This window comes from Xiphophorus hellerii, chromosome 15, assembly GCF_003331165.1.
Source record: "Xiphophorus hellerii strain 12219 chromosome 15, Xiphophorus_hellerii-4.1, whole genome shotgun sequence".
Classification (NCBI taxonomy): domain Eukaryota; kingdom Metazoa; phylum Chordata; class Actinopteri; order Cyprinodontiformes; family Poeciliidae; genus Xiphophorus; species Xiphophorus hellerii.
This window is the reverse complement of record NC_045686.1, coordinates 15214937-15490518: the sequence shown is the minus strand read 5'-3', so window position 1 is coordinate 15490518 and position 275582 is coordinate 15214937. Positions and strand designations below refer to the sequence as shown.

At 38.6% G+C, this 275582-nt stretch overlaps 17 protein-coding genes, 1 non-coding gene and 1 pseudogene across 35 annotated transcripts; 13 read left to right on the top strand and 6 right to left on the bottom strand.

Annotated features, from left to right (window-relative positions):
• The first annotated feature begins 75839 nt into the window (after positions 1-75839).
• Positions 75840-75952, top strand: LOC116734753 (U5 spliceosomal RNA). The gene has a single exon (XR_004342258.1). It is a non-coding gene; the product is annotated as a U5 spliceosomal RNA (small nuclear RNA).
• A 343-nt stretch (positions 75953-76295) lies between these two features.
• On the top strand, positions 76296-80569 carry mrps18a (mitochondrial ribosomal protein S18A). The gene is made up of 6 exons (XM_032585416.1): positions 76296-76486; positions 77778-77809; positions 78387-78491; positions 78584-78707; positions 79922-79994; positions 80105-80569. The coding sequence occupies exons 1-6, from the start codon at positions 76339-76341 to the stop codon at positions 80247-80249; spliced, it is 627 nt and encodes a 208-aa protein (XP_032441307.1). The 5' UTR covers positions 76296-76338; the 3' UTR covers positions 80250-80569.
• Positions 80570-80683: 114 nt separating this feature from the next.
• rsph9 (radial spoke head component 9) lies at positions 80684-85358 on the bottom strand. Its single transcript, XM_032585415.1, has 5 exons — positions 84133-85358; positions 83872-84034; positions 82967-83096; positions 82570-82716; positions 80684-80863 (listed from the first exon to the last, which is right to left on the bottom strand). The coding sequence occupies exons 1-5, from the start codon at positions 84357-84359 to the stop codon at positions 80703-80705; spliced, it is 828 nt and encodes a 275-aa protein (XP_032441306.1). The 5' UTR covers positions 84360-85358; the 3' UTR covers positions 80684-80702.
• A 7435-nt stretch (positions 85359-92793) lies between these two features.
• Positions 92794-109211, bottom strand: tmem63a (transmembrane protein 63A). Of its 2 annotated transcripts, XM_032585414.1 has the most exons (24): positions 108999-109211; positions 108297-108394; positions 107142-107307; positions 106835-106914; positions 106605-106683; positions 106477-106514; positions 106235-106377; positions 105282-105333; positions 105081-105189; positions 104920-104990; positions 104735-104815; positions 104379-104496; positions 102834-102967; positions 101281-101424; positions 100854-101007; positions 100653-100759; positions 100473-100559; positions 100320-100385; positions 99948-100110; positions 99151-99256; positions 98888-99055; positions 96586-96701; positions 96443-96493; positions 92794-95092 (listed from the first exon to the last, which is right to left on the bottom strand). In XM_032585414.1, exons 3-24 carry the CDS (start codon positions 107280-107282, stop codon positions 94952-94954), a joined length of 2349 nt encoding a protein of 782 aa, XP_032441305.1. In that variant the 5' UTR covers positions 107283-107307; positions 108297-108394; positions 108999-109211; the 3' UTR covers positions 92794-94951. The 2 variants fall into 2 exon arrangements, with proteins under 2 accessions (XP_032441305.1, XP_032441304.1); XM_032585413.1 differs by lacking the exon at positions 108297-108394.
• Positions 109212-154565: 45354 nt separating this feature from the next.
• Positions 154566-157351, top strand: pou3f2a (POU class 3 homeobox 2a). Its single transcript, XM_032586252.1, has one exon. The coding sequence runs from the start codon at positions 154888-154890 to the stop codon at positions 156055-156057; it is 1170 nt and encodes a 389-aa protein (XP_032442143.1). The 5' UTR covers positions 154566-154887; the 3' UTR covers positions 156058-157351.
• A 5033-nt stretch (positions 157352-162384) lies between these two features.
• faxca (failed axon connections homolog, metaxin like GST domain containing a) lies at positions 162385-171884 on the bottom strand. The gene is made up of 6 exons (XM_032585352.1): positions 171643-171884; positions 168301-168436; positions 167932-168128; positions 167480-167697; positions 167010-167126; positions 162385-166035 (listed from the first exon to the last, which is right to left on the bottom strand). Exons 1-6 carry the CDS (start codon positions 171882-171884, stop codon positions 165704-165706), a joined length of 1242 nt encoding a protein of 413 aa, XP_032441243.1. The 3' UTR covers positions 162385-165703.
• A 1743-nt stretch (positions 171885-173627) lies between these two features.
• Positions 173628-180836, bottom strand: ccnc (cyclin C). The gene is made up of 12 exons (XM_032585353.1): positions 180678-180836; positions 180284-180390; positions 180089-180173; positions 179164-179233; positions 178923-178974; positions 178784-178839; positions 175926-175961; positions 175474-175565; positions 175318-175385; positions 175131-175210; positions 174811-174929; positions 173628-174695 (listed from the first exon to the last, which is right to left on the bottom strand). The coding sequence occupies exons 1-12, from the start codon at positions 180773-180775 to the stop codon at positions 174641-174643; spliced, it is 918 nt and encodes a 305-aa protein (XP_032441244.1). The 5' UTR covers positions 180776-180836; the 3' UTR covers positions 173628-174640.
• Positions 180837-181390: 554 nt separating this feature from the next.
• ngs (notochord granular surface) lies at positions 181391-185219 on the top strand. The gene is made up of 11 exons (XM_032586031.1): positions 181391-181746; positions 181982-182147; positions 182280-182429; positions 182557-182676; positions 182780-182875; positions 183384-183518; positions 183631-183741; positions 184126-184236; positions 184441-184565; positions 184683-184940; positions 185025-185219. Exons 1-11 carry the CDS (start codon positions 181556-181558, stop codon positions 185116-185118), a joined length of 1557 nt encoding a protein of 518 aa, XP_032441922.1. The 5' UTR covers positions 181391-181555; the 3' UTR covers positions 185119-185219.
• A 168-nt stretch (positions 185220-185387) lies between these two features.
• pgm3 (phosphoglucomutase 3) lies at positions 185388-191058 on the bottom strand. 2 transcript variants are annotated; one of them, XM_032586030.1, is made up of 13 exons: positions 190951-191058; positions 190235-190451; positions 189966-190150; positions 189775-189842; positions 189557-189690; positions 189279-189474; positions 188227-188384; positions 188051-188134; positions 187874-187972; positions 187229-187348; positions 187020-187142; positions 185957-186130; positions 185388-185857 (listed from the first exon to the last, which is right to left on the bottom strand). In XM_032586030.1, exons 2-13 carry the CDS (start codon positions 190439-190441, stop codon positions 185768-185770), a joined length of 1638 nt encoding a protein of 545 aa, XP_032441921.1. In that variant the 5' UTR covers positions 190442-190451; positions 190951-191058; the 3' UTR covers positions 185388-185767. The 2 variants fall into 2 exon arrangements, with proteins under 2 accessions (XP_032441921.1, XP_032441920.1); XM_032586029.1 differs by having other exon boundaries at positions 190947-191052.
• Positions 191059-191736: 678 nt separating this feature from the next.
• LOC116734015 (clathrin coat assembly protein AP180) lies at positions 191737-222533 on the top strand. Of its 16 annotated transcripts, XR_004342154.1 has the most exons (24): positions 191746-192273; positions 192395-192679; positions 200940-201082; positions 201832-201907; positions 204377-204479; positions 204918-205011; positions 205096-205207; positions 205289-205395; positions 205482-205523; positions 206029-206102; positions 206422-206427; positions 207254-207266; positions 207366-207490; positions 208298-208371; positions 208605-208619; positions 209154-209324; positions 211690-211791; positions 215579-215689; positions 217945-218031; positions 220242-220303; positions 221068-221145; positions 221223-221333; positions 221454-221500; positions 221808-222533. XR_004342154.1 is itself a non-coding variant. In XM_032585090.1 (23 exons), exons 2-22 carry the CDS (start codon positions 192550-192552, stop codon positions 221307-221309), a joined length of 1812 nt encoding a protein of 603 aa, XP_032440981.1. In that variant the 5' UTR covers positions 191751-192273; positions 192395-192549; the 3' UTR covers positions 221310-221333; positions 221808-222533. The 16 variants fall into 16 exon arrangements, 13 of the variants coding, with proteins under 13 accessions (XP_032440992.1, XP_032440993.1, XP_032440994.1 ...); XM_032585090.1 differs by lacking the exon at positions 221454-221500 and having other exon boundaries at positions 191751-192273; XM_032585092.1 differs by lacking the exon at positions 221454-221500 and having other exon boundaries at positions 191752-192273; positions 217960-218031.
• Positions 222534-227287: 4754 nt separating this feature from the next.
• On the top strand, positions 227288-227792 carry LOC116734602 (C-X-C chemokine receptor type 2-like; annotated as a pseudogene).
• Positions 227793-228410: 618 nt separating this feature from the next.
• LOC116733751 (C-C chemokine receptor type 8-like) lies at positions 228411-230144 on the top strand. Its single transcript, XM_032584556.1, has one exon. The coding sequence runs from the start codon at positions 228619-228621 to the stop codon at positions 229567-229569; it is 951 nt and encodes a 316-aa protein (XP_032440447.1). The 5' UTR covers positions 228411-228618; the 3' UTR covers positions 229570-230144.
• Positions 230145-230231: 87 nt separating this feature from the next.
• Positions 230232-233749, top strand: LOC116734601 (leukotriene B4 receptor 1-like). The gene is made up of 3 exons (XM_032586091.1): positions 230232-230238; positions 230533-230700; positions 232115-233749. Exons 1-3 carry the CDS (start codon positions 230232-230234, stop codon positions 232948-232950), a joined length of 1011 nt encoding a protein of 336 aa, XP_032441982.1. The 3' UTR covers positions 232951-233749.
• A 1384-nt stretch (positions 233750-235133) lies between these two features.
• LOC116733704 (leukotriene B4 receptor 1-like) lies at positions 235134-237021 on the top strand. Its single transcript, XM_032584511.1, has one exon. It carries the CDS (start codon positions 235400-235402, stop codon positions 236354-236356), a length of 957 nt encoding a protein of 318 aa, XP_032440402.1. The 5' UTR covers positions 235134-235399; the 3' UTR covers positions 236357-237021.
• A 114-nt stretch (positions 237022-237135) lies between these two features.
• Positions 237136-238887, top strand: LOC116733703 (leukotriene B4 receptor 1-like). Its single transcript, XM_032584510.1, has one exon. The coding sequence runs from the start codon at positions 237206-237208 to the stop codon at positions 238250-238252; it is 1047 nt and encodes a 348-aa protein (XP_032440401.1). The 5' UTR covers positions 237136-237205; the 3' UTR covers positions 238253-238887.
• A 5110-nt stretch (positions 238888-243997) lies between these two features.
• Positions 243998-245833, top strand: LOC116734433 (leukotriene B4 receptor 1-like). Its single transcript, XM_032585820.1, has one exon. It carries the CDS (start codon positions 244315-244317, stop codon positions 245275-245277), a length of 963 nt encoding a protein of 320 aa, XP_032441711.1. The 5' UTR covers positions 243998-244314; the 3' UTR covers positions 245278-245833.
• A 720-nt stretch (positions 245834-246553) lies between these two features.
• Positions 246554-249983, bottom strand: LOC116734711 (serine protease 23-like). Its single transcript, XM_032586245.1, has 2 exons — positions 249763-249983; positions 246554-249074 (listed from the first exon to the last, which is right to left on the bottom strand). Exons 1-2 carry the CDS (start codon positions 249783-249785, stop codon positions 247658-247660), a joined length of 1440 nt encoding a protein of 479 aa, XP_032442136.1. The 5' UTR covers positions 249786-249983; the 3' UTR covers positions 246554-247657.
• Positions 249984-251061: 1078 nt separating this feature from the next.
• On the top strand, positions 251062-252967 carry LOC116733767 (leukotriene B4 receptor 1-like). The gene is made up of 2 exons (XM_032584583.1): positions 251062-252409; positions 252567-252967. Exon 1 carries the CDS (start codon positions 251294-251296, stop codon positions 252398-252400), a length of 1107 nt encoding a protein of 368 aa, XP_032440474.1. The 5' UTR covers positions 251062-251293; the 3' UTR covers positions 252401-252409; positions 252567-252967.
• Positions 252968-270875: 17908 nt separating this feature from the next.
• On the top strand, positions 270876-275304 carry LOC116734546 (terminal nucleotidyltransferase 5A-like). The gene is made up of 2 exons (XM_032586021.1): positions 270876-271949; positions 273268-275304. The coding sequence occupies exons 1-2, from the start codon at positions 271524-271526 to the stop codon at positions 274081-274083; spliced, it is 1242 nt and encodes a 413-aa protein (XP_032441912.1). The 5' UTR covers positions 270876-271523; the 3' UTR covers positions 274084-275304.
• Positions 275305-275582: the final 278 nt, after the last annotated feature.

Here is a 275582-nt window from a genome sequence, read left to right as displayed (position 1 = left end):
GGAAGCTGCGTGCGCCGCAAAACGTTGCCTGAAACCGCCGCCGCGCGACGCAAGTCCGGAGTTTTTTTCCCTCCTCATTCGCGTACACGGCGGTCGGAAAGCGCGTCGTGACTTCCTGTGTGTCGAATGGACCTTCTGTGTCATCCGGTGTTCGCGGTCGGGAGAGAGACGAGCCACCTGGCCGGTCTGACGGCCGAGCTGACCGCATCCTCTTTGTTCTGCAGGGGGAAGAGCTGAGACATCCCGGAGAGAGTAAACAGAAGGAGTAAGGAAGCTAACGGGGATGCGCTATATCAGACAGCCCGGAAATGCACCATCATTAAAATTATTACCTGAGAATGACAAAAAAAAAAGAAAAGAAAAAAAAGTGAAATAGGTGACAGACAACAACGGATTATGACATAACCCTTACATCCTAGAAGACTAATTTTATAATTGTCCAGCTTCAAATTCTGTTGAAAGGTTGTAAGGCAGGTCTACTGAGAGTCAAGTGAGATCTCAGTACTGTAATATCGCTGTGACAGTCATTATTTAATTAATGACTTAATTAAATAATTATTTGGACAACATGGATTTTGTAGCCAGTGGTGTTTTTCTTTTATATGGCCCAGTGCCCTGGAAGTGACTGGAGCAGCTTTTTCTTAAGAAAAATTGTGATGCACTCAAAGTGAGAATAGGGAAACATACAAAACATAACATCAAGGCATGATGTAGGTGGTGTATATGATTTAGATTCCTATTTGCTGCTACTATACTGAAAATTGTCAGTGGGGTGCAAATAAAGGATTTTCTAATTGATTGTTCTTCTCTATTTGTTGCTAAATATGAGAGCTAATTGCAGTTTTCTGAGGAATCTGAAACGTATTTTACAATCTGTAATGTGAAATTTGGAAAACAAATAATTTTTTTATACACTAAACAGAGATTCTTAAAAAAATTCTGTTTTAAAACAAAGAACATTCTAATGAATTTTTTTTGGCATTAATACTCCTGTCTGTCTAGAGAGAGGATCTATGACTTTCTAACAGGTGATGATGATGTACACACTTTTGATATAAATGTCTAAATTGCTGCTGAGTTCAAAAAAAGAGGTATTTCATCATATCAATGTACATACTTTCACTAGTTGCACTATATTATAATGTTCCTCTCTTTGTCTAAATTCTTTACTTTCAGTGAAATAAGCAAAAGTGTATGCCTTTAATTAATTTTGTTCAAATTTTATTACATTATCTGTAATAACAACTATGTTGATAATGAAAATAAAAAAAATAAAAAATCCAATGGCGAGTTGCACCATCTAATTTGACATTATCTTCCCGACTGGTTATCTTCATACAGAAATGATGCCCTCTTCTGGACAGTCTGCTGCAGGAGTAGCAATGTTTTATCTGCCTCCTGAACGCTGACAGATTGATAGACACTACGGAAGTGTAGAAGAGCTGATAAGCACTGACATAAGTTTTACAGCTGTGCGTCTGTTAATATAGGACTGGACTGCTGTCACTCATACCTTATCGTGCATTCAGAGGTGAAGGGCGGGGGGGGGGAGAAAGTGGGCAAACTGAGAACTGAGGCATGACCAAGCAGGAAAGCAGAGATACAGAGTGAGTGATTGAAAATAAGAATGGCAGCTTTTAAAGGAGGAAAAGGTTTCATGTAACCGAATCAGTGGCCGAGAGGAGTTCCTCTGCCTGGGCAAGGGGTAAATTGAAAAATAACACTTGGGTTCATTAGCAGTGTCACCAGGCTTCAGTTTCTGCTGACTCAGAGTGTATGCATTGGCCAAAGTGTGCTCAAGTGGGCAAAGTTAAAGAGGATGCAGCACATGTGAACACATCCCAGTTTGTGCTGACTCCATACTCGCTGGTATCTAAACACATGCACCTTAATGAAGCCTCTCTACTGAGCGTACAATAAGCAGCCTCCCCTGCAACAATCTACGCATTGACACAGCTTTGTAAACACTATTATGTTCACAGGAAACCAGGGTGATTCCCATATGTAGTGAGGTGGTGGGGTGACGGCAAGCACGCTCTAATCCTCCAGCAAACACTCCCCCCAGCAACCACTTTGTCAAGAAGAAGACATGGGGAGTAATCACCGCAGCTGTTTACAGTGTAGCCTTAGTGTTTAATTTAGTCAATGTTTGGCCTTTTTTCCGTCGTGGGCAATCATGCTACGAGTGCCCGTGCTCTGATTTCATGCGACTCCACGAGTAGTTTTCCACACAAAGGCAGGACGCGGTCACAGGGCTTGGTGACATTGCTAAGAAGGTTGGAGGTGTGCAACTTACTCCCTGCGGCTCTTTGCATAATGGACAAGGTACAGCGCATTGCAAAAGTATTCACATTTTGTTACAACCTCAAACTTTGTTCTTTTAGGATTTCACATACATATAGCAATAAAAAATAGCAGTGCACATATATAAAGTGAAAAGAAAAGTATATATGGGTTTCTAAGGTTTTAAGAGCAGCAGGTTCTCTACTTCACCCCTCCAAAAACTAATTTATCTCAGAAATCACCCAGCTAGTTTATAGGGTTCACTTTTGTGTGACTTAATCTCAATACAATGCCAATGTTTTGTAAAGGCCACAGAGGCTAAAGAACATTAGTGAACAACCACTATCATCATCGTCATCGTCATCATAAAGGTCAAGAGACTAAGACAGGTCAGGGAGAAAGTTGCTGACAATATTTAAGCAGATTTTATTAAACAGTATCTCAAGTTTCTGAAATCTCAAGGTCTATTGTTCAACCGGTCACCCAAAAAGTGGAGAGTGTGGCATAACTGCAAACATGCCAACATACTGTATGACTGTCAATCTAAACAGACAGGCTGGGAAAAAAGCAGCGAAGAGGCCCTCAGTAACTCTGGTGTAGATACAGAGATTTGTAGCTCGGGTAAAATAATCTGTCACCCTAATTCACCTTAATTCAGCAAGGAGAAAGAAATAGGACTGTTTGCTTCACTGTTTGCTACAAGTCATGCAGGAGATTTAGGAAGGATATGGAAGAAAGTGCTTTGGTCAAATGAGACTAAAACTGATTTTTTTTGGCCCTCATGCAATGTGGTTAAAAACAAACACCACATATCCCCTGAGACACACAACCCCATTGTAAAACATAGTGAATGTCATGCTGTGGGAAAGCATTTCTTCTGCAGGAACAAGAAAGCTACACAGATGTTGGCTAAATAGTAAATAATCCTAGTAGAAAACCAGTCAGAGGTTTAAAAAGACTGGTGTGGAGGTTCACTTTCATGGATGAATACATTGTCAGTCCTAGGATAGAATGGTTTAGCTTAAAGCATATTGCTAGAATGATCCAGACAAAGACTTGACCTAAATAAAAGACAAAATTTGTGGCAGAGCTTGAAAACTGATGTTCACTGATGGTTTCCATTCAATCTCTACATGCTGCAAAGAATGGGCAGCAATGACATTCTCTAGATTTGCAACAATAGCTAGTTCTAAGGAGGATGGATATACATGAACACCACATTTTTCAGATTTGTATTTAGAAAAATATTGAAGACCAACATACCATTTTCCTTTTTACTTCAGAATTATTCACTTCTTTTCCATCTTAGACCAAGACGACTGACGTTTTTCAATAAATCGTGTTTTTTGAACATTTTAAGATGTTTTTAAACCATTAGTATATGCTTTCCTACTTGTGTCTATGATTTACAGTGACTGAATATCACATTGCTTAAACTATGTATAATTTTCCAGAAACATTCTGTTACTAGAAGCCTAACGGCTGACTGGCACTGTCTTTTATCACCTGGTTCAAATAAGCACATTCTTCTCCTGTGTTCCCTCTCCTCCTTTCCGCTTCTCACACTCCCTTCTGCCAGAATACACTCTTTTCCTTTAACGTTCAAAAGAGCTAAAGCTGCCTGTAAGTATTAGGAAGGGAGTGATTAGCTCTGCAGGGTACTTCTATGTGGGTTAACATCTTAGATTATCTGACTTACTGTAAATTACCCAGAAAAGACCTGTGGAAGTATGCTTTTATCAGTAACACTTTGATGGTTGTACACTTCAGCACATTTCTGTCATGATTAAATTGAGGTACTGCTTAGCAAGGATAAATAATGGTGCATACTTATATTCTTATACTGCTTCAACTGTGGAAAGACCATGCTTATAAATACTGTCATGCATAATTGTATTTTAAACACGCCTTTTAATTCCCAGTAAGCTTGGCAGTGTGATTACACTTTTGATAAATATACTTTTGTATAACTAGTCATAGCTAAAGCAGTAGAACTCAAGCATAGTGTAATATAATGTAATGCACTAAAATGAATCCACATTGGAGCTCCATGAGCCTGATGAAGAGCCACTGCTGCTCCGTGTCAAAGGGATCAAGTAATGTTGACTGGGCAGCTGATTTAGACACATCCTGGACATTTCCTTTTGTGACAGAACCTCAACCTGTTATTAGTACTAAGTACTAAGCCTCTGGAAGTTGGGGACCATCTTGAGATATCCCATCAGGAGTTTGGGAGTGTTACTGGACATAGGGACGTCTGCGTTACTTCTGGAAGTTGTGGCCAAAATTTTCCGCAGCCAAATCAATCGTCGTCATTATATGATGCGAGTCTAGACAAAATGAGTCACACATGAGTAATTCCTTCCTTCCCAGGGTGACTCGCCCTGATGCAGGCGATGTCACATGTGTTGAGTGGATTTTGGATTGTATGAAATCCCTGATATGAAAAAAATAATATCAGGGATTTATTTTCTCAAAGCATCTAAGTATTTAAATGTAAATGTCATCTGTGGGCCAACTGCTTTTACTTAAAACAGAAAGGGAAATTAAGAATTATGTCATAATTAATATTAGGATCATAATAATATTTATGAGATTTCTTTGTTGTCATTTTTAGTCAAAGCTTTATTGAAAAAAAGTAAATAAACACAAAGTGTTTATTGGTATTCTACACAGTTTATAGACTCTCAAATGCTGTTGATTAATTGGGCTGTCTGCTCTCATACTGTTTGCAGTGAGGTGTTTGATAAAGATATTGCTTCTAGCTTTAATACTGTAGATTCAAAACATCTCCAATAAGATGTGATTAGTGATACTCAATATAGTGTCCACACCAAGACATTTGCTGTTTTTTTACATCCGGAAATATTTCAGAACAGAATGATCTGTTTTTCTTGTAAATCAAGGCAAACGTGTCTTTGCCTTCTTTATAACTCTGCACGATAACAGAGCTATGCTTCCTATGCTAAATTTAAAATCAAAGTATAATGTTTGGTTTCTGAATCAAGGAATGTACAATGCGCTTAGAATCAGAAGAAAAATGCTGTTGCAATTCACATTCTGCACGATTAGTGTCAAAAAGCCTTACTGATCGTAGAAAAATTAAATCTAAATTATATATTTGGACATAAAAAGATCTGTTCCATTCCAGATATTTCCATTTGATGAGCACCAATGTAAATATTATGCAGTGTTGCAACTTCTTGTTGTGAACTACAGTAAGTGATAGGGTGGGAGCTGTGTAAATCACTTTGTATACCATTAGAATTTAAAAAGATGAGGATGATTGAAGTGAGTGTTAACACCACATTAAATCAAAAAACTTTCCAATGTCATTTTAGATAAATTATTAGTGTCGCCCATCAGTCTGAGAAAGATTGCGAAGCTATTTGGACACAATCTAGAGTTCCCGAGTTTGCAGTGGAGATTATTTACAAATATAAAACATTTATGATATTTTCCCAGGAGATTGGACATCCCAGTAAGTTCAACGAGAGGTCTGGGTCAGGCTGAGTAGTGCTTAGAGAAACTGGAAAACATCCAAGAGCTCCATCTCAGATGCTAGATATCTAAGTTAGTAAATATATTGACAAAAGCATGAGAATTTGTTCTTGGTTGATTATTTTGTGTCGTGACACTACTTCTTAGGAAATAAATCTAATTTGGAAAATTGTTTATGTATCCTTAAGTAGTGAGAAATTCTAAGAAAAATGCATTTAAGCAGTTGTTTACATTGTATTTAACATGACTCTTGTTGGGTTTCTGATATTGAGGGGGTTATAAGGAACTTTTACTGCTCTCAAGGACTTGCTTATGACTGAATTAAGAACAGCCTCCGAGTCGTTTACGAATCTGTCGCAAAATTTGATTCACGTCTTGGGACACAACCTTCCCCTTTTTCATTCAGTGCACTTGGACAATAAATTATCTATATATAGAAAGACAGCCTCCCTTCAGAGTGAAAGCACAGTCTTACTGCGCACAAAGCCTTCTTTGTGTGCATGCAGAACATCTGGGGACATCTGTCTGACCAGATACCTTCTCCTCCCACTCCTTCTCCAAAATATCTGGAGTGCAAGCTTACAAACATTGTTCCGAAGCATTTTTAAACGATTTTTAGTTTAAACCTGATAAGTGGCCAATAGAGAAGACATCTGACAGCCTCTTGGACTTTATGGAGCACAGATGCATTCAGTCACCCCTAATAGTGACTGTATAAATCATAAGCCAATCAGTGTCACAGCTGTTAACCCTGGCCAGCTGTGTGGAGCGTGCCGCTCAGAGGCCGCGCGCGTCCGCCGGCCCTTCGTCGCTCCTCCGTACTCCTCCTCAGTTCTTCCCTCTCGTTATTCTGCGGACATAAACAGAAAGTTTTAGACAGAGAAGGAGCTAAAGTTCAAGTGCTTTAGCAAGCAGGAAAACAGCTTTCTCTTTTCATTTGCTGCACATAGTCACTTTTTCTTTCACTCTTTACTTTATCCATGTTGGTCTTTTCCAGTAAGAGTGTTTTTTTTTTTCCTTTTTCTTGTGTACTCTGTAGTTCAAAGAGTTCACAAGCCCACGTGGTCAGAAAAGGAGACAAATTCAGAGAAGAGAGTGAGAGAGGGGTAAATCTTGTGTCCTTTAACCTGACCAAAGGCTAGTCTTGTCAGCATTGATCATATTCAGAATTGCTAAAACCAGCTCCAAAGGAATAACATTAAATGCTGTGTGAGCAAGTCACACAGAACGAATCAGATTAATTAAACTGAAGCTCAGTTTACCAGGAGGTCGAAAAAGAAATCCATTCTGCTTTGAGTGAACGAATCATGCGACGTTCCCTGTTCTCTCTCTGAGTCTCCTGGTTTTACATGAGAAAATTTTAACCAAACATTATGTGTAGGAACTTGGTGCATGTATGCTGCGAGAAGGGTGCATTTGATTCTGTTTATTGGATCATCTTGTCCTTTAATCCACTGATGTACCTTTTGACCAAATTACTTAGGAAAAATGCAATAAGATTTTGGGTTTTGCAATAATTTCTGCACATCTGTACCTGTAGGCTATTTCAATAATGTAAAACCGATTGTTAATAATGAAATAAACCTGATATTTCTAGAGATAATGACTCATTCCAAATCATTTATGAATGACAGGTGTTTCCACCTTCTGTACTTTATGGTATGGAAAATGACTAATTACTTTCCATGGACATTTGAACTAAGTTCTTTTAGATTTAAGTTGCCATTCAAAGGAAGGTAATTACAGGCTTGGAGGACATACTGTAGCTTTAAAGACGTGTCTCTGTTTAAACAGAAATTGGATAAATGTCTCATGATGAAGCTCTTATAGGATTTAGTGACTGAACAGTAAGACTATCCAAATGCTGGAATCAACAAGATACCATGATTTATGTTTAAATGGTAGACATCAATAACTTGGCTGTGAATGTATGAACTGTATCGCTCTCAGAAACTGAAGTTTGCTGTCACTCTTGACAATGATTGATCTTTAATTGGTAAGCTGTATCGTGGTGAACCTCAAGGTGTAATCATCAGCCCCCTTCTCTTTTCAATGTATGTGCCTCTTTCTGGTTCTCTATTTCCAAACATAGTTCACATCGATATTTTTTTGAGAAAGACACTTAAACATGCTTACAATTGAAGACTCTATATCTCAGCACCCTTGCTTATTTATCTTCTTTGCATTTTGACAGTTTGTTTTTCACACAGGCCACCTATCCTTTAGTATATTTTCATCTTGACTCCTGTAATGCACTTTATATAAAAAGAAGCCCCTGCAGTTGGTTCAAAATCATTATCAGCACTATAAAGCACAGATACATTCTCCCACTGCTCAGCTACCTAGATAAGCTCCTTGTTGGACTGTATTGATTTGTAGATCTTTGTTCATTTAAAGCTCCAATGGTCATGCCTCAAGATACATTACAGATGCACTGACATGGGACTGTGATAGTCTCCTGTTAACTGTTATCGGGTCATAATTAAAGGACAGGAAAGACCTATCGTTTTCCATTAGAGCCATAATTTATGAACACTTAGCATAATGAAGTCAGATATAATAAATCTCCAAGTTCGTTCAAATTCAAAATCTGAACTAGGCCCTGATTTTTTCTGTTTAAACATTTTATAAATCAAAGTGCAACTCATATGTACTGTAACATTACGAAGTCTACAAAGTCAGAGAGAGAGACAACTACTGTACATCTAGAACTGCTTTCATGACTTCGCCCCACTCTGCCACAGGACTGAGAATATAAGCTGCAAGGCTGTTCAGCTGGTTCAAAATGTCACACCTTTGACTAATGGTATTTACTGCAGAAGGTTTTAGAGCTTTTATCTTTCGCAGGGCCATCTTCCAGGTGTGTTTGAAAACTCTTGGCTAAAGACGCTCTCCTTGCACACACACACGGCCTAATCTGTGTGTACCTTTCATTGTGGGCTTGTCACAACTATCCCATCCACCCGGCTGATGGCCACACAAGCATTCCCGTAAGCACAAACACAAACACGGACCCGAGCACTTATCACAGTGCGCAGTGTCCGCATGAACGCTGACCTGTGACCTCAGGCTCTGACCTTGAGTTAATTAGTGTCCTGTGCAGGTGAGATAAATGCAAATTGATTTCACACCCAAAGTATACCTGTAATAAGTGAGCTTATGCCAGAGCCCATTCGACATTGTATCTGGCACTAGACTTCAGTTAGCACTACCTTCAAAGCTCATATTTAACAATGGAAGTAGCTGTTTGTTGGATTTTCACCCTGTTTTAATTTGACATCACTAGCTCAACTTTGAATAAATCGCTTGTACATTTGGCATAGAAGTTTGCGATGAATGAATTTTGCTTATTAGTTTTACATTACCACCCTTCCTACATGGAAGGGAAGCTTCCATCTGATGGATCCTTTACACATAAAAAAACCCCAAAAAACTGTTTCATTCAGTTTACATCAGCAGTAAACAAATATACTTTTTAAATTATGGTTTAATTTTGGGAAAAAGTTATCCAAACATTTGTGGCATTACATAAAAAAATAAAATTGTGCCACTTATAAATAGTGAACTAGTTGCGTTCAACCTAATTTTCTTTGGTTCAGTTTCATCAACATACCTGGGCTTGATTAGTACAAGACCTGTAGAATCAACAAATATAGAATGTGTCCTTGTAATGTCACATCTAGCTTAGCACAATGTTGGAGGTTAGTTGTGTTCATTTTGTTCTGAAACAAACCAAAGTTGTTTAATGCTGTACAGCGTTCATTTCAAGAGACATCATGTGTTCTTGATTGTGACGCTATCGCTTACATAAACAGATTGGTACCAACCATTAACAGCAACTAATCCAAACATTACTGGCAAATAACCAAGTTCTTCCTTTCAGAGGAACCCATGCACAGCAGCTGCAGTCTGAAGGTCACGTAGCAGCTTCATTTCACTCTTCCTTACATGAAATACAGTCGAGTCAAGTTTGAGTCTTTAGGGGACAATTCTTAAGTCAAGTCTGAATGAATTGTGTTAATAATGTGCCACTCAAATCGAAGTGTCAAACTCGAATTGCCATCAAACGTCTTTCAGTCTGGAGATGGTTACAAAGCCATATCTAAGGCAAACTGCAGAATTTTTTAAGATTTTACTTGCGATTTGCTTTACTTTTTCAAAACTTTTAAAGCATAATTGATGTGACGCTCGAACCACACGAGGAACACGGTAAGCCACGCTGTCAGTGAACTCACGCTGCAAGTATTTAACACCCTCAACTTCAAAGAGCCCTTACATATTAAACGCAACATGCTGCATTGTTGCATCACATGGCCTCTTGATTCATAAAGTGTCTGTGTAAACCTCACGGTGTGTTGTGATACCCCACCTAAACGCACTTTGAAATGCTTTGTCGCCAGTGAGTCAGCGGAGAGACTAATCTGCGGCTCTGGATGTTGCTGAAACATGTTTACACTGCATTCAATAGGTGAGGTTAGGTGGAATTCCAGTGGAAATTAACCAGCAGAAAGCTGGAGGCAGGTCTAAAACTCCCCCCTCCACCTCCGAGGAAGGTTTTCCACTACGTTCCAGAGCACAAAAGTAAGCTCAAAATACACAAAGACTTTACACACAAATATTCACATGCAATCATAAGAATGTGGACCAATGAATCACTGCTCAAAACAGTCTAAAGGGCAAAGATTATTCTCAACAACACTTTTAATAATACATTTATGAGCACCACTGTCCTTATGGTATATTAGTCTGCAATTATTTCCCCTCTTTCCCCTCTCAGCGAGATGTCCAGAGCTCAGTCATTATCACAGCTTGAACACATCCTGCTGTTTAGATCGTGTGTTTGAAGGGAGCACTATACAATTACCACTGAACATGTCATCATAACATAATTATTTCCCCCCTCCTTAGTTGCATGTTGGGAGTCATCTGGCGTGAGCTTGTTGTTGTTGTTGTGTCGCTACGTTCAGCGTAATTGACGGGGGAAAGTACGAGCATTTACTGACTGCTGTTGCAGCTTTAATAAGCACGTGCGCTTTTCTAAAGAAATAATCTGTTTTTAAAGAGCACCTTCCCCACTGAGCGGCCTTTGAAAGGTTTTGAGTAGCGCTCTTAAATCCTCAGAACTGTTTTCCTCGCAACTTTCCCTTTTCATTCAAGGACGAGGACGTTACGCACGGCAGGTGGAGTTAACACAGCAGTTGCTGAGCTATCCACAGCAGCGGCCAAAACATTGCCAAATAATTCCCAGCTGATGCTTCGTCCAGTCATTACATGAAAACGATTATGACAATTAAAGATTACTCAGGAAATGTGCTTTGTCCTCCACTTAGCATTTGACCTCAGTTCAAAAGTTGTGACTTCACTAAGAGGTTGTAGATATAATTTTATTGGTACATTTATCTTTTCTCTAAATCACAGTTTGTCATAGCACAAATGCGTATTCCCATAAGTTGGACCCACACATGGATGATATGTCTGAGTTACAAACCTGGGCCTCAAGCTGAGTCACTGGGAGTAAATGATGAAAAACATTTGCCAGGAAATGTGTCTGATTCAGTATAACTTTACAGCAATAACATGTTTGGTTCAAGTTTGCTTACTCTTATAATTCAAAAATAAGCTTTTGGTTCGTGCAGCAACATCTTTCAACTCATACGCGTCTCGTTTGTGCAAAACGACAGATCCCTTAAGACAAGTTAGCAATAAATTGTTGCGTGATTTCATTAAGAACATAATTCACTCACTAAAATCTCTCTAATTTCCCCGGAGCTGGGGAACTAATAAAGTTAATTTGTTGAGTATCAGATGGAAACCACGTAAAACACAATACTATACAAGTCATAAAAGTTAAAAAAAAAAATCATTTGTTCACATTTGCTTCCTTGGATCACAGCCAGTCACACTTATCAAACTTACAGCTGTAAACATGCCCAGGTGTGAAAAATAAACAATGTTTTTACAGGACATGTTGGTCTCTTAATTCGTGTCAAGAGAAATCTCATATCTTCATTTGCCTGACAGCAAGACAAGTCTTATCATACAGATTTAATGTTTAATAATGGGCAGGAGTTAATTATGGTTGTGCAACAGAAAGCTGATAATATCAAAAGCAAAGGTTGGGGTTAGCTTAGGATTTCTTTTTTCACTTTAAAGTTATAAACCATTTTAGATAATGTAGAAGCTCCTGAGTAAAGAAGAAGTTTGTAATCAACATGTATGTCAAAGAAATGTAATAACTTATTATTATAGAAACCATAGAACCAAAGAACTGGTTCTAAGGTCAGAAGAACCATAGTGTTCTTCAGACCATAGTGTCAGAAGAACATTGTGATACAATCTGTTTACACCTGTGAACACATTATCTTATGTTTTAACTCCTTATATTACAAAGTGCCTTTAAAAATAAATAAAAATCATGTATTTTTCACCAAGAATAAGATTCCGACATTAGATACACACTTAGTCCACTGGTTTTGAAACAAATTAACAATACGTATGACAGAAATGGAAGTAGCTGAACAAATACCGAAGGCCACCAATGGGGGGCAGCATGCAAAGAGGAATAAAATCCCGCCTGTACACAGACAATAGCGCTTTCTGCGAAGAGGGCAGCAATGCACATACAGTACCTTGAACCAGAGTATTGCAAAGATTTTGTTTTGAAGCACACCTGGAGCAATTACGAACATGTTGTTTTCTGTTGTTTAAAACCACAAGGGGCCGCAGAGATGAAGTCACAACAAAACCAGAAATATTTAGCCGACTGAGCAGCCGACATCGGGTGGAGCCAGATTGGTATGTTGAGTCATTTGCAGTAATTTTTGCAATTAGGGGAGACGAGATAAGCATCTTGAAAGGTGACAGGTAGAGAAATGCATTTTCTGTAACGTCTTAATGTTTTGACACTTAATTACTATTCCAACTGATATTTCACAGACTCATTCAATAGGCGCAGGAGTGGTATTGATAGCACCCACCTAAACCTTTTCCCTTCTGACAGCACATCTGACAGGAATGGACTGAGAATTATCTTTGTTGTTCATAATTTATTGTAAGGAGAAATTGTAAACAAATTCACTAGGTAAAAAAGCCTTTGGACAGGGCAGTCAGGAACACGGTGTTGTTTTGTTTCCTGCAGGTGTAGCTCTGAGTCAGCTCATACCTTCATTCCTTCCTACATGATGTTTGTCCTGAGGAGAGCAGGATGGATTGTTTATCCCTGGAGCTGTGCTTTTAGCATGCTTGTCAGTGTAACGTGCATTTGTGATCAAATCCAAAACTAAAACCACAATCGACAAAGAAAGCAGAGGCGTGCGTCATCAAGAGACTTGACAGGTACTGACTGTCAAGTCTGTATAATTTAGCTCTCTAATTATGTTCAAAAACTCAGTAACACAAAAATTAAAAGTAATTCTAATAAAACAAACACAAAACACAGTTTTGGTGCATGCTTATGCATAAGAATTCCCAACTCAAATTCTTCTTTTTGAGCAAAGAGGTTTGTTTTTGGAACGCAAGTGAGTAAAAGAAATCATCAAGACCAAGGAACATGGCAGAAAGGTCAATATGTTGACAACAATACCCACCTAATCTGACAGGCGGACCAAGAGGAGTGTTAATCAACAAAGCAGAGAAGAAGCACATGGTAGCTCTGGAAGAGGTGCAGTGATCCACAGTTCAGGGAGCAGAAATCTGTCGACAGGACTGCTAAGTTGTAAACTTCCCAAATCTGGCCTTTGCAGGGGAGTGGCAAAGGCAGAATTATAAATCCTGAGACGATTAATTTTTAGTTTGCCACGAGCCATGTGGAACACACCACGTGAAAGAAAGTGCTCTGGTCTGAGAAGAAGGAAAGTAACGTTTTGTCTGTCTGTTTCAGGTGTGGCTAATAAAAGTTGGGGTGAGTGCTGGTAAGGTTTAGATGGTGAAATGCAAATAATTGCCATTGAGTACAGGAACCTTTTTTTTCAGACCAGTGTTAAAGTTTAGCCCATGTTGTCTGTCCTGTTAACCTGGTAAACAGGAAGTGCATGCAAAATGGAGTGAACTCACTATGGAACAGAAGACCTGTAATTCTTGGCTACTGCATATCAGCTATCAGTTCAGACCTTTCAGCTAAACCAATGATCAAATGATAGAGAGTACTTTCTGTTGCCATGTCATTGTTGAGAATTGGAAGAAATTAACAAGGATGTTGTGCTTTGACAATGTTCTCATCTTGCAACATGATGTTAAACTTTTGTTTCTACCTTTGAGCAATTGTTAACTCATGTGTTTAAGACCACAGAGTTAAATGGTACAGTGCTACTAACTTCTGGTATTTCCAGGCTGGAAGTAGCATTTGCATTCATGCATTTTTATTGAGCTGAGGATAATGGTGCAGGGTGGTTTAGTGAGAGGCACTGCAACAGCCAAATTCCCATGGATTGAATGACTCACTTGCTTTAGTGCAGGGATTGTGCATAAAAAAACACTATATTAGTCCAGTGTCAGACTTTTTTTTTATCTTGTTTAGCTCTATGCTCAACTATTCCAGGATCAAAGTTGTTCAGCAAGTGTTCAAAATAACTGCAAGCGACTGATCTATATCTGTGGTATTTTGATGGTACGCTGCAGTATCAAAATAAACTAAACCCACTTCTGTTGGAAAAATACCATTTTGGGCATAACACAAAGGCTCAACGAATCTGAATTTGAACAATCTTCCTGGCTACTCTGCTATTTATTGAGTAATAACTCACTACCACAAAACTTGTGGTGCTTGTTTTTTTTTTGTTGCTATTTTTATGGACTTCCTTTGGGTTTTTATGTTATTGTACATTTAGTTCACAATGAGCTGCACAAGTCATTGGGAAAGGTAATCTCTCATGTTGAACATTTGAACAATCTTGAGATCATCTCCATGAGATGGTTTCTTTGCACATTTGACACATAAATCTCTAATCCATAGCATGGATAACTGGACCCACATCTTATGGCCTTCCAAGGTCAAAAACCTGTTTTCTTTATGGGATTTTTAATCATTTTACATGCAAAAGGAATAGAAAAGTATCCCCAGCTCAAATCTATATAAAAAAAAGAATTGTCGTGCATGTGCTAATCTACATGAGAGTGAAGTAAAAAACATAATCTGACCTTCACAAGGAGAGGATCATGTATAAGAAAGTGCCTGGGGTAGTTTTAGGTGTGCAGAGTGTTGCTCAAGACAACTTCAATGAAGCACATACCTGCTGAGAGAGGAAACTATCGAAACATGATCAGCACTCTCACCTCTTCTGATGCCAAGAAAGTATAAGATGGATGGACCAATGTGAAGAAGAACACATACAGCCTGCAAAGACTCCACACACAACTTAGTCAAAGCCAAGACCTAAGAACATGTAGCAGAACTTTGATAAGAATTGATATTCACAAATACTCTTTATTGGATGAAGAGTAATCAAAAATATCACACTCTAAGTATAGAAACATAACCCCAAAAGCTTTTATGTATGCTGTTCTGCAAGGTATTGACTTTGAGGAGCTGAATACATGCTCCTCGTTTCACACATTTTAAGTTTTCTTCATAAGAAATTTTGGGAATCATAGCTCAATTTTGCAATTCATAAAATATATCAAATGTTCTATTTCTAGCTTGGAAAAATCTGCAAAAGAGACTTTATTTTGCAGAAAAACAATATAAAGCAGAGGATCACAATAAAATATGTTAGTCATGCATAAATTGACCCAGAAACTATGGAAATGTCATAAATGCATAGAAGACATTGCAAGAAAGTCGTATTTTTCAAAGTTTTTGTGTTGTTTCCTTACTAGTATCGACTCTTTGGGACTATATTCAAAACAGCAGGCCTGATTTGTTTTTCTGGCAACCCTTCAAAATGATGTTTAACATTGACACAGGCTCACTGCACATCTTGTTTCATCTCTGTCACTGGCAAATCCTTCTAAAGTTGTGGCAGATGTTAATCTACAGAAAATAATGGCAAAAAGGGAATAACTGTGTACAGTTTGTACACGGAGTGTGATTGAAACCAGAGAACCTTGCGCAGAGTGAGAATGTGTGTTTGTATTCTCTTTCACGAGGCTAAATTGCCCCGGCTTTGTTAGGAGGGCTTGTTTCGCTCTGACTGAATCCACAGACTGGTAGTGAAACCCAACACTCACTTGGGGGGGAGGTAGGAGGGGAGGAAAGGCTTTTCCCAAAACTCTGGCTTGATTTCTTTACGAGGTGCAGTGTCACACTAGGTGGGCTGGCACGTTGGGGAGTCTGCAGAACCTGACACTGAACACGCCAGGACGAACCCACTGCACTTAAATTTACTCAAAGAAATGAAGACGCTGTGTTTTCTCAGCGCAGGATGCCCTGGGTTTTAATACAGCAGATGTAAATCAAAGGCGGAGGAAGGAGGCCAGGAGGGAGAGTGGAGTGGACGAGACAAGATGACCTCTGTTCACAGGGGAGGGTTATTTATGTGAACAAGGTGAGGGATCAGGCTGAGGTTATGAGAGGCTGATTTCTGCTGTTGACAAGAAACTTTGACATTTTCCTTAAAACTTGACTTTGCTAATGACTAATAGATATATTTCAGAGTGCTGAGTCTTCCCAGGAGAATTTCTGAGCTGTGCTGATGAGGTGCTGAACTTAGTGTTGATGTGGGAAACACATTTTCATTGTTGCAACAAGAATAAAACATTACAGTAATTTGGACATAGGTTTTACCTTGCATTTCCTGTGAGGAGCTAAAGCCCAAAGATGTATTTCACTTGTCAAAAGTGTCTTATTAGCCTTGACATTGTCTTCTTTGGAGGGTTTTGTTCAATTCGGTTTCTGTATTTTTGTGAAAGTAAGGCAAAGAAACAGAGAATGCTATTTTCCGTGCTGTTTTGTGATAGATTTTATATTGTCATGTAATATATTGAACAACTTCTGGTTGTGGGTTCACCATGTGGCGTGGGGTGACATAAGTGTTTATTTGATGTTTGATGCTTATAATGGGAATCCAGACGATCTTCTTTCCAGTGGGATGTCTCTTTAGATGCCCAAACAACCTCTACTCTGAGCTTCCCCTCAATGATAGTCTGGTGGAAGCATTTCTTGTAACCACAATCTTGTTGTTTCGGTCATGATCTATATCTCATGATAATAGAGCAGGGCTGATGCATTTATAGACTAGAAAATCATCCTTCACTGTGAGAGACTGTATCTCCTGCTCTATCTTACCATCACTAATGAGCAAAGCACCAAAATACTGGAACATCACTAAGGATGAAAAGATGCAGTTCACCTTTCTCAAGCTGGGAACCATGGCCTCAGACTTAAAGGAGCTGTACCTTCTTGTGCTAATTTTGTTTACACCTGGCTGTAAACTGCTCTAGTGCATGCTAAAGATCCTGGCTGTAAAATACCATAAGGGTAACATCAGATGTCAAAGAGAAAAGAAAAAAATTATGAGGGTCCCCAACTTGACATCTTACTTTTCTCATCTACATCTTGACATACTGTCCTCAAATGCGATAAACAGAGCAAGTGATAAGCGGGAACTTCAATAGAAACCAAACTATACATGCCCACACTCCTCCTGCTCTGGTTTACAGATGAAAGTAAACCCAGCACCATGTACGCCAACAGCAACCCCCACATCCCTCAAGGAACGTTGACCCAAAATGTATGCGGAGTGGACAATAAAACTCTCATGACTCTCTTAGCAACGCCACAGGCATAGAGAGCTGATCCATTGTTTCAAAGCCAGAACAGAAGCCACACTGCTCCTTCAACCAAGGTTGGAGAAATCAGATGAAGCCTCATTTCCAACTCCCTAACATAAACTTTCCCAGGAAGGTTGACAAGTCCCATAAAAGTTGTAATACACGCTTGAGACCTCTTTTTTTAAAAAGTGTATCATCACTCCATCTGCCACTCTGCAGGAATTATCTCAGTCCTCCATGCAGTAATTAAGAGCCAATTTTCCTTTTTTTATTTTGGGGTCATCAAAGGGCTTGGTGTTGAGGGCTTGCCACACCTCAACACCACCCTGTGGTGTTGAGGTGTGGAGGTAGCAGCATTTTTTCTCCAAATTAGCAGTAGATGAACATGGGCGGGGTCCGAATCGTGGGAGACACACAGCGAGGCGCTGCGCCTCGGCTCAGATGAATAAAGTCAAATTCAGAGAGCATGACCGATGCCTTCGAAGGTCTTCGTGAAGGTCTTCGTCTTCATTCATGAGAAGGAACAAAAGTTGTTTTCTAAATTCTGAAGATGCTTGAGTTTTTTTAAATTTGTTTTGTTTTTTAGTGGCAGTTCTTCTGGCTGTTCATTTACTTTCTGCTTTTTTAGGAGTCTCCAAAGCGAAGTCCTGAAGGTCTCCAGTTTGAACATAATTTGTGAGTCTGCGTTGTGGACATTGTCCTCATTTTGACTTACTCATAAGTGAGCATTTATTGATTACATCCAACACCCAGTTCAATGTATCCTAGCCCAGCGTTAATGTCATCATTCAGCAGTTATTGGCAATATTGTCCAATCCCAGATAATTCAATCTAAACTATCTGACTGTGGTGGTGTACTGAACTGTAAAATACTGAACGTTCTTGTCCATTTTGCATGATGTGTCACAACTGATAAATTCCTCACTTGGTGATGGACTAATTTGAGTGAACAAACACTGAAGCCCAGTGCTGTGGTTTTAAAAACTCTGAAACAATCCTTTAAAATTATGTGTAAGTGGAGGCCAAATACTTTCTTGGAAAACTGCTGAAATGTATTTAGATAAAAGGGATAAATTCATGTTGAAGTTGGAATGTTTTACGTATCTTTAGGAGAATAATTTGCGAACCCAAAATTCTACAGTGACAAGAGCTTAGAGTAGGACATCTAGATATGTTTGTACTTATTTAGTTAGAAACATTATAATATTGACAAAAGCTCCAGCTTGCCAAAAAAAAGTGCTACTGAAAGTTAAACCCTAATATTTGACTTTTCTTTTTTGAAACCCCCTTTCTCACACTTCCTTTCAATTACATTCTCATCTCACATCTTCTTTAGCATTGCCTGTGTCACAGCTGGCTTTTGAATCTCACTCACATAAAAAGAATCACAGCTATCAGTAAAGCAACCCATCTAACCCTCATTTTTCCTCTTCATAAACTATAAAACAACTATTTATCCTCAGTCTCATCTGGCTGCCAGACATGAAACGATATATGAACTCACGTTCCCTCTCACCCTTCATCAGCTTGCTCCCCGAGGCAGCAGCCATAAATCTCAGCAAGCTACTAACTGCCTTATCTGTTATGTGTACTGGTTGCCTCTGGTTTGCACAGGCAGAGTTTTAATGAGGACACAGACACTCTTTTCCTGCTCTGTGGGGTCAGCCTTCAGACTTTAAGAGTTAATACTGTGCTTAATAAACCTCAGAGAGCCTCGTGATCATTTTGCTGGGCACCAGAGTCGATGGTAAATGACTTATGCTCTCGTGAGTCAGAAAAATCAGTAAAGTGATGCTACAATTGTAACTGAACTGTATCAAGGGAAAAGCAATTTCCCGTATGTCAGGCCTGTGTGCCAGGGTTGCGCACTCCAATATTGTGTAAGGAGAAATGAATTTTGTGGTTTTTCAGTCCATTAGCTGGTATTAAGACCTTTTCCCACCACTGCCTATTGAGGAAGGAATTGGTTGCTGCAGAGTGGGATGTGCGGGCCTCATACGGATTCATGCTGAAGAAGTGAGAAATCTCAGATTCAAGCTATGGTTTTATAAAAGCTTATTATTACAAATGACATCAGCCTCTGAATAAATTAGGAAACTTTTTGCCATGTTGTTGCCACTGGGAGGAAGTGACTAAAATTGGAAATTATTCCCATCTCTGGTTATACAACTTCCACCGTCTTGCCCTGCTAACCACATACAATTTGATGTTGTTACTGAATTGGAGCCACTTGTTTTTTTTCCAATTTTCTGGACTGAACTGAGTTGTTCACATCTTGACATCCTAAGAAACCCTATAAAAATAATGTCTGTATTATGTAAATACTTTCAATTGGTAGATTGGTTAAATATGCATCAGACAATGTTTTTGTAAAGGTTTTGCTCTTCAATGACTTCAATCCATTTCACACCACTCTGGACATTTCAAGGGAAATCACGTCTTTCCAGACGTGAAGAGAGATTTCAACAAAGATATTATACACCCCGTATTTAAGAGGGTTAGAGTTTGCAGCCTCAGCAGCAAAGAGGTAAAGCTATTAATACGTGAAACCTCCTCTTGAAAGGCTTATGACTGCCTACCATATATATTGTAGCAAATTTTCCACAGACAAGTGAATCCGCAAATACCAAACCGCAAATAGCTTTTCTGCGTCCTCTGCTCGAAATGCCTTGCAATCTTAACTAAACCTTTCAGAACTTATTTCACTGAATGCTTTCTGCTCAATTTTAAGAAACCAGCAGTGGAAATCATCACAATAGTGCCTTTCAAATCTTAAATTGTCACTGCTTTTAAATTTTAGATTGTTACTGTTTCAATGTTTATTTTTGTTGTCTGTCTTGTCCACTATGACGTGTGCTGCTGCCTTTCTTGGCCAGGTTATCCCTCAAACTTCAATGGGTTTTTGCATCTGGTTGAATAAATGTTTAATAAGAAAAATGAAAATTATGCTGAGCCAGACCAGAACTTGTTGCTGCGACGTTTGTTAGTGTTCCCTCCCCTTCATGTGGCTTCCCTGGATCCAATCTCTCACCCTACCTTCTCAGTTCATCCTTAACCTTGGAAAGTCACAAAGCTTTGCCTCTGCTCTGCCCTATCCTCCTATGTTCTGTCAGCTGGAACCTCTGCCTCCCTCTCAAGCTTGAGGAATAACATACCAAATCCTCTGCAAACCTTCCTGGGCACCTGGCTGTAAGTGAACTCACTTACCTGTATGCGCGTATCCTGAGCATTCTGTTGTCTCTGGTTATATTCTGGGAAAGTTAACGTTAAGAGGACATCTATATGGGAATGGGTTCATTTAGTCAGGAATGTCAATGTGATTTCAGCCTCCTAGTCTATAAACTAGCTACTCGGAAGAAAAAAAATAATAACAATACAAGCATCATTTGTATTTTTCTTCTTCTTTTTCTGCGTCTGATCTGACGCGTCACTTTCTTTATCAGTCATGTGTAGGGTGCCACCATTTGACTGAAGGTTATGTTGTAACGGATGGGGAACACAGTCAGTGTGAGTAAAAGAGCTGAGTCACCTGACTCAGTAGTCTTTTCAGTGAGTCCGCCAACTCAAGTCAACAAACCACTTCAAACAAATCATCTTAGTCTGACGTGTCAACAGGTCTCGCTTTGTTGAGTTTTTCCTCATCGTCATTAGGGCCTTTGCTAGATATTTCACCCCTTTGTATTTTGCACTCTCCCCTGATTAGACTCACCTGGCTTTCATGTCACTAATCATACCTCTGATGTATTTTTTATGTTTTTATTGTGTGGTTCCTGTTCCCTTTGTCCACTTTCTCTAAGTGTGTGTTTTTCTTGTTAGGCACTGTCTTAAGATCATTAAGATTTGACAAAAAAAAGAAGAAGAAAAATCATAAAATGTTGAATTTATGTTTTAAAAAATGGTTTGTTTGCTGATATGAAATGGAACCAAGTTGGGACAAAATTGTGAAGTAAGAGAATCTTTAAAAAAATCCAACATTTCTTTTTAAAATTTAAAAAATTCCTTTTTGACCTAGATAAAAATTATGTCAGTATGTTTTTTTTTTCAGGAAGCATCCGACATTTGTTTATTTTTTAAATGGGCTGTAATATTTTTAAACAGCCAGCTTTACAATTTATTTCTTTTGTGGACTATTTGCATTGTTACACAATCAAATAACTGTCCTGCATCAACATATTTGGGGTCAAGATTTAACTGGATCACCACTTGACGAAGCTTGGCAAGGAACCCGGAGCATGTATTAGATCAAAACATGTGTGTTTGCAGCACATTGTTGAGGTAACAAGACATCCAGTCCACAGTTGTGGGACTAAGCACACAAGTCTTTCTCCAGTAAAATTCTTTCTTTTTTTTTTTTCTTGATCATTCATACATTTCAAAACCATTGCAATGAAGTGCCCACATCTGTGAATCATCTGTTCTGGAAATAGTCCCAGTCAATAAATAATGAGAATCAACAATAGTTTGGTGTCACGTATGACACAAAACATACTAATCTGTTTATATAACCCAAACAGGGTTGTTTCTTTATTCCCTCACTTCCATAAAATTACGGAGCTCATCTTTCCAAGTGAAGTTGGAATTTATTCGCCCATTTAAGTTCCTGAATGTCGTAAAAAGAAGCTGAAGAGAAGACTTCAGCTTCTTTTTACAACATTCAACACATGGCTGAGGACACAGCAGGAGAAAAGACTACTTTCTGACCCTGCACCACTGTGACCAGAGGATGACCTCCACTGATGTTAAGAAGTGGTTCTCTTCAGTGAACACGATCACCTAAGACAATGACCACCAACATGTTATTGCTTTCTAACAGTATTTTGTCTATTATTTCAGTGACTCATTAAAAGTCTTCCTTTTTTCTTATTGTGATTTAAATAATGTTTTTGCTAATGTTCTGATATTTTTATTTCTTCCTGTTCCAGAATTTCTTTTTTTTTTTTTGGAGTAAGCACTGCAGGTGGGAAGGAAAACCAACATTGATCACAGACCTCAAATATTCCTGCTAATCCCACTTAGTTCTCGCACAAAAACCCAAAGCAACTGGCAGCCTGGTCAGTTTGATGGATGCTTGTTTTCCTCTCATGAGCTAGCCTAGCACACAAGGATGTTAACTCTACCACCTACTGCACACATGCACTTAGAAAAACACATGGTTTTTGTGCCGCTATATGGCAAACATTAAGGGTAGGCAACAGAAGTTTCTCCTCTTGACCTCTGTAAGGGTAATCACAAAAGTGTGTGTGAAATGCCAGGCTGCGTTTTTAAGCCTCAGCTTCCTTTAACGTAGTCAGTAAACCAGCACAATCCAATTTGGTTTTACCAAAGGAACAGGAAATCTAACCAGAAAGTGATAAACACTATCAATACAAAGTTGAAACCAGACACTGAATATAACAACTGAAAAAGTTTGGGGCCTCTGGCAGCTAAGCCATATTAATTTTAAGAGACACACATTTTCAGTTCCTCTGCTGCAGAGTTGTGAATCTCTCTCCACTGGCCCTGAAAAAAAGCTGCCAGCTTGTTAACCTGCTGGCTCTTTCCCATTGTCCTCTGTGATAGCCGCAATGCCCCGGCAGCCATAGCTGGGTTAGCAGGCAGGTAAAGTGGATGGGTGTCTTTTTAACCATGTATGGCACTTTCCACGTTTATTGGCACTCCTAGTAAAGATTTGAAAGAAAGAAAGAAAGAAAGATAGATAGATAGATAGATAGATAGATAGATAGATAGATAGATAGATAGATAGATAGATAGATAGATAGATAGATAGATAGATAGATAGATAGATAGATAGATAGATTTTTGACTATTTCTCCATTTGCAATCTATCCAGATAATCCTTGATCACCTCATGTTACCTTCTGACACATGAACACATGGTATGTTGTCTTGTCTTTACCGCGTTGACGAGTGACTAATGTAAATGAAATGAACGTCCCGAAGTAACAAGGAGTCATAAATTGTTAATAGACAATTTATGACTTAGGTTGGCTAAATTTCTCAGACACGTTAGCCAACCTAAGAATGGTAAAACCCAAATAATATTGATTAAAAAAAATCTATTATGTTTATTTTCTTGGATTTTATTGGACTGTCAATAAGTATAATCCTGCTAATTTTGCAGAAACAAAAACACTCAAAAATTACGAATCTCCTTCCAGATGAATACATTTATTCAACTTAAGTGTCAGTGTTTTGCTTTTTTTACTATGTAGCTGTAGTGAAATATACAAGGGTTTTCACACATCTATGAATGCATATTAAATTGTTTTATTTAAAGGTAATAGTTAAGCTAGGGAAATTCTGTAAGTCAACTCACAATCAAGGCCAATTCAAGTAGGGATGGGTGCTGCATTATAACTTAAAATACACACTGAAAGTTGACTGATCTCATTTTTTAACATTAGTGTCATATATTAGCATAACCTAAGCTTATTAGATCAGTTTCCATTTGATGTTTCAAGAATATTTGAAATTAACGCAACTACCAAAAAAAACTGCTTTGTTGCAACCATTTTTACAACAAACCAGATTTTCAAGCGCTAGTCTTATCATTGGTACAAAGAGACTGCATTCTTTCCCATTGCCAGTTTATCCTCTGTGAACTGAGATAAATGAGCTGCATCTTGCAACTTTGGTTTCCTCCCGTGGGACAACCATGTAAGCTTCTACAGCAGGAAGAGAAGGCATTGCATTACATGACACACAATGTCGTAGGCCGCTTTTAGGACAAGCATGATGTCCTAAAAAAAGTTTATTATTTTGAAATGAATCATGAGAATCAGACCTACACCGTGGGACTCAGTGATCCGCCAGCCGCCTCTCAGACTGGTAGACTTTCTTTAAATTGAGTTTTGGGAATGAAAATTCCCCAAAGGCAGTTTGATGTATTTAGCTTTTTGTTTTCTCAAGTTTAGAAGCTGAAATATTATGAAAGGGGAATTAAGAAAAAATGGTATTGTTTTTGAAAATAATTATCTCTAAAGAAATAAAGTGAAGTAATAAATCAAAAGTGCTCTACAAACCGCATTTGCTATGCTGGAGACTTTTATAAATGATTATTTTCTTAACTAAATCCTTCACTTGTCCATCAGAACAATGAGCACAAGTGGACAAGGAAGGACAAGAATGAAGAAAAACTTAAAGAAAAGCAGTTTTGCAAAGGGTCTGTGGTTGTGCGGTTGTGCTTGCCTGCACCTCTAAAGTGGGCTTGCTGGGGCCAGGTAGGGTTGGAAGAGTTGTTGACACACAAGTCTGCCCTTTTTTGTCACCTAGAGGAAGGCTGCATGTTAAAGCATGCATGCAATGTCGGGATTCAACAGGCTTGATGACTGTACGGCCAGTGTTTGTGTGAGATTTGGATTTGCACAAGGGCCCCCATGAGACCGATTTCCTGATTAGTTTCCTCTCAGGGGCCGTAGCCCTCCTCCATCAGCTTACTGGAACTTACTGGGAATTAAAATTATGCTGCTTTTGTCGCTGGCTTGTGTCTAGCTTTTTTTTTATTCTGAAAGAGTAATAATAATAAAAAAAACCTTGCAAATGAAACAGCACAGAGATCATTTTTTGATTTATGCTCAAGCAAATTCATGCATTTAATCATGTTAATATTCTCCTGACTTACTGGTGATCTTCAAAAATTCCTGAACCTTGTTCTTTTTCCCCCCTTTTTTTGTACAAATTGCAACTAAAAACTTCTTCTGAAGGGAGGCAATCTCGAACTATGTTGACTTTGAGCACACGCCAGACTCAATAACGTAAAAAGCGAAAGGCACCCAAACGAAAAAGCAAGCAGAAAGCCTCGGGTAGCACGCTGACAAACTCTCCCTCCCTCTGGCTCTGCCTCCAAACTTGCGCAAAGTCAATATTGACCTTTAGACTTTGGTCTCAGATCTAATGTAATTTACTGCGGACAGTAAAATTCAGAGATGTAAGCAGAAAACGATGGGGGTTATGTGAGGAAATATAGGAAGATTGCACTTAGTTATTTAATGTCATGGGAAAAGATGCAAGAAGAAGACTGAGGATGGAAAAAGACAATAAAACAAATGCAGAGAAACTTGAAGGAGGTGTTAAAGGCCGGTAGGTAAGGGGGTTTAGCAAGGGAGTGGACAAAAGAAAAGCAAAAAGCTTGAGAGTGGCGGTGGAGGGCAGTGAAGGGGAAGAAAGAGGCAGGACAGGAGGAGCGAGAAGAGGCTCAGGGTGGCAGTGAAGGCCACTGAAGCTCCACAGGAGTTTGGGAACCAGTGAACCATGCTCTACCCTTCCACCCCTCCTCCTCTCGTGGCCCTCTCCATCAATGTGAGGAAAGCCTCCTGTCGCGCTGGCAATATGTTTCCCATGAGCTTTAACATGTGGCCCATTAACCGCTCTTTGTAATGTCCCACACTGTTATTCCCTTTTCTGGGGGAATTTTCTTTCATGGCAAACAAAATAATATTTTCCAGAGCATGGAACAACATTTCAAAGGCATAAAAACTGGTGAGGATCAAACGGTATTGGCGAGGAGGACGGCGGTCAGCTCGATGATAATGATGAGCAGGCTGGAGTCTCGTCAGATTATCGAATGAGCAATGAAACAGAGTGCAAAACAGACTCGTATGATTGTCAATTTCAGCGATTAATTTGTTATTGTAATATGCAATAACAACTGGAAATAACGTTTTAAGCATACGTTCCTTTAAACTCCCATTTCTGCATTAAATATGAAGCTTTTACTTGATCTGAAATAATATGCAGATCTCAAATGTTGCATCTTCATTTGATGAGAGCAGAAAATCATAATTAAGAAATAGTCTGAAAGCATCAGACATTGTTCAATATACACAAATAATGTGTTTCCTGGGTGAAATGAGTTGCTGAAATGAATAAACTTTCCAAAAATATTCTAATTCATTGAATTGGTCTCTATATTTAATACAAGGAAACATCAGAAATGCACCCTACCTCTAGAAGGAGGCTAATTTTTTATAGATTTTTACTGTTAGAGATGAAATATTAGCTCCTTCCATCTAAAATTCTCCCAAAAATAACACCTTTCAAAAAAACACATTTATTCACATATTTCTCAGGTCCCTCCTCCCCCCTCCACACGCACACACACAGAAGTTCTGCTTCTACATTTTATTTGTAAGGCAGTAGATGCACAGGGTGCATTGAGTGGCTCAGCAGTTTAAGCTTACAGTATCACCTTGATACAATTCATGTTGTAGCAAGCACTGACACCAGAGCTGCAGTCCCCCCGCCTACCCCCACCTCCTGAGTAAAAAAAAAAAAAGAAACCACTGTCAAAGCTTTCTTTTTTTTTCAGTTCACGTTTTAACTTAGAACTAGAGATGACATGATTCAGACTTACGAGTAACCTGTGAAATTGTTTTACAGTTTAGTACCAACAGTAATCAAAGTTCATGTCATTAGAAGATAATTTATAATTATTCATGGTGGTTAAAAGTTGTTTGTGTCTTATCTGTCATAATTTAGTTTTCTCTACTAAATGCTAATACATGTTAAAAGTTCAGAAGTGTTACATTTTGCATTGATTTGTTGTTTAGGGTTGGCTGGTTTAGGGTTGGCTGCCAACCTAAGGAGCAGTCTTTATTCATATGACTGTTATGCAATAATTACTTCCTTTCTTACTTACTAAGAGTTAAACACTAAAGACACAAAGGATGTCGATCTCTAAGCACTCACCTTTATGTCCAGGGTTGATGATGGCGTAAACTTAAAAAGGTGAAGCGTTTTCAGCAGCTGGTTAGAGCTTCACAAGACGGACTTCACTTACCCAAGACATTGTTGCAGTTTAATATCACCAGATCTTGTAGCACTACACTTTGCACCCCTATGAAACATGCACTTAAAATCAACTTCTTAATGGAAAATTTCCCTCAAAAGTTTTCTTGGAGGATTTTTTTTCTTTTGGGCACTGGCAGCTATTTCACACAATTGTCTGTCCAAATGCTCATTATTTCTAGCAGAAAATTGTTGTAGTTTGTTCAATGAAATTCTGTTTATAAAGTATTCGGGTGGAAAACACCTCCAAGATACAACTGATTAATGTTGTATTGTCTACACATAACTCACAACTTCCCAATGAACCAACCTGGCCTCATGCTTTAAGACCTTTAATTTCAGAAACTGAACAAACATTTCCACTTAGTTCCAATGTTATCAGTTACATTCATAAAAATACCAAGCATTCCTTCATTTTCTTCAATTCCTTTTATTTCCATTACTTCTAGATATGGCTTATCTGTTTGAAAGCAACAGTAAAACCTTCGGAAATCCGTGAAAACTACGCATCCACATCAGTTTCAGAGAAATCAAGGAGCTCCGGTTGCTCATCGGAAGAAAATTAGAAATCAGCTTGACTGTCAGCAAAGTGAATAGTTTATCAGCATCTCAACTAGATAATATTAGTGCTCTGTATTTAAACTCTCCAGTTCTACTTGTGACAGTGGCTGAAACTCGAAATCCACCATTAAATAAATAGAGTTGACCAACTATTTAAGCTGGCTCATCCAACTCTTTGCTTGTTTAATCATAATGTGTGTTTTCAGGCATAGCTGGTGATTAGATTAAATGGAAAAGGCATTATATCAGACACACACACAGACACAGAGAGACAGCTCTGAGCTAATCCTGCAGAATATCAAAGAAAACCCAGACGCCCAAGACATGAAGGGACTGATCGTGGCACACATGACACATAGCAGCAAAGAGGTCAGGAAATAGGCGGAGAGTTCAAAGACGGAGAAAAAGAAAAGGAGGGTCCAGGCGGGGAATCCAAGTGAAAAATTAACAGAATAAAAGGCCTTTGTAGTGTGTGATTTCCTCATGGGGGAAACCACTGATTTACTCTTTTTGGTTGTCTTGTCTGTCTTTTTTTTTTCCTCCTCAAAATTTACACCGAGCTATTTTGAGCCATTAAGGCAATTTTATTGTCAGTTACACAACCATTTACCAAATAATGCATGCTGTTGGAAAACGGTGCGTCAAGCTGTGCCAAATAAGCCACATGGAATCATTTTTTACTTGTGCAGTTAAACTTTTCTTTTATTTATTTTCCCTTCCCTTAAGCGCAACAAGTGCTGTACAGTAAAGAGGCCAGAGTGGATTGTGTTTTGTCTGAACTGGCGGCCTTATCAGCCTCCTCTTGTCCCGTTGCCCGTAGAGACACGTCCCACGTGGCCGGCTACCCATTGAAGACATCAAAGCTCTGTCAAACAGATAGGGCAGTCTCTTTCTCTCATTTTCTCTTTCTGTCTTTCTACCCTGGTCTCTCTGTGATTCACCCGTTTATGCCTGACGTAAGTTTTCCCTCTGGTTTGCATGTCAAAAGATTTCTTTTTGATGTTCAGGTTAAGTAATAAAACCAAAAAAGGAAGAAAGCACAATCTACTGTATACACATCTGCTATTTTGTACCCTAGTTTCATTTGGTATCATAAATCAAATTGTTTGCTATAGTGCATATTATATCAAATATTCTATGACACATTGTACATTGCATCATGTTAAATATAACATCCTGTATTCCATTCATGTTTTCACATATTTCATAGTGTGCTGTACATCATGGTGTATAAATCATAAAAAGGCTTCTCATTTCACTTCTATCGAACATCTATATTCACTTATCGTGTATCGTCTGATGTGTCATATATGATAGCATGTATTATATGTTATAAAAATGGTAAAAATATTGTTACTAATAATATTTTATGACAAATTTTCCTCGTCATAAAAGAGGCTTTTGTTTTGAATTGAAATTGCATGATACTTACAAATAGAAACATATTCAGCATGACTTTGACTAGCTAAAGAAGTCCCAGTGAGCTTCACAGTCTAAGTTCCAGTGTTAGAGAGTAAAAAAATAAAATAAAATAATAATAATAATAATAAAAAATTTGGGTAGACATTACTTACAGGGCCAAACTGTGAATATTATATGTGGTAATATTCACACTTTAATATTTAACATTTTTATTGATTAAAAGACATCAAACTTTCTGTTTGCAAAACTTCTAAACGTGACAAAACAAATAATTTCCCAGAACAGACCTCAAACATAATCAGAAAGTCAGTATCAATGTTAGCATGTTTTGGTGCTTGGCTTTGCTTGTCCTCTTTATATGGAAGGAAAGCTACCAGAAAGGCAGCCAGAGAAACTAAAAAAAAAAAAAAAAAAAAACAACTCTCCAATGTTACCTTAAGTAGAAGTGTTGTAAAGCCTGAAATAAATTGGACAAGACAAGTAACTTTAATTCATGTTTTTGAAGCTAACAAGAGATGTCTGTCATCCATCAGCTTGGCTTTACAAGTTCCTCTAAAAAATGGAAATTAATACAGTGGAACAGCAAAAAAATGTAGAATTATTATTCCAGACCAAATCTGGAGGGGAGAGTTTTGATATTTTAGTAGGCAGTCGTATTGTTTTTCGCCACACTCCATCTGTGATCCCTCCTTCTTTTCTGACAAATTTGATCAAGTATTTTACTGACAACCAGCTGCATGACATGAATAATAAACATTTAAGCAAATCATCCAGACATATTTATTCTGTGGCTGATAACATTTGGCAGGAAGAGCTGTCATCCATTTTGTGAAAATTAGCTTAAAGCTGTCATCACTGTTGCTTTAATCTGCTTGTCTGGTCAGTTTCTGTAGATTAAAATACATTTTTTGTTCCCTCTCTCTCTTTTAAAATAGAAAAAATAAATTACTGTCAGAATTTTGACATCTTAGACATATGAAGTATGCAAGAATGACTTAAAATAAAGCAACAGTACCAATGACTGCCTATTTGTGATGGACGTAGGTGAAAGCATGAATTTGTCTAATCTTCCATGAGACATATCCGCTGAGATTAAATCTCTAGAGGTATTGCGTCTGTAATCAAAAAACTGGGTCTTCAAACGTAATGGATTCATTGCTCATCAAGCCTTCCGAGTCTAAGAGATTACTGGAGAGATTAATCCGCTGTAAATGTTTACAATTTAATACATTTTCAACATAAACACATCTGGACAGAAACACCAACTTGAAATTTTTTTTAAAGAGATCAGACATTTTTTGCTTATGCCTCATCATATAATCTCAATAGACTTTGTGATTCTCCAGTCCTTCTGCATTAAACAAACACATACTTTAAACATGATTGGTGGGAAGACACCAATCATTGTAGAAGTTCGTAAGTTCATAAGCCAAAATGTAAAAGTTCATAAGTTCATAAGTCATTCTGGTCATATCATCCGACAACCTTTACTGTCCTCCAAACAGAGATGGGGTTTTTGACCAAGACTGACGTGTTTTTTTGTTTGTTTTCCTCAAAAAACTTTCATTTTCTCACATTTAGAAAATTTTCTCACCACTTACCGTATTTTCTGGACTGTAAGTTACTGTGGACTATGAGTCGCATCAGCCAAAAAAATGCATAATGATGAGAAAAATAATATATATGTTGCACTAGTATAAGTCACATTTATTAAGAAATTGTCGGTGGAGGAGGACCTCCTCCATGTTGATGATATAATACATTTTTTGACTTAATTCTGAGACCATTTGCAAAGCTCCTCCCATAAACAATACCATTGATGGATTAGTAAACACCAACATTTATGATGACTCCTAATTATTAGAACATGCTGATTGTGTGTCAACAGTTATGTGGTTGTGTCTGTCTCATTTTTCCCATAATCCTTCACTCAGTCTGAAAAAAGAAAAAATCAGAAAACTACTTCAAGAGGCCTTGCAGCCCTTTCGTCATTCCTTTTCAACAAGTGAGCAAAGCAAAGTTTCTACTCACGTCACTGGCAAATTAGAAGATCATAAAATACGTTTGTAGAGATAACACGACTATTATTTCAATTATAAACAAAAAACCCCACTTTGACCGTCAAGTTACGCAAGCAGCCTGCATGTAAACACATCCGTGTGTTGTTGTACGGTAGCGTCGCTCTCAGGTTTTCCATTACCAGGTTCAACACAATGAGGCCTAGTTTATGTGGGAGAGGAATACGAAAATATATTTGTGTGCATGCCAGCACTCCCGAAAGAAACACGCATGTAAACACTTTAACAGAGCCGGAGGGGACGTTGGGATGGGGGCGGGGCACGTTGCTCTGTTGGCTCGCTGAAAAAGAAACGGTCTCGTTTGTATGCCAAAATGTCACTCCACTGTTATCAGTGGGGTTGTCCCTGCCAAAAGGAAACGGCAGTTTCACACTTTCCGACTAATTACCTGAGCAAAGCTAATGCTCAACTTTATCCTTCACTGGGACATAAGTACTATCATTGCAAGTATTTACATTGTTGTGCTTTAGTAATGGAAGTAGTAAAAGTTTTTACAAGCTGTCCAACGTCACCATGAAACAAACAACAGCAAAATAAGTAGGCTTGGTTCAGTCAAGCAGGAGGGTCAGTAATATATTCCGTGCAGCAGTTCTGTACACAGACTGTGTTCAGATGAGGAAGTTTACGTTATGCAGACCACCTCAGGGATGAGCAAGTGAGGTTATCTTAAAAAATGTGATTCACACTAAAGGGAGTGTTTCAGTAAGCTGCTGCCAGAAAAGCTGATTTGTCTGAACTTGAATATGATTTTGAATTTTCAGATACTTGTTGCTGCAAAAATAACCAACTATAACATTAAAGCTTACAAGTCCTTAAAAGATTAAGCTCATTTTTTCGCATCCATGGAGACTCTACTGATATTTTGCTTGCCTTTTAGCCTAATGTCATTTTAGGGAACTTAAATATTATAAAATATGTCCTCTGTGCCATTTTTATAAGTTATACCAATTCTTTCAGTAAATTTGTTACTATTTGGAGTCGGTAAAGACAGTTTCTCCTTTTACCTCGGCATTAAATGTACAGTGTCTTGCAAAAGTGCTAAGCTAAAACCCCAGCGAGTATTACAATTTTATGCTATGTTTTAACACAGAATAAAACATAATTGTGAAGAGGAAGGATCATGATGCATTGGCGTTAAGAATATCTGATAAAAACTGAATTGTATGGTATGGATTTACATTAACACTCTAGGTGATTTGGCGTTTTTTTCATTGCAATTCTGTACATCTCAAGTCTGAAATTTTGCAAATTTTTCTTTATGAAATATCTCAAACTTATCCACATTGGACGGTGATACTTTATGAATAACACATTTTAAATCCTGCATCAGTTTACATTTGGATTTAGCTCTGCTTGACTTTGTGTTGCTTCTTAATACTGGGGAGGGGGGTTGTAGTCCTGATTTTGCATATTGTTTTTTTCCAAGGTTGTCCTGGTATTGACTCCATCCATTATCTTAGCTACTCAAAGAATGTTGAGAATGATTAATTTTACAAAGCCAACATTTCATTCTGACATCCATATTTTTGAGTTATGTGATATGGCTGGAAGGTTGATTGGAATAGAATGACTCCTCTACTTTTCTGAGACATTTTAATTAATGTTTGCTTGTCATTCCACACTTTTTCTTACTGCTTCATTTGAGAAATATTTGTCTAAGATATATCCGTGAATTTTAATTATTTCCACTTAGAATTTATTAGAAATTTTTTTCTTGGTGATATCTGCTGTCGAGGAAGTTTATTGCAATTTATTTGGAAATTCTTCAGAGTGTCAAACCGGATTTGGGATAAGCTCTTTGTCTCTGCTGCTGGCCTGGCGATGTGCGGCGTGTCAGCAGTAGAACCCGGGTCAGCAGGAATCACCTCAGACAGTCCAAGACGCCCTCCAATATTCTGCACAAGGCAATACAGCAAACAGTTTATAAACAGAGATGGGGAAGTATGGGGAGAGATCCTGAACAGCCAGTGAACCTAAACACAACCCAACACTGCCTGCATAAACATACACATGCTTAGAACTGAATGAATGGGAGTGTTTATCAAGGAATCTTCCTTGTTGCTTTTCTCTTCAAACTTTCATGTGAACTTCCTGCATGGCTCCACACTCCCGCTCTCTGATTTCAGAGCTTTTGAAATCAAACAAGAGAAGTCAGGTTTGAAATGTTTAATCAGTTTCCATGGCGAAGCCCAACAAAGAGAGAGAAGCACTTGACTGGACGCAGTTACTGGAAGGTCTTCAGGAAAAAGAACAAAAAAAAACAATAAAACTCAGTAACTCATGTCGAGGCTTTTCTCAAGTACACATGTGACATCTGCTTAGCCACCTCCCCAGCTTCTTGGATGGAAAGAGCCAAAGCAGCCCCAACTGCCAAAAGCAAAAAAAAAAAAAAGTCTCTCAGTGTTTGAGAAAAAATATTATTTATAAAGACAAATCTAGAACCTGGAGAGGAAGTCAAAAAGCTTTTCTTTCGGCCACAGAAACATTTCATTCTTATGAAATCAGGAATGTGGGATTTTTGTGCCAGTTTCCATTTTTAAGCTGGTGGGAAAAATTCCTCGGGTCAAATTGAAATATACAGAGTTCTGTTTATATGCACATCAGAAAAACACGACCAGGATGAATGTGGGGTTTAGAATAACCGTGCAACCTCAGGATCCCTGGTTTGAATTTGGTTGTCCATTTTTGGCCCACCAATCACACGTCTCCTATAGTTTGACGCCAGGACTGGAACGTCTGTCTAAAAAGCTTTCCTCAAAAAAAAGAAAAAAAAAAAAAAGCAGACTTAAAGAAAAAACAGATAATTTATTTTTTCTTAATGTTTCATTGCAAGACATGATTTTTACAAAAGAAACTAAGCGTTTGTTTAGTCAAAATGTACATTTTTAATCTTAGATTGATTATTTTGGGTTCTTTTCTTTTTATTTCTTCATGATAATAAATCGGTTTCAGCTCCAACATATAATTTGACAAAACATTTAGCAGCAAGAGCTACTTAAAAAATGACTACATTGGAAGAATCATAAAAACTTAAAGTTAAGTTAAGAATTGCACCTGAAAATTTTTTGTATATGTTTATAGCAAAAATGCATGTTAGAAGATGATTTTGTTTTGAATTAGAACAAACAAACACACGTCTAAAATCTATGTGTAACTTTTGGTGTGGAATGACAAGCAAGCACAAATTAAAATGCAGAAAAGTAGAGAAGTCATTCTATTCAAATCAATACTTTAAAAACTATACCACAAAACTCAAAAACATTCATGTCAGAATGAAATATTTGCTATGTAGATTTCATCATTCTCAACATTCTTTGTGTTTGGTTGCAGAGTTACTGAACAGTGGAAGTATAGAAAAGCCATCGGATATTGGCTTTTCTATTGTTTTTACTCTGCATTGATGTCTGTGCAAACAAATACAAAAAAAAAGAAGCGCTGACACTCTTCTGCAAATTCAATTTCAGAGCGTAATTAGGTTTTCCTGCAGTCTGAACAATGTCTTAATTCCTTGCTCAAGGACAATCGTCCGGTAGTTCTTATTGATCGCCTTTGCCGTTCGATCCGGGTCTCCATGGTAAACAGGTTACAGGCTTCAATGTTCCAAGCGAGAAAACCGTCTCTGGACTATTTGGGTGTGCAGTGTAACTGAATTACAATCAGTTTCACTTTGTGAGAACTCATTTGTTCCCAGCTAACAACCAGGAAAAAAATTTTTTCAAGCTAAATGTTTTGTTTACACATCATTAAAGTAGAGAAATAAGGGGTTGGATTGTAAAACTAAAGCTTGAATTTATTGCGTCTGTTGAAGCCAGTCAAATGATCAGGCCTTAGGAGTATCGGGAACAAGAAGTAACCAGAACCCTTATCATTACTTTATTCTTTTTTAAAAAAATAGATAAGAATGTGTGTTACTCACTCTCCTGTTAATATCTCCAGCATGCGAAGAAACACGTTCATTTGATGTTATGTACGCATCCACCACATGAATGTAAGACCAACGTCCCCTCAACATTTTAGTTCTGCTCTGACATCACTCCGTTCAGCTCTTTATAAGCTTCATGCTCCACAGTTTCAATAAGCCGTTGGCTAAAGTCATCTGTAACATAGTCCTGAAGGAAATGTATCTTTAAGAAGTATAATTTAAAAAAAAAAACGCAGAGGTCAGAAACTTAAAATCAGGAAAGTTCATCTTCTAAATGCTTTCAAGCTGACGCCAAGACACAGCCTCTCCTCCAGGAAACGAAGGGGCTTCATGGATAAATCTAAGGTTTGGGGTCGCAGAGCCGAGTTGAAGAGTAGGTTTGAAGTGAGGAACCTAAACATTAAGTACTGCATTAAAACTACAGGAGCTGCTAGATCTAGATTGTTCCACAATCCTGGCTTCATTGTCCAAAAAAACCATCATCACAGGATGTTGCTCAAAAGATTGGTTTGTTTGTCTATTCTGGCTTTTAAAAGAACCTGTAGATTTCTGTCATAGTGGCTGACTCCTACACATACGCAGCTGATCAAGTATTAAATTTAACTTGGTATTATAGCAGCAATAAAACAAAAATACATAGTTGCCAGCATTTTTAATTCTTACCCCATTTGAACTACCACCACACCAGTTTTGCTCCCAGGTTGATACATTTCTAATAGTTATGGAATCTGAAGGACGTGATGGAAACTGTTGGGTGAGAGTGTTTTTACAATCAGTGTTTGGACTCAGTGTAACAAGTTTTTCCTTTAAAAGACGTATCTCAAATCCCAGCTTCGAGTGTGTGAAAGGAGGGAAATCCATGATTCTGCATCTGCGTCATTGAGTGAACCCACCAGAGAGTTCATCTCCACACTTAGCACAGGATTCCCTCTGATTTAACCCTCCTGAGCCAGTGACGTTCTCCAGGTCTTTTATACTCCCTTCTCTTTGACCCATTAAGCTGACTCAGCTGCCTGTGATGACTTGGCATCGAGCTTGAATCATCATGTCTTCAAGCAGCCTTGTAGTTGACCTCACCACAAGGTGTTTGCAGCCAACTTCTGCTGGGCAAGCCCTTCATTTCCAGCCACGTTGAGAAGTATCAGCTGACAGCTCAGTGTGTTTTAGGATTTTGTGTTTGATGGCCTCCCAAAGCATCCATCTTTCCAATCATTTTCCTCAGGTTTTCTGCGCTCTGGTGGCAGAGGTTTCAGGTAGACCAAGACATCCCTTTCCCCAGAAACACTTTCCAGCTACTCTTGAGAAATATTGTGCCATGTCAGTGCCAGACTAGTGACATTATAATTTTACAAGTTTTGAACCTTATCCAGGTTCTCCTTCCAGTAGGCCATATCCAGATGCAGATGTAGAGCTAGCCAAATCTTCAAATTTGGGTCCATGCCAGACCAGCTCAACTTGGGTCTGCCAGCTTCAGAGAATGAAACAGAACTTGGCACCACTGTGAGCCTGCTGGTGGTGAGAGGGGATATCTGGGAATGTTGATTCCCTGTGTTATAATTTTTTTGTCTAATGGCACTGTAAGCAATGAGATGGAAACAGTTTTAAGCGAGGTCTAGTCTGGTATTTATGGTGGCAATATCAGCTGGGGAGGCAGGCCTCCAATTCAAGCCAACAAGTAACTTTCTGAGGATGTGCATCGGCGAAGTACCCAAAATGTGATATGCATTTATCTTCCCGCTTACTTTTAAAAAAATGACATCTATGGAAAGTCCAGAACAGGATGGTGGAGGAGACTCATCTTTCACTAAGGCAACCATGTTGTCTCCGACATAGCAGTTTCCAATTAAGAGGCCTATTCTAGCAGGCTTGTGTTAGGGCCAAGATATAACAAACCTTCTTCAAAACTGGGCAAAAAAGTTTACAGTTTACATAAAGAACCTTCTGTATTTCATTGGTTAAGATGACTGAAACTTTCAGTAGATCATAAAATGTTTGGCAGCTCCTGGAAACTCCCCTTGTCCAATTTCTGGACAGAAAGAGAACTGAGTGTAATTTTGCTCACTATTCAAAAGTGAAAAAACTCAGTATATTAAGCAATCAAATATGGAGTCTCATTTCCAGAGTAATCTTCTCATACTACCTCCCATTGGGATACATTATAATAAGCTGGTTCATCACTTCTAGGTTGTTCCTCGTACTTAAAGAGATGTGATGCAAAATGGCCGTGTGTGTCTTATAAACACTTATCAAGCATACAGAAGATGTCAGTGTATGTTATTCTACATATGCTTAAGGACGAACAAACCTCTACCATAACATCTCATAGAAAACAATTACCAGGCATAAACAAAATAGACAAATATACATAATAACATGTGTTCTTAAAGTAAAGACCAGTGACTCCACTTGTAATTCGTGTAACACCAAATGTAACATTTAGGATTAATTCAATTACTCCAAGTATTCCTCTGATAAATCTAGCTTTTTAAAGTTTACCCTTCCACTCAACAGAAACAATTATGATGTCCAATCAGCTCGCATGATAGGGCAAAAAGATCAGACTTGGAATAAAGCAAATTCCAAAAAGAGAACTGAGTGTAATTTTGGGAGGTAAAATGGGAATCAGCTCCAGAGTAGGAATTTCAGTTACATACCATTATATACCATCAAGTAAAATGTTGCAAGGAAATATAGATAATACTTTCTTAGTTGTTTTTGCATTTTTGTTCCTTTTTTGAACCTTTACCAATCTAGTATAAAACATATATTTCTTCAAAAAAACAAAAAACAAAGATTAAGCTGTATTTTATTTACATGTAACCCTATACCTCAAGTTGCATACAGTGCTTTGCAAAAGCTTTTATAAACATGAACTTTTCCACATTTTATCAGTTTAACCTGAGCTGCCTCCGAGTTGCGTCTGGTTGTACATAAATTACAAGTTTAGGTAGTGATATCCTGCTCAGCTGTGAGTTTACAAACGATACGGCGGGCAGGGAAGGCAAGAGGGGCAACAACTTAAGCACTACTCATAAAATCTGTCTGAAAGCTCTTCAAGCCTTTAATGTCAAAACAATAATAGGGGAACCGACTCAGGGTAGCTATCCTGTTGACCGATGAAATTCTCCATATTAAAATTTTTATACATCAGCTTAGTCCCAGTCAAAAAAAAAAGTTTTCTTAGTCTTTACTATTGTGAACGATTGAAAGGGACTATAACTTTAACCAACTGCAAAACAGCTGGAACACTGAGCTGATGTTTGCTACTGGTTTTCTCAATTGTTGATTGTATGTTGTTTGCCTGCTTACTGAAAAATAAACGTGATTGATTGATTGATTGATTGATTGATTGATTGATTGATTGATTGATTGATTGATTGATTGATTGATTTGACCTCTGCCAGCTTTGCAGAACACAATCAGATTACATGGAGAGCATCTGTGAAAACATTTTTTTTTTTTTAAATATTGACACCAATTCTGAATTGGATTCAGGTCTGGAACATCCTAACATAAAATGTTTTATCTAAATCCTGCTGTTGCTCAGGGTCATTGACCTACTGAAAGGTGACCCTTGACCTCTACCCCAGTTCCTTTAATTGTGTTTCTTCTTCATAGCTCCATCCCATCAACTCTGAGCAGCATCAGGATGTTTCCACCTCTACCATGTTTCCCTATGGCCGTAGTGTGTTTATAGTTTACAATGGTAAGCAGAGTTAGTTTTCCTCCATTTTTGTTATTTCAAATGAAAGGAGGTGACTGCTCTGATTTTTATTTAGGGGTACTAGAGTAACAGTAGCCGAATCATCATTTTTCAAAGTCTTTGAAAAAGTTCAAGTGGTTTGAAGACTTTTGCAAAACACTGGTTATGAGGGAAACTGCATTGAATAACTTTCTCCTGACTCCTCTTACAGGATTTGTTTTGTTGTGCTGCTCTGCTCTCAGACGTCAGCGTCCGTAATGTCATTACTTCGATGCTAGCTCAGCTGAAGTGCTAATTGCCACAGAATGAGACTTTTTGTGAAGCCAGCAGTGACCAGAGCTACCTGAGCCAGCACCTCGTGTTACACTCTTTTCTTCCAGGTGTGGAGCTTTTTATGACTGCTCCCTCTGAACGCTAGAGCCTCTAACATTGAACAAACGCGCAATCTGGACGAGCCACTGAAGGAAGGGGGAGTAGGAGGAATCAAACAGTGAAGGAGAGGAATGCTAGATGGAGCGGGGCAGTTCAGTAGTCTTGCTTACTTTACTCTGAAGGTTAATTACCGTCCTGACAGACTGATTACCAAGAGTGACAGAGGAGGGGGATCTGGCTGCAGCTGTACTCCTTATCCTTCCAGTGTGAGTCGGCGTGCACGCATCTCTGTGAAAAAGTGAGATTGCAAAAGACATTTGGTACCAGAGTGACACTTTTCTGTGAATTCTAAATGATTTCAAAACACAAATAAAGAGCAGGTCTAATTACAGCCCTCAGAGGAAGTGCATTGTTGCGTGTACACACTTCTGTGTGCAGCGGGATCTGGACACCTGGAGTCTGACTAAAGTGTTCAGGCCTGTCTGTGTCGACTACTTTCTCATCGCAGGGTCACTGCAAAGGTCCCTCTTGTCATCTCAGTTTGAAAACAAACACATCAACAGACTCACAATCGTTTCCTTGTCAGCGGGCGTCTGGATCTGGTCACGTGGCCGCGTTAGTTATAATTACCGTGCTCTGCTGTAGACGCAAACAAGGTGAATGATGACATGGACTCTGCACTGCCACTGTGCAGTCTTGGTTGCACATTTATAGTCATAAACAGAGCACTTGTGTGATGCTTATCTCTGCAAACAGGAATGAAAACACCTGTTTAATCCAGAGTGTGGAAGATTGAATCCTAGTTTAGCCACAGCTGTGTTTTTATTTGGTGTGTGACTCATTTGCACACAAACCAGTTTTTTGCAGTTTTTGGAAGAGATTTTTGTTTTGTTTTGTTTTTGTTTCCATATGTAAATATTCAACCCACTAATATCTGCACCACTCAGGGTTGGTAAATCGAGCTATTTTGACATCTGCAGCACGCTAACTGTCTGAGCTACTGGCCCGCAACAACCTCACTGACCCCTTCCTCTAACACCGCGCATCACTGCACGTCTCTGATCAGCGAGCGAGGTCAGAGACAATCCCAGAGACGAAGAAGGTGGTGGAAGAAAACGTAGGCTGTATAAGTAGCTTAAGTGTTTTTCTTTTTTGTCTTCATCTGATGGGGATCAAAGCCTGCTTCTCATATAAGAACTTTCTCCCTCTCATGAGGGGGATTAGTGCGAAACAAATGCAGCCTCTGACTTGACTACGCTGACTCCCACAAACGAGCCGGGGGAATCGGGGGGGCCAGCCTCCCATCACAGGTGGGCAGCTTACAAGGACAAGGAGGATAAGCGACACCTGTTTTGAAAAACATCCTGTAAAGAATTTTGGAAAGCGCTGTGGGAAGTGTTATGTTGTCCCTTTCACCTTAAAACCTTTTCGATGCCTAAACAGGCCAGTGTGTCACATCCTTTGTCTCAGTAGGATTTAGGATGTGATGACCTATTTGGGAGCTATAACAGCTAGATTGTGAACACCATGTAAAGGTCTCTGCATGTGCTGTTCCCTATTAGCATCCGAGTTAATGAATGCGTTGGCCACAAGTTAATCTGAAACACTTAAACCTTCATTTTGCAAGCCTGGTTTGTCCTGAGACTACAAGGGGTGAAGGCTGGAGCGTTTCCCAGCTGTCATCAAGCAATTGGTGGGGAACATCATGGACCATTGGTCAGTCAGTCACAAGATCGGCCCCCGGAGGAAAAACTCTGGAAGCAAGCTGGCACGCCCCGGGGAACTTTATGCTGGCCGGGTGTCTGCCTCGTCGTTCACTTAATATCTGCTGTAATATCAGGCTTTAAATGTGAGCCATACATACTTGCAGAAGTGTTTGCACCCCAAAAGCTTTGTTTCAAAACCTTGCTATTCATTTTTTTTTAGCTATCTTATGCTGACTACCTTTCATTGCGACAGCACTTGCAACCCCTTTCAGCTTTGTACTATTAGAGTCTGAAATTTGCCTTAACACCTGGATTAGAAAACGAGATTAAATTAAACAGGCTCTATGAGCTTCTCATACTTTCATCTATTATCCGTATTTATCAAACAAATTCCCTTTTTTCCCCCTCCACACTTTATTCACAGATTTCTTTTGGCTAAAGTTTGTTCTTGCACTTTATAATTATGTATTTCTTTGTGCTGATTTATCATATTTATCAAAATGCATTGAAGTATTAAAGTTTTGCTACTCTTTCTTGAACAAAATTTCTTGAACCTCTACCCACTGTGAGTAACTTTACAGACACACAGCTAGTTTATGTTAAAGTGATCATTCTTGTTTTAACACAAGCTTCGTTCCTGTGATGTTAGTTTCTATTTACTGAATCTGCTGAGAAGTTCAAATACAGTAAACACTATATGTTGTCACTTTAAGTGCTTTTACCCTGTTCTAAAATACACATAGTGTATTATTTTAAGTTTTGTTTAAAAATTTTTTTTGGAAAAGTGGTTCTTCTACCTTAATTTGTTATTATGCTATTTATTTATTTATTTATTTTGTCTTTAAAATACGTAAATTTGCATGTAACTTTAAAGTTTTTGTCTAACTTCCATTGATTTAAATATTAAGTTAGATGTTCTAGTTAGTTAAACAGGAGTTGAGCAGCATTTTAACCAAATGCATTTTTACTCTTATTTTGAGTCATTTTTTTTGCATGAATACTTATTACTTTTACTTGGCTAATAAAAGCAATAGTCCAACTCTTACTTGAGTCAAATCTTTGGGTACTCTACACACCTATGAGAGTGTGTTACCAAGGCACTGTATCTGACATCATGTTGCAGGCAGGGAAGAACATTCAGCTGCAGAGGCAGCCCGTGTTCCCATGACTATGTTAGGTCATCCTATTTAATATCAAGCTAAAATAGAGCCCTGCAGCTGTCTCTCGAACCTGGTCAACACCCCCAGCGCACAGGTGACCCTGCTGTCAACACGGCAACACAAACAGTTACTAAGGGCCGAGGCCGAAAAGTGTTGCTGGTTGTGTGACCCCAGGAAGCATGAAATGGATGACTGATAGATGCCTCAAGTGCTTTTCATTAATAAAGTCCTTTAGGTTCTGTGACTTTTCATTGCACTGTGCCTCCCAACCTTTCTGCCAAAAGCCTCTGGGTCACACAATTCCAACCTTGTCAGAGCATGACAGATACAGCGCTGTGACAAAAATCATGTCAACAAATGGTGTGGATGTGTGGTCAGACGGTGTGTCACGGGGCTGACACTGCAAGGTTGACAAGATGATTTAACAGGTGCCAACTGGACTAAGTGTTAATGTATTTATGGCTCTGGGATCCAGCGTGGGTGGCGTCCTCAGTACTGGTCTGATGACAGTTTACCAGAAGAGACACAACATTTGCTCAGCTACAAGGAAACTAATAAGTAATCAATGGAATCTTCATCATTTAGTGAGAAAATAACCTAATGATATGAGTCACGGTTAAAGATCTCATAATGGTTGCAAGGAAATCTGCATTTACTAGAAACTGGGATCAAGATTCCAAGTGAAATAATGGTCACTATTGCCGAACACTTAACAGGACTTAAAAAATAAAACAAATTAGTCAGATCTTTGCAAACTGTAATCTAGCTTTATATGTTGCTCCTGGAAGAATATTTCTTCCTCACGGAGTAGCTTTTTAGCCCATGATGGTGCATGACTCATTTTAGTTGTGGAGGCACTTTTTTTTAATTAATTAATTTATTTTTTTTTATATCTGCGTCAGCCAGTGTTGTCACAATGTCTTCTTTTCTTCTGTTGTGGATACTAATAGAAATGTACCCAATTCAAATAAAAACCTGAGGACATGATGTCCCACTGCTTCCTTTGTGTCGCCAAGTCAGATGCAGAGGAATCCAATGCCCAGAAAAAGAGAAGAAAAAAAACAGCGAGACCAGATCTAATAACTTTCACCAATTCTCACTAACATGTAACACCATTACTCTTAGACGTCCAAGCCTAACAGAGTGAAAATCTGTTTCCATTTTTCTCCTGATTACAATAACTTTTGCATGTGTTTTGATTATTCAAGTCTGGTTGACCCACTCGTGCAAAGCTGCACCGCATTCTGCCATAACAGAACTCAGCGTCTAGAATATGAGCACTCTACTGTGGTCTCCTTCTATCTGGATAAAATCCGAATGAAAACACAACTTGGGGATAGAGAGGCAGAAAAAAATACGACGAAATTGAAAACGAGTAAAAAACAAAAAAAAACGCAGTGTTTTACAAACATATTTCTACTCCTTAGATCTCAATGTCTCATCATATTACAACCAGCAACTTCAGTATATTTCAAATGGATTTTGATAAGCTAAAAAAAAAAAATCTTAAAAGTTTGGTATGATTTTCTATTCATCTCCCATGAATCAGTACTTGTAGAACTAGTACAACCTACAGTTTCCACCTATGGAAAAATGTTTTCCCATTCGTCTTTGCAAAATTGCTAAATATCAGCTAGACTCTATCAGTAAACACCACGTGATATAGATCAGGCCATTCTAGCACATGGAAGTGCATTGATTAAACCAGTACATTGAAGTTCTGGCTGTCTCTGGTCGTGGTGTTTCCTGTATGCCCTTACAGTACTCTTAAGATAATTTGAGGTGTAACATAAAACATTGACAAAGCATGATTCCTATTGCTAGGACGTTAAAGAATGTGAAAAGCAGACATATCACATTAAAGTAATGACAAAGAACTGGAAAGTTTAGGTATAGAAATGTTTAAATTGGGCTCCAAGAGGTACAACATGTAATTCTGTCATTACGGAAGGAAAGTGAACATATTTAAGAAAATAAACAATAGACTGAACACAGGATATTACTTTTTTTGCACACAGCTTTCAGCGACCCCTGAACCTTTGTGCCGTTGCAGTTGCTGTTACCGGGTCAGAGCACGTTTCTTTTTGAAGTGACAACGAGCAGAGGGGCCGACATGTTCAGAGCTGTTTCGTTTTTGTCTCCATTTTATACACAAACAACGTCCCGCTGTCATCACTCCATCCTTCAAATACCAAAGGGCCCCCTCAAGAGTGCGGCCTCTGTGCTGGCCTCTCCAAAGGCCCCACAATTTCTCTTCTGAAGAGCACATCCCCAAGGAGGGACCTTTAAGTGAATACACACTTTCCCTCCTCTAATTTAATTCTAGGCTAACAAAACACACCTAGATTTGTTTTCTTGGATGGAGAGAAGTTCGGTGTGTGGATCTTACTGATGTTAATACAGTCTCACATTGAGCATTTTCCTTCTACAAGGTCTGGCCTCGTAGGATCTCTGCCCGCTTTCCCCTTATGCCTCGTAACATTAGGATCTCGTTACGTTCTGAATCACACTGCAGCTTCGTCTCACTGATAGTGGTAGTCAATCTCACCCTGTGAACCTGCCATACTGTCAGTGAGCGAAAGTGACATTTTTCTCGCAAGTTATCACTGTCTCGGTTGTTTTTTTGCTTTCTGTAGCTATAATTTACGCTACTACTCTCCAGCGACAATGGATTTAACAGGTCCTCTTTTTTTTAACAGAACCCCAACCAGATGTGCTCAGCAGCCTCGGGATAGAGGTGTTCATTTACAGCGAGGTGGTCCTCTGTTTTGAGCCAGGTAAGATTCCTTCGGGGCGGCGTCCTCTCCATTCCTTATAATTCCCCTTAACTTTCCTTTCCCATTATCCTCACCTGATTTTATGCTCCTTTTATAATAACGTTTAATAATGTAGGCGTTTGGTTTCACTGTGAAACCAAACGCTAATTAATTAGGTCATAAAGCTTATTCTACAAAATATCTTATTAACTTTTTTCCTTTCTGAGAAGATGGTTTTGTTTGAAGAGATCAGGAAGACATCAATGAAGGTGTATAATAGCACATCACTTAAAACTAAAAAGCTACTTTGCTGTTTTGTACTTCAAATGGTTGGTTTCTTGAAGACGTAATGAAAGCAATTCAGTGTAAGAAACTTGCTGGGTGGACTGCCTTTTAGGGAGTTAGTCTGCCCTCCCTTTGCTGTGTGTCTTCCAAAAAAAACAACATGTAGCTGACATTAACTGACCTTCTTGACTCTAAATTGCGTGAGCGTCTGCGTGCTTGGTTTCTTGTCTCTGTCCCGAACTGGACTGGTGACATGTTCCAGACGTAATTCTCACCCACCCTCTGACTGAATGAAGTAACCTTAAACTAGATTAAGCAAACGGTAGAAAAATGGGTGGACAGTAGTTAGGGCAATACCAGCTGGTGACTATGGAGAAAATGGTGTCACAGATAGGCTCTTTACTTACTGTAGCAGGTATGTTCTTATCCCGATACGCCAAATGGAGCTTTTTCCACTGTTAGGTAATTTATAGACACCTGAGAAATACATTTAAAAAATGTGAAGTATCATTTTAAACTCTTTGGATCTGCTCCTTCTTGCATGTGGCGTCTTAGTCATTGGATCCCAGACTTCACTTTTAATTTCCTGCGAATTAAAGTGCACTCTAACGAATGTGTTGAATCTGCACTTTGTAGCAAATACTGTCAAATGCTCCTTACGCTATTACATCACTTAAATATTAAATGTTGCCTGTTGCCTGCTAAAAATAAACTAATGAAATTTCACATATGAAAATCAGTAAAGGAAACAGAGTGAGCGAGAAAAGTGCTGCAACAAATTGGGAAAGTAGAAGTGGAAAAAAAAAAAAAAGAATAAAGCAGTAGGAGACCAGATATATGGCGAGGTGAGTCAGCAACAGAGAGGGGGCTGTCACTGTCTCCAGGTGGTAAAGCATGGGGGATCAGGGGTGAAAAAACACAGAAGTGGCTGCTCTCTGGGTGGTGCAGACCCCCGGGGATGACAGAATTATTACGACAAGGATCTCACAGGAAATACATACAGCAATGGTAAGAATGGCCACAAGGCAGCCAGCCAGACATTGTTGAGGGCTGGAGTAAATTGTGGTGTTTATGGGTTAAGAAAACTTCTCACAGAAGGCCAGGCTGGAACATTTCTGGATTTTGCTGCTCAGTGAATGTTTTATCTTTTTTTTCAAAAGGCATATACAATTTTTCTCACGTCAAAGGCAGCTTGTTTTTTATGTAGTCATACTTTACCAGAACAGTGATCAATAGACTCTGTTCTCTGACACAACCCCACCATATCATTGTCCTACAGAGTTACAAGTATGGATAGAGGTTGGTTTTGTGGGGCTCTTTTACAATGGAAACTGACAAAACAGTGTACAGAACTGGACCGACCCATTCTGTACACTTCGGTGGAAATGTGGCGTTAAATAGAGAATTCTCAAATTTCCATGTTGTCATCTCTTGGAAGTGCTGATCAACAAATGTGGGAAGAAAACTTCTGGATACATTAGAGGTTTCACCAGATACAGTACTTCTTACCTTTTTTTGTTACATCAGAGATGTTAGAAAGTGCAAAAGAGAAATATGTGGATCCAAAATCTTGAGGGGTTTTTTCCCTGCATTCCATTGTTAGGACATTTTGGCCACCGTATGTGAAGGATGCCTGAGAAGAACAGACTCATTTTGCCGGAGACACTTATTTGGTATTTCCTTCTCCTTGCAGTGACTTACAGACACTGTTGACTTACTTTCCTGCAATTACTGTAACAGACGGTAATAGAATAAAAGAAAAAAAGAGGCTAAATACAGAGAGAAACTGCAAATTGGCCTCAGACACGAAAGCTTAAATACTATCCAATTGCATTTATCTGGACATAAAAACTGAAATCTGTTTAAACAGAAATACTGCCTTGATGTGGTTACAGCATCCCATAATGACTCATTATGGGAAGAGTCATTATGGCCAGAGCGATAATGGTTCCTGGTCAGAAGTTGAAGGTATCACTCATTCAGTTTGTAATTCTTCCTGACTTCTGAACACAAGCAGAAGACTATGACACACACAAAAGAAATCTTCATTTGTTTTTTTAAGTTATGTACAGCTTAAATCACTCATTGCTAAATAGATTAATAGAAGCAACTTATGAACTTAGTTCTTCTTCTTCTCTTGATTTGATTTAAAAACAACTTGACTCAAAGGTAACATATGCTGGGTTCATGTCACAAGAAATTGGAAACCAAATAACTGGACTGTTTTTAATAAAAAACTGTCTGAATGAATGTCAAATATTTGCCTTTACTTTTTTCTGTGTTTTATTTGGATTAATGCATTTACTCTCTAAGGCAGGTTAAGAACTATGACTGGTCTCACTTGTCAATGTAACATTGTTTATAATAATATAAGTAACTAGGGTTAGCTAAGTTATACCTCAGTGTTTTACGGTAATCAAGCAAATGGGAGACAAAAGATTGTGATTGTTAGAGGCGTGAGCTGCAGCCTCGGAAATAGCAGCTCATACTCATTCGAATAAACTCTGCTCAACAGGTCTATGTCTGCAGTGTTGGCTTCATTACAATATAATGAAATGTTCATCAGTCCCAACTTTGACTAGGCCATCGCAACACCTTGATTCTGTTTTTCTTAGCCATTCTGCTGTAGATCTTCTGCTGTGTTTTGGATCTCCGTCCTGTTGCCTGAATCAGTTACAGCCAAGCTTTAGAAAGATTTGACTCTACCCCACTTTGGTAGTAAGAGGAGTTCAGTGTTGATTCAGTTGCTCAAATATACCCTGTTCCTATATTGCCTTTAAGATTATTGTTTAGTTTTGTGGTCTACACATGTCCTTTATGCCTCGCAGTCAATGGAAAGTCAAAGGGGTTAAAGTCAACCCAGCAGTATTACTCCCCTGATCCACATCAGGAGGTAGTCGCAAACCCCATGACAAATTATAACTGCAAGGCTAATGCAAAATTGCAGAATAAGTGTGTTACAGTGATAATAAACAAAGCAAAATAGCAGCAGCAGCAGGAGTCCATGGTGCAAACAAAGCAGAATCTGTCTGATCTGAGAAATGTGCAAAATCTGATGCAGATAAGATCAATAAGGATGGAGAAAATAACTTTGCACTAATGTGAGGATGACTCAACTGCAGCATTCATGTTAAAAAGATTGTGTTGAAGCATTCACCGTACTTGCTCATATTTGTCCTGACTCCACTATCATGAAATTGAAAACAATTAAAGTGCTAACAGAGGCCGGTAGTGTCTAAAACGGAGCTCGTATTTGGTGTTTTCGCTCTGGGCAATGCAAGGTCTCACCATCTTGAGACCCTGCATTGCCAATCTTCCAATCTTGTGAGAAGATTGGAAGTTGATTTAAGTGGTGCACACTGTTTCCCACCTCTATTTAAATCTAAATTTGGATCAGTGATGTCCTCTGTTGCAAACTCAGAGGTGTACATTAGCCCTGCCTTGTGACCTTAATTAGCAGGGAAAGAAAGTAAATTGATAAATTGGAATTTCGTCAAAGTGAAATGATCATTTGTACCCCTGCTTCAGTCACTGTTGCTTCATAGAAAATCTAAGTAATTAGGAGAAGCAGTAGCAGAAGATTTGCAAAGTTAGCTTCATTGTAATGTAGTCTTTCTCTTTTACTTATATAAATGTAACCACACACTTTGACTTTCCTCGTTTCATTATTATTACGTTAGGATTATGTAACATTGCAGTAAAAACAGCTTCTTTAGTTTTGTTGATGCAAAATAGACCTTAACCTGCACAAAGACGCCACACTGCTGCTCTTCACATGTTGATGGGGACCATACGTGTGGTACGTTACATAATTCGGGATGTTTATCACCACCCAAAACAACAGAACATAAACAGCAGCTATAAAGTATATATCAAAACTGTTACAAATAGTGGCTGAAAATGGAAACTAATGTCAAACAATTTATAGGGTGATGTGTGGTCTGACATGTTTACAGAGGCCACTTCCAACTGTGGACTGCAAAAGTTTAATATCTATCAGACTAATGTCAGTTGAGGAGGGGTGACAGGGTTGGAGAAGCTGGTACACCCTTGACAAATCTTCAGTCCATAATGTGAGGTTGGGAGATAAACTGAACAAAACTGACTCTTACACCTACACTCCATGTGTGTTCATACTCCCTGGACCTGCTCACATGTTGCCACAAACTTTCTTGTATTTCACTTATTTTATTTTATGTGACACAAAGTATCATTGGATTTTAAAGTAAAGATTCTCTTCATTATTGTCTCTGGATAAAATTGTAGTAAAGTGTAAATAATACAAACTATTTAATCCTTTTTGGTTTGAAAATATGGAGTGTAACGAATGACTTTTGGAAACCACCTGATTGAATAATGGAGTCCGTCTAGCTGAGTTCAATATTGCCAAAATAATTATAGCAAAGTATTTTTTTCATGTTTTTCTCAGCACAATATTTTGGTCTTAAATCACAAGAAATGCATAGTTTCAAAAACATTTTCAGATATTTCCATAAATGTTTAGCGATAAGAATGTGCAAAACACACAATATTACCACTGCTGAGTATGTGTACTCACTAGGCTCACTAGTTTACCCTTTTTTCTTTTATTTCTTACTTGTTTTTTCTCAAGTTAAAGGAAATGTCTTATCATTAAAATGTGAATTTTTGAATTTGCCGTATGGACGAGCCAGAATTTTTTTATTTATTTTATTTTATTTTTTTGCACATTTCAAAATTAATCCCAGAAAACTTTGATTACACAAGTTTCATGTTAAACTTTCAGTCTAAGCTCAAACACCATCTGGGCAGTCTGGAGGTCTGAGCCAAATTTGAAGGCAACAGATCCGCTTTGCTCCCTGACCTCTAAAAACGCTGGAACCGCAACAAAAGCATTTCTTCCAGTTCCCCAGCAGCAGTTAATTTCAGATAAAAACTCTCAAATCAGTTTCGACAATTCAATTACAGGAACAATGCGAACATAATGCATGACTGCACATTTATTATAAAGTACATGTGTTTCGGGGTCTCTGAGGTTTGCTGAGGTCAAACAGTCGCCCCTGTGCGACAGGCATGAAGTTAGAGTAACATCCGTGAAAACTATATTTTCCTTTCCATACCATGCGGGCAAACTATTCCCTCGGCGTGTTGGAATGAATGTAATACAAACTGGTGTTTGACAAAAAACCTTACGAGAGCATGTGCCTCTTAATTAACACTATCTTTAACAATCTTAACAAGTACTGTTATTCTTACTTTGCCTTTTACACGACTGCCATTTTTCTTGAAAAAAAAAAAACAGAACAAAAGAAAAGGTAATTTAATTTCCAGCAGAGCCCCGGTCCACAGAGTCCACTCTGCTGGAAGGGGGATTCACCGGGATCTCATCTCAGGATGAAAAGATTGCAGACCTAAGCAGCCTTTTTGACGTCCTTAAAAGCTAATTGTGAAACCTGGGTCTCCCAGACATGTGCCCCGAGGACCCTTTAAACTTTTGCTTCGTCTCAAACTGATTTAATAAAGCAGTGTTTTTGCAACACAAACATCCTTGGATGTATGCCTTAATAAGTCAATGGGGATATGCTTTAGGTTATTGTCATTTTCATTATTCCTCAATTCACTGATGGGATTCCACCATGTGTTGCGAATGAGGTAAGAAAATTACACCCATGTGGGACAAAGCATTGTGCAGCTTCTACCGAGCTGTTATATAAACTATATAAACATGTGGCTTTTCAATGAAGTAAAACATCAGCTTGATAAAATAAGCTTTCCTGGCTCGGTGTGTCTGGACAAAATCTTTTTCAAAGCACAAACATTACAGGAACAAACGCTCGTCCTGTAACAGACAGCTGCAGGGGTCTCTGGCTTGACAGGCGGAGAGGGAGTTTACTTATTACTGGCACATATCTGAGCGAACTGATCAGAGACTACTTTTATGTAACGCTCCAGCTCACGTTAATATCTTAAAAAGGATGGATGTTTGTTGCAATGTCAGTCAGTTAGATAACATGGCGGGGCTGAGAGTTACCAAACAATACAGATGTTTTCAATCTTGGCTCATTTGCACAACTACCACTCAGGAGGACATGTCAGATCATTTTTTGAAAAGGGGCGGTATAGTGTATATGTACCAAATACTATTTTACGATTATAGCAAAGATCATATATTGAATCTGTGTTGACTTTTTCTCTCCTCTGTTGGTTTGGAAATCTTAGTATTAGGTCAAAAAATGCCCTTAGCAGAGTAATACATACAACAATAAGATCATAGGAGTTGAACAATGCTCACTTACAGAACTGTGTAAAAAACAAATCATTAGGAAAACTAAAGCCATTATTTTTGATACTTCTCATCCTTTACATGCTGAGTTTCAGTTTCTGCCTTCTGGCATCAGGCTCAAATTTCTTAGTATAAAAAGTAACAGGCAGAAACTCTCCTTTGTTCCCACAGCAATATCTATTTTTAATGCAGGACAAGGTAGGGGGACTTGCACCTGATTCAGTGTTTGTAGCAACTGTCAGTCAATAATGAAATACACTGCTGTGCTCTTTCCATTATGTATTGATTTGTATTTCATGTCCCTTTTAGTATGTTTTATGTTGTTTTTTGTTTTTTTTTATCTTTGATTCTTTGTCTTTTAGTTTTTATACTTGCTGCAACATCAATTGCCCATTTGGGATATGAATAAATCTGAATCTGATTCTGAATCAATCAAGTAACCATGTTACCGTCAGTTGTTATAAAAGTGCTGCATATATCCACCATAGCAAATTAAATTTGACTGCACAGTTTGATGCCTTGAATTTGTCCTCTGTCTCTTTAAGAAGCTCTGTTCTGCCTTCACAACAGTATTTCTCTATGATGCTGTGTGCAACTCTTCTTAGGAGATTCTGACTCTCCTTAGACTCTCAGAGAAGTAATATCCACGATAAGCTCAACATATGTAAAGTCCCATCCGTTGTTTGCTAACTGCTGCTGCCACTAGTCTGGGGGAGCTGTGTGGATGAGGTGCAGGGGAGGAGTGCTCTGGTACTGAATGATAATTGGATATATCATAATTTTTTGGACAACCTCACCTAAGTGTCAAATTACTGCATTGACCACAATTGTGCATTTAGAAACATTCTAAATTAAATGCATTATATACTGCTGACCTTTAATTCAGGGTGCAGTTAAATTCATCGCACCAACCTGCAACCTGTTGCACATCTCCCTCCATGTGCAACTGGCTGCTCCACAGACTCCTGGCAGCGTCTCTCTGGCTTTGCCTGATGAACCGACAAGCCAGTGATGACAGGGGTAAGAGGTAGACTCTGTCAGGTCTTCAGAATGCAGCTTGGACTATGTTTCCAGACGTTGTCAGACAGAGTTTTTATGAGAGCAAAAAGCTGCCAGGTCAGAAGCTTCAACATGCAGGGTGACGCTGATCATTTGGACAGATGTAAACGAGGCTGTGACATGCAACATGCGTCACATTATTCTGGTAGCCAGTAGCGAATCGGTAAATTAATTACACATGGCTTATGCAATTCCAACTCTCTGGCATTCCCCACCCAATTCGTCATCTTTCAGCTCCTTGGGAAAATCTGTTTGTCATGTCCTTGCAAATAGTTACATAAACGCAAAAAGTCATCGCAGGGGACAGAACCGACGTCGACTCGTTCAAACCCTAAATCCTGCACCTAGTCAGGCAGTTGGTGCATGAAACAAACTTTGTAAAGTATCAATTGCTTTTAGGTGGGACTCTGGAATAAGCTGAAAGGTGCCTAATAAAAGGTACAGATGATGCTGGTTTTGGGACAGTGCACTGAAGAAAAGCCAGATGATCCTTCTACCCTGCAACCCAAACAGGCAGCTGTTCTTAGTTTCTTGTAAGAAATGTACGTTTTAAAACAGAGAACCAGCTCTCAGTTTGGCCTGTATTAAATGAAGTAGAGCTTAGATGACGCAAAAGGTTTCTTCTGCCTTAGGTTAGTCTGGGTTTTTCTTTTATCACAGAGTTGCACTTGAGGCTGCACATCCAAGTGTGTTTACTGAAAACGGTTCTCAGGAGCGTTTATGTGTCTAAGGAATGATTTTGCAAATACAGATGCGTATTTAGAAACAGATACATACAAAAAGTGAATCTACTGGTTTGTGTCCAGACAGAACTTGTAATTATTTTTCCAACTTGGGAAAATGACTTTATTTCGTTTTTTAAATGTATTATTTAGTTGGTGTTTCTTTTGGGATTGAGTACCTATTTGGGGGCATTCGACTTAAAGTCACAAGTCAGGACCTGTAGGGAGTGGAAGGAGGAAGCTTATTGGTCAGTCATAACATCTGTATCCAACATGGACCCCTAGCAGCAGACTGAAACTTTTAGCTCGTTTCTATTTCAGTATGTTTGTTCCACATAGTGAAGATGTCATTTTTAGTTTGTAATATTTTGCTGAGTTTCAACGAGATAATGAACACACCGAACACATTTTGCTGGTTTTCGAACTAGCCTCTAGTACGTTGTTAAGTTCTCAATGTGACATCATTTTCCGATGCAAACTCTTAGTCTTGAACAAACAGAAGGCGGCATCCTGGTGCAACTTTAGAAAGGATCTATCCATCGGTAGCGGAAGCATTCTCTACCAGGTGCTTTCTTGAACTTTGGTAGAATTTACCAGGGTCTTTCACGGAACCTATGAAGGTTTTCCAGAAATGTAACATGAAGGTTACTGGAACTATCCAGGTGGGTTTTTTTTGTCACTTACTGGTACCTTCTGAAACTTGGATGCTTGTATTGTACTGTCTGTGGCATGTCTGTCTGGTACTAACGTTTACTTATGTTTTTCACTCTATTTATATTTGTATTGTTTTTATTGTTGCTTTTTTTGTGTTGCTTAGATAAAATAATTTCCCTGAACCATAAAGTAATCTTAAACTTGATAATACGTGGCTACAGAAACAGCTCAAATTTTTCATGTGTGACAGATTTTCAGATACCTGACAAAAAAATGTAAAAAATGATTTGTGACCACTATAAGAAAGTGTGGCAGTACACTGGGGGTTAGCATGCAACGCAGACATTAGCATTTGCATTGTACATCCAAAACAATGTCAGAAACCACTGTTATTGAACCCTTTAATTCAAATTAAGAGTCATGTTTTTTGATGCTTATGAATTGACTGATGCTCCTTAAACACTATATGTGTTGGCCATTAGTTTCTCTAAAATATTGTAAAGTCTAGCCAAGACCCGGGTCTCAGTGTCACATATTGTCTCTTCTTGATTTTAAATTTTGAAAAAGACTTTATGTTTCTGTCCTTATTAGTTAAAATAAGGACAGAATGCTATGGCCGATTAGTTCTAATCATCCATTTGCCGAATTTTTCCTAGGTGCAGTTTGCTGTGATATATGTTTTGTGTTCTATGTTTTAAAATTGTTTCTCTACTGCTGTGTTAGGGATTTTACAGTAGAACCTCCCTCCCAACAGCATTAGGCTTAGTTGGGAAACTCCCAAAAATGTTTGCACTTAAAAATATCAAATCCCACCGAGGAGACTTTAGAGCGTCCAACCCACTAACAAAAGAGTCGCAAATATTTTGACAATGCACAAGTTTAATGAAGCTGGACTATCCCATTACGCAGTGGCATGCAAGCTCTATACATCCTGTGTGTAAAAATTGTGATGCCTCAGGCTACGCAGATATTACTTCAGGGAAAAAAACAAAGAGAGCAAGGGAGACCTTCAACATGTGGCTAATACAGCCTCCGTCTCCAGAGACTACCGTCTGCAGTCGGGGGGGTTTAAACAGCAGCCTTCACAGCCCGCAGCGTGAGAGTTTAAGGTGATTTTCTAGATCATGACAAACAGAATGTCTTCATTAAAATTTTGCTCCTTTCCAGTTCGATTTGAAGTAAATCTGTTTCGCATTATACTACTCCTCCCAATGGTTTCTCGCATTTGAGATAGAGGTCCAATAATCAGAGCCACATTTCGGCTGCAGAGAGGGAGGTTTTAGGGATGTCCGACAGAGACGTACGAGGTTCAGGTAGCGATAATAATGTCATAGCAAAGCAGACAAATCCAGATAAATGTAGTAATAAGCAGGGCTTTAATAAACAATGCATAGCTGTGTGTCAGTCTCAAGGGAAATCATTTGAAAGATTGAAAGATGCTTTTTTAAGGTGATGTTTCTCCTTTGTTTATTCAACTCATGTAATTTAGAATGTAATAGATGAAGTACAAAATAATAAGAAAAGGGACAAATTGAACACAGAGTGGCCCCATTAAGAGAAAGACACCGTGATTACTTATCTAATCCGATCATTTTCATTGCCAGTTATCGTAATAAATGGCACGTCCAGTTATTAGATTTATGAGGCAATTACTTTTTCATGTGAGACTTGATTGGTTTGGGTTGCTTTAAATAAAATCATCGTTTGAAAAATGCTTTTTCTATCTACTCATGTGACAAATGCTGCAAAAAATAAAAAATAAATAAAAATTGGTGATCAAAAACAAACAAACAAAAAAGAAAACTAGAAGAAATCTGTAAAGAGGATAAGTGATTCTAGGGACCTATATACCATTTCAGCAAAAGAAAACAGTTTGCATCTGGTTTTAATGTGCTTGCTGTGAGCAGTGAGCACTACAAACTACTTCGGGCATTATCCAATTCTTGTTTCCGAACTACTTACATCAGTGCAGTTTTACACATTAAACATTTAGTTTCTTGAGCGAAAAGAAACCGCTTAAAAAACCGGGGGAGAGCGATTGCGTCCCATCTTTCCAACAGCTGTGGGGTCAAAACTATAAAAGAGCACATAAAGCACATGGGATAGAGTACATGAGGGTCCTGGTTCTTTGATGCTTTTGTGTTTTTTTTTTGTTTTTTCTTCTGTAAAAGCAAACGTAGAGTCTCAGACGGCAGGGTGTTTATCGGACATAAAGAAGGCTCAGATCAGCTGAGAGGACGTTCTGTATGCTCTCCTGGTACTTTACTGTGTTTCAGTGTTTTTCTTGCTCTTCGCTCTCATCTTGAATCCTTTTCTTTCACAGCCACAGCCCATGAAGATCCCCAGCGAGCTCCGGTTGCTCAGGATCATTGCACTGACCACAACAAAGAGAAAACATCCCACGTTTGTAAATGGGCTCCTGCCAGTTGGACAGGTTTCCTCAAACAAACGCTGCGGCAGGGGAGAGCATGTTGGCTCCTTTAAATCCCCTGCAGCCAAAATTGACATAAGAGAGAAAAAAAAAATTGGGATTCACAACAATCTTTGTGGATTTTCAAACTGTTTTATCCATTTTTCCACCCACCCCCTACTTTCAGCTCTTATGTGAGTCATTTACATCTTAATTGCAAAACTGCATAAAATGTTTTCCTTTTTTTTTGGCACGTATTGGTTGATTTATCAAAACATCGGCTTGCGTTCTTTTCCAAATACTTCCCTGAGATTTTGTGTTATGAGAATCAGCATGTTTGTTTCTTTCAAAATCAAACAGATGGTTGAGATTGAGCTTTGTCGTGAGACTGAATCATTCAGACCTTGAAAAGAATAAAAAAAAAAAATAATCTGTTTACTTTGGCTTTGGTCTATTTCTTGCCATCAATAAATATACATGCAATGAATCATTACCATATAAAACAGGCATTGGAAAACATTTGTGAGTGATAGAACCATTTTTTTGGCACCTTTTTAATCCTGGACTTGGTAACCGGTAAAGAGCCATAAGGTTAGCGTAGTTTGATGTTGTTTGTGGAACGAGTAGCATAATTAAAGCGCAGAGGGAAGGGTAAGACCTCTGTGTCACCGACCAGACAAGCACGCTCAGTCAAGAGGGATTCCCGTTTCAAGATCTTCATGTAACCAGCTGGGGTTTGATCCGTCCCCTGCACAACCCAAAGCTCCACTTCTCTACTGAAGGAAAACCTCCCAGATCGTCATGGGGCCTCCTAGCACACATTTCCAGTGGGATCTCTTTGTCATTTCATGGGAATTGCCTCGGATTGTTCACTTATTTTCTGAAGTGAACTTTTTCACTTCAGAAAATAAAACTTTTGTACGTCCCTCAGTCAGCTTCAAAGACTTTTTCTATTCTTTTCACCCTTCTCTGACAGCTGTGTAGCAGTGGTGGCTCAGTATTTAAAGGCCGTCATTTGGATCGACAATCAGCTTGGGTTCTGCAGATCAGAGCAAGTGAAGTATGCTTGGGTCAACCACTTGAATCGTCACTTAAAAAAAGCATTGAAATTTGTCAGATTCCTGAAACGGGCCATTATTTTAAGAATATTCCTTTCACTTTATCCATTCACACACCAGGTTAGGTGAGAGCTTCGGGATATTTGTCCTGCTGGAGGACCCAGTTGTGTCTAAGTTTGACTTAATGTTATTGCTGCCTACACGGACGAGCTAAATGACGCTTGGAGAAAATTTCATGATCAGATGAGAAAAAGACTGAAGTATCTTGCCACAAAAACAAAACAAAAAAATGTTAGAAGATTTAAAGATAAGACTTTCAACCATAAGAACACTCTACCAACTATCAAGTATGGTGGTGCTGGTTGCATTAGACTCTCATGCTGTTTTGCTGTCAGTGGTTTTGCTGCATTGCACAGCAGAGATAACATGGTGATGTAGTTTCTTGATTAAAAAAATTGACATAATATTAGTGGAGGTGTATGCATAAATTTCATCCTGTATAATTTCGACTCTGTGTGGATTAGTTTTGATTAGATTTAACTTTTGCATCCAGTTACCGTTTTTAAAAATCAAGTCTATTTCTTTTTTTTTTGGATCGTCATTGCACTGGGAAAATAAAAAATAAAAAATTGGTTTAAATATATGTTTGAACCCGTAAAGGTAATATGCTGTTATTGCCCTTGATAAATGTATGTGATGCAATGTAACCAGATACTTTTAAGCTATCTGCTGCTTGAAAACATCTCATCTGTAGAGTTGAAGCTCATCCAGTACACTTCTCAATCTCTTGACACAAAAACAAAACAGAAATACTCTACCGAGACATGGAAATAACCCCCAAACTTTTTCCCAGATATTGAGCGGTGAGCGTTTGATGGATGTATCTGCAGGACATAATAACATTTGGTTGACATTTAGAGTGATCTATTGACCAACATATATAGAATTACATGAAAATATATCTTGTGGTTGTTTTTTTCTCACTCTATCTGTGTTACATTGCCATGCTTTGCCCTCAACAAAGATTAAAGCAAGCCCTTCATGCACATATTTCTGCAGGCACCATATTTTTTACTGCAAACTTGTTGTGGATTCTCTCCACAACAGCTTCCTACTTGTTACGGTTAGAATTGGGATCTTGCACAGGAGCTGTTGAGGCTCTGTTCGACAATCCAACATGCTCCCTGTTGTGTCTTAGGCGTCTGAATTCTTTCAAAAGGCAGAATGTATAGCTGGAGCCATAAATCAGACGTCTATAAGTTGTCAGCAGCTGCACCACTTATTGACTTCCCCTCTGAACTAATCATGTAGTTTCATGTGAAGAAATGTTCAAATGTCTTAATGTGTTCCAGAAAAACAAAGATTAGAGAACAAAATAAAAACGAAAAGCAGACTTGGGCACTGAAAACAGGATTTTTCTTCTTTTCTCTTACATTAATCATCTCGCCCTGCCTTCGATTTATCTGATGTTCCACCAAGTGCGTTTGCTCCACCACTAATACGTGAGCTATTTTCACGCAGACAATCTGGTAACATAAAGTACTACTGGGACATGTTTTTCCTCTCCCAGAATTTTCTCAATATTTCTCAGACTTTACATTCAACAGATATGACTTGTGTGCAGTAAAAAATAGCCTGCATTTTACAGATGAAAAAGTTCTTTGTGTTAAAAAAAAGTCAAATATAACAGATGATGTTGTTTACTTTGGGTTTCCGAGGGATTATCTAATGGATTTAAAACATGCTTTGGGATATTGGTTATGAACATTTCTGGTTATGCCAAATAAAAATTTTATCTTGCGTCATATTTAACATCTGATAAAGATGACTTGTGATGATCAGTTGCTAAACATTTCCAAGAGCTCCGTTTCACCCTGTGGTCTAAAAGTCATGAGTTCCTCTGCCTGCATTGCCATTTTAATGTTTTGAGAAACAGTTCATTTCTTATTTTATATGCATTGGTACTAAATTATGTTTCTCTAGTCTGGATTATATTATCATAGTACGTAGTAATTGTAGGAAATCAAACAACACTTGGCGAGGGGAAAGAATGGGGGCCTTGTCACTGTCTCTGGTAAAGATTCCTGCGCTCTTTGAGCGGATCACAGTCGATCTGCATGCCCAAACACTTTCACACCCTCTGTCCCATCTGGTCAGCCTCTGGAGACTCTTTGCTGGCCACTGTTGCCTTGGGAAGCTCCGTCACTAGCCCCAGCTGGCTCTGCGTCATCCTCCAAAGCTCCGTCATGCACTCCAATGGCTTCTGAAGCTCTGTCATTTGGTTTCTGCCACCTCAACACCGGCTTCCCGAGCTTCAACCTTAGTTCCTACGGCCTTTAGACCTGGCCTTCTGCTCCTCTGGGTTGCTCATCTGAACTTTGGGCCTTGTCATAGAAGATCCCAGAGAAGCATGCCTGTGTTTTGCTGTGTTTTGTTGTCTTAAAGTCCTTCTGAAGCCAACATTTCATTTTGCCCATTTTCTAACACTTAGTCCAAAAATGACATTCTACCATTCTAACACCAGGTTTAGACTCCAAGAAGGCCAACCCAGTCCTAACAAGGAAAGTTATTAGAACTGAAGATGTCCTAAATAGGCTACAAAATTAAGTAAGCACACACACACATCCACCCCCACTGCAGCTTTATTTACTTATTATGGCTATTGTTAGTCAAAGTTGACAAACTGTAGTCAGATATCTAATAGGATTGACCTCAATGAGTCTTCCCCACACTTTAGCACTGAACAGATAAATATATAAGTTTATCACTTGACTTAAAAAAGTAAAACACTACAGACTCTACAGGGCAATGCTTATCACCCCATTTCATCCGAAGCAATATCAGCTGTATTGTCAGAGACCAAATAAAGACACAAACACCCCGTTTTTATCATAGTTTGAGGGAAATTATCACATTTCCAAAAACATGGAGTGCAGAATGTGCAAAAATGTCAAAGTGGGAAATAAAGCAATGGATTGAAAGTGTGTGTTGGGTTCTGTAATCTCAATCAGTGATGCCTTTACTCCAGTAATCTATAAATATGAATTTGGGACATTGAAGGGAAATGCGAGGTCCTTGAACTACCACCTGATGCTTAAAGACCTACCAAAGTTTTCATTGAATTCAAGGTTCAGACACAGTTTTACAGGTAAAGTGACTGTAAAAACAAAGCCGAACCCAAACCATGGCATCTGGTAACATATTTCTGTGGCGTTCTCTTTTAAATGTCATTATTTAAAAGCAACGGAAAGAATTCAACATATATGTTTGCTTCCACTTGATGACAAAGCAGCACTTGGAGGGGAAAAAGCAGGCCCTCTTCCCTGATTCCTCTTGGTCCTGTGTTTGCCAGTGCTGGAATTTGACTGGAGAGTTGGCCTTGTGTTTGACTGCCCGGTACTTAGAGCGTACGAGTGAATGGAAGGTGGAAGGACTTCAAATTTGCCTCTTTTCACCATCCAATCTTTTGTTGCATTATGTTCCTCCGCTTGACTGAATGTCTGCTCATTAAGTTTGATGCATAAAGACTGGGGAAGCTCTTGACTGAACGCGGCTCACTGTATGACTTTTTACCAGGGCAAGGCAAACTACAGACACACATACACACGCCCACAGACACGCACACCCACACACTGAGGTTTTACAATCTCATTCACAAGATAAGATGTATTGGACACAGTGTTAAAAATACAACAAAAAGGGGTACAGATAAGAGAAAAAAGCCAGATTCAAGTTGTCTTCATGAATGACCCTTGGACAAAGAGCTCTTGGAGACGAAGGTTATGCGACCCAGCATGGACTCTACGTAAATGTAGAGAGATTTCTCAGACTGGAGAAAAAAAAACAAACAAAAAAAACTATTCAATGTCCTTTTTTTATAATTACATTGAAAAAGTGCATTCAGCAAATTCTTTCAGGTTAATTATGTGAGATGTTAGTTAGCTTAATATTGGAGCAAGGTCGACCTATGGGCTGAGAATAAAGTGTCCCTGAACCCGACAGATAACTGTGACTGTTTTATTATTTTATCTTCAAGGTCTTGGAGTCTGACTGGAAGCTGGATCACATTGGAGGTGGGGTGGCGGTGAAACCATGTGAGCAGATCAAACCCTCACCTGATGATCACCACTGCCCCCTGCTGGGCTCCACCTGTTTACAAAAAAACCCAAAAAACAAACATGCTATACAGTGGATCCCATTTGCATGCTCGTGGAAAAACAGAGGGACTAATGAGGGTGAAGTAAAGGGCGCTGGGTGACAAAGTCAAAGTTAGCTGACCGTTCACATATAAGGAGTACAAGTGTCAGTAATGCCAAAAAAAATCCAGCTTTTAAAAATGCTGCCGTTCTGTTTGCGTTTGGAGGTTTATAAAGACTTTGAGCAACAGTGCATATACCTTCTGACTTCTCATAGAAACACATTGCGTTGCTAGGTTGTGTGACGCAGGCATGTTTGCTGATAAGAACGACAACAACACATTAAGCTGTCTGATTTCTCAACTGAGTTTGACCTGAATTTCTCCCCCTTTGCAAAGAATGAAAATTTGGCAAATGCTGACACCAGACCGAGATAGGAATGGGTGTGATGAAATGAGACGGGGCGAAATAGCTAGGAAACTTTCCAGACCAGACTTTGCTTAGTAATGTTCTGCAAACTCTGACAAGGAATTGTCAATAGCTCATTTGTGGACTGGTTGACAAAGTATAGAGAGAGACTTTGGAAGGGTTGCAATCAGCCTTGAGCTTCAAGGTTTCTTTGAAAGACCGCAGGATTAAGAGCCAATATGTGAACTGTGTTACTCTACTTTCTCACACCTTGACTTTGTAAAACAAAAACTAAAAAATGTCAAACTACAGCCAAAAACTTTGATGTAGTATATTGATTGACTAACAAAATGCAGCCCATAATAAGAGACAAAGCTAAGTGTGCTAGCTCTTTGGAGGTCTGTCTCTGTTTTGCATGTCTAGAAACAGATTTTTTTTTTTTTTGCCAATTGCTCTTTTCAAAATATCATAGTACAATATCATGCAGATTGTATTGAGAATCTGTAAATATTAGTTTTCAAGTCTTGTGACAGATTCTTGATTAAATTTAGGTCTGGACTTTGGGCAAATTCTTTCACTAGCAGTTGTAGCTATATGACTTTAAGTTATTCTCCCAGTCAAAGGAAGAAAAAAAAACTGTGTTGTACTATATTTAGTTCTGCCAGTCGGCCAGAAAGTTTAGTTTTGGTTTCATCTGACCACAGCACATTTTTCTCTTTGCGATGCGGCGTCCTCTTGGTAGTCTCTAGGAATCCAAAAAAGAGGAATTCTATAGTTTTGTTTAAACTTGTCACTACACTATGAAGGCCTGATTTGTGCAGGTTCTTGCATCCGAGTTGTAAATCTCTACAGTTCATCCAGAGTTGCCATGAACCTCTTGAGTGTGTCTGATTAATGCTCTCTTAACCCAAGCTGTCAGTTTACATTGTGTTAGTACATTTGAAATTGAATTAAACACTTTCTAATTTTAGATGACCATGTCCAAAGTGTAAAATATTGTTTTATAACCCAACCCTTATTTAAAGTTCACCACAACTTTATTCCCGGCCTGTCTGCTGTGTTCCTTAATCTTCATAATTCTGTTTCTTCTCTAATTTTCTCTAACGAACGTCTGAGTCCTTTATTGACTAGTTAGACTTGCACTGGGACTTAGTTAAATACAGGTGGACTCTATTAGTTATTTGAAAACATATCTGAAGCTGGTTTATTGAACAGGATTGTCTTTGGAGGTATTACATTAATCATGTACAATTCTCCTCCATGTACAATTTTTGTGTTGGTCTATCATGTAAAATCCCAATAAAATACACACAGTGTTATGGTTGCAACACGGCAAAATGTGGAAAGGTGCAATAGTTGTGAATATTATTGCAAGGCACTGCTGACACTTTTCGACTGAAGTCCTTCCAAGCAACATAAAAAATTGGATCGCAGCTCTGATCAGTTCAGCCTCCAGATATAGCTAGCAAACCATTCCAGCTGATGACTCATTCAAATGCTGTCTTTTTTTTTAAGGAGGCGGGCATCCCTTGGCACAAGCAGCCCTCTGTTGTCAGTGCCATGATATTCTGCTAGCAGAGATAGCACAGTGTGAACGTTTCCTGTTTTTATGCAACTTCAAAAGTGCAAAGTAGAAGGAATAATCAATGAGCTGCAGGATTTCATCCACAATTTTCAGTTCATATATCTGGCAGGGAAAGTGAAAGCTGCTGTGCACATAATTTCAAATCTATTTTTTAATCAACATAAATAATAAAACCAGAGCTGTTTCTTTTTGCTGCATTGTGAAACGATTTATTTCTACACCAAGATAGCATTTGAATATTTGCAAGGGGATAATTTTGTTATCAGATCCTACAGTTTTTGGCACATAGTATTGTTCTTTTTTGTTTGTTTGTTTTTTCTGGTTTGACAGCTTGCTGCTTGTGTAAAACACACTATTTCACAATGCTAATTCTTCCCATTGAAAGATGATCCAGAAGGATACCTAGTGTGTCAAGACCTCATGCAGAGGTAGCCTGAAGCAATGATGCATGATGGGTTGGGAACATGACCATAAAATGCATCAGTTATTCAATGCTTAGACAGAATGAATAAAGCTAATGCTTTCCATCTGTCAGAGAGTGTCAAATTTATTTTCTTGTTAGTTCGATATGCATTGTGCAAAAGTATTCATACCATTTGAACTTTATCAAATGTTATAAAATGTGTTCTTTTTGAGACTTTATTTGATAAATCAACACAAAGTAACGCATGGCTTTTACAAATAAAAGCAAATAAGTCTGATAGGTTTGTATTCGGCTCTCCTGAGTTTAAAAGAAACACTTTCCCCCATTTTCTGATGCAAGTCTTTGGAGCGCGTCTTCACAGCTGAGACAGAAATGTATATCCTTGTTTGATTTTTTTTTTTTTTTAAGGTTTTGTTGGCCTTAGCGACCTTTATTTGAAAGTAGTCCGACAGGAAAGAAGGTAATGAGAGAAGGGGGAAGACATGCGGCAAATGTCGCCAGGCCGGGAATCGAACCAGCGACTACTACCACAAGGACTAAGGCCTCCATATGTGGCTTGTGCTTTGCCCCTGCCTCACCACAGGATCCCTGTGTTTGATTAATAGCCCCAGCTCAGTTGTGTTGAATGGACATCTTATGTCTTGTAGACATTAGTAATTAGATTCAGGTTTGAGGTTTGACTGGACCATTTATGAATACGGTTTGATCAAAACCATTATATTTGCTGCATTTCATTGCTCTGTAGAGGTGTAGCAAGATCTTGTTCTAGCCAGTTGAGGTCAGCATGGCTTTGGATGATGAAGTTGCGATACAGTAGAAGATACCCCTGCTACTTTTAGCAGGGGAACAATAAATGGTAACAAAGTGACAAAAAAAGATCCAAACAATCTTTAAGCATTTGCAAGTTGCTTAGATGCTGAAAAAGGCAGAAAGATGGAAACCAATTCTAGGATTACATTGATCTACATCACAATCACAGCCCACTTTATCAATAGCAACTGGGAAATGGGAAATGTTGAAGCAGTCAACCCTTTTCTGATCATTAAAGTTTTCTTGAATATAATATCAAAACTGCGACAGACTGGTGACCTGTCCAGGGTGTATCCCGCCTCTCGCCCGGAACGTTAGACGGAGATAGGCACCAGCACCCCTCCCAACCCCACTAGGGACAAAGGTGATAGAAAAAGGATGGATTTTCTATCACCCTTGTTCTCATAAACTCAGAATTGTGTCTCATCTCGTCTTGTGAGTTTTAGGTATGTTACACCTTCAAGAATCCCATTTATTCTAACTAGCATTCCCTCACAACCATGTTTTACCATGTTGATTGTGGGATTGTTTGTTCAATGTTAGTCTGCCTAACTTGACAGTGTAGGTTAAGGACAATGTCCTAATAGGGTTTCACTTCTGTAACATGCTTTCCAGAGGTTTTGTTGTCTTCTTTGCTGGTTACAAATATTTTTATAAAGTTAGATACTGTTTCCAGATGGCATGATTCAGAACAGGTCTAAACAGTTTAAGTGAAGTAAATCCACTCATGTTTTAGGACTGTATGGTGTGTCTGGGAATGAGAAACATTGACACTGAGCAGGAGGAAAATGTTCTTATTCCAGCATAACCTAGAAGAAAGCAGTAGCTAAAGTAATGACAGTAGCAAGCTCATAAATCAGATGACCACCTGTCGACAGTCTTTTTTAGTAAAAACAACTGTAGACAACTGGAAACCATCTGGTCAGAATGCCATCACAGGTGCCATAGCAACACGCACAAGGAAGAAGTAAAGAGCCATGGTGGGAGACCGATCTGGCCGCGCAGGACTAATCATCACAGCATGAAGGACTCCTGCTTCCAATTAAAAAGATCCTTCAAAGCCCAAATGAATCACTAGTTTATGTTGTGTGTCTGTCTTTGTTTGCGTGCTGCCAGGTTCTCGCTTCTACAGGTGAAGCAGATTCTCAAATTTTAAACAGATGGAGACACGGATTTTAGGTCAGAGCTTGTGTTTTTTTTTTCCACTCTTTGCACTTGACACTGATCATGATGGAAATCCAGTTGGTCTTCTCATCTTTCTGCTCTTACTGTGCCGCCTTTGCTTTAACTTCAGCTTTGGTGAACATTAAGGGGTGACATGTTACAATTAAAGGTGAAGAAAACACAACTCACTAAACTTTATGAGGTGTTCTGAACTCAGAAATTGCCAAAATGCAATGTGATAATGGAAAGAGCATTTGAATGGCTGAAGGCTTTGCTTTTGGATTGATTTTTTTAATGTGTAATGAGTCCAAATGTATGATTAACCTGCTAAAACATGAGGCAGACAGTTGCAAGGATGCATGTGATCTTGTTTTTGTGTCCTTTTGAGTAGGCTTGGTATGTGTGTGAGAGAAAGAGGATTGAAGCCAGCATTCTCAGTGGGCTAAGAAGAGGAAAAACAGGGATAAGAGCCTCTTCAAAGAGTAATGAATTTGTTTAAGAAGCCAGTGTTTTTTAGCAAGTCAACCAGAATAGGTAAGAGGAAGGTTATGTGTGAGAAGACTGGGAGCGACTTAGGGTGGATGGAGGGCGGTGATGGGGTGATCTTGTTGAAACTCGGACAGAAAAACATGCTTCTCTCCTAGAAAAAAAAAGGGCTTTACCTAACATTAGACAAAAGTGTCCATCCGGACCTTGATCCCCACTCTGCCGTCCCTGGATTCCTGTTTCCACTTGTCTTGCTTTGACAAGTTTCTTTCTTCTTGTCTCATTTTACAGCATCTGGGGCCTTTGACCGGACTCATTCCCCTCGAAATAGGCTAATTGTGTTCAGTTGACTTCCTTGGATGCAACAAGGCCTTACGAGTTAATCACCCAGGAAAGCCTCTTAGTGACAGCTATGCCTTAATTGCATACCAGACTGTGCACATCAATTTGGATGCACCACATCCAGATTCCGTCTGCATGAGAATGAAAGTTTGAGTCGAAAACTTTTTGGTAGTAGAGAACAAGAACACACAAAATTGAAGTAACAGTCTGCTTGGAGTTTTTAATTAGATCCATTTTACAGTGATTAGGTTGATAATTAGTTTTGTTTATGCAGAAGCTTCAGTATCCTGAGACAATCATATACTCTCGTAATAAATATTTTCCTGCGCTCTGTTTTAGAACTGACCGATTTTGAACAAAACCAAACTCAAAAATGGACGCTCAGAAGCTTCAAATGAAACTCAGTAAATGCAAAGTCTAATTCCACTTCGTCTGCATATGTGTGATTTGACCACAAAGGAAATCTTTCTCTCCTCAACATTTTAAACGCTTCTTAGAAACATAGGTTCCATTAGCTTGCCAAGGGAAGATAAAGCTGTTAGTTTAAGGTGTCATTTTAATTAAACAGAACTGGTGTTGTGTCTCATCCAAAACTAAAAGGATAGCACAGGGATCAGTGTCACAATAAAAGGGGTAATGCTACCGGGTGGACTGGACTTTTTTTTTCTTTTTTTTTTTTAGGCAATGTGACCGTCGTACCCACTCATCTTCCACATACTCTCATCTCGCCTGCTCGCTCCATGCTGGGCCGTAGCCGTTTATCCAGGAGAGCAGGGGTGAAAACACTAACCTTTTCCGCACAGCTATAACTCCACACCATGACATCGAACCAACATTGCTTCGGGGTCCCTCAGCGCTCTCTGTGAAAATGTCAGACATGCTCTTTTCATCTGGGAGAAATCCTATCTGATTTACTCTACTCCCTCTTCCTCGGCCAAGGCGCCTGTTTGTACAGGACCATGTTTCATTTGAATATCAAAGCCAGTAAGGAGGTGGCCAGACACTTTAAATGACATTTTTTTATTTTTTTTCGTGGGGGGTTCTCTGGAGGAATGTAACTGCTTAGTGTCCCAGACTGATCAGGAGTCTGATCAGTCCTACAAAAGCAGTCTTTGTGGTACCAAGGAGACCAGGATCTCTATTTACCCATTTTCTGTTCCATGGATGAAATGAACACAGATGTCCATTTGCATCCCAAGGTGCAACTTTTTAAGCTTCACAGCCTCTATGGCACTTCAAAAAAAATTGCTCACATTTTTGCATCTGAAACCAATGAACCCTGATGGTGAACATGTTTCCAACGTACTTCTCAGCACACAGCGACAGGCAGATCAGAAGCATGTGATTCATCTGTTAGAACAGTATCTGGTTTAAGATCTGCTCAACACAGTTTTTTTTTTTTTTTTTAGCAAATCAAAGCTTTGTTGTCCTAATGGAATGTGTTTTTCACAAAAATTCAACAAGCAAAGAAGTTAAATAAATTTGGCTTCTCACAAGAGACGCCAGAGTGTTTCACCACGCAAGTTGGCAAACGCTCAAAACTGCACCCTGTAAAAGCAACAAAAAAGGAAGCAATTTCAAAACCTATTTATCTCTAAACGTGTCCTGGATCAAAAGCATTAACGCAAGGACCAAGCCAAGTGAAAGCTTTGCCAAAAGATTGCAAAACAGCAAAGTGTCACTCCTAAAGTAGTAGGAAGCATTACAATAAATACAACAGGAAAGAAACATCTATATTTGCAGAATGCCTTGTTAAAAGACGTTCATCTTTTGCACATATTCCCATATTACAACCCAATACCAGTCTTAATGGGAAAGATTGGCGCAAATGTACAGAACTGTCAGCTGAAGGAACATTTGAAAAGTGTGGCATGGGTGGATTTATATTGAGTCATTCTTGTATCAACACTTTGTAAAACATATTTTTTGGTAGAATGAAAGCTGGAAGTCTGTTGGAGTAATTTATTGCTTTGCAGATCTGGAGACCAGAATCTGTTGTCCATTCTTCTTCACAAAATATTTTAAGCCCAGTTAGATGGAAAGCTCTGGTAAACATTCATTTTTAAAACGCGACAGATTCTCAATTGGATTTAGGTCAAAACTTGGTGACTTTCATCACTGTCTCACTGAAAAGTGAAAATCTGCCCCAGCTTAAAGTCTTTCGCAGACTCCAACAGGTTTCCTTCCAGTATTGCCCTTTATTTAGCTCTGTCTATCGTGACATCACCTCTGACCAGCGTCCCTTTCAGATTTTTACTTTTTTATAAATATTGAAATGTACTGAAACCATTAATCTTTCTCTCAGTGCAACAATTAAACACTCCTTTATGTTGAATTAGCTCCAAAAATCTTTAATTGTTGTGGTTGTAATTTGACAAAAAATAATTGGAAAAGCTCCAAAGATAAACACTTGGGTGAAGCAAGTAAATATTAAAATAAACCATCATTTTCAGATTTTTTCACATACATGCCTAAATTACTGTTAAATTCCTTTCAATTTTATCCTAACTGAAAAAAATGAGCCCAACTCCCAGCAGCCAACTCTTTTATCTTTTTCTTTATTCTCTTGAAATACAAAACTAAATGAATAATAGTGTCTCGTGGATGCTTGAGTGAAAACGGGCGCAGTTAGTGCATTAGGTTAGAGATAATAGCCACAAGTCTTTACAAGCCAACAGCATTAACCCTATAAAGGATCAAAACTTGTTTGTACATCTACTGAAAATCAAAGGTGAACAGACAAACAGCTGTGACAACGGAAGAGTCATTTGACCTAGGAATGAATGCTGATTGCACCATTCCCAGTGAAGACAAAAGATAAGACTTTTGTGGGCGTTAGTGGTTTGTTTGTCCAGCGTGAACAGGGGCTTAGCAGACGAATGAGCGAAATGCCACAAAGCTTTTAGAGGTTTTAGTGAGAAACAATGAGTTATTCTGGTTCCCAAGAGCTCAAGAGATACAAAGGAATTGGACATTTCACTGAATCTAAAATATTCAAACCAATTAAATATGTTAAAATTGAAAACTAAATTGTGTACAATTTATTCCTGATAAGACTGCGCCCAAATATACTTGACAAGAATGATCTAAAGGTTGGACTACTTATGAAAAAATAGATTACACATTTTCCTTGCGGTAAGGATCTGCCCTCTGAGGGAGCTGACTCACTCATCTCAGGCTTAGATAAACTTTAAAAACTAATCCTTCTAGCTATTTACGTGGAAAGGTGGAACTTTGATCTGGAAAGACATCACACCCAACTTAACAGCTGCCAATTAGGGAGCTACTGAGATTTCCTGGATGCTGTATTCAGGGATCAATCTAAAATTTAGAAGCTCAGTGAAGTCCGGGTGTATTTTTATCAATTTTATGGATTTAAACATTGTTGTAACAATTTTAGTCAAAGTGAAAGTAATCAGAGACATCAAGCATTTTTTTTTCTGCAGCTGTGGATTTGATGTGCATGACGGCAATATTGCATTTGAAAGCGGTGATTGGTGAGACGTCTCCAACCTTGCGAGTCATATTTCTATTTTAAGAATGTGTTCCTGTTGATTTTTGCAACCTGGAGTTTGGATTATGTCTAAGCCTTTGAATAATAATTAAAACAGCTCAATAGCGTTTTTGCTCGTTGAAGGTTATCCTGCAATAGTCAGCCCCGCCCACTCCTCACTACTCCCCAGGGCTGCCTACTGACCAGTTCTCCGTCTAACAGGTCCGGAAAATCTCTGAGTCCTGGGTATTACCCTAAAAGTACTCTATAAGAGATAATCTATTTAAACTGGTGGCGAAAGTGATTCGTCTAGCTCTAACTACCTCCAATCCAGAAGTTATGACCCTTTACAGTTAAGAAACAATCAGCTGAGTAGCCCTCGCAGCTGCATAATTCCAATAACCACTTCTGTTAACAGTAGCCCACTTTCTAAATCATAACTTGCACTTGGAACCGGCTAGATTATGTTTAGTGACTTAGATGTAAGTCCCAGGGTCATTATTTACTCTCACCAAAGGAAATTATGAAGCCTCCTATTTACTGGAATCATGTACATTAGTTTTACCTTAATTAAAAGAACTGGACAAAGATTAAATGACTCTATTAATTCCAATGTCCACCAACCTCATTAGAATTTTATAATATAAATTTATTAAGCAAGCTTAAGCAGGGATATGCGACATACAAATCAATAATCAATCGTATATAATTCAAAAACAGTGTAATAAAATTTACATGTACAATCATACTACCCTGTCCTCTTTTCCCTAACTTAAGTCGCACGTTCTGTAATGGAATTTCAAGGAGCAGATTCAACTCATACCCAGACGGTGGTGGATCTTTTGGCAACAGGAATTTCTAGCATCCTTGGTTGAGGTCTTTGTCTCGTGTGGAAAAATCCTCCTTAGAAAAGAAACAAAGCAGAACGGGTCCGAATCCTTTTGCAAAACCCAGTTCCTCATCCCTGAGGGACCTTTGTCCTTCCTCCAAGTCTTGTTGCAGAGTTTGAAATTGCTGGGTTGAGACGAGACCAACGGTCGAATAAAGAACCAGAGATGGGGCGATGGGACCCAGTCCTTTCTTAGCGGTGTGAAGTCCGAGCTCCCCCGTGGTTCTGAAGTGCGGTCCGTATCTCAATCTGCTCCTGCAGGTTGTCTCATCTTCTGCGCCGCCGGACTGGGAACAACTGGTTCCTCTTTTCAGCCCGTTTTTATACATTTCTCCACCATGTGTGTGTATGGGGAGGTTTGGTCTACGTGACTTTCTTCACATCTGCTGTCTCTCATGAAAAAGTCCCCACATTTCCCAACCTGTTTTCGCTGACCGTAGTGGAAGTTCCCGTACTTCCCCATTCCCCGTTGCCTCAGCCAAACTCACCGCACCACCCATCCTGTGCGCCCTGGCCATCTGTTCAGAACTGCTTGCGACATTTCCTGTTATCAGGGCTGTACTGCATTTCTCTCTGTTCTATAATTCACTATCATTTATTATAATTCATTAACCACATTCAATCTGTTGTTAAACCTGTTTGAATTGATTACATAAGATCACAACTTCATATTCATTGACAATAATCACATCTTTTTCCTTATTGTTAATCATTAGCATAATTAAATCATTACAGATCATTAATCAGAGATTCTTTGCAGAAAGTTATTGAGTGATTACCTATACTCATATTATTCAGATTTATTCAACTAAATTAACTTTTAATCAAACCACAAGATTACTTTATTTCTTCCAAGCCATTATGCATCTTTTTCTGCGTGTGCCTGGAAAGATCTCATACCCTTATGCCAGTTTTAGTGTAAATTACAACCAAAACATTAGTAGTAGCAGGAGTTCATCTGTTAATCTTGATGACCTCTAAGAAAGATAATATGACTCTCTGTTGGAAACTGATTTAAACCTACTGACTTTCACAGAAACAGACGTTTTGTTCTTTATCTCTAGCCCATTGCATTTAAAATAATGTATTTTTACAAAACGAAGACTTTTAGTTTTGCACTTCCTTGGGAACAAAAATTCCCAGAGTCATTTTAAAAAGTAGTAGTGTCCATTTGTGTAATAATGACAGAACTATGCTAGCTAGATACATAGTTGCGTAATGTAACAACTATCTGAAATAGCAAAAATATAAGGTTATCAGCAATAAATCCTCGGAAACTGGTACAAAAACGGTTCTTTTCATGATTGCAGAAATTGAAAATCAAGATGATAGCACTTTTTTCCACAAACAGTGCTCTGATGACTATAGAAGTGGCAATGTAAAAGATTTTACAAATCCATTTGCAATAGAGATGACCCATAGAGGAAAAACTTCCTATTTAGCTTTAAAAAAAATTCATGCACTGCCATCTTTCAACTTGTAAAACACATCAAAGTAAAAATAATTTTCCTTGATTCTCTTTTATTATTTAATGGCTGCATGTAGCTAATTGAGTTAGAGCTCTGGCCTACAGTAGATTCGTATTCATTTTGTCTGAACAGTGCGGACATACAGTATGTGGATCATTCTTTTTTTGCAGTGGTTTCTGCGATCTTATGTTTAACCATCCCAAATGTGTCCAGGCTGCATTCACATCTGCACCCAGTTCTAGATACCATCAAAGATGTACGATAATGCTTTAGTTGGCTGAGGTTATAAAAGTTCTATTTAGAAAAATCTCAAACTGTGGGTTGTTTACATCCATACTACGTTTCCTTCCTACTCCGTTTGTTTGTCACAAGTAACAGCCACCAACATTTCATAAAGCGAAAAGTTTCCCACAGTGTGCATTGCTCCGACAACGTTGCGTGCTAGCCGGCATTCATCAGTTTTTGTAATAACACCAGCTGAACCAGACTTCACATTAAATTATTGCTGCTTGGCACTTCCAGTGGTCAAACCTCCACAGGGTACCTTAGTTTCAAAAGGGCTTCAACCATGTTCTGAAAGCACTGTCATTTATTTCAAGAAAGACCTTTACTTGCACGCAGATGTGCAGCTGCAGGCCAGCTTTGGATTCCTTAAAGCCCTCCGTTATGCATAAAGATAAAGACATGAGATAGACTCAGAAACATAGCAAACAAAAGCATTGCAACTGGATAATGGCATAGTGTTCTCGTGATAACGCTACCAAACATCAGACACCTTATCTGCCACTTTATCTGTGCTTTGAGAGTTTACCTGTATCTTGAAGTTTCTGCATTGAAGGCTTGGCATGTTCTGACAATGGTCCTGTAGGTTCACCTAAATGCTTTCATCTGATGAGCAGGCTACGAAAAGAAGAATGGACATTGAGCCTATCGCTCTGCTTCTGAGGAAAAGCAACACAAAGATGAGGAGCACACTGCTAAGTAGAGTGAAACTGAAAAAAAAAAATGTTTTGCCTGAAATAATTTGCACAAGAGATATCTGACTCTAGATGCTACCTTCACTTGTTTACGCCATGATAGATTTCATGTAGCTCCTTCTTCCTTTTTTATTCTGTGTCAAATTTTGCCAATTAAAATTTTTATATGAATTAACTACCCATTGGAATGTTCTGTTTGTGCTGGGAAATTTGACTTTCCAAGTCCTAAATTCAATATGGCTGTGTTGCCTCACGCTGAACTCGGGGTTGGCTGGGTAGCTCTTACTTTCAGATGTACATTTTTTTTTTTTTCCCAGTTTATAACTTGGAAAGTCAAACTTCCCAGTACAAATGTAATATTCCAATGGGCATTTAAATCAATTTGTATTTTTATTGGCAAAATTAGGAAAGTTGGATAAGTAAATTGCCTGATATGTTGTTTAATATTAAACCAATCACGCAAATAGAACTGTACAATCTCTATATGTGAGGGTGTGTCTTCATGCCTTTAGTGTGTGTTACTAGAAGCAGTTAGCCTGGTCACTCCGCACAACAATGTTGCTTCTGTTCAGTTTGACCTGGACGTTAGCTCAGTTCACTGAAAGCATTCTGGTTGCTCGTTGGAAAACCAGACGGTATTTGGGTGTTAGATACCACAGTGTGCACAAAAAACTAAAATATTTTTCACTATTTTGTCTCCTTAATTTCTAATGGAACATGTTCAGTCACAGTACTCTGTGTGCTATTGGTTTAATGAGGTATAAACCATCAAAAGTGCCAATAAACCATTTCTACCTGCAACTTTTATGATTCATTTTCACTGGAGTCTTATTGGATCCTTAGCTCGCGGCTGTTAGCAGACGTTCAACTTTCTGAGACAGAATTTTTACATTGAATGCATCGTGAGTTCCATTTTCTAAGACAAATTGATCATAAATCATAAAAAATTATAGGAATCTAAGGTGTCTTAATATTTTATTTTAACTTGATTCCCTCCTTTGGGACCATTTGATACTCTCCTTCCCGCTCTGCCCATTTTCTGTGTGTTTACTGTGAAAAGAGGCAACTAGTGCCACAAACTCCTTCAAATAAATATATGAGTGATAGTTTTTTGGGGGGCTTTTTCAGTCCAGAAATAAAGATATTTTTTTACATTATATATAACACAATGTTTTCTATATCTTGACTTTCCATCGTCTTCACTTTTTCACAAGCTGGATATGCATATGGTAGTGTTTTCACATAAAGATAATTTTTGTGTAATATGAGCAGAAAACTTTCAAAATTTGTTTAGCTTAAAATGTTTTTGTTTTTAAATGTTTTTGATCAATTCTATACTTGCAAAACCAAATCACTTAATTCTGAAAATAAATACTTATAGGAATGTAATAGAACCATATAGAATTTAATTCCTGAAAAATATACTGAAATGGTGCAGAGAAAAAAAATAAACACATGGTAAATTTCTGAAAAGAACAGATATTAAAAATGCCACTGGACACAAACTGCAATATGTATATATGGATCTAATGAAAGACAAAACGCTTCAGTTAAAAGGCCTCAGAAAATAATCTTTTATCATGTTTTAATGGTCTAATTTTAAAAAAGATACTCTAATTACCTATTTTGAGCTCACTCCAGGTGAGCTTCTATTTCTGTTTGTAAAGAAATCAGCTCACCTGTTCTAATTGTGTTAACCGATTCTGTAGATGTGCAGTTTTTCAGTAATAAATCATATCTTTCATATAAATAAATGGGAAAAAACTGCAGATTTTCTCCAATCAAATAAGCTAGGTTTTACTTATGCATATCAGAAGGTACAACCTATAATCTTAAATGATTTACATAAATGTCCACTGTCAATTTAACACTTCGAACCAACATTTTTTTAAAACACGGTTTTAGATTGTCTACATAAATCTATTGTAAATCCAATGTTCTTCCGTAACGGATAACATCTCTATTACCATTTCACTAAGCTTAAATGCTCAAACTGTTTATGCACTGTTACCATGACAAAAACAGAGCAATACCCATAATGCACCGCGCAATGGGGTTTACGATTTATTCACTGTAATATTTAAGTTCGTAGAAGGATTTACTAGAGAGTTCTGTGGTAATATTGGTATCTGTTAATATTATTTTTAACTCTCTTGAAGTCTGTTGACGTTTTAATTCAAATTTTTACCGTTACCGTCAGTGTGAATTGTATGTCTGAGTGTAAAGGCCTGTGGAAACAATGATGTACCATACTCATGTTTCTTTTCAGATCGTATAAATCTTTCGCCTTTTACTAAAGATTTCCGTGGAGAGGAACAACATGAGATTTATTTAATTTTTGATACCCTGATTATAACAGGGTTCCTTTACATGTAAAACTAAATGATGAGATTGAATCATTCATTATTAAGAAAAACTCGTTGAATCGACTTGGTCCAGAGTTGGTGCTGATCACACGTGACATACGTTGCTACGGAGATCTGTATCATTCGAAAATTAACAAAAAAGTAAACGTGATAACAATAAACAGTCTTTATTTCATTGACTAAAGTCAAAATAAAGCCTTGTCCATTCTGATGGAAAACACTTAAAAACCCCTGCCAATCTAAAGTTTGCGGCTAGTAAAGCCATTTAAAGTGAAATCGGTATAACATTAGGGTTGCAATTGCGATTCTTTGCCGATGGTGTCGCTGTTTTTAATATACATTCTAGCATGTGAAGAAGAGGAGGGGAAGGTCAAGAATTAAACATGGCGGCCCGCAGTACGCTAAGGTCTATTTGGACCTCATTTGCAGGTTTAAAACAGAGTTTCACGGGGACCAGCGTTAATTCCCTCCGCAGGGTTAATGTTCCCCAGATATCTGCTGTGGCCATGCAGACCAGAGGAATTCGTCAAGGTAAGGCTTCGTCAGAAATGGTGCTGCTTTAGCCACCCGGTCGTGTTAGCATACAGTTAGCCTATATTGAAATGATTTTTCCTCTCATTGTTGTCAAATACTCACCTTCTATCTCTAGATAGAGACCATAGAGAAGATAATTAGGAATTTAAACACGTTTGGAAAGAAGGTTTCGATATTATCTAAAGCTAAGAAGACGCATAATCGTAGCCTGTAAAACTAATATATGTCATGTCAACAAGATATTTTATTAAATTACTATTTACCTTGTTACAATTAAATTCTACTGTCTAAGATTATAAATGAGTTGTCTTGCAGAGGTTTTCACTTCATTACAGCTTCGAGCTGTAAATGAAGGATGTCACTTTAAGAATCGTTCCAAACAGAGAAACTCATGTATGGTATGCAGTAGATTAATTTCTCGTAGAGTGAAATATTTCAAGTCCTTAATTCCTAGAAATTTGGTAATTAAGGCTACATAAGATGATAACCATTCAGCACTCAGTGTCTTGTGTAAATTAATGTTACACAAGATCGATAAAAAGTGATATTATAAACATAATTAGCAGGCTCTTGAAAAGTATGTTCAATTCTATGCATTTTATACTTAGTTGGGGCTCCTTTCGCAAGAATTACTCCATCAATGCAGAATGACATGGAGGTGGTCATCCTGTGGTTCTGCCAAAACATTATCAAAGAACCTCAGGTTGCTATGATAGTTCGCTTCAGGTCATCTGCATTATTGGGTCTGGTGTCTCTCATCTTCCTCTTGACAACGCTATATAGATTTCTAAATGAAATCAAAACTTTACCAGTTCCGTTTCACTGATTTTCCGTTTCAGAGGTTTTCATTATTTGTAAATCATAAATTTACAAAATGAAAATAGCAGGAAACAAAGTCTTAAAATATTGAATTCAATGTGTAATACATCTGTGAGCTTCTGAATTGAGTAATAAATATTGGACTTTATTTAAACAGTTCCTCAAATGTTTTGAGCTGTACTTGCAAATGATGGATAAAAATCATCAAAGAAGAAACAGACTTTGAACTTGACCTCTTTCTTCTTTGCCAATTTATTTATTTTTTTTAAGTTTCTTTGAGACAAAAGTTGGATTTTCAATTGGTGTGTTCATTAAATGTGTTTTATGAGAGTTGCTTTAATCTGTACTTGTTTTACTGTCCCTTTGGCTGGTCCTATTTGGGTTACTACGTAAAGTAAAATGTAATTTAAAAATATTGTTGAGGTCATTCATGATTAAAACCTGATATTGTTTAATGTCTGCTTCACAGTGGTGGAGAAAAAAGATGGCAAAACAACAACGGTAAGTAAACTTTGTCTTTAACCTCAAACAATTAGATTTTATTTTCTCTTTGTTTGTCTTGAGTGTTGTTAGTGTAGTATAATCAAGAAGTATTTTGATATGTGTTCTTTTTATATAATTCACCAGTCAGGCAGGCCAGATAGAGTATTCTCCTGATTGACTCTGATTTGTGACCGGCAAATACATTGAGAAAAATCAGCATATTCTTTTGCATTTATTAAATCAAAACTAAGAATTTCCATCATTTTCTCTCTCTAGAAAATCTTCAACTAAAATCATGTACTTGGTGACACATTTTTGAGCTGAATAAAAAAAGATGAGAGATTAGGAATATATGCTTCGATGCAAAAATGTACTTAATTCTCTGTATTTAAACCTACTACCGGTATCATAAAACCTATTTTTTAATATTCTATGTGACAAAGTTTTAGTCTGATTGAAAAAAATCAGACCAAAATTAGTTCTTTTTTTTCTGATCTATATACCAAATTGGTGCATCTCTAAATGTTTTTTTCATTCACATTAATAATTATCAACTATCACAATTCATGTTTTATCATTTCTTTTCTGTTTCTAGATTGAGGGACAAATCATAGAAGTACCAGCAGGACCACCACCTCCAAATCCCACAGCCAAGTGTCCCATCTATAGATGGAACCTGCAACACAAATACAACTACACTGTAATGCTCTAGAAATGTTTCCAGAATAATCCTATCATTATAGCTGCATCCCTTGTTAGAGATACTTCATTGTCTCCGTTCTAATTCCCCAGGACGTCTTATTGCTCAGTCAGTTCATCAGGTCAGATGGAGGGATGCTGCCCAGACGAATCACCGGTCTTTGTTTGGAGGAGCATCGCAAGATTGCCATCTGTGTGCAGATGGCGCACAGAGCAGGTGAGCATCTAGCCAGATAAAGCGAGGCTTGGATTTACTGAGGTGTTTCTGTGTTTTTAGGTTCTGTTTTGCTGGGAATATGTTGCAATCATGAAAACTCATTGTGGTTTATATGCAGATTAGTAGAAGTAAAGCTGCATCTGCTGGTTGGGTAAAAAAAAAAACAAGAACATTCTCCTTCATAGCAAAAAAGCATCTTTTTCTTAGCCACTTAAGTTGCACAACAAAACGGGGAAAAAAAAAAAATGGAACTGGGAATAGGCGTGGAAATTTGTCAAGTTGCATTTGAATTATCTAACATAGAAAAATGTTTTTTTTAGACAAACAAGACCAAAGTGCGAAGTACAATAGAACTAAAACTGGCATACTCTTTAAGGTCTACCATACAGTGTCACAAATAGTAACACTATTAGTGATTTTTCCCTTTGAGTTTAGCCAGTTTTACTGACGTATTTAAATGTAACCATTGCAAAACACTGTTATTATTGGTGACCGTGTCTTTAGTATCTGCAAACAGATACATATTTCTTCAATTATATAAAAGTGGGAAATGATTGAGAAACTAATGCTGGGAATATTTAACTTGTTAAAATAATTGGCACCTTCCAATTACAAAAGTCCTCTATTGATGTAGGGTGGATATCAAACGTATCACCTGCTAACTTAGACTTTTTCCGGGTGTAAATTCCTACCCTGGTGATCTGATTTGCAGTGGAAACATACCTTTTGAGTAAAATTGAAAACATCGGTTTACTTGTCTGTAGGTACCCTCAGATCTGTATCATTAGTTTATTTTAGGCATTTGCTTTATCTGCTAAACAAGCGTTTAAGCTAGGCGAGTTGCTGTAACCTCCTTCTTGAGTATTCTACATAACGCAAGCAACATTGGAATTCAAAATTCCAACTTTGAAAGTTGGAAAACAAAAACAAAACATATATATATATATACTGTTTATACAGTATATATATATACAGTATATATACAGTGTATATATATATATATATATATATATAGTGAACTTAATTCTACTTACTTCTGCACTCTAGCGCCAACACTATAATCTGACTAATTCCAAAATAAAAAATAAATTTGACATATTTTGACTATGGGTGGGTTCAAGGACTCACTTGAACAGGGGATGTTAATTTGTGAGAATTTTGTATAGAAACACTGAAACTAATGCATCTTTTTTTTTTTTTTGTCTGTATTCAAGGTCTGCTGCCTGACCACAAACCCAAACTTCCAGAGGGTCACGTCCCAAAGAGACCCAAACCCCAACTGAACAGGTGCTGCTTTGCGTCTGTGGCAGCTTGTGTTTTTCCTCCATTATCTACATGCATTCTTGTCTGGTTTAATGCTACAAAACATTCTTTTCACATCTGTGTTTGGTTAACAGATACTTGACTCGCTGGTCCATTGATTCGGTGAAACCCATCTATAAGAGTGGACTGAAGTGGTGCAAGAAGCGCATGGATGTAGGTCACCCGGCACTGAAGAACAACGTGCGGTACGGTGTGAAGCCGCTGTACATAAAGCACTGAAGGACAGAAAGGACATATCAGCTGGAGGAGGCGGGGTCTTCGGTTTTTATTTGATGTAATCTGGATTTATGTCATAAAGGCGTGGGAGACAGCCGTCTGGAGCATAACTTTTGTTTATTAATCTGCATCAGACCTATCATGAGTCATTATCAGCCCCACCCAGAACCATCTTTCCTGACTTTCAAAACATTCTCCAACAACTTCATGTCACCAACAACCGAGCTCAGTGTTACACTTTCAAAGTAGGTGGTATGTTGATTGTGTCAACACAGCGCAAAACAGATGTTTAAATAAAATGACAATGTTTTCTCTCTCTCTCACCATGTGTTTACTGTGTAACAATAGCTTTTGTAGAAGAGAACCGAAAGGCTCATTGTTAACTGATCTTAGTTACTCTTAAGACCAAAAAAAACAAAATTAAGAACTCTGAGATAAAAGAACAGCATGTTTATATTACAACATGAAAGGAAGGTCCTGGTTTTTCAGCCCGTTGCCGATGTAGATGTATCCATGTTGTGGCGTATTTGGCACATGGTAGAAAGTGAGTCCAAACCACAGGAGGCTGCGCAGCAAACACACTCTGCTGGCACACTCAAACTGAAGACTCCACGATCCTAAACACAAACACGGCAAACCTGTAAACAGTTGGCATTAAACCACGGGAAGTTGCTACATCCTGCTTTCTGCACTGAAGTAAATCCCGCAGTAATCTTTGGGAACACCATCTCGTTCACACGTAGAAAACTGCCAAGGGATACACTAATAAATCATCCCTTTGTGCGTTTTGATGTCTGCCGCTGAGCTCGTTTCTCAACATGTTTGGGTGGGACCATCAACACAAGGGACATGGGAGTTAAACGAGAACTGGATTGGCCAGTATGAAAACATTCGATTACACTAAAGAGAGGCAATTCTGATAGATAAGCCAGCTTTTCCCAACGCTGTTTGTTTTGGACAAATCTTACGAATATGATGAAAGTCGAAGTAAAAACTGCCATGGATGCTTTATTATGCAAGACGCAACTCATAACTGTTGTGGGGAAAAACAAAAGCAGAGTAAATAAAGCTGTGAACGAGGGGGGAGCCAAGGTCAGAGAAAGCCCCTGTATTTTGGCGCAAATATGTTTGTTTTCCTCCCCCGTCTGAGGGATCATTTCTAAATATGCCCTCCTTATCGTTTTCAGTGAGAACTCTCAACCTGTTTCAGCGAAGGCTGGAGCGAGCATCGTGCTGAAGCAGCTGCGTGCTGTCTGCTGTAGTGACGACACCGCTCGCGTAAACAAATGCACATGTGGAAGTTCTCCTGAGGCAGACATCTGTTAAGTGTTTGCTTGTGGGTGCTAAACATTTCTTCCAGTCCTCAGACATGCACATAGCTTTACACCCAGGACCTCACTGAGCATGTTCTCTCTGGCCTGGACGGGATCCAGCGACAAACCTCAGTGTTGTGTTGACATGACTGTGCATATCTAAATTCGCACGACTGGTTATACAGTATTTGTGGTTTAATGTTTGCCTCCTGAATTTGGCTTTCCTTTTTCTTTTTTTTTTCCATTACATGGAACACTTTAGGCTGGCGGCACTAAAACACAGTGAGAAAGCTAATTATCTCATTCCATCTACATTTTGCACATTCAGTGGAATATTTCTGATTTACTTTTCTCTCACTTTTGCAATCCAACATCCTGACAATTTAGATCAAAACAAATAGTCTTATCATTGGACTGCACAAATAAAATGTTATATATTTTGTAAAAGAGGAATTCTTATAAAAAAAAATAATTCCAGAAGGTCTATCCAATTTGACAGTAATATAACACTTGGCATTTTGGAGTTTATCAGTATAGTCCTCTTATGCAACAATCTTAATGGTACTAAAAATTGTAATTTATCAAAAATTCACAGGCCCAAACTGATAAGTCATTTTTCTTCTGTTGTAGTGCCTTGTAATACTAATCCAACCAACTTCAGTGTATTTTATTGGAAATTAAGCTGATAGACCAATTTAAAGTATTTTGGGAAAATTATGTTTATACTTTTTTACACATAGAAATCTGAAAAGCATGGCATGAATTCACATTATTCCTCAACTCTAATGGCCCTTTTTTTCAAATCCAGTGCAATCATTTGCTTCTAGAAGACTCACCATAAGTGTCACCTCACACTTATCAGGTGAAGTTGTTGAGAAGTTTAAAGCGGGGTTTGGTTATAAAACAATATTCAATGGCACAACTGGAACATACCAAGACTTGACTGTCAACCTGTCAACTGACAGGTTGGGTAAGGAGAACAATAGGTGAAGAGAGCACTGCAGCTTTACCTTTAGGAATGTCGTCACTAAGGACATCCAGGAAGTCGATGGCTGGACACCAGTCCCCCATCCTTTCGAGATATAAAATGTTTGCTCTCTTCGGTTCACGGAAGTGTAGAAAATTGTCAAGCTGCCTTGCTTCTGATTCAGAAAGACCTAAGAAGACAACAGAAAATTCACGTTGAGATACAACTGGAACAAAACAAGAATGTGTCTAAATACACAAAGTAGCCAAAGATATTGTAAACAAAGATGATGCCTCCTTGAAATTTCTATCCTGTCTAGCCACTTCAATCAAAAATGACTCTGCGGTTCTTTAACAGAGGATGTCTGAGTCATTTGCATTCTTTGCATGATGCACAGTAAACCAGAGGAATCTGCACCACAAGATTTACAACAAAGTTACCCGCAAAACTGCGGTTGACATGGACAGGGCCAAGTGGAGTCCTGATGAAGGCACCTCGGGGCACCACAGACACGTCTTCATCGATCTGTTGAATAGTCACTGACAGTCTGTTCTCTTCACTTACTTTGTCCTGTAATCAAGAGGGAGAATGTAACTCAGAAAGGACGCAATGACTTCACAGAAAACACAGATGTGTTTAAAAGAAGACTTAAAAAGTAACCCTTGCTGTTGATGACCTGGTATGGAGTTTAAAAAACAAGAAACTTCATTACAATATTGGTAAATGCAATATCCATGTCAGAAAATACAGCTTGGAGTGCAATTATTGTTGGCTAATCAATTCCAAGTACCATAAACATGCATTTTTAATGCTAATGTAATATTTAGCCTGTTGGAAAGAGTCTCATGGCTGAATTTCCTCAGAGCTCCCCTGGTGACCACCTATGGTAACCCAAAGGGGGGTCTGTACTTACTATGGATTAAGTACAGATTAAGATTTTTGTACTTAATCTATATTCATCTCCCTGAACTTGAATAAAATTTTCATGAAGTTTCAAAAACAATATCTAATCTTAACAATTATTTAATCTCAAACCTTAGCATCAAATTCAGATTTGTAGTTGTTTCTGTTTTGAATAAGTGATCAAACACAGAAAAGATTTCTTAAATCTGGAGTTTGTCGTGTAAAATAAATTTAGCAACAAATACAACTCTGAAACAAATGACTAACTTTAGCTTAAACAGTCGGCTATTTTGTACAGCCATGTTCAGTCTCCAATCTCCATAATTTTGACCTTTTCTGTAAAGGTTTAGCCACCCTCTTTCATAATGGCGGCCTGGGCATTGAGCCAAATTACATCAAAAACAGTAATTGTGATTTTAATCACAGCCATTGCCAAGCTTACCACGTTAGACTCTGCTTCTTCCTCTGTTTCGATCTGAAAGTACAGATTTTGTTCATACACGAAAGAGGGGTCTCCTATGAAATGACCCTTAGCAGTTTTGGTCACTTCTTCAATCATGCTCTCAGTGACAGCCGGAAGAAGGAGCCAGTCCATGCAGTTGAAGCTGAACGACACAGACCAAAAAACACTTGTAATAATAATAATAGGAGAAATAATAGAAAATAACCAACAGGATTTGTATCATTAACATGTTTACCTTACCTATATAGATATGTTCTATTTTTTATTTCATCTTCACCTCTCCCTTGAGCAATGAAGTAGTCCTGCTTTATGCCCAGTATTTTCCCCCAGAACATGACCCGTTGGAAATTGTAGTTTTTCTTCAGGATCAACATGGACGTCTGAAGTGCGGTTCTCTGCTCAATATTTAAAATACGTCCGCTGCTGGAAATGAAGTCCAGAGAATACGACAGCAAATTTGAGTCCATTGTTTCACTACTTCACACCACGACACGTCTACGTTTTATTTGTCTAAAAGTTGTTTAACTACTGAACTAAATGAACCAAGCTAACTCACGGTCGAGCCAAAACTGAAACCGTCAGGTTCGAACGTTACTTTGGTTGTCATTGACAACAAAACCTCGTTGCTATAGCGACCTACTGAACTGCTTTTGTTAATCGTTTTTTTTTTGTGTGTGTGTGTGCGTATTAGTTCACTTAATTTCCAATTGAAGTATTTAAGTTTGCTCTGCTACGTGCATTAGATACATTGTGTAACGAAAAAAGAAAAAACGCGATCTTATCCTGGGGCTGTGGTGGGATTGAAAAATGCTTTAAAGATCACAGCACGCTCAGCGTATGACGTCATGCCCACCGGATGGTCCTTTTCAGACGGTGAGAGTGCATGACAACAACATGACTGAGCGCACTTAGTCCAGGAGGGAAGATCCGGTGACTGCGTTGGAGTAAAATATAACTCAGGCTAATCCTTTCCCAGGACACTTAGCTCACTGGAACGTGACTTCAGACACTTTTACTCTTTTGGCAAGGGAGCAAATATGGAATTGATCACATTTACTCTGATTTCAGTTCAGCTGCATCCGCTTAGGCCACATTTCTACCATATAGTTATGCTTGCAGGCCGAACAGTTCTCTCATCTGACAAGAGTACCTTCAACATGTTTAAAGGCTGTACTCTTCCTCACTGTAGGTTTGTGGAGTTAGCTGGGACACAGTCGCCTCTGAGCCATGACTCTCTACAGCTCCTCACTGTCTTCCATGTGTTACCTGGGTCAGGTAGGTGGATTGCCACATCCTGGTGTGTTAGCAATTGTGCCACACTCTTTGAACATTCAGATGATCAACACAACCATGCTTAGTTGGATATTTAACTTCCATGTTATAGTTATGTGATCCATCCATTTATTTATACCCGTTTATCCTTGAGGTGGGGAATACCCTGAACAGGTCCTCATGTTCATCACATCGCAACACACAGTACAAACTACCATGCAATCACACACACACACGCATGCACCCCCCCCCCCCCCCCCCCCACACACACACACACACGCCCACCCCCCCATCCCTAAGGACAATTTAGCGAGAGAAAACTAACAGTCATCTTTTTGGACAGTGGTACCTAGAGAGAACCCACACATGGACAGGGACCAAATGCATCGCAGTCCTGCCAAGTTATGTGATACTTAGAGCTAATCTAACAAATAAAATCGCGGTCAAATTAATCGTAGTTTGAACTTCCAAAATGCAAAAATGTTCAATGTGTATTTTTTTTTTAAAAGGGATTGTGTCTCAGGAGAAACACAGCATGAAGTTAGTTAAAGGCATGGTATTATGCATTTTAAAATCGATAAGTTTTCTCTTTTTTAACCATTACTGCTGTGGTGGTGTGTCTTATATGTTCTAGCTTAATAAACTGGACATACCCGGTTGTGACAATGATGCAGTCTGAACTGCTTTACTGCTAAAACCAAAAGGAAGTAGCTGATACGGCTAGAAACAAATGGGCACAAACAGACCGACAGACACAGCTTTTGTGAAAAACAACAAAAAAAGCTGTAAAACTTTGTAATGACTTTTACATGGTAATATCTTTTGACATTTTCCACCCCCATAAATATCCCTCCAGACCTAGCACAGCCTATCCCTGACGGATTTGAGTAGGCCTCCAACTTCAGAACAATAGAGTGGAACACACTTCAAAAACTTCTCTAGAACTCCTCAGGGAACATGACCAAGAGCTTAAAGTGCAATCGCTGCAAATCCTAAACTGATCTTGCATCTGCGGGGTTGGAACAGACTTGATCCACGGAGACCTCATTCTGTAACTTAAAAGACCCAAAGCAATGTAGGAAAACCTCCTGACACAGGACACTACTTTAGATCTTGTGTGTATTACCTAAAAAAAAAATATCTTGAGGTGCTTTTTTGGACCAAGAGCAATGTAACATTTAGAGATCCCTGACCTCCACTGACTTACTGCCGCTTGTCTCTACAATAGTAAAACAGCTGACACATTTACACATTTTATTTATGTGTCCTTGTGCATACATTAATCTGGTGTAGAATAGAGGATTCTTTTACAAATTGTCTCCCTTATAATAACTAGAAAAAGTGTGTAGTTTGATTCTAAACGTGAGTCCAGATTGTTAGTCCTGGAAGGTTCTCAGATGCTCTTTCTCCCACGAGCCTCATATAGAACAGAGGCTTAAGGATAAAAAAAACAGGAGGCCAAAGACAGTTCGGTTCCTGGCTGTCTTAACCAACTTTCAGGGAGATGAAATTGTTTAAGCTCAAGGAACATATGGCAGAATTCCTGGGACATGACTGAATGGTACATCGGTGAACGGGGCTTATAAATCTGCTTTGTGTGTGTTTCCTGTTATACTGGGCTGTTGTGCACTTACCTTTTGTTAAGTTAGAGATATGCCTACCAAATATTTGTATATGTTAAATCTAAAAACAAAGATCAAGTTTTCACCTAAATCTGCAATGAATTCTGTTGTTACTGAAATGGTGCTGCAAATGAATCTGTTTTGCTCTTGCTTTAGCAAAATGACTTTATATTAACCAATGAGTGAGTAAGAATTAGTAAGGGTTAGAATAATATAAGGTTTCATATTAGGATGAACGCTCTCTGGAAATTTCCAGTGGTCACGTCGTCACTTTATGATGTTTTCTCTCCTAATTTTTAAAAGGAAAACATGTCCGCCCACCTTTTAGAAAATTTCCAGCATGTCGTTAATAATTTTGTCTTTCACATCATAAAATACATTCATACCTAGTTAGTCTTTGCTCCCTCAACTTTCTCGAATCACTCATGTTTTAAATCTTAGTTTTAAATGTCATCCTTTTTTCATTACCTGTTGATTTCGTCATGGTGAAGCTTAGCAGTGTTGCAAAACCCTTAATTCAATTGCTTGTTCCTCTAAACCATTTATGGGGCTAATCACGTTAAGGAGACAGTGAATGAACAACAGTTGTGGAGTTTATCATGGCTCCAGTCCAGCTGTCTCTTCCAGGAGAAGCAGCATGAAATTGGCTTTAGTAACACTCAAAAAATATGACTGGTTACTATCCCACAAAATTTTTGGGACTGTCTACTTGGAATGATCTTGTACATGATGATCCTATTATACCATGCCTGTCAAGTGGAGCGTTTCATCTTTTTTAATTTGTGCCATATGACCTATGCTCCCCTAAAAGCCAGTTTTAAAAGTACATTTTTCAGAATTTGATATCAGCCTTCACATTTTTGAGTAGAGATATTTGACTTGCTCATGACTATCAAGACGTTTAGTCATTGAAACGTGTACTTTTTCGTGGACAACATAAAATGCACATCTTGCAGTTTGTACTGCAGCCTGAGAAACTAACGCTTTCATCTGTCAGCCAGCCTTTGTCCACCTTGGAGGTGTGTGCGTTTCACCACAGCCGAGAGTCCTGTTTCACCACAAACTCAGCACACACTGATCTTTGTGTATGAGGGGCCTAATGTTGGTCCTGTAGGTGTTGGCATGGCTTGTGATTTTTCATTTGAATGGATACATGAGATCCTCCTGCCTGCTGCCAGGGCAGAGGAAAGACACGAGGTGCATAGCAGCAACGCTGCCAAGAGTGTTGCATGAAATTACTTTGAATGCTGCCAAAATATATGGGCAAGATTAAGCTATCGCCATGCCATCAGGGTGACATGGCTACTTCTCTGATGACCAATCCACACAGGGGTGCCGGGTCACAGTGCTTAGACTTGTCTAAGCACCAGAGAGGACCCAGATATGCTGATGCCTTTCCACAATTTTGGCTATTATTCCATACATCGGTCCTCTAAAGTTGAAAAAAACTGCAAAGGTGCAATATTCACCAATATCATAGACTTTCACAGAGCTAACCTTTTTATGTTCAGTAGTAAAACATGTCTGCCTTGTTGAATAATAAATTTGCTGGTACATTTGGGATTTTGGAAGCTGTGAGTCTTGTCTGCCAATAGTAAGGTTGGCAGTATCAAGCCTTACACTTAGTTTAAGGCTTGATACTTACAGTAAAATTATATATATATATATATATATATATATATATATATATATATATATATATATTACTGTGTGGTCACTGTAATAAACAAGTGCTTCGAGGGGCTAAGCTTAAGTTATCACTTACTGCAAACTTTAGTGCAGATACTTTAAACTGCAATGCCACAAATGGCCAATAGGAGTCTTCTTCAAGAAATTCCCTATCAATGTTATTACTAAATTGGCCTCATTGTATCTGTATTTGTTAATAATTTCATAACTAAAACATTTTTACTCTATTTCTACGAAGGTACATCATTTGGTCTACTCACTTTGCATGCTCGACAGACACTGAGGAAAAAGTGCCATGTGCTGCATGTGTGAAGTTTGCAATTTGATATCAGTTTCTTTGTTCGCTGCTTATTTGCATTAAGCCAATTAAGAGCTGTATTGAATTGCAGCATTTCCTGCTTTTGAATCCGTGCAAATCCCTCGTTTTATAGTCGATAAATGCCAAAACGCAAAAACATAACCAATGGCTCATTAATCGGTTTAAAACCTCTTAGGTTTTAAACCGATTAGGTTTTAAACTTTCCAATCATTAAGACCACGCAGCAGTACGCACATTCTGGTTTCATTTATTCCTGAGCTTCATTCATGCTCATCCTTTTCTCTTCCCATGTCACGCGACATTTCCAGGGCTCTGTGTGTTGGCTGTAATTGTCCAAACAAAGAGGCCTCGGTCTGAAGTCACATGCCTCGTCAGCAGCGGTGATTTCAGCTGCCTGGCCCTCTGCCCTTCTGGTTAATGTAGTCCATTGAGAAAAAAAGAGAGGGAGAGTGGTGTGACTTTACTCCATACAGAACAGAACACAGAAGAACGGCCCCTCATACACCCACCTACTCACCCACACAGACAAACAAACTTTGAGCTTGTGGCTTAGGATGGCACCTCATTAGAGTTGGCACTCTTTGTGGAAGTTTTGGACTTACAGACTAACACACACACACATGCCCCCTACCCTCCCTCACCCTCCCTCCCACACACACACACACACCACCTTAGTTCTGTTCCCTCATTGGCCCAGCAAGGAAGTTAGACTTGGACTGAAGCAGTCTGTTTCTGTCCTCGTCCCGCTGCTCTGGGAAACTCAGCTCCCAGGCGGCCAGCGTTGCCATGGCACTAATCCTGACGGACAAAAGATGGGAGTGCCACAAAGCATGATATCGCCGGAGGCCCGCTCATTGGTTGGCACAAGCCCACGCGATGCCGTGATTGGCCGCCGCCATGTTTATAAACAGATCGGAGTAGATTGGTCAGAGGTCACATCCATCGATCTTAGCGGTGACAAGAAGGAAATCTGACCCTAAAACCTCCGAACTCTAAATGGGGTTTAATCCTTACTTGATACACACACGCACACAAACAGTGGTTCTCTCTCAACTTCGCTGGCCTGGGAGTGTGGAATTAAGTGAATACTGAGAATGAGGGAGGAAGGTGACTAAATAATAGCGTATTTGGTATACAAAGGCCCAGATCAGAACAATAACAAATGCAGTTAGGGCACAGAGTTCAGCGGTTGTCACACCTCCACTCCACACAGTGGTTTTGGATTAATGCTGGATAAACAGCTCGCTCCAGTAGAAGGATGTGTACTGTGTATACTCATAATACTCAAACAGCTAAGTCTTAGTGATTTTATTTGACCTAACCAGAGTAATCCACCATTTGAAACCAAATGAAGTTAATCATTTCAGACTTCCTTTACACTAACTCCCCATATTCTTTTACTGTCATAACCTCAAATCAGAAAAGACATACATTTTTGATTATTTATAGTTACATGTTAGAGATTATCATGTATGTAGCTCCATCCATCTTCCCATAAACTATCTTTATCCTCCTAGTCCCTGATCCTGCTGAAAACACCACAATGCTGCCACTTCCATGTTTTAGGGTTCAGGTTGACGTGCAGTCTTACGTTTCTGTCAAACATCTGGTTTTATACTCAGATTACTTTACAAACAGGTGAACTCCATTTACAAATTAGGTGACTTCTGAAAATATTTTGTGGAAATTGATTTTGTTTTGTTTTTTTAAAAAAATCTGACCTTGGTTACATGAACTTGAATTGATTTGTGTAAATTTCCTTCTTCTTTTGCAACATTTTCTAAGGTTCTGTTCAGTGGGCAAATGTTCTGAACATTAGGCTGCCCAGTTTTGCATGTGAACTCTAAGAAGCCAAACTGATGTAATTAGTGCAGAACGCCAAATGACATTATTAAAAAAGACTAAAATTGAATGAAGGCATTTGTTGGCCTAAAGCTGGTTTGAATGGTTGAGTGTTTGTGGCCTCTGGATTTTCCCTGCACCTCCATGCCATTTTAAACAGCTTTCTGATAGGATGACAGCTCCATCTGGTCCTCAGTTCATCTCCATGTCAGCAGTTTCGAAACAATATATATACATTTAAAATTGATTCACAGTGCTGGCTAAAGATTTCTTCTTCAGCTCAGACGAGTTGAATCAGACTCAGGCCCAGACAGGCTGACGGAATTCATGGATTTGTGTTTTGCCGCTCTCTCTCTCTACGGTGGCGTTTTAATTGCTCTCGCAGGAGCACAGACAAATCGTGTTCAGCGACCACAGTTTTCAGAAGTGCTCCAGAGCCCCTGCAGTGATTTCCACAACACAGCCACGTCAAACACTTCAACTCGACTTCAACCAGGTCCATCTTAATTAAACTCAGGCCCAGACAGGCTGGTGGCATTTGTGGGTCTTTCATGTGTCATTTTATTATTTTTTTTTCTCAGCTTTTGTAAGGTGGCGTTTTAATTATACGTGTCGAGGGGAAGGCAAACTTTGTTCACCGACACTATTTTTCAGAAGAGCTGTCGAACCCCCCTGCAGTGATAACCACAACACAGTCATGTCTGCTATTAATTTAAACTCTTGCAGACAGAGTTGTTATCCAAATCATCGAGACAGGATAAATTAAGGAGGATGGAATTTTCTAATTTTGCTCAATTTAGAGAAGAAAAATAACACAGCTAGATGATTGAACACATTTTTCCCTGAAAGCCTGAACCTCCCTTTTCTGATGTTGACATCCATCATGTACTGAATCTGACAATTTATCTGCACTATTTCCAAATGGTGCCCTCCATAACAATGTCACTGATAAGGTACATTTTCACATAAAAACTGTATTTTATTGCATAGACCTAGTATCAAATGAATCGTAATATACATTTGCCTTTTTTTTTCTTTGAAGACGGACTCTGGGCTTTGGAATATCTACTGTTTAAAAATTAGAAAACCCTATCCCCAAAGTTGTGCATATGTCATAAACAAAAAATGTCTGAAAATTAAGCAACAAGGTTTTACAAACAAAAATCTGAAAAGTGTGGCAAGCATTTGTAATCAGCCGGAAGGTTCTGGCTGAACAGGTTAGTGATTACGTTGTGGAGAAGCTTTGAGCAGGGTTACAGCCTGAAATATCCTACAGATTAATAAAAAATAAGTCACTGAACATGACCATGACAGAAGAACATGGTCCATCACGTTGTGAGGAAGCTGGTCAGAGGGAATAGGCTTATGGAGGAAGCTAAATATAAGATAGAGAGTGGAGAAGATTTATGACTGGGTTAGCAGAATAAGAAGAATAACATACAGAGCCACAATGGAAATGGACGGGGCTGTCAGACATTTTGAGAAAATGTGAAAAAGTTGAAGGAGTCCCAATACTTTTGAAAGTATGAACATACAACTTTAAAGATTACAAAAATATTTTTTTACTTGAGGTTTTAAATTATTTGCAAACTGTTGCTGGATTCCCATCTGCAGAAATGTGGTCAACACCAAATGAATAGCCTGTTTTGTGTAAAACTACATAATACATGTGTATCTGAACACAAGATGCTGCACGCCACGCCCGGTTTATACGCAGCTGGATCAAAACTTTCACACGCCCACGAGAACAAGTCGAGAACCCTGTGGCCAAGAGCTGAGCCAGTGAATTGTGGCGTGTCTAACTCTGGGTCAGAGTTTAATTTGATGTGAGGATTTGGAAAGCTGCTTGGCGTTGCGCTAGCCATTGGACGCCAGTGCTTCTCGAGGCCCACAGTCGTAACATCTTTATTACTTCTGCTCCACAGAGGAAGTTTCTCCAGCAGCGGCTGGGCGTTGTATACACAAAACACAGATAGTATATCAGGTGTCCAACATCAAACTCCCCATTCTTGGAGCTGCATGAGAATTTCTCTCCATCAGTGGCCCCAAATCCCGACTCTGCACAGCTTTGTCGTGAGGCTTTGTTGCGTTTTTGTATTGTAGCCATGACAGATTCTGTTTGATTATTACAGCTTCAACAAAATGAGACATATGGAGTTGCATAGTCATATTTTGTACTTTAATGAAAAACATAACAGTAAAAACTGTATTTATTGCTTAAACATATGTAAACTTCAACTTCATGACAGAGCAGAGGTTACTTTTGCACGAATGGCATCCTTGACGACCAGCTCTTCCTTCTTCATTTAATATTTTTTCTTATTTTTCACAAAGTAAAAGAAGAAAAAAAAAAAACAGTTTTCTTTAAAATCTACAATCACCTTAAAATAATTGACTCCAGATTTGGATTGTGTATATAGAGCAGTTTGTTTTCATTTTTGTCTAAAGTGGTTTTTATGTAAAAACAAAAAGCATTAACTTCTTTTTGTCTTTTCACAAACAGATTAGCTGTTTGTTAAACCTAAAACTGCGATCAAAAATAATTATCTGAAGGATTTACAGCTCTATGTTTTTAGATTTTGAACAAGAGGTTCTAAATAGTGCAAAAAGAGTAATTCAACACAGGATCAAAATCCATAAATCAGATGCTGGATTTTACTGGACATGTAAGCAATAAGAGACAACTTACATGGGTACAGTTGGCAATTTCCTTTTCTTTGGCACTCTTATGTTGCCCTCAGATTATATGACAACCTGGGTGGTGAGCCATAATCACCCCCATCCAAAAAAAAAAAAAAAACACAAATGGGTGCTTTCAGATTTTACAGAATTGACATAAAAATCTTTTAAGCTTTTATCCAAATACTATAAGTGTGCGTTGTAATGATAAAACGATAAATGTATTCCTCAGACTTGTGTTTTACCATTCTGTAGCCTGAAAGGTCGGTAAAAGAATGCGTGGACATTAACACTGCAAAGTGAGTGAATAAGCAAAGTCGTTTTTCTCGAAGCAACTGAAAACCTCTTCAACTCTTACTGCTTCTGAACTGGCTTTTGTTCTGCTAGAGCCACTGCAAGGCTCCATTAGATTACAGCGAGCCTCGTCCAAACCTTTCCTTTCACCACGGCGACCAACCTCAACGTGATAGTGTAGCACTTCATCACCCGTCTCAAACAACTGTGCTAATCACTGCAGTCCCCTTCTAGACAGCCCTTTATTTAACAACAGTGGTGTTTCCCTGCTGAGGCAGGTACTGTGGTGAGAAAGGGGAAAGGCCAGGAGAAAGAGAGGGTAAGAAAAAGAAAAGGAAACAATAGTAAAGGATCAGGTGAGGAGGTGGAGCTGGCAGGGTTGTAGCTCAGTAAACTGGTCCAGACCAGTGTCAGAATAAGTTAGAAATGCTCAATGCAGGATTGTGGGTTTGACCTTTTTGTTACAGCTTTATGAATATTTCAGGGGACCCGCATCTTTACTGCAGCTCAACAGCGCCCCCCGGTGACAAGATAAGCACATATAACTCAAATTCTCCCTCGAGTTTAAAATGAGTGAAATAATAATATATTAACACTGAACTCCTTCACCATTTTGACAAAAAATGTATGAAGAACTCCTTCAAAAAATAACATACAAATTGATTACATTCAACAAAAAAAGGTAAAAGATTCATTTGATCTTTAAAATGTAAAATATGGCTGTTCAGCTGTGGATACAAAAGTAATGCATAATTACAACAGAAAGTTAACTTCCAGATGCAGATCCTCTGACATATTTCTAAATGTAAAAGACTTGGTTTCTTTGTCTCATTAATAAAGCAAAAACACTAGTCATTTCAATAAACATAAAAGATACAGAAGGTGCGATATAAAATCTTTCCCTTGTAGGGTGAAAATATTTACTTGTGCTCATCCAGCTCTTTTGTACGTTGTAGGTTTAAAATGTGCAAGTAGCCAACACAGAGTTCCTTAGTTTTTGGCTTGTTCTGAATGGCAGTGTTTGTTACAAATATTACTTGGTCCTTCTGAAAGCGTACTCAAACAGGATGTGTTCTGTCTGTGCCGCTCGAGTGCAAACGATAAGTCAAATATAAAAATAATTTCCTGAGAATTTTGTTTCTTATAAACAAGCCTCTGAAAAACATTAGATGCGATTTAATCGCAGAAGGCAGTAAGGATGTTGGATTGATGTTTGAACAGGGGACGTGTTAGTGGGACTCCCTGGGATAGTTTATAGTCAGATCTGAAAACCAAGTAGAATCACTTTTGGTAACTACAGGCATCTTTGTTTCTAAGGTGCACCTCAAAAAAACCCATGGAGTTATGAATGTTCCATGGCGCTCTCCACTGGACTACAGCTCTCAGATAGAGTGTTGTCTATGGAGCCATATGACTGTTGGGGTCTAGGTTCCTTTGTGGTGGTGGCTGGTGATTGCGTATCAAGAACTCTTGGCAGGTAAACCTGCAGATGTGCAGAAAAGGACAGAGGGTTAGCATTTATGGCATCTTCCATAATCTGAAAACATTGAGTAAACAAACTTTGATCTCCATAGAAGAAAAAAATAGTCCAAATGAGAGTACAGATGCCGTCTTTAACTTACATAATTGACAATTTCGTCCGTGTTTATAACAGAAACCAACCTCAAAATGTTTTAAAAATGGCTGCAATTAAATATTTAATATTAAATCTTGATAAAAATTATTTCGCACTTGTTTCGCTTTCTGACAACTAAAGTTTGAAAATAAATACACGAAAGCTGTTTTATTAAGAGTTTGGAAATAAAAACTAAGTTTAGGTGAGAAAAAAAACAGCAGAGAATTAAACAGATAAACTGGTAAAGACAGTGACGGTCACTAAAATAAAAAACAAAACAAAACATGGTAATTGTAAATTTTGAAACCATGCATCAAATTTAATAATAAATTATGAATAAATTAAATGAGCCTGAGCATAAATGAACAAGAGTTAGTTCATTTGGAGACTCTAAACTTATATTCGGGTTTAATTCAGTTTTAAAGGTATGAACAGAATGTAGAACTAGTTCTTGTTTAGGGTGTGCTGGTCAATGGTGACTACAACTTACGGTTATTCAGTTGAAAAAAAATTATGCTAATAATTGTTTTAACCAAATTACAATAACTACAATTTTTTCATAACCCTAAAAATTCCAATAAAATGTTTATAACCAAAAGTCAGTTATTATTATTTTTTTCAAAGTTGAAACTTCACACGTTTAAAATGATCAGAAAGTTGATAATCTTATCAGCACTAATCCATAACTTCCTGCCAGCCTTTGGTATAAATATAACTTGACACATAGGGCCATTATCTTTAGTCAGTCTTCAAAATAGGAAAGACAAGATGTCATACTATTTAGGTCCAGAAATCACTACAAACAATAATTATCTCCCTAAAGTTGCCCATATGAACAGTCAGTCATAATTAGAAAACTTAGAGTTTTTTCTTGCTGCCATGCAAAACGAGGACATAAACTTTAAAGCCCACTGTTAAAGAACGGCAAAATGTTTTGCGTGTAAGGTTTCCATACATTCTAGCCAAATATGTGGCAAATCTGCTAATTTGAACGTCAGTACAGTCTCCTTGTTTGTTGTGCTGTCTCCAGACAGAAATATTTCAGACATGATGGTAATGATTTCTTAGTTAATAATCAACACCAGAAACATAACCAATAGGTTCAGCAAACAAACAGCGAGGTTAACTTCAGGGCAACATGAAACATGTTCTCGACATGTATGATCTTTGTTCACACTGCAATTTGTTATTTTGAAAGAACAGTCACAAGTACACCACCTTAGTATTTTCTTCCACTCCCTCTACTGTATTCTGGTCCTCCTCTTTGACCTGAAAAAGAAAACAAACAAGTTGAATGCTCAGCGTGAAGGATGACGTCACAGCAACAGTGCGCTCACACGCAAAGGTGGGGAAAGACTCACCGTATAGTTATGAGGACTGAGGTACTTAAAGTGGCCGAAGCAGGTGAAGCCCAAACAGATGAAGACAGTGAAAGACAGGACAACTAAGGTGAACACGGACGTAGCCGTTTTGAAACCTGAAAGACAGTACAGAATAATTTTAAACACACTACTAATGTCGACTCCCAAGAACACAAAACAACAGGCAGGGTAAAAAGCAAAAAAACAAAACAAAAAAACAACAACGGGTAAATCATTACGTAGTACTGAGTTATTTGCTTCAGACAGGTGTGTTTGTTGCTAATAGCTGCTTGAAGCAGACAATCCTTTGATTAATCTTAACAATAACTTTTATTATAGCAAAATATCTGCCTGCAAACACATGTGACACTGGCAGTAAATCATTCATTAATTACTGCAGATAGTTCTTCTCAGCAAAAGAGGAGGATATCACAATAAATTAGAGTGCAATTTTTCTTCCAGCAAGACAGGTGACCTGTCAAAACGAGGCATTTTTAATAAAGTTAAATGATACGTTGCACAACACAGAGGTATGCATGAAAACTCATTTCAACTGTCTGGACATTTTTCCTTTATTGTAGTAATTGGAATTCCCTGATCTTCAAAATAAGAAGTATGCTCTCCTCTCCAAGGCACGTTAAAGGCATTATTTTTTATGAAGAAGTTAAAATATAAACCTTCAATAATTTGAGATTTTTACGACCTTGAACTTTGAGGTTTGAGGTTCAGTTGGCGCCTTAGGGGCTTTTAACAGAGGCTGTTCACACCTGATTGTTATCCAACAAACTGAAAACCTCAAACACCCTCACACTGCCGCTACACTGAACCGGCTTTTCACACTTAAGAGACGTGCAGTTCTGAAACACAATGTTTGATCTGTAAGGGAACAAGCAGATTATGTATTGTTTACATATCTTTAACATTGCTTACATTTCGCAGGGAGGATTCCTTATTGTGAACTTTGACTGCATGGGGACATGTTATCGTAGCTTCGTTTTTCTCATTTTAGGATTTCACCTTAAAATGTCAGTGCTTCAGCAGAATCATCGACATGACTTCAGTGTAAAAACAGACGCCTTCTAAGGTTTAAAGGACGCTAAATCACAAAACGTACCGACTACTCAAAATGAATGTTATCAACATGTCCGACTTTTAAATCTTTTTTTAAGCGCAGAGTGCCTTGCAAAAATATTCACAGAAATCTCAAATGAGACTCTTCTTTTTAAATCTGAAAACTGACTTGCATTTGTATTTTAAGTCTCTTAACTCCAAGACATCAAAATAAAAATCTAACCATATCAGAACCCCAATTTCTTAGTAAATGGACTCTAAAGGTTGGTTAGAGTACAGTAAATGAACCTATCTAAACATGGCCGTCCGCCTAAAAGTAGAGCATTTATAAAAGAAGCAGCCAAGAGACCCATTGTAACTCTGCTGACCTGCTGAGATACACAGCTTAGGTGGGAGAATTAAACAATTGGTCATGAACTCAACAAATTTGGTTAAAAAAGAAAGACGATAATGTTGAAAGCAAATCTGAAGAAGTCTCAATTGCAGATTGCCAAAAGTAACTGAAGGATAGGAAGGTGTTTTAGATGTCAAATTTGACCAAAACGGAACTTTTTGCACAACATGCAAAATGTTGTGTCGCAGGAAAACTAACTTCAAGTCTCAACAGACAATCCCTAGTGTGAAACATTGTGGTGGTAGTATTATACTGTGGGAAAACTTCCCTGGGGCTGAAAAATCTGTTAAGGATGATGGAACTGTGGATGTAGCTTAAAAACTGGAAGAAAATCTTTTAAAAGATGCATTACTTAACTGAGAGGGAAGTTGATCTTCCAGCTGAACAATGACACTTAATATACTTAATATAGCATGAGCTACAATTTAATGGTTTAGACCAAAGCGTATTTATTTGTTAACTTAGCCCAGTCAAAGGCTAGGCAGAAAATCTACAATGAATTTGTGGAAAGACTTGAAAATGTATGTCAACAGATGCTCTCCATCCAATCTGACTGAGCCTAAGTTATTTGATAAGAACAATGGGCAACATTTCAGTCTGTAGATGTGCAAAGTAGGTGGAGACATATCTCAGCTGTAATTAGAGCAAAATTTTGTTCTACTGTTTCGGTAGTGTTCAATACCAATACAAATGTACAAATGTATGTCTCACTTTCCAGGTTTAGAACTGCAGAAAAAAAAACAAAAATACAACTTTTCCTTCAACTTTGTGTTGGTCTGTAAATAAAATACATTGAATTTTGTGGGTACATTAAATGTTAAACCACTTATTTCTAACCTGCTCTCAGGACAGAGAAGAAGTAAAGCCATATGAGACAGATGATTGGTGCTGCCAAAGCTTGATCAACAGCTCCGAGGTGGACACTGCGGTCGAGGCGAGTAGGAAGGTATGCAAAGAACAAGTTGTGTCTGTCTACTAGGTGCTTGAGCAGCATGTAAAGGAGACCTAATCAAATCAAACATAAAGTCACATATTACCAAAACGCTCTTGTTACTTGGCATCAATCAGATTAAGCATAAAAGGGGATTCCAATTATTTACCAAATGGCACAATGACGGGGCAAATGATGCTGTAAGCCATAATGACCGTAAACACACACAGAGTCCAGCCGTACATGGCTCCGTATTCAAACTCATACGCTTGGTGCTGTGAAGAAAGAAAAAACATAAAACTTGACTTCTAAATGAAGCAGTAAGTATATTCATATAAAAATAGATGACAACATTTCTAGTACAACAAAAACCTTAGAATGTGAAATAATAGCCCTTATTAAAGACACTTTTGTCAAAGTTTTGCTACAATTAAAGATATTTATTGTTTTATTTATTTTGAGACAAACAGAAGAAAAATTCATATTATATTCCTTACTTGGTAAAAAAGGAATGAAAGGAAATACATGTACATACACATATACACAAATATACTAAAATATATGTTCACATTATGGACAAGAAATTGTCTAAGTTATCCAATTCATTTTTATAAAATATTACTGTATTTACACATAAGCAAGAAAACAATTTAGCCTGAAAATGAGAGGGGAAAAGATTAACTTATTTACTCCTACTCCTTATTCATACATAAACCATGTGGTTGTCACTGTAATCTGAGATTTAAGTTGTTAATTTCTAGTTCTGTAGAATTTACCTACATTCTACGGAACTAAAACGAGTTACATACAACATGTAAGATATGCAATATGTTATGATATAAATAAAATAAACTATACTTGTATTACAATACATAGGGGTACTTATATATACAATATGCTGATTTATATACGCAAATGTAAAAGAATAGCTAATAAAATATGAGGAAAAGCATAAAATGTCATTACCTGTTGGACGTATTTTCTTTCTGCAGCAGAGCGAGCAAGCATCAAACGTATGGTGTAAAGCAGTAACCCTGGCAACCGCAATAACTCCATCCCAGAGCCCACCAGGCCGGCCGCGATCACGTAGTTCACGAAAAACGCACCTTGATCCGGTAAAAACACGCACCTGGAGGATTATTTAAAAAAAAAAAATGGTCATGAACGCCCAGGAAGATATGATGAATACCATCTTGTGGGACAGCGGAACAAAACTGGAAACATTTATCCAGACAATGATTGCTTGAGTCAGATAAACAAATAATTCCACGTTTCTCAATCCCAATTAAAGAATATAACTGAATTAAATTTAGAGAACCAATGAAAAACAATACTCACTCAAATCTTGTTTTCCCATCATTTAGAAACGTTTTATCAAACAGCCACCGGAAAAACCACGCAAGACTACAAGGACAAAAACAAACAAACTAAGTTACTTGAAGCAATAAAAAACTTCACTTGGTAGGTGATATTCTGCCTGATCAGAATTACCTGGTGAGTCCTAGCGAGGGAAGAATTAGTACCATGAAGAGCAGGAAGAAGTACAACTTCCGCATCATGCTCAACTGCTCACTGGACCTGGGACCCAGATGACAGAAAAATAAAAATATGTACTTGCCATAAAAACCTATCCTATGCACTCACTACCACAGTGCAATGTGTTTATAATACATGCTCCAGTGTGCCTCTCCCAGAGTAGAATAGTACACTATTGTAGGCAACAATGCAGAAAAAGACCAAAGCAGAAGAGTCGGGAAGAACTGGCTGATGATGGGGCTCTAGATGGAGAAATAAAAAGCAGCATAAAGATTAAAAGCCCCTTCCAAAACAAAACCATGACAGCTTAATGTTCTTTGAGTCACCAGAACTCACATTAAGATTGTATATCGGATTGGTCACGTTGAACTTATCTATGACGTTAATGATGATGGTGGGAGTCGTCAGGAAGGTGAGCAGGATAAACAGGAAGAGGTTTATTCCCAGCCAGCGGATGACCCAGCAGAAACCATGCACTGAAAGGTTCTCCCTGGTGTTCATGGAAAGCAAAACAGAGAAGTTACTCTAAGAAAATAAAAACCATCAGAGGTTGTTGTGTGTAAGCAAGATATGAGCAAGGTTAAAAGAGATAAAATTGAAAATGTTCAAAACATGCATTTATTAAACCCCACCGTGTTGCTTTCTTATTTTTTAACAATGAATAAATTAGTAAATAAACACAATTTAAAGGCAATATAAAAATAGTTTCAAATTGTTTTAACACTGTTAGGATGTACAGGGAGCATGTTGTTTCTCATCTTACCAGTAAACACTTTTGGGATGTGGAGCAAAGCTGACCCGCCACTTGTTCACATTCAGATCTCTGCTGACAGACGAAGGTTGAGGCTCCCTCCCACAGCAGCAGTCTGGCCATACACACTTGATGGCATTGAAGTCTTTTAGGATGCTACAGTGAATTACACAGCAGTTAGTGATAGACAGTACCTGACCCTGCTGGTGGCACAGTTTTATCTTTCAAACTCATTCAGTGACCATATATCTGAGATTTGCAACACAAAAGACTGCTAGTAAATACTATTGTAATTAGGCACATTTCTGCATATGAAAGGAACCATTGTACCATTATTTCATAGACAAATCTTGACAGAAATGTTTCCATTGAATGCTCCACAAATGCAGTATAGTTCTGTAAAGGCTTTTAACTCTGATCAGTCATTCTGAGAAGGCCTGCAGTGTTTACCCAACTCTGATCCTTGAGATTCTTTACCCTGTATGTTTTAGATATTTTCCTGCTTTAACCAACTGATTCGGATGACTGCAGTTCAGCAAAAGCCTGTTAATCAGTCATCAATTGAAGTCAGGTGTGCTGAAGCAGGCAAACATCTAAAACATGCAGGGTAGTGTGCCTCGAGGACGAAGGTTGGGAAAACACCAGACGAGTCATTGATGGACAATATTAAAGAAGGGTTAGTTTATAAAATAATGTCTTGAGCTCCGAACATCTCACAAAGCGCTGTTCATCCACTGAAAATATTATGTATGGCAACACAGTAAAATTACTAAGAAATCATTGTCCACCTAAGCTGGCAAGTACAGAGAATCTGTTGCTAGGACATGTCATAGTTATAAACTCCAAGGGGAAAAAAAGCAAATGTTGAAAGAGAACTATTACAGCTCCCGCTTCTCCCATTTTAATTTAGCCACAAGTCCTGTAGGGGACATAAAGAACCTGTGGAAGAAGGATGATTGGATGAGATCAAACATCATGCTGCAGGATGTGTTTCTATAGCACTGAAAAGGAAGCTGGTCAGACTTGAAACGAGAAGTAGAGCTAAAACCAAGGCAATCCTGGAAGAAAACAGCTGAAAGAAGTTCAGACTGAGATGGAAGTTCACTAGTAGTATAATGTACTTAAACATTATACAATGGTGTACAATGATATGAATATGTTCATTTTAAACCATATTCACATCTTAAAATGGCCCAGTCAAGGTACGGCTCTTAATATAATTGAGAATATCTGGAAAAACTTGAAAAGTTGCTGTTTATGGATGCACAGATTAAACATTTTCTGTTGGCAGATGTGCAACGCTGGTAGAAACATACTCTAAAAGGCTTGCAGCTTAATTGTATTGAAAGGTTGGTCTATTCAAAGTATTGATAAATACAAATGTACATCATGTTTTTCATACTGTATAAACCATGCATAATTTGCCTTCAGCTTCAGTTGTGCGCTGCTTCTAACTCTCAAACTGATTTGAAGTTTGTGGTTGTAGCAGATCACAAAACTTTTTCATGCTAACTTGTATGAACAAGTTAGATATTGCAAACATTGAATGAAGGATGGATACTCACTGCTTTGCCATAGCCTCGTTCTGCAATGTGACAAAAGCGACACCCAGAGGGTTCCGTGGCACTTCTTCTGCACGTCGTCTCATTTCCTCCAGCAGCAGCTTTTCTTTATGTCTGTAATATTCTATGGCATCAACCTGAGAGAAAATAGACACAAAGTTCAAGCAAAACAATTTTTCCTTTTATTTAACTTTTCCCCTTTTAGCCACAATATTTAGGTGTTGCTTTTTTTAACCAATTTTCCTTCTATAGAGCTCTTAAAATACAAATTACCTTTTAATCCCAGGTGTCAGAGTAGTATCCCGATCAATGCATTTTAAAATTATCACTATGAGAGTCTCTGATGAAATGTCACATTTGTGATTCATCATAAGTTACACTTCCCAGTGTTGCCAAAGATTTGCAACTTTTTGGTTTGTATATATCTGGCTTTCCCTTAACAATCCAAGTAGTTTTCACCCTTTATAAATATATTCGTGATACAGGCTTTTTACTTAATATAAATATGTAAATGAACATTCATGTAAAATGAAATAACTATGTTGTTTATTAATATAAAATAAACAAAAATGGCTTAAAAGGATACAAGTGTGCATGACTCACCAGAAAATGCTGAGTAATCATGCTCAGATTAGTGTAAAATTGATTATATTTTATTTATTTCAAACATGATACAAGTATAAAACCACTCACATGAACAAGGAATGCAAAAGTCACATATTTTTCTACTACATAGCTACTACACTGTACTATAGCTCATACATTGCTGAAATCTTAGAAACTAATGTCCCCAAACTCTGAAATCTACTTCTTTAAATGCAAAATCAGACAATGTGTGAGACGTAAACTGTCTGTGAGGAAAATAGTAACCTGTCTATGACACCTATACAGGCAAAAAACTATTTTAAAGTGTGAATGAGAGTGAAATATCTGTAAAAAAAACTTGTCCTAACACCTGCCTGCTTTCTCCCTGAAACAGATATCTTTTTCTCAGCAAGTTGTAATCTCTCCTTACCTGAGAAGTCCCTGTATCATCATCCCTGCTGCTGGCCTCTGGTCTAATGTCTCCTCCCTGACTTTGCTCTTTCTATTGTGACAATGAAGATTTCTTCTAAATATGTAGAACGCAACAGTGAGCACAACTTCTGCACAGAAAGAGGATTGGGTTCATTCCTGGCATCAATTAAATGGTAAGGAATAGGCAGAGGGGGAAGAGTGGTCAGAAATGTACTAAAGTAAGAATAGGGTTACTTCAACACATTTTCAAATTTGTTGAAGTAAAACATTTTGAAAATGTCCAGGGTCTGGATAAATGCAGAAAAAACTCTAACTCTATTTTTCTACTTTCCTTTTCACTATACTTCCTTACTGATGAAGTATAATGTGTTATTTAACTGTAATTTAAAACTGCATTGTTTTTAAAGAAGCATGCCTGGATTGAGATTTAGGTCTTGGGACACTGCCTGATCTTAACCCAGTTCGATCGCTACTGTGGATGAAAAAAGCCCTGTGACATAGAGAACGCCTTGATAAAAGGATTCATCTCACCCTTTCACAGCTGGAGCAGCAGCAGAAGTGGCCACATACACGAGGGGTGATCAGCTCTCGCACTCCCGTTTTGTCCAGGATACGCTCGTAATACCGCAGGTTTTTCCCAGCTCGAACCCTGAGTTGTAATAAGAAAAGCAAACACAGACAAAGGGTGCTCACTTAAAAGTAAAGCTAAACTAACATTCATGCTTAACTACTTTGCATGAAGACTGTGTTTGAAATATGTTTGGTTTCATATACTTTTTTCTAACTGCCTCTAAAAACAACATAGAAATACTCTAGCCACAGAGCTAGAGTATTAAAAGTACAGAAAAGAAAATCAGCTTTAAAAACAGCTATCTCTAAGATCTTACCTTTCCTTATCAAGGTACATGAGTTTGGCCACGTCGTAGCCCAATGTCACTGCACACACCTGGCAAGAAGGATATGCCTCCCTAAGAACAAATACAACAGCAGATGAGCAACGCAGTACTGTAGATCCTAACTAGTGATATGGTTGCTTCAAAACAAAAAGTCAAGTCAAAGTCATTTTACGTACATGAAGTGAGTTTTTACTTGCTCATCTGTTGCTCTTTTATTTATCGAACACACAAACAGGGTGTTTCTGGCCTACAGAAAAGGAGATGAAAGGTGAATAATATATTACAAAAAAAATCACATACATTGTTTCGTGTATTAACTATTAAAGAATAGACTCACTCTTTCTCTGCGCATGCCTTTCATTTTTGACGTGTGTAATCGCAGCATCACTACCGTCAGGCACAGGTAGACAACCGCAAACACAGTATGAAGCCATAAGAAGTTGTTTCTAGTGTAACAAATGGTAGAGGCTATTAAGAGTTATGACAGCAGCACTGCATGCTAGTTACCAGAGCACATTAACTTTTATATCATACTTACTGAATGGAAAGATTTCCAATAGTTGTCCTTCCAAAACTCTGGGGATCATTTCCTAGAAGAATAAAGTCATATTATTAATTCTATTTTATAGTTAATTGATATATTTGTATAATTAATATACAAATATACTTTTAGATTTTTCCCTTTTGCTGTGCATTTTATTTATTTCCTGATGTTATTTTGTGTTGCTAACTATTTTGTTTTACTGGAAATGTTGAAAAATTGCCCATATTGCTGTGGACATGTTCTCGGCCACTGTTTATATTCTGTTCGCTTTTAGGTTTGATGTTGTGTTGCGGATGTTGTGGCTTCCTTTATTTTATGCCTTTGCCCTTGGGCTTTAAAGCAAACCTTGTTCCATTTTGTACCCAGTCAAACTTAAAAAAAAGTTTATTTCTCTTTGTGTTTAAACATTTTCTGAACTTACAAGAGAAGATTTGGATATATAATCATGAAACTATTCGAACCTTACTTATAATAAACTGTATATTATAATACTGTATATATTATAAAACTGTATATTACTTTCTGTAGCTCATATTACATTTACATGTCGTTATCAAACCAAGTAAGTCAGCGGACGTTTATGAAATTTTGACAGATTATAATCACTGATCAAACCAAAAATGCTAAAAGCAGTATTCTGCAGGTGGTTATTACGTCTTGGATACAAAAGCCCATTTTCTTTAATACACAGAGCAAAAATAAGCTATTGAAAATTGTCTTAAATCATTTATTGTTATGAACTGAAGAATAACCGACGGCTAATTTTCATGCTTATAAAAAGGTAAAAAGAAACATGATTACTTCTGTACATGTGACTGTGCTTTTTGCTTCCTGTTTTTCTGTTCTGCTTAGTTGTAGTAAGTCTGCTAGTGAGAAGATGTTGAACTTTAACTTTTATGAACTTTAGTCTTTGTCAGATGGGGTGCAATACTTGGCGTTAAACCTACTGAAAAGATTTCCAGACATATTCACAGGCAGAATGATTGCCAGGGAGGTGACAGTGATGACCACTAGCAGGATTATCAAATGTCGCTGGAAGGAGAGGTAGTGAACGGCATCCATGCCACATTTCTCTTTAATTTTTTCCTCACTGAAACACAAACACAAGATAATCAGCAACATGCGATAAAACACGTTTAAGTTAAATAAAAACACAGAAAAAAAATGAACAAAGCTCAATAACACTCACTCCATTCTGACGATGTATGGTAGCCAAGAGCAGAATCCCTGTACAGGAACAGAAATCCTGTATTACAAAGAATACTAAAAGTGGCAGCATTTTGAGATAGAATTTTTTTTTACGATGATGTTGCATACCAACTCGTAATCAGGGTCCTCCGAGTTGGACGTAGTGGACGACATTCGTCCATAACGACGATGTTTTGATTCATTAAACCTGTCACACAAAGGTTTCCTGGTAAAAATGCTTTTTTTATCCTAAAACCACAATTTATTTTAATCTAGACTTTTAGATGCTTGTCAGTACAATTGCCAAACCACCTCATTTTAACAGCTGAAAAAAAATGCATGCCAAGGTAATAACCAACCCTTGATTATCTGCCACCAGAGCTAAACGACCGTAGTCCCAGAACTTCTTTCTGATAATTGAGAAGAGCAGCAGCAGGACCTGGTGGTATCAAAACAATAGCAAATTTGGGGTGAGTATGACTTCCTTGTAGAATACAAGACAAAGAGACATCCACTCATTTGTAAGAATAAAAAAAAATAAATATGTACTGAGTTTACTGAATGGTGTTATACAGAGCAAGTCCTGATGAAAGAACATTTTTTGTCATAAGCTTTTCAATGCTAATCAATTTCAGTTACATAAGAGGAAGGTCGACAGAAACATACAATGAAAACGCAGAAGTTAAGCAGCAGGACAACTGGCACTCCTCCAAAGTCGAGTCCTGAGAGAACAGTGCTCTGGTTGGAACTGAAGCAGCTTATAGGAGTTGTAGCATTAGAGATCATCATAGGCCACAAAGCAGACATCACTGCAGCGAGGCCAGCTGTCGATCTGTAGAGAATCACAGAAACGCACTTTCAAACATAACAGGACCATTTCCAATAAGGCAGAGAATAAGGAAAACTGTAATAATATACTTGGTGTACCACCCAAATTAACTAAAAAAACTTAGAATATTTTAATAATGTGGTGCATTATTAGGAAATTACTAACTAATTAATACCTTGCTGTCAGTGCAACAATCAACTTAGTGCACAAACAATAGTTAATAAATGTTTGACAATATTGAGCAACTTGATAAATTGTTTTGTGTTTGCCACTGCTTGGCATCTTTCATAGCAGTGCATCTTTTAACAAGTCTTTTGCTTGCAATGAAAGCTACCTTCCAAGCTACCACCCCTAGATATTCTCATTTTTGGTTATTTCATTTTGGCCAGTCATTATCATTGTGTTTCACAAAAAAGAATAATCACAAATTCATCTCTAAATCTCCAAATCATAATATTCTTATGCTTTAAAGTAAGAGCTGAAGTGACTGGCGTTTTCTCTGGCTGTGGTTAAGCTGGCTGAAACTAGGCTCAGTCCCCCTTGCTCATAGAAAAGACAAATAAAACTGTTTGGAAATACTTAGTGAAAAAACCCTATCATGGTGTTGAAACTAAAGGAGCACCACCCATTTTGCAATTAGTTGGTAAGCTACGTCTCTGTGTAAGCAACTAACTACAGGCTCTAGAAGAGCAAATAGAAACACTTGGCTAAGACCAACTTGTTACTCGGTGTCAATCCATAAGGGGAGGAATTGCAAAAATAGTAGAATATTGATTTTGAAAATAGAAAGCAATTTTAGCAGGCCTTCAAAATGCTCTCCAATAAAATAGTCAATATAGGGAATACATAACATGATAACAGTCCAGATCCATATTGTCTTTTCTAAGCAGTAGCCATGGTGTACATTTTTTGTTTGCTTTGCATTTTGTTACATCCGTTTTTTTTGTTTTGTTCTGTTTTTCCCCCAACCCTGGTCCTCAAGGTGCACTGACCTGCATGTTTGAGATGCTTCCCTGCTTTAAAACACCTCATTCAGAAGACTGCAAATCATCCATCAACTGAAGTCAGGTGTGCAGAAGCAGGGAAACATCTAAAACATAGACACAATGGCAGATATCGGATACATTTGATGTCTGGTTTGTGGGAAGTGTCTGTTTATTTTGACACACCTGATGTGCAACATCTCTTATAAACCGCGGTTTATAAGAGAGTACGGCTCAAAGGTGCTTTTGTATGAAGAAAGAGATGAGATATTGTCAGTGACGGAGTAGTTCTGTGAACTCAAAGCCAGTTTAATTATACTGGTTCCCCAAGTAATCAAGCCACAGACACACGCCCTTTCCTGCTACAACAGACGAACTTATGAAGAAACAAACAGAACTTGAGAGGCATGACAAAGCTAACTGTTCTAGTCTACCTTAAATAATCAATTTAAAAATCTTCATATGGCTGAGCGACGTGTCTCAAACTGTCTCAGTATAAACAGCAACAGTGCAAGTCAGCAGCTGTTTGGTAGTTTGTCTGTTTTTTGACACCTTGACCAAACACAGCTGAACACATGTGTTAAGTTGTAATTTAGCAACACTAACTAGACTAATAACCGCTTAAAATATTAAGCGCTTTAATAAATTAATTTGGAGAAACAGTTACGGAAGTTACCCCAAAAACTTTGCGGTACAAAACAATGCGCTTACCTTCACGAACCGTCTGAAGTTGATTTAGGACCGCAGCCGCTGATGTAACGAGATTTCCTTATCTGTAAGTGGCTGAGTGAGTGACAGAGAAATCAACAATCTTGTCCCTTACAAACTCTATAAGTAAGTATATTTCCTCGTTCTGTAAATAACCAAACTATGCGGGACTTCTCCGTCGCTTCTCCGCACATGCGCAGAAGCAAGAACTTCCTAACGCAAGTCTCGTGCTCAGTGGATCGCCAGTCCTCGAGCCGCTCCCTTCAGGTGGAAAACTTATATTGCATGTGAAAACGCTGGTTGCGCAAATTACACTTTTCATTGCGACAACGGCAATTTAGAAAGTTTTTAAAGGACGATATCGAACCGAACAAACAATAAAAGCAGCTAAACACAGGAGCATGTAGGTGTGTGTTGATATTTTTATGCGGAAGAATAATATAGTATGGAACACAGTGATATTCAAACATCGATGGAAGTTTACCTTTCATGATAAACATTTGAGTTAGTCATGTTACATAGTTTATAACTGATAAAACTACAATTGTATTTTGAGGAGTCTTTTTTATTGTTGAAAAATCCATTTAGGGTCAGCACAGTTTGAATATGAATGATTGCGAACTGAGAATTGTTAAATATTGTCCAAATATCTTAAGAAAACATTGAAACAGTTTAGAGCTGAATGTAAGCTTGAAATTCAGAAGGTAACTTAAGGGGTATGATGTAAAATGTATTTACCTTTATATCTTGTTATAATGTTGGTCCTTCCTCCTTAAAACCATTCCTGGAGTGTTTGTTGTTTTGATTCTTTTATGAATGTTTATATACAGTATATAGGTATAGATATCAAGATATCCTTGGAGTGGCAGTCTCCAGACAAAATTACAAAGTCAAATTTCTTTATATATAAAGCCTTTTATAGCAACTGAAGGTAACATAGTCACTCGATTCTGCTATAAAATGGCATTATATGCCAGGAAATCGCCCCATTAAACACTATTTGCCACCATTGGTGAATGGAGGTTTCTACTTGCAATGCACAGAGTGTGTTGTGTGTTTGTTGAATCGGCAGTGCAGATAAGCAGTAGAAAAAGGCTTGGTTCTGTTTGGGCCATGTATCCGGTAAAGGTATTTTAGTCATATTAAAAACCACATCTAAACATCACTATAGCCTAAATAAACGTCCAAAGAGATTATTTAAAGTTAGGCTATGTATTACAATTCAATAAGCCAAGTCAGTAAGTTTAAACATTACAACAATATCTTATCAGGCTATACCTTTGGTGTATATTGATTGTTCCTTTAAGTGGTTCAATTCGTTACAATTTTTTTCTGCCACTAGCTGTTAAAAATTCTGGAAAAATTATTCACTTGAATCTCATATGCTACCCAAGAAAAGCTTTTATATGTCCTATATATATATATATATATATATATATATATATATATATATATATATATATATATATATATATATATATATATATATAATTACAGGAAATACTGGCAATTTCTATCCTTAAGGTAGGTTGTCCAGGACAGGGTTAGGGTAAGATAATTACTGACATTATTATTTTTGTTGGGTCATTAATTTGAACACGTTTTGTTGATGTTCTTTAATAAAGTTACGAACATTTTGATAAGCGAGTCAGAGGAGGACGTGCTGGTCTCAGCGTACTGGCGGCGTTCAGTTTTATTATTTTTTTACATTTATTTTTTAAATTTTGTAACCAGGTTGCTATGTATTGCAGACTTCTGCCCAGGTCCCTCTTGAAAATGAGATCCAGATCTCAATGGGGTTTACCTGGTTAAATAAATAAAATATATATATATTTTTTTAGAGTTTGTCACCCAGTGCCGAGATCAACGCAAAACCTTCTGCGATTGACGTATTGAGCGACCCTGCTCTAACAAAGCACAAACAGTTCAGAAATTTATTAACTGGTTAAGTCTTGTTTTAGATTGTTCTTGAAAAACCAATCAGTCACAGCTGATTAGTGAGTGCACTCGCGGCTGCTCAGTGCACCCATTGATTCTTTTACAGCAGACTGCCGCTCCCCTCTCTTGCAGGTACTGCATACCCCGGCTAAATCTTTTAGGGGTAAGCAGTACCCGACCATACCCGCCTACTTTCACCCCTGGTTGTTCTACATTCATTAGAAGTGCCAACTCTCCAACACGTCAGAAACAAATAAAGCCAACACCTTAAACTTAAACTTAAAAATAACACTAGTGGTAAAGGAAAAAATAGCTTTATCCTTTAGGTTTATATGAAATTTTGTTTAAACATTTTGGACAATCCCTTAGTCTTGCAAGTGATACAGTCCATGTAGTTTATGCTACATGAAGTAGATTAGAAGAATAATAGTAAAATAGTACACATCTTTCTAATCTGTTTGTTCTAGTTAGATTTGTCTTACCAACAAACAAAAATTAAAAATGTAAAGAATTCTCTGACAGTAACAAGGAAGAGAACTAGCATTTCTATTTCACTCCACATCCTTCACAGAGTCATAACAACACCTCTGATGACGGAAAGGCTAAAAATAGTTTTAAGATTGTATTTACCTTTCAGGAAGTTTGAAGCCTCACTCTTTTGCAGTCACGCTAGCGAGACGCACAAACCTGAAACTTCGGATCTTGCATTGGGGTTTAAGAAATGTTTTAAGGAGGAAAAACTTCACCAAACATAGAAAAGATGAAGCAATTTTTCAGTTTTTGGTTCTTTTTAACAATTTTTTCATTACAAGTTTTCTGTAGTGAAGCCTTACCAGCGGCCAAGTCTCCAGGGGGCATTATAATTGGAGGATTGTTCCCAATACATGAAAGTGTTGATGATAAAGGACTCTGTAACAGATATTTCTTTATTTCTCTAAAGCAATGTGGTTGGCATTTGGCATGTGTAAATAACGTGTTTTAATTTATTTATCAGGTTCAGTGTTGCTCGGCTGGCCCAGTCTCTGATGATGGAGGAGATAAACCAGAGTGGAGAACTTGGTAACATCACTCTGGGATATCACATAGTGGACTCCTGTGGTGATATTACCACAGCGTTGAGAAACACTTCATGAAAATAAATGGTGAGCACTCTCAAATCCAGACTGAACATAATTCCTATAAAAACAATCTGTGTTTCTAATATTGATAGAATACTAGAGATATGGTGCCTGTATTTATATATTGCATTTGTCGATGACCTTCCGCTTATCCGAGAGGTAACAGATGCAGGAACAAAACCCAGACAACCTCTTTCCAGTGACAGCATATTCTGTGGATAGCAAGGAAAATATTTAGTCCCTCCAGCAAGATCTGGGTCTCTCCCAGGGTCTTCTCCCGGTGGAATGTGCCCTGAAAATCCAAAGCCTGCACCCACCAGCCATATGTCAGTCGGTTTTATCTGCTACCTCATTCTTACGGTTAAGATTCATATCTCTAGACTAGACCACAGCTGGAGTTTGGAATGTGGACAGGTCAGAAAATAAAGAGCTTTGCTTTTTGGCTCAGCTCTTTCTTGACCACAACAGCCCAGAACAGTAACCGCATTACTGCAGAGGAGGATCTAATTAGTCTGTTCATTCACTAACATTATGACAAGATACATGAACTCCCTTTCTCGCAGTTGAAACTCATCTTCTGTTCGTATGTTTTCTACAATCACAACACAGATCGCAAACAGCTCACCCCACCAGTGATGGCTGTCATAGGAGATTACTATTCAGAAATATCTGTAGCAGTCACAAGACAACTCAACTTGGAGAAAATCCGAGGTATGATAAAAATGGGAAAAAAACTTAATTCATGCATTTATGATATATTTAACTAAATAATCAAATTTAATGAATAAATAAAAAATCATGCAAAGGCATGTTATTTACAATTTAACTCCACTTACATTTGGATGTGTTAAATCTCAGTATGCTTGCATTTATTTTGTGCAAACGTCTGACCCAGGTTCATTGTTGCTCAGCTGGCCCAGTCTCAGGTGATGGTGCATGGAGGATAATAATCACATCGGGGAGTTGGGGATCATGTTGTGGACTTGTAGTGATGTAACCACAGCATTGGGAAAAAAAAAAACACCTAGAGCACCATGGAAATACACTGTGAGCAGTTTCTGCTCCTCCTTTAATTTATGGTTCTAATAAAGACATAAAAATTTTAACTTCACTTAAAATTCTGGTTTTTCAGGGGGTTTTTTCTAGAATTTTCTAATAGTATACTTTCAATACAATGTGTCTGATTTGAAATAGCTAACAAAACATGGTAATATGTTTCTTATTTACACAAGCCGTGTAAGGGCCACCGTACATTAGCTATAGTGGAACAAACCAATGTCTTTCACTTTACTGAAAAGCAGATCTTTTTTAATGTCCTTTAGAGCATATATAGGCAAATTCTGAATTATAGGTGAAGAAATAAAACGTCAGATTCCAATCTACAGGAAGCTTAAATGCATGTTTACCTATTTAATGCAAATTCAGAAGACAAATGGCAGTCCTGTCAGAGGTGGTTACTGACAGGACTGCCAGTACCTTGATAAGAACCTTTTCATTTTGTTTGTGTGTGGGTTTACATCTAGAAATCGAGACATATCTAAAGAAAATAATATAAAATAAACAAACATTGTAAAACACTGTGCATTTAGACAGCTTTGACCCGCATTGCTACTCTTATGTGAACATGCATGAGTTTACACTCTTTTCTGTAAAAAAACGTTCACCGGTGCATCCTTCTTTTTATCACTGGATCATTCCGATGTTGCATAAAACACAATGGCTGTGAAAGGAACCAGCTGAAAGTCTCCTTTTTTTCACTTAAAAGCACTCATCATTGCTCATTAACACTTACAGCTTACTCACAGCACAACTTTGTTTCTGAAAGGAAATATGAATATAATTTGTAACCTTTGGTATGCCATTAAAAATAGCTTGTTGAAAATGATTCATACCTGCCTCAATAATCAGCTGAAAAACCTTTATTAGCATTACAGCGTGTGGGGGCGTGCATGAGTGGGTGAATGACTAAATGTAGTGTGAAGCGCATTGGGGTCCTAGTGGTGGTGTTTGCCTTTTCAATTTCAGTCAAAAATAATAACAAAGCAATAAAAAACAGTTCAGCTTCAACTGAAAGATAGCCTCTTGTGTTTCCCCCTGACAGAGTGGTACAAGAGACACTGGGCCACTGGGTGTTAGCATTGGATGTGAGCAAAGCAATTAGCAAGTCCCACTGGGTGGGGATTTTGTCTGGAGCTGGAACGCTGGTGAACAGTCCCGGCTTCTGAAAGAAAGAACTATTTGGACTACAAATTTCTTCTACACTTTGAGCCCACAGATAAACTTTCTGAATGTCACGAGGTTACACCACCAACTGCTGACAGTTTTGGTTGAGTTAGTAGTCTGACCGGTTATCATTTTATTTTTGTTTTCATGTGAAGTCCCATCTCCTGCTATTAGTTATTGGTCCACTAGAAAATATACAAACACACATGGACACCCAGGTATTAGATCCATGTTCAACCATTTTTCTACACCAGATCATTAGGAATGTATGAGCACAGAAAAGCACCAAACCTCTTTTAATCATTTACAAAACCTCATGCACCAGAATGATATTTTGAACAAATTGGATAAAATAATAACTTATACATGCTGTTATTATTAGCAGTATATTTATTACATTATGTAGTAACACACTTTATTACCAGATACTATATGGTAAGATGTAATAAAATCATTTTCAAGACTCAATACCTAATAAAGTTATTAAATAGTATTACTATTAGTAACAAGACAATCAACTTTTTGTGAAATTCTACATTTCACAAAAAGTTGAAAATCAACTTTTTGTGAACCAAATACATTCAAGTGTAATGTATTTGGTTGCTCTATTTAATAAAAGCTGTCACTGAACATTGCTGTGCATGATTACAATATCAAAATTCATCAAAATTATTTTTCCTATTTTTCTTTTATTGATTTATCTATTTATTGATCAGTTGTTTTGATTTTTAATAAAAAGTGGTTAATATTCACATGGAGAAAACCCAAAGTAATGCAATTGCATGTAAACATGAAGTGTGACTTATGTTGCCTATGGAGTAAAAATACCATGTTACCATGTGTGAAAATACCACGTGTAAAAACACAAACCAGAACAGGTACAAGTTTCTTCTACACTTTGGGCCAACAGATAAACTTTCTGAATGTCCCATTCTCTCTGCTCTTAGTTTAGGTCTTTGCTTTATTTCAGTGGCATTTCAACAATAATTTGCAGAACATCAAGCGTAGCAAATCTGGATTGTTCAACATTTGAGACATCACATGAGCTGCATTATTGCAGTTTGCAATACAGAGCGTTCCAGACCAATGTCACGGACCAGAGCCAGATTCACCACTGTTCGAATTAACGAATCCAATGCAATTAGGCTGCCAATTTACTGTGAGATTCTGTGCTTCCTCTTAGTGTGTCTGTCTCTCACTGTCTTCCTCTTGCTTTCATTATGGGATTTTCTGTTTATCAGTTGTGCTGTTCATTTCTATTTCCAGTGTCCCGCTGTGCAGATTTGTGTATGTCTTGTTTCAGAGTGTGTGCATGCAGAGCGGTAAGTGATTTCAGGGTGTGTGTATACAAACATCAATCTGCTTCTGCTGTGTATTTGTTTGTGTGCGTGTGTGCGCGTGTGTGGTGGCTGTTCATGTCTCACTGTGGGATGCGTTGATTAGCGCTCACAGCGGCTCAGCTCCCAGCTGTCCTTGCGGCCGGCCGCTGATTGAAACCAATCAGGCTTGCGATGGCCCCATGGCTGTGACCCCTCACCCCTCCCACCCCCGGCCTAATCACCTGCTGATTGGCCCACGCGGGGCCCCCCTCCCGTTGGCACGGAAGGTTAATTTGACCGGCGGATGAAGGCTCCAGGAGGGAATAGGAACGTGCGCTGGGTGATATTGCATGGATATAGCCAAGCTGTCAATCACAGTCACTTAAAAAAAGAGCAACTAGCAAAACAGTGACAACCAGAAGGGAAGGAGGGGAAAGGGATGGTAGAACAAGTAGCTTGGACTCCACTTTTTCCTTTCTCGCAATGTTTAATTTTTCACATTCAAAATTTTGTGAACTCTTTTCTCAGCATCCAGCAAATTCAACCATTCATTTGAATGTTGAAGTAGAAAACAGTGAGGTAGTTTTTTTTTTTTACATCCGTAAATAAGAAAAACAATGTTGAAGTTTACTTCAACTGATTTTATTGGCATCTGGACAAATTTCATTTGGCTGCATTTTACAATCCATCATAGGAAAGTAAACAATGGATTGTTTATTCTGCACAAAATAAAGATTATTTAAATCACAGCTTTGATACCTTTGTATGTGAAAATTGGAGTAATGGTGCTTTCTCTGACATCTAAACCAGCTCAAGTTTGAAAATGACAGGGTCAGTTTGACACCCTGATTCATGGAGGATCTTGTGACCAAAAAGACTAAAAAATGCTACTTTGTTGCCATTTTGTTTTGAATGTGCACTTATATCCAGCCCATGAGTTGAACTTATGCATTTTGATGTGGCAAATTAAACATAAAATAATTCATTTTATATTAATTAATATAAAAATGTAATTATTTTCAGAAATTCGTATTTTTCATTTTTAAACAATGTTATACATCTAAGAAACATATTTTCATACATCTTTTCCCTTATTATCCTGACTTGAAAAATGCTAAGAGCAATCCAAGTCCATATTCCGGTGTAGAAAAATAAGACAAAATACTTTGAGACAAAAAAAAAATCTTAATTGTCTCTGTGAGGTGCATTTGTAGAAAACAAAATATTTTTGCTAGAATTTTTATATTTATAATTGGATAATTGTTTTTATGATATTTTATGACCCAATTAGGAACCAACCTGCATTATGCTCATGTCTGCCAGCTAATGCTTAATCTGTAGATAGATGTTATTTACAAATATGTTTCTTTAAGCATAATTGTCACGTAATTGATACGTTTGGTTGCTGTCACATGTACAGCAACCAAAACGTATCTTCAACATAGCTACAAAATATGTAGCGTGGATCTAATAACTATTACTAAAGGCATAAAATTATTCTCACACAATAATGTTCAAACTTTTAGGCCTGCTGTGGACCTAAAAAAGATTTTAAAGAGCTTCTTTGTATCAATGCAAAACAAGAACTGTAAAATTTAGTTGGAATAGAAGACACAAGATTCAAGTAACCAGAAGCAAAATCTGTTCCGACTGCACATTTCAGGTCAAGTTGGAGATAATAAATATATTACATACAAAAACTATTTTAATTTTATGTTCTTTTTTACTTGCATGATTTAATACATTTGATCAGACAGTTTCTTAAATGATGTGATTGACAATTCACAGTCTGCTAAGTGTTTAAATATATCTTTATTCAATGTGAAACCCAAATCGATATTTTCATAAAGTGCATTTTTGACCCATATGAAATATTTTAACATTTTATTTTAGACTGTAACTGGAATTTTTTTTTTCACGTTTTGCTTATACCAGCGCAGGTTTCAAGTGTGACCACATGTTTTCTACATTTTAAACTCTTCTTTTGCTATGATTTCTGTAAGATCGTATTTTGCAGTAGTGTGGCCTCTGCTCTGAATGTTTTGTTACATTTTCCCAGTACAGGTGATACAAAATGTTTGAGCTAACTCCTTACTACTATGCAGAACTAATTTGACTAACGTAGCTCTGCGTAGGCCAGCTTATGATGACCAGTTCAATTTAAACATGCAGGACTAAATAATCACTGTTGTATTCAGTAAATGTTGAGAAAAAGTTGTAGTATGAACACCTTGACAGGAGGTGGCAGTGTTGTTCTCACTGTAGATAACCGATTGTTTTCAACAACTAAAAAACCTTTACCTTTAAATAAAAATGCAGTGTGTTGCAAGAATGAAATATGATACGTTATTCTCAATAAACATTTTTTGATAAACAAATCCAAAAAAAAAAACAACTTCTAAAAATATTTGTAGAAAAAGATTTTATCACTAGAAATAATTTAAAAAAAAACAAGTGTATTAAAATAAATAAACTGGTACAAATGTATGCACGTATTTATTTATTAAGTGATTCTAGGACATTTTGTCAAACTGTACAGTTTCTGCTTTACACAGTACAGTTTGATGGCTCTCATTACCCTTAAAGCCAATGCTGTAAATGTGCCAAAGTTTACCTCTGGGTATCTTGCCTGTAGCAAAGTAACAGGCTCTGTAAACCTGACCTAACCACATCACAAACCTCCCCCTTCCCCGTGGTCTGACTCTCCTCAGCTGTGTCAGTCCATAGATTTCTCCGTATCCAGCGTGAGCGCATGCAGTTTGTGGCAGGTTCGTCTCCCTCCCCGGTCTCTGGTGGGCAGAATAATGTTGCCAGATTACCATATCATTACCATATCATTTCCATGTTTTTATCATCCTGCTTGCCTGATGTGCCTGCATGTGTGTGCATGCAAGTGCGTGCATGGCTCTGAACTTCGCATCCAAGCTTTTACTGGATTTCTCTCTGAGGTCCACAAACATACATGATAAAACGCACACTCACACACGCTTGCGCGCAACTCCTGTAGGAATACACACATCTCTCAGGCATGATCCTGCTGTTTGTCACTGTCAGATCTTTCAATCTATCTGTCCATCTACCACCAGCACATCATCATTCTGAGTCACTTCCCAGCCAAAATGCTTGTGAGCGCATTTGTTGAGGTTAATCTGCATTAAATACATTGGCCTGGGCGATTTTGACTAAATTAGCAAAATTCGTTAAATTATTAAACTGATGAGTAATGAAAGATGATCAGTAAGCTGCTAAATATAAAGAATCAAAGGTAACATAAACAGTGTCTCTCAAAAATAAACAAACTGTTGTGTACAGCTTTTTGTGATACAAAGTGAGAACATGATTAGTTATTTTGAAACCTTCTCCATCCATATTTTGACCAAAAGAAAAACTAAATAACACCTCAACAAACCTAAATGCAAGACCCCAAAATACTAGAAAGTTCTAACACCATCCCTAATCTTTAATTTGGCAATATTTGCCCTCTGCTTTGGCAAAGTTCTCCTAATCTACTAACCACAATGCAATTTTCTTCTTAGATTTTTCAGTCTGCTGAAGATAACATACTTTTCAACTTTTTTCTTGATTTGCATGTCTGGACAAAAACACTCAGCTTTAAAGAGAAAACATTGTTATTTTAACTGTGGGTTTTATCTTTAAGTTGGCAAAGGGCTTTAGTAAATACAAATTTGATATTATTACCAAAGGAATGTTTTGGGTCAAGAAAGGTGTATGGAACTGTTCCTTATATCATGATGTTGTCATCTTCTTGTTTAACTCAGACCATAACACCGTCTCTCAAAATTAAAAATCTTGTTTCTTGTTTTCTTTTCAGTTTCGGAGAAACATAAATTTTTTTTCTTCAGTCATGGCTCCATATTTACTCCATATTGGTTCATAGTTATTAATGACTGCCCTGACTGTGGGCAGTCAGGGCATAAAATGTAGGTATAAAATGTTGTGGAAATGCATAATGATGACTTTGCAAAATGAGCTATTTCAGATTTCTTTGTAAACTCGCTGCAAGTTTTAGGTTTTAGGCAAAGGATGCAAATGAGGAATTGGCAGAGAAATTCTCGTAGGACAGATGAAGGTCAATCAGGTTATGTATGAATGTTTTCAGGTGTAAACTTGCGGGGGAGGCTGAATGGAGATGCAATAAAGAGTGAATGAGTCTTCCAAATGTTATCTTTTTTTAACAAAAGAAGAAAAAAAACACTGTTTCACAGTCTTGAGATCTACTATAAAGTCTATAACTTGTCAAAATAGAGAGTTGTGATTGTTTGGTTCATAAAAGAGGAATCCAGTCATTCAGGTTTTTGATTACAGAAAAACCTATTTGACAGTGAAATAAGAACTTTTTGCAGTCCTAATATTTATCTCTTAAGTTGAAATGGGCTTCAACATCTTATTAAGATTAAGAAGATGCGTTGTGATTGTAATTGCCATTGATACATATAAAAAAATCTGTTATGGTCCTCCATTAAAAATGTCCAGAATATTGATCCTTGTCTCCTAACACTGGATCAAAGTGAGAAAGGAAGGTACCATCCAGCTTTTTGCCAGCATAGCATTGAGAACAGGTACTGTCATTTATTCATCTCAATCAAAAATGCTGCAGATATGAAGATCAGTGCACCCTCCACTATGCAGCAGCTTGTCAGCCATTCTGGCTCTGATTCTGCCTATTCAGCCATTTTGGGGTGTGCAGATGCCAGAACAAGCTCATTTAGTACGGGGAGCATGTCTGGGGTCACGCCCGTGTTTACGGGGGGAGCCAAAGCTGATGGTTTTAAAATGGCGTGCAGATGGTGACAGAGGCTTGATTGCAGTAGATGGGGCTTCAGAGTCCCACCCACTCCTGCTGTCCAGCTACTTTATCTGTATCTGCGTCTGCCCCTCAACTACTTCTTCCCATTAGCACCAAGCTGCTGTTTTATAACTCTTTGCTCGGTCCAAATCTGCACGCAGCTATTTTGGTGAGTTTCATGTTTTTTGGGTTTTTTTCCCCATGTGTTTCTTGCTTAAATATGTGAAGCCACAAGCATATATTCACATGAACCAGCAGTGCTTTGTGTACATTACGGTGCCCTGCAGAAGAATTCATCCTCTTTTAACATTTTCATTTTCCATGGAGAGACTAACATAAAGTAGTGCGTAGTTGTAAAGTAGAAGGAGAATTATTCATGGTTTTCCAATATTTTTTAAAGATGAAATTCTGAAATGTGTGGAGTGCACTTGTGTCCACAATCATTCACAAATCAATAGAGACCTTTTTTGAACCACTGACTGCAAATCGGTAGAGAAAGCTGTTTGGGGATGTGTAGTTGGAACAAGGAATAATGAGATTGTGATGTGATGCGCTCATTTATGTCCAGATTTACCTCACCTGGCCTCTTCTAGTGCAGAATTATGATGCAACTTTCACATCATGGGACGTCAAAGTCGGATAAGATGTGACATGAGGCCGCTGAGGCTGTGAAACCTAAACCTTTTTTGGTGGGATGAAAAGACTGAAATTTGGTAATCTAGACTGCTACAAAAAATCTGGAAATGGTTCACATAGTGGAATTAACCTGCTTTGTGAACATAAACAAACCTCTTACAGAACAGCTGAATTTTTACTGAGAGAGGACTTTCAAAGACAGTCAGTTTTTTCTTTGTTTAAGAAAAAACAAAGAATGTTTGTTTTTAAGTCTATCAAGTTAAAGAAGGTAATAAGGAAAAAAAGAAACGGCTAACGGTTAAATTACCCTGTTCAACTTTCACTTTGTGTTGGCCTATCACATAAAATCTCTACAAAATACACTGTCGTTTATGGATGTAACAGGCCAAAAAGGGCAAGAGTTTAAAGGGATTTAATTATTTTGCAAAGCACTGTATGGATTTGATCAATAGGAAATCTCATTAACACGTCTTGAAGTGTTACAGGGACCTGTGGGCTCTGGGTAACAATGAAAGGACGGGTAAAAAGTGAAATTTGCTAGAGCAAAACTTCAGTCTGAGCACTTCGGAAAGAACTAAAAAGGACGTCAACTGGCCAGAAGCACAGGAAGAGAAAGCGGAGGTGCAATGAACAAGCTGGGTTACAAGAAGGGAGGCTCACTGGACGACCAAGGGAGGAAATTACAAATGTTGTGACGGTGTTTGTCTTGCTGTGAAATATGATTAGTGTTGTCTCTCATTAGGGAGTTGATCACCCACTCCCTCCCTCACACACATTTGCAGCGGGCAGACAAACCTGCTAAATGGGTGAAAGCGGGAGCACATCAGGGTGTCTGATGTAACCACCGAGTGTGTTTTTAAGCAAATGTTTCTGCACGTTTCCTTGTGAACGGCTCTCATCATCACGCGTTCACGCATTCTGCACGACTCCCTGCGATTTTCAGCGCACATGCACCAACAATGCCTTCTCTCACCCGTTGAGGTGGCTGGTAAGTGATTCCACAGGCTGTTGGCAGAGAGCCAGCCCAGCTCAGAGACGGAGAAGTGAGGCGAAGAGAGAGGGAAAGAAAAACGAGGAAGAGGGAGGCAGTGACTGTGTAATTAGAAGCAGGTTTTTGCAGCTCTCTTCTTCAGTTTAATTAAAATCCAAAAGAGGAAGCAAGAAAAGAGAAAAGCAAAGTAGAGTTTTGCATGTAATGTTTCAGATTTTTTTTTTTTGTTGCCAGAGGCAGGTGCAGTGTTGGCAGCAGGACAGATGCCCAGCAGCTTCTGGCTTCTCCCACAAGGCTTTGAGAAGAATATATAAAGAAATGAAGTCCATTAACAGTTTAAGTCATTCAGAACATGAACTGAAGCTACTTTCCCCCCCCTCCTTCTCTTTCATATTGAAATGCACACTTGATGCTTTAGCGATGATGACAAGGCTGATGTGTGATAAAGAAGGTGATAGTGACAAGAGTCTGGGTTTTTCATCCTGCAGTTGTGCATCGGGGCAATGATGAGTCAGCGATATCGACAGCGGTCGAGGTGCTGATGAGGAGTTCTCTGTCTTCTCTAACCCACGGCTATAGATCCATATTGCTGAGAAGGCTCTTTTCTTTCCACAACAAACTCCTCTCTTTGTCTCTTCTCTCCACTTCCTCCACAAGCAACTTTGCTGCTGTCATTCTTCTGAGCTTTGTTGGAGATCCCCAGCCTAATTTACATCCTCTTGTGTTTTTTCCCCTCTGGTCCAGCACATATCCTATTAACTGTGAAAACGGTTTTTGTCTTAGTCTGTTTTCCTTTTTCCCACTTTTGTCACCTTAATAATACTCGGTGGCGGAAGGTGTTTCCCAGTAAGGTGTTAAAATACTGTTTTCAAGAGCTGCATTTTTTTTATTTACTTTGGCCACTTGGGGGCAGCATACAGAACAGCAAACAGGCTTACCCTCCTGTGGTGCTTTTCGTGAACCTGTGTGATGGCAAAGAAAGACAACTTTGTAATTAGGCTAAATTAAAACTACAGAGATGCCTCAGAGACTTTATGAACGTCTAACATAGTAAAAACAATTTATGGGAAAACTTAAAAGGTAGACAGAAATTCTAGGTTTTCCTCAACAACTGTACATGAAATACTTTTTAACTGTCTGGATAAAATAAAAATGTTAAATGACTACAATATGATTATTACAATATTAACACACCTTTAAAAGTATAAAAGCTTACATAAAGATTTTACACATTTTCGGACTCTCATAAAATTAGCCAGCACAGCATCACAAAAGGTTTATATAAAAAAAACAGTGATTTCAAGACTACTTGGTACACAGTGAGAAAGAAAGAAAGATCTGTGATGCATTGGATTTTTTTTTATCAAGGTTTTTTTTTTATTAAAAGCCATTCAGTCCTCAGTGTTTTTGTACAGCACCTCATTGTAAATCATTAGTCAGAGTTGTTAATTGATAAGGCCCGACTTTTACTCGCACTAGCCCTGTGTGAATTTACTTCCTATTGGTTCCCCAAACGCCAAAAAAGTTTGCAGAAAAAATACCTCCCAGAATTTTCCCAGTCACATCTGCGCTCATGTTGGCAAGCTTAAATATTTCCTCACAGGTTGCTTTCTGAGGTTGAGTACAATGGCTGGGAAGGAAGGCTGAGTATCTGAGACTGGAGTGGAAGAGAATGGTCCCATAATGGTGTTTGTGCACCTTATCTGATCAGGCATTGGTTGAAGTGATACTGGGCTTGACTCTATGGTGAAAGATCTATAGTGCATTGGATATTTTTTTAACCAAGTTTTTTTTTTATTATTATTATAAACAAAAGCCATTCAGTTGGCTTACGACACCTTGCTTGAAGACAGGTCAAAGTTTTCGTATTCCACCAGACTGGTTTCCCTCCACATCCTGGTGGACAAAATCTCTTACATTACTCCAAAATACAGCCTCTGTGCTCTGTTCTTGCTTGAAGAGGATGACATAGCATTTTATTAGAAACTGAAAAATTAGGATGCCATAGGCTGAGATGGCAATGACAACCACTTCAACTGCTGGGTGGTAGTGATTGTTCACATTTTTATAAACTGGACTAAAGATCATCCAGGAAATGAGGTAAATTAGCATAGAAAAGTTAATTAGTTTTGCATCATTGTAACATTGAGGCAAATTTCTTGCCTACACTAACAGTGTAGCACTGTCAGAGATAGAGACATACCTTTCACACACTGTCCTGCATCGTCAACACTTTCATGTATTGGAAACAATCCTCCAATAATAATGTCCCCTAGAAACCTGGCTTCTTGTGGGGATTGACTAGAGAAAACTAAAACAGCAAAAAGGACCTAAAGACTGAAGAAATGTTTCATCTTCTTCGTTTGGTTTACTTTTGTTGGGCTTAGAATTCCTCCAAGAGGCTGGCTCTGAAATTTCAGCTTTGATTGTCCCTCTGGTGTGACTGAAGTGCCAACGGTCCTGATCCTTAAATACAACATACCAAACATGTTCGGCATCTTTGTTATTGCAAACAGACCATCGTTCCGCTTGGAACATGTGGATTGTAAAAAGAAAAATGACAGTTCTCTTCCTTGTCTGCATATCAATACCAATTCTACTCATTATGTAGTCAGTCACAAACTAAATATTAAGACATACTGTATTATGTAGTTATATTCTTGCACATTAAATATTATGCTTGATGATCTGATTGATGTCCAACCTGTGAATAAGAAAACAGTCGGTATGATGAGATTCACCAACTATATGGTTGTTTCCTGACCTAAAGTTGGTAAAGGAAGTAAAGCTGTAAGGGATTCCCCAAGAGCAGTGAAAGAGACTGTGTAAAAAGCTTAGGGATGGGTTTTCTTTCGACACACTAAATGCAAACAGTTAAAAAGATGTCAGCTTCTGTAAAACGCAGTTCCATACTTTTGCAAATTACTCAAGTCTCTCTTTCCTGTCCCAATGCTGTTGATCTCTGTGCAAACTTCTCCTCTCTGCAACCCTGCACCTTTCTACAAACAAGGAGCCAAATTAGCATATGTCAGAAAGACTCTCCTGGGGCAGTTTAACTTTTTTTCTAGTCTGTCAGATTGAGGTGTGTGACCTTTGGTGCATGGACAGAGGAGCAAAAGGAGCAATGACTGCTCTGTCATTTTCAGAAATGGGGGAGTACGTTTATGTTGTTACTCCTAAAAAAGTCAGCTTGCAAGCTTTATATACATAGTTTACTTTTCTGCAATGAAATGATGTTAATGACATGATATCTGTAAATAGATAAGTAGCAGGAAGTTGAAGAATATTTAAAGCTCCTGTAACAATATTTAAGAGTTGGAATTGCGGAACAATAACATATTTTGTCAGTTTTGGATTGTTTACTATAAATGGATGATGGATGCTGTTCAGACGGGATTTTTTTTTTTGACCAGGGGCCTGAGAGACTTGCCTCAGGATGCTTACATTTCCTATATACAACATCTTCACTGTTCCTCTCTGCAAACAAGTGTTTCCTCAGAAAACTGCATTGTCCCATATAGCTGCCACACAACTCTCCCCGATACACTTCTAATTCCTTTCGCTCTCTTCGCCTTTTTTTTTTCTCCACCCTTTGCTAAGTCCACACTTGTAAATGAGAGCGAAGATGAACTGACATTCGGTCAGGTGGGAAATTACAAGCGTAAGAAAACGGAAACATGGACATAGAAAAAGACTGAATGGAGGAAAAAAAGAGAGAGGCGAGTCAAAGAGCGAGGAGCAGCTGCCAAAGCCAGTCAGTTGGAGGAGAGTGAGGAGCGGGGAGATAAGGAGTCAGCCAGAGAGTGGGGAGCTAGCAGGCCCCCGAAAGAAAGACACTGATACCCTCTCTCTCTCTCCTTTTCCGTCTTTCACCTACACCCCCCTCATCCCTTTCCTTCCTCACCCTCCCAACCTCCTCTCCTCCTTTGTGCAGTGTCTCAGCAGAGCTTCGTTTGAGTGGCAGGCCGTCACAGATCAGCTAGCAGCTAAAGCAGAGGGCTCTGTGTGTGTGTGCGTGCGTGTGTGTGTGTTTGTGTCAGCCAAGGCAGGGGGTTGCCAGCCCAGAGCGAACAGATCAGGGGAGAGTCTAAGTGGGTTTATCAGCAGCGCTGAGAGCCAACAGACACACACGTCATAAAGTCGAAAGCGCACAACTGTCACACACGGACACAAAGTAAAGAAACAAAGAACGGGAGAGCGTGAGACACACACGTATTCAGATTTTGGCATATGCTCGCGTGCACGCACACGCACGCTTACACACGGAGGGAGAAAGGGGTATTAGACCCAACTGAAGCAAACCTGTGAGCGTGAAAGCGCCTTACTGCCTGCCTGCTAGCAAGAGATGTGACTGAATTCTTAAGCAGCCAGCCAGAGAGTGAGGGCAACTAAACACACACACACACACACGCCCACGCACACTGCTTATATCTCAAGGCTCAGATGAAGGCTGGTGCTTCATTCCTCTTGAAGCTCTGTGCCTTCAGAGCCCCTCCGTGCTCGTTGAGGTAACGATCAGGTGCGTCAGTGCAGCTCCGTCAGTGGTTTTTCAGGGTCTTACATCAATGTTTAGATCACATTTATTGATGTTTTTTTTGTGTGCTGCTCTTAAGGGAGGGAGAGTTTTATTAGACACTGTAGTTTAGACACAGGGGAAAAGAGATGAAGGAGGACTGCTAATAGTTTAAAGAAGCACTGTATACAGTGATCACACATAACTTTACAACATATGATGGCAAGGTGTGGCTGAATCATAGGGTTAAAGCTATTTCAGTATTCTTTGCATCCTTTCAAATGATTGCTTAATTTCTTTTGGTTTAACAAAGTTTAATTGACCACTCATGCCTTCCAGCTCCCATCAGCGTGATTTAATGAAACAGAAACTTTTTGTTCCAACACAAACCAGAGAGAATCACAGCCCCAAATGTCCCCCTAACGTTGCTGTTGACGCATTAAATTACCAATTACCAAGTTTATGTATATCTGAATGACTCTCCCTTGGGTTGGTGGGAAACACAGGACTCTGAAACCAGCGAGGCAACAGCAATGAGGACTAACTTTAATAAGAACAATTAAAAGTCAACAGATTCACTACAATGACGTCAGCCACTCAAAAAGAACTGTCTAAAGTGCTTGCTAGGAGGGAAGTGAAAGACCTTCCATCCATCATCCATACCTGCTTTTCCTTGCTGGGTCACAAGGGGGACTGGTTGCGATCTCCAGCAGTCATGGGGTTAGAGGAAAGGCACACCCTGGAGCAGTTGTCAATCTATCACACAGTAGAAGAAAAACACAGGAAAACTTGACTAAAATCACAAGAATATACAAGGAGAAACATAAAAACAGGACAATGCCAACTGAATCATCTTAGCATAGAAACAGAAACAGATATTTGAAAATCAAACAGAAAAAAAATCCCATATTCCATACAGATTAATGGAGATTGTATTTCTTTAGCAAGTTGTTCTTGCACCATGTTGTTGTATTCCTTGAAACCTTGAAACTAGATATTGCAAAGCTGTTCTTTGCCCACTTCTCACAACTGAAAATGTTTAGTCTCTCTCATAAAGTTAGAGGAAAAAAAGTGAAAATCTCACGTGGAAGTTGAAGGTCTCCAATATACTTGCAGGGATAGCTTGGATGTTTTGAAGGGAGATGATAAATCATTGGTACAATAGATGCTACACTGCCGTGAGTTTGGAGTAAAAGTAAAGAGATCCTCAGGAAAGTTGAAGGATACTAGTGGATCTTATGAATCCCCTACCTTAGTTAATTCCAGCAATTTAAAATAAATCAAACTGAAAGTGTTTGGGATATAAAGCTATCGCAACAGATATTAATGAATTTTGAATACTAATTGATAGCCCTTATAAAAGAAAAAATGTAAGTGAAGAAATGATCACAAGATGAAATCAGTGAGCTTTCACTTACTCTTGTATTGAGTGTAGAGATGCAGAACAAAAATCTCTTCTCTTACAATTCTCAACCTTTCTAACTGCAAGTCATTTATACTAATTTTTTTTAGACAAAATCAAGTATTTCACATTACAGTTATTTAACAATATTTAAACATTTCACTCTGACTTATTTAAGTAATGTTTTTATGGTACAGTCAGAACTAAATTAATAATTAAAAAATAGAAATATTTCCAACCAAAATGATGAGAAACAGTACACTGCTTGTACTACTTCACAAAAATCACAAGTTATTATTTCAATTTAAACAAATCAAACTGCCGGATGCCGAACGGAACATGAGGCCTACTGCCGTTAGCAACAGAGCTAAGCTAGTTAGCCAAACACTCTTCGCACATCACATTAAAGCAATATAAACTAAATACATACAAATTCGCACATACAGGGCTAGCATTCATCCACATGCCATTCTCCTGAGAGTTAAATCCCATTTCTTACCTTATAAAAGGAAAAGTGTAAGCGAAGAAATGATCACAAGATTAAATCAGTGCGCTTTCACTTACTCTTGCATTGAGTGTAGAGAAGAGCACTCTGGTGCCCCTAGTGGACTCTTTTGATTATGGCGCCAACACATCCCTCTTTCAGACAAAGGACCGAACTACGTACATTCCTTGCACACCACAAACCAAACTAAATTAATGCAAATAATCAAAACAATTAGATCTAATATTAACAAGAGCAAATGAGTATTATACGCTGCAACATAATAGATGACATGTTGTGTTTCTCCACATTTCTCTACTGCAATGAAAAATTAAACAATGGCTAGGAAAGTTAGGAAGAAGAAAGCTGCAAGTGATTATGTGCCTAAAAAAAAAAAATAAATGATGCCACACAGTTATTGAGATTTTATAGAAACAACATCAGAAAAAAAAACACGTTAGTGTGTGCCTGGTTAAATGATTGAATATCTATGACCTCACCCAAAATTAAAGTTGTAAAAATTTGCTGACACTGCCAACGGATCAACCAAGCAAATACTAAACAGAACATAATTATACATGTTGTAAATTTTCAGAAGGATTGTCAAAAAAGTGGACTTGCTTACGCTGAGCTCTTACACTTAAACACCCGAAACATATAATGAGAAACTGACCATTAACATTTATTTCCAAACCTCTTTTTATATATGCTGAGTCCAAGCTGTTTGTGTGTGTATGTGTGCCACGTGTGAGCCTCCTTTCTCTTTACTGAGTGCCTTGCTTGGTTACTGCGTGATATCCTTGTGTAGCAGTGGAACAAGGCGGCCTAATTACATCTTTAAGTGTGTAATTAGCAGCAAGTTAAATTGCTGGTTTGCACAAACAGCACACTTTGAATGTGAAAATACAAGTCATGTCTCCCACCGCTGCAGAAACTGCAAAAAAGAAAAAAAAACCTCCTAGCTAACAATGTAGTTAATGGTTTTTTTTTTCAATTTTTTTTTTTTTTTTCCTTATAGTGCTCTGCAAAAGTATTCACACTCCTGGAGCATTCTTGTATTTTGTCACAAGATCACCACAACATTCGATGTAGTTTCACAAATGAAACTCTGAAAAAGGCACATATTTGTATTTGCCCATTTTGATACTCATAAACAAAGACAAAAACAGTGCTTACAATTGCCTACTGAAGTCATCTAATTACTAGAAAAAAAAAAAGTTCAGTTGTGTGTAATTTAATCACAGTGTAGGTAAAGCTGTTGTGTGTAGGTCTCAGAAGTTTGCTGAAGCACATTGATGAACCAGCAGCACCATTTGTTCATCAGTGGTGAACAAATGGTGCAGTCCTAAATGTTTAGTCCACTTTAATCAAACTCTAGCTCGTTTACCTAGAAAGTCCGGTTTGTTTGTGGAAGCGTGAATGTGAAATCAAACTCTGATGAGGACCAAACAAGCAAACCTACATCTCTGTCCAGTTGAAGTAAGCTGGTGCTGTTTGAATGTAGTTTAAACTAGGGAAGCTGGTCTGAGCTAAAGAGAAAGACAGGTGAGGCAATAGAGGAAGACCTGGTCCTTCAAAAAACCTTAGGCAGGGTCTCAAGTTAACTTTCCAGTTGGACAATGACTCTAAACTTATGAATAGAGATACAACGAACTGGTTTAAAAGCTTAGTGGTCTAAGCTTTTAGACCACTAAAAGCTTAGACCACTAGTCTAGTCAAAGACTAGACTTAATTCCATCCAGGAACCTGTAGCAAAAATACATTTTTTGTTCACAGATGCTCTCCATTTTATCTTACTGCTTAAAGTACTTCATAGGATTTACCCATTGGGATGAATGCAAAGGCAGACCACACTTGTTCAAAGTTTTGTCTTAAAAAAACCCAATAATTTTCCGCCCCCGTTGCAAAAACACACTACATTGTCTTGATCTGTCTTTTGAAATCCTTAAGAAATATGTTTCATTGTGTGGTTTTATGGTGACAAAGTTAAGAAGACGTATGACTACTGTCTCATGGCATTGCATGTACCTGCAAGAGGACAGAGATAGTTAAAACAGTGTACAGTTTCAGTGCTTGGTAAGACCTCCTTTTAATTATAACACTACATTGTTAATTCAGTACCTGCTTTGTCATACAGTACATAAATCATGCACACACCTCCTCACAGGCTCACAGAGGAGACAACGGAGGACACGAGGAGGCAGGAGAGGAGAGAAAGATTGACAGGGCAGGCCTTTAGCCTCTCGCCTGTCCACAGAAGGGCTGTTTGTTTAGAGGAAATGACACGTGCTGCCGAGGAGGAAATGATCTGTTTGGCCCCATGTAAGATCCTCCCTGGCACCAAGAACACTTCACTCAGCTCTTTTTTCTCCTCCAACTCACACACACACACGCTTCGCTTTTTTCCTAGCTTTCTCCCCTTCATCTTCTCAGCTCTCCATCCATCGCTCGTCTGTCACGGCGGGAGTGCAGCCAATCCATCACGGGTCAGAGCTGTGCGACCCATCAGAGTGTGCGCGTGTGCGTGAACGACTTGAATATGTGAGGGAGAGTTTGTGTTTCAAAGTATAACGACAAAACAAAACAAAAAAAAGGCACGGCTCTGCTTCATGTTTGCATGCGAGCTCTGCACACCGGGCCGTAAGCCCATACACACACCTTTCCTCGCTCTTTCACCTCTAATGAACAGCCTGACTGGTGTAGGCGCGCGTCTGTGTGTGGGGGTGTGCGTGTGTGTGTGTGTGTGTGTAAGTGACACAGAGGAAGTGGTTTGGCCCTGCACCTTATGCTTTGCTGACAGATTGTTGGACCATGGCGAGCTGCAGAGACCCACACCACGCTGGGATAGAGACTTATGATGAAACATCAAATTATGTGGTGCCGGAGTGTGTCTGCGTGAGGGGGCTCGCCCGCACACACACCAACACGCCTGCATTTGTGCTACAACACACCTAATCGAGCCGTTGCTGCGTTTAACCGAAAGTCTCCCACTGAGTCATTATAAGCCAGCATTACTGATGGCGTGTTGTTTTATTTACATAATACATCTCCTTTATGCCGCCGATGTGGTCCCTGTAAAACCTCTTTTGGATTTATGAGGCCATTTTCACGCTTGTTGCCACAGGAAATATGAGTGTCTATCAGCATGTGTTGGGGAGGAAAAGAGTGAGAGTCCCAGCTTGGCACTGCACGACCATTTCACACACACCCAGCATGCTCTCTCTCTCTCACACACACATCTCCGAATACGCACGCACGTATTCAGAGACTCTGGTGTGTTTTGTTTTCTGGTGACAGTAAATTGAGGCTGTGTGCTCAAATACAAATTCAGGCTCATAAAGCAAACCAGAATCGAAGCCTTGTAGGGTGCTTTTGGAAGTCAGAGTCAGTATGATGTGTGTGTATGTACATAAGTTGCAAGTTTACTGTTCTGAGACGGAATGCCATCAGGGCCACACAGGGATCAAGTAAAGCCCAGGAGGAAGCTCTCAGCAAGGCATCAATATGCAGCAAACAGCCTCGGTACCACTGCTTTCGTCAGCAAAGTGTTGCTCTGTGTGTTGGAGGGAAGCTGAGAACTTACTTTGTGTCTCCAAGTATTTTATTCGAAAGGCTCCTATTTTATATTTAGGTCTATAAATCTAAAAATTAATTCAAAAAGCTCATTAACTAAGCTTTCTTTTTGTTTGTTTTTGGGGGTTTTTTTAGCTAAAATTACAATAACGGCTGAAATTAGAGATGCACCAATTAGGATTTTGCTGACTCATGCTGAATTAATTTAATTTATTTTATATATATATATATACTGTATATATACTATATATATACATACAGTACAGACCAAAAGTTTGGACACACCTTTTAATTCAATGAGTTTCCTTTATTTTCATGACTATTGACATTGTAGATTCACACTGAAGGCATCAAAACTATGAATAACACATGTGGAAATATGCACTAAACAAAAAAGTGTAAAACAACTGAAAATACCCCTTATATTCTAGTTTCTTCAAAGTAGCAACCTTTTGCTGTGATTACTGCTTTGCACATACTCTGCATTTTCTTGATGAGCTTCAAGAGGTAGTCACCTGAAATGGTGTTCACTTCATAGGTGTGCCCTGTCAGGTTAATAAGTGGGATTTCTTGCCTTATAAATAGTCATGAAAATGAAGAAAACCCATTGAATTAGAAAGGTGTGTTCAAACTTTTGGTCTGTACTGTATATATATATATATATATATATATATATATATATATATATATATATATATATATATATATATATATATAATTATAAGCATAATTAGATTTGATGCTTATAACTTACAAATTAAAATTCTGGTCAAAGCCTATTTTCGTTCTCAAGCTGCTGTCGCATAGTTTGATTTTTTTTTCTTTTTTAATCTTGCTATGGATAGCATCTTGTAAAAATAATAACAATATTACCTTTCAACTGTTTTTGCTTAGTTTTTCCACATCACAACCATGATACTCTCGCTGCAAAGTAATGCAGAATTTGAAATGGAAAGGTCATACATGGTTTTGATTAAAAATAAATAAATCTGGGTCTGAGTCAATTCCACGTGAAACTCGCTTTCACTGCAATCATTCTTCCATGCCTGTGTTATTGGTGTTCAAACATTTTGCACCATGGCTAAAATGGCCAAGTTGAAGGTCCTGAGGAGATACAATTTCCATTAACATTTTGTTTAATAAATTAAACAATATTTCAAGTAGAGATTAACACATAATTGGAGGTCTAATAAAATGTCCTCAGATATGTGCCCGAATAAAAGAAAGGGCAACAGTTGAACTTGATGGGAAAAGGTGGAAAATTATGTGGAACAGTGTGGAGATCATCATAATGTTGCAGGGTGTAGACTTGGCTTTGACTCCCCAATTAGCAGGAACTGTTTTATTTTTAGACATGTTCCTGGCCTTTAACTTTAAATGACTAAATCATGTTGCGCAAAGAATCAAACTGGGATTAAAAAGCTTCAAGATGACGTGGAAGTGAATCGGTTTGCCCAAGTGAACCTTGTGAGTTCTGAAGCCAGTTGGCTGCACTGGTTTTTATTTAAGGGTATCAAAAGGAGACTGAACACAAATGCACAACATATTTATTTTCAATGAATGCACAAAAGAACCTTTGAATATATTAGTCCTTTTTCTCCCCTTCCACAATTATCCCCTACTTTGCTTTGTCTGTCTCAGAAGTCTCAATACATTTGCCTGAGTTGAATCCTTTTTCACTGTATTTGCATGTAAGTCTTCTCTGTGAACTAGAATTGGAGAAACCTTCAGTTTTTCTCCTGCTGAATAAATCTTACTCTCATAGAGAAAAGCCTCCTATAAACCCAGGAATAGAGAGTCGATATATTCTGTAGGTATGAGAGATTAAAAATTCACATCGACTCTCAAGGCCTGAGTGAGGATTTCAAATCATTTAGTTTTATCTTTCAGCACATATACCTCTTTTTACATGAAAACTCTGTCTTTTAATTTATTATAAAAGTTTCTCAGGTGCACTTGTGACATGAAGTCAAAGTGACTTGCTGCTTCCAAGGACAATAAGATGTAGCTCTTCCCGTCCGGTGAGGAAAAAGGCACACAGAGGCTGTGAATCTAAAGCAATTTCAGTATCGATGGCACACTTTTCAATAAAAATCAATGGTGCTTGCCTTGTGTCAAGCTGGGTCAACTCTCCAATTTAATTTCCTACTGGGGTAAAGCTACTCGGACAGTGTTAGAGGGAGTGTGGCTGTATGTGACTTAGATATCGGCGTTTGTGATATCCTAAGGTAAAAATCCTAAACTTCATTGCATATAGTAAGAATTTGTTTTAAAGATAGTTTGAACTCTAAATTACCATCATAATCCTATTAACTGAGCAATTCATTCTAGCATAAAGGTGATACTATTGACCAGTCAGTAGTATCACTATTGACTCATCTCCCCTGAAAAAATAGACTTCTCTTTTTTTTGTTTGATTTTCAGGGTTTCACTGGACTCTTCTGTGAATACATCACAGCCATTTTTGTCAACGTTAGAAATAAAACGGGCTTTCGAATAAAACCGCGACCATGAAATGATGTCGGCAATACAGTTGCAGAGAGACTCTTTACAAAAGTGTGATGTTGTTCTCAGACAAACTGTCAGGTCCTGTCTCTCTCTCTCTATAACCGATTATCACGTCTCATCTTTGGATATAACTGTGCAGTAGGCAACACGAGACCTTCTGTGTCATTGACAGCCTCTCTACTGAAAAATCTAAAGAAGTTTGCACAAAAGGGCTTTTGTAGGCCATATGGAAGGAAAAACAAGTTTTTTTTGTTTGTTTTTTTTACTTAAAGTTGATGCAAGAAGAGAGAAAATAATTAATCTAGTGAGGCTCCTTGAATTTGTCCTCATTCCTTGGAAATAAAGAGTTTTTACAGACATTAAATCGAACATAAATGGATTCTTTTTACAATTAAGGTGACTTATTGAGATAATAGAAGATTTTATTCAGGACTATCAAATCAAAATTTGTTGAAAGTTTCAATTAAAACCCCCAAATTTTTCAAAAATAATTCAGACTTCACCTCTCACACACATTTTGCTGGGAACATAATACTTTCATGGACTTTCATTGAGTTTTAAAGATAGCTGGGTGCACATGACTAAAAGCTAGAGACTTTTTTTCTTCATATCCACACAGTGATACAATACATGCAGGCTTAATTTTGTACAATATGTGATTGCATTGTTAATTGCAAGTTCCACCTTTATGACTTGGATTTTATGTTTATCGTGCAAGCATGAAGCTGAGCTGCACGTTTTTCAAGAAGCTACCTGTTCAACGATCTCAAACGCACATCCAAACTGGTGTTGGGATGGATAAAGCAAGCCAACATTAAGCTAGGACTTCAAATGTGCTGAAAAAGAGCCCGGTCCGGACACCAAGCCAATAACTTGGTTAAAAGAAAAAGAAAGAAACACAAAATGTCAGAAGTTTGACGGTTTAAAAATGGTTTTGAATTCGATACTTACCTTTATGTAAAAAGTTGATCTTGTTTAGATTAGATGAAAGAAAATCCGTAATGCACTCAAAGTTGTGCTCTCAGTTCTAGTTTAGAAAACCCTTTGAAGTTGTCTTATTATTTTACTATAAAGAAAAAAAAACACTTCACCGGAATTATTAAAAATATATATTTTCTAAAAATAATGAAGGAAAAGTTTATAAAAGATGTCTAAGGAACAAACTGAACTCGGCCATAACGAAATTTGAACTTAAACTGACTGAGCAAACAAAACAAAGCTCACCAAATGACACTAGAGAATATAACATGAATGATTAGACCATCCAGGTAACAAAACAAACAAAATAAACAGTACAGTTATTATTATTAATACATCAGAATGTGCATGAAGGAAAACAACTTTTCTTTTTACTTCAAATTTTTCCTCATACTTCATATTTATTCATGCAACGACTACTTTGCAAATGCCAGACAATAGCATGTCAAATAGTTTTGCAACTAGGTTCCCTCTCAAATATTTTAGATCAGCTCTATGAGAAAAAAAAAATCCATAAATTGGCAGATTACTTTCCATGGAAAAACATCTGCAAACAGCACAAACATTCAGAGATTCAGGAGGGTCACCATGGTGTGGCCATCATAGCTTAAAACAATAGACTAAAGCTCCGAATTTTGATAAATGTATGTAAACTTAAAATCTGATGCCTTCCACATTGGTTCTACATTGGTTCTACTGGTTTCCAAACAGAGGTGTTGCTGATGGGAACTACATCTGCTGAGATGAAAGGAGCCTCCGCAGTGCTGAGGACTGGGACTGAATCTCTCACAAAAGACACAATCTTTAGAGAACAGGACAAGGTATACAGGCAAGGACAGAGACTGAAACCATCTTGATATATACATAAAATAAAATACCATCAGTGGCCTTGAGGCTGGTGGGTTTTATGGCCGTCTTGTAAACTGGAAGCATTCCTCTCTGGTAATGTCAGTTTGCGGTTTATGAATATGAAGGTGTTTCACTGGGCGGTTGGTTGGGGAGGGGGGCAATTAAACGTGGGGGTTTAAGAAGAACTAGAAAATTTCGGAAGAAATTTAGCCGGGGCCTGCCAAGGCGTGCCCGTCGGTTTGGGCCCGGCGTTGTCATGCTACAAATTAGCATCGATGCTAAAGAACGCTGCAACGTAATCAATAGCATGTGGAGAATCACAAGAACGTTAAGTAAGGTGGACGTGCACCATTCAGTATGATTTAAAATTTTGTCAAAGCTTTTATTTTGGAAGTTTTGTTAAACTTCATTTCAAAGGGCCAAACTAATCCCATGCGTAATAGTGATGGGGTTAAAATAGTTATATAATGCTGAAAACACAAGTAGTTGATGTAAAAATATTCAAGGCTTTTATTTTGAAATGTTTGTTAAGCTTCATTTCAAAGCGCCAAACTAATCCTATGTTTATCAGTGCTTTGGATAATAAATTCACATAATGCCCAAAAGAGCAAATACCTGATGTAAAATTGTCAAGGCTTTTAATTTGAAATTTTCAGTATGCCTCATTTCAAAAGGCCAAACTAATACCATGTGTAACAGTGCTTTGGATGAAAAAGTCAAATAAAGCCAAAAAGAGCAATTACATGATGTAAAAATATTCAAGGCTTTTATTTTGAAATTTTTGTTAAGCTTCATTTCAAAGGGCCAAACTAATACCATGTGTAACAGTCATTGGATGAGAAAGTCAAATAAAGCCAAAAAGAGCAATTACGTCATGTAAAAATATTCAAGGCTTTTATTTTGAAATTTTCAGTATGCTTCATTTTAATGTTCCGAACTAATACCATGTGTAACAGTGCTTTGGATGAAAAAGTCAAATAAAGCCAAAAAGAGCAATTACGTCATGTAAAAATATTAAAGGCTTTTATTTTGGAATTTTTGTTAAACTTCATTTCAAAGGGCCAACCTAATCCCATGAATAACAGTCATTGGATAAAATCAGTTATATAGTGCTCAAAACAGCAATAATCTCATGTAAAAATTCTCAAGGCTTTTATTTTGAAATTTTCAGTATGCTTCATTTCAAAGGGCCAAACTAATACCATGTGTAACAGTGCTTTGGATGAAAAAGTCAAATAAAGCCAAAAAGAGCAATTACATGATGTAAAAATATTCAAGGCTTTTATTTTGGAATTTTTGTTAAACTTCATTTCAAAGCACCAAACTAATTCCATGTATAACAGTGCTTTGGATGAAAAAGTCAAATAAAGCCAAAAAGAGCAATTACGTCATATAAAAATATTCAAGGCTTTTATTTTGGAATTTTTGTTAAACTTCATTTCAAAGGGCCAACCTAATCCCATGAATAACAGTCATTGGATAAAATCAGTTATATAATGCTGAAAACGCAAGTAGTTGATGTAAAAATATTCAAGGCTTTTATTTTGAAATTTTTGTTAAGCTTCATTTCAAAGGGCCAACCTAATCCCATGAATAACAGTCATTGGATAAAATCAGTTATATAATGCTCAAAACAGCAATAATCTCATGTAAAAATTCTCAAGGCTTTTATTTTGGAATTTTTGTTAAGCTTCATTTCAAAGGGCCAAACTAATACCATGTATAACAGTCATTGGGTTAAATCAGTTATATAATGCTCAACAGAGCAAATATCTGATTTAAAAATATTCAAGGCTTTTATTTTGAAATTATTATTATGCTTAATTTTAAAGTTCCAAACTAATCCCATGTGTAACAGTGCTTTGGATGAAAAAGTCAAATAAAGCCAAAAAGAGCAATTACGTCATGTAAAAATATTCAAGGCTTTTATTTTGGAATTTTTGTTAAACTTCATTTCAAAGGGCCAAACTAATCCCATGAATAACAGTCATTGGATAAAATCAGTTATATAATGCTCAACAGAGCAAATATCTGATTTAAAAATATTCAAGGCTTTTATTTTGAAATTATTATTATGCTTAATTTTAAAGTTCCAAACTAATCCCATGTGTAACAGTTACTGAGTTAAATCAGTTATATACAGCCCATAGCAGCAAGTAGTTCTAAAGGCCAGTTCAGTCCTGCTCTGTTTCAACTGAGGGTTCCACTATAGATAGAACTACAGTGATGCGTATTTGTAGTCCTAATCAGCAGCCAATAGCCTCTTGAGTTCCGTTGCTATGTTAAATAAGTTTCTCACCAAGGTGTGAAGTGTTAGTGACAAAGCCTCAGAGCCTCAGAAAATCCTGTCGCATGACTTTGCTCTGAAGCACCGTGACAGAAAACCGTACGATCTAGATAAATTTCGAAAACATTTTACCGGAGCAGACATGCGTATCAATGTCAGGACCGATTTTGATACCAATCGTGCGATATTTGTGGGCGTGATGGCGATTTCAAAATTATTTTGGGGTGAAAAAGGTCTCTTGATTTCTCACTCTAATCAGCGAGAGACGCACTCTAATTTTAGGAAAAATGAGAAACTTTGGGTCGCTTAGAGGCAAATTGTGGACAAACCGTAACTGGTATCGACGAGCCGTCTTCACTTTCGAAGAGATCACAGACGTATCTACAAAATGAAATTTGAATGGCATTTCTACGTGAATTCGTGACGACACAGAAAATCCTCAAAAATAGGGTATTTCTAGGATTTTTCCCATTGACTTATAATGGGGTTTTTTTCGTAGTTTTTTGCGAATTATGTCGCCACGTTAAGCCCAAATCCCACCAAAAGTAATAGCTCCAATGGCGTGAATTTTCTGCACGTTTTGATACCTCATTTGTAGGTGTGCACGCAGCGGTATGAGCCGCATTAACGGTTACGGAAGAAAAATAAAGATTAAAGAGACGCTTCTCTCCGACAATAGTAATAGGTTCCTGCCATTGCTTTGCATGGCAGGCCCCAACAAGAATCACTGAACCCTCCACACCAAACCTATTCCATTCAGATTGTGTTGCCATATCCCGACTGATCTGCGCCATCTGGCTCTAGATCTAAATTTTGGCACCCGGTCCGGGTGGAATGCCCCGACACACGGCTCGCCTCTCTGTGAAATGAAGGGAAAATGAAAATGAAATGAGCCGAGCATCTCTGCTGATCCTGGTCTCCGCTCCGTCCTCACCACACATACACACAGATTCACACCACCTCCCCTCTGTATCATCATCCTCCATCCTCTCACCCCTCTATCCCTTCAAACCCACCCTCCCTCCTCTTCCTCCTCCTCCTCTTTCTCCTTCGCGCCACCCCTGGGTAATCAGTGTGCTCTCTCATTCTGTGGCACACTGAGACACATTGATCAGGCCGTGCGCACTCATGTTCGTGAATCACGCATCCGCACACACACTCACAAACACACCAAGATTGTCTTTTCCACCCATAAACACACACACACGTACATTGATCCAGCCCGCAGGTCAAGTTCAATAGGAACAGCCAAGCAGCCATTTTTTCCCCCGTTTTTTAATGACAGGCTATGCTGTGTGTTGCAAGGAGCTCTCTCTTTATCTACCTTGCTCTCTCACAAATGCTAGCTCAGACTCTGAGGCTCTGTTTTTCCTGCTCATGCATACATGAATGCGCCCGAATCTGACAACAAAACAGCACAAATTAACGTACAAAAACAAAGTTATATCTCCAGCTTTTACAATTTCTTTGCAGGATCTTTTTTATCATCGGACCTCAAAAACTATATTTGCATGACCAGAAGGCAATTAATTTTTTTTTTTTAAAGTAAGCTTGGTTAATATTATTGGAGCAAAGATCATAGAGTGAAGGACATACAGTCTGAGCATACAGCTAGATGTCCACAATTATCAGCATGGGAGAGCTGGCCAATCATTACCAAAAACAGTCACCAGAAATCAGTCACAAAATTCTTTCTGTCTTTTTTCTGACAACATTCTGTCTTCTGTTGTAGCACTGTCCTCATTGAATTACATCTAAAACTAACAGCTACATACTACATAACATACTACATTCTACATACATAATCTTCTTTTTGGAAAGAAGATAACATTCATTGGAAGTTCATCATTGTAAAACCGATGTTAATCACAGATTGAAATTGATAGATATTTTAAATTAATTGTAATTGAGAAACCTTAGGTTTTAAATAATCTATATTTGATCTAGTAACTAATCTTGAAGTTCTTTTGAATAATTCAGTGGTTGATGTTTCATACTTCCCGTCGTTGAAATTCGAAAACAAATCTTTGAAGTGAAACTGCTCAAATTGACATGGTTAGTTTGAACCAAAGTAGGCACACAGGCTAACCAATCAGATGGTAGAGTCTACCTGAGGAGCCACAGTGACATTTGAGATTATTTGGCACCACGGAAATCATTAAATAATGAAATAAAAATAAATAATTTCAATTGTATTTTAATATTTCTCCTACCACATGATACACTGTGTGCATAACTTAATTTGATGTATTAATCAATTGCTAAATCACATTTCAATATAGTAGAGACAAACATATACTTATTTACATATTACAATTTTTGTTAATGTTAGCTATGATTGTCTTTATTTGTTTAATTTGTATTTAAGTGGATTATCTGTTCTTGGATTTGAATCTAGCTTTTCGTTTGTTGGCGAAAAACAAAAACAAAACACTGATATTAACTAAAACTGGACCAAATAAGATTATTTGTTCCAGAATAATTCATCTTTGCCCATATGAATTGGATGTGTTTGTCTTGTGAAGTGAAACAAAGTTTTTCTGGTCTGGGTTTTTTAGTCTTACATGATCTATATGATATTTCTGTTGTTTTTTTTTGTCCATGCTTTTGCGTAAAATTTGCTGATTCAAGTTTGTTGAATATTATATAAGAAAATCATCATGTTCCCATAAGGTTTTGATCACATGCCTTGTAAATAACAGAGCTGCTCGGGCCAACACAGTTCATTCCTTTTACTCATAGATTTTTGAACTGTTCTGTCTGACTTTTCCACTGAGATCAAGCTCACTAACAAGGTAAATACATGAATCATGCAAACAGACACAGAGGGAAACATGCAGGAAAAAGTAGATAAAATCAGAGCAGCTCTTACCACATGCTGAAAGAATATGAGCCAACATCTCAGTAAGCAAAAGCAAGCAGCGATTGATTGGGAATGGGAATCCCACCGGACCAAAATCTCTCTTTTCCACTTTCCGTGTAACTCTGTTTTGCTCCTTTTTTTATTTTATTTTTTTATTTTGGAGTAATTTATCCCTCAGAGACCTGGCAAGAGACACAGACACAAATACAGAGAGAGTCCCACATTTGGCACTTTGATTCAGAGAAGCAAATTTAATTTTGTTTGCTTTATGCAAAAAAAGCTCGGCATCGACCATGACTTGTGTTGATTTCCACTGGAGGCAGAAACATCGCTAATGGGAGCCAGTGCCAAGCTCACCACACAGCTACAGGGATACGACTCTAACCGAATTAGACTCATGCATATATTTAATACAGACTTGCTGCACAAATTAGCCCAGTGGTATGTAGCCTAGCACCTCTCCAGTGAGGCTTTGAGATCTGAGCAGCAAATTAATTGGCGAGGTTGCCTCCAAGAGTGGCTCCTCTGTGTTTCCTTCACCCTGGATTTTTGCTTTTCAATTGCCGAAACACATTTGATATGCATGGAGGAGAAATGAGCGTGTAAAGCCGCATGCGTGCACAAAAGCAACATTTGCAGTGATTCCTTCGGTTTTGGGCATCTGCTTCTCAAATAACGCAAACGGCGTATGACTCATTGTCTCAATATGCATACGACCTCTAAATCTAATTCAGATATAGAGTGTTTCTGTTTTGCACATATTGCTTTGCGTTTTAGCTGAATAGGATTTTGTTCATTAAGAGTCGCACAAATTCCACTTGCTAAGCGACCCTCTGTTAAACCGGAGCACATTCGTAGACCATGGTAACTAGAGACTGGAAATGTTGGGGGACTATTTCTTTGGTGGTTTGATACCAAGAGAACTTATTATCACAGATAACATATATGCTAATACATCGGAGAAACACTAATTGGAATTAGAGCTGATGGTTTGTAATTTTGTGTCCGAGACAGAAAAATAAGTAGGAGAACAATGCAGGGATTGGTTTGATTACCACCATGAGCGCACACTTTATAGATCCCAGAGGTCTCTCTGCCATCCATTCTGGTTTCATTCTGGAATGCCTTGGCCGGGCTTCAGTAGGAAACCTATAAATGTAATCATGATTTACTTTTTTTGTGCCAGGCTTTGATTGAAACATAAATATTAGCTGTGTAAATGCACAAAGACATGCTTGTATTGGGATTTAAAGTGATTTTAAAACAGGATAATAAGCTGAGGACAAACAGGAATATTGCTTTGATTCATTTCTTGAAAATAAGTTATATTTTTCTTGAAAAAGTTCTTACCTAACTGGCTGAGGTGGCATAATATAAGATGGAGTGAGCTGAACAGGCCTGTCTTGCTCCTACCCCACTTGGGTTGAAGCAGTAAGGGAGGATATGGGCAATACAAGAGAAATGTATCAGTGGATAACTATGGATTTCCTAAAAACACAGGAAAGAAAGGTTATATCTTCCTAGAAAAATGTCATAAACAATCATGTTTTAAAATACCTGTTATGCGTCTCAACCTAAAATGTACCTTTCTTTTTTGCTTTTCTGCATAGTAAAATAACTAACTTCACTAGAAGTAGTAAACTAAAGAGTACAACATCGATAAAATATATAAAATTTGCCTTACTTGTTAACATTAAGAGGGTACACACAATCATTGCTGATCATGTCTATTACTTTCAGATTTCTATCACTCATAAATATATTTTTGCGGTGTAAAATTTTATTGACAAAGGCTTGACAACTTATCTTACCAAACCTGATAATCATTGAATCTAACAACTTTTAAAATATATACCTCAGTTCCTTTTACTTCATGTAATTTCCCGATTTCTTTTCCTGTTTTCCCTCCTCTCCCTTCAACTATGGATTTTAATGGGCCAGTTTGGTAACTTTATTGTTTGCTCCTGTAATTAGTCAGAGAGGCCAACTAATCACACCTCAGTATTTTGAGAAAACAATACTCACCACATGTGCACGAGAGTTATAAAAATGTACCAACAGGTGGTCAATTGTGCTTGGTGGAACACAAATGTGTGATTTTTTTATTTGGGTGGGTTGGAGAGGGGGGGCAGCTGCTCTGGCTTTAAGTGTTTGGCACAGCGTTGTCTGGTTTTTGCTTTCATGTGTCAAGTTTAGATGGAATAGTCTGAAAAACACAAGAAACAAAGATGTGTGACAGTAAGGTTTCCATGAAATGTGTTGTAAATATGCAACATTTACAGCTGATGCTTATTCATGAAACTGGAGAAACCTAATATAAGTATTTTTTGTACTGCAAAGCAGAAAGAAGTACATTCTACTACAAATTATCATTATGTATATATATATAACAGCTTAGCCTTAAAAACTTGACAACTTCACCTTCAATTTGACCTTACACTCTGTTATTGTTGAGAACTTGGATGACCGCTGTTGTGGTTTTTGGGTAATTTGGCTCTGATAAGGCCTTTCTACAGAATCTTCATGAAACTGATGCTTTAACTTGGCCTTTGAACAACCTTCACTCTCCTCTGGTTTTGCAGTTTTGTTTGAGTTTTGCTGCTTGGGGTCATCATTTCGCTGTCCTTCACGGTGCTCTTCAAAGCTGCAGCTATTGGAAGCATGCCCTCACATTTGACTAAGAAAGGCTTTGATCTACAGCAGAGCTGACCCATGACAAAAAGCCCGCATGGGGAGTTGGCAAAGAGAGCAGTTTTATTATTTTATATTTGATTGTAGTTTTAATCCCTTTGCTTCATATGTATGACTGTTTGTGTCGTCAATCTCATTTTTCAATTTTATTATCATTCCACTGACGACTAGCTCACACTGTAAGCACCATGAGGGAGAATAGGAACACGAGCAGAGAAACCGTCAAAGTACCACACATGATATCGGGCATTACAACAATAAGATCCAGTACTGAGTGGCGCAAACCGTTTATTTAAACCGTGAGGTTTAAACACAGAAGAGTGTGATTGTAGAGAAGGGGATGGTGGTTGCAGCTGGAAACAGGTTGACTGAGGGGAAAATAAATAATTAATACTGGGAGCTGAGCTGAGTCTTAAAGAAACAACAAAACACAAGCAGCAGAACAATAAGAAACAAGCATAAAAAACAAAACACTGCCATAGAGGCAGAAACTGAGCACAAAGAAATAAACTCGAGCGCGAGACCATTCCTGCAATAATGAATACAGGAGCTGAATGAAATGTGGTAAGACATAATCGGACACAAATAAACAACGAGGAGGTGGTGATGACAGAAATACAAATGAGACCAAGCTCTTAAAAAAATGTAAAATTCAAACACATCTTATAGTTGTAATTACATTTACTCTAATGGTCCCTTCTATTTGTCCCCTGTCTTTTTTTTCATTGCAAATACTGACAGGTTCCCTCTGTCTATGAAGCATTTTATTTAAATAGTTCGATAAGACCAAATGAGCTGGGTAACATTACAATCCATATGCTACTAAAACATCTTAAATAAAGTTCCTTTTGAGTAAAAGCTGGGCATGTAGATGAAGTTGTACTTTCTAGTCAAGGCTTTCCAAGAGTCAAGGCTTCATGTAAGTGGAGATTTTGAGTGTCCAATATTTGCATAATTCTCTATGCTTGTTTAAACTTATTTAACACAAAACTTATCATTTAAGAAAAAGCATAAGGCAAAAAACATATGCATTGTCACACTGGGGGAAAAAAACCCACACTGATGGAATTTAGATGTGCAGCAGCTTTGTCTTCCTGTAGATACTCTGATCCATATTGGTTCCTGATAAGGAGGCCGGTTACTGATAAGAAGATCAATCAAAGCTGTGATGTTCACCTTCTATTAGGGTGTGAAACAGTCAGTCAATCAGGCATGTGAGCTCTTTGTCTATATTGCCGCTCTTGCTTCTATTACCGCCTGGCTGTTTGCAGAGATGCCAACCCGGCAGCAAATATTAGTTTTCTCTCTGGCCCTGTTCCTCAAACTCTTTCATGAGAGCTTCACTCAGTCCTACTTGTTACCTTCTAACCAGACTGAGTGTCACTCCACATGGATACAACCGCGTATATTGCTGCCTATAAAGCACTCATTCACATTGATCGCACTCTTACAGTAACCAATTGTCTTTCCATTTGCATGGATAGCTTCGGATTTATCTGTACTGTATGCCGTGGCGCGGGTTTGTGTATGGGCATGTATGGGGATTTACGCCTGTTTTAACCCCGGGGTTAGCCATCAGTATTGATTAGTACAGACTTAGCCTGATTTTAATCCTTGCTTGGCTCGAGACAATCGATCAGGGCGTCGAGCTTTCAAGTGGGTTTAATGACCTACCTGCCCTCTTTCCCCACACCCACTTTCCTGGTGTGATTTTTTATTTTTTTTATTCAGCTTGAAAGTGAAAAGATGATAGTCATTATCGCAGCCCATAGAAAGGAAGCAGAGCCTTCTTCTAAACACCTAAAGAAGCACCTGCCAATGAGTAGATGGTAAAATATGACTCCACTCATGCTTCTCCTACATCTGCAGCTTATGTAGGACATTGTAAAACAGAGGACAAGATGAATCGCGGCTTTCTCGACAGCAGTGTCATTGTAAAAATACCCAACAGTGAGTTATGACCACTCAGCTGGGGGTGTGAGAGACCCTTTATGTCTTTATGGGTTCTCTGAAGACAGTTATATGGGACAACATGGGAAGTCTTATAGGAGCCTTGGTGCCCTGGGACTTGGGAAGAGTGGCGAATTTACAGTTCTACACAATGATCACCGAAATGGAGACCTCAGTTTGAGATGGTTTTAAAACTGTGTGCATGAAGAAAAATGGATTTAAGAGCATTTCTGCTTGTGGAAACACTGACAATGTGCGTATGCATGCAGGGGTGTGCGTGCGTGCAGGGGTGTGTGTGTGTGTGTGTGTGTAGGGGGAAGAGAGGGAGGGATAGTTACTCTGCTTGGCGTTTCTCCTCCATTTGTCCTCCCAGAGGCAGATCAGGCGAAGGGGAAATAAATTGGAGAAAGAGAATAAATCAATGCTAAACTGAGCACCATTGAGACCTCCTAACCCTCATGCTGTCACTCACCAACAACACAAAATGTGAAATGCGTCCAGGGTAAGTGAAGTACTGTATACTCCCTTTTCTCTCCACAACCCCCACGCACAGTTCATATACGACAGAGAAGAGACTGGCTTATTCATTGTTCTGGATCACGTCACAGCTTCTGAGCTTAAAACTCGCAGATATTACCATCTATGAGTCTGCAACCACTTGTAAAAATCACATGATAGTGATGTGTTAACTGCTTTTATGTATGAAACCTCTGATTGTTTACACAACCAGCTATAAAGATTCAACTTGCAAGTACAATCTGACAGCCAGCAATCAGCCTTAATAATATGTTAAATATGTGAACTATTCTTTCCCCTGCAATCTGGCCTGCACTTATAGTGAACTACTACTGGGTAATGTAGAAGACAAGGCAACTGCTTTCATAATTCACAATCAGCTCCATTTTTATGTCATTGAGTCCAATCATAAAGTCAGTAAAACAGACATGTTTTACCTTCTGTAAAAGATGTCTGCCTTCCTTTGAACACTGGCAGCAACTAAATCTTTGGTGAACGAATGGTGGCTTGTACTATGCAAAAACAACAGCAAAAGCAAGAAAGGATACTCTCCAGTTGATCAAATTGTAATGAGTATTGTACAATTTGGACAGAGTGCAAGAAATAACCTTGTGAATATTAAGAGTTTTTTTTATTTATTAAAGAAAATGTGGAAGTTGGTCAGCAACTGGGCCTTCAGTTTCTGGGGGCCAGTGACCAGACCAGTGAGAAACAGACAGAGTGAATAGGAGGAACTGCGTAATCAGGAGAAGTGGTTTCCCTGGAAACCGCTCGAGACTCAGACCTTGAGCTCAGTACTCAGAGTGTGTAGGTCAGGGGTCTTCAATTCCAGGCATTGAGGGTTGTGTCCTGCAACTTTTATACATGCGTCTGATTCAACACACCTGATTCTAATAATGAATCAAAACCCTGGAGAATTGACTGAACACTATGGATGTGATTCAGCTATTTGATTCAGGTGTGTTGGACTAGGGATACATAAGTTGCTGGACACTGACCCTCAAGGCCTGCAGTAGAAGAGCCTTTGTAAAGGTCAGCAACAGGGCAAGCAGAACAGAGCCAAAAATCAGTGGGGCAGTAATCAGTGTCCATGTACATGAGACTAGGTTCATAACCAGAGGCAGATAATCTCACAGAGCAGACAAAGGCAATAGTCCTGAATAAATTTATGGAGGCCTCAACAGACTGTGACAAGAATTGATGGCAGACCATCTTACCTTGAGTGTGGCTCAGGAGTTTATAAAGGTAGCAGCAGCAGGTGAAAACAATCAGCAATCAGCAGCCAGCAGGAGCAAGACAGCAGGTGAGAGCAATGAATTAACTAACATATAAGGGAGAGGTAGTGAGCAGAGGAGCAGCATGGAACATGACAGAAAACATAGGAAACAGGGAACTCATGACACCAACACATTCAGAAAAGTATTAAAAATGTGGTTGTCGAACCACTTCTTGCTGCACCTGCAAGGCTTTTGGTGTATATGTGTGTGTGCCTAATGACACTAAAGATTGTTTTGGGAAATTTATTTTCATCTTTCCAAAACAGCTCAAGCTCATCTGGACGTTCTGACTTTGACTGCACCAAATAGATGTGCTTTGATCCAAATCATCTCTTTGTAGTTCTTCATGTGTGTTCAGAGTTATTGCCCTCCTGGAAGGTGAAACTCTTCCCCAATTTCTTCCTCCATCCCTCTCCTCCAGTCTTAACATCAACTCTAACCAGCTTGTCCAATGGCTTCCTTTAAAATAAAAGATGTAGCTGTGGAGTGCACAACTAATCACTGTTATGTTAATGGATTCTCCCACCTGAGCTTTAGATCTCTGCAAGTCCTCCAGAGTTTCAGCTACACACTTGTGTGCTGCTATGTGTTGTGTCCTTCAGTCACCACAAGGGGGAGCTACAGCCTCATCGCTTGTTGCAGCACAGCTTCTAGTAGATGTAGAGCTTACAAATTGATATTTTAAAGCATTAATTCTGTCTCAACAATCTCTTCAACAGGAAGATCCAACATTTAAATGTAAGGATCTAACCTGAATGGGCAAGATGACTGCTAATCCAAAATACAGTTTATGTAAATTCAGAATGAAAAGTTGCTCTTAAAATTCCTCTTAACGTTTGTGCTAAAGATCTTACATGTATTTATTATTTTCTGTGTACTCTACCTTCTTTCTGAAGTTTTTTGGGGGGATAAATTCTATTCAGATTTGCTGGATATATTTATAGTAAAACACTTCCACAATTTATCTGGCAACTCTTTAGGGTCACATATTTGGTCAAGCTAAAAGTTAGAGTTTCAAAAGTCATCATCACAATTTACCATGGATTTAGTGGGCCCCAACAATGTTGCTGAGTAGAGGTTCTCTGCTTCTGCTCTCAAATTTGAAGTAGAGTTCTTGACGACTGAGAGACATTTATCATCATCCAGAAAAAAAAATTGCAATTCATCACGATGGGACTCTTGTCCTTTTCACCCACACAATGATTTGACATTGTGAAACTTGTTCCCTGCTATTGTAAAAGCAGTTAGATAGCCAGTGAATTAACACATATAATCTATTTTAAGAACAAATTTTCAAAAATATGTTTACATTAGTATATACAAATTCTTCTAGGTACCAATACTTGAATTAGACAACATTGCCCAGTGTCATGGTGTATCAAGTGGCGCCACATAAGCAATTATCTGTCAAGTACAACTCAAACAAGTTTTCTGTATTGCCAGCACCTTCACTCTTGTTTTGTGCATGTTTGGAGGATTACAAAAATATTGGCTGAAGTTTGTTTTTGAATCAGAATTTCTAATTGGCATTAACTTAATGGCTAATGTTTTTTTTTTATCTTTACTTTTAACAAATCTGGACAATATTTGACCATCTCTAGTTCAAAATAACAAAAACAAATATCTAGGCTCAGACTTTAACTATTCCACAACAAACAATTTTTTTAAAATCAGTTTGAAATTCATGATGGACATGAGTAAGAGTTAGACATAAACAAAAGAAAACGTGATGCTATGTCCAACCTGGATTGAATTTTTCTCATCTGATTATAGATTGTTTAAAACACAGTTTACATCTAGGAAATCACCAGAGAATTAATGCATTCTGCCAAGACCTGCAACTAATATTTGTGCATTACTTTTCACAAATAAACAGCTGATTTGAGCCGACTCTGTAAGATTCTCTCTAAGACCAAATATCACAGAGCAGTTTTATAAGCTGAATAGTTCAGAGCACAGATGGAGTAGAGCACTGGAGGTTGGGGGCAGGGGGGCTCCAGAGGGACGGTATAGATTGGGATTATGGGGGTGCATGAGGGAAAGGCTCTTCACTGTGTTTTCTATTCAACCTAAGTCCTCTAAGACCTCCTTATCTCTTCTGAGAGCAGCAAACTGAGATCTGATCTAATGCCAAGTGCCACAAGTGAGTGTGTGCGAGCGAGGCACAGCACTTTGATGAGAGCCTGCTGGGGATGGGGATGTGTTTCTGGGTAATGAACGAGTTCAGAGTCGGGGTGTGTGGGTGTGTGTGTACGCCAGTTAACATTTAAGGATGGTGAATTAGTCTGCAGGTTTCTATATTTCTGTGCATGTGCACCCCATGTCTGTGCACTGTGCCTCCTCGCTGAAGGGTTGTTTGGGGTATTCTGTGCAGGTTTTGCTCCGGGAGGGAGGAGGGTTCTTGGGGTCTCGCATTCAGATGTAATTAGCCCAGACAAAGGCCTGGTTAAAGCTGGAATCCTCCAAGCTCCCTCTTCCTTTGATTGTGAGGGCCAGCTGTGGAGGAATGGCCATTATCTCCCTGTGTCCGGCAGCATAAAGAAGCCCCCGCCTCCCTCCTGCCCCAGTTACCCCTGGTGTTAGGGTTCCCACAGGGGGAGGGACATGAGAGGGTCACATATTGGTCCGGATAATTTGCCGGTTCACTCAGAGAAATTGCTTCATCTCACACTTGAATCATGCTTTTTTTTTTCTTTCTTTTTTTCCTCAAAGTGGCAAAAACGAGCAGGTGGCACTACTTACACAGGAACAACAAACAGAAATGGATTTTCACATCTGGATTAATTTAGATTCTGTACAATCCACTCTTTGACATCAGACTCAATTCTTTCAACCACCTTTATTTCCCCCTAGATACACCCCAGATGCACCCATCCATGGATGCTTCCTTGATACTATGTGCTTTTTAAATCATAAATATCTCATACAGAGTTTAGCCTGCACATTGGGACACTTAGACCCATTAGGTTTGGAAACAAATTGAATCTTTACAGCTATGGGGCCACATAATTACTGTTAATTTAACGCTCAGAATCTTCATCATTAACCCTCACTCTTGAATACATGCAGGCAAACTGAGGCAGCATGTGTGCGAACCTGCTGAGTCGGTTAGCAGCCATACCCAGCAGCCTTTGACTGAATTAACAGCGACCCCTTCGACTTGTAAGAACAGGCCTCGCATCATTTATGCATTATTAAGTTCTGTAATTGGGCAGCCAGTAGTTTGCATATTAGTCTATTAGAGTAATATGTTTTGCCTGTCTCAACACACGGCTTGCCAAAACCCCTGGTGACACATTTAGTAATTCTCTGAATTGTGCCCCCGATCATAAGCTGCTGTTCTTTCGATCCCAGTAAATTTACGTCAGTTTAAGCCAATGCATGCCCAGCTTGTTCATTCACTGTGTTTGCTAATTAACCCATCATTATACAGCACCTTGCAAAAGTATTTATAGTTCTTGAACTTCTTTACACGTCTTCAGGCTACAGCCATTAATTCCAGTGTATTTTATTGGGTTTTTATGTGATACATCAACACACGGTAGGGTGTGATTGTGAAAGGGAAGGAAAATGATGGATGGTTTTCTAAACTTTTAGAAAGCACGAGCTGTAAATTGTTGTGTGCACATCCACGCAGCCCTCCTTGGTACTTTGTACCAGCTTTTGCTCCGTTTCATGCAGGAAGGTTCTTGGGCCGTGACTCTCCAAGCTTCTCAGTTATAGAGATTAAAATGTTTTCCCCTTCTTCTTGGTAAAAGAACTCAAGCTCAGTCGGATTTAATGGAGAGTGTCTGTGAACAGCAGTTTTCAGTGTGACTTACTGTAGGTTCAGACTTTGACTGGGCCATTCTGACAATTATATTTTCTTATCCAAACCCTTCTGTTGAGGATCTGACGGTTTTCCTGGCTCTGCAGCTGGAATGTGAACTTCTAGCTTCAGTTTATTGTGCTCAGTATCAAGTTTTCAACTGTGTTTTGCTCCATCCATCTGTGAGCTCTAACCAACTTTGCTCTTTTGAAGAAAAGCATCCGGCATAAAGCTGCCACCACTGTGCTTAATTATTGTAATGCTGTCTTCAAGGTGATGGGAAGTGTTCATTATCCAAAATTGCATAATGTTTAACATGCATTTTAAGAAGGTCAAAAGGCTACATTTTGCACCTTGTTCCACTAAATTGCCCAAAAGGCAAAATTTGTGGAAGTACACGACTAAGAATTTGTTGTCATGTCAACAAATTCTCCACCAGAGTTTTGGATCTCTGCAGCTCCTCCTGAGAATTACACACTAACAGCATAGGTAGTAGAATGCACTGGTTGATATTTAATTAAGATGATTAATGTTCTATCTATACTAAAAGTTTAGGTTCTTTATGTCACATCTGAGACCTTCATAAACAGCTGTATTCCTACTGATGAAATTGTAAATACACTGCCTTTTACTTCCTTGATTAACTTTGAAAGCAAATTGTTGCAATGGATTTTAACCAGGGGTATCGGAGTAAAGGGGGGATAAGTAAAAAAGACTCTAGATTGTATTTCTTGTGTCAATTTAAAAAGCATTTATCATTTTCCTTCAGTTTCACAATTGCACTATCCATTTTGTAGGTCTATCACATAAAATCCCAATAACATGCAATGAAATTTGTTGTTGTAATGTGACACATATGAACAAATGTAAAGGGTGATAGTTTTCTCTCACAATGTGCTTTTTCCCCCCAATAATCTGACTGCAGATGTGTATCTGTTGGGCTCTTGAAGTTTCTTTTTTTTTTTTTTTCCCAAGTTATCTATTTTTGCTGTGTTTGCCCCACATTGAGCCAATAAAATCACATATCCCTAAAACTAGTTGCAAGTAGGTCTAGACACACCCTGGGGGCTTTGGGTGGATTTCAGGGGGACTCAGCAGAATAAGATTTTTTTGTAATTTTTTTTTAATATCACTCAACTAACTTACAGACGGGATGCAGCAAAATCAAACCTGCCAATAATAGAGAAATGTCGCAAAATATCTTACAGAAACATCTTTAGTTGAATTAATATAGAATGATGTAAGCTCCAAATATGTAGAACAGAGAATGTCAACCTTTTGAATTCTTCAAAACATACAACATTCTGTACATATTGATGTTATTAATGCTAAACATGGGGGGGGGGAATCAAATGAAGAAGACATGATTCAAGATTATTTTATTATAGACCGTGTCGTTGGCTTCAGCTGTTTATCAGTACATATTATGTATCAAAGCTTTGGACAAATTATGGCTACTTGCTCTTGCCAGACTGGAGATATTTCAATCATTTTCAATACTTCTGCTGCAGCTTGGAGCTGTTTTTAAGACAGATCATTTAAAATCTGAAACACACTCATTACACATGGCTGGTCTGACAATGTGTTACTCTTATTTATGCAACACAAAAGGAAACTCTATGACTGAGTTTCAAAAACTAGAAGTAGTGTGCCACAATTCTCCTCATCAATTGGATTGGACATACACTGAGGTAAATCTTGTTGTTTTCGTACAAGACTTGCATAGCGATTTGTCAGATTTACTCGCAAAGCTGGCATTGCTGATCTGGAAGAATTTTGTCCCCAATCTTTAATTTTTATTTATTTATTTTTTTAAAAATTATGGTTAAATTTTCACTGTTTCAAAGAAAAATGTCATTAAACTGACTCTTTGCCTATCAAGAATACATCACATCACCACCATCATTTGATGAGAAGAGGTTCAAAATATGTCACTCCAACTGTAAGGAAAGCATTGCATTATGTCAAATAATGGAAGTAGAAAAGTCAAATTTTGTATAAAATAAAGTTTGTTTTTTCCTTCTAAAATCGACAGTGCAGCACAGAATGCTACTTCTACAAATATACTAAACTAAGAACAGGCAGAATAAATCAGTTTTCCAAAACATGCTTCACTAATTTCAAAAAGATCTGGGGTATTTAGTTCATTTGCTCGGTCAATTCAAGCCCCTCAGAATTTTTTGGGAGGAAAACAAACCCTCTCCCCCCCCCCCCCCCCCCCCCCCCCGCAGTCCTCGTGCTACTGTGGGCGCATCCATCTCCAAAGTTTACCCAACAAGCAGGTGGAAGGGGGCACGGCGCACTGAGGGATCCATTCTTGCAGCCTCCTCTCTGTTTGGCCCCTCAGCTGCCCTCTCTGCTCGCCCCCTCCCCTGGATTATTTGTCCCCGACGGGCCGGGCGAAGCGCAAAAGAAGCTGCGAATTGCAGCTGTGACGTGGGCGTCGTTGTTCCATTCACCGCGTTCGCCATGGCAACGGGGCAGAAGCTGGAAGCACGCGGTCCCTCTCACACACTCTCTCTCTCCCTCTCTCGCTCTCGCTCTCCTTGGACGGCGTCCTGAGGGCAGAGAGGCAGCTGGGAGTTCCTCCAAATGATCTCTGCAATATATCTAAGAAGAATTTGGTTTCCACTCCCTTCCTGTTTTGGTTTTGAACACACATGTGCATAATTGGAAGGTTTACAACTTTTACGCGTCATTTTTGCGCATGAAACCAATAAATGTGACCCACTGACCCAGATCAAGAGACATTAACTGTAACAAGACGTTTTCTCTTTTTTCTTTTTTAAATGTTCTTAAGTCTGAACATGTTCTGTATTTTCCGTGTTTGAACTCAGCTGCCACATCTCTCCTTCCACTTTGTTCGCCAACATGCTGCAGGACTGCTCGCATTGTTGGCCAGACTGATTGGGGTTTCAGCACAATCTCCCGTGACCAATGAGCGGGGTGCTGTCAGGGGTAACCACATCTGTCAGGCGTTCTCGGCCAATAAAGAGCGGAGCGAGGCGGACCACAGGTGCGCGCCTCTGCGTCCCCTTGGCACAGCGCCCGGGAGATGCTGGAGAGAGACGCCTATAGCTGCCCCGTGGCGCAAAGAGAGTTCCTGTCAGAGGCAGCCTCCCTCTTTAACTCCGGCTACCACTCTGGCTCCGAGAGAGTTTATGGCGACCGCAGCGTCAAACCACTACAGCGTCCTCAGCACCCCCAGCAGCGCGCCGCCGCCGCCGCCGCACTCGGAGTCCGGGAGCATGCAGCAGGCGGCAGCGTACAGGGACGCGCACACCCTGCTCCAGAACGACTACGGCACGCTACCGGGCGGTGGGCATCCGCTCAGCCACGCGCACCAGTGGATAACGGCGCTCTCTCACGGTGACAGCGGGACGCCGTGGCCGTCCAGTCCCCTCCGAGAACAGGACGTGAAGCCCATACTGCATGACAGTGACCGAGAGGAGCTGCAGAACTCCAGCAGCCTGCAGCAGCAGCAACAGCAGCAGCAACAGCGACACCCTCACCTAGCGCACCAGCAGGCGCATCACGACGCCAGAGCATGGCGAACCAGCACGGCCACGACGCACATCACCGGCATGGCGACATCTGAGGGACAGAGCCTGGTGTACACCCAGTCCGGCTTCGCTCTGATGCCAGGGGGAGAGCAGGGGGGGATGCACCACCACCCTCTGCGGGACGAAGACCACCACAGCCACAGCCCGCACCTCAGTGAGCACGGGGGCGGCCCCGGGGCCCACCACCACCAGCACCAGCAGCACGGGGGCCACCAGGACCAGTCGGACGAGGACACGCCGACCTCGGATGAGCTGGAGCAGTTCGCCAAGCAGTTCAAGCAGCGGCGTATCAAGCTGGGCTTCACGCAGGCGGACGTGGGGCTGGCCCTGGGGACGCTCTACGGGAACGTGTTCTCTCAGACCACAATCTGCAGGTTCGAGGCGCTGCAGCTCAGCTTCAAGAACATGTGCAAACTCAAGCCGCTGCTGAACAAGTGGCTGGAGGAGGCGGACTCCACGTCGGGGAGTCCCACAAGCCTAGATAAGATCGCGGCGCAGGGGAGGAAAAGGAAAAAGCGGACCTCCATCGAGGTGGGCGTCAAGGGCGCTCTGGAGAGCCATTTTCTGAAATGCCCCAAGCCGGGAGCGGCGGAGATCAACTCCCTGGCGGACAGCCTGCAGCTGGAGAAGGAGGTGGTGAGGGTCTGGTTCTGTAACCGGCGGCAGAAGGAGAAGAGGATGACCCCCGCTGGGGGACAGATATCAGGAGGGGAGGACATGTACGGGGACACCCCTCCTCACCACGGAGGACAGACTCCTGTGCAGTGACCCCTGTCCAGTACTTTCTTCTCTCTTTTTTTTTTTTACTATCATTATTATTATTATTATTATTTTTCGGGGGGAAAATACGAACCTCTGCAGGAGGAAGCTTCTTATTTGTTAAAATTCCCAATGCTGGAACTGGACCTCAGCCAGTTTTAAGTGCTGGACGGACGCAGGGATGCAGAGTGGCACCCCGGTGCTAAAAAAAAAAAACACTCAGAGCAGAGATGTGTAGAATGGCTTCATGCCAGGCACATTGAGCTGGGGTGTGCTAACCAAAATAGGGGAGAAGAGAGGAAGAAAAAAATAAAAGATGGGGGGAGAAAGCAGCGACATTTTCTGCATCTGTCTTAAAGAAAGGCAGGAGGAGGAAAACTATAGGAGCAGGCTGCAGTCGGTGTGGGTAAATAAACGCCATCTTTCCATCATAACAAAAGCGACAGGGATCCTGCAGCTTGTGGTAAAAGACAGGGCTGAAATGGCAGACAAATGCTGTAGCCCACAATACCAGCCAACCGTTTATTATTATTATTATTATTATTATTATTATTATTATTATTATTATTATTATTATTTCATTTATGTTCTTATTTATAATGTCTCGTTAAAATAATATGTCAATTTATAAATGTTGAAAATGTAGAAAAAATATTGTTGATATAATAATAATAATAATAATAATAATAATAATAATAATAATAATAATAATAATACATGTATTGGTTAACTCGTGATTTCCTTTCTGTGCGTCCGTTTACACTGTGTTTTTGCTGTTGGTTATTTCTGTACGTTTCCCCAAAACGCTGTGACGAAACAGACCGAGACTGTCCGACTGGAGCCTTCAGAGGGATCCAGTTTACTTTGGCCTTGCTTCCTTTAAGTAAAAAGAACGGGGGACCTATTTAAAGTGACCCTGATCCCGTCAGATGAGAAGACTGTGGTTTTTTTTAAATTATTATTATTAAAAAAAAAAACATATGTATGGCTTTACTTTGTTTGTTAACTGTGTTTTTGTTTTGGGTTTGTTTTCCATGTCAAACTGTGCCAAAGCACAAACACAGACACGTGTTCTTGTGCCACCTTAATCCTGTGATTATGATCTGATATGTAAGTCGTTTCTGTGGGGAAATCCTGCAGAAGTCGGAGATCAAATCTCTGACATATTTTGATTCAAATCTTGAACATCAGAGACTCAAATACAATGAAGGAACGATGACGGCTGCAGAGAAATTATTATTTGGTTATCATAAATAATTGTAATGTCAATTTCTAAGTCATTTTTTCTCTTGTCAGTCAAAGGGAAAAATAACAATATGTGAAATATTAATCTGCAATACGCACAGATTAAAATATATATATATATATATATATATATATATATATATATATATATATATATATATATATATATATATATATATATATATATATATATATATGTTGCTTATTGTCAAACAAACAATAACAGACTTTTTTTTTTTAGATAACAGTTATAATCCTTCAGATGAGTTTGAGTTTCTGGTGTAAAAGAGAGGGAGGGGAGGAAAAAAAAAATCAATAAAACCAAAATAAAAATTTATCGACCTGAAATCTGTGATCCAGCAAAGAGGGAAATGAAATCAACAATTGCACAATTTCTATCTGCTTTTTTGTCATTAAATCGTACTGGTTTTCTACAACCCTGCAGTCTTGCTCCATATTTATTGAGCTCCAAGGCAGGAAAAGGAGGGGGAAACACATGCAAAAAGCTGCTTCTTTTCTTTTTCTTCTTTTTTTTTTTTTATCTATTCTGGCCTTTGCATTTTAATTACGGACTTTATCGCTTCGTCTCGGTTGCTTGGAAGTGTCCTTCAGCTGCTTTGCAGATGTGGGCACTGATACTGCTGTGCGGAGAGATAGCCACACTCAATCACCTGCATCTGAAATATACACCAATGGTCAGAATAATTGGGAAATTATTCGATAGTGACGGCGAGATGATTTTTTACAGTTTCTGGGAGTAAAATGTTTTTACTAGTAATTCATAATAATGCTCAGACCGGGATGTCATTAAGATAGTCACAGGTGAGCAGTTGGAGCATGAGATGGTGCAAAGTGTATTTATTTGTTTAACGTCTTAACAATTAAATCTCCCTTTATTGGCAGTCCTCCGTCCTAAAGCCAAGCTGCACGTTTTATCCTGCTGATGCACATAAATGTGAGATGAAAACGCAAAACAGGTGCAAACTTGTTTTTACGATGACGCAATTTATTGTTGAAATATCCCGAAAAATTTTTTTGTTTTATTATTATTATTATTATTATTATTATTATTATTATTATTATTATTATTATTATTATTATTATTACATCTTGGGTTATTTTTCCGTCACTCTGCGCCTTATCTGGCTTCAGCATTTTTGGAGCGTTCAAAACTAAATGAATAATTACAATAATGAAAATACAGCTGACTGTGATTTACATTTGGGATTCATTTAGATCTCGTCCTTTACGGTTTTTAGTTACGTTTTGTCAACCTAACAGAGGGTTTTATAACGTGGCTGGGCAAAGACTGACTTTATTGCAGCTCGCTGCTGTCACCTAGTGGTCAAACACAGCTAAGACTCTATCAATCATCATGAACGAGATACAGAGTCTCTCAGAGTTCAATGCGAGGTTAATGGCTGCTTGGATTTTATTCATTTATTAGTCAAAAGGAGAAAGAAACGAGAACACAGAATAATGTTGGATAAATATTCCAGATAAAGACCCATGTCTTCCTCACCACAACGCAGTGATGAATCTGGTGGTGAGGTTTTCAATACTCCCGAAGATTTCTTACTGGGGAAGTGCAGCAAAGACAGAAATTTCAGGGTCATCAAGCTTCCATGACAGTTTTAAGGTTTACATAAATGCAGCAGCATAGTCCTAAAGGTATATATTAAGGTAATATATATAATCAAAGGGTTCATTTATTTTTATAAGTCAATTAAAGGTTATTTATTTTTCTTTATTATGACTCATTGCTGCTTTAAATCCAAAACTGCGTTACTCAGAAAAATATATTATGTAAAGCAATTAGAAATACTAATTAACACAGAAATGCAGGCACAATATAAAGTAAGCAGACATGTACTTCATACTTGGTTGTAGCTTCTTTGGAAGAAAAAACTGGATCCCTTGATCAGCCAGTGGTTCTGTTAAGGTGTTCAAGAAGCTTATCTGCACTGCTTGGTCTGGTGTTTCTCATCTGACTCTTCATAATGTCCCATAGATTCTCTATGGGGTTTAGATGAGACAAGTGTGATGGCCAATCAAGCACAATGACACCAAGGTCACTGAGGTAGGGGGTGGTACTTTTTCAGAGTGGACGGGTGTCAAGTCCTGCTGGGAAATGAAATCAGCATCTCCATAAAGCTTGTCAGGAGAGGGAAGCATGGAGTGCTCTGAAATTCCCTGCTAGATGGCTTCAGTGACTTTGGACTTGATAAAACACAGTTGTTCAACAGCAGCGAATAACATGGCTTCTAAAATCATCTGTGACTTTATGCTGAACTTCAAGCTTCTTGGTTTTTATGCCTATCCTCTCTTCCTCCAGACTCTTGAGACCTTCATTTTCAAATGAGATGATACATTTATCTTCTGAAACAAGGACTTTGGGTCACTGAGAAACAGCCCAGTACTTTTTCTCTAGCCACAGGTGTGGCTTTATCTGGTTCTTTCAGTTTCCACCAATTTGTCTGCTTTTGCAGATCCTATGGGATTCCTTCACATTTTTTCTGAAATCACCTCAGGGATGATACAAACCAGACCTATACTCAAATTGTTTGGCATTCGTTGATTGGCCCAAGGAATCCGGGATGAGACTGCAGTAGTTGGGGAGATGGAGATGTTGTTCAAACCTTTGTATCAATTGCGGTAGGCGAGTCCGTGTAGCGTTAACCGGAGATTGCAGTCCGTAACCAACAAACATACAGAGAGATTTTGGAGAAACTGGCTGCCCAAGGGTGCACACGCAGTAAAATCATCTCTGTGTCGATTACAACATGTGAGTGCTCACATCCTGCCCTCGACCCCACCTGTGTTCACGCCCACATAGTGAGGAATACAGTCTCAATGGAGACACATCCACCTTGGCCAGAACCGAATCAGACACTCAGTCATAGAATGAGACTTGACTTGAGAAGGAGCTTTAACTGCCCACAGGGATTCCAATGTTCTATTGCCCTGTGACTTAACACATGAGAATACAACAGTTGTATCCAATGTCCTGAATACATCAGCTGCACTCCACACCTCTTAGAATCTCTTAGAAAACCGGAATTGCACTTTCTTCACAACCCTTTCAATGCTGTGGTTATTTCTGCTGCTTGTGCGTATTGTTCTATCCCACTTTTCCTTCCACTCAACTTTCCATTAATATGTTGGATGCAGCATTCTGCGAACATCCACCTTCCGTAGCTCTGATTTGTCAGTGAGAGTCTGCTGGACGACTGTCAGCAGACTTTCTTATCATTACTACACATTTATGTAATAAAAGTTTTATTTATTGGGCTTCTGTAACATTCAATTGTTCTGAGAAACTGAATTTTAGGTTTTCATTCTTGAACTGGTACACTGTCATGCATAAGTTTATGTTTTAAAATTACATTTGTGTAAAATTGAACCTGAATTAGTAAATTGTTTACTATAGTACCTAAAGAGAACCCTGAAATACATTGTTAGTTACTTAACATATTTGGATATACTGGTTCCATTAAACTAAGAGTTTTTTAATGTAATATAATAGTGCCAGCTATGTCAATTATCATAAATTAATTGTGTTGCTTCATGTTCTCAGATTATGTTCTGATTTAGTGAAGTTTGGAGTTCAAATAAAACTTTGGTCATCTTATTTTACTCAGTTTAAACTAATAAGCAGGTTGAAATCTAAAAATGGGTTCATTTAGCTGCCCTTCTCCAAACATCCAGATTTTGGTAGTTTTCTCAGCTAGAAAATGAATGCTAAGCCTTTCATTAAAAAATCTGAACAATGTTTTGATCACATGGCAAAAGAAAGTACATTTCAGGAATAAAAAAAGAAGGATGTGAATACTTGTGGGGTTGTGTTAGTTGTTTCTTTGTGTAAGGGTGTGTGTATATTTCGAGGCAGGTCTGAATCCAGCTCTCTGGAGGACCCCGCTGCCTGAATCCTGCCTTATCATCCGACGGCCATCTGCCCTCCTCCCGGCCCTCACGCTCCTACAGGCATCTCCTGCATTATTCATACTGCACACACACCCCGACACACACACGCACACACAGCTGCCACCTCTCACACTGTGTATCTCGTTTGAACGGAGATGCTTCAGTATTGTTGTCAGTCCTCGTTTGTTTTCTCCTGCCTCTGTAAAGCAGACTTTGCTGGGATTCCAGTTTTTTTTTTTTTCCTTTTTGCACAATACCTGCATGATGGGCCAGAGCCATCAAACATCGCTCATTTGTTTGCTGCCGTTTTTCTCTTGCTCCTTGCTGTGCCTCCACAACTTGCTTTTTTCACATTCTGTGCTCCTTTTTGTCTGTTTCTCTGGAGCTCCTGGACAAAGATAAGGGCAAAGAGTTAATCCGTCAGCAACATTGGACAGGCTTAGCACCGTCACAGGGCAAACACAGTCGGGCAAGATTAACGGACAGAAGTATAAGGTGACACGAAAAAGTGTTTGCCCTCTTACAGGTTTATTCAGGGTTTTTTTGTCAAATCTAAATGTTTCAGATCAACCAAAAAAGTTTATATTAGAAAATAACAACCTGAATAAATATGAAGTTTAATTAATAGAGGTTATATGTATCCACAACAATCTGGCACCATGTGAAAAATAATCAACCCCTACAACTGATAACTGCTGGTGTCAGATGTCAAAAAGCATCTGTGAAAACTGGCAATAGAGGAATATTGGCCCACTGCAAGATCACTTGAGTATCTGTTCACCACAGCATTTTAATAAGACTGAAGTTTAGCCTTTAACTTTAACTAGGCCACTCCAAAATCTTGCTTTTTTTTTTAGTCATTCAGAGGGGGGAGTTGCTGGTTTGCTCTGGATCATTATCCTGCTGCATAACCAAAACGCATAGGAGATAATTCACAAATATGATGTGAAACATTTTCAACACAAAGAAGAAAAAAACCCCCCCAGAAATTTCTTTGAGGGTGTAAATAGTGTTTTCAGGGCTGTACCAGAGAGAAACACCTCAAAACCTTGGCTAAAAGTGATGCATACATTCCTTTTTTTTTTTTTTTTTTACTGCAGGTGACGCTTCTCTGGAATATTAATCAACACCAAGCCAGTAAATAACAAGGACACACCAAAGGCAAAAAAAAAAAAAATCACAGCTATTTTTAATGAAATATTGAAATGAATCAATTTCCATACAGCCGTTTATCTCCAGTTGTGGTACATTCTGAAAATCTTGCACAGCATTTTCTCGTAGGCCATGTTGGCGTTTTAATTAGATTTTTTATTTTATTTTTTTAACTCTCTCTTATTTACAGCCAGATGATATTTCACAAGTTTGTTGCACAAACACGGAGAGACGATGTGAGGCAGCACCTAGAGTCTACAAGCCGAAAATGTCTGGGGGGGGTAGGCAGGGGGAGCGACCATACACGAGAGTTAAGCCGGCGTTTCTGCAGTTTGGTCGTGTGGCGAGGGAAACCTCCCGTCGTCCTGAAAGGAAGAAGAAAGTTTGAACTTCATGCAGCACTTACAGAGAATCACCCGAAAACTGGATCGAGCATGCAGTCATGGCAAAACGTGGGAAGCATGAAAATATTTGCCCAGTTTGGGTTTTTTTTATGTCTGCAGGTCAAAAGAGAATGTACATTATTGCACAGATACACAGCTCAACGTATTATTCTGAGAGCAACATGTAAACATAAGAAACACTGTCAAAATATGAGCACATAAAAACAAGAACGAAACAATTACATTAAATAAACCAGCATTGGTAAAATAATCTAAATATATTCAACAAATATAAAAAGAACTAATATAAAAATATTTAAAGCATATATTGGCCCTGTTGTAAACAATAGAGCAAACCTGAACTTTGTAGAGCCAAAAGGCAATATCATGCAGGAGAAAAATATTAAGATGAAGCATAAAAACAAAAAGTTTGCATTTTTTATTACTTTAATTACATCACTAAACTTCTACTTCAAGGTCTCTCCCATACAGTAACTCGTGAAGGCATTCCTGTCTTCTTTGATATTAGTCCAGCAATTCTGTAGTTTTTTCTTGCCTTGCAAAATGCAGCAAGAACCTTTTCACATTTTGTCGTGTTTGTCTACAAACCTCAGTGCATGCTGTTGGGATTTAAGTGACAGAACAACAAAAAGTAGTGCTTTAACTTTAACAAGTCAATATCTGGAATGTGTGGTGTGGATAGCCTTGAAAAAAAAAAAACCCAGTGCATCTAACAGCAGAAGTCTTTGTGTGTCATTTAACCAAATCCAGCTGTTCTACAAAGGCCTCAGAGGTTTTGCCAGAGCATTAGTGAACAAACGGCATGATGAGGACCAAGGAACACAGCAAGGCAAGTCATGGAGGAAGTCGCAGAGATGTCTAAAGCGGGGTTAGGTTAGAAAACAGTATCCCGAGCTTTCAACATCTCACAGAATGAAAACATCATGACGCAACTTCAAATCCACCAAGACCAGTAGCCAAGAGAGATAACTCTGGAGGAGGCTCAGATTTTTCAAATCTCAGGTGGGAGAATCTGTAGATACAATTAGCCATGCAATAAGAGCTTGAGCTATTTTGCAAAGAACAATGGTCAGAAATCTCCAATCTTTAGATGTGCCAAGCTGATGGAGAAAGACTGGCAGCTTCGATGGCAGCAAAAGCTGTTTCTGCAAAGTTTTTCTTTTTTCTTTTGCCCCAGGGACAATGAATAAAGTGCACATCTGCTGAAGCTGAAGCAACGTATCACCATTGAAACGCGCATGGCAATAAAACAAAGTGAACCCAATATTGGATAGAAACGTGAACACTTTCCACCTCAAGCAGCTTTTCAGACGCCCCTGCTGCTGCACTGTGAGCATTTGTTGAGTGACAAACACACATAAACCCTACACCTTCCTGCTGCAGATCCAAAACAACACCATAAACCAGCTGGGGCTTTTGTCTCTCTGTAGCTAAAAAAAATAATAAAGCAACACAACATCAGACTTAACCAGGCAATCTATGACTAAATGAAAGGAAGCCTAAAGGCATAGTTTTGTGGGCACGTACCAGCCATGCGCTTTAATTCAATATGTGATAATTTTGTCTTTTTTTTAAGAGATTGTGTAACGTGCTCTTGATGCTTGAATGCATCTTAGATATTTCTTTTAGGCAAAGCTGTGGCCAAAGTAAAAACACAATGTGTAAAAGTATAAAACTGTTCATCATTTTGCTAATGATTTGTCAGCAATAAAGAGCCAGACTTTTTTCTGTCATCTTTCAACGTGGTCTCCATCATGACTTCTTCAAATGATGAAGAAATAATGAAAGACTTTTAAAATGTGCTTTAGATTTATGCAGCTTTTCTCTGGTTTTCAAAGATTCGGGTGATAAAATTGGAACAAACTGTATGTTTTTTTTTGTTGTTTTTAAGATTTTTCTTTGGCACTAGAGGCCTTTATTGACAGTCACCAGACAACAAGTTGGCAGACTGAGAAAGGCAAAGACATGCAGCAAAAGTCCTAAAATAAGTAAAAATAAGTTTAATAAATTTTAAGCCTGTGTGTAAATCCTGAACATTGTTTGTTTTATGCCTTAATGAAGCATAGCACAAAGTTAAGTGGCTTTGAAAGGAAACTGATTTGTCAGGCATTGATCGAAACCACTTTGAAAAATAATAAGTCAGTCTGGCTCTTTGGAAACAAGATGTACAGAAACGATAGATGGCATTTGCACAGATTTTAAATTCCTATGTTGGATACATTCTACACTTCTAGATGTGACTGCAGGTATTACTTAGATCCATGTGGCGAAAGCAGATGGGACACAGGACAGAAGTTTTCAGGGGTCTTCTTGCTGATCGAGGACCACCATAAACTGGACTTTAAAGGAGAAACACTAACAATATTTACATTATATAACAAAGGACATAAGTTTCGGTTTTCAGATTTTCTACACACTTTATATGCATAATATAATTCCGTATCCTATCCATTAATTTACTTTGATTCCTAGAAATATTTACATTGAACGGCTTGGATTCAGTCTGGCGTAGCTGCAGGTGTTGACGTAACTTCACCGAGAGGCGTTCAAGGACCAGTCAGTGGAAAACACGCACACGGCGGAATGGTGGCGCACGTTGCTACGAGGAAAAACAGTGGGCGCGCGCACACGTAGCTGCCATGATCACCAAGATGCCAAGTATGTAAAAGGGTTTTGCCTGCCGACGACGTGGAGAACCTGGAGGAATCTATCAGCAGCAGCCGCGTCATTTACTCCTTTTAACTTTGCAACCTGTTGCTTTTTTTGTTGGCTACTTTCTTCCTCCACTGGAGATTTGCAGGGACACCTCTTTCTGCTCTGTAGATCTGTACCAACACAAGGAATCTACAGCTATTAAATGTTCAAAGAGGTAGGTGAGCTCTAGCTCCCCCCTGTGGGTGTGCGTACCTATGAGTGTGTGTCGTGTTTTGTCAACACTTGAGCTGGTCTATTTCAGAGCACTCGGTGTCCATGTCGGAGTCGTAGAGAGAGTGGCCCGTGGGGTCGCTGACGGGCGACGGGGGCTCCTGTGGAGTGGGAGTGTGCGAAAGGTGGGAGAGGTGGGAAAGCGGAGAAGTGTGCGAGTAAATCGTCTCCTGGGAAGTGTCTGTGCGAGAGTAGAGGCCCAGGTCTGGGAGCTTGGATGGCGTGTCGCTGAGCTCAGTGGCCAGGTCGTAGCGGAAGTCCTCCAGGTCCACGAACCACTCGGGCCAGAAGCGCCGGCGGATGCGCTCGCAGTACATGGCCAGGTTGATGAGCTCGCCTGTGAGGGACAAAGAGCTCAGTGAGACGAGAAAAATCAATCATTGATTTACAGCTTTTCCTCCGGAACAGCTTGAGGGAAAACTGCATTTGTTTGACCGGTCTTACAAGCGTTGTAAGGCTTTAAAGAGCATAATGCAGAGAAATTATTTCAAGACATTTTTACCTTTTAAGGCAAATCATATTGAAACAAATCTCACACAGCTACCGCAATGTTTCACTCTGCTTAAGTTTGATTTAATCAGACTGTAAAAGATTCTACTATCAAGTTTTAAGAGATTTTAGATTTTAGCCTGCATGCTCTCTTCAGAAGAAAAAAACTTCAGTTTCGCAATCTTAGCGCTCAGTTTATGAGTGGAGAATTTAAAAGGCTGCTGTGACGTGTAGAAGACAAACAGCAGTTTGCCATAAGTACCTGCTGCACCTCTGACTTTGCTGTCACCGGTTTCTGTCTTGTCCTTTCTTTTCGGAGGAAATTACTCCAGCAACTAGATTGTTTCACCACTTCCATTTACATTTTTGCCCTGCATTACATTGGATTTTGTTGTTGGCGATACGCGCCGATGCATCAACTGGTAACTCTGATACGATGTTTGTTGAGGACATGCTGTTTGCCCTCTCGATGGTGCCGTTAGAGGACAAGAAGCAGAACAAACACACTGATAACATCCTTCTTCTATGGGCTGTGAAACCACTGAACAGTAACGCAAATGCACAAGCAACTTCTTACTGAAGCACTTTATGCCACTTTATTACCACTTATTGTGCTATTTAAGGAGCATTTATTTATTACCACTGCTTATACGGTTTTAAGATATGAAATGTGCCGTTTTTCTTTTTATTGTTGTGACTGCACTTCTAATTTTGTTGTCCAATTGTGCAGTGTTAAGTCACATTTATTCATTAGTTTACTCAAGAGAAGATTTTTGTTGTATTTAGTAAGAAAATATGCATTTCTTCTTCTTGTAACCTCACCTTTGATGAGCTGCTCCGGTCGGGATCCTGGTAGAGTCCACATGGCCGGAGCCAGGTGGCCAAACACTGTAGCATCTATTGCTGAAAGCTTGGAGCCCATGATGTACTTCTTATCACCTAAGTGGGGCAAACAGAGGGAAATATGTCACCACCAAATTAACAATAAAATGCAGAGAGGCTTTAGATCATTGCCATTTGGATTTATATGTGGATAAGCAGCTGTGGTGATGCTCAGCAGATGTTATATCTGACAGGGACTCCAGATCACATCCAAACAAACACACTGATTGAACATCAGACCACAAACAAAACAAACAAAAAAAATGAAAATGCCACCAGAGGTCAGTGTTGAGCTGTTTGAGTTACCATCTCAATTACCTTGTTGCACAACGAACCGAGTGCTTTTAAAATAAGTTAGATCTGAGATGTAAAGTCTGTTAATAGAAACCATCTGATAATCAAAATGTTACCTAGCAAGGTGGCCAAGGTTCGCATGTCCTTCTCCATGAGGCTGTAGACCTCCTCCTTAGAGAACCGTCCAATCCCGTGGCCGTACATTTCCCTCTTAACGATCCCGCCCGTCAGGTGACTCAGGATCCACTTGAGCAGGTCGCTCAATGGTCCGCTCACCGACAGCATCTTCTGAGTCTCCTCCAGGTTGTCCACCCACTGGCAGTAAGCCATAGTCCTGGGACACAAACAGGCACCTTTGATCAGCAACGAGAAAACATTTAAGGTCATTCTGCCTTTGGGGCAAAGACTAAAGGAGCATCTAGTTCTTTGGACATTTTACCACTTTCTGACCAGAAACGTCGTCGCTTTTCATTAAGACTTCATGTGCCAAGCAATGCCCCTCGGAGCAGTAAGGTGTCAAAACATGAAAACTTCTACTGGAATGACTAATGTTGAGATCCATTCTCACCAGTAAAAGTGTTCTTCCACCATTTTGGTGATGGCGCGAGACAAGGCCCTCTCGTGCGGCGTCAGGCTCTTGTTCAGGCTCACGCCCAGCCTCTCCTCCAGAAACTCGACGATGAACTCGGTGCCGTAGACCTGCTCCTGGTTGTACTCGATCCACGGCATCTTTCCCTGCGGCGACAGCCTCCCGTCAAAGTAGTTCTGGAGGAGATCCGACGCGATTCAGGGAGATTAGAACGTTGACAGAGCAGACAAGGGTGGAGGGCAGGTGGTAACAGTCAAAGCAGAAATAGTTAGCCCTAGTTCAAGAAGGAGAGCTCTGATTTTTTTAACATCGTTCCTGTTTTATGATTATTATTTTTACTGATCACACCTGGTAGGGCAGGTCGGCCATACGGAGGTAGGTCTCCAGTTTAAGGCAGAAGGGGGAGAGGGAAGGGGCCCCGGATTTGGGCCGGGAGAACTGGTGGAGGATGATGGCATCTTTAGAGTCCAGCTCCTCTTCTTTTCTATGTAGAGCAAACAGGGACAGAGCTGAATGTCACAGTGTGAGCTGAGGGGATAAATTGCATCCTCTCAATATGTATCAGCGAACTCTAAAGTTTAATCTCAGGGTTTGTAAGGCTGGACTTTAAACGAGTAAAGTTAAACTTAAGGACTGGATAACTAACTAGTAGGAAATGTCCAGTACTTTGCAAAGGTGTTTAAGCACCATGAGAAAAAAGTGTGCATAGGCACCAAAGTATCTACAGATCAAAAAGTCAGGTTTTCTGTTACGTGTCAGTAGAAATTAGGGCTATCTGTTTACAAACTAAATAAAACCAAATATTTCTGAAATAAGTCCAGTAATGTTGGAAATAATTTAAAAAGTCTCTAAAGAATAAAAGTTAAAGACACAGTGAAAATGACAAAAATGCCTACTTTATTTACAAAATAAAAAAGTAGAATTTCTTCTTATTTCACAACACTTATATATTTTGGAAACTAGGAATGGGTCAATTACTGTATTGTTTGTTGTTGGGTTAAAAAAACAACAACCAAAAAAACATTTTATTAAGTATCATGATTTATTCTGATAGAAATAAATTGCTGATAGTTGCACCCCAAAGTTAAATCAATTGACATTTTTAGATGCTCCAATAAAAATGACTGTGACCTTGTTTTCTTGTTTTTTTCACAGTGTCATTTTTATGAGCGCAATAATACATATCAATGTATTTGAAACTAATTAAATGCAATTACAGTGAGTCATTCAGCAGAACAATGTTACTGCTTCTATTGAAGTAGCTTATTTGATAATGGCATCATATTTGTGTTTGTGGGGGCTGTAGTATGTGCTGTGACACACAGTCCAATACAAACATTTCCATATTCAGCAATTTTAAAATATTTTAATTTACATCTTTAACTATATGGTACTGGCACAGAATCAACCCCCACTTATTAAGGAGCCTTAAGGTTTCAGCTCTGCTGCATTTAATCTGGAGTTGAAGGAAAGATTGTTATAATTGATTTGATTCCTGCTCTGTCTGCAACTGACAAATCTTTGTTAGTTTGGGTTAGAAATGTGCAAATGCCTTCCACTGTATTTATACTCCTTGGACTCTTTTACATCTTGCTATGTTGTAAACAAACATCACAGCTCTTTATTGAGCAGGTTTGCATCATAGTGAACAGCGAAAACCGACACACAACAGTTGTCAAGTTCTGCCACAGATTGTTGGCTTGATTAGGACCATACTTTGACTGGCCCTTTTTAACACATGACTTTGCTTTGATCTGAACCATTTAGCAACTGTATGTTTAGTCTCACTCTGTCCTGCAGGCAGGGGAAAGTTTGCTCCAGGCTCAAGTTTCTTTGCGGTCTCTAACAGCTTTTCTTCTAGGATCGCTCTCTAATTATCTCCATCCATCTTCCTTTATACTCTGACCAGGATCCCCTGTTAAGCAACCCCACGGCAGAATGATGTCATCACCATGTTACATCACAGGGATGGGTAAGGCTAGAAAAATTGGTCGGTCTCTAATGAAGACAAAAGATTAAGTCTAAATAATAATTTATGTTTAGTTTCTGCAGGAACTGAACATTGTCCAGATAAAACATCTTGGACCTCTAAAATGGACAGTAAATTGGCACATTGTGTCTCAGTTAAATGTCTTTCACAAAAGTGTAAATTCAAAGACAGGCTATCCAACATCTTTATCAGTTCACTCAAGCACTGCATATTTGAACCAGTATTCTAAAAACTGACCATCACAGAAAATAGAGCCTGTTGATATGAAGCCACTTACTGGACAGAAACACGCCTACAAATGGTCATGCTGCAGGGAGCTGTCCACTAAGTTCAGGTGCTGAAATGTTTTAAGACACCAAGTAGTATCTGAGGAGCCGTCTGTTTCAGTGTGGGGCTGAAAGGTTCTCCCACCCAAACAAACCAGATTATTTTTTTCTAACAAAATCAAAGACATTAGCTGTTGTTATTGGATTCAAATATCTGTGAGATGGTAATACGATGCAGAGCACACGGAGAGGCGGAGAGCTGCACTATTTACTGTCACAGCCGAACAAACAGCTTGATCTTATGCTGCTAACCAACCCCCAACCTGGCCGTCTTGGGTTACAAATACTCAATAAATCTTTTAATCTAAATAGTAAAATTCTTGATTCTCCCCTGACTTTAAGATGAATAGTAATTATTTTGTACGGTAAGCCAATGGAGAGGGGTTTACTTGTAAAACGGAGTGGAAAAAAAGCACCCAGGTTTTAATTTTACAACCAGAAATCTGAAAAAATGTGGCTTGCATATATTCATTCATCCCCCTTAAGTCAATACTTTGTAGCACCACCTTCCAATAAACTGCAAATATAGATGGATTAAACAATAACTTGTTTTTGTGTGAGCCATTCCACCACAGCCCTCGCTCTATTCTTGCAAATGTTCTTTTACGAACAATTCTTGCAGCTGTAGGCTTTAAACAGAATGTTCTTTTTGACAGTTTTCTACAAATGGTTGCACTACATTTTATTTAGTGGTTTCAGTGTGGAGGGGGCTGAACACAAATCGAGGTTAGAGCGTTTCAGATTTGAAAAATATGTAAATCTTTGCTTCCGCTTCTCAGCTTTGGTGTGTGTTGGTATCTCGTGTAAAATACCAATAAAATACATTATAATGGATGTTTAAAAAAAAATAGCAGAATGTGAAAAAGCAAAAGTGGCGTGGATACTTTTGGATCACACTAGATTAAACAAATCTCAAATGTCTGACATTTGCTGTAATTTCGAATGTTGTGCAAAAGTGGGAGGAAGCTGAAATTGATTTCACTTTATTATATCATAAGTGAGGCGTTTTGTCATTGAGATGCGGACAAATCATACTGCTGCTCTTCTTTATGTGAATTGATGCCATAGTGGAGCCAGTCGAGCATATGCATTGGTGGAAACCTAATGTGTTTGTGAGGATGGAGCTGGAGGAGGTGGGGGTTCCGTTACATCATAACCCACCCCTCACGATTCCTTATTTTCTGCCAGTCTGCTTCCTCACTCCGCCCAATCGGACCAGATTAAGTAACATCAAACCCTAAAGGGAGGATGCAGCAGAAATCAGATATCTAAGATGATCGCAATTCACACAGTGCTTGCTTTTATCCAACAGAGGCCTGCGGAGGGCTGAGGAGGAGCGCTTCTCCTCTGACTGCCTCCGTGTTGTTTTTCTACCTGATGGTCAGCAGTTCGTGCAGCAGATAGGCAGCGGCAGCCAGCAGAGCGCCTCCGGTCACATACAGAGTCTTCCTCCACCACGAGTCCGAGCCCAGCGCCGACATCATCCCGCCGTGGTCCTGCAGAGGGTGGGCGACGATGTACCCGTAGAGCGACAGCTGCTCATCGAAGCTCCGGTTCCGGCCGAGATCAACCGCACACGACCCCGTCCAGGCGAAGCCGACGACGCGCCAGTACATGCTCGGTGTCCCCCGCAGCTTTCCGCCTCGCTTTGGCAGGTCGGGTCTGCATCGGCGGGGGCTTCATGGGTCCCGACCGAGGCGGGGGCAGAACAGCGGGAAGAGCCGGGGGGACACAAGCATCCCGTTCGGGGTTTATCCTCCAGCTACCGGGGAGGACATACTCTGAAGCCCGTCCTGAGCTTTCTGATTTGACCCCCCCGTCTTCTTCTCTACATTCTGTCAAGGCGGACCAGCTGACAGGCGATTTCCGGTTGTATTTTTTCAAAATAAAAGTTGTGGGTTTTTGTTTTTTTTAAATCTCAAAATACTGAGTTACATATAACCTTGCAACTTTCCTGACGCATGTTTTCACATTTTCCAAAGTCATACTCATAAAGAAGTGCCAGCATCATGCTGTGACACCCCTTTCTTTAGCAGGGATGGGGTAACTGTTAAACGCAAGACAAATGGGCCGGATAATAGTGAAGTAAACCTGAAATGTTGTAAAACATTTTCAGGGAAGATTGCCTTTTTGCCCCACAATGCAAGATTATATAGTGTGGAAAAAGACTTGCACCATATATTACCATACACACATCATCCCTGCAATAAAACATAGTGGCAGCAGCACTATGCTAAAGTTGGAATGAGTTGACAGGAAGATGGAAGAAAGAACAAATTTAGTAATCCTGGAAGAAAACTCTTTAAAGGCTGCAAAAGGTTTGAGACTGAGATGGAGACTTGTCTTCCAGCAGAAGAACGACTAAACGTACAAGCTGAGCAGCAATAGAAAAATGTTATAAAATGTTCTATTATTATTATTATTATTTAATTCATAGTAATTGTTATAGGGGAGGACCAAATTCCCCTTAATGACACTGCGGCAAATAAAATAAAATGCGGCAGCTAAAACAGCAGTGAATAAAGTACTTTTACCAGTAAAAACGGAGACAAAACATATGTTCATGAAAACGTGGATTCTGTTACAACAAAAGCAAAATACTGATTTTAAAAAAGCACAAAAGTAAAGGAGAACAAGTAAAAAACTGAACAGTGATGCTCTCTCTATGTATCTGCATATTCTGTGAAAACTATTCACTTTAGTTTAACGTCTTCCTCAGATTTGTTTCAATTCGCTCAATTTATTTTTTTCAAAAACACACTTGTATAAAATCCAAACGACCTTTGGAGACTTTGTGTCAAGTATTGCAAAAATCCTAAGAACGAGTTTCGACTCTAATTTTGAAGGAGACATGATGTACTTTGTGCCACTACTTCCGCTTTCTTCTGCAGGCTTTGGGCTCCGAGTTATGTCACTAGAATCGACTGTAAAAGGTCAAGTAATACATGACAATACGGAAATAATTTGACTTTTAACTTAAAACTTAACGCAAGACTGTTAAAACTTTGCTCGCATTTTAAAAAAAGTTGAACTGTTTGACAATGAGTGTTACGTATCCCCCAGCTTCACCACGAGGGGTTGACATTGAACGGACTCCTTGTACCACTTTTATTGATGCAGTTCTGGAAAATTTTATTATCTTGAGGAGAACGTAAAAAGTTATAAAAAAGTATATTTTTGACCCTTTGAGAGAAAAGGTTCGGATACCTCTGTTTTAATCTATTGAGGGGCACATGTATTATTTAAAAAATATATTTAATTTCACTGTTTAAAATGGCAGTGGGCGTGGCCTCAAACAAAATAACATTTTGTTTTGAGAATTACATTTTCCAATTTTGCCAGAGAAAGCAAAACAAAGATGAGAGCAAGTAATTTATTAATACTATAGACATATTTCACATGTTACCTGAATGTGTGTGCTTTTAATAATGCCCACTCAAACACACCTTTCACTGAATCACATCGACAGACATCTGCAGGTAAATGCACAGAGACGTCAGAGCAGTTTGGTGTTTTATAAGCCGGCAGAGGGCAGATAGAAAGTAAATGACTGATAAAGCTAGTTTAGGTTAGCATTTACTCCAAACAGTTGTCAAAGAATGATTTTAAAGTTTCATAACAGAAGCCAAACACTAATGAAAATTCCAACTGATCTATCCAATAAAACAGCTGAGCTTTAGCACAAGCATGAAGCTAAACAAAGTCAGAACTTTCTTTAAGAAAGCAAAAAATTCAAAATTATAAAGCTATTTACAAAAGAGAAGGGATGGGGACACAGTAAAACAGTAATTTGCTTTCACAGAACTAATTTCCACTTTAAAGGTGAGCTTTTCACTTTCCATACAGTTCGATCAGGCTGAAGACTTTTCAGAAATTAAGAGTCTCGCGTCTCCAGAGCGGAATACCTCAATATAAATGCATTCAGAGAGCAGAGGTCCCTGAGGAATGAAACCCCACCCAACCAGCTATCCACACAGATAAACCACAGCACTTGTGATCAAGTTTTACTCCAATCCCACGGAGCTCCGCGTGGAATGACTCCTCAGGGTGGTTCAAGGATGTCAGGATCATCACAATGATGGATTTTTACTGAGCGATCACGTCTGTTCCCCTGGTCAGCTTCCTGCTCCACTGTTCTGCTTTATTCATATCAGAGTGGTTGGCCTAATGGAGAAGGTTGGCTGCTCACTGGAGACTTCTCAATCACTGCCTGTTCAGTCCATGAATCCATAATAATCAGAGAAGGAGAGGCTGGGACACACCTCCATTTATGATGATCAGTCTCTATATGATTGTGCAGCGTTTGTTTGGAAACGTTCAACCCCTCCCAAAGTTTAACATCACGGATTCACATGGAAACGCAGACAGGACGCTAAGACTGGCTGTAGGAGTTGCTTTGGTTCCCATTGGAGCTCTGATCACTTTCACTGCACAAAGGAAACAGTAAGAAACAGCCAATTAAAATATTGTTTATATGTTATTTATTTTTTTCATAGAAAAACAATGCATTTTATCCAACAATCAAAACAAACCCAGTCATACCTGTTTGGAGGTGGTTTGGGTTTGGGCATCTTGTTTAGAACGGCAGCTATCTCTTTACGATCATCAAAATTTTTCCACTGGTCATAGAGCTTCAGGATGACACGGATGATCTCCAGGATCTTAAATAAAAACACAAATTAACTTACTTTTTTTTTAAAAATACAAAAAAGTGGCACTATTTTACCAATCATTCCATATCCTCAATTGAAGGATTGTTTAACCTTTAATTTCTAGCTAAATCTCAACTAAATCTGTATTTCATTTGAGGCGCACATTACATTTACAACATAAATGCCCACTCCCACTAATCTCAGTCTTACTTTGTCCATGTCCACTGAGAGCTCAGCAAACCACTGCCTGGCATCTTTTTGCTGCACAACGCAGGCAACATGAAGACAGGCTGCAGGGGGAAAAAACTGATTAAGTCAGATCCGATAAAACTTATTTCAAGTCTGTAACCAGATTACGGAGGTGGACTAAGAAAAGGCGAGAGGGAACGACTGTTACCCAGGGCGATCATGAAGGGAGGGTAGAGCAGGCACAGATCTGTCCTGTAAGTATCATTCACTATTCGCCTGGGAAAGACACGACAGAAGACACTGAGTGACGACGCCCAAAGCAACGTGATTTAAGAGGTGCAGGACAAACGGCACAGAATCATACCAGGCCAGAGGCAGCAGCATGTCCTCCTGTCCCATGTCCTGCACGTACTGCAACAAAGGTCTGTAGGGGTGGTACACAATCAGGCAGCAGTCCTGAAACACAGCAACATTCAGAGGATCATTTAAAGTGCCCTGCAAAAGCATTCATACCCCTTAAACCTTTACATTTTTGTCACGTTACAACCACTGGTTTAATAGTACTATGCACTTTTTTGTAACATTTAGTTGCATTTAGCCACCCAAAGTCGATGAATACACCACATGTCATGTAGGGAACAGTAAGGAAAATGTGGAAGCAGCTGATTTACTCAAAAAAGTGAATTTTATGAACTGCGGTCTCTGAATGTGCAAAGCTGGTCGAGACGCGTTATTGTGACGGTAGTAACGTGATAGAAAGTGTTTAAAGAGTTATTGTAATCTCATCAAGAACAGACAGTTAAATAATTTACTTACCATTAACTCCAAAAGATAGAACTCACACTCCAATATCTGAAAAGACACAAACCAGGTTTGAATGGTTTAAAGGGACAACATCCAACATGTCCAGAGCTACAAATAACAAATCTTACTGGACAATAAACTGTCAATGTAACAATTGTGACAGATGTTAATATTGTTGTTTTGAGACCATTTTCAAATGGTTTCTTAGTAATGGCATAATAAATCGAGTTTGCCCTTCCAAAGGCCAGTACATTTTAATTTTGTAAAAAGTTCTTAGCACTGAAACTGGAAGATTTTTCAAATATCCAAAACAAAACATAACCAGAAACAATGAATAAAATTGGAATACAACACACACATCTGATATCATAAATGAAATGGATTATGTCTCTCTAAACAACATTGTCCTTCAAAAAATATCAGAATGGAAATTAATTAGTTGATTTTAATTTATTATGCAATTAATCTATGGATTGGTTATTACCAAAGGCTAACACATGTCTGAAAATTTTGGACCAAATTAGCTACAAACCTTTCAGATATACACCGTGTTACAAACAATTATGCCGATTTTCTTAAATGGTCAATGCAAATGATGGTCAGTATAATTTTCAAGTCATGAACTATTACAGTATAAATCAAATTTTACTGAACAAAGCTCCCCATGAGAACAGTATTTTTTTCAAAAAGAAAAAACTCAAATTGCACTGTTCCAAATTATTATGCACAGCAGATTTTCTAAACAGTTTATGGATAATAAAGAATTGCAAACGGTCGTTCTTTGAATGTGCAGCATTAAGTGGTCACATGTACTAAAATCAAAAGCTATTTCTATCAAAAACATCTTAACAGAGCGAGTTACATGTTAACATAGGAGCCCTTCTTTGATATCACCTTCACAATTCTTGTATCCGTTGAACTTGTGAGTTTGTGGAAAGTTTCTGCTTGAATTTCTTTGCAGGATGTCAGAATAACTTCCCAGAGCTGCTGTTTTGATATAAACTGCATTCCACCCTCAGATCTTCTGCTTGAGGAAACTCCAAAGGTTCTCAATAGGGTTGAGGTCAGAGGAGGATGGTGACCACACAATGAGTTTCTCCCCTTTTATGCCTATAGCAGCCAATGACACAGTGGTATTCCTTGCAGCATGAGATGGTGCATTGTCATGCATGAAGATGATTTTGCTACGGAAGGTACAGCTCTTCTTTTTGTACCATGAAAGAAAGTGATCAGTCAGAAAATCCATATACTTTGCTGAGGTCATTTTCACACCTTCAGGGACTCTGAAGGGCCGACCAATGATTCTCTCCTTATGATTTCAGCCCAAAGCATGACTCCACCACCTCCTTGGTGACGTCACAGCTGTGTTGTGATGTGGTGGCCATCCACCACCAATCCACTACTGCGTCCATCTGGACCATCCAGGGTTGCACAGCAGTCATCAGTGAACAAGTCTGTCTGAAAATTAATCTTCATGTACGGCTGGGCCCACTGCGACCGGTTCTGCTTGTGAGCTCTGGTTAGGGGGCCCAATAGTAGATTCATGCACCACAAGCACCACAACTGGAGGATCCTGCACCTTGAGGTTCCAGAGGCACCAGCAGCTTCAAATAACTGTTTGCAGCTTTGTAAAGGCATTTTAACAGCTGCTCTCTTAATCCGATGAATTTGTCTAACAGAAACCTTCCTCATTATGCCTTTATCTGTACAAACCCATCTTTGTTCTGAATCAGCCACAAATCTCTTCATAGTACGATAACGCTTCAGTTTTCGTTAAATATCTAATGTTTTTATACCTTGTCATACGGCACTACACTATCTGATGATTTTCATCAGCAGAGAGATCCTTTCTTTTTCCCATATTGCTTGAAACCTGTGGCCTCCTTAATAATGTGGAACATCCTTCTTAAGTAGATTTCCTTTAATTAACCTCACCAGACAAACTAATCAACCCAGCTCTCTGAAATTAATTATAGTGATTCAAAGAGCCCTGACACACAATACCATCTATCAATTTAATAGCACAACAAAAAAGTTGTATCTATATGACACTTAATTCCAATTTGCATAATAATTTGGAACACGGTATATCTGTAGCTTTGTTTGGACTCTGTATATGTTGCATTAAAGTTCACTACTTTGATGTGCTTTTACAGATTTTAGTATTCTTATCTTCTTTACGAATTCCACTACATTATTTCCAGGGACGGTGACCTTGTAGACACGAGGACTGTTGGTCTTAACCTCCAAACAAGCCCTAGACACCATCAATCTCTTTTACTATGTCTGCAATGTAGACAAGAAAAAATATGTTTACATGTCACAGGTCTTTGTTAACTCATTCTGCATTGTGTGAACCACTCCCTCTTTTTGTTGCTTCACCGTGGCCCGCTGTAATTTGTAGCTGAGGCAGCAGTTTGTTAAAACGGTGCTGATGACGTTCTGGTAGCTTAATGCTGGCTAAAGAGAGGCGAGTGGACCTATGCACGAGCAGTAAACCTAATGAGTTTTTATCACAAGAGTGCCAACATTAGCTGTGGAATCTCGCATACTGACGGACAATACTGTAGCGACAGCGTGATACAGTGTAAGGAATTCCTGGTAAGCTGAAAAGACAGTACATAAATAACAGCACAGGAAGCAGCAGTATGAATAGTTTGGGTCATCGTCTGGCATTTAGTTAGTTATGGGGTTGATTTTGGAGATTTTGGTTATGACTAGGTTTCCAGAAGAAAACGTTGTCGTTTATGTCTACTTTCAACGTTTAGGTAGAAATGTAATTATGAGCTTAAAAACACTTACAAGCTACCATTGACTCTCAATACCTCAAAGTTGTAAGATCAAATTAAAAAAGTAAAAAATTTACTTACATGATTCATTCTGTAGGGAAACTCCTTTGGAAAGGCGTAGGAAAATCTTGTTTTCACTGTTTAAGGAAAAGTGAATATTAGCATAAAGAAGAACACTGTGAAAATGTACTTTCAATTTTCATTGAATGTGTTCACGTACACACAGACGTCGCAGCAGAAATCAGCCTGGTGTTGGACACAACTCCAAATTCCTGGAAGAAGGTAAATATGAATGTTAGGTTCAGGCAAACACACAACACAACATAAATTGCAACAATAAAGAAGAAGAAGGCAAATAGAACAATGCATAAAACGAACAAAAAGCAAAACGAGAAGTTTTATCCAACAACCTGAGGTGGTAAAATTAGGGTGCAAACACTTTTGCCTTGAAATGTTCTTACTTCAACTTTAGAGGCCAGAAAAACACAGGTAGGAGCCATGAGCACAGGATCGATACTTTTAAGAGAATACCTGGAAATACAACAGCAGCAGGTAAAACATGTTTCTGACAAACAGCAAAAAGATGGAGAGCACATGGAGCAAAGACTGAGCTTAGACTAGAGCTGAAATGTAAAATACAACAGAGCGCATAAAAGTTCTGCAAAATTAAGTACAGTGTACATCCTGATATGGTGCACTTGAAATGGATTACATCGTGTTGTTTTATCTAAATAAATATGTTATTTTACTTAAGGCTACCGTGATCATCATCTAGCCCAGGGATGCCCAAAGTGGGTCCTCGAGGGCCGGCATCCTGCATGTTTTAGTTCTCTCCCTGGGGGTAGTAACAACCATTTCAGCATGTCAGTGTTCTTCTTAGGCCCCTAATGAGCCATTATTTGATCCAAGTGCGTTAAACCAGGGAGAGAACTAAAACACGCAGGATGCCGGCCCTCGAGGACCGCCTTTGGGCAGCACTGATCTAGCCTATACAGACTTACTGCAATGGATTCCCAAAACTGACACTAGATGCTAACAGTCCCAGAGACTAATTGAACCATCCAGATGACAAATGAGAAAAAGACTAACATTCTAACATTGACCTTTATGTTGCAAACCCTACATTTGAAACTTAAGGGTATGCTGCACAGATCATGAGGGGAAAACATGCAACAGCAGCAAAACATCTTAATTCATGATGCGCAAAATAAAAATAATGAATTAGGGGGAAAAAAAGTCAAGTCTCATTGTCCCATCACAGCATTTTCAAATGAACCTAAGAATCTTTCTTGAATGTCTTCTAAACTAACTTTCTTTCCCAAGATCAGAAGTTAGCAGAAATAAAATCTTACTGGACTCTACAGCAGTAAACTATAAGCAGCTTACCTGGCATAGAAGCGTTTAAAGTACACTGTGGCAGTAGCAATGACCTGCTGTCTGAGCTTCAGGTGCTCACCCAGAGCCTGGATCACTGAAACACACAGGATACGAAATGCATTTCGAACAGAAACAATATCAACCAAAGCATTTGGTGCCACTATTGACACATGTAAGGTTACAGTTGAATTTAGTTCAAAATACCGTTTGCGAAAAAGATCTGCAGCTTCCAATACTCCTCTTCTGTGAGGAACTTCAGGTCCTTCTGGCGCTCTTTCATCAGATCCTGTTTATCCAGAACCCACTGCAGACTTTTGATGGGGGAAAAAAAATAACATTTTAATAAACGCACACAAACCAAGCTCACACACTGCACAATAAAATAAGTGCAAACTTCAATAACAAAAATAGAGATTCCCGTTTCATTTGAAGCTTGAATTTCTTCTCTTTCTGTTTTTATTTAAAGAAGATATTTTTCAGTGAGTATCATTAGTTTTGAGAAACTAGCCCCGATTAGCCGCGAAGACAGCTAGGCCTCACAACAAAGACACAAAAACAAAATAAAGAAGTAACATGTCGAAAATTTCTGAAAACTTACTAATGAGAACTCTGCCAGAAGTTTCCCGCCATGTCCAAGACGTTTATGTAAAGGAAAATATTTTTGTATCGATAATATTCCCCCACAAAGGAACGCATACAGCAACGAAAGTAGTTCTGCTAGCTACAACGGGAGTAACATCAAATACCTTCCGGGTACCGCTTAATATTATTTGGTTCCGTCTCTTTCAGTGTAACTTTAAAATTCTTAAACTCAAGCGTGTTTCATCGTTTAAATTGAATAAATATGAGAAATAAAACTCACATTGACAAATAAATATGCATACATTTGCAATAAAGTAAGTGTGTGTGTCTATGTTTGTTATATAGTCATGAGAAAAATAAAGAAAATAAACTCCTTTTTTGATTATTGGGTTATTTAAAAGCAAGTAAGATATGTTGTGAAACTATTTAAAAGTAACTTCATTGTGTAGAAACGCACAACATGTTCCTTAGTCTCCCTGTGAACACTTGAAGTCAAATTCAAACAAGCTATGACTGTCTTTAACAAGTCATATATAAAAGCTTATATAAAAGCTAAAAGCTGATGTTTTATCCTTTACCTTAAATTTCATACAGTAGACATCTTTTTTATTAAAATGTCAGCATAAAATACTTTAACTTTTACAGGGCGGCCAGCAAGTTAATACATCCTCATGACAGTTCTTTTCTGTCAACAGGCTATAGGCTGAATGAATTATTTGACGTGAACTTGATAGATATTTGTAAGAAGATTCAACCATGTGTTGGGAGGGGTTCAACATTCTTCTGTAGCGGTGAGGTAAGGACCATGAAAAGTATAAAGAGCCCTTCACTTCAGACTCAGAGGAGGAGTGTGTGACCATTTTTCAGTCTTCAGTTAAAGTTTCATCCATCATCATGAGCCACAGCCCAGAGAGGATGTCCTCGTACCGTCGTTGCTTTGAGAGCACATCTGAAAGCCAAATTCGGGTGTCCAGCCCGTCTCCCACCCGAAAGGAGACCCGCCACAGGTCAGCCAGCTTCAACAGGAATGTAGGGTGGAAGGGATCAGGCTGCAGAGTCCTCACCAATAAGCCTCGTCTGACCAGGTGGGCCATCCCTTATAATTTGTTGCCACTTTTAAGGCATGTATACCCCATATACAAAGAAAATATTAACATCAGATTTGGCTAAAGTAGGATACCAGACAGACAGATGAAGAGAAACTCTCCTGACGAATGGTCACATGAGAAACACATACAGTAAAGCAGTTTGTTAGACATATACATAGTGAATCAAGTGCCTGGGCAGGAACTCTAACCCATTTAGCGTTTCCACTTGCAGCAGTGCTAGCATGGGCACGCTGTGCTTGGATGTGACTAGTGGCCATGGAGCGAATTTGGATCTGGATGCGACTGCAGCACAGAACCAGGCATTCAAGCTGACTCGCAACAATGAGAGGCAAGAGATGGTGGTGCTCAATGACCGCCTGGCATCTTACATTGAAAAGGCAAGAGGAATCCATCCATACTGAGAAAAATTGTATTCATATGTTCTCTTGCTTTGTATCACATGTCTTAGTTATGCATTTTGATTTAATTGAGAAAAACATTTCTAAGTAGGTGTTTATCTTCTGCTTTAGGCTAGAACACTGGAGTCCAAGAACAAACTGCTGGAAGCTGAGATTGAGGCCTTGAAAAGTGCCTTTGAGAGAACAGCCGGTCTCAGGCAGCTATATGCATCACAGCTAAAGGAACTGAACAGGGAAGCTGAGCAACTGAAGGAGAAGAGGGTAAGAAGAAGGGTGCATCTAAACTTATTACGGTATTTTTACATCCCAGCTTTGTTTTCATTGTTTTAATTCATCTGCTTGTCGCAAATTTAGCTTAAACATTACTTCCACAAACAAACCTTTCCAGGACTCGTCTTTGACATCGAAGGAGGCAATGTCCTGCCAGCTGGAAGTGCTGAAGTCTAAATATGATGAGGCTCTGGAAGCCAGGAAGCAGACAGAGCGTCACATTGAGACTCTGCGTCCGGTAATAAACGAAGAAAAGATTATTAACTGTTTAATTATGTTCTTAGAATAGAAATTTGCTTAGTTTCACCCAACCTTCCAAACCACACGTCTGTTCATCCCAGGATGTGGACAAAGCCACTTCAGCTAGAATTAAACTGGAAAAGCAGCTGGAGAACCTGGAGGCTGAGCTGACCTTCCTGCAGAGAGTTCAGAAAGAGGTAACAAACACTGCATGTAGGAGTGAGAAGTGTTTAGCATACCCTTTATATTGTTATTCATGGTGCAATGGGTCACTGAAGATGATAGGTATACATAAATTAAGACTTTTTTGATTGATACAGTGAGTATGGCTATAAACACAGTCATTAACTTTGATTAAAGTTAAGTTCGATACATTTTCTGCAATGGTACATAACATTTTTTATAACTTTCATAGTAAATAGGCAAGAACAAGTTTTTTTTTGCCAACTTTTTCACAAAAAAAAAATCTTCACCAAAATAATTTTTCCTTATAAGTATTATATTCATTCTATGTGGAAATGTTATGCACATTTTGCATGTAAACACTTATGAAAATCTGCTGAAGACACAATTTTGTAATTATTTCTACATTTTGCATCATTGTTCAAGTCTTCAGTTTTTAGGAGAAGACCCCTTAACTAAACCATTGTTATGAAAAGAATCTGGATTAAACTGTGATTTATTTTGTTTCTGATCGATTGAAAGGAAGTCGATGAGCTGATGCAGCAGATCTATACAGCGGCCTCAAAGACAGACTTAATCTTCGACCTCCCAGATCTTTCCTCTGCTCTCACACAAATTCAGTCTGAATACGACAGTATTGCTGCTAAGAATCTGCAGGTAGTATGCAACAGCAAAATCCTTTTATTGTGCCTTACAGTCGTCAATATACATGTGTATGGACAAAAACAACAATGCAAGTTTAATCCAAGCACTGGTTGTTTTCAACCAGGAAATGGATGCTTGGTATAGATCAATGTTTCAGGACATGAGCGATGCGTCATCCAAGCACGCTCAAAGCGTTCGGAGTCTAAGAGAGGAAATTGCTGCTTACAGAAAGGATGTGAGTATGATTACTTTGTTTATATTACAGTGCTCATAAACACCTCAAATTTGATCTTTCACAAACAAGAACAGCCTTTTCTCCAAGTTCGTATGCACGGCTCTTTCCAGAACATCAGCTTAGTGAAATTAACCTCTTATTCCGACAAGTGGTACCAGGAAATCTCAAAAACACAAGGAATGCAAAACCTATTTGTTATTGTTGTACCCTCTGTTTATATCAAAGGTGCTGGAAAATTATCACGACTTGTAACTTTAAAAAGTTACAATGGTTCAAGGCCTGACAGTGTCAGGCCTTGAATTCTTGTAATGATTTTGAAGTGTGACTGATTTGTAAACATTGGATGAACTTAAATGCTGCATGCTTATCTCTGTGCATGTTAAGATTCTGAGCAAGGAGCGAGACTTGGAGTCAATAAGGGCAAGGAATGAATATTTGGAGACGCACATCTGTGACGCCAAGGAGAACCAGAAGAAGCTAGAGCAACAGTTGGAGGTAAATGACTAATGAAGTGTTGGAACTCAAATACAATTGCACAACTGATTAGAAATTAAACCATTTCTGAGTTTTAATTAAATTATTACTGCACAAAATATATTATTAAATAACAAAAACTTGTCAGACATTGAAGATGAGATGTTTGGGGTAAAATATCACGTTCATATGAAGGCACCAGACCAGATCTCTCTATGTCAACAGGAGCGCATTGAGGCAGTTAAACAGGACCTGAAGCTCTCCAAGCAGAAGACTGCTCTGCTGATGAGGGAATATCAGGACCTTCTAAATGCCAAAATGACAATGGAGATTGAGATCGCCACCTACAGGTGAACAAAGCTTTACCAGACAGCTCAGTCTCAGAAGGGAACACTGTATAAACTGGACAGCCATCACGTCAGTAGTGTATCACTATTCCTAACAGGATTGCACTGTTTGTTTAACAGAAAGCTGATTGAGGGAGAAGACAACCGTCTGAGCACCATTACTGGGAAGCTGCCTCTGACTGATCACCTGTATCTCACAAACAGCAGCCCCTCTGACGGTTTATCATCACTCACCCCCGTTATAGGGTCTTTGAAACTTGAAGGCCCCAAATGCACAGTCAACGCAGAAACACCTCCAGCTGCTGTTTCTATAGACAACCCAGGTGATGGGAACCCGCAGGCAACTGAGAAGTCTGAGAGGAAGACTCTCCTCATCAGGTAGACTGCGACTTTGGCTCTCAGTGAGTATAGACTAATTAATAGGAAAAAAAAGTCTCATTCACATTTCTACTTTTTACCCAGAACAGTTAAAACAGACGAGGACGCCTATGTGAGCTACACACAGCAGTGCACCATCTCTATTTCTGGAGCTGCAGAGGACACAGATGAAGAATAAACGTCTTGATGTGTGATGTGTTCTGATCACAAGCTGCAAAATTATGTTCCCCACACTTTTATTACTCTTTGAAAATCCTGGAAATCTCTGCTCTCCTTCACAAGGAGGAAACCATACTTTTGTATGAAATCTGACCTTTTTAATAACATACTGACTCAAGGTGCTTTAATGTCTGCTTAGAACTATGCCTCACTTCTCTGCTTATTTAGTCTTCTAATGATTCCTTGACCTGTCTTTGAAGATAACAAAATAAACAGCAAGCAAAAGCATTTCCTTATTATTTCTAATTTATTATGGAAAATTGTGGAATTTCAAATAACATGTAAACTTTCTATTTGTTTTGACACCTGATTCAAACATGTTTAAGCCTTAGAAATAAGTTGAAACAATTGATTGGTTAACCATGCTGTTCATATATACAATGTAGTGCAACCTTGCTATCACACAGAAATCTACCTCAGTACATGATACTTTCCATGCTGTGCATATTTTTTTTAACAGTTATGAAGAAAGAGTAGAAAGTGCAGTTAAACAGTTCGACATAATAGCACCACCCTGGGAAAGAGATATATTTAACTGATTTAGAAAATGATAATCAACCGGGATTTCCTTCAAAATGTTGATTTGGCGACAGTGTGTGAGTTTGCCTCTAATGCAAAGGTTTGGGTTCATCGCCGACTCCCCCTGCCAGGCCATACACTGCAAGGCTGACTTCATGAGCCAGAGCATCCGCGCTCTCCTAAAGCAGAAAAACATCACCAGATTATTCAGAATGCTCCAGTTCTCCGCAATGACACGAAGAAAGAAAAAAAAACATACATAAGAGGGCGTTTCTAACCTGGGTGTCTGCCTCTGCATAAACTCTCACCACATCCTCTGTGCCAGAGGGCCTCACAAAGGAGCGGGCCTTTTGATACTTCTTCACCAAGTCGTCGATGGCCTCCTGCAGCCCTGCTGGGGTCACGGCCCGCCTCTCTGCATCGGTGGTGTCTATCACTCTGCGGTCGGAGACCTTACAGAAAATAAAAATGAAAAAAAAAAAAAAAGAGTAAAACACAGGATGATGAAGTGTGGAAAGTTATAAGTGAGAGAAAGTGATCAACAATGCTCTATTGAGTATTTGCTATTCAGAGCATGACCTAAACAGATCACAGATCAAACCAGTTTACCTGCAGAACTTTGTTTAATCTGCTCCTATGAAATCATCAAAGAAAAGACGAGCAAGACACCAAAACTCTGATTTTGTTGAAAAAATATTTGCCTTCTTCCATGTGTCTTTGTTTTTCTTTGTCACAAATGTATCAAACGTATATAGGTAACCTGAGGATGGACTGCCTTTTCAACGTTGGTATGAACTGAATTTAAGTCTGGACTTTGACAAGGCCAATCCAAAAGATACATTTAGTTTTCTTATCAGAGCTGTGAGCATAAGTGGAAGGTTGCAATCTTATTAACAAACATTTTGCTTCAGTACTTTCTGGCAGAGAGCAGAGCTCATGGTTCCATCCAGGTTCGCACCATTACACTCTTCTGCGACCTTCTGGAGTAAAGCTTTTGTAGGTCTGTTCCATGTTTTCTCCATTTGTGGATAAAGACTCTTGCTGTGATTTATAGTAGTCCAAAATCATTAGAAATAGCTTTGTAGCCATTTTCAGACATATGAGTCAGCCTACTTCATGTTGAAAAATGACTTTTTTTGTTTTTATGCAGGTTATATTTAATAATAAAACTTCTTTTAAGATGTATGAAAGATTTATGTGCTACTTTACGCTGATCTACCACGATAAACCCACATGAAATACATTACAGGCTGCCATACTTGTGAGTCAAACTGTGAAAATGTTTGAGGAGCATAATTAAGGCACTGTATAATGACAGTATATGATGCTCTGTTTGCGTACCTTAACTTTAAGCTGCCTGTTCGGCAGGTCACTGTAGATGGCGTCCCACTGCTGAACAGTCATCCCTTTAATGGCCAGTATGGCTTCAATCAGCAGCATGTCAGAAATGGCATCTCCAACAGTCTAAAGAAAACACTCACATTACAAATGACACCCTCTGTCTTTGCTATACTTTTTGATCACAATTCAGTATAGTGGTGTATGTGTACCTGGTTGATGATGTTGATGGTATTCTGCAGCAGGAAAGCAGCTTTCTTCCTCTCATCATTGATGTTGGCGTCATTGGCGAGTTGCTGGATTTTCTCTTCAGCTCCATCACTGAACAACACCTGATCACAGTAGAAATACATTTCAGGTCCAAACACCAAAGAAAATACATTTTAAAGTTCTGTGAGAAAAGGTATGTCAAATGTATTTATGTAGAACTTTAAGAACAGGTTTAAAACTGCTGCAAAGTGTTGCACAAAAACAATAATAAAATATGTTGATGAAAAGAAAAACAGAAATAATACAGGAAAAATAAATCTCTCTCTCTATATATATATTGTTAAAATAATATGAGTAATAATAAGAGTACTAATAGGTTTTTAAAAAAAGGTAAATGATATTTTCATTCAAAAGTGTCAGGGTGTAATTAAAAATAAATTTTAAAAAAGCATCCATCCAAAACCAACGCGATAGCAGCTGTCTTGCCAATCTTGACCAGGACATTTGTTTTATACACAAGATACCAACTACTTAAAAAAAATAAAATCCTGACAACATAAAATGAATTCATAAAGGACAAATTCTTTCTAACAAGACTGTAACTGCAGAGCCATGAGAAAAAAACAATTTAACCTTTGACTACTTACTGTCCCATGACCGTTTGCCTCAAAGTAGACACCAATATCAAATTCTTGAGCAGCGTGGTGTAGATGCTTCACTCCAGTCTTCGTACACTTTACGATTACCTAAATGATATTAAAAAATCTAGTAGCATTTTCTTTGTGAATTCTTTGAATACTTTGTGAATAATGTCATTTTGTTACCTTCATGGTTTTCTCCAGGTAGTGAGTTGAGCTGCCATTTGCATAAGCAGTTTGCACCACTGCTATCTTCAGGTCAAGACCAGCCTGTGTGTGCAAAGAGGTATTTAGAAAGAGTTTGAATTTCTTGTTGTTGTTTTTTAAACATTTTTTTCACACAAACAATTTTCAGAACATACCTCATTAAGGAGCTCTTTTAGAAAGGTGCTGATGAGAGTAGCTATCTTGTCTCCATCAAGGAGGTGGAAGTCGCCCTGAGAGTCGGTGTAATAATAAACTATACGGTCAGCATCGCCATCGAAGGAACAACAGCGATCTCCAGGGTTGATCTTGATGCCTAAAAAACAAAAGAACAAGGAAATCAGTCATATGAGATGTGGTATTTGTTGTGTTGCAATTACCCGTGCCTCACAAAAATAAGCCCTTATGCGTTTTTGTAATTGTACATGACTGACCCACACAAAGTAGCTGAAGTGCAAGTATGTGGAGTGTCTCTAAATTTTTGGATTCGCAACTACAATATAATTTGGTTTAATATAACAAGTTGCTAAGGACGATGTGAAATGTCAGTTTGTTTCAACCCATGAAGGCCTACAAGTACATTTTTGGTCCCACCTGACCAGAGGATTGTCTTTCACATCTTTGTTTTAATCCTAATATTAACAGAACTTCATGTCCAGTTGTTTCAATAACACTTTTCTTTCTGACACTCTTTCATAAGAGCCAGATTTATGTAGTGCCCAACTATTGGTTACAATATTTATAGAAACTAATCTACACTCTGCTTACTAATGAAGTGGTTTGTGAAGTCAAACAATGGCTTCCAATAAAAACTGTGGAAGCCTATGTTTGTACTGGTGTCGATTATATTTCTATTTTTTTTTCTTTTGCATTGATTAATCTGTTGGCTACAAACAGATTGATCTTTGGGGATAATAAAGTTCATCACAATTTGAACTGGTTGCATAAGATTTTATTTAGTGGCATCAAAGTAATGGGGGATGCCTACACTTTTATCTTAAAAAGTTTTGAGAATCCTTAATGCTTTACATTTCACTACACAATTATGTGTTTATCTTTGTAGGTCTATAATCTGGAAAAAAAATACATTTAAGTTAATGGTTGCTGATGATAAAATGTGCAAATGTTCAAGAGGTTTAATATGTGTGCAGAGAGCAATGAAAAGGTGCAGATTAGCTGTTGCTCTAAGATGTGTATCCTGAGGCTGTACCTGTTGGAAGTTCCTGCTGCACTTTGACAAAGTCGGCTCCGCATTGGTGGTTCAGCTTTCCTCTGCTGCCATCATTAAAGACGGAAAGCTGCATGTGTTGTTTCAAGTGACTCTCCATCTCTCGTACCTTTATGGCTCCAATGCCATTAGCGCCATCAACACTAAGGTGCTTCTGGTCATCCGTACGATTAGACGCCTGGCAGAAAATGAAAATAAAAATGTTTTACAAACAACATTGGAGGTAGGAAACACACCCAGAACACGCCTAAAATCCTTACGTTCTTGGCGAGTTGAGAGAAAGCTTGGCTGAGTTTGCGGTAGTATCCCTCCACTGTTGCCTCTCCGTATTTCCCCTGCGTGTTCTGACAGCAAACCATGTAATGCAGCTGCGGGGTGGTCACCAAACCGTAGTCTGACAGGACAGACAGACAGCGTGAGAAGGCAAATAAACAGAAAGAAGATGTGAAAACAACAGAAACAGATATCTGACCGATACCTTTGCTGTGACCACCAAGGGCTTTGACTCCATCCAGCACTGCCTGGGCAAGGCTAGCACTGCTGCTCCTACAGTCAGAGAAAACATTCACATAGACATGCATGTGCTGGATTGATTACATTTTTTTCATCTATGAATGGATGATTCATACCTGGAAATGAATCATCCAGGTATGATTCATTTGATCATACCTGGTATCTTTTCCCACAAATACGTTGGCTTCGCGGCTCATATCGATGGCCTCCTTCTTTATGATATCCTTCAGAGTCGTGAGTAACTCGTCCTGCTCTGTGTTGGCCAGCTGGGTGGCATAGTCTTCCCATGACGACGTCAACATCTCTCCCATCGGGTCAATAAGCTTCACACCATTGTCCTCCTACAAACACAATGCAACTGTAAAGGTAGTGTAAAGAAGAACATTAGGAACTCTTGTGTCAGCATTTCTGATTCAACGGCTGACCTCTGGGTTGTGCGACGCCGTCACCATGACTCCAATGGTGGCTTTGGTCTTCTTGGAGCGGAGGGTGGCCAGCAAACCCATCCTGAACATGATGTGGTCCAACTTATTGGCACTGGTTCTAAAGCCAGCGGTGCCATACTGCAAAACCAACCCTGCTGGTTTAGGGTGCAGATCAGACTGCTTGCTGACTTCTTCAAAATGAGCCATCTCTTAAAAGCTGCAAACAAACAGATTAAAGAAGTTAGTTTAGTAACTTACAGAGAAAACTATTTAATTTGGATGTGTCTAATGAAACTAAAACCAAATTATCTGACCACTTACAGAACGTAAACTATTTTTAAAGCGAATAATGAATAAAATATTAATTCACAATTTAAAAAAAACACTAGTGTTTTCTGTTGGGTTTAATTCAATCAGCTGTATTTGAGATGAAAATGGAATCTAACAAATTAAATATTGCAAGTAAAGATTTGAAATGGGAATGTAGCATACTGAGAGGAAAAGAAATGACTTAAAACAGCCCTGAAAGCAGCAGAGTGACTTCTCCCCTCAAGCTATATGGCAGGGCAAAGTATACACACACCCAGATGCTACACTAGGAGCTTCTCGCTAGTAAACTAACGTAATTTTTTTAGATAAACTCTTAACGTAAGTTAAAAAAAAATACAGTTCCCAGACGGGATCCGCAGTAAGTTGTTATTTATTCACTTACTCACTGTCTGTGGTCTTCAGAGCTGCATTACAACCGTGTTAGTAGTCAATGGAGAACTTCCTGGTTCCTCTGGTTCCGCCTTCTCAGCGTGACAACGTGGCCGCAGTTCACGGTTCTTCTCCGGAAATCCCGCCTTCAGCGCTTCCGCTTAGAAGGCTGCCATATTTGTCAGGGCAAGTGGAATAGATAGATAGACAAACAGATAGGCAGACAAACCGTTAGTTTGTAAACAGTTTTTTACAAGCTGTTTTTAATACCAATTTCCAATGAATTAACTGTTTGTGTTTAATTCCAATTAGTTTACTTCTGTTTACTTCAGACAAAGATACAGACATAGAACAAACAAACGTTACTATTTATGTTATTCAACTTTGATTCTAATCTTGTTCTCAATAAAATAAAATAAAATAAAATAAAATAAAATAAAATAAAATAAAATAAAGAAAAGAAAAGAAAAGAATTCTTGCCAAAAGAAATGGACAAACCTAACACGTCTAACCATAATAGATAAAACATATTCACACTATGCTATAATTAATAAAATAGAAGCTTCACTAAAATGTCGCCATTTTTAAAGAGGCTTTACAAAACTTTTACTAGGATATTCATTCATTTGAATTTTTGTAGCAAGATTTGTACTTCATTTATGTGAAGAACTTGCGTGATGCAAAACGTATCACGGTTTTAAAGCAGAGCTGATGCGTAAATCCCTTTAAAATATCTATGCAATATCTATGGGATGCGACGTCTGCCCCAAAACCGCATCAAGGATCTCGCTGAGGGAGGAGCGACTTGATGGAGAGGTAGACTGGCCGATTAAATAAACAAACGAGACAAGGGAGGGGAGGGGAATATAGGAAATTCCTCTTCGCTCTTTTCCTGTTCTTGGCATCTTGCGCTGCGCAGCGTTAGCGACACCACCGGGAGCTGTGCGCATATTTTCTATCCGTGTAAGGAGCACCGGAGGCGGAGGCTTTTGAGCAGATCGACAGGCAGTGCGGGCTTCCCCGTCTAATATGAAAGCGTTTTTATCCTGATGCACCGATGCGGGAGGAGCTGCGACTCATGGGGTGCTGATTTGCGTTTGGCATTTTTACAAACTCGGATGTGTTTTTGCACGATCCGGGAGGCCTCGCTTACACGGCATCTTTCTGCAGCTCTGTTTTTTTTTTTTTTTTTTTTTTAAATAACTGCTGCAGGCTGAGAAACGAGCTTTCAGTCCCCGCTGAGTGTTACATAACCGAGTGGCTTTAGCTGTCCAAGGTGCTGAACTGAGCGGTCGAACCTCAAAACGGGGGGACGAGCTGTGGGGAATACACAACCTTGTGTGAGTCTAATGTCATAGCGCACGTTTTTATCGACGCGACCTACTGATTTTTAGCGCAAAGATATAGTTCATCTGCTGTTTTATTTGGGTGTGTGTGTGTGTGTGTTTTCCGCCCACACAGAAGGTCAAAGGCCTGGAAAGCACTGGATCCCACCTCGGAGAACAGAAGTGGAAGACTGGTGAAGATTGGTTATATTGCTCACATTTCTTTTTACTCCACGCCATCCCTCGGGGAGAAATTAGTTTCTGCGGTGGTTGATTGAGCGGAGAGGGAAAATGTCGGGGCAGACGCTCACGGATCGCATTGCCGCTGCGCAGTACCAGCTAACGGGATCGGATATGGCCCGGGCTGTCTGCAAAGCCACCACTCACGAAGTGATGGCGCCCAAGAAGAAGCACCTGGAATGTAAGTGCAGTCCTTTTTTTTTTCCTCAAGCCCCCTTTTCTATTTCTCACATTTCCGTTCAGCCAATAGGCTCCACGCCGCCTTTCACACAGTCCCAGACCACATGCCATCACCGCCATTATGAACAGTTATTTTCTGGTTCCTTCATCTTAATTGGGTGTGGTGCCATAAGAAAATGATGTAGCCATGGTAATGACCCCTTTGGTGACCCTTTGTGCCTGCCTGAAGTGAGAATGATGGACATCCAAGATCTAATGTGGTGGGAACAGGTTCTATTTTAAGATAGACTGACAAGTTCAATGAAATTCACTCTTTTTTGGGTACAATAATTCAAAGCAATTCACACTTTTAAAACAGACTTGTAGAACGCAGTATCATAATACTTAGAGAAGAAATCAAGATTTTCGTTTTTTATGTTCCATGAATTAACAGGTTTCTTTTTTATTTTATTTTTTTAAAAAAAGGAAAAGTAACAATTATCCGTATTGTTAAAATAAAAGAAAGAGAAGTGGAACAAATTTCAAAGCCCCAGTATAAACTGAAGCAGACGACAGTGAAGCAGGAGCAAGTGTTGGTAGACGCTCATGCTGTGCTCCATTTACCTCTGAAGTTAGAACTTGGATCTGGGAATGACACTCGACCCAGTTTAACCATGTCCCAGATCTAAGATAAAAACCCAGAGGGTTTTTCTTATCGATAGTGACCAGGCTAATGTTTGTTGGCAATACCAGCAAATATCAATGCTTTTCTACATGTTGTGTTCTTTCAAACACTATTGCAATATGTTCTTTAAATACATCTTTATATTTCTGTGTAAGTGAATAATCACACGAACTAAAAGCTATCTGAAGAGCAGATACACTTTTTTTTTTGTACTGTAGCTAGCATACTAAGTGAGGCATATTTCGTTTTGAGGATGGGGTTGGGGGAAAACCTCCATCTTCCCCATCTATAATTTTTTTAACTACAACTTTTAAAATGTTAGATTACGGAAACCGAACCTATCAAGAAACAACATCTTTCAATAAAGCTTTCCTAATGAATAAATTTTTTTCTTTTTATTTTATACTATGTTGATTGAGCTATATCAGCTGGCCAAACCTTCAGTCGGCATATTGATTCTAGCTTGTCAACTTTAGTTTGTCTCAATCAAAGTTATTGGTGGTGCTCCTTTTGTTTCTACATTATGGCTTTCTCAACCTGTTTCCAAATAGCCAAATGTATATTTGTCTGGGGAAAGTGTAGTAGCATCATTTAGTCAGCTGACTAGGGCAGGGGAATGCTGTATGATTCGATGTGCCACACAACAAAGGAAACTGGGATTTTAGTTGTTTAGAAACCAACAATTAAAAATTTGGTCCGCCACAATACCAGCAATCAGCCTCTGCTGGTTAGAGGCTGTCCAAACAATTCACCTGTTAGTTTCTCTGTTAGTTTGGTCAATATAAAAATATATCTGACAATTAATAAAAAACAAAAAATCACAGTCACGGTTTTATTGACACATATAGGTTTGAGAACAGGGACCATCTTTAGATGGTCATCATTAGCCACCATCGTGACTCAAACTAAAGCCATGGTGTGGCACTCAGAACAGATGACTTATGATCGTATCTTCGTGTCCCTCTACGTTTTTCTCCGTACCTTGTCAACGCCAGACAGCCCCTGGTTTTTCGCCTCATTCTGGGGCCTTATATCTTCTGAGCCGCTCTCCTGCTGAATAATTTAATAATGAGCCAATGACTGCTCTGCATTATTTACAGAGCCAAAGGTGGCGAGGCAAAAATCTAGAAGGCACCAGAGACCAGCGCTTCCTCCTTCCTTGTTCTGTCACTGTGTGCGCTCTTACATTTTCTCCTCTTTCTATATCTGCTCTCCAGTGCAGACTTTGTCATTTTAGCAGTTTACTGAGCTGTCTGTTACACATCTGTTTTACTCTCCATCTCTTGCATACGATGTCTGATTTAACTCCATCCCAAGCACAAATGTTATGTTTTTTGTTGTATTTTCAAGCATTTAGTTTATTTTAAATCTACTTTAGTGCAGCTGAGCAATCTCGAATGTAGGTCACTGTGCTCTTCATTGCAATTTTTGACCAGGGTAACACAGAACAGAAAAAAAAGGATCCCGTGGGAACAAAAGGGAGCTTCAAAGAAGCAGAAAACTGCCTTGACATAACTCATACAGACTCAAACCACTTTAGCTGATCCTCGTTCATTGTACTCTATTTCCAGTGCAGAATGAAGTCAAATGGCGTTATTGCTTTCTGATATGCTCTTCAGCCCTCGGAGTGGACATGCTAGAGACTGTGGCTACCATGGCAACTGATTGAGAGTTTCAGGGTGTGTCATGATGATGACAAAGGCAGAACTCTCTCACAGATGGTATTGGGCTTTCATTCAAACACACACACACACACATGCAAATCTGCTTTAATGTAAGTATGACAGAATATCCAGAACAAAAACAAGTGATTTAAACATCACAAAAATATAATAATCAAAGTAGTATTGTACAATGATTAAGGAGTTTCACATTGGGCAGGTACATTCAGATCTGTGGTTTAAAGATATCAAGGGAGCAGAAGAGCTACAGGGTTTTGTGGAAAGAAAATCAAATCTCTTTGCAATGTTTTAAACAATGACTTCATTACAAAGCTATATTAAGATGTGAGAGACACTGCATTTAATTACACAAATCATCTATTTTGTCACATCAAGGTATTGGGGATTTATAAAGGGAGGGTTTATATTTCTTAGAAATTCCAGAAACGATGCCTCCACAAACCAGACTAAAAACATAAAACTCATCATTCAGCACTAATGTCAACAAATCTGACTTCTTCCAAAGTCGTGGTGCACACTTAATAGTCTAAATTGACCAGTATGACACAATGCATTAAATTTCAGCCCACTTGCTTTGTTGAAGGAGACTAATGTTGGACTTCTAACGGTTTAAATGCTGAATGGAAATCAATGTAAAGTAATAACGTAACATGATATTTAGCTTGTTGAAAGTTTGTCCAGAGCCGAGTGTTTTCCTGGGATTAGTTGTGGCCCAGAGACAAAATAAATTCTTGTGAAAACATTTATTTCAAACCCCCCGTTGTCATGTTAGACTCAGTTGACTTTTTATTTGCCGTTTTATATGTTTGCTAAACGTGCCTTTAAATCTGTTGAAGAAACCAAAAAAATGACTTGTTTCCATGCGGCAACAATAAGTATGTAATCATTGAAATTTTAAAATGCTTAACGTGACGCATTTATCAGTAAGATTTAACTTATTCTTAAATACCAGATTGGTTACAATATCAGCTTTTTATGTAGAAACTTACATCTTATGTGTATTTCCTATGTAGATTCACAAACTAGTTATAACTGTTGAAATCCTTTTTAATTCATAATCTCATTTGAAGAGATTGTTTACATGTGTGAAGCTACTAATGTAACTCAAAAGTTTATTTTTTTTAATGTTTTTTTTTTTCAGTGAGGTGCCGTTAAAGACTGTAAGCTGTTAAAATCTTACCTGCAGTGGCTTGTTCTCCTGGCATTTTCATTTGGAATGGAAATAAATTAGTTTGTCCTATAGGCTAAACTTAACAGCTCTAGTCCAACAGATGACAAAACTTTAACAGAATATGTGTGGAAGAGACTGTTACCATGATTCAACTAATATTCCTTTTACATCATCCATGTTCAAAAGTTTACTTATTACACATCTAAAACATAAACCTTATTATGTTCTACAACTGCTGTAGAGTATTAGCTACACCATTATTTGCATTAACCAACTTTACAAGCAAATGTTGATTTGATAAAATTTGCTTCATAAAATGTGCATGTTAATAGTGAATTTGGTTATAAATGACAACCCGCTTATATATTCTTTAGTGAGTCCTGGCAAGAATACTGTTGAAGACTTACAGAGCTAATAGGTTTATGATGACTGGGTTTAAGGTGAAATTATTGAACACATTTTCAATTTGAATTGATTTCCATTTGTCTCTTTCAAAATATTACGTAGACAATTTCAGAGGAAGTCTGTTATTTTATTTCATTTTCAGATAGTGTTTAGTAGTTAGCTCTTCTGTCCACAGTTTAGTGTGGAACTTAGGCGGACAATTTTGAATATCAAGGATGAAAAATGTTTTTCATAGCTACAAAAATAACCTGATACCTGATTATCACACCTAGAGAACTTACATTTGTAAACGTCATTTCTTTGACAGTCCTGGTGCTCTTGGCTCCGCCTGATGGTTTGAGGAAGCTAAGCAGCTGCAGTTTGCTTATACTTTGGACCAGCTCAGCATCAACATATAGGTGTTATTTATTTTCTGGAACTTTCTGGCTACAACTGGAATGATTTGTTGTGTAACATACCGCACAATTATCACAGCCAGTCTCAGACACAGACACACACTTTCCCAGCATGAGGCCTCACAGTTCATTCTTAGAACTCTTCTGTGGGCTGTGGATTACCGTAAGAGCCTTTATATAGCACTGCCAATCCTCATTATGCATGTGTACACACACACACCTGTTTTGTGCCAGTGTGTGTTTGCTGCAGGTGATGACACCACAACAGCAAGCATGGATTAGTGTGTGTGATATTGCCCATCAGGCAACACGTTTCTCACCTGTTAGCGGATATGAAAGCAGATTCATCGTCACAGTGAGGAGGAGTTGCATATCACATAAAATGGCTGTGTGATGCTGGATTCACAGTGCTTGTAGAGATACCAGACTTTTACCGTGTCAGTAACAATGTAATGTTGCATAACATTTCACCAATGTAGACCATGTCTGGGAGTCTATATTAGAAAAAAGCCACAAAACTGGTTAGAGGATAGAGACAGAAATTAAACACTGAAGGATGTGAATGATCAGGTGTGGAAAAAGGGAATTACTAAAGAATGCAACAGTGTTGGTAGAGAAACCTTGCAAAAAAAAAAAAAAGAAAAAAGATCTCACATTGCTGCTGTCTGCATCCCAACATGAAACATCATGCTTGATTAGGAGCATTGCCATCTGGTCAAAATGTTCAGAGGTATTGGAGTCTAATTAGTTCCCCAAAGATCAGAAGAAGATCAGTGAGCATCAAAATAAAGCCAGATCAAATATTCACATTCCTTTTGATTTTAATCGTTTCTTCTTGTATTGTTTGGTCCATTTCATGCTGAAATGATTGTCATGCTGAACATGTGCTGGTGCAGATTATGATTTTAGTTTTCACCCTTACCCATCAAAGTTAGTGGAGGGGGCTAACACTATAGTTAACATAGCTATTATCAGAGATGCAGCAAACAGCGATTAGAAAGTCCCAAAACATCCCTGATGGCAGCCCTTTATGCATTGTTTAAGGCTGTGTAATGTTGTTACAATATGCGTGAGTGTCTGGTGGAATAAATAACATGTTCTCTGTAGTTTGAAAATTCATTGGAGAGGTTTTTGCCATTAAGATCCCCAAGAACAATGAGGAGAGTGTTTAGGGGTGGTTTCTCACGTCTGTTATCACCTGAATAAGCAGTTTTTCAGCTTCTGATGTGCAGACTTGTAGTGAGATGTAAACACAGATCAGAACAAACAAGGACATTAAAAGGTTTGCAGTCCATAAAATAATTACCTCAGGTAATGTCATCTGTGACATCTGTACACAAGTTTCATTTAAAAGCAAATCCTTCCGTCTCCATTTTTCAAGACAGCTGAAAGTCCCGCAACTGATTCTGTAGTATGCAGCCTGAGGTGCACACACTGCACCAAGTTTTGAAAGTCCAAGTTTTTAGAGTTAAAAAAGAAGCAGAACTCATCCTACTTGTCAGCCAGGGAGCAGACATTAGCCAGGTATATTGAAGGAAAGGGTGTGGGGAGAACCCTTTTGCTGATGCTTTACGACGATGCCATCTGTTTACCTCGTCTGCATCTCCGGTAAATCCCCCTTGAGAGCCACTGAGCTGCCAACCAAGACCTCAGTGAAGCTGAAGTAGATGGTGAATGGAGAAATAATGCAGAAGAGAGAGGTCTGTCTGATGTTTGGCAGTATCTCTATGGTAAAAGCGACCACAGAATGGTGGCAGAGTACAGCATAAACACTCATAAATAATCAAAGTATAATAATGCAAAGTACTGAGGCTGCCAGCTTGAATACACTGCAGTCTTAAGTGCAGGATCAGCAAAAATAGAATTGGAACTAAGGGACATAAAATGTAGCAAGAAAATTTTTCCCAAACCACAACACCACCAGCAAACTGAACAGTTGATGCAAAGAAGGAAGAACCCAGACTTTCTTGTTGTTTATGGTAAATTCTGGTCTGAATATTGGAGATGAAATCAAGACTATTTGGATCATGCAATGTTCTCTCAATATATTACACACTGATAATTTACTATCCATTGACACTTTTGAAGGTATGTGCTGTAAATAATACTTTATTTTTGTTTTGCCAAATGTTATGGTGAGGTTTCAGATTATATATAGTAGACAATTTCATTCAGAGAAAAAAAAATCAAAAATCAAACAGACAAATGAAAGCAGAAGCTTATCTGAAATAATACATTTAGATAAGCTAGATATTGTTAATGTACTTCTTCTTGTATTGATCTCTAAAAAGGCAAGTTAACACTACGCATACTCAGACAGAGAGCAAATCTGCAGATATTGACAGACGTCACCACTAATGGAAGGAGAGGAAGGTTGTTTCACTTATTAGGTCTGAAATACTTGAACACCCTGCACTCAAAGGTATGCCAGAATAAGAATACTCCAAGGTTATAAGTGAAGGACAACAGGACTTATATGGCAGAGAAAAGAAAAAAAAATAGCTAGGCAACAAGTGTGAGAAATGGGCTAAGAGGAGTGAGAGCATTGAAGCTGTTTGGGGTCAATATGTGGCAGCAGGTTGTAGAGGAAGGTGGGCCAGGTTTTAAGGGTTGAACGTAAACAGATTATTACTAATCACTGACCCCCATGTCAGCAGACACAGAAAACAGAAACAGTTCACAATGTGTACCAGGAACGTAATATGCATCATCAGAAAATTACTTAGACCTGTACAATGATGTACTAAAATAAATAAATTCATGTAAAAAAATGAATAAATAAATGAAATGATCAATGCTACTTAACCAGATATAATTGAATAACATCATGTAAAACTGACGTCAATGTGTTATTTTAAAATTTTTGTATTGAATTACTTCATGGTGACTTTACTGAAGTCCAGTCTACAATAATTCAAGCATTGGTATATCTATTTTGATATTTAAGATTTTTAACATTTTATTTGAATTAATTGATGAACCATTTACATATCATCATAGTTTTGAAGCGAATCAGGAATTTATTTGATGTGAGCCTTTCACATCAAAGCAAGTAGACATGGTTACTGTTAACATGGTGGTGTGCATGAATAGGGACAAATGCAGCCCAGGAAAGTTAATATTGATTAATTCTGAAATAATTGTATTTACATTAAAAAAGAAAACCTGACTAACATAAGCTTTGAGGCTTTTAGGTTTTGTATTTATTAACAAATTAGCTTCATCATAAAATGAAGAAATATACATTGCATCTATTTATTACAACTGTGATTAAATAGAAATATTACTAAAAAAGTTATTTATCTTTTTTTTTATTGCAGCAAATTTTTCCATGGAGAGCTTTTCATACTTAATATGCATAAATGTCAGAGGTATTTACGCATTACAACTTTTTCATCCATTTTTTTCTGGATTCTGGTCTGTATGACTTGTTTATTCTAGCCACAGTTACAAGTCTACACTTTATGTTGCTCCTTGACATTTTGTATCTAATTAAGCATTCATTCAGTGATCCAGCCCCTTCAGTTTGGCTACTTCTCTATTTGATCTAGAGTCTGATGTGACAACCAGAGGCAAAGGACATGACACAGCATTTATTTTTTTTCCTCTTCAGTGTCATTGTCTTTGCTTCTGTATGCATATGAGAATCTGGCCACATGTTACCTCTTTGCTCATCAGGTCTTCCTCAAGGCTTAAAACTCTCTTGAGTGTCCAGAGAGGCTCTGCAGTGAAGAACATTAATTAAAGTTTAACTAAAGCACTTTAATCACAGAATAAGTTGTGTAGACATTTGTTTTAGGCTATATACCTGTACTCTCATGCTTAATGCCATGAAAAAAACTGAGGCTAAAGGGCAGAAAATGGGAATTTTGTATTTGTCTTTTTTATTATGTCTTTTAAGAAAAAAAAACCCTCATCTTTTTATCCTTGCGGTTCTGTTGCAGACCTAGTGTCGGCCACCAACACCACCAATGTAAACATCCCTCAGATGGCTGACACGCTGTTTGAGCGATCCACCAACGCCAGCTGGGTGGTCGTCTTCAAGGCTCTAGTCACCACTCATCACATATGCGTCCATGGCAACGAGGTCAGTGGGTGTCATTTCGAGCACATCTGGAGCTGTGGATGTGGGCTACTTATATCTCATAAGAAGGTGTAACATTACAGCCAGATAATGAGATGAGATGACACAGAACATAAACAGCAGAAGGTGTTAACAATATTTTGTGAAAACAACAGATCTTACCCGACATGGCTCCATAGATTTCAAATTGTAGTTTGACTAAGTTAAAGACTATCAGATAATGAATAGCAGCAGACTATTTTAGCACCAATAGGAAGCTTTGAAGCAGATGCTAACTTTAGCAACTGTAGAGGTTAATAACTCACCAGTTGGCATTATCTTCAAAATGCTTACAAATCTGTATTCCACATCACCATTTCTTTTAGCTTGCAAAACTACTTCCAGATAAACAAATGAACTGTTTCCTTTTTTACTTCAAAATAAGAGTCTCCAACGTAGATGCAACATGGTGTCGAGCTTAAAGCTTCCAGGCCTACACTACTTTCACATTTGAGACTTAGAACAACAGGGGAAATCAATCTCTGACAATAATAAAATAGACCTTTATGATATAAATTTCACAAGAAATATTGTGACATTTTAATTAGATTTAATGAGATTCTGAAATCTCATGCCACAAAAAGTTTTTGAGATATATATATATATATATATAAAAGTATTGCAAAGGTAAAGTTTTGTGAACATTTAAGAAATGAATGTATGGATGCTCGATTGTAATATGACATGTATTTTGCTGTCTATGTCTTTTTCAGAGGTTCATTCAGTATTTGGCTTCCAGGACCTCCTTGTTCAACCTCAGTAATTTCATTGACAAAACTGGCTCTCATGGTAAGACCAATAAGCTTCAAAACCACAAAGCATACATAAACCGTTTTCTAAAAAATGCTGAGTATTTTTTCAGTTTTCCCTTATGAATATTTTTGTTCGGGTTAGCGGAAAGAGGGCATCTGAAATAAGGCTGGAACATTTAAATAGAAGCGTGTAACTGAGATTATTATTCATTTGGGATGTCCAAGACATTTTCTCGACAATGCCAATTTGGGTCATTTAAGACGAAGTGCTTACTGATATCAAGGCTCAGGGCCAAAATCCTTCAAAAGTTTGTCCTAATTGGAGTTTCTGCCAAAACAGTCCTCAATATTGTACTACAAGAAGAGGACAAGCAGGTCTAAAAAGTTACTTAAATTTTTTGGTAATGCATCAAAATGCATATAGCTGTTTTTTGTTTTTTTTCTTTAAGAAGATCTGTCTCCACACACGCAGATACTATTCTTCAGGAATTCAGCTCACATCTTTAACTGTTGACAATGTTTTCATGTGAATCATTTTATTGGAGGGCAAGGCCCGTTTGCTTTCCATGTAATTTGATTTATAAACACATTTAATAGTAACTTAGTATTTACTCTAAGTGTTGCAAAATACAGTAATTAGTATATCAACTCTCACCCACACAGATTGCTTCCTGAGCACAGTTCACGTGACACAGAAGAAGGGAGGCAGCCAACACATTCTTTTATCCATTGTGAAAGCACATAAATGGTTGAAAATCATGCAGATTGAGAGAACAACCTCTGATTTGTTATAATAACAAAATAATAAAATATGCCCTTTGTCATGATTTGTGGTAGTTGTGGTGTGGAACTAAAGGCAGAGAGGTGAGGCAGCAACTGAATTTGATGATTTAATGAATATCTCAAGTGAGTACAAATGTCCAGGCAGCACAGGTGAGCAAAAGGCTAGGAGCTCAAACGCTGATAGCAACTGGAAAACTTTACAAGACAACAACACGACGTACGACAGCTAAGATAAGGACCTGAAGGGAACACAGACACAGGTGACTATAAACACAAGAGGAGTTAATCAGGGGAACGAGACACACTCCTTACCTGTTGGTGGCGGTAATGCTCACCTAACCTTTCTTGCCAAACGCCAATAAATTTCAAGAAGAAGAAGAAGGAAAAAGGGAGAAGGTGAGATAAAGGGTTAACAGGAAGGTGGTTTTATAAAATTCAGGTGGCTGTAGGAAAGAAAAGAATAGGAAGAAGGAATAGGAAGGAGGAAAGAATAATAACAAGGTTAAGGTTCGGTCATACAGGGCTTAATTATTCACTTTTTAAAATACAAAAGCATAAAACTGGAAAGTGTGATTATTGTGAGAAGTCTGAAACAATAGAGCATGTTATTTTAGAGTGTTGTAAGTATGAAGAAGAGAGAAGATGCATGCTGAGAGAGTGTGTAGGTATTAAAGAAAGGTTTAATTTAATAGAATTTTTGAGGAGAGATTTCGGGAGTAGACATATTCAAATAATTATTCGGTATCTTAAAAAAACAAAGCTATTTCATAGGATATGAGTAGAGCAAGTTGGGTGTGAATGTGTAAAGAATGTCAAAGAGGGGTATATAAAGCTATAAGCAAGTTGGATAATATAAGCAGGTGTGTATGTGTGGGGGTATGTTTAATCAGGAGTTAATGGAGGGAAAAGGTAGAAAGTGAAAGTTTATAGACCATCTCGAACCACACTCCATACTGGTAAGTGGCGGTAATGCTACTGTAAGTTTGTTGCCAACCGCCAATAAATACCAAGAAGAAGAAGAAGAAGAAGAAGAAGAAGAAGAAGGAAAAAGGGGAACGATGAAAAGCAAGACAGACAGACACGGGGGCTACTAACACAGAAATCCGCATCTTCACAGCTTATTTGTTTTGCAAACCATTGACCCCAAAATATGCATGCATCTCCAGAAAACTTACGTCTTTCAGTTGCATAAGGATGGTAAGATATCTTAACCGGTAGTTATACCTTAACTTCATTCAGTGCTAACAGGAAGCTCAAGATATGAAAAAAGACAGGGATGCTATATTAAATATCACATTAAAAACTTTGGTGTCAACAAGAGAGCTAGTTGTTTCTGTTTTACAGATGGACAGATTTTTTTTTAGGATGTATGCAAATCATCAATCTGATCACATAAAAAAAAAGTCCAATTGAAAACATATTTATGTCATTATAAAATCTTACGTCCTTTTAATCAAAATGGTTAATTTTTAAAATTATTTTCTAAGCCTTATGATTTTTAAGTTTATATTTTTTTAAACTAAGAAATAGAATTTTATGGTTTTGAGCTAAATCCTATTTAAGATGGATTCTTTTGGGATAAGGAATGTGTATTTGTTTAGCAGAAAAGTTAATGACGGTAAAAAAAAAAAAAAAATTTTATTTTTTTTTTACAAAGAATCGAAAAAGATGTTTTCTCAAAAAAACAACTTTTCTGTTCTTTCTCATTTGCATATCTGTGTAGGCTATGACATGTCTACATTCATCAGGCGGTATGCACGATACCTGAATGAGAAAGCCTTCGCCTACCGCCAAATGGCTTTTGACTTCACCAGGGTGAAGAAAGGGTATGTTGAAGCAAAACCTCAAACTGGGGGATGTCATCTCCACAACAGATGACATCCTCCAGCTCTGTAACCATTTTAGTTAAAACAACAGTGGTGCAGCTTAGCATCTAGTACTCAGGTTCTACTTTATTATCTAGGCTGTTGCTCAATATAGGGCAGCCATATTGGATTTTGAGGTAGGTGCTAGGGATAGACCTCTTGCTGTTTATTTGCTGAACTTGGAACTTGGGAATTTAGATTCTAAGTGAGAGTTAAGTAATAAAAACATGTTTTTTCTGTTATGTGTCTTTACAAAGAAATAAAAAGTTGCACATATTACTTGTTTGGCATTTCTTTGGGTACTCAGAAAGTTTTTTATTTACTGAAGTGGTGCTTATTATCAAAAGATTCCAGCACCACTCTGCTTTATGTGGAATAATGTTTGCTGTATCTTCTCAGTGCCGAGGGAGTGATGAGAACCATGACCACCGAGAAGCTGCTGAAAGGCATGCCTGTTCTGCAGACTCAGATCGACACACTCTTGGAGTTTGACGTGTGTATTTATATTTTGATAGTCAAACCTGCTGTAAGTTCTACAGAGCGTTCATTTTATTGATCTGGACTTGCCTCGTTTCAGGTTCATCCGAAGGAGCTGAACAATGGGATCATCAATGCTGCCTTCATGCTTCTCTTCAAAGATCTGGTGAAGCTGTTTGCATCCTATAACGATGGAATCATCAACCTGTTAGGTCAGTATTGAATGAATAATGAAGACATTGTTCAGTAAGAACATTTCTAAATGAATTTGTGACGCTCGCCTTTGGTTCCAGAAAAGTTCTTCAAGATGAAAAAAAGTGATTGTAAGGAGGCCTTGGAGATTTATAAGAGGTTCCTGACCAGGGTGACGAAAATTGGGGAGTTCATGAAGTTGGCTGAGGTGAGTTCAAACTATCCTCTACATCATCACTTTCATACTGACATTAATTTGGGCTTTTGGATCTTATTATGTCTTTGCTTTCACAGACAGTCGGAGTGGACAAAAATGACATTCCTGACATCAACTATGTGAGTTATTTTTTATAAGTCATGCTTTTTGGGTAATTTTTGGGTAATTTATTGCTTTACTGCTTGGAAGGATGACGATCAAGAACCTTATGCACATGAATGCCCTCATTCCTGATTTACACCCTCACACAAACACAACCAGACGCCTGTGCCTCACCCAATATCTCCCCACCCAGTGTCTCCACCCAGGGGTGGTGGTGGATCTAGCTGATTCAGATGACGAAGACTGCCCCTTTACACCCCTTGAGGACCCGGTAACCACAGAAACAAAAGGGTGCCCTGGCTGAGTGCCTGTTTAACTACAGGATGAAGTGTCAGCATGTCGATCCTAATTTGATTTGACTTCACAAATGTTTAACACATTCATATAAATGCATGTATTGCAGTGAGACTCTGCAGGAACGCTGCCGCTTTCTTTGTGTTTCATACACTAGTGGATGCTCTGCAGTAGTTAGGTTATAAAGGGGCACCCATCAGTAACTCCAGTTTTGAATTCTTTTGTCAGGCTCCCAGCAGTATCCTGGAGTCTCTGGAAACACACATGAACGGTCTGGAGGACGTCAAAGGTGGAAAGAAAGGGTAAGGAAGAACTTATCGAGCGCAAAATCCAAAGATATTGGGGTTCATGTCTTTGAAACTTCCCCCTACTTTTTGTTTCTTTGCCATAACTGGACTCCCTTTTTTCAAATACTGACTAAAGCAGATAAACATTGAAAACCCAGAAGGAATAGTGAGATTTGGATATAATTTAGCAGTTAGACCAGTGATTGGGAATGTTAGTTGATTGAAGATGGAAGAAGCTAGAAATGACACAAGTGTAATAAAAGGAACATTTCTTTTGCTTCCTTTAACTTCTGTTCTTTTTTTGTTCTCTTTTGTGTTGATTTGGGAACAACAGTGAAGGGTGAGCACATGTTGTTTTGTCTGAAGCTTAACAGTTTTCAACCCACCAAAGAGGTATATGTTCGCATGTGAATTATGTTGCTGTACAGCGTTTTATTAGTCTCTGCTGCAACATAAGCTTTTTTTAAACTTCTTTAGCCAGGAAACCCCAAGTATTAACAGAGACAAAAATCAGTAATTTATAGAAAAAGCATGAGCTGTGTTCTATCAAGTCTTTTTTTGTTTGTTTTTAGTGTTTGAAAAGCTTTCTAGAAAATTCTCTGACATTAGATAGATTTTTTTGTTTCACTTTTAAGTTTTTAATTTTAATAGTTAAATTCCCACAACTTACTTCACATGTGGAAATGTGTGTCCTGGTACTGTGACTATATTATATATACTATATATAATATATATATATATATATGTTATATATATATATATATATATATATATATATATATAAATTATATGTTATATATATAAACTATATATATGTTTAAATAAGACATGTGTCTTGAGGAAGACACATGTTTAAATAAGTTGTATAAGTTGTAAGCCACCTGTACTTCCATATGAAATGTGAATCGATGTGTGAAGAGCATGTTTTTCCAAAGTGAATTTAGCTAAAAGGGAAAAATAAATAACACTTTGACCATGTTTGTTGTTAAAGGTGCATTCAAGACACAGCTTTTCACTTTGGAAATAAGCTCTTTATAGGATCACATTTTGGGTATTATTATTGATTTCCTGAGAGAAAAAAAAAACTCTGTCCCTTTCTCTGTTTCAAGTAGAACTTTTTCGTTTAAACAAACTTCTCACAATTGCTCTTTCTTTCTCACTTTCAGGTCTCCAACAAAGGTGAGAAATTCATTGAAATCAATCCTTCATATTTTTTGTTTTGCTCTTTCAATCAGACGCACCAACCTGAAGGTTTTTCTTTCCCTACATATTATTCAGGGGTCTCCAACAAACAACGTGTCTCCAACATCGACTCCAGCCAAATCTTCAAATGCCGTTCCTACGCTGCAGCCGCCTCCTGGGGACGGAGCCGCTGCCGCCGCTGCTCCTGAGCCAGCTGAAGAGTAAGTTCACTGCTATTCGTTCTCATTTGCTCTCCTGTAGTTCAATTTTATTTGACATCAGCTGATGTTGTTCCTAATTATGATTAGGACAGACAACCTAGACGGCTTACTGCAGTTATTAAAAAGGTAATGAACAAAATCATAGTTTAATGATTTTATGGATGATCCAGGAAAAGGGCAGCTGATATCATTGTCAATCTGATTGATATTAGAAGAACAGAACGGTTGTTCTAGAAGATGTGGTGCCTGAAATCATGTTGTCCTTTGTCAGCCCTGGTTACCATCATCACTTTGCATTAAAAATTCTTCATGGGAGGAATATTGCTGATAACAAGGCCAAACTTAAATCAATCATTTATCAAATGATCAAGAACTTCAAATGATCAAGAACTTCAAATGATCAAGAACTTCACGGTGAAGTTCTTGATCGTTTGATAAATGATTAAGAACTCATTCAGTCGCTGAGAAGACAGCTAGAGAGCACTTAGGAAGTTCATCTAATGCCAGGACGTTCACTTGAAGGGAATTCAAAGAAAGAATGTGGGTGACTGAAAATGCAGAGCTTACTCAGGGACGGCAGCAGGCAGGTCTGATTGTTGACACGTGAACAGCGAAACAAAATGTTTCATGAGGATTCCTCTTATCTACTTACAGGTTTTCCTAAAAACCCTCTCATTACTGTACGTGACATTTTTATTTCTTGGTTTATTCCAGGTTTAAATGAAGGTCACATAATGTTGTCTTAATAAAGAATAAAAATAAGATCAAATATATACCAATGATCCTGATGTTTGTGCTGTTCTTTAGTTCTTTGTTGGACTTGGATCCTCTGTCCTCCACTGGTCCCACAGCGGCATCAGCTGCACCGACATCTTGGGGAGGTAAGAAGCTCCATCTGCTCAAATCGCCTCTACAACTGGGCTGAATGTGCTACTGTTTGAAACAAGTAATCTGTGTGTTTCGGTAAAACTTCAAAATGGTCAGCTTCTCAGCAGTTGCCGATAAAGAAATGTATGAAAGCTTCAAGAAATAATTTTGGAATCTAAATTAGGAACCTTTCACAATAACTTCAGTCTAATAAAATGTATGTTTTCTCCTATGATGCGCTCCGTAGACCTGCTTGGATCAGGTGAGTGTCACATCCCTCTGTGTTTAACCTCCAGTATCTTATCAAGGATAGTGCAGTAGTAGACTATTTTGATGTTACCAACTTTTATTCCTTGCAAGCACTAATATAGAGTCAAAGTGACATTGACTCAATAATAGTGATTGAGTTTAAAATTAATATCAAACTAGACTTTAGTTTAGTGCTAATGTCACATGGTTACCTCCCTGTTTGTCTCCTGTTCTCTTTAGTCTGAGTACTCTCTTTGTTTCTCTTTGCCTCTTCTCTCTTCTCCCTCCACATACTCCATTGTCTGTTTTTGGTTTAAAATGGGGGCTACTTTTATTATTTGGCAATTTATTTTTTACTTATGTATTGAATCTAAATTATATTAAATGGTTTAATTTAATTGGAACTTTGCTTTAACTGTTTCTTTTTTTTTTCTTTCTTCTGTCACTTTGGTGACTCCTCTGGTCATTTTGGTTGCTCCCTCTGGGTTTCTTTTACTGCCTTTTTTTGGGGATGGGGGGATTTGAAACACACCTACCCCACTGGCAGAAATGGGCGATTCCTTGCTATCTGAACCCCCACTCGCCGCAGAGGCCGCCCCCTCCCCTGCAGCAGCAGCGCCCACTCCTGCAGCGGCAGAACCTGGCGTCTCTCTAGCTCCTCCCACTAGCACAGCAGCCGCCACTTCCCCTGGTGCCGCCAATATGGATCTGTTGGGAGGTCAGTGGGCTTCCAGAACATTCTCTGCAAAGGAATACCTCTGGGAAGCTCAACCCCGAAACCCATCTCACAGCACAAAAACACACAAACACAGATACATTCTCAATCACATTAAGCATGCACAGTGAAAGTATTTGTCCTCTTTCAGATTTCTTAAGTTTTTTTTTCTTTTACTTTTTTTTTTTTTGTTCAACTTAAATGTTTACAGAACTCAAATTAATTTTAATATTAAACAAAAAAAAATATCTGATAAAACTTTGATTATAGTTCTTAAATTATGATTTCATTTATTAGGGGAAAAACGCGATCTAAGTTATTCTGGCTTTGTGCTAAACCGGTTGTCATCAAACAGCTGTTATCAGCGGGTGGAAGCTGTCAGTCAGTATGATGAGTTTTTCTTCTGTTTTTTTTTTTTTTTTTTAAATGCTGTTAGTTTTAAGACAGCATTTTCCAGAGTCTCTCTGTCTCTTATTTTGGAATCCTGAGCTCTGATCCTAATTGTAGTGCATTAAATGTTGCTATGGGTTCCTGAGTGACCTCCTGAATATCTTGGAGTCATTTTGATAAGTCTGGCCTCCCTGAAAATGATCACTTCTGTTCAATGCTCTCTGCCTTTTGTGATAGTGGCTGTAGTTCACTGGAGTCCCAAAGACTTTGAAATATCTTTGCAACTTCTTGCAGACCGATAGATGTGTTTCCAATCTTTTCTTCAACTTGTTTTGATCAGGGTGTGGTGCGATGCTTTATTAAATATTTTAGCTTATTTCTTGTTCTCAGACAGGGTCTATTTAACAAATTCTTAATGTTACAAGTGTAGCAGTATTTAATCTTGGGTGTAGCCAGTGGCATTAATGCAAAAAATTGGTTTTCTCATAGAATATATGATTTAACATTTTCCTTTATAAATTATCTAATATTTTGAAAACTGCATCTTGTAATTATTATTATTATTATTATTATTATTATTATGATGTTTGATTTGAAACATTTAAATGTAACAAAAAAAATCTTTAAGGGGATAAATACTTTTTTCACAGCACTGTAGATTGAGAAAAAATATTTGCACGATATAAACAAACCATCCAAAGCCGTCACTACTGTCCACACTGAAGCACTTTCCTTCACTATAAGTACTGTTTGAGGGGCTTTCTTATGTTTCACCTTATTTATTTTGCTTAACTGCTTCTGAAAATGGTAATAAATAAATAAAGAAAGAAGGAAAGATGGAAAGAGAGAGTGAAGAAAAAAGACACAATTAAAGACAGAGAAATCAGGAAGGAAGGAAGAAAAAAACTTTACTGAATCAGGAAGAGATGAGATGGATCTACATCGTTATAATTGAAAAATGATGCGGTGCGCATGGTCACACAGAAACATGAAACTGGCATTTTGAATTGTATCCACTCTGGCACTCGGTTTCAGAAATGATCAGTTCTTGTCTCCCAAACCGTGTGGATGTTCGGCATGAATGACAAAAAAATCTTTTACGGCTAGGCTTATACTTAAAATTGTCGTCGTGTGCCACCACTGCATGCAAAATTTGTTTTGGCGGCATGTGAAAATCGAAGATCAATGAAAGTGTGATACCTGGTTTTCAATGCAATTAAAAACGCAGTACAGAATTAAAGCAACAATGTAAAATTTTGATTCAGAAGCCTGCAAGCCTAAAGCAGCTTAAATGTATCTTTAAGTAATCTGTATTTGTTAAATTGATCAAAAGGTCATTCATTAATTTCTTCTATAATTCAGAGGCTCTACATTTATATTTTTTTATTAAGTATTAATTTGTTGCCCAAATGTAAGTGAAAACAGTTGAACAAAATAATACAGTTTTGTTTCTTTTTATTATTACCTTGCAGCAATCTTCCTTCAGAAACACTTTACACACTTACAGCTGGCTTGCTTCTAAACATCCCTCCAAATTCATTGTCACATGCATCTTGTTTGATGAGCTGGCATGCTTTTCTTTTATTTCATTGGAAAGCAATGCCGTGAAACTCTCCGATGTGGATGGACACAGCTATAAATGACACCCGCAGCATTGCGTAGATGGCTTATTCTGCTCTTTGTGCAGTAGATTAGTCTCTGTGTACTGCCTCCTGTCTGTGTATCCATTTATTCATTCACCTGTCGGTCACTGACGTTTTGTGCCTCTGCTTTTTTTTTTTTTTCTTTTTACTGTTTTTGCCCAATTTTTACAATGAAAAAACAGGACGTAATTTACCTTCTCATGCAAATGCTCTGTGTTGTCTTTGTTTTCTCAATACTTTCTTTACCTCTAAGGATCTATTGACTTTTCCCCTTTTCTTCTTTCATCTATACCTCCGTCATCTTGCCATCTGTTGGCGTTTCTGCCCTTCGTCAGACGCCTTTGCTGCTGCACCTGCTGCTTCCTCTGAGGCCACTGCTGCAGCAGCAGAGGGTGGGGCTGCTGCTTCGTCCACCCCAGCCACCAACTCTGGAGCTGGTGGGTGACTGTAAATCTGAGCGTGTCTGGTCTGCATGTGTTGTGAATGAGTTGAAGTTGGTGTAAGTACAGATAACCCAAACATTGTTTCTTTTAATGTCTTGTTCGGAATCATAAGTTATATTTCTTGAGGATGTCATGTAATTTTATAATCCTGACATGTTTTATTATCTCCCTGTAGGCCGAAAGCTTAATGCTTTATGGTTCTTGCCAAACAGCATCTTGCCATGTCATATCTGAATCATTTTGAAACTGTCCATAGCAATGTTTCTGAATGCAGTTGGATGAAATTAGTGATGTTGCAGCTGACATCAGCGCACGAAAGGTGGTAGTGGGATATGTTTGTCGCAAAACCTTTATTCTAAAGCCGCTGCGCATATCTTATCTAAAGCCTGCCCCAGTAGTGCCATCCATCAGCCAGTATAGCTATTGGCTTTACTAGAGACTGAACATAGGCAGCTTGGAGAGAGATTGCAGAATGTCATGCTGTTTGGGTGTCAAGAGATATGTGGTTTTTGGTCTCTGCATCTGGAAGACAACATTACTTCATCTATATTCTCTGGACAATAAAAGATAGTACTGGATTTCACTGCATATGTTGTATGTATCGGAGCTATCATATGGAAACCTAACATCTTTTAAGGAAACAAGAACATCTTGTTTGGTAAACTTTACTGCCTTTTTTTTCTACCTCTCATTGTAAATGTGTAAACCTCCAGATAGATGTGAAAGGTAATCAGCAAAGATGATTTTCACAAGATGACAAATAAAAAAAAAATAGAGAGACAAAGTTTTGGCTTGACGGCAACAATGTTTGACAGGGTTATGTATTTCTTAATCAAGGACAACACTTGATTAAGACAAGGCGGATTGACAAGATAAGGCATGTCAATTGTCTTTTCATAGAATGTGTATGGCACTATTTGTGTGATGCACAAAATCACACTTACCTGGTTTTACACTTTTGCTGTCGTTTGTCTTATAAGAGGTTTATGTGCTGCGAACGCAGGTACTGCCTGCTGCAGTTGTTTGCATTTTTTTTCCATCAGAGAATCTATTTTTAGCTGTTAATATTTCCACTGACAGCTGGAGTGTGTTTTTATATGTGCAGGTTTTCTTTCCCTTTCATTCCTCACATACGTCCTTCTATCCTATGCATTTTTGGGAACTGCACTATTTTATTCCCATTTCATGAGACATGCAGAGCAGTGCAAATAATGTGACAGTTCTACAAAATAAAAGCATCATTGGTTATATAGTAAGAAAAATCATGAATTACCCTAAACTTTCAATCAGTGTCATCATCCTTATTTGATCTGCTTTGTATTAAATTCATTGTCTAACATTCCCTCTTCCTCTCCATATGTTAAATTCCTTAATCCCAAAGACCCTTTTGCGCCGTCGGATGGCAAAACCAACACTGCATCTTCAGGTCTAGATCTTTTTGGGATGATGACAGTGGAGAACAATAGCTCACTGGACGTCTGTTTTAGCTCTATGGAGACTCAGCCCTCCCCCTCCCCATCCCCTTCACCGCTCTTCACCTCCACATCCACCACCATCACCACCACTGCAACCATTTCAGGCTCCGACATCAACAGCACAGCGGCGGACCTTTTTGGTGGTAAACATGAGGCATACAAGTGAATTTGTGTTTTACATCTTCCTGCTCTGACTGGTCTGATGCTGCTCAGTTAAATCTGGCCTATACTGTCTCGTTTTCCCTTATGTTTAATGGGTTTTTCTGCATTCAGAGCTTATGAAAAGTTTACATATACTCAATAGGAGCATGAGTGTCATATAACATTTTTTGATATTTAAGACTGCCTTTAAACTGTTGTTTTAGGGTGGAAGGTTCACACAACTCCAATTGAATTCAAAAACAAGAATTCAATACGTGCGATTTAAACTGTGTTGACTTTATCTAATTCACAAATGATCGAAGTTACACATAGCAGCACAAATCTATGCATAAACCTTCTATAGTTAATGTTCAATGGCAAGTTGCAAAGAAACAACATACTTCCTGTTGCTGATTACAAATTTCTGGCATAATTCTAGCTGAATGGGTTAGGAGTTAGGGTTAACAATAAGTACACATTTCTCAGTTTTAAAAGTCTCGCATGGACTGCTCCTTGTATCCTTCTGTCATTGTGGCCAAATAGTCAGGGGAAATAGGGGAAAAGTCTTCTTCACATAAGACTTTTTCCCAGACATCATATGGCAAAGCTGATACAAATTTTGGTCAAGCTGTTGTTGTTGTTCCTCATCCTCAGTCCTGGGCCGTGATGATGTTAGAGTTGCTTTGCTGTGAAATGTTATTCAAGCCGTTTCCAGTCATGGCAGGTTTGAGCCTTGGTGTTTGCTGGCTTGGCCTTGAACATCTTAATCAATTTTGTTCTCCTGTCTAGAGGCTTAATCTAACCCAAACTTTGAGAAAAGCTTGTTTACAGCTTGTCTACAATATTACCAAGAAGAGTAGATAAATAGGTAGCCAGAATTAGGGAAGAATCCTAGTGGTGACAAAAAATGTGAAGTCAAGGTGCAATGTCCTAAAGAAAACATTCTGTGTGGATCAGTGAAAACTACCATAACTTCAAACTTGTGCACCCAATTCTTGTTGTGGAAACATATTAATGTGTGTTGTTTGATCATTCCACTATGAAAAAAACAATGATAGAAATTGAGCAAAATTAATATGACCATCAAGCCGAGTGTCTTTGTTCAATGCTGTTCAATGCTTCTGTATGTCTCTCCTCTGTGTGAGAGTCTCGTCAGCAGGTTAAAGAATTATTTTTAAAATGTCCTTTCTCTGTTTTGTTTTGGTGCGCATGCCTTCATAGACATGTTTGACTCCATGCCAGACTCAAGCTTCTCCAAAACGGACCCATTACCCAGCACTGACTTGTTTTCAGCAGGTATCCTTCTGCAACCCGGTTTGCAACCTTGCGTGCACCTTCCTATTCTCCCAAAATCTCGTGCTGTCTTTGCTTCCAGCTTTGTCCTTGGCTTTATCGGGCAATAGGAGAAAAAAAATCAAACACATGATATTGCTCTCTTACAGGTTAGCTACAGGCTACTCAGCTGTTTGAAGCATTTACTTTTGTTTCTTACCTTTTTATTTTCCAATTCCAGCATGTACTGCGTGCACTGCAACTTCAACTGATAGTGCATTATAATAAAAAAGAGTGATTGCTCAAAGTGCATTTGTGCGACTGCGTGTTGGGGTCTAAACATCATCTCCACCTTGCCTTCTCCAGCCGATTTGTTCAGCTCCTCTGCACCCGTCCTCTCCTCTGCACCACCACCCAAAATTGACACAGGAGGCATCATGAGCTTGTTTGGTGGTGGGTAACATGAATGACTGTCTGCCCTCAATCTGTCTCCACGGCTCTTGAAAACACCATCAAAGAAGAGAAGGGTGTAATCTGGAAGTTTCCCTTCTGTGGTTATAGCTGCAGAATTTCCATCTGTGGCCTAATTTTATCTGCCTCACATTTCTGCCTCTTCCAGCATCACATGCTCAACTTAGTTGAATGAGATTACAGAACATTTTGGTTCTATGTAAATGAAACAGAAGTTGAGATGTTTTAAATTGGGTGAGTGTGTGTTTTGACTTGCACTGTGGCACCATTTTTAACTTTTAACTGTTTTGTCTGAAATTAGCGGCGTTGACGCAGAAGGCTGACTATTACCCTTGTTTGCCCTCATGCTGCGCTGGAAATGGCTGAACGTGTTTCGGCCCGGCATGGCATGATGTGGTCATGTTTGGGATGACCTGCGACAGAACCTACAGGAGGGGATGCCCCAGCTGCTGCTGCTGCTGCTGCACCAGCTGCTGCTGCTGCTGCTCCTGCTGCAACTGCTGCTGCAGCTCCAGGTTCTGAGCTCATGTCAGGTAAATCGTCACTTGTTGTGCACCAACCTGCATATGTGATTTGCGGCCAAGATGTTACACACATTTCACAGGTTTTTATGCACCAAGTAAAATACATCTCTAATTCAATGTGCGGTTTTACCAGTGGCCTTGTTTTTACCATAGAGAGGAATTTTTTAAATGTGTCTCAGAGCTGTTTTTGTGTGTGTGTTTGTGTGTTATTTCCCTTTTCACCTGCAAGCATTCGTCTCATCTTTGCATGATGCCTTGTCATTTTGAATCTAATATCCTCACACCACCCCGGAGCATTATTCTGATGCCATCCTTTCTGGAAGCTATGCAGTGGCGTTTAACCTGTCAAATCTGATGCTTCACAGTATTTGTCACTGTTTTTATTAATTTTGGTATCTGTTAGAGAAATAGTCCACTGTAATTCAATTTATCCCTTTGTGTTTTTTGCTGAAGATTCCATTTAGTTTTTAAAGTGTGTTTGTATTTAATGATGATTTTCATACACATATGGTGCCTTGTAAAAGCCATGATTGGACTGTCTTCACATTTTGTCATGTCACAAGCATAAACTGTAGAGTACATTAATGGGATTGTGGGGTGAAAATTCACATTCCAGCAGTGAAATGATGATAAATTTACAGCCAGACATACAATGGAATGATTTAGATCAAAACTTATTCAAGTGCTATAATGGCCTAGTCAAAGTCCAGACCAGTTTCTAAATTCTGTGGCAAGATATTCACGGACACATCAGATATTTTCTATAAACATTAGAGTTGGCTTTGTTGTTTTACACCAAACTGCCTGGTCTAAAAAATGGTCTAAGCTTCAACTAAAAATAAAACAATTGTAAGGTTCATCAAAATAACTGCAAACTATGTAAATCTGTTAGAAACATACATCGGCACTCAAAGACTTCATTTCAATTGGTATTATATATTAAGTTTGTCATTCTCCCTGTTCTATAGTGGTAATAATATCACTGTGTGGGTAATATGCTGCACTTTTTTAAAAAGAAAAGAGTAATGATAAATATCAAGATGTTTACATTTTCACACTGTACTGATAGATGGAAACATCCCTTTTGAATCAAAATTGCCAAACAATCAATCTGTACAGGTTGTACACTGACAACTTCCTTGATATCATCAGAGATTAAATTCAAATGTATTTAATGCCATAGACCAATTTTTGGTTGTTAAACAAGAAACACAATATCCAGATAGAACAGCTTTGTGAGACAGTTGTCCCCATCACACAGAAGACAGAATGTCACAGATGCTGTGGAATAAACTTTTGAAACTTTTGAAGGAATATCAATAAATGATTAGATGTTGGTGACAGTGTGTTACTTTTGCAAGGCACCATATTTGTACACTACTGATTTTGTTGATCCTGTCTAAAAGTGGTAAGTTCCTTTAATGTAATCACTCAAAACGTCCTCAAACCCTGATCCATGTTCATCTTACTCTGTGCCATTTACCTAATGTGCTATACTGCTGCTTAATGGCTTAACTCTTTCTCTTTTCCTCTTTCTATATAAAAATTTCTACTGAACTCTTTATCATGCGCTATTTAAAAAGCTCAATATTTCTTTCTCACTTTGGCATCTCTGCTTGTTTTTGCTATCCTCTCTTTTTCCCCTTGCGCCTCCCCTGCTCTCTTTCTTCATCTGGCTCTTTGGCTGGCTCATTTCTTGCTTCCTGCAATTTGATTGGGTGAGTTGCCATGCTCTTTAACACGCTAAATTCCCACAGTGCACTGCATTGCAGTGGCGCAGCTCCACTGCACTGTCCCCTCCACCACCAGATACTGGATGCTGACAAAGACTGTCTGCGTAAAATAAAAGCAATATGTATAGTGTTTAACATGTAACCTGGCTTAATTCAAGCTACAATGCTAGAATAAAGTCAGCTGAAACCTATTTACTTACATGTATCTCTATCTACTAAAATTTTTATTTTTAAAGAAAACTTAAAAATAGGTTTGTATGTATTCATGTGTCTTGCTGTTTTTTTTTTTCACGCACACTATATGGAAATTCTTTGTCATCATCTGAATTCACTATAATCTCGGTGTTTATCGATCATCCCAACTGCTCTGTTGTCATAGAGACTCCTTTTCGTTGTCATAGTAATCACCAGTTATAAGGAGATGTGCTACAGAGTTGTGGTAGAGTGTGAGGATAGCTCACACAGGATGCTAATGTCTGCCTTCATCTCCCATCCTGCCCCTTCCTTTCTTCTGCCCCCTCCCTGCTGTAGTATTTGATGGGCTAGGCGACATAATGAAGCCCACTGTGACCCCTCAAGCAGGTGATGTTGACACCTCCATGGCTAACATGGCAAGTAGTAAGTAGTCATTTAGGATAAGTGCAGACTCAAAGATGATGCAAAGTAATGAAAGAATGTGTATATTTAGAGAATGCAGCTGCTATTTCCCTCTGGGGTTAAACATGTGCAACACAATAAAAATGAAATTACAGATTATCCTGCACAGTGCTTTACAGGCTTTATACTTGCACTTTTTCAGGACTGTTAGACAAGCATTGCTGGAAGAGAAACTAGTTTCGCACTGGGCATCTGTTATAATTGAGGCTCAAAGTAATATAACTGCAGTCATTTACATTTTATTTGATGATGAAAAAATGAGAGGAAATACATAATTTAAAGAACAGAAATTGGACAATGGATCAAAATAAATTGACTTCACATTCTTAGTGAGAAGTCACTATCTATCTATGTCTCACTAAGCTCAGCATAAAGCTGACTCCATAGCAAGATTGAAGATACTTTTTGCACAATTACTTCTTTATCATGAATCCCAATGTCTATTCCAAACTAATCACAATCCAGTTGGATAAATATGAGCCTTAATCAATTTAAATCCCCATTTTTAATCAACATGTTGCCATTTTGTTGACGATTTCGGTTTCATATGTGTAAACAAGCCATTTCATTTCCATGTTCTTAAACCATTGTGTATTTTATTTCTGTAGCTAGATTTTTTTTTTGATGAATAGTAAACAGTCATAAAAACGATCAAATGTGTTGCTAAACTTGATTTAGTTGTATATTATTTACTGAAGATTTTGTATTACACCTTATTTCTAGTGAATGTGGTTGTCACCCCAATTTGGACCAACTCTTTTGAATAATAGTCCCTCACATAGTAATGTGAGGAACTTCCTGTGGGTAGATAGTAATTAGAGTGGTAAGATCACATTTTCTAATATTTAGAAATATTATTTCTAAAACACATTTTAAATATTTAGGAGATTATCAAATGATTATCATTATTTCAGATGTTGAATTGTAATATTAGATATGAAACATCCGCTACGGATTGATGCAAGCACTGTAAGAAGCATCTAGCCTCTTTTGAACAGTCAAAGTTCGGCTAACGACTGGGACTGTGAAAGCATGAAATAGTAAGGCGAAAATGAGCAGCGCTCTCCTGTTTTAAAGAAAATTATGTTAAAAAAAAATCAGCAAATGTTCACTTAAGTTTCTTCCTATTTTGATCAAAGAGCCAGATTTTATTGCTTTCTTGTTAACCCGATCTCAGTCAGTATTTACTCAGGTATTTGTATGACCTTTCAAAGTTGTTCAGTAATGCTTAGTCGTATTCATGTCTATGTGCTTAGCGTCTTTTTTTTAACAAATTTTCTGGACATTTCTTGCACTTGTCTATGAGACTATGGTTTTTGTACCAACAAAATGCAGAGGGAATATATCTCTATAAGAGATAAATATAATCTAAATTTGGATTCTTTCAGAAATAAAAAAAATACACAGAACATTGCTAATATAGTACTGCATATATTAATTGTCCTTTAACTCATATGCAACTGTAAATGAAGTTTTTTAGCTATGGGTTGTAGCTGGGAACCATCTTGTTGGTAGTATACTACTATTTTGTTTATCTTTGAACTGCAATATCTTTGCTGCTTTTATAGATTCTGCTAATAAAATACTTTTAGTGCTTTAGTAGCACTTCAAGTTCCTTTCTTTTTTCTCAAAATATGTTTCATGTTTCAACCAAAAGGCTTTTTCAGTTCTGGAACAACGATCTGTTGATGACATTAAGAGCCTTAGTAGTAAAAGTAACCTTAACTTTCCTAGTGACCTTAACAGCCCTATCAGTGTGATTGTCTGGAATACAATCCATACTCATAGCCCATGTTCAGTACTAAAAAAGCCTATTAGATGATACCAGAGGTATTTAAGAAATACGAAAACAAGTCTTAATTGCTTTCTGTTGAAACCCTTTTGATTGTGATGACCTGTTTGAAACAGAAGTGGCACCAAAGCCAATAAAATAGCTGTCTTTGTTATATGTAAAAAAACACCAACATCAAGAAACTCTATGTGCTCGAATGACATAGTTTTAACAAAAGTCCTCTCAGCCTTAGAGGGCAATAGAACAGTCTGATTAATTGGCAACAAGACCAGAAGACATTCACTCTAGGTTGTATGATTTCTCCAGAAGTGCAAATGAAAGCAGTGATTTTGCAGAACCTCTCTCTCTCTCTCTCTCTCTGTCTCTCTCCTTCTCTAAGACCTCACAATGGGAACTGCAGCGGCTCCTCAGGTAGCTCCCCCTTGTTGGGGTGCACCCATGGTAAATGTTGTCTGGTCTAATAGCATGGAGTGGACCCGCATGGCAGACTGTAGCAGCAATCTCAAAGCATTGCCTTCATTTTGTTCTCCAGTATCCAGGCGTTGCTCAGAGGGCGGGTGATGCCTGGGGGATGCTGGAGAGAGATGAAGAGACAAATGATATGACTAAATTAGGAAGCTGTTTCTTGGAAACAACTTCTCATGCTCTAAAATAAGTACTTCTTCTTAAAGCTTGATTGAGTCACTAAATTCACTTTGTGTAGCTCAACTCTTTATTGACACACTTGCTTTTTTGGCAAACAGATTCCCTCCATGATGCGCGTGTCAGTAAAGAGTCGCAGTAAGGGTTTTGTGTTGCGGGCTTGTCTTAGTTTCTTGTGTGCTGTGCTGTTTTGTCTGTCTTAAGCCTCACTTTTGTGTGTCTTTGGGAAGCATCAAAACATTCTGTAGCCAATTTTGTTTTGTGGTGGTTTTGTGGCATCTCTCATTTACGTTATATGGAGTATAGTAACATCCAAACCCTCCATCTCCGTCCCATTCCCTCCACACCTTTAGACCATTCCCATGGGTCCTGCTCCTTATTTGGGGACTTACCCCAGCTTCACCATGGTAAGATAGCCCTTCCAGTCCATTCCAGTAATGTTCCATCTGGAAATTACCGGCTATTGATGGACAATCAGCTACATAGGTGTCCCTCCCTCCGCCAACAGATAGCAGACATTCTATCTAATTGTTTGTTTATCCCTCCATTTTTCCATATCTAAGGCACCAGTTGCCGGAGCACCAATGATGCCCATGGCCAGGCCAGGCTTCCCTGCTGCAGGAGTAACCCCGGGGGCACCGGTAATATGGTCCTAATTGAGTTACTAATTGCAAACCTCCAAAGCAAGAGTGAATGCTAAAATCAGATGTGTTTACAGATGTCTCCTGGAATGGCCCAAAGCCCCAGAAAGCCCCCACCACCCAGGAATGCTCTGGATGACCTGAATATCAAGGACTTTATGTAGACTGCCTGACCCATTAACCCCAAAGTAGGTGTCCTCAGCATTTGTATGTCAGCTCTTCAAAAATGTGTGTGCATGTTTGCGTTTGTAAATAATATTATCTGCAATGCACTAGTGTAACACTCTCCATTATTTACCACATAATAGATCATGTTTCATGCAGCAGATCAGGCCAGGACTCAGGGTTATTTGGGGTTAGTGAAATAGTTTTGTATGAAATCATAACACAACCTAAATCAGCTACTTTGGAGTGAGTTTACTTCCCTACTTATTAATATTCTTTAGAAAGTTAATGTGTAGAGATAGATGAGATGGAAGTTAAAGTTCTAAATATAAAGTTATAAATCTGAATTCCAGACCAGGTCAAAGGCCAAAGCAATTAAAGATGAGTAAATCTATTTCTTAAAGTGATAATTTGAATTTACCATACAGAGACTTGAGTAAATCCAGTTCTCTTGTTTTTTTACAGTCCTAATCTCCCTTTTTCTACCCCCACTGTAGGTTTGTCATTGTGTCTGGAGATCTGTGAATATGGATGTCTGCAACCCCGTCACCCCTCCAGTCCCTTCTTCAGCCAGCCAGCCAGCCATCATCTCTTTGGTCTTTTCCTTCTAACCCCCCACCAGCCTTGACTCTTGTAACAAACTCTCCCCTCCTAACTAATGTTGTAGCACAACTGTGAATATGAACCCTAGATACAGAAAACCAGAGTTATGTTTCAATGTGTGTGAGTGTGTGTGTATTTCAGTGTTAACCTTTACTTAATATACTATGGAAAAATAAATGACCAAAAAAAACCCCCAAAAAAATCAATAAATGTGTATTTAGAATCATTCAGCATATCAGCTGACTTGGAATGGTGGAAATATGTTGGTTTCTTTTTGCATCAACCAGACAAGGACTGTGTTTAAAGTTAAATGTGGACTGTGTTCAGTGTAGCTTCACTCGCCAATCCCCAAGTCACTCTCCTCTGCCCCTGATGTCCAAACCAGTACTGAGCGATGTTTTATGTCATTATTAACTTGCTTGTACCCATATTAGCTTGGGATTCATCCTCCCACCTGTCAACCTCACGACACAAAAGCACCATAACTGAACTTGCACTGTTCATCCGGACTTATAATTGAGCACATCTGCTTTCTGTTTTACATTCAGTTTCCTTCATTTTGACATTGTGTGAAACATGCAAAAAAAATAAATAAAACAATTGTGAACTGTTCGAATTGACATATGCATTTTAGACTACTTTAAAAGACAGATTTTACATATTTTCAGTAATCTTTATTGTTAAAAAAGTATAAATATATTTATTTTTAGTTACTTTAAATTAAAGAAAAACAGCAAGTTCGCATAAATTTCCGCATTTTCTTTGTTCTTACTTCTCTGTCAAAAAGAGATGGTATTGAATGGAGTGTGTTCTGTGGCGCCCCTTGCTGGTGTGAAGTGATACTGCATTAAAGCATGCAACAGGCCGATCTGGGATGCATTTTAATAATCTCAGTGAGCTTCTTTTCTTTTTGTCTTGGTCTTAACACAAGTAGAAGTTACAGTAAAGGACACATTTTGTGTGATTGCAATGGGGTTTTAGCTCTCTTTGGGTCATTTCTGATGCAGCAGCAGTCGGTACATTTGCTCATGTGCAGCCTCTGGGTCTTACAGGCTTACTGTAAAACACGCAAGTGTTCACTGGATGTTTCTCTGTGTTACTTATTTTAAAAAGGTGACTGTATTTTAATCCATTGTGGCATTAAGTGGTATTAACTGTTGAAAGAAAAATAAACGACGAGTATGACACATTAAAAAGATTGTGGATAAGTAATATTTGTTTGGTATATGACGGCTGTTTGCCCATTCTTTTTGGTTTTTGTTATAATGAATGGTATCGTCCACTCTCCCCGCCTGCATGTGAGTCCGAATTAGATGCAATAAAAGACAAATAACACATCCAAATACCCTTTGTTGTTAGTCACTTCTTGCTTGTTTTTTTTCTTTAACAAAATAATAGTGTCATTTTCCAAAAAAAAAAAAAATATATATATTAATCAAGGCACAGATAGTCCAAAAGTTCAGAAAGAAATGATACAAAAATCTCCAGAAGAAAACAATCATATTTTTTTGCAAAAAAACAAAACATTTTTTACTGTAGATTGGACTAATGCTGTTTTATATAGAATTAATTAGTTAAATAAGTCTCACATGTTTCACTGTTGCATTAAGACAAGACACTTACCCTAAACCTAACTATTACCAGTACATACCTAACCCCAAGGTTAACCTAAACACAATTTACGCCATAGTCCTAAACCTGAGCCCTTGTCCTAAAAAAACAATTCTATTTTTATGTGGCTTTTGGCCCGATATCAATTAGTCCCCATGTAGTATTTGATAGGAAAATGGTCAAAATGGTTGCATCAAATACTGGGCCACACCCACACATACATACTAAATCTAATACCGGTAAATGACTTCATTGTAATAACTTCAGATATGTGCATGCAGAAAGTTTCGGTTCATGAAGCAACGATGTAGCTTTGTTGTGTTTGCTTCCATATATGGTTTGTTTCTAACTTCCAGATTGACCACCCACTTTGTTTCATTGACAGCATATTTATAAACCATTAATTGCTGAGAGCACAGCTTACCAGCAAGAGACACCATGGAGCAACTTAATGCCACTGTGGTCAGCACTAACTTTTCTTCTACAGAACATCCTACATTACCCTCCTGGAAAGCAGGTGGTCTGGTTTCTGTGGTCATATGCATCTTCTGCTTTCTACTGGGAGTTCCTGGAAACATCGCAGTGATTCTTCTTAAGTCTAACTGGCAGAATCTGTCCAGTCTGAACCGGACTTTGATGCTAAATCTTTCTGTGTCTGACCTGTTGTGTTTGGTGACTCTTCTGATTTTGGCCTACAGTATTCTCTCTATGGATGGATATTCCAGCTAGCAGCCTGTAAGCTTCTAGCTTATCTTGTGTACTGCAGCATTCATGGCAGCCTGCTGACTATAACTGCGTTAAGCGTCCACCGATACCTGACTGTGGTGCGTTGGCAGAGGTGCAATCAGGTGCAGAAAAGAGTGCTGCTGGTTCTTCTCTGGCTGGTTGCTCTCAGCCTTTCCATTCCTGTTTTGGTGGTCCGACAGCTGAAAACACATCAGCAGTCAGCACACTGTCGATCTCAGTTCACCTCTGAGACACAGTGGGTGGTTCTGTTGCTACTGGAGAGCCTGTTTGGATTTGTTTGTTTTTCTTTAGTGTGTTGTACATATATTCGCTTGCACAGGAAGGTTAAGCAGACAGCTCTTTTCAACCACCCACAGACAACCCGACTGGTGATCAGCATCATCGTGAGCTTCTTTGTCCTGTGGATTCCCTATCATACGATAAACCTGCTGGCTGTGGCAGCTATAAGTCTACAACATGTGGACTTGTTAAACTTTTGCATGGACCAACAGGAACTTGCTGTTTCACTTACATTTCTGCACAGTTGTCTGAATCCACTCCTGTATGCCTTTTCTTCTCCTAAAATGTGCACCGTCTGCAAGCAAAATGCACCAAACTAAGGAATTTGTCAAGACATGGCAACAACAGCCGAACCTCGATGATGACAGCTAAAGATGTCCTTCTTTCGCACAGAACAGATGGGGGTGGTTCTTTAATTGATTTCATATTTTGATTGCAAATCTGCTTCTAATACAATTTGTCTTACAAGTGACAACAATTATTTGCCTTATGGTATTTTTGGTTTCTTCCTCATTAACCACAAATTCCCACTGTATTTGTTTAGATTTTTTTCGTAACTGAAACTGATCTTTAATCTTTAGTCAAATTCAATAAAATTAAGGAGGCATTTGGATGAAATTCATTTGTGAGATTAAAATAACCTTTTGTAAATTACCAACTTTAAGAAAGTATTAAACATATTTGTGATTAAGCTGACATTTTTGTATTAACATATTTTTTGTAAAAATGAAAGCTCTGAAAAACAGTTTTTTTTAAATTCATCTGATGTAAAATTCTTGTTTCAGTTGCTGCACGAGGAAAATCATAATTAACAGAAGAGAGCAGTTGATATGTGTTTGACTTTGTAATTCAATTACTAAAATGAATGAGCCCTTCAATAATGTTCACATTTATTAATTAGATTATATTTTGTGTGCAAGTTTAAAAAGTATGGCATTTTTAAACTAATTAAGCTGCATTTGCCTTAACATAAACAAATGGCTATCACATTTTTTTCCTTCTTCAAGCTTTTCGCTCAACTGAGCCATTCACCACTTGAACTGCATTTACGGGGTCTTGTGTAAATACACTGAAGAAAATCTGAAAGGAACTGATTTTGGATGGGTGCGAAAACTCAATCAGAAATGTTTGGCCAGTTTTTATTCTTGCAGGTGGCTTATTGTCATTTACAATGGAAGGCCACAATGACCACTTCCTGCCCATCAGATCACATCTCCCTGTTTTATACCCATAATTTGCATTGAAGTCTAATATCTTTAAGTTTTGACAAATGTCTAAACCGTCAAAAGGAAAGTCGTGAGGACATGAGAAAAAAGTTCAACTCAACTGTGCTTTCGATCCTCTACTGAAATTCAGCACAACTTTTTAAGATGCCAGATAACAAAGAATTAGAAAGAACACCCTGGACCAGTGGTTCTGCTTCAGTAACTTGTATAATTTAAAAAAAATACAATGCACACAGCTGCAAACATGTAAAAAATGTACACCGCTTCAAACTGGAGTGAGGTCATGATGTTACAGCATGCACAAACCTGCAGAAAGATGCACTAACAACTGGAATACTAATCTTATAAAGTGCAGGTTTCAGCTCATCTGAGGTCTGATAGTAGAATAAAACCTTTTTGAAAAATAATGCAAAAAAGATGGCTGTTTCTTGATGAAGGGTTGTGCTTTTTTTTTGGTAACTTTTATGTAAATTAAATCTCATGGAAACTTCTAGAGAAAGAACAGGTTAGTTTATTTGCACATCAAAACTTATTCAACAAAAAAGTAGAGGGTTTTAGAGAAAAATAATTCAATAAAAATTACATTAAAAGTTAAGCTTTTAATGTATAAGCAAAGCTTTAAAAAAGCAATGCTTTAAAGCACATGTGTCAAACTCAAGGCCCGCGGGCCACATGTGGCCCGCTACGTCATTTTATGTAATTTATTTTTAACATTGTATTTTCATACATTTATGCTAGGGTTGCCCAAGTCTAGTTTTCCAGACCTATCACTCTGCAACTTTAGATGCGTTCTTTCTCTAACACACCTGGATCATTGACTCATTCATAGGCCTCTACAGAACTGAGTTGCTGCTAATGAGGGAAGTCAACTTTTTGTCTGGGGTATGTTTTAGCAGGGACGCATCTAAAAGTTGCAGTCTGGAGGACTGCACTTGGCATTCCTGATTTATACCGTCAATGTGGCCCGTTGAGGGTGGCCAATATGCTGAAGTGGCCCTTGGTGAAATTGAGTTCGACACCCCTGCTTTAAAGAATTACATCAAAGCCAATTATTTAAAGAGGAAGAAGTGAAATGTAAAAGTTATGAATAGCCAAAATAGATAAACATAGCTTGCAAGCTTCTAATACAAGTTTTGACAGGAATACTTAAGTGAACATTATTTTCCAATTTGTTTCTCATAATTTATTTATTTATTTTTTTGCAATTTGGACAAAGATTGCAAGTTAAAACATTGCATCCCATCTCAAAAAGCCACCATTTGCCAGTTCATTTCATAGTTTGATGAATCATTTCCATGTTATGGAATCATTTCCATGTTATGGAAATGATTCCATAACATGGAAATGATGCAGCCAATACTACAAAAGCTATGTTGAGAAATTTTGTCACTTAATTTGCATTGGCATAGGAGTTCCTCATTGAGTTCTCTTTTTGCTACTGTGGTATCAAGACATTGAGAGAAGAACCTGTAGCTCACAACACAGCATTCCCAATCCCAGCACAACTCAGAATGGATACATCAAATTTCACTGTGGTCAGTTTTAACTTCTCTAAAGTTAAAATTCCCTCAGCCCTCTTGGAACCAACGTGTTCTGGCCCCTGCAGTGATTTTTTCCTTCTGTGTTCTTCTCTGAGTACCTGGAAACATTGCAGTTATTATACTAAAGCCTAACTGGGAGCATCTGTCCAGTCTGAGTCAGAGTTTAGTGCTGAATCTTGCCATTTCTGACCTGCTTAGTCTGCTGACCCTTCCACTGTGGATAAATGCATATTTGATTGGCTGGACATTTGGCCTGATGACATGTAAGCTTATATCATACCTTGTCTATTGCAGCATTTATGCCAGCCTGCTGACTGTGTCTGGACTAGGCATCCAGCACTACCTTGTTGTGGTGCGACAAAGAAGGTGCCACCAGGTAAAAAGGAAAGTGCTGCTATTTATGCTCTGGTTGGTTGCCAGTATCTTGACCATCCCTGCTTTGGTGGTTCAGAATCTGTAAACCAATCAGCAATAGATGATTTTTAGAGCAGTAGTATTTGTTAATAGCTGCCTGAATCCACTCCTGTATGCATTTACTTCTAGAAAAATGTGCAGTGTTTGCAAAAAACTAGAACTGTTGCAGCAGAATCTTAGAAGTTCAATGTCAGATATACGTACAATTGCAGAAACTTAATAATAATAATAACGATGATTGTTTTATCACTTGTAAAATTTAAAATAATTGTAGTTCAGCTGAGCGTTTTCTAACAAAAGGTCTTTATAAAAATGTTACTTGGTATGTGTAAATGCTTGTGTTTCTGACAGTCATTTGAAACATTTCTATTGTTTAATTTGAACAAAATCTTTATTAAAAGTTAATAAATAATTTAAGGAATTACATCAAAACTGATCATAACATTTAAGTAGTGAAATACAAATGTAAAATTTATGAATAGCCAAAACTGATGAACATAACTTTCAAGCTGCTAAGACACGTTTTCAAAGGAAAACTGAAGTAAATGTTATTTTCAGATTTGTTCCTGAGACTTTTTACTACTCAGGAACAATGGTCTGTTCATTTCTAAGTTTGATATTGGACTCACCTTTAGAATACTTTGTCAACTTTAGTTGTTTTGTCAAATGCACAAAATGTATGAAAAACATGTTATGGAAATAATTCATTGGAATTCTGCATGCAAAATAATGGAACCAATGGAACAAAAGCTATATAGAGAAATGTTGACACCTAATTTGAATCAGCACAGGAGTTCCTCTTTGAGTTCTCTCTTTGCTACTGTGACTTCAGGACAGTGAGAGAAGAAGCCGTGGCTCACAGCACATCGTTCCCAGCACAACTCAAGATGGATGAATCAAACTTCACTGGGATCAGTTCTAACATCTCTTCCCCTGGATTACCTCAGCCCTCTTGGAATCAACGCGGTCTGATCCCTGCATTAGTGTTATCTTTCTGCTTTCTACTTGGAGTTCCTGGAAACATTGCTGTGATTATACTCAAGCCTAACTGGGAACATCTGTCCAGTATGAGCCAGAGTTTAATGCTATATCTGACCATTTCTGATCTGATTTGTCTGCTTACCCTTCCACTGTGGATTTACAACTTAGTCCTTGGGTGGACATTCGGCCTTGTAGCCTGCAAAGCTCTAGCATACTTTGTGTACTGTACAGTTTATAGCAGCCAGTTGACTGTGACTGCGTTGAGCATCCAGCGCTACCTTATTGTTGTGCGTGGACGGCAGTGCCATGTACAAAAAGGTACGCTGTTGGTTCTGCTTTGGCTGGCAGCTGTTACTTTGTGCATCCATGCTGTGGTGACTGTACAACTAACGAAAGATGGCCAATGGATCCGTTGTCTACCTCATTATTCTTCTGAGACAGAGTGGGTGGCTGTGCTGGTAATTGAGAACCTGTATGGACTTGTTACATTTTCACTTGTCACATTTTCATATGTATGCCTCCACAAGAAGGTTAACCGGGCAGCCTTTTTCAACAATCCACAGACAACCAGGCTGGTTATTAGTATCATTGCAAGCAATTTTATTCTGTTTGCTCCAGTTCATGTGGTCAATGTGCTGGGCGTGTTGGCGATAAGTCTTAAAAACAAGAAGCTACTGAAGTTTTGTGCAGACAGTTGGAGTGTAGCCAAGTCCTTTACCTTTATAAATAGTTCCCTAAATCCACTCTTGTATGCTTTTATTTCTACTAAATTATGTCGTCTTTGCCCAAAGGACTCTCCCCATCCAGATGAGGGAACTCCTCAAACACCTGACATTGCTACAATTGCAGAACTTTGACAACAATAGTGACACACGTCACCCCCCGCCCCCTCCCAAAAAACAAACAAAACAGAAATAAGTTTGTTTCTTTTCATTTAAACTGATACCACATCACCTACTATTTCTGTCTGTTTTATTTTTCTGCGATTGCTTGAACCAAGGATGTTGATTTTGTCCCTTTGACCTTGGTTTATGTAAAATTGATCAAATTACACTTTATATCACTGTATCACTACATTTTGTTTACCAATGACGTTTTTACCCACTGACCTTTGCAAGCAATATTTTAATTTGTTTTCCTTATATGCCACTTCTTTCCTTGTTCACACTTTTTTCTATGTTCACACTGTAAACACTGAACATAGAACACTGTAAACAGTGTGAACATAGATATGTGTGAACATAGATATAGATACAGATATGTCACCTTTATCTATATTTACTGCTTGGTTTTTTCATGGCTTTTTCAAAACATACATATTCATACACTGCTTTCATATTTGTTCTCTTCTTACTCTCAATCACAACGAATTTGTACTAAATTCTGTCTAGAAAATATGGTGAAAATTTGAAATAAATCTTTTGTTGACATATTTCTTCCTTTCAGAGAAAGAATTAATTAACAATGGATACATTTGTATTGATTTGGTTTATGTCATGATTCATGTTCTGTCCTGTCCATGCTGTGTAAACACTCATTCAGCTCACCTGCCACTCCTGATTGCTTACCTGTTTCACCTGGTCCCCGCCCTACTTAGACACCTCTCAGTCTCTGCCTCCTTGCCAGATTATCAATAGCCACGAGCCAGTAGAGATCCAGCGTTTCCTTCCAAACCGTCAGTGTTTCTACGACCCTTTTCTGTCCACAGATTGATTTCCCCCCTGCCAAGCCCTTCACAGATCCCTTCTGTTCTGGATTTCTGGACCCTGACCCAAGCTTTGCCTCACGACCACTGAGTATTGCCTGCCCCTCAAGCTAAGTTTGCTCTCTCTGTCCTCCTGTGTATGACCTCTGCCTGATTATCGTCAAGTCCCTGGGTGTTGCCTCATGGATCTCCTTGTGGAGATCAGCCTGTACTACCTGGTTTCCTGCACCTTCCTGTCGTCGGACCTTTGGTTTCCCAGCTCCACCCGTCCACTGCTCAAAAGGTCAGTTAAGCTGAATGTTTCTAGTTACCCCTCTTTTATCAGTGCCTCACCAGCCTTCTCCCCTCTCTTCTCAGCGCTGTGTTTTACAACCTCATCCTGAGCAGCAACCAGAGTCGGAGAATTTAATTAAAACTTGTTTTTTCCTTTGCTAATTCCGGTGTGTGGTTGAATTTCCGGGTCCCCACTGAGTGACCTTGCAGTTTATTTATTGCCCCAAGTCAAATCAAATACTTGTTATAAAACAGTACAAGTTCTACTTTAGGATACCAATAGGTAAAATGTTTGCTACATAAACCCAACCAAAAGCATCAAATTCAGAACTTTGCAGCAATATCTCATGCCTAACATGTGTGGAAATGAAACTCCTTTTTGACAGGAAGACGCCTTCAGTGGTGTCGGTGTACAAAAGATGTCGCAACTAAGTTAGGCTCTGAAAAGACAGTAGGAAAGCAAAAGCCAGAGAGGTCAAATCAATTTTTAACTACGTAGGTGTTATTTCCTTTTACCATTTAGGTGTCTCAACACTAAATTTCCTGGCACAACTGAGAAAGGAAAAGCAAGATATTTCAGTAAAGCACCCAAATCGCAACTAGATTTCAATCAGCTATATTACCTAATTTTTCTGTAGTTTGAGAAGCACCTACACAGACATAGTCCGCTATTGCCACAGTTACAGCCTCAGCTTTAAGTAAATGTGTTGAGTAAAAAGCATGGTCATGTTCAATAAATTAAAATTTGTGCTTTGATGTGGCTTGTTTGTTAGATCAAAAGTACCTTATGATATTAACAACCTTTAAGCAGGTATTTAAAATATCCTTTTCCTTTAGTCCACATTTCAAAATATCAAAATGATTTTTAAATGAGTCTTTATCGCATGTAAGTAGAAAATCCTAAATAACAGAATTTAAGACTTAAACTCTGTGTAAATCTGTGTGTGATTCATGTTAGAATGTGATTCACTTGGTGAATTAAGTTAATAAATGCATTTTGACAAAACAATATGACTGTACTATCTATACTGGCTATGTAATAAAGAAGCATTTTTGTTTTTACTTTAACAGCATTGAAAATCCACTTAAAATTCTGTTTCAGACTATTTACCAAAGATGGCATATAAAAGGTACGCCCATTGATCGAATACGTGGTTTAGTATCTTGTTTGGCCTATTTGCAAAGTACTTATTTCTAACTCCGATGTAAAAATAGGCATGGTTTCTTCATAATCTACAATGACTTCATTCACACTCATGCAGCTATATTGCATATCAGCATCACATTTTCACTGGTCCTCTTTGACTACCCACTTTACTTGGGCTAAACATTTGCAAGCATCAACTGTGAGCACAGGATTGGAAGGACACAAAAAATGGATCAACTTAATTTGACGGTGGCCACTTTTAACTTGTCTTTTCCAGGACATCTACCACATTCTTCCTGGTACTACAATGGTCTCATACCTGCGGTGGTGCTCTCCTTCTGCTTTGTCCTGGGAGTACCTGGAAACCTCGCCGTGATTCTTCTCAAGTCTAAATGGAAAAAGATCTCCAGTCTGAGCCAGAGTTTAATGCTGAATCTGGCCATTTCTGACCTGCTCGGTTTGCTGACCTTACCACCAAAGATATACGCTTCGTTATTTGACTGGAAATTTGGCTTGGTGGCCTGTAAGATTCTTAATTATCTTCTGTACATCAGCATTTATGGCAGCCAGTTGACTGTGACTGTGTTAGGCATTCAGCGTTACCTACAAGTGGTTCATCAGGAGAAGTGGCATCAGGGACAAAAGCGCGTGCGGCTGGTTCTGCTCTGGCTGGTTGCCGTCATCCTGTCCATCCCTGTTTTGGTGGATCGGCAGGTGATAACAAACCAGCAGAGGACTGTCTGCCAACCACAGTACTCCTCTGAGGCACAATGGGTGGTTGTGTTGCTAACAGAGACGCTGTTTGGATTTTTTTCTGTGTTGCTTGTGCTGATTTCATACATTCGTCTTAACAGGAAAATTAAACGTGTCGTGTTTTTCAACCATCCAAGAACAACTCAGCTGATTACCAGCATCATTGTGAGTAATTTTGTTCTCTGGTCTCCATTTATTGTCATAAACGTACTTGGTGTGGTGGCTATTTGTGCCAAAAATGAAGGCTTGTTAAATTTTTGCTCAAACACATGGGTCCTTGTCAAAGCTCTCACAGTTGTAATTAGGTGCTTAAATCCTCTCTTGTATGCCTATAACTCGAGAACAATTCTGACAACATAGAATGCCCCAAACAATGTGTTTTGTATGTTTGTTTTTTTTTTAATATAAAAGGACTGTGCTGCCTTTTGTAAGTTAAGCTGGACCAGCAAGGTTGAAAACCGCACTAGAACGCCCCCTGGTGGATATTTTATGTTTTGGTGACGCTAAAAAAGAATATAGATCCAAGATGGTGGAACGCATCACCGAACAGTTCATGATTTAAGCTGATTATCCTTATACGTTGTGTTTCAGACAAGATTTGTTCGTAAGTATTGGTTAATTGTAAAAGCAATAATTGTCTCTTTGTTTTATGTAACTGGTGTAAATAATTGTACGCTGGAGTCATTTAGGAAAAAGTTTTTTCTTATTTTTAGCTAGCAGCTAGAATAGCTAGTTTGCTATGTTCGTTGGCTAATGCTCAGTTTTGTATGTTTCGGTTTACGATGGCCAAAGTGATGGCAGTGGTCAGAGGCCACTCTTCAATAAACAAGTAGAAAATAAACAAGTTTGGTTATTGGAGCGTCGTTGTCTGGCTGTCTATCTGCTGAAAACTGGAAATCTCAGGGCGAGGACAGCACAAGGACCATGCTATGTGTTCTGTCAATTATTACAAATCTGAAATGCATTAAATAATTTACATTTGTTGGAAGTAGGAATATATTTGTTTTCTTACATAATCTTGCCTAACAATATGTAGTAACCAGAGCTAGTTTCTGTCTCTGCTCATAAACTAGTTTAGCAGAACAAGGACTGTACTCTTTCTTGTTTGGTTGCAATGCTGACATATTAAAAATGAAATGTAACTGTTCCTGATGTGCTCTCCAGCATTATATATATATAGATATATACTTTTTTTTCAATGTTCATTCATGGAATGTAAATTGATACAAAAATGTTTACAAAGTCTATCTGTAGTGTATATATTCCTTAAAATGACCTTTTTCTATAAAAATACAGACTGTTTTTTTTTTTATAAGCCTTAATTTCTTTTCATTATGAGAATTTTTGGCTTCTGCTAATGTTAAGATTAGGATATTATGTCAGACCAATAAAAAAACATTTTTAATAGAGATTTGTGCTCAATGTAAAGTATGTTGAATACCTGTTTAAAGATTGAGATTTTCAAGAGCCACAACAAAAGGCTTTTTTTAAAAAAATAACATGAATATCATCCTGACTAAGAGAAGCAGCATTTTCATTTGGCAATTTTCTGAGTTAAAATGTCTCTTTTAGATAAGTAATTGGAAAAAAAACCCACGTCCTTTTCATCATAGGCTACAACTGCTCTCCACACAATCTGCATACAAGCATGGATGTCCAAAAATTTCTATCTCTGGATTTACAGTGGTGGTAGAGACAACCTAACCTGACCTAGGTTAGTGCTATTGCACTAAAAGGCAGTTCTACCAAGCACTGACTGGAGGGAACTGAAAACAAATCTTCACTATTTGACTGACAGCAGACATTTCCCATTTTAGAGGCCGTCTCTGCTGACATAAAAATAAAGATTCTTCAGCATGTGCTTCTGAGAAACAGGTATCATGTTACATTAAATGTGAATGCCTTTCCCCTGAAACTGTCGGTTTTATTTCTGGTGGAAGTCATCTTTATTTGGTGAGCAAAATATTGCTCACCAAATAAGCAATATTTGTGACAAACCTCGTTTGTATGACAAACCTCGTGGTTTGTCACACAAACCACGAGGGTGCGGAAACTTGTCAAAACCAAGATTTTAACAAAGATTTAGCAAAAGCAGAATATGCAAATATGTTGATTTGTAAGTGCTCATGTAAGCCACGGCCAGACGATTTGTGCTGCTTTTTCTTTCCACTGGTTTCAAACAAGTTACAAAAGTAAAAACATCTGTAGAACAGGACCAAATATATATATATATATTTTTTTTTTTCTCCCCTGTTTGTTTCTCAGCTCAGATTTTGGGGGAAGTATTTAGTTTCTCTTTTACAAAATTGTTTACCAGAGATCCCTCTGTTTAATAGCATCCACCACATAGCAAAATAGCCGATATGTTGTTAATATGCCCAATACTAATACAATGAATTCACCCTGTGTGCCCATCTGCCCACTGCATTCTGTTCACAGTTCATTCATGTTGAGAGAGATAGAAAAAGATTGTGCAGATATGATTCCTTCAGTAAAAGTGAAAAAGTCCAGCAATTTCAGAACTTTTCAAAAGATTGGAAAAGGTCGGAAAAGATGTTTGACATTCAATCTACCAACTCAAAGAACAATCGGTTTCAAAAACAGTGCAGAATGTTTTTAAGTCACCTGCTCATGCAGCTGGGTGGCAACAAAGCACCTCACCTGCTTTTTAGAGAAATACAATTTGTTCATAATCACACGTTTCCCTTTTTTGCCTCAAAGTTCTACTCTGACTGGCCATTTTACACCTATGGCTTCATGTTAAGCCCCATCACTTGTTCAGAGAACAACTTTGTTAACAAGGTCTGGCATGGAGCAACTCACTTCCACTGTGGTCAACGCTAACTTCTCTACTGCAGGACATTTGTCGCAGCATCCTTGGAATACCAGTAATCTCGTCACTGCGGTGGTGTTGTCCATCTGTTTTTTCCTGGGAGTTTCTGGAAACATCGCAGTGTTAATACTCAAGCCCAACTGGCAGAACATGTCCAGTCTGAGCCAGAGTTTAATGCTGAATCTGGCCATTTCTGACCTGCTCAGTCTGCTGACCCTTCCACTTTGGATTTATGCATTTCTGTTTGGCTGGAAATTTGACCTGGTGCCATGTAAACTTTTAGCATATGTCGTGTACTGCAGCCTTTATGCCAGCCTGCTGACTGTGTCTGGACTAAGCATCCAGCGCTACCTTGTTGTGGTGCGACAAAGAAGGTGCCATCAGGTAAAAAGGAGAGCGCTGCTGTTCACGCTCTGGTTGGTTGCCAGTATCCTGGCCATCCCTGCTTTGGTGGTTCAGAATCTGCAAACCGATCAGCAATGGATTATTTGCAAAGGACAGTATTCTTCTGATGCCCAGTGGGTGGCTGTTCTGCTGACAGAGACTGTGTTTGGATTCATTTGTTTTATTCTCGTGGCATTTTCATATGTCTGTCTTCAAAAAAGGGTTAACCAGTCAGTCTTTTTCAACAACCCACAGACAACCCGACTATTAACCAGTATCATCGTCAGTTTTTTTGTTCTGTGGGCTCCATATCATACAACAAATGTGCTGGGAGTGGCAGCAATATGTTTGAAGAACGACAATTTGCTCAACTTTTGCAATGAAACCTGGAATGTTTGTGGAGCAGTGACATTTATTAACAGCTGTCTAAATCCACTCCTGTATGCATTCACTTCTCATAAGATGTGCAGTGTTTGCAGAAAAACAGAAGAGCTGCAGCAGAGGTTCAGAAATTCCCAGGCGGAGATAAGTACAATTACAGAAACTTGATAACAAAAATATGTTTTGACACCTTTTAAGCATAACAGAAATGTTTCTTTCACAGGCAGAAGCGTTTTTGTGTTATCTTTTGTGTGCAATGTCAGATTACTTTTTTCAGAGCAGGTTATAGAGCACTTTTGTTAATCACTTGTGAAATTAAATCATGGCGCAAAAGATCTTTATGAAAATGTTACTTGGTCTGAGAGATTTTTGTCTTATCTATTTTTTTTTTTTACGTAGAACAAAATCTCTTTCAAAACTTTTATTAATATTGTTTATAACTAAAATAATTTTGTGGATAGTTTCCTTCCTGTGTCGATGGACCTGAATCTGACTTGGACCAAGATAGAAAGACTAAAATGTTTAGTGGAAGTACTCGAGGAATTAGGCTGGTTGAAAGAAGATAATGCATTTGGTTATGTTAATCTGTTGCAGCCAACTTCTACTTTGGCGATCTGTGACATTTAGGATTTTGTGAACTAAAATGCCAACAAGGAAGCACATCGACAATTATGTTAGAGAAGTGATTCTTATTTGCATGTATATTTTTGACTATGTGTAGCACAAATCGTGTTGCTCTGGACATCCTCGTCACAAAAAATAACCTTTGCAGCAAAAAGAAGAAAAAAAAAAAGAACAAAGCCCAGTTATTCAACGATACCTATGTTAACGCCTGAAACAACTTGCTGATAGCAAGCACTGATAGAAAGCAGTGATGATTCAATTGCTTATTCAGTTAAAGAACAGCAACAGCAACAAATGACTAGAGTTGGTTGATCAAATTTTCAGCTTTTATCACACAAGTGCAATCTAACCAAGCATTTCTTGACTGCATGACAAAATATAAATACCTAACCAATGAAATCCAGCCCCTTTTTAGTGGTTTTTTTCATTTCAATTCCTCTTAATCTGACCACTTCCGTGACAGCACATTTAGCACTGTTAACTGATCAATGCATCATGAACAATAACTCCAACATGAACACCTCTGATTTCTCTCTACCTCCTCGCACCTGGGTCCCTAACGGACTGGTCCCTGCGGTACTGCTGTCCTTCTGCTTTCTCCTAGGAGTTCCTGGAAACATCGCAGTGATTCTTTTAAAGCCCAACTGGCAGAACATGTCCCGCCTGAGCCAGAGTTTGATGCTCAACTTGGCCATTTTTGACCTGCTCTGTCTGCTCACTCTGCCGCTGTGGATTTACGCTCTGCTCAAAGCCTGGATATTCGGTCTTGAAACCTGTAAGCTTTTAGGTTTTCTTGTGTACTGCAGCCTTTATGGCAGCCTGCTGACTGTGACAGTGTTGGGTGTCCAGCGGTACATTGTGGTGGTGAACCAACGGAGATGCGTTCAGGTACAAAAAAGACACCTGCTGGTTCCAATCTGGTTTGGCGCTATGATCCTGTCTATCTCGGCTTTGGTGACAGAACAGGTGGAAACTAAAGGGCAGTGGACATACTGCTACCCTCAGTTTTCATCTCGGGCTCAGGGATTGGCAGTGCTGCTGTCAGAGACCACATCTGGTTTTGTTTCCTTTTTTGTCGTGGCCTATTCCTACATTCGCCTCCACAGGAAGATTAGACAGGCAACCTTCTTCAACAATCCACGGACGACCAGGCTGCTGACCAGCATCATTGTAAGCAATTTTGTTCTGTGGTCTCCCCTTCACACCGTAAATGTGTTGGCCCTGGGAGCTATCTGCTTCAAAAATAACAGTTTGTTGGAGTCTTGTGTAAACATATGGGACATTGTCAAAGCAATTGCTTTTCTAAATAATTGCATTAACCCACTGCTGTATGCCTTTAACTTCCATAAAATGTGCAGAGTCTGCAGCCAAGAAGAATTGACACAGCCTTCACAAACACTGGATATAAGTACAGTTGCAGAAACTATGATTATCAACTGAAAATGTCAATTTTGTCTCCAGAACAGAGCAAAGCTTTGAATCAAAACTTTTGTCCTCTGCTATTAAAAATTGTACAAAATGGGTTTTAAATTTGAAATCTAAATTTAAGGCAACATTACAGGTGGAGACGACTTTATACCAGTTGCAACGTGTCATTGTAAATAGTCTTCACTGAGAGTTTTGTGCTGGAATTGTTTTGTTAAACTTTCTTGTGTTTATATTTTACCAATTTTGAATTTGGGTTTCCTATTTTGTTTTGTTTTTTACACAGAGTTGGACTAGATATATGTTGTGATGTATAATTAACCTTGTGCAAATGTGAAAATCATGGCCTTCTATAGACTAATATTTATCAAAGTAGGTAAAGTGCTGAGTTTATTTCTACATCAAAATCTTTACATTGTTCAAAACTGTTGTCCATTCTGACGTCTAAACTTGACAGAACCTTTTCTGTGGCAAGTCTTTTGTATTTCTATCTGTAATATAAAATCGGTTTTCCACACTGGTGTGACGCTTGTCTAAAAAATAGAAGAGCAACTATGTTTTGGTGCTTCTGTTCTGAGTGCATATTAAAAATTATGTAACGTGTTGAAATGTGGTGAAAAACTAAAACTAAAATCTGAATTGATTCGTCATGTCTTTCTTCATTTTGTTCTCCCAACGAGCCCTGCTTACACGAGGAGGCGTTGTTTTGTCCCCACATTTAAAAGCTAGGCTGGTACTCATCTCCAGTGGTTTGAAATAGCCATCAAATTCAATAACCTGTCAGAGAGTTTCAGAGGGATTTGTGATCAATTTCAAACCAATAAAAGAAAAATAAACGAAAGCATTTTCAGTCTTATTCTTCCAATAAGACTGAAAGAATGATAAAGTCATATGAAAGTAACATAATGTGTTGTCTTTTAGGAACTCTCAGATCAGGGCTGTTGAAGAAGCTAAATGTAATATTTTAAAAGAATATCAAATGCACAACATATATTTTAAATTACACTCAAACGTGACTGTGAACACTGCCTAGCAACCGTTGCAGCCAGATTGCCAGTGTGTGACTGTGACATCACTGCCGTCGTTGTGGTGGACTGGTTTTAGAACACGGCTCATGTGTGATGATGCTAAACTGACTGGATTTATTCACTTTGAGCTGAGGACTGAATATTTACATTTGAATTGAGGCCATCATTTACTTTTGTTTTACTGAGAAGAACAAATATCTGATCAGTGTATTAATGCTGCAAAGTGAAGCAGTTTTTAGCACTGTATTTTTGCAGCATGAAGGTTGTGGAGACCCAGTTAGGATTTTAATTTCCTGCAGGAACAGGCAGTGCCTCTGTTCCTGTTGGTGGAGTTTTCGTCACTGAGAACTGTGCCTTATGAACAGTCACGTTGTTTGAAAAAACACTTTTGAAAAGTGCAATAAAAGGCTGAAAAAAAAGTGTGACCTACAGCAACATATGGTCGCTTTACTGTGAGACATGCATTGATATAGCAGATGAAGAAGTGCAGGCCACAAACGGCAGCAAGTGTTGGATGTGGAAGTTAGAAAGACTTCCACATCCAACACTTGAGACAAAAAGAGAGAGAGAGAGAGATCTGATTCAAAAAGGTTGAGGGCCAATTAAGGACAACAAACATATCTGTTGACCCAATACACACCGGTAACGGGCTATTCAGACTTTTACCCTCAGGTCGGGGATACAGAGGGCTAATGGCAAAATCTAGCCAACTGGATCCAGAGACCATTTCTGTCCGCAGGCCATCTGTCTGCTGAACACGCTGAGTACCTCACAGGCAGGGCGGTCTGCTGCTGGAGACAAGTCAGCATATTTGCACCTGCACAGGAGGCCTTTACTCTTCTTATGTACTGTACATGTTTGCATGTACTACATGTATGTACATAGTGTGTGAGAGGTATGGTTCAATGATTCAAAGGATTTTGAAGAGTAAACAGTGAGTAATTCTGCTCAGAACCACTTCATTTAGCCAGCCACAGCCGGCGCCAAACACCAAACAAATGCCAGTGGTCCTTTCTCAGCTGACTAAATTGTTTTGTTTTTTATTGGGGTTTTTTTGTCAAGCAGTGATTGGCAATCTGAGAGGGGCTTATTGTCCAGAGGACCCCACAGCACCTCACACTAGATGCAGCCATTCACCCATACAGTCACACATTGATGGTGGCATGCTAGTTAGTTAGCTTGCTTGTTACATATTTGATCATCTTGAAAACTTGTGCTAACTAGCTTCACCACCAGTCAATTTCAACTTTTTGTTGATTTTTTTGCTTTAGTTAGTTGTTTTGTTGATTTATTTATAAGAACTGTTTTTGTCATCCCAAACAAAAACTTTTTCCTGTTGTTTTGTGAGGTGACTCCAGCTCACTTAGGTGATAAGAAAATATTGGATTATTTTTGAAAAGCCCATCAGATAATTTATGATTTTGTATTGCAAAACTTAACTTGCATAAAGAAATCATTTATTGAATTATTTATATTAATTGCTACCACACGTTTTGTCATGAGCTAATGACAATAACGAATGGTGACTGCAGTGCAGTTTGAATTTTATTTCAGCTCATGGACAGTGGAATAACTAAGAAACCACCAATTATGTTTATGAGCTCCTGTGCGCTGAGTTTTAGTTTTAGTCTCACAATAGTGAGAAAGTGGGTTTGTGTGGGTGCACACGCGCACGTATGTGTGTTGTGTGTGTGTGTGTGGTGAAATATGGTTCATAGCTACAAGAAAACATATAGAAATGGAAATTTTTTTATCTTTTTTACCTTTCAACTTGACTGCCGTGTCAAATTGACCTGAACAGTATCTACGTAAAAAGTAGATGCAGGGAGGGTTGGTTGCAAATGTGTAAAATGAATAAATTTTTAATTTAAATGTGGAGTGTACCTATTAAGACAAATAGAAAAAGTTTCATGCAAAAAAAAATACTTCCAAGTATTTAAAAATAACAACAAAACTTTAAAATGGGTCAATTTGACCCGCAACATAACAGGAGGGTTAGCCGAAACTAATCAGCTTTTTTTCAGAGTGGGAGAAGCCAAAGCACTTGGAGGGAACCCACATCTGCACAGAAATATCTCAGAAACTCTATGCAGAAACATCCAGTGTTGAAACATACATGCATGCATGCACACAGTCTTTATCAAAGGAAATGAAGAGAGCCAAATTAAAAGAAACTAAAATATTGCTTTTTTGATAGTGGGAGAAGCCATATCACTTGATAGAGAACCCACATCTGCACATTGGAAACTCCATGCTGCATTTCCGTGATACTCTGCGTGGAGTATCACGGTTCCACTTTGGTGGAACAAAGTTTGTTCTACCACTGCTTTCCAGTGGTGGAATAAATAGTCATACACATCCATACACTTTTCTTCAAGGGAAATGTAGGGAACGTAAAAGAAACTAACTTGTTGCTTTTTTGATAGTGGGAGAAGCCAAAACACTTGGAGGTAGCCCACATCTGCATAGGAATATCATGGAAACTCCATGCAGAAACAAAGTGTTGGAATTTGAACCCTTGGTGAGAAGCACCAGGGCTGTGTATTGTGCAGTCACATCTCTTCATTATGTTTGAACTACTCTTAAGAGGCAAGAGGTATTGGTTCATACCAGTTTTGGTTCATCTCAGAGATATTGATTCATCTCAGTTGAGAGCTAATGTTTGAAAAACCTTGCTTGTCAATCTTTGCTGAAGAAACAGAAGAAGGTCTTACCCTGACGTTTACCCTTGGGAGTAGCATTTAAGTTTTCGGATTTTGGTTTGTGTGAAGACTCAAGCTGCTCACTTCTGTTGTCTGACAGATCCCTTTGTGTGTTGTCTTGTTCTGCAAGTTTTTGTTGGACTTTCTTGACGTCCTTCAGCAAACATTTGTTTTGCTGGGTCAGAGTTTTCTTCTTGTCTTTTAACCTCCTGTAGTTTTCTTTCAATTCAATCGATTCCTTCAATTTCAAGTTCAATGCAGCAACGTCTTCTTGAAGCTCGTTGTTGCTTTTCTCCAGTTCCTGAAGTTCTTCCTGTTTTGTGTTGTATTTTTCCTCCAAGACTTTTTGAGATTCCAGTTTTACTTTCAGATCATGAACTTGCTGTTTTAACTTCTGGTTTTTCAAACGATCAACTTTGAGCTGTTTTTCCAGGTACTTATAATCATCTTGAAGACCTTTCGTGCTTTCTATTCTCATGGCAATTTTTTTGACTTCCTTAGTCAAAATTTCATTCTCCTCCCGGATAGTGCTGACTGTGTTGAGAAGTTTGCACACTTTGTCAAAAAGTTTGCACACACTGTTAGTAAGCCTTGTCTTAAAATTTATGTGCTGGAACCATGAACTCTTTCCATGGTCAAACATTTTCTGATTAGTTTGATGAGCAACTACTTTAGGCTAAAAGGTTTGCAGCAATTTCTGTAATCAGAGACAATGCGATCTCCTTCAAAATCAGGCCAAGGGAACCTTACAATGAAATTTAAAGAATTGAACCTCTGTGACATCCAAGGAGTCTGTGACATCATTTTGACAACATTCTTTAAACCTGTAGCCATGGCAATATGATGACCTGACAGCATTCTGACTTGCAGGGCCACCACAGAAACTTTTAGTGATGTGTGATAAACTGTTGTTAAAATAAAACACCTGTTGTCTTAATATCATTTCAGTAACAACTATTTTTTGCCCTGCAATAAGATTAGCCATTCAAAACCAAAGGGAGCCATGGCAACGCACATATTAAATAGCAGAGAATGAAATAGTCATAAACTATATCTATTCTTGAAATAGATATTTATGAAGATGATTAACAATTAGAGGGTTCATATTGAGTGTCACATCTTACAAATAACATGAACACCATATGTCTGTTTTTAATGTGTTCTTTTTTGAATTCCACAATTTTTTATATAAATTAAAAAATTAGGGAAATGAATACTGATAACCACCAGAAAAAAAAATGACGCATATTAAACTGAGATAAAGAGTATAACTTTCAATTTTATCATTTTGGGTTGTTATAACACTTAAAGGCCATAAAATGTGAGTAAAAATTGGTCTGTTTTGTTTTTAAATAGATATAAATGAACTTTTTTTAAACAATTATTTTTTAAATAATTATCTATTTTATTATTGGATATTATTATTAGTAGTAATTATTAGAGAGTTTTATTAAATATTAAATAATAGATTTACTGAACTGAAAACAAATCCAAAATGGTCATAGGACATAAGAGCAGAAAGACTGTAGACAAGTGAAGTGTAGCTTTTTGTGAGATTGCATGACTCACTCTTCTTTTCTTTACCTTGGTGCAGATGAGACACAATGAACACATATTTTTGCTCTGACTTTCTCGTGCCCTTGTTCTTGTGGTTGGGTAATAACATGTAATGTCTATATTTGTTTGAGACGGGAGGTCGTTTTTGAAAAGAGGAAAAGCAATAAATACCCTAAAAGGTCAATTCTTCACACAACCGATAATTGTCCTTTCAGAGCAAACAAACAACAAACTGGTGTTTGATGAATGCTGATATTTACTTTAATTTAAAGTCCAATAACAACAATAACTGTAATTGATAAAATATGTTCTGACTGGACAGGTCACATATATGGATCAAGTGCAGTGTCATTTTACAAAGATAATAAGAATGCTATCATGCAGCGTCAAAATGAGATTCACTCATTTTGAACAGATGTGGAGTTCTCACTCCTTGTTCTTTTCAGAGCTCCAGCACATAAACGGAGGCATTACTGACTGAGTACATGCAGGTAATCCAGAACAATAAGCTAAAGTGGATCCCTGGGATTTGCAGGTGTTAGAAACCAGAACAGTCAACAAATATATGAAATCTCTAAATACTTGACAATCCCCATAAAACGTTTTTAAAAGAGCCATATAAGTGCATCTTAAATAAATGGTTATCACAATTTTGTTGTGATTGGTTCATCAGAAGAAACACGTCAGTGATATAGATCAGAAGATTTGCGTCAGTTTCATTATTTCTTAGTTCCTCTTCGGTTCAGCAGCCTCAGTGAGTCAGAGTACGACCTTACCAGCAAGACTCAGCATGGAGCCGTTCAACTCCACCGTGGTCACCTACAACTTGTCTTCTTCAGGACTTCTGCAACATCCCTCCTGGCTGTCCAAAGGTGTTGTCCCTGTGGTGGTGGTGTCCTTCTGCTGCATTGTGGGAGTTTCTGGAAACATCGCCGTGATTCTTCTCAAGCCTAACTGGCACCATCTTTCCAGTCTGAGCCAGAGTCTAATGCTGAATCTGGTCATTTCTGACCTGCTGTGCCTGCTGACCCTTCTGCCATGGATTTACCCGCTGCTGTATGGCTGGAGCTTTGGCCTGGTGGCCTGTAAGATCCTAACCTACCTTGTGTACTGCAGCATTTATGGCAGCAAACTCACTGTGATTGTGTTAAGCATCCAGCGCTACCTTACAGTGGTGCATCAGAGAAGATTTTCACAGGTGAAGAAGACAGCAATGCTGGCTCTACTCTGGATGGCTGCCGTCATCCTGTCCGTCCCTGCTCTGGTGGTTCGACAGCTGTCAACAAATCAGCAGTGGATAGTTTGTCAATCTCAGTATTCTTCAATGACTCAGGGTGTGGTTGTACTGTTGGCCGAGACTTTGTTTGATTTCTGTTCCTTTGCTCTCGTAGTTTTTTCATACGTTCGACTTCACAGGACGGTGAACCAGGCAGCCTTTTTCAACAATCCACAGACGACTCGGCTGATTACAAGTATCATTGTAAGCTATTTTGTCCTCTGGACTCCATATCATATCATAAATGTCCTGGGTGTGGCTGGTATGTGTTTGAAGAATGAAAGACTTTTGAAGTTTTGCAAGGACACGTGGTATGTTGTTAAGGCACTTAGTTTTGTAAACAGCTGCCTGAATCCTCTTCTGTATGCCTTCACATCTAACAAAATGTGTGTAGTTTGCCAAAAAAGGGAAGAGGTGCAAAGTCAGAGCCTCCAAACCAACCATTCACCAGACATAGGTAGAGTTTTAAAACATTAAGACATTTAGAAACATCGTCATCATGTACCATCATCAGGTATTGCTGCAAAGTCAAAAAAAACATTGTAAGTGATTTTCTATTGTCTCTACTTGCTCCATCAAGAGGAGTGAAAACCTCAAGACGATAAATTGATGCAATGAACTGAACATGATGGTAATATCTGATATCTAGGATCAACTGGGATGTATAAATGACTGAACCCAATTGACTTTATTTGTAAGCAAAAACAGAATCTGGTTTACAGATGAAGACATACTGTACTTTTCTGTAGCTCCAAATGGTATATAAACTAATCTAACAATCTAATCATTTGTTTTTGTGTAGAATACTGAGGTGTTTCCAAAAAGTTTAGCTCTTGCATTGTGTGTTTTTTTTTAAATAAGCTATTTTCTGTGTAGGCTTTTGTACTAAGGAGATTAAATATGCAATCAATATATCTTGTGAAAATGCTGTCATATTCTATTAAAAAGAATATAGGTTCCAATGTGGCTGCTTCTTGAGATCAAAAGTACTTTTTCAAAACATAGCAACTTTGAAGCAGAATATTAAACATACTTTTTTATTAAGCCAACGTCAGTATAAAAATGTTTGTTTTGTGTTATTGATATGATGTAATATTCTAATCTTAAATGTTAGATGCAAGCCAAAATATACATTGATTAAGATAAATAAACACTTGAAAACATCTGTTTGTGTGTAATTAATGTATACAATGTGTTTCCCTTAGTGAACCTATTTACTGAAAAAAAAATAACTTTCCAGTTATAGTGGAGCCTTTTTGTCATAATCCAGCTGGTTTGGTCCTTATAGGTAAAAGAAAATCAATTGTGTATGTAGCCTGTGGATTTTCTCTGCAGGGTTTAGCATCTCAGAGGATATTTTGTACGCAGTAGTGATGATGGTGTAAACATGTTCATGTAGATTTACTGAACAAAATCTAAAAGCAAGAAGAAGGTAGACAAGTGAAATATTTTTTTATTCAGACTTTAATTCCGATCTTTGTTCTATGCTTTGTTCGTTTTATGTGAGGTTGTACGATTCACTCTTATTTTCTTTACCTTAGAGGAGACAAGACATTATAAATACTAAATTTTGCTCTGACCTCACCAGGCTCTTGTTCTTGAGTCTAAGTTAAAACATGCTGAGTCTATAATTGTCTTAGACAGGAGATGGTTTTCGAAAACAGGAAAAGGAATTAAAACTCTAAACGGTCAGTCCTTTAAACTTCTGATAATAAAGCAAATTGTCCTTTAAGGGCAAACAAACATACAAGTGTTTAAGGAATGCTGATATTTGCTTTAATTCAGAGTTCAATGACATCAACAACAATTTTACATGTAAAAATTATTCGAGTTGGACAGAAGAAAGAACAGGAGAGTCCTTTTTCAAAGACTAAAAGACAATGCAATCATGACGCAATGTCAAAATGAGAACGGATTCACTGAGTTTGAACAGATGTGAAATGTTTACTTCTTGTGAGAGATTCACCACAAGTCACACCTGCAAGTAATCCAGAACTAAACTACAGTGGATCGCTGGCATTTGAAGGCTTATCGGAACAACCACCCACAAATCTATGAATATTTGAGACCCCCCTAAAAACGCTTAGAATTCCCTATTTTAATAGTCCAAATACCAAATATACCTTAAAATGCATAAATATTCACAGTGGCACCACCACACAAGGTAACATCCATAATCTTCCTTATCTCTCTGCTTGAGATTGCAGCCAATCGGCGCCAAGGACGATGAATGGCTTTCCTTGATTGGCTACATTGTAAATGCAGCCAAAACATGTCAAGAAGCATTGCGCCTAGGGATTTCAGCTTCCCAAGATGCATTTTCTTTGAAGCATTTTAGATATAAAATCTGTGAATAGGTACATTTTCTGCGAATGATTTAGAATTCCATTCCACAGAAAATTATGCGAATAGGTAAATCAATAAATACTGAACCGCAAACAGGCGGGGCTCCACTGTATTGAAAATATATACCACACTTGAAGAAACAATTTTATCTTTGTTATTGAATACAAACATTTTGAAAACATAGATATGCTTTGTAAAGCTAAATGTATAGAAATTCATATTGCTTCCTTCTGGCATTGAGACTGAAGAAACACTAGTGTAGTAACTGTAGCAAAAAATCTGAAAATACAATGAGTAAACAGTGCACTTTAAAAAAATACTGTGTCAACGACTGATATGAGGATGGTCATCGTTGTCCTTTTAAATACAAGATCACAGTTATTCTCTGTTTAACACTGCACGCATTTTTCAATTGCTCTATATTTTGTTGAATTAAAACTAGATACATTATCCCTGACCTTCGCTTTTCTGAAACAGCAAAAGCATCTTTATCTCATGTCGATCAGTGAGCTCAAACCTCATTACAGAAACCTGAATCTCCATAAATCCAGTGGCATATCTGAGCATATTTGTGAGGTGTGATCCTTACTGCAACATTGAAGTCCCTCTGCCCGTCCTGATCCCCTTCCACCCACTGATGGCCTGAAAACACCCCGATCACCCTCCTCTGCCAGTTCCATCTCCCGCCCTTGCATCTGGGTCTCTTCCTCAAACGGATGTAAACGCCTGCGCCAGCTGCGCCGTGTTGAGCATCGCAGTGCTGATACATCAAATCATCTGACTCTTTTATCACTGAGCAGAAGCGATAAACAACCTTCTCATCTCCACTTCCCTCCAGCAGGCTTTTGTCGGTGTCGTACCCTGAGAAGTGAATCCGTGCCAGAGGTAGTAAAGGCGGCGCCACCCCAAGCTCCATGTGCTTTTGCTTGACAGGCCGCTTCAGCTCCAAGAGGGCGTAATCATAGTCAAGAGACTCAGAGTTGGAGGAGGCACTGGCGTAGATCCATCCTTGAGGGATTTGGGTTTGTTTAACTTGGGACCAGCGAAATACAGCCTGCTTTCCTGGTGCTACATGACGCTGGTTACGACTGAGACGCTGTTCCTTTCTACCTTTTCTCTCAAATTCCTTTTCCCCAGCAGTAGCTTCTCCCTCATCGCCTCTTTTCCTTAACCTTCGACTTCTCCTTTCACCTCCCCTTCTCTTTCTCAATGCTCCAACACTGTTTTTATTTTCACTCTCTGCTTCTCCTCTCCTCAAGTCTACCTCATCTTGTTTCCTTCCACCCCTTCGTCTCCTTCCCCTCTTTCTTCTCAGTCCTCCATCATGCTTGAGCTGTAACAACCCAACTTTAAGGCTCCCAGCATTCTCCAGGTAGTCTCTGCCATCGTGGATACAATGTGCTGCTGTTAACACATGTTTTGGAGACACTAGGACTCCAGAGCAACCAGTGGAAAGGCGGACCGCTGTGGAGAATGGGTAGTTAGTGATAAAGTTTGAATCTGAGATGACAAAGCGTCCATCTGCTCCAAAAACCTGCCGTTTCGTGCGGATATGAACCTGCTTTACACTATCTCCTCCCGAGGTCTTGTTCATCCACTCCAAGCTGACATCTGTATGTGTTTGCGTGCCATTTTCATACAGGGTCTGGTATCCCAGAATCCTCTCTTGCTCAGTTTGGCTGAATGATGGTGGACTGTTCTGACACTCTGTTCCACAGAGCGTGTTAGTTGTTGATTTGTCTTTGTCCTCCATCTGTCCACCAAGCAAACTGGCGTTCATAAAGGATCTGTGTGTAACCAGCAGCCTTGGCAGCCTCTGCCGGGTCCATATGTGTGAACTGCTCTCTTCGCTGCTGCCAAAAACCTCAGAAACTGCGAAGGCGGCTGCAAAGAGCAGCATGTACATGATGAGTTTAAGGCTCATCCCACTGAAAAAAAACAACAAAAAAACATAAAGAGTCATTATTCCTACAGACCTGGAGAGCAACATAAGCTTCTTAAATGTACAACATCAGATTTGACAAAATAGTGATAAACAGCAGGATTCTTAGTAATATATTGTCTAATTGTGACGCAAGTGTAGAAAACCTAAACATGTTGGGGTGTGTAAAATGTTTGAAAAAAAATCCTAATTGACCAGCAGATGGTGCCAAATTGCCATTGATAGCCAGTACTGTACAACAAGAGCAAAGTTGATGATGAGATGATAATATTTTTTAAACTCCCAATTGACCAGCAGATGGCGCCAAATTGCCGTTCACAACCAGGGCTGTACATCAAGAGCAAAGTTTAGAATGGTCGCGGATACGTTCAAAACAGTTTTGTCGTATTTAATGCACAGCAGTTATTTATTCTTTTTTTGTTGTTGTTGTTTGCTGAACAATAATCGTTTTGGGGGCAGGGGATTAAGAGGGGAGATGGCAGGGTTTCCACATTTAAACTATATAATAGACATTTTTAAAATTAACGTCAGTATAAACATAATAACAAAAGGGAAACTGCAAAGCTTATACTAGAAATTAAATTAAGAGCTTTAGAGTTTTCTCCCTCTCAGTACTTAGAAAAAGCGACTCTATAGCGACAAACTGCGATAAATAAAAAGTTCAGTGTTCCTACCTGCAAACAGCCGATTGTCCCATCCGGTTCTCTGCTTCGTAATATTGAAGCCGTATCTTTGTATTTAGGCGACTACACGCTGACCAGTGCAATCAGTTCCTGAGCAGGGAATTAAATATGTAGCAAGGATTCTCCCAGGGATCTGTATCCTACTCTCATGTTGGGAAATGTTTTGCTCAGAAGGAGTGTCAGCCCAGGAGGATGAATGAAATCAAGGATCATGTGACGGAGAGAGGAGCGAAGGATTCAGTGGTGGGGAGTTTTAGGGTATGCTATAGCTCCCTAGACATAACACCCCCATGTCACCTCCGAGAAAGCAAAAATTATTTTTTTAATGCGATGAAATATTCTGCAAAATCGAATTGTGATTGAACTGAATCTAAATGCAAAATCCCTAATAAATAGTCCATTACAAAGGGTCAGAAATTAACATCAACAAAGAAAAGGCGATGAGCTCATGATCTCATTGCACATCCTGTAAACACATGACTGGTAGAGCTGTGTCATTTGGTGTTTACACAAGTGGAAAGAGCCGTTCTGCAAAAATATCCATCATGTTTGTTTGAGGCTCAACAGAGAGGTTTCAGGAAAAGTCAACAAAGCATTTTGCTTATGTTGCATCGTTGTAATCACCTAGGATATTCCATCAGGTTAGCAGCATGCAACACAAATTAGAGCATGATGCAGCATCACAACTCTGTACTTTACATTTTAATAAGCTGATGTGGGTGGCTTTGACATTTCCGGTTTATCGGTGAGGTGTGAACAGAGTTTTTCTTGTCACGTTCAGTGGCTGATTTCTGGGAAAGCTTACAAGTAGAGAAGGACAGAAGAACTTCACTATAACTAAATCAAATTCACACTAGTTGATGTAAGATCATTTTTTTACTGCTTCTGTGAATTGCTCCATTGCACGCTGATTGCTATGGGTTGCATCCGAAAGATGCAAAGATTGGGCCCTGAGTTTTCCACCTAAGAAACACTGTTTCTCATGACTGAAATGTTCTTCTCTATGACTGTTTTCAAAAACATGAGGAGAATCTTCATTCACTTGCTGAACAGTTGTTCCCCTTTCACTTGTGCATCACAACACAAGTTTCTGACAAACCTAAACAAGGCGGGTTTTCTGTACAGCATGGTAAGTGTTCTTGGAAACAACGTATATGTGAAAACCTCCAGACACCAATGGGCTCACACCAGAACCTTGACTTTGAAGCAATACTACTTTAATGTGTTGATTTGCATAATACACCATATCAATTACAGATGTGAACTTTGATTATCTTCCTACAACCTAAGCAAGTTAATGAAAAGAAATGCATTGTTTTTTTTACATTTTATTTACTTTCCTTTCAAATTTGCATGTCAAAGTGTATAAATGCAGACAATAATGTCATTATTTTAATTTCAACTTCCTTTTCTTTGATTTAACTGCAAAATACTTTCGACAGCCTGAGTCATCTTCTAATGTGTTACAGAGGTAAAAGTAAACACCACATCAACTGATACAAATCTATACTTACTGCAAGCGATGATGCAGAGTGATGCAGACAAGCATAAGCGTCAAAAGTTTTTTTTTTTTTTTGAGCTCATCTTTGTCAACCCACTTCCTTTTCTGCTTTTACCCCATTTACCGGCATTGGTTAGTCAAAGCACGACTTCCACAACCAGACCCAGGATGGATCGGCTTAATTTCACTGTTGCTCCTTCCAACTTCTCCTCACTGGAACATCTTCCTTCTCCCTTATGGATCTCCAAAGCTGTCATCCCCTCGGTGGTCTTGTCCATCTGTTTGATGCTGGGAGTTCCTGGAAACATTGCTGTGATTCTTCTCAAGCCTAACTGGAAGAATATGTCCAGTATGAGCCGGAGCTTGATGCTGAATTTGGCCATTTCTGACCTCATCTGCTTGTTGACCCTTCCACCTTGGATTTACAATTTACTCCACAGTTGGACATTTGGTGTGGTCTGCTGTAAGCTTCTGTCAGGTCTTGTGTACTGCAGTGTTTATGGCAGCCAGCTCACAGTGACTGCAGTTAGCGTTCAGCGCTACCTTGTGGTGGTTCGCCGTATAGACTGCAAACAGGTGCGAAAAACAGTGCTGCTGGGTGTGGTCTGGCTGGTTGCTCTCGTCCTATCCATCCCTACTTTTGTGGTTCGACAGGTAAAGACAGAACAGAGACTGAAACGTTGCAAACCCGGTTATTCTTCCGATGCCCAGAGGGTAGCACTTTTGCTGACAGAGGCCACGGTGGGGTTTGCTTCCTTATCTCTGGTGGCATTTACATACATTAGTCTCCACAGGAAAGTTAGTCATGGAGCCTTTTTCAACAATCGACAAACAACCCGGCTGGTTACCTGTATCATCGTCTGCTTTTTTGTCCTGTGGGTTCCATATCAGGTCATAAATCTGCTGGGCGTGGCAGCTATTTGTCTCCAGAGTAATATCCTGTTGAAATTTTGTAGAAATGCATGGAACGTTACTGGAGCGCTATCATTTGTAAATAGTTGCGTCAATCCACTCCTCTACGCTTTTACCTCTGAAAAGGTTTGCACTGTTTGCCTAAAAAAGGATCCAGAGCAGCAGAATTCCAGAAATCTCCGAACAACAGATATGAGTACAACTTCTGAGCCTTGAACAGAAAAGGTATCTTTGCTTCTCTGTCGGTTTAAAACATAATTGTGAAACTGTCAAATAAGCTGAACGGTGATCAAAAACTAAATATAAGAATGTGTAGTCTCTGAAAGATTTTATGCTAATGTGTTTGTATTGGTTGTAATACATTTATTTTCTATTTTATCAGGCAAAAGGATGAGTTGATGAGGAATGCATCTGTGCTGGACTTGATCATCCAGAGCTTGCATCCGTCTCTGCAGTTTCAGAAGATTTTCACTGAGTCGTATCTCTCTCTCATTATTGTTTTTATTCTAAACAACAATGTCTTTCTATCGTTCTATAAAGAGACATTTTTGTGCTTTTTCTCCTCTTATATATACCTGGAATTGAAGAACAGAAATGTGTACTAAACTCATGTGAATCTAAAAAAATAAGCACCTATCTAACTATATGAAATACAAAAAGAAGATGATTAAATGCCGTTGCAAAGCTTTGTAAACAGCTGGGTTGAATTTAAACTTTTTTGCATTATGCAATCTGTTTAAATAACCATTAATAAAGCAAGTCCATCCAAAGTGGCAGTGCTTACAGTATGTCCGTCATTTAAATATCTGGTTGGTATTTATTACTCAGTTTCTATTAATTGTTCTCAGGAAACAATTAGTTTTCTTTATTTTCTATCAAGACACCAAAAAAAGTGTATCTTAGTTAGACAATTTAAGTCATTCCTTTCAGGGCATAATTAAGAAATTAAAACAAAATTATAAGTGGTTTCAGTTAAAGAAAGAAACAGAACTGCAGTACTGCACAGCTACCATTAAAAACTCTCTGTCAGTTTTTACATCAACATATTATGCAGGTATTATGCACCAGATAGTTTTAGCTGTTAGTTTTACTGGTTGTTATTTAGCAGTATCGGAGTAGAGAGAACTTATGTTTACTAACAGAGCTGTAAATTCGAGAGAAGTATCTTGTTAAAATTAGAAATTTTATTAAACTTGTCTTGTCTGTTTACTCAAATCAGAACTAAATGCATGGCCATTTTGTTCCCTTTGCTTCCTTATAACAGTTGTTATACTTCTGTCTGTGTAGCCAAAAGCAGCTTCATATGAAACTGAAACAGTTCCTGCTAACCAGGCACTAAAAGCAGAACATTACCAGACTATCTGTTGCCATGTTTCAATGAAATATGTCTTATTTATTTATCATCTTCAAGATGATACAGATTTTACAATATAAATTATTAGGAGAGCTCACTAAGACAAATCGAAGGCCTCCAAGACCTGAGCTGAGGTTTTATTTAGTCTCAGCCACGTTTTCATGTCTGTTCATTCCTATGTTCTCCTTTATCTCTTTCTTTATTTCGTTCTAAAATTCTAGAGTCTTTCTACACTAAATAAAAAACAAAAAAAAAAAAACATATAGACTTCTATCCTGACAATAAACTGGATGCAGCTGGGAACATTCACACAGAAGCCTGGAGACATGAATGAAGTGAAAGAGGAGGGAGTTTGGCTAGGCTCAATGCACACCTACTGTATGTGTCTTGCAGCTTTTCCAGTTCCCATCCAATCTAGATAATCAGGACTAGATTTTCCTAGCTTGGAGGCCAACCAAATCTAGGTTGGAATATTTTTAGTTGGAGTCTCTGGTCTCCAGTAACGAATGAACGAAACGCAATATAAAAATGTTGAGGTCACAAATACGCTATAAAAGCCTATTTGATGAGAAACCTGTAGGGCATGAGTAGAGTGTGCTGTTATCTTTTGTGGTTTGAATTATTTTTCATGTGAATGCATGCTGCTGGGTGGCTTCAGATTGACAGAACTATCCGAACACAAAATGCTTGCCTGCTTGAGTTTTGTTATGAAATCTCTAAAACAGCACGCTGTCATGGCTTGTAAATAATCCAGGAGGAGTTGATGGAAAAAGTGTGGGATCTTTGTTTCTTTCAGGACATCAGAGCCGAGCGCTGACAAAGTTGCAATGTAAGCATTTCAGATGGGACTGGCTGCTGAAAATTCAAGCAATGCTTTTCATGAATTGTATCTTTTATCCTGACAATAATAAGACTGTCCTTCCACAAAAAAACTTTTTGACATTAGTTTTTTTGGGGGTTGTACCATGAAACCTTCCTGACTAAACTGAAGTCTTTATATTAACAAATCTTATTCTTTCTTCTCTGCTACTAAATGTGGCCTTTATAATTGTTTAACCTCTAAGAAGATATTCGGTATCTATGATGGTTGGGGAAGTGATGACTGAAAGGCAACAATAATTGAAATAATATGCTTTATTAAGTGTTGTAGAAGGAAAAGTCTTGCATAAATCCTCAAGAAAATCTTGCTGTAGAGTAAGGATATGGGTAAAAATTACAGCTAAATGTATTTTGGTGTTGTAACCCAATCTTAATAATCTTGTGCAAAAATCTTCTTTGAAAAAAATGATTTGTCTAAATGTAGAAAACACTTGTATTAGTAAATCTGGTTTGTGTTTCTGCTGAAAAGAAGCTGTGCATCTGCAAAAATAACTGATATTTGCATTGAGTTTTGTTATGCGTTTGATCCCCGATTCATTCAAATTGCAAAAACGCATGCAATGCAGTACTAAAACATCGTCTTGCAGCTCTTTATTTATCTGTTTACTGGTAACCCACTTCCTTTATGGTCACGTGCTACAACCCGACTTGCAGTCGCCACTTGCGCTATCACCATCAACACAATCGATAAATCCTGCTGGTTTTTGAAGCCCTGACTGAAAGGGACACATCCCTACTTTCTAGTGAAAGGAGAAGTGTAGTGCATAAGATGACAAAATTTTGAAAGGTTCAAGAGTCTTATTTTTACAACTGAATGAAAAATATAAAACCTTCTCAAGGACTTCCCAACCAATCATATGTAAATACATAAGTTGAAAACAATTTTATCCTAAATTTGTGCCTATAACCTCTGAATTTCCATGTTGCTATTCTTCAAACTGCTTTCTAAATACCTGTGACAATACGAGGCTACATTAAGCTTCGAAAACCTCAGAGAAGCCATATATTTCTGCAAAAGGCAGCAACATTTCTATAAACAAGCTGACGTGTCTGTTTACTGCCTCCTGTTACTACCCTAATGGAAGGAGGAGCATCTTTTTGCTCTCTTATTCCAAATTAAAACAGATGTGTCTGGAGTTGGATGTTTGTGTGACTTCAACAGCCAGGCATGTTTTTTATTCTGTGATGGTGCTTTTTCTTCTTATTGTTTTGCTTTCATGTCAGTTCAAAACTGAGAGGACACATTTTTGTACCATAAGGATCAGACTGATTTGATTGCATTCATAAAAGTGTAAGATGTGATATTTATTCTATGACAGTCAAAGCAAATGATTAAGAGAAGTAGTGAGTTACGTTTTACAAAAGGCCTAGATTGCAGATGTTTGTGTTGTACCACAGTCCAGTACCACTGCGGTTCTTGTATGGGTGTTCTCGGACTCTGTGATGATAAGGGCCATTTGTTTGCTCTGTTGTTGAGTTTATTCCCATCACTTGGCTTTACGCATTTGAAATGTGAGAACCATATGTTTATCTGTTGGACAGATCTAAGAACCTGCAGTCCGCTGATGAACTTTTAGAGAGGAAAAGAATGACAGCTGGTATTTTTCCATCAGTTATAAGGTTTGCCTGCTTTCAGTTTTCATGTCTGTTCATTAAAAGATGCACAATTAATTGTATAGTGCATTTTGACATAATATGTATTCGTAATTTGATTAAGTATTCAATATTGTTGTTTCAGATCATCAAAACTGTATTGTCAGACAAATGTAATCTGTACAAATACAAAAGGTATAAATGTTTTTGGAATTAGATAATACAAACAATACAATGTTTTTCAATGAAGATTTAATTTAAAGCAGGAGACAAAAGCTTCTCAAACAGTCATGATTGAAAACATAATTGTCCCACTTCTTAAATCATGAATTAACTTATTAACCACAAAACTGATGCCTGATTTTGTTGGCCAAACCCTACATTTATAAATCCACCTAAACAGAACCTGTCTTGCAAGTTGGCTTAGGCTAAAAGATCTCAAAAAAGCAGCACACAATGTCGCAATTTAAAAAAGTCCACAAAAGGAGAAAACATGGAATCCTCCCAGGAATGGCTGGCCTGCCAAAATTACTAAGAGCACATCCGTGTCTCACCCAGCAAAAGAACATCTAGAGCACCGCCAGCTCTCACTTTCATCAGCTAATGGTCAGAGTTCACACAGCACAAGCAGTTATTAGGCACTTAGTAACACTTTGCTACTTTTTCACATTATGTTAGTTTGGATACCTTTTTGTCATCCATCAATTTTCTTGCACCCTTGCATCTTACACCCTTGTCCGTACTGGACAAGTGTGGGAGGTGCTGGTGCCGATCTCCAGCTAACGTTCCGGGCGAGAGGCGGGATACACCCTGGACAGGTCGCCAGTCTGTCGCAGGGCAACACAGAGACAGACGGGACAGCCAACCATGCACACACACACACTCACACCTAGGGAGAATTTGGAGAGACCAATTAACCCAACAGTCATGTTTTTGGTCTATTGGAGAGAACCCACGCATGCACAGGGAGAACATGTAAACTCCGTGCAGAAAGACTCTGGGCTGGGAATCGAACCCAGGACCTTCTTGCTGTAAGGCAACAGCTCTACCAACTGCACCACTGTGCAGCTCACCTTTTTGTCAATTAATGAAATAATCATTTAAAATGTATTCTTTCAAAAAATGGAAAGAAACTTGTAAATGGGCAAGCAGTATCATCAAGGCACCGCATGCGCTCTGTCAATAAAACACAAGCTAACATGATGAGAACAAGCCAAGCCAGACTTAGAAAAACTAGTAAAAAAATGTATCATAGTGATATTAAACGGACCAGCAGGGTCTGGTACTGACCTACTTACAGTCAAACTACACTCTGTATGCGAGCTGAATCAGACTTGTCACCATTTCATTGAAGAGTGTCCTGTAAAAAAAAAAAAAAAAAGCCCAAAGACATTGGCAGACTGTATGAAGATTCAAGGCTTCATTGAGGAATACATAATCATACATGAATAAATCATTCGCCTCTCAGCTGTATGATTTTCTACTCTTTTGTTGTCATGATTCTGACCGTCTGGTTCCATCTGAATGATGAACAGCTGAATGGATGCATGGGAGAGATAATGTTAGGTATCACTTGGTTTAGTTTAGCCGTTTCTCTTCCTCATACGGAGCCAGGTCGCATCGTGAAGCCATCACAGGTTTTAATGCTGGATTTGTTCACGTCTCCTCTATTGTTCTCTGTGACTTATTCATTTATTCATTCATTCATCCGTTCATTTGATCCCATTCATTGTGGTGGAACAAACTGAAAGAGTTTTGAATGTGCACGGTCAAGATTCAAACCAAAGCACCACCAATAAACGTATGTGTCTCCTTCTTGCTTATTAAACAATTTTCTGGGAAAAAAAATAAATAAATAGCAAAACAAAAAAGTTTAAATGTGTTATTTATCACCGATTGTGCAAAAACATTCAACCTTTTAGGCCAGAGGAAACAAAATAAAAAACCTTTTTTGTAAAACTACATTTCACACTGACACTTGTTTGCTATCTCTCACACTCCATTTATTATTTCCATTTCTTGCGTGATCAAATCCACCGACTTAGTACAAGAAAAAGGAAACAGTAATAATCAATCCCTAAGAATAACAATGAGATAAAATATTATGGTATTAATTTAAATCTATTTTTTCATGAACACTCTCATGGACATTCCCAGACTGGTTCCTAAACATCAGCCTAATGTGACTAACAGCTTTTACAGTAATACTAAACATTGAATTTCTTATTTCAGGAAACAGACCAATTCTTCCCTCCTGCCACAACGAATCTCTAAGTGGCTCTTGATTGCTGCTGCAAGCAGGAAGACCTCCCATTAGGCACACGCTGGGAATATTTATGAGGTAATAGCAAAGAATGTGGACTAATAAATAGTTTAAGCTGAGTGAAGCTGAGTGTGACAAAAGCGGTTAAGAAAAGCTGATGGTAAGAAAGGTTGCAAAAGTCAATTATCTACTGGCTCAAATGGAAACTCTTAGTTTCTTCGTATCATTTTTATTCATTTTTATTTTGAGATTTTCGCATTCCAAAAAACTTGTCAAAATTAGATTTTTTTTCATGCCTTCCATATCAATTTAGCTGTTCTGCTTTCATTATTACTTTGGTAGATGTTGTTAGGGTCACTTTGTTTCCTGTTACATCTCTTTTCTTGCACACTTAAGTCAGTTTTTTCGACATACCTTCATTTCAGAACAGCAGAGTGCAGTGATCCTTTTTTTTCAAATAGAAGCAGGTTGTTTGTTTTTCCTCTAATACATATAAACCTATCATTTAACATCTGCATATTGCATTTACAAATGACATATTTATCTCATTAAAATTTGTTTCATGATCTGTAAGAAATCTGTAAAATAGAATCTCACAGCACTGTATCATTTCCTCCAATTCATAATTATTATTATTATTATTATTATTGATTACTTCTATAATACGATGTATTAAAGAAAATCCTAATGAAACATTTTAAGGTTAGTGGCTGTATATTCTAAAATGCACAAAAGGTTCAAAAGGTCTGAATGTTTTATAAGGTTTTGTAGTTTCCTTTTCTTTCTTTTTTTGTTTTACTTTTAAAGCATTTTAATTTAAGCAAAATTCAATGGTATGATTTATTTCAATCTCTTTTAATTGCCAGACATATTGACAATGAATAAACCCTAAATGTGATAGGGTCATAAAATATGTTCTGTTGTGCACAAATTTTCTTTAAAAAAAAAAAAAAGCACAAAGATACAACTTTTCTTTCTGAATTTCGTCTCAGCAGCATATGTTTCACACATGTTCTACAGGTGCACCACTAAATAAACCCGCGGACGTCTAGCGCTTGCATTTGTTTCCATAACTTGTACTTGAAAAACTGTTGGGCGTGTCTATATCTTAAAGAACTTCATATCATGCATGCATTTTTATTTTTTGGGGTTTTTTTTTTGCAAATCTCAGTGTGTTGCTTCATGCAACACATTGAGGCCTTGTGTGAAATGTAGTTCATCAAACTTGAATCCAGTCCTTCTGGTAGTTTTGCTGTTCATTTTATGACACGTTTTATTGAATCAATAAATACCTTCCTGCCTGACTGAGATGTGCACAAATTGGCATGGGTGCTGGAAAACGAGAAAAGTGTGAAGTTGAGTGCACAGAAGAGTTGACTTCAACAGAGAGAGAGAATCAAACCACAGCTCGGTTTGATTTGGATGAAACAATCTAACTAGATGATGCAAGTGAACCACTAATGTAGGCCTGCTTCAGCAATTTTACCTCAAGCTCCTCATTATCTGTCCACCTCTGCTCCTAATGTCTTGCTTATGCTTCTCCCTCCTCCTGTTTTCCCGCCCTTCCTTTTTTTTAATCCAAATCAGACTTTCCCAGACGTATTCTCGTCTCGTGACTTCTTCCTTTATTGCCAATTGAGAGCTGCTAATAATTTTTCACTGGGATTTCGACAGAGCAACACAAAGTAGTGCATAACTGAAAGACGGAAATAGAATTATTTTATATTATTTAATAAATAAAGATTGAGAACGTGTCACATATATTTGTATATCCAACAATATCCATGACACTGCCGGCTTGTAAAGACTGAAGTTGGCCACTCCTGGTTTAGATCAAAGCATGTTAAGTGTTGTAATGACCTAGTCAAAGTCCAGACCAAAGCTCATTGATAATTTGTGTAAGGAGTTGAAATGTGAGTTTTGTCTGAGCTGTGTATAACTAACTAAGAAGAAGGAATCATTTTATCTGCACAGCTGAGAGAGACACATTCCAAAAGGCACGCAGATGATGAATGCAAGTCCCAGAAAAAAAAAAACATAATTTTGCTGAATTTATTTACTCTGACAATCATCAAAAAACCTCCTGGATCCACCAGAAGTTTTTTCTTCCTCTTTTCATCCGTCAATTATAATTCCTCTACTGCCCACCACTGTCTGACTGGAAGGGAAGGGATCTGCTCCTCGCCCCAAATAACCGCTCACTATAAAGACATGAGACAGAGGAGCAGAGGAGTTGGACTCCACCCTAAACCTTTCATGATAGAGGCAAGTGCCAAATGACTGACCACGGCCCCCAAAATTACTGCCACATCACCTGCAGCTGTTTCTCTCGTTGGGCTCCCCTAAACCAAGGTGGGTGGATTTCCTTCACGATCTAACCGCTAAGCTCCTGTCGAGCATCCAGGATGCAGACCGAGTCTCCTGTGAGCAGCGCGACGTCCCGGTGAACAGCTCAAAGCAGACTCGATGCAGCCCGAGTGCATGTTCAGTCGTTTCTGGAAACTCAAGGTGGCTGAAGTCAGGGGGTAGACGTTTTCACCTCAAAAGCAAATGAAAGCTTACACTTTGCCTATAGAACAAATTGAAGGAAATTTGGACAAGAGAAATAATATAATATTTACATCCAAACGCACAGATGTTGGAACCCTGGGCTCTCGGCTGTGAGAAATGTCTGTGAGGCATTTGCTTCTGCTTGTGCACCGTCTGTGGCCATAAATCTTTGTGCAGAGTCGGAATATGGCTGAGCTTAAGCATCCACTTTTGCACTCATTGCAGCCAATCAACTGAGTCATCTGCCACGCAGGGAGAAAATGTTTGAACTCTTGCAGCATAATGTTGCTGACACAGTTCTCTAGAGTGAACGGGCTGCATGAAAGAAGCCATCTCTCACACATGACACGTTAAACTTTCCCATAGTTAATATAGCCTGATACCAGCATAACTTTATACAGAGCAAGTGCTCTGTCCCACACTAAATCACCCGACATTATCCGACACATCACGTCATCTCTGTGTGCGTTTAATTATCGCTCTGTCTTCACTCAGCTTCCTACAGAAACATGGTAAAATGTATCGCCAGATGAAATGACCTGACTTGGCCCCTGAAGAAAAAAAAACGCTGTTTACCCAGCGCAGCTGTACAAATACACGTGTTAACATACATTTGTACAGTTATGTGTGCATAATGACGTGTGGGGAACTGAGTGGAAAGGAAGCGTTCACTGAACTTAACTCCGTGGGAGAAGAGCGCCACCTGTAGCTTCTGGTAGTTTTTCAGTCTGGTTTTTTTTGAAGATTGTTCTGGATCTAATGATCCAGCAGGTGGCACTATAGGGCCTTCATACTGACAGAGTGTGTCGAAACTTACAAGGGGCTTCCCTGGAAACGGGAACACTTAGTTGAATGTGGAAGTCAGTTTGCGGTAGAAGTACTCTCTCTTTGTTATTCAGACAACTTTTGTTTTTCCTCTGGATTTCATTCAAAGAATAAAATTCTTCTTCTGTAAAGGCTACCATTTGGCTTAAGTTTAATTTTATTTCCAAAATTGCTATTAAAAGAAAGAGAACCGCAAACTTTCCAGTTCTCAACTACCAACACTGTGACACAGGAAGTCTCCACCCTGTCACACTTCTCGCCCACCATCTCGCTGACTCACCAAACTATGTCAGGTGTTGCTGTCCAGTGAATTTCACAGACATCCTGTTTGTATGGCGAGTTTCGTTGACTGATTTAACTCAAGGTCAAAGGTTAAAAACTCTCTTCCCATGAATCAGCGGTCAGATTATGATCACAGCCTGTAACATTATTGCTCCACTTGTGAGGTCAACATTTATTTCTATTTGTGTTTACTCCTCGCAAACCAAGACATAGCCATCAATCAGCCTCAGAATATGATTCTTGGATTTCTGGGTGAAAAAGAAAAACACTGTTAGACTGAAGCCTTAATCTATTTAACTGATGTGGAACAAAACTTTCCTTAGAAAGACTTAATTAGGTATCATTGGGCCATGATTTAGTTTATTACTACTTCTACCTGCACCTGATGGTATTGCGACCCTACACCAGATTCTGTGGGAGTTCCAGTAACAGAACAAAAGAGGAACTCTGTACTATGACCAGGCAATGGCAAAGTGTGTGCAGCATGGTGAGTCTATGTAAATAACAAAGACCACATTAATCTGCAAAGACTTCTGGGTAGACTTTTTTTTTTTTTTAAAGAGAAAAGACATGACTGTTTTATCTCCCTCATGTTCAAATTTGGAATCCATGTACTCTTCCAACTTTTCCACATGTTTTTGCAACCATGTGACAGTGTAGCCTATTATCTTAAAGTGTAAGTTAATAGTTTTAAAAGGTTTTTACTCATATTGAGACAAAATAGCCAACAGAAGATCCTCTGCGAATATCACTTTTCAAGTCTTCCCTCAGACTTTGACTAGACCATTTGAACATATGAAAATGCTTTGTCTAAACCAGTCTTCCATAAAATCCCATAAGAACTCCAACAGATGTTCTTATGGGATTTAGCTCCATCCCTCTTCTGATTAACTTTGACAAGCTTTCTGTCAAAAAGTATCCCCATAGCATGATGGTGCTGCCACCCTGTTTCTAATTAGTATTAACTAATGACTAGTGACTTCTTGCTCAGGTAATTGGTTGTGATGTATTTTTAGGGGGAGTCTAAAAAAGATGGATAGAATTGCACCACATTTCTTATGTGCAGAACCTCATGTTGGTGCTGAACTTTGTATTGGTTTATCAATAAATACAGCCCCCAATAAAATGCATTGGAATTTGTGTTCGTACAATGAAAAATGTGGAAAAACTTCAAATGGTAGGAAGTACATTTGCAAAAGAAGGAAATACTTTGGCCTACAAAATGTAGGTTTGTAGGCATTCATTATCTGTAAAGCTTACAATTTGACTTGTCCAACTGTCTATTCAAATATCTAGCATATCTAAGTTCAACCAATGCCCATGCTCACTCACTCTTTGGTTTCCCTTCCCAAAGCTGGTTCATGTGCTTTAACCGTAATCACCTGATCATCTTTGTCCATATAAAAACTGCACAACTATTGACTTTTAAAACTTCCTGTATTGAATTTAGAAACTAAAATGGATGTAAATTGTGTATTTTTATACGACACCCATTAATTTTAAAGGAATGCTGGAACAACCTCTTAAAAGCCTAATTTTGTTTGAGGCTGACAGTGCCCTGATAATAAAATAGTTACTAGTTTTATGCTGTTGTTGACCCATGCTCATTACCTAGATCTCTGAAAACAGATCTGAAAGCTTTTGAATCTATATTAATGGCTCACACTCCTCAGGGTCAGAAGTGTATTATTTGTGTTGTAAGACCTACATTTAGCTTGTGTGTGCACTTCGTTGACCTGGGAGAGACAACATCACTGTGGTATTGACATTAACCAACCACAGTATCAAACAGGAAGCTGAGCCACTGATAGAGAGAAGAACTTATCGCTTATGTTGTCACTTTAGTTTGTCATCCTCACTCATGACAAGACAGGAACGCAGAAGAGTTTATGAACAATAGGGGAAAATACTGAGTTGGAAAGCTGAGGGGCTTCAATTTAACTACTATTGCATTTACAGACACTGTCTCCAGATGAACTGTGACAATAAATTATCCATATACATGTTTCATGTTCATTTTAAAAAGTTAAGATCTCTGCTTGAGCAAGACATGTTCAGGCCTTTATCTTATGCTGAATAATGATCAAATTGGAGACAACATCTTGCATAAGTTTAGCTTTGTCATTCTGACAGTTTGATAAGTAAATTTTGACATCTGTGGTACGTGCTGTTTTCCAAAAATAATTCTTTACACCTACAACATCGCATCTTTAGCGTACTATACATTTTCCAGGAGCTCTAAAGCAAGGCTTACAGGGCTGTGCATCTTGGTGAATCCCATTAGCAGCTATGGAAGGAGTTTAATTGGGGGCTTACCTTACTGAGCGCGCTCTTCAAGGTTGGCTGAGGTCAAAAAAGGTTACTCGCTGAGGCCGGGTTAAAACTGATTGGAAATACTGCTGAGGTCTGTCTCTACCTGGATATTTGTCTGGAGACGGTGTCTGCACTTGCTACATTTACAAACATGACAAACCAACTGAAAGACACTTTGTTGAAGTTGTGGACGGTGAAAAAAACTCCATCAAGTTACCTGACTTGTAGCTTCCAACTGTGAAATTGCTGTAAAAATTATATACTTTTGTAAACATTTGTAGTTTAAGGTAAAATACCAGCAGCTGTGGTTGCCAGAATGTTACCGTCTATAAATGGTAAGATTCTGGCAACCACAGCTGCTGGTATTTTACCATAAATTAGAGATGGGTTTTTTTCTACAGTGTATAATTTATTTGGATTTAGATGAAAGGTCAACACAAAAGAGTGAATAAATGTGTAGTTATACAAAAATGATGCATTGAAAAAAAAATATGCATGAAAAAGTATGCATTTCATGAAAAGCTTGACAGTATAGCACAACAAGAAATATCTATATGGGCCAAATTTGGCAACTTTGGAAAGGACAGCAATAATCATGGAAGCAGCCAAGAGGCCCATGGTACTTCATAAAAAGTTGTAGAGACCTTCAGCCAAGGTGCGAGAATCGGCTAACAGGACAAATATGAGTTGTTAACTTTTAAAATATCCGACCGTTATGTTTGTGAATACTTAACTTCACAAAGTTAAGTATTCACTTCAAATGCATACTTGTCACACTCTTTTTTTGAGAGCCTTGTATCCTTTTATTTGACTTTACAAGTATGACATTTTTTGAGCTGGCTTATCAAATTAAATACTGTACAAGGTCCTGAAATTTGTGGGTGTAACATGACAAATTTGAACATATTCCCATGCATGTGACTTATTTCAAAGGCTCCCAACAACCACTTGTTCTCGCAGATAAATTTTCTCCATCAAAATGTGCCAAAAAGCAATAAACTAACACTGATGGCATTTAGAAAATGATTAAGACTGTTCTTATAAAATGCCTTATGAGAGAGATTTCCTCCAGTGTGGTGAGTAAACTGACATAAACCGTCTGAAATCCAGCTTTCATTATGCCTCTTAGCAGGCTTTCTGTGGCTCATCAGAGACAGACAAAAATAGCTAACAAGAAAATATAGACAGGAAACAATTAGGAATTTTGCAAATTGTGCTGTGGATAATATCAGAACAAGTGGAAAAAAATAGGTATGACATTGTTATTTTGGGATAAATGACAAGAGGTAAATCTTGGTAGGCGTTGCTTCTGAGTGAGTGCATAAATCTAGCTGCCTGCACACAGCAGCTAGAAAACCCAGGCCTGCACTCAGACTAACCTGAAAACCATCTGTCCCATCACCGAGCCAAGGCAAACACACCCAATAATCTAGCTAACCAAATAGACACTCATGGTGTTGGGTAGCAACAAGACAGCATTTCCCAGTGGTTTGAACCTTTCTCAGTTCAAATAAAACTGCCTCTTTCTCTCTTCGCTGGTCCTCCTTATGAGATCTAACTTACACCAGACGGGTGTGCAGCTGTGCATTTAACACCACAACTGATAAATTGTGCAATGTCATGCACTGAAATTTGCTGTGTTGTGCCCCGGGAACCAAAACTTCAACCATGGAATCAACGTATCTCCCAGCCAAGTGTTTCTTATTCTAACAACTCAGTCATTCTGACTGGTTTCCAGTGAAAGTATCAAACACGCCGACCCTATAGCTCACTGATAAACGGTCGTGGGAAATCTTGCTTCACTGCACCACCTGTTGCAACATGCAACCTGTTGCGTTAAAGAGTAGCAAGTTACACCGTTTATTTATAGACATAAATGTGTCAACTGATAATATCCACTATCCTGAATAAGTACATCTTATAGCATTTTTATTTTAAACTGGCAAGCTTGTGTTGCACATCATTATGGTGTTAAATCAAAGAGTAAATTTGCTGCCTGTACAAGTCAGCAACACCTTCATGAAAAATCTACATTTTAGCTCCTCTCTGCATGGTCTCCATATGATTACACAGTGTGCAGTCCTTGTGTAATGGTGCTGGAGTCACCAAAATGTTTGGTGACACTTTATTTGCAGGGGTATGCATAAGACTGACTCGAGACTCTCATAAACATGACAACACCTGTAATGAATATTAAGGAGTCTTCAGGAATGCTTAGAACTGTTGTCATGAAGTGTCATTTGGTAAATAATGATAATGCAAAATTGACACTTTCAACCGACTTTTAATGTAAGGTTTAATTTAAATTTTAGTGCAACTTTGCATTAAAGGTGTCCTTATTTACCAAATGGAAAGAGTCATTCATATTCATGGCAGGTGTTATATGTCATGTTTATGACAGTCTCATGTCAGTCCTATGCACACCTCTGCAAATAAAGTGTTAGGAATTTCCGCTATCTTATGTGGAAACTGCTTTTTATATTAAAAGAGATCATGAAAATTAGTTGGTATGCTATCATGTCTTTTACCAAATGTGACGCTAACCGATGCTACCGCTACCTGCTTTGACAAAACAGTTCAGTCACTGAGATGCCTCCAAATATTTTTAAGTCATGAGTCAACTGATCAGAAATATAGTCGGAGGTTTAGAAACACAAGATTCCATCCGTTATCTTACACTTTATCCCTAAGTGGATACCTCTGGGGAGATAGACACCAGCGGTCAACGGGTCAAAGGCGGGGTACACCCTGGACAGGTTGTCAGTCCATCGCAAGGCAACACAGAGACAGATAGGACAAACAATTATGCACACACACACCTAAGGAGAATTTAGAGAACTCATTCATGACTTGCTGTCAAACTCCATGCAGAGAGTCCCCAGACTGGGATTCTTGCTGCAAGACAACAATGCTACCAATTTGCCACTGTGCAGCTCCAACAAATTCAACAGGTTTGATTAAAAGCACAATGATGAAATTCAATGATCAAGCAACTCAAATTTCAACGAGTAAAAAACATCAATATGACATCAATGTTTGGTCTGTTTCAAGCATCACTGCTGATCAACAAACTGCCCGTAAAGTTTAAGAGAGCTGATCTCTCTTGGTGCATTACACAGTGGTGGTGGGTCGTCTTGAAATACTTGCAAAAATAGCTTTTTTATAAGTCAATTATTGTAGGGGAAAGATTACTTCACTTCTCTACTCAGAGATGCAACAGTTGGTGTTGACTTCAACACTCACATTGCCACCTCAGTTCTTCCAGAAAGCACACAGAGAAGGCCAGAAGACATAAAACCTGACTTGGAGGGCTTCGTGAATAAACTACCACAAAGCCCCTGAATGCTGAACTGTGATCAGTGTGGAGCTGGCTGTGACAGTTAAACAAATTTGTTTTCACTTCTGATGTGTGATCTCTTTTAGACTAGATGTACAAGCAGTAAAAAAAAAACAAAAAAAAAAAAAACTTTTTCTCAACTATTTGGCTCCTGATAGGCTCATCAGACACTGCAGCTCTGAATGTTATTTTGCTACGCTGAGATGCCGATGGTTCTTATCAGCATTTTCACTCTACAGAATTTCACAATATTGATTTTTACATCTTTTGCGTGCTTGTAGCACCAGGAGAATTCTGAGGGGAAGTGAAGAAAAAGAGCTGTCAGAAGTTTGCAACTTTGTTCAGTTGGAGATTAAGATTTCTTCACTACTTAAGGAGACCACGATTAAATGTTGGCACATATGCACAGCGCAGTAATTTAAATCCAGACAAAAGTAGAAGGTGTTAAGGAAGTGAGATGAGTGAGGGTGGGAGGAAACAGTTGAAGCATGTTTGTCTAATGAGTTCACTATAATCTTATAATGAACTTCCACGTGTAATGATAGTACAAACAGGGATAGACAGACAATGAAAAAGCATCCTATCGGAAAAGGATGGCAGAAGGAAACTGAGTTTTTTGGCAAAACTAGGAAAATCTAAGATTGACAAAGCTAAGAGCTAAGCAGTCCTAGTCTGCCTTTCTGCACACTCAAAGACATTTACATATCATCACTTTGTGTCTCTGTACTTGTTTTGGCACCCTGACAAGGGGTCTGCCTGAAAATCCCCCTTCAATCCTCTGATGTCGTCAGACATCAAGAACCAAGCTGGTGTCATCCACTTGGAGAGTCAAAGGTCAGGAAGGAATCTGCTTCATGGTAAGTACCCAGGCACTAAGCCTGACACTGAGCCAGTAGGTGAATGGGGAGCATGTTACTTGTGACTGGCCTGCTGTTCTTTGCTGACCAAGAGATGCACTGTGTGTGCTTTCTGGAAATAGTGAAGCAGAGCATGCATAGAACTTAATGTTCACAGTTTGCGATGTGCAAAAGTGTGTTATTTTGATGCGGCTTCTGCTTATTGGAACTCACTGACCAGACTGACAGGTACAACAAAGAAGTGAAAACGGCTGCCATACACCTCAGCGAATAAATAAATACAACTGAAATAGAAAATAGCTGCATTGAGCCTGACCTACATGCTTCAAGACCCATGGATTATACATCTTAGTCATGGCATTATGGCTTCTATGCTGAGTGAGTGAACTTTTGTCAGATCTTGCATTCAGTTAATAATGTAACAAACATGCATGTCTGAATATATTGACACTTTTCGGTTAATATTTTTGAACAAGGTTTTGGCACAAACAGCAGCCCATTAAATTTTAAACGTGAGCATGCAAGCGTCTCTGCGCATATCTGTTTCTGCATGAACTTTGTGTCACTGCACATAGAGGGTAATCCGCAATAAGCTGGTTAATGGGCTCGTCTGCAGTGACGCAAATATACTCACCAAGCTTTGCACTGATGGATTCTGCATGACAACTAACCTGCATAGACTTTGGCCCACACGTCTATATATCAATGAGCTGCTTGGAGCTGCAGCATCAGAGAAGTTCATTGCAAGTGTACCGTTTTATTCATGTGTTGTTTAGATTTACTTATTACATCAGGAGAATGTTAGCTTTGAGTGTGTGCACACAGCAGCTTTTCTGCAAGATTTTGTTTTTTAAAGAAAAGTTTTTGGTCAACTGGTTACCAAAAACCAACCAGTTTAACTCTAAAGTCCTTTGGTGGCAAGTGGGCAGATTTAAATGGCACTGGGGGAAAATGGCACAGTTAGTTGCAAGGTAGAAGCAAATGAATCTACTGATTGGAAAAACCAGCAAACTGAGTGTGTCATCTTTGCTTTATCTAAAAAAAAAGTGCACTTTAATTTATTTTTTTTTTTTAAATTTCTGGTATAATAAAAAGCAGACAGGTATGATTCAGGAACACGTGCTAGTAGCTGGTTATTTTGTGTTTCATTTCGAACTTTAAATGATGGAACACCATCAAATAAAGCTTAATTGTGAAGGCTTTCTTAGATGTCTAAACTATTGAACTATGCTAACTCAGTGATCAAGCTTATACAATTAGCAATGCAAAGCAATAATAAGGTGTTTTTTTCTCTTCTGTGCATTAGCTGAAGCAACATGAAGTTGTGGTCATATAAACATGAATGATTAAATAAAATCACATTCTAAAAGGAATATTTAGTCCATAAAATACGTGATCAAACACATACTGCACTGCACAGAAATTCATCAAAACAGTCAATAAAATTCTTACTCTGTGAAAGCACAAACAACTAAGAAATATTAGAGTCTGTGCCAAAAGAAGCAATCTCCCAGAATGCCTTTCAGCCAGGAATCGCCACAGAGCAGAAATTTATTAGTTTGTCTTCTTTGCCTTTTTTGTGTGTCTGTTTGTTTATTTACTGTGACTATCGATGAATTCTACATGCAAGGTGGCCATTTTGTATTTTGAGTTCAAGGCCAGGCGAGTAAGAAATCTCTTAAGTGTTTATCAGAGGAGCTTTTTGCAGCTTAAACCTTGAAAGTGTCAGCTTTTGAGTAAAAATGTCTTACTTATCTAAAGCAAATTCCGCAGTGCCGATAGATAGGAAACACCTTTGTGTTTATGCCTTATCGCAGTTTTTTTTTTTTTAAAGTCCGAGTCCTGTTGTTCTACTGTTTTAGCCACCATTGAGATACTTGAAAAGTACAGTATTGAGTGAGGTGATAGTTTCTAAAACGTTTGAGGAACCCTGCTTTGACGACCGCTAGAGCGCGTGTATGAGCTGACTCGGCCACTCAAAGATTAATTTAAATAAATGTGTAAAAGATAATTGCTTTTAATGGGGCTTGTAACTCATCCGCCTCGAATATTATATGAAAAAAGATGCCAACTGGAGCAATTGGACTCATAAAACGTGACTCATTGTCGTCCTCAATGCAACAAATGAGAAATAAAACTATCATTTCCTTAATTATGACGCACAATGTAGAACAAGTGGGTGAGAGTTGTCATTAATTAATTTTTGCTAAGTGAGAGGATGGAAGGGGCACAAAATTTAAAGTTTAAAAGTTTGATTTTTGTATTTTTTATTATTATATTGTTTTATGTATTTATTTTTTACTTTTATTTTATTTTACTTGTTAATTTTTTTTGCTGAGGCCTGCTGTTTCTGTGTCCCTACATCTCGGTGCCTTGTTTTCAGACACGCCCCGATTGTCGGACACACATCCGAGCTGTGGAAGGCTATTAGTAGCTGTGAGCTGTCAATCAGCGCGGCCCGCCCAGGTGCTCCGCAGACGGGAAGCGCTTATGTGTTTCGCAGCCTCCCCCAGCAGCTGTGCAGTGGGACCTCTGTGGCTTCACGCAGGACCACCAAACGACAAAAAGGGCCAAAAATGTAAAGGATTAAGCAGCTTTGCATCTCTTGTTTAAAGTATGTGTGCTTTGGAAGCCTTAAAAAAGAAAGAAAGAAAGAAAAGAAACAATGCGTAAAGTTGCAGCTGCGCACCACGGACGTCCAGTAATCTGTGCGTAAAAGTGAGAGACGCTGAGGAGAGAAGTAAAACTTCGGCGGGGGATTTTTATTTCTTCCAGCGAAATGGATACGAAAGGCTGAGAAGGAAGGAAGGAATTATTATTATTATTATTATTATTGTTGTTGTTGTTGTCATTTACTCTGATGTGGAGCGTTAAAGCTGCTAAAAGGGACACGCTCTGTGAATCTGTCCGCTATGCAGACTTGAGTTAAAAAGTAGGACATCGCCGCTCTACAACTTTTTCCTGCCATGCATCTGTTATGATCGACCTCAGCTCTGAGGCTCTCTGATGCCACAGCTCCAGCGGAGTCTGGAGTCACCTTTTTCCAGCTTACACCCAGCAGTCTACCTCTCACCATCACTATCGGCATGGACGAAAGCGTTGAGAACTTAGCTGGCAACAGCTGCGCGGACGCGGAGAGCGTCGGCCTCAGCGTGCTCAACTGGGAGCAAGTGCAGCGGCTGGACGCAATCCTGACGGGCTCAATACCCATCCACGGCCGGTGGAGCTTCCCCACTCTGGAGGTGAAGCCGCGGGACATCGTTAATGTTGTCCGTAGCCGCATGGAGGAGAAGAGGATACACGTCCGGGAAGTGCGCCTGAACGGATCCGCGGCCAGCTACGTCTTGCATGAGGATAGCGGTCTGGGATGGAAAGATTTGGACTTAATATTCTGCGCGGACCTGAAGGGAGAGTTGGAGTTTCAGTTAGTAAAAGAATTGGTCCTGGACTCTCTTCTGGACTTTCTGCCTGAAGGGGTAAATAAAGAGAAGATCACACCTCTGACCTTAAAGGTAATTACACATCAGCTCTTGCCCAGCAGAACTTGGGGAAAACCAGAACTTTTCAGCTTTTCAAAAAAAGACCCTGGAAAATAATAATAATAAACTTTTGAACGTAATATCCCTAAATTGTATTTGAGTAGACCTCACCAAAGTATAGGGTTGAGTTTGGCCTAAACTAGAAGCCTGCACATTTAAAAACGGGGTTGGTTTCCAGTTCAGACAGGATTCTGTCTAATCCAATTGGAGCCAGCGCTACATTAATCATTCGGCCCTCAGTTACCTGGATACCAAGGACTACTCTGACTACTAATGGCCCTCCAACAGATGTGATGTCAAAACATCATGACTAAGATTTTTATCTGCACAAACAGAACTAATGTGGAGTTGCTGCAGCTGTCAACAACCAAAAGTTCATCAATTTCTTCTCCTTCCTACAAAACTTCTGATTGATAAAACCATAAACATAAATATGAACCTGTGAGTCAGATTGGGTGTAATAGCAGCTGGGGAGAAACGTTTGGACTACTGCAATGGCTGAAACTGCATTGCAGCTGCGAAGGGGAGTACAAGAGAGGGAGACGGGTTAGTGGGCCTCTGGGATGGATTAAAGGAAGGTGGATGGTTTTCAAATATTTCAAAAAAAATTTGTAATGGGTTAGCGTGAGAATTGATTTGAACACTTGGTAGGGATACTCCAAAAAAGTAGCATTATTTATTACAGTTTTAATAATAAAATGTAATATATAAAATTTAAGCAAACATGATCATAAAACATGCTATAAATTTAATAGTAGTTTTCAAATAATCATGCAGAACATTAAACCTCTTTGTCAATCCAGGGCCAAATGTCAGACAATCCATTTATATCTCCTGTAGCTTCACGATTATATCTTTTAAAATTTTTCTACTTTAAAGAGTGATTTTTACAATCCAAAGTAGTACTAAGCAGCTCAATTTGTCTTATTTTTAAGTGTCAGACAAGTGTAGTATTAGTAGTAGTAGCCTTTTTTCAGTCACCTGGCCAGCAGTGCCCAGCAAGGAGAAGGGGCAATGTTGCATAGGATCATAAAATGACTTTAAATAATATCAGTGTGTTGAAACCTTAACTCCTAACTTTAAAATATTGGTAAGCAACCTAATATTAAGTTACCAACATAAGAGGATTTTCATTAATATACACTTTCATTGTTATTTAAGTAAGATTATAGACACTGAATTGTCTTCTTCTTTTTTTTTCCACTGTGACCTCAATGACCCATAAAAGTGCCCAGATCAATATTTTCCATCTGTGTCAATGGCTGATTAGTCCCAATCTCTTTGTTTCTAGGAAGCTTATGTTCAGAAGATGGTGAAGGTTTGCAATGACTCAGACCGCTGGAGTCTTATCTCGCTCTCCAACAACCACGGCAAAAACGTGGAGCTGAAGTTCGTGGACTCTCTCCGCCGGCAGTTTGAGTTCAGCGTGGACTCCTTCCAGATCCGCCTGGACTCCCTCCTCCTCTTCTACGAGTGCTCCGAACACCCCATGGCTGCCACCTTCCATCCGACGATCATCGGCGAGAGCGTCTACGGAGATTTCCCCACCGCACTCGATCACCTGCGGAAGCGGCTCATCTGCACCCGGAGCCCCGAGGAGATCCGGGGTGGCGGTCTCCTCAAGTACTGCCACCTGCTGGTGCGAGGTTTCCGCGCGGCGTCCGACGCGGAGATGAAACTGCTGCAGCGGTACATGTGCTCCCGCTTCTTCATAGATTTCCCCGACGTGGGTGAGCAGCGGAGGAAGCTGGAGTCCTACTTGCAGAACCACTTTGTGGACCTGGAGGAGAGGAAGTATGACTATTTGGCCACGCTGTATGACGTGGTCAGGGAGAGCACGGTGTGCTTGATGGGACACGAGAGGCGCCAGACGCTCAGCCTCATCTCGTCGCTGGCACTTCGAGTCCTGGCTGAGCAGAACGCCATTCTCAACGCTGCCAATGTAACCTGCTTCTACCAGCCGGCTCCTTATGTGTCAGATGGCAACTTCAGCAACTACTATGTAGCGCAGGTTCAGCCGATCTACTCTTGTCCACTTTCACCTTCCCAGCAGTACTTTACTCCTTTGCAACATTCCTGGTATGCCACCTGGATGCCCTGCAACTAAACTTCCTGGATGCCCATGTAGTTTTGTGGAACTCGTGTCTGCATGGCAAGAATGCATCTTCTTGTCTTTAGTGTGAAACGAAACTGTTCCCTGGGTCAGGGTGCACAGAGAGAGAGGACTTAAAAGTGATTGGTTTGTGGGTTTGGTAGATCAAATGTCTGCTGAGCCACGAAGTCCTTCAAGATACGATAACTTTGTTAATTTTCCACAGCTTACAGGAAGTTGCATTCACATCTGAGCATTAAAAACCCAGAATATTCATCTCATCGAAACAAAAGGCACCAGAGTAGCCTGGTGAAAATATGGATTCATTCACATGGTTTCTTCTGCTCTGTGCATGTGTTGGTGTGTGTGTGCATGCGAGTGTGTCTGTTTGGGTGTGTAAGAGTCTTTACGCAGGCAATGCAAAAAAGAGGAACTGGGTACTGTTTACAAATCCAAAGATCTGCTTTAATGCTCAAGTTTTCTAAAAATCACGCAGTAAAAAAAAAAAAAAAAAAAGAACCAACAAAACAATGCATGTTTTATTTCTGTGCAGGAATTGTTTTAAAGTGCCTATACCAAGCCAAAAAATAAATAAAATAAAATAAAAAAAACATTTTTAGGATTCATCATTACAGAAAAGTATCTTGAACTTAACATGATACTGAATGTATTTATGGAATTGAAAAAAATTCTCAAGGCTGAGTTAGGTCTCTTACACTGAGGGAGCTTTTGGAGCAACCCCTTTTTTTAAACAAGGAGTTTCTGAAGACTCTGCTCATCAGCACTTCTGCAGTGCAATTGTGTTGTGATTACCAAAGAGGAAGTAACATCATAATCTCATTTTCCGCAGAAGTCGCTTGACAGGGGCATGGGGGCGGGTTGGATCAAAATCTTAGTAAAATAGATCTCAATAAATGATAGCCGAAAGAAAGAGGCTTGGATGCAAAACAGCAAATATTGAGACAACATAATAAGTATCTAAATTAAAATGAAAGTGGATTAATGCATGTAAACAAAAGGGGTATGATTTAATTGCTTTCTAAGAGACATAAAATGGTACAATAAGAAACACATGCCCATTTAGTATAAGTTTCATCAGTGCACTTCTCTTATTTTTGCTCTGTAATGAGAATGCATTTAAATAAGTCAACATGGTGGTATTTTTACAACGCAAAAAGTAAATAACAATGAATGTTTACATATATGTAAAGGTACAGCTGGATAACCAAAATGTTTTTCAAAAGCAGTCAAGCAAAAAGATCAGAAACTAAATAATACAATACACTTTCCATGCATGATTTAACAAGAGATAAAGCAAATGAGGCAGATCCATATAAAATGACACTGGAAAGTTGTGAAAACATTGTGAATTTATATAATCATATTTAAAACATTTTTTCCCCAATATTTAGCAGTAAATGACTACAAGTATTTAACAATTTTGTACCATGGGACATTTGTTGCACTTGATCATCTCAGTACATCTGGCCCTCAAGAACAATCTGCAAACAGAA

Coding starts and splice junctions, on each gene's coding strand:
- mrps18a (XM_032585416.1), top strand. CDS start 76,339: ATGGCGGCCCGCAGTACGCTAAGGTCTATTTGGACCTCATTTGCAGGT. Junction 76,487..77,777: donor GACCAGAGGAATTCGTCAAG/GTAAGGCTTCGT, acceptor TCTGCTTCACAG/TGGTGGAGAAAAAAGATGGC. Junction 78,708..79,921: donor GCAGATGGCGCACAGAGCAG/GTGAGCATCTAG, acceptor TCTGTATTCAAG/GTCTGCTGCCTGACCACAAA.
- rsph9 (XM_032585415.1), bottom strand. CDS start 84,359: ATGGACTCAAATTTGCTGTCGTATTCTCTGGACTTCATTTCCAGCAGC. Junction 84,035..84,132: donor AATAGAACATATCTATATAG/GTAAGGTAAACA, acceptor TGTGTCGTTCAG/CTTCAACTGCATGGACTGGC. Junction 83,097..83,871: donor AAGAAGCAGAGTCTAACGTG/GTAAGCTTGGCA, acceptor TCTTGATTACAG/GACAAAGTAAGTGAAGAGAA.
- tmem63a (XM_032585414.1), bottom strand. CDS start 107,282: ATGTCTGCTTTGTGGCCTATGATGATCTCTAATGCTACAACTCCTATA. Junction 106,915..107,141: donor TTAACTTCTGCGTTTTCATT/GTATGTTTCTGT, acceptor TGATACCACCAG/GTCCTGCTGCTGCTCTTCTC. Junction 105,190..105,281: donor ATTGGAAATCTTTCCATTCA/GTAAGTATGATA, acceptor TTGTTACACTAG/AAACAACTTCTTATGGCTTC.
- pou3f2a (XM_032586252.1), top strand. CDS start 154,888: ATGGCGACCGCAGCGTCAAACCACTACAGCGTCCTCAGCACCCCCAGC.
- faxca (XM_032585352.1), bottom strand. CDS start 171,884: ATGTACTGGCGCGTCGTCGGCTTCGCCTGGACGGGGTCGTGTGCGGTT. Junction 168,129..168,300: donor TGGCCGACCTGCCCTACCAG/GTGTGATCAGTA, acceptor GATCTCCTCCAG/AACTACTTTGACGGGAGGCT. Junction 167,127..167,479: donor AACCTTGGCCACCTTGCTAG/GTAACATTTTGA, acceptor TGCCCCACTTAG/GTGATAAGAAGTACATCATG.
- ccnc (XM_032585353.1), bottom strand. CDS start 180,775: ATGCGTTCCTTTGTGGGGGAATATTATCGATACAAAAATATTTTCCTT. Junction 180,391..180,677: donor TTCTGGCAGAGTTCTCATTA/GTAAGTTTTCAG, acceptor CCCCATCAAAAG/TCTGCAGTGGGTTCTGGATA. Junction 175,566..175,925: donor TCTATCTTTTGGAGTTAATG/GTAAGTAAATTA, acceptor GCTGTGTTTCAG/GACTGCTGCCTGATTGTGTA.
- ngs (XM_032586031.1), top strand. CDS start 181,556: ATGAGCCACAGCCCAGAGAGGATGTCCTCGTACCGTCGTTGCTTTGAG. Junction 183,519..183,630: donor TTGCTGCTAAGAATCTGCAG/GTAGTATGCAAC, acceptor GTTTTCAACCAG/GAAATGGATGCTTGGTATAG. Junction 183,742..184,125: donor TTGCTGCTTACAGAAAGGAT/GTGAGTATGATT, acceptor GTGCATGTTAAG/ATTCTGAGCAAGGAGCGAGA.
- pgm3 (XM_032586030.1), bottom strand. CDS start 190,441: ATGGCTCATTTTGAAGAAGTCAGCAAGCAGTCTGATCTGCACCCTAAA. Junction 189,475..189,556: donor TCTCTCAACTCGCCAAGAAC/GTAAGGATTTTA, acceptor ATTTTCTGCCAG/GCGTCTAATCGTACGGATGA. Junction 186,131..187,019: donor ACAGGCAGCTTAAAGTTAAG/GTACGCAAACAG, acceptor ATTTTCTGTAAG/GTCTCCGACCGCAGAGTGAT.
- LOC116734015 (XM_032585090.1), top strand. CDS start 192,550: ATGTCGGGGCAGACGCTCACGGATCGCATTGCCGCTGCGCAGTACCAG. Junction 205,524..206,028: donor ACATTCCTGACATCAACTAT/GTGAGTTATTTT, acceptor TTCTTTTGTCAG/GCTCCCAGCAGTATCCTGGA. Junction 221,146..221,222: donor GAGTAACCCCGGGGGCACCG/GTAATATGGTCC, acceptor ATGTGTTTACAG/ATGTCTCCTGGAATGGCCCA.
- LOC116733751 (XM_032584556.1), top strand. CDS start 228,619: ATGGATGAATCAAACTTCACTGGGATCAGTTCTAACATCTCTTCCCCT.
- LOC116734601 (XM_032586091.1), top strand. Junction 230,701..232,114: donor ACCCGTCCACTGCTCAAAAG/GTCAGTTAAGCT, acceptor TGTCTTTTCCAG/GACATCTACCACATTCTTCC.
- LOC116733704 (XM_032584511.1), top strand. CDS start 235,400: ATGGAGCAACTCACTTCCACTGTGGTCAACGCTAACTTCTCTACTGCA.
- LOC116733703 (XM_032584510.1), top strand. CDS start 237,206: ATGAAATCCAGCCCCTTTTTAGTGGTTTTTTTCATTTCAATTCCTCTT.
- LOC116734433 (XM_032585820.1), top strand. CDS start 244,315: ATGGAGCCGTTCAACTCCACCGTGGTCACCTACAACTTGTCTTCTTCA.
- LOC116734711 (XM_032586245.1), bottom strand. CDS start 249,785: ATGGGACAATCGGCTGTTTGCAG. Junction 249,075..249,762: donor GGACAATCGGCTGTTTGCAG/GTAGGAACACTG, acceptor GTTTTTTTTCAG/TGGGATGAGCCTTAAACTCA.
- LOC116733767 (XM_032584583.1), top strand. CDS start 251,294: ATGATGCAGAGTGATGCAGACAAGCATAAGCGTCAAAAGTTTTTTTTT.
- LOC116734546 (XM_032586021.1), top strand. CDS start 271,524: ATGGACGAAAGCGTTGAGAACTTAGCTGGCAACAGCTGCGCGGACGCG. Junction 271,950..273,267: donor TCACACCTCTGACCTTAAAG/GTAATTACACAT, acceptor CTTTGTTTCTAG/GAAGCTTATGTTCAGAAGAT.